A 288,358-nucleotide genomic window follows, 5' to 3' on the forward strand; every position below is an offset into this window, starting at 1 on the left:
GATCTCCCATTGCTCTTGATGGGTAGTTGACGGGAAGAGAGGAGGGTGCTCAGGGATGAAGTCGTAGTCCCCGATTATGTGGGGGAGTGTTCCTAGTTCTGAGCAAAGTGTACATTCAGCGTCGTAGCGATTCGGGTGCATTAAGTGAAGACGCGTCAGGTGTGGGAGGGAGCCGGATTGCATGAGCCGTAGAGTATTTTGTTGTTCCCGCCATAAGCAAGGGTGGGGCAAGGGTAGGGTCTGTCTCTGAAGGCGATAATGCTGGGTTATGTCCCTGAACGTAGACAAGCGGGTCCTCGTGCAGCTCCATAGCCTGTGGGATAAAAGCGCATTCGTTGCCCTCCATTGAAGCGTAGCGGGCGTCCAGATGGGCTGCAGGATGGAACCGATTAGTGAGTGACCTTTTGACACACGCAGTGCAGCTCGGGACACCCACCCCGAGTGGCCGTTACGGTAGGCTTGTTGAGTTTCGATGGGTGCCTTTCGAGCCCTTGGTTGAATTAGAGCCAAGGCGATGGCTGTCTTTTGTGCTGCCGTCATGTCTTGTGTCTTGAATGAGGCACACGCAAGACTGTTGGTTTTGGGGATAACTACGATGATGGCGTACTGCTGCCCTCGTTGTTGGGAGGCTTCTATGTGCACCGAGAGCTTTGCTTAAGATATTTATTATACACGGTTGTTTGAAATACATATTCCAGGTTCTTTGGGTTAGGGGCGAGGAACGTAAGCGTGTCTAAATTTCTCAGCACCCTCAGCGAGGCTTTTCTTATCCTTGCTTTACCCGCCCGTTGAACGTTACTTGTGGTATTGGACTCTGTGTGGGTGTGACGAAACAAAACGCGAAACTTAAGGTCTGTCTGTCTGTCTGTCTGTCTGTCTGTCTGTCTGTCTGTCTGTCTGCCTGCCTGCCTGTCTGTGTCCCTCGATTCAGCCACCCGACCAAAGCTAAAGGAATTCGTTAACTAAACATTTATATGGACGAGAAATTTTCAATCTATGAAATGTAGAAACTGTTCGGTACTCACGCAAGAGACGACCGACTCCTTCAGCAGCGGGTACAGGCCTCGAGCGCTGCCTGTAAGGGCTAAGGTCCCTGAAATTACTAAGGTAGCGCCATCTTTAGATCTCGCCGCCTTTCGCCCTCGCCCGCGGTCCTCTCCTCCTTCGTTTTTTGCCATTTTCTTTTTCGCCGGCGAACGCCGCGTGGCATTGGCCAACGGCCAGTGACGTAGTACCTCGTACCCGCGTTGTTTGTTTTTTCTTCTCTTCGCCGCCACTGTCCTTTTTAAATTCGCCATTTTAGGCTCAGCTGCATCGGAGCAGGCCTTATCGAAGCCGCCAGCGTATAACAACCGAAGATTCAGCTGCTCGTTTCAAACAAGTGTTGCGTCGACGTCACTTTATGTAGCTTCGCGATGCCGAGTTGTTGTGCCTTCGGCTGCTCGAATAAGGTCAGTGCACTCACGGCCAGCTCGGCTGTAGCAAGCTGTAATTTATCAAAGCCCACACATGAATCAATGTTAGCTGTACAGCATAAAAAGGATTCACAAATGCGCTTGTTAGCGCGCTTCTGGCTTTGGAGTACGGTAGTTATTATAGAACTGGGCACTACAGCTAATTGTAAGCTGAGCGCATTCTTTAACTGCGCGTTCTTTGTGCCAGCCTTTTCCAGATATGCCCGACAGGGCCTTACTCGAAGTAATTGTGAACACCAATCGCCCGAACATTGCTATGCCACGGACGCACTGCCAAAAGTACAGCCGTCATGGGCGAGGCCAACGAGGAGACGCGAGAACTTTGACCTTGACAGCAGCCTATAACGACGTGAAGGTGACATATATTTTGCAACAGCGTCAAAGCACCGCAAAGTTCACGGAATAAAGGTGGCATGAATGTCAGTAGCTAATGCGGGGCGCATACTGAGCGCTGCCTAATGATCTACAACTAACGCAAAAAACGCGAACGCAAAAAAGCCAGCGCAGCGCTCGAACTGCCGCGAACCAAGGTCTCCACGAACCATGCGCAAGACCTCTGTGCAGCGCTTGCACTACCACAACTTAATCACGCAAATTCAAGAACGGAATTACTGTAACAGACCAATTTGAAACGTCCACGTTCGATCCTTTCGCGTTCACGAACTATCCTGAGCATGCCGCACACGTAAACACCGCGCTGTCCGTATGCGCCAGCGGCATCCACCCCGCAAATATCCCCTTCTAGACAAAAATATACAACAAAACAGCCCCACTTAATGCGTGTTGGTAAAACGGGGCTCCAGAAATACTATTAATGCTACCAAAGAGCGATTGCGGCGCGAAAACAAGAGCAAACTGCACGAAAAACTGCAGCGAGCGGCCCGAAGCGTTGCGAGGGCGTCTGCTCTGAGGAAGCCAACAAAAATGGCGGCCCCGCCGGGGAGTTAAAGGGACCGCGGCGGGCAGCGGTCCCTTTAAAAAGAGGAGGGCAGCGGAGAAGGAGGGAGCAGTTGGCGCTACCTTAGTAATTTTAGGGACCTTAGTAAGGGCTAAGGTCCTGAAATTACTAAGGTAGCGCCATCTTTAGATCTCGCCGCCTTTCGCCCTCGCCCGCGCTCCTTTCCTCCTTCGTTTTTTGCCATTTTCTTTTTCGCCGGCGAACGCCGCGCGTCATTGGCCAACGGCCAGTGACGTAGTACCTCGTCCCCGCGTTTGTTTTTTCTTCTCTTCGCCGCCACTGTCCATTTAAATTCGCCATTTTAGGCTCAGCTGCCTCGGAGCAGGCCTTAGCTCCATTCGATTCAGAAGGGGTGCACGGCAACGTTGCAGAGGAAGTTCTGTGGTGCCGGTGCAGTGCAGCAGCGTGGTTCCGCGGTGCCGTGCATCACGGTTGCACCGTCAGTAGCGCCCCTGCGTGTTTACAATCGAGCAAGGTGCAGGCATAGTCATCTGCTAATCATCCTCGCATGTCGCCCTCTACAACTGGATGTTTACGGCCATCTGTGGTGGCGTCGTACGCATCAGCGGCGACGCAAAGTTTGTCCCACGCATCTTCGAGCTCGACGGACGTTTTCACGCGGTCGCCGCAACTGCCGGTAGCCGCCTGCCAACCCGCAACGCCCGAACGCTCACGGCACCCAATCGCTGCACCTCTTCCGTAGCAGGTGCAGCGGTTCTCTGCACCGCGGCGGCACCGCTGCAGCACCATAAGCAATCGAGCGACGCGGTGCGCGGCACCATTCCTGCAGCGGCGAATCGAGCGCTTTGGTGCAGCGCACCGTGCAACGGTGCAGGCGTTGCAGGGAATCGCGTCCGAATCGAATGGAGCTCTTATCGAAGCCGCCAGCGTATAAGAACCGATAACAACCGAAGAGTCAGCTGCTCGTTTCAAAGAAGTGTTGCGTCGATAGCTTCGCGATGCCGAGTTGTTGTGCCTTCGGCTGCTCGAATAAGGTCAGTGCAGTCACGGCCAGCTCTGCTGTAGCAAGCTGTAATTTATCAAAGCCCACACATGAATCAATGTTAGCTGTACAGCATGAAAAGGATTCACAATTGCGCTTGTTAGCGCGCTTCTGGCCTTGGAATGCGGTAGTTATAGAACTGGGCACTACAGCTAATTGTAAGCTGAGCGCATTCTTTAACTGCGCGTCCTTTGTGCCAGCCTTTTCCAGATATGCCCGACAGGGCCTTACTCGAAGTAATTGTGAACGCCAATCGCCCGAACATTGCTATGCCACGGACGCACTGCCAAAATACAGCCGTCATGGGCGAGGCCAACGAGGAGACGCGAGAACTTTGACCCTGACAGCAGCCTTGAAGGTGACATATATTTTGCAACAGCGTCAAAGCACCGTAAAGTTCACGGAATAAAGGTGGCATGATTGTCAGTAGCTAATGCGGGGCGCATACTGAGCGCTGCCTAATGATCTACAACTAACGCAAAAAACGCGAACGCAAAAAAGCCAGCGCAGCGCTCGAACTGCCGCGAACCAAGGTCTCCACGAACCATGCGCAAGCCCTCTGTGCAGCGCTTGCACTACCACAACTTAATCACGCAAATTCAAGAACGGAATTACTGTAACAGACCAATTTGAAACGTCCACGTTCGATCCTTTCGCGTTCACGAACTATCCTGAGCATGCCGCACACGTAAACACCGCGCTGTCCGTATGCGCCCGCGGCATCCACCCCGCAAATATCCCCTTCTAGACAAAAATATACAACAAAACAGTCTCACTTAATGCGTGTTGGTAAAACGGGGCTCTAGAAATACTATTAATGCTACCAAAGAGCGATTGCGGCGCGAAAACAAGAGCAAACTGCACGAAAAACTGCAGCGAGCGGCCCGAAGCGTTGCGAGGGCGTCTGCTCTGAGGAGGCCAACAAAAATGTCGGCCCCGCCGCGGAGTTAAAGGGACCGCGGCGCCGTGGGTGAGGGGAGAGAAAAAAGAGGAGGGCAGCGGAGAAGGAGGGAGCAGTTGGCGCTACCTTAGTTATTTTAGGGACCTTAGTAAGGGCGCCACTGAAATCCCCCTAGCGGCCCGTTTCGAAAGCAGTCGCGGGAGGCTCCGGCCAACTCACCACTATCGCCGCTGCTTTTGCGGCACGTTCGCGACTGAGATTACCCGTTTGTATGCGTTGGAAATACTTATTTATGAGGAGCAGTCACTCTCTTCGAAAATGTGGTGCATTTACGAGAGTGTAAATGTATCTGACGCGATCTTAGTGCAGTATATTCGGTACGTAGAAGCGCCAGGTGTGTGTCACAGGACGGCGTCGCGAAACCGGCATATGCATGGAGCTGATCGTAATTCCACCACCCTGAAATTTACTAACTGTACCTCCGTAACCAGTGTTCCTTCAGATGCTCATGCTACGGCTATACGCTACGATGTAAATCGGTTTTGTGTGCTTACATAATCTAGCGGAGCACTCATGCCTGACCACGCCAGTTACGCTTCATATTTCAGATATTGATCACTACCCTGAAATAGCCAATGTGGCATAAATTTCACGAACATTCTACGCATAAGTACGATGGATAATGCGAAATTATACGCAGGCATAAGCACACGACAAAGAATTTAATTCTGAGTCGTCTTGTCGCGAGGTCAGCGCTCGCAAACATGCATCAATCGTTTCATATACCCTCCGCGAGCAGCGCGGAGGCGAGCTTATATCTCCCCAAGATGGCAAGTTTGGCGAGTTAGTACGGCTTCATAATGAAAAAACAACCAGCGCAAGAAGGACGAGGATGAGGACGGCTGCAAATACAGCGCTGCTACAGGACGAGGATGAGGACGAGGGCGAGGAAGGCTACAAACAGCAGCGCTGTGTTTGTAGCCTTCCTCATCCTCGTCCTTCTTGCGCTGGTTGTTCTTTTGTTGTTTTTTTTTTCATTAAGAGCTTATACCTGTGTCCGAGACTAAACGCTTCTTTGAACGACACAGAAATTCTGCAGAATCTACCACAAACTGAAATCAGAGGGTCTTATCAGATACCGCACTCTTCCAATGACCCCTTTATCGCTTGTGAACTTACTTACTGTATACTTAAAAAATGGCAGCATCTCCACTCCGTGGATGACGGCGAGGGTGCGGAGTACGGGGACTCGAAATGACATCCAAGTTGCGCCCCGAGTGACATCCGATTTGCGCCCCAACCGTCATCCGATTTGATCCGTGAGTTGCACATTGATTATTCCCTAAATGAAACTGCAACTCTCGGCTCAAATCCAGTTTCGCCCGATTTTCGCTTGATGGTGGTATGTGCACGGATGGACGCGGACGGACATTGGGAGGTCCTGAGGTACTCCGCACAGTTACAGGCGAGGGAGTAAGCCGTTTGACTCTCGGATAGTAACTCACGGTCGTATCCCAACGGGTAAGACGCCTGACGCTGACTCTGTCTGGTATACCAGACACAGGCTCTAATCCTGCCGGTGCCTGTGTGATTTTTTGCGATTGTAAATGCTATGCGCACGGACGCGGACGCACATTGTGAGGTCCTAAGGTTCTCCGCACCTAAAATGCGTCCGCCGAGTGATAAGCTGTTCGTTGAAGTCGAAAAACAAAATAACAGTGAACGTGCAGTTTGTGTGTGTGTGTGTTACTAAAACGTTCATTCCTTGATTTCGCTCCGCATTTGTACACAACGATAGCTAATCGTCCGCCCCTTCCCCCCCCCCCTCCGTGTCATAGGAAATGTCAGTGTATTTCGCATCTAGTTGGTCTGGTCGATGTCACGTGGTCATCAACCCACACTAACTTAGGCCAAGACCACGACATCAGTAACCTCCTGATGCGTAACAGGGACTACAAGGCACGATTAGGAGAGAGAGAAACAACTTTATTGAATCGATCCGGCAGTTCAGGGGAGGGGGTGTGGGAGGGGAGACTCTTGCGTGCCCGCTTGCCCCACGGAGGCGGCGGCCGTGCTGCGAGCCCGAAGGCGAGCACCGGTCGTCTCACGCTCCTAGGGGAACGTGGCACGTGCTGGACCTTGTCTTCGCCCCGAGGCAGACGAAGAAGAGGTGCGGAATTTTGCGTTCTGTGCTGTAATGACCTTTTGAAGTCATTCCACTGGTTCCTGACCTTCTCCGACCATTGCATCGGGATCATGAACATATGGAGGCAAGAGGGTGAGCGGCTGCTACTGATTCTAGAGACCTGTTAGGTTTGCAAGGGTTGTGCGGCCCGGTTAGGCTTAACAGCCGTTGGTCGCCGAAGGAGTTTGCTCCACCCCCTCTTAGAGTTCACCCTTCATGGAGTATCTGAATCGGACGATGCAATCTCTGCGACAGGAGACGGTTCGATCCGCGCCATCCCGAAGTTCTGTCAATTCCCAAGAGAGTAGTGAAACGGTAGCTGCAATCGCTGACCGTGGCTCCAACCACTCTCTTTTAACTGTGGACAATCCCAGCCATGATCCACATCAGGATGTTGTGGACAATCCCCCGCCTGTTGACATCGAGCAATCATGTTCTCGTGTTTCCTGCAATCAACTGCTTGGGAGATTGGTCACCGATGGTGCCGAATTTTCCAGTGAACACATCAACAAGATCACCGAAGTGGGGAAAATTCTAATGAACATTTTGTCTGACTCTCGGAATAAGATCAACGTCTCGGTACGAGAAAAAGTGATGGAAATGTTTTTTGATATGCAGAGCTTGGTCATCGCTCTCTCTACACAGCTCTCACGTGCCGAGGGTAGAATTGAAGAACTACGTACTCAGGTGGCAGACGCTAAACAAGGTGGGACCCAGGATTCACACTTGCCAACACCACCGCACGTTTCATATGTGGACGTTCTCAGAAATGATCAAACGGCTCGGAGCAGTGAGTCGGTTGGTCCCAATTTTCCAGAGGCAAATAGAACTCGTCAGTCCAGCAACATGCAGCAGACCGCCGCATTCATGAACGACCCCAGTCATGTTCTTTTTCTTTCTCCGGTTCTGCCGTCTGGTCATCCCGGGCCTGATACAATATCACTCCTCAAGTCTACGTTTGGTAATGACCCCTCTGGAATTGGAGTAAAACAAGTTAAATTAATCCCCACAAGATCGGGGCTCACCGTCGTGTCTGCCGACCGCGCCTCCATAGATAACTTGGAAAAGGCACTCGAGAACCACTTGCAGTTAAAAACAGCGCTCAGAATTTCTCGCCCGCCTCGCCGTATGCCTCAGTTCAAAATATCTGGAGTGGATCCGAGTATAATTCCTGGAATTCTGAGAGCGAACATTAACGCTCGCAATGGTCTGGACATACCTGAAGAAGGCTTTAGACATCGCACCTACTTCAAAGATCGTTCTGGCAATAATGTACACATTATCGAGGTTTCCCCTTCTGTGTACAAACTACTGAAAGACCGAGACCGTCTCCTTATTGGCTGGACCTCCTGCTCTATAAAAGAAAACTTCTATGTGGCTGCTTGCAACCGGTGCTGTTCGTATGGTCATGTTTATACCCGTTGTACCTCGGATCATGTCTGTTGCCCTTACTGCGCTGAAAACCACTCTGCAGCAGAATGCACACTCACAGATAAAAATAAGGTGGTATGCCGTGAGTGCCGCGCAGCGGGTAGACGCCATGATCACACGTTCAACGCGCCGTGCTGTTCTACTATTGCCTCGCGCATTACAAGACTGCGTGCAAAAACAATTTATGAGGATGCCACGCCCGCTCTCTCTCCTTCCGCAACATCGTAAAAATCACAATGGAAATATATTACTCATTTAACTCCACTCACCTACAAACAAACACCTTCTGTATTGTTATTATTCGCCTACTAAGCACTGTGAATATGCTATAGCCATTTCAGTTTTCCATTTAATTATCTCCTGTTTTAACGCCCGGACCTTCAAAAATGTGAAATGGCTTCATTGATATTCCTCCAAGCGAACCTTGACCACACCCGTGCCGCCACCGGTCACCTTGTAGATTTTATAAAATCGAATGACGTTGACGTCACTGTGATTTGTGATCCCTATGCTCGTGGATCTACGATTCCAGGAATACCAGAAAGCTGGCATATGTTTTGTCACCCACACACACCCCGTTGTGTGGTGGTTATTCCACGGCCCAGGTTCGACGTGTTCCCTATTTCCATCTCACCATACATCGTGGCTTTGCAGCTGCAAACTGACAAGCTGGCGTTGTTATTGATAGGAGTTTATGCAGCACCATCAGTACCCCTTTCTTATATATTAACATCAATAGAAGGAATTTTAGACAGTCATCCTATGGTAAACGTTGCAATCGCCGGAGACTTTAACTCGAGAAATCCACTATGGGGTGGCACCGTTTTGAACAGCCGTGGAGATGAGCTAGCGAAATTTATTCACGCTCGGCATTTACTGCTTTTGAACGACTCCAGCTCCATACCGACATACGCAACGCCATATGCTGATACCTGGATTGACATCACTTTAGTTGCTGGACCTATCTGGACCAGGGAAACCTTCTGGAAGGTTCGAGACACCCCTACACTTTCGGAACACAGATATATCGAGTTTGGCCTTCGATCGTCTTCTCTTTCCCGACAGAAACGCCTGACCAAGACTGGAGCAAGACGACTCGTGGAAGAGCTCGTTGAGGACCCTTGGCTTAACGACTTGAACCCGCAGCACGTGGCGTCACCGGACTTACTCGACAAAACTTTAGACTGTTTCTATAAAAAAATTCTTAGCTTAAAACAAAAACATGAACGTGCACCTACAAAATTTAACGGCAATATTTGGTGGACTGATGAACTAGCCAAAGAAAGATCTACTGTTCGCACACTACGCCGAAGATATCAAAGATGCCGAGATCCGCTATTAAGGAATGATCTCCGTTTTATCTATTATAGGTCTCTGGCCAGATATAGACGCAGAATAGAGCAAGCTAAAGAAATTGCCATTCGAAGAAATTGCACAACGGCGTCAAGGAAAAACATCTTCGGCCTCCCTTTCACCACTGCTTTTCAAAAATGCTTCTCCCGATCGGCACTTCCGGCCCTCTTGACGTCCAACGACGACCTAACTACCAACACATTGGAGTCTGCAGGTCTTCTTCTGGAGCGGCTCCTGCCAACTGACTTAACTCAAAATGACACGCTCGCTCAACGTGCCTTAAGAATATTCGTTAGCAGAAACACGTATGCAACGCCGACCCACGACGATGATTTCACCATTACGGAACTTCAAAAGGCAATCAGATTTGAACCCTAACGCTGCTGCAGGGCTTGATTATATCACGACCTACATGATGCAACTGTTATTTCTTTTTGCATCTCCGTTTTTGCTTCTGATATTTAATGGTGCTTTACACCTCGGCCACTTCCCACCGCACTGGAAGAAAGCTAGGGTTACCTTTCTCCTGAAGCCTGGTCGTCCTCCGCAAGAACCAAAATCATATAGGACAATTTGCATCAGCTCCATTTTTGGCAAAGTCTTGGAACGGATGCTAAACGCACGTCTTTATTTTTTCATGCACCGGGCGCAACTCCTCCACCCCAATCAATACGGATTTACTCAAGGACAAAGCTCCACTTCTGCTCTATATGCTCTTCGATTACAGCTGCAGCAGTGTAGAGATGAGGGAAGTCTTGCGTTAATCATCTCTCTCGACTTTGAAGGGGCTTTTGATTCCATCTGGCATCCTGCTCTGCTTTATTTCTTCCGAACTCATAACTGCCCTTCCAACATTTACAACCTCCTGTCTTCGTTTTTGAAAGGCCGTACAGTTCACTACAAGACGTTTTCGGGAGAGATACAGGCAACGACAACAAAAGGCAGCCCTCAAGGATCTCCACTGAGTCCTTTGCTGTGGAATGCCTGTCTGTATGATTTACTCCAATTGGGAATGCCAGAAGATGCGTACATACAGGCATACGCTGATGACACCATAATTCTAATAAAGGGTCGTACGAGAAGACAATTGGAAGCCATTGCGGAGGAGGCGCTGAAGAGAGTACATCGGTGGTGTCAAGGCGTCAAGTTGGTACTAAATCCCGCAAAATGTGCCTGTCTGCTCGTATCTCGTGGGGAGCGAGGAGCCATACGTAAGCCTACCGTGAGACTAGGCGGGGTCAGTATTAAGCACGTAACCGAACTAAAAATATTAGGGGTCATGTTTGATCGTCACTTGACATTTGTGGCTCATACAAACTACTTGAAAGAACGTATGGAAAAAATGACGGCGGCCTTAACGAAATTTGCCCGAATGCATACTTACGTGAACAGAGATCACTTGCGAGAACTTTATCTACACGTGGTACTGCCCGTGGCAACATATGCAGCTCCTGCGTGGTGGTACACACACCAACACGACAGCTTGCAGGCTCGTGTGCATTCTCTAATGAGATCTCCTTTATTTGCCGTTACAGGAGCATACACCACCACTCGCACTGCTGCCCTCGAGGTGATTGCAAATGTTCTGCCACTGAGCATTCACCTGGATATTCAAACTCGATTATTCCTTCTGTTTCACCGGCACCAAACCATTACGTTTCACACACTTACAGTTAACCCGTCTGAAATTGACTTTCCCATTGACTTATCTTCAATTCATCCGGCACGACGAACTAGCATTCCCTACCAGCGCTTGAGCGTCCAACAGGTACCTCACATCATGTCACGACCGGGACTGCATGCGTATACAGATGGCTCCCACACTTCTACGTCTGCTGGTGCTGCATTTGTCGTTTTCTCAGACCTTGAAACCATACAAGCCGTCCAAAGATTCCGCTTGGTTTCCCCCACTAGTTCTTTCAATGCTGAAACAATAGCCCTGCACCAACTAATCCAGTATTTCTTCTGTAACACACCCACTTCCCCGCTGCACATATATACAGACTGCCTCTCTCTACTCATGGCACTGAACAACCCTTTCACCATTTCAAGCAGCATCCAAATCCTCAAGGATAACATCAGCTCTCTTGCATCCATCGTACCAGTACATATGTACCACGTCCCCAGTCACTCTGGAGTCTGGGGAAATGAACTTGTTGACATCATAGCAACTCACGCCGCAACGCGAGGTGTAGATGTGCACGGTAAAATCACTAAGCACATGGTGCGTTCTGCTTTACTAAAAGCTGGTCGCTTAGTTTGGCAGAATTCCTGGTCGACCAATCACTGCAGTACAGAATTGTATCGATGGACCCCGAGTGTTTTGGATATACCGAGGTGTTTCCCGCCCCCCAGGAAATTGACCACATTGTTAACAGGCCATGGACGTTTCCCGCACTACTTTTACCGCCTGCAATTACAGAACAATTGCCAGTGTTTTTGTGGACATAGTGCCTCATCTGTGGCTCATTACTTACTGGACTGTGTTAAAACAAGACCCTACATCCACAAATTGCAGAGGCTCACAAGGCACCCCCTTGAACCACCACACCTGAGATCTCTACTTAATGACAACGCTGCAATTAAAATCCTTACAGACCATGCGGACTACGTGGCTAGGTCTGTACCAGAAGTTTGACTGCCTCGCCTGTCTTTCTGGAAGCCAACTTTAACAAGAGACGAAGTCATAAGCGGTCACGTGACTTGTGTGGTGATGTGTTGCGCAGTGTAATACAGCAGTGCGGTGATCTGTAGAGACTTTCCCATCGACCTAATACGCGTTAGTAGTGGCTCGTACGTGATCTAAGTGCGGTTTGGTGAATGATGAACTCTAGTTTTGGACCACAGTGATGCAGACACGAAAGCGCAGTGAAGTGTATTTAGAGTGAATGACTGAACAACGTGAAAAGCGGTGCAAACTGTAGTGCGCGATAGTCTTTACTTTACCGCCGAGTACTGTTTATTTGAACTGTGTGGTTTTCTGTCACTTCTAGCCGGTTTATTTCTGGTTGATTTGTTTTAGAGTGATCGCTGTGTCCATGGGTCTGCATGTGGTGAAAAAAGGGTCATTAATGCACCAACTAATTTCGCATAGTTCTGGAACTCACTGTAAGGACATTGTTCTAGGGGACTGTTTTGCATGTATTTTTGTGTGTTCTCATTTTATAACGCTTTTCAACTTTTTCGCAACTTCACTGTCATACTGTTAGATTTAAAAAATTATCTCTGATGTATAGGATTATTTTAGTGTGTGTGTAACAGTAGCGCCTTTGGATGTGGAGTGTGATTTTTTTTTTCTTTTTGTCAACATCGAATCGGCTTTTTTCTAAAAGTATTTTTGGCCTAGTGCCTATTTTATTTATTTTGAATTGGTTTAAACCTGCGATAGCTTTGTTGGTGCGGGTTTTGTCCTCGAATTTGTTTTTAGTTTTTTCTTTTAGTGTGTACATTAGAGGACAGGAAATAAATGGGATAAATGGGTAGTCTTGCGGCTTCTTCGTTGTGGTGTTCCATGTCTTCGTCCTAGCCCCGCGTTCACCCTATCCGTTGTCTCGCAAGCGATACGACGTCCCGGGTTTCTGCCGGTCCAGGAGCTCGAGGACGTGCTGGACGACGGCCCGTTGATTACCGAGTTCTGTGCTGATGAGCTTGCTGCAGATCTCGTCTGGCAACTCGTTGTCTTGGGTGTTGGGTGCAGGGGGCGAGCATTCCCAGAGTATGTGGCTCTGGGTGGCTCGCGCCTTCTTGCACCGTTGGCACGTGTCTGTGTGATATATCTCCGGACAGACGTGTTTCGCCCATACCGGAGTCCATATCGCTCTTTCCTGTAGTTGTCGTAGGGTGGTCGCTTCATTGCGTGTTAGGTCCCGATGAGGCTGTGGGTATCTGTTACGGTTCGCTCTGTACCATTGCAGAACTTCCCCGTACGTTGTGATGGCATACTCTTCACTGTTCTCGTTCTGGGCAGCGGCTTCTGTCGGGTTTGCCTCGCGTATTGCGGCGAGTGATGACGGGAGCCCGCGTCTTGTTAGCGCGTGCGCCTCCCTGTCTGCTTCCTCGTTGCGATTCGGGCCAGCCGACTCGTCCAGCTCGCCAGCATGCGCCGGGAACCACTTGATGGTGACGTTGGTTGCCAGTCTTCTGTTCTGTGTGATTGGGGCTAGTGCTCTTGCCGTAGTGGGGTACACGTTATTCTGCGAAAAGTTGGAGACCGCCGTTTTCGAGTCGCTTATTATCGTGCGACAATCCGGTAAAAACTCGGATTACGAACTGGGATAATTTTCAGAAGGCGCTGAGCAGCCACTCGCCAAACCCCGATCAGTCCTACACTGCATGGATACACGACCTTCTTCAGACAGTTCATGCTCATACGCGAACCGTAACCACGACTTACCAGACCCCTTGTGTGGATGCGAGGTTGCTGCACCTTTGGGAAGCACGCCATAGCCTTACCCGTAGATGGAAATGCCAGCGCCGCAATCGGAAGCTCCGTAAGAGGATATCTCTTCTCACTCAACAGGCGGCGGAGTATGCACAGTCGTTAAAGGTGTTGTGCCACCAAATTTGTTGCTTGTGCATTCTTTGTTGCAAACGTTTTATATTTCATTAGAAAGCATGATACATGCTCTCACATGCACATATTCTGAGTAAATAATTTATTATCGCACGATTCATGTGAACAGGATTCGGTTTCGGTTTCTGGGCGCCGATTCAAGCAGTGACGTCACAGCGTTGCGCCATAGCCTCCTTTAGTAGGTTATATAGGAGGCTATGGTTGCGCGGACGCTCTGCCACGCGTGTCTACCATGCGGCGCTGCGGTACGTTGCGACTTTACTGTGGCGTCTGCTCCCCCACATACGTGCTTCACCACGGAAGTAAACACGCCGACTCGTCACGTCAAGCCGCGACAGCTCCGACGCGGATTCTTTGTCTGCATCCTCGGATGCAGACAAATGAAAACCATGGATTTGCAAACCATAAAAATGCTAAAAAAACGCTCAAAAAAAAAAAAAAAAAAAAGCTGCCCCCGCCGCGAATCGAACCGGCAACGTTGACCGGATGGGCGGAACGCGCGAGGCCACTGAGCCAGCGAACAAACCATTCCTCCCCGCGATATAGCCGGTGTACTAGATGGAGGCCCATCCTTGGAGTCGTACGTCGGTGTTTACTAGCTAGTTTACAGAATTCCTGGCTTGCAAACTCACATTTTTTAAATAGCGCTTGCGCAGCAAGGTTCCGCGAAGCCCCCGCGACAGCTTATCGCCATCAACTCTGCTCTTCTGCGAAAGCGCTCGCAAAAATAAGTGTGCCCGGCTGCGACTGCGATTTTGCACTGAAGGGATAGTGCTTGCCGTACTTTGGTTTTACGTTTTACGTTAAAAACCTTTGCCGATACTGATCTCTTATTACCCAAATTACCCTACGTAACTGTTCTTCTGCACGAAACTGACCTTATATTTTCTACAGGCGAGCCGATCGCACACGCATTCCGGGGTAGCGGCGTCGCCGAAGAGCACGGCCGAAGCGTCGAACGCCAAAATACGGATCGCATTAGCGCTAGTGTTGAGTTGTATGGGCTTCATGGAACTTACTGAGTTTATTACCCTCCAGAAACTAACAAAATAGAGCCGCGTTCATTGCGGCACGAATGTTGTCGGGGCGCAGTTTTCGCTTCTGGGTCGATTGACGACGCGTCGTGCGACCAGTCAGGCGACCGGTTTTGTTCGCGTCTTCGGTCGGCGAGTCAGTCACACTACGGCGACTTTCCATCGGCCGACGTGTTTGTGTCGCCGTCGGCGTGGTGTGACAACGCGGTCTGGCAATTCGGCAGTTGGCCGATGTTTTAACGACTCGTCGGCGTCGCGTCGTCGTCGCCGTCGTATCGGTATAGTGTGTCGATACGACCAAGCGACCAAACAAACTGTGGTAACTGGAGTTCACGTTCACGTCGCTCGAGTAGCTAGCGTTGTATGACGTCACAAACTTTGCTGCGCTGGCAATTCACTGACGTCATGGTTAGTGGCGCTAGCGATGGGTCCCGATTTCCAGAAGAGCATTTAGGTAATTTTTAGAAGGAGGAGGAGGAAAAAACGTTTTTATTTGAGCCGACAAAAAAAAAGAAGGTGGGTGGCCTCTTCTCAGTTCAGAAAGCCGCGAGCGACTGCTGCTGCTCTAGCCCGGGAGGTCAGGCGTTCCTGAGTCCCGAGCTGAGAGCTGGTCAGCCCGCACTCCCACTGCTCCGGGGTGGGGGAAGGGAGGGGGTTCGGGTGGTCGGCGCATTCCCATACAAGATGGTACGTCGTATTGGGAGTGTAGCAGGTAGGGCAGTTGTAAGGGTAGGTAGTGGGGGATATATGGTGAAGAATACGAGTGTTAAAATAAGTTTCCGTCTGGAGTCTGCGCCATATTCGGGCGTCGCAAGTGCTGAGGGAGGGATGAGGGGGTGGGTAATGGAGACGGCTCTGACGGTAGTGGTGCAGTATATCAGTGTAGCCGGTGTAGCGACTGGGAACGGGAAGGTTGGAGGACGATGCAGCCGAGTTGCCCGCCCCTGATGGGAATGCCCGGAGTAAGATATCGCGGGCAGCGGCATGTGCCGCCTCATTCCCTGGGAGTGAGGCATGACCTGGGGTCCATACAATTTGGATGTAGGGCAGGGTCTTTATTGTCTGGAGAAGCTTGAGGGCGGGAGGTGAAATGCATCCGGTCAGAAAGTTCCGGCAAGCTTGCTGTGAGTCGGTAAGAATGGTTACATAGCCGGTAGGTGCTGTGGTGGCGGCGAGGGCTATGGCTGTCTCTTCGGCAGTAGTGGTGTTGGTATCAGCGATGGTGGCGGATGTCAGGATAGAGCCTTGAGCGTTGAGGGCAACCATTGTATGGGCTGTTCGGTTTGGGTAGGTTGCGACATCCGTGTATCGGGTGTTGGGATCGTTGGAGTATCGTCTCTCCAGGAGACGAACGCGTGCTTGTCTTCGACCCACGTTGTAAGTAGGGTGCATATGGCGCGGAATTGGCGAGACCTTGATGTGTGCGCGGATTTGGGTGGGCATGCGTTGTGGTGCGTCCAATGCAGTAGGAGCGGGACGGCCCAGGTGTGTCAAAACGGTGCGTCCCGTGGGGGTGAGGGAAAGGCGAGCGAGCTGGCCGACTTGCTGTGCCTCTAGGAGTTCAGACAGTGTGTTGTGGAGGCCGAGTCGGAGTAGGTGCGTGGTAGGAGTGAATGCAGGGAGTCCAAGAGCAATTTTGTATGTTCTGCGAATGAGTGCGTCGAGTTTGGAGTGTTCCTTTGGTTTCAGTTGGACGTACGGTGCCCCATATATGATGCGACTTATCAGGACCGCATGAATGAGTTGGCAGGTGTCTTTTTCTCGGAGGCCATGGTGCTGAGTGCAGACTCTTCGAATGAGGTGCGTAAGCTGCGTGACGGTTAGATGGAGTTGCGGAAGAAGAGCGGCTCCCGAGCCGTCGGCTTGCAAGGGAACGCCGAGAATTCGAAGAGTGGTCACTTGCGGGACGGGAACGGAGGATATGGTGACGGACGGGTCAGGGGTTGGTTGTGGAGGACGGCCGCGTGTGCGTGCGCGAAGAACCAGCAATGCCGATTTTTGGGGTGCACAGGTGAGGCCTCGGCGCTGTAGATATTCGAGCGTGTAGTCGATGGCTTGCTGTATATTGTCTTGCTGTTGTCCCGCCGATCCGGTGTTGGTCCACATTGTCAAGTCATCAGCGTAAAATGCGTGGTGGAGATTGGGGATTGTGGAGAGTTTGGCTGGAAGTTGGAGGAGGGCGATATTGAAAAGTAAGGGGGAAATGACGGATCCCTGAGGGGTGCCTTTTGCCGGCGTGGGAAAAGGGTCAGACTGTATGGTTCCAAGGCGTATTGTGGCTGTCCGATCTCTCAGAAAGGCTCGGACGAAGTTATACGTCGCCGCTCCACAGTTCGTTGTTTGAAGGCCTTGCAAGATGGCCTCGTGCGTGACGTTATCAAAGGCCCCTTGGACGTCAAGAGCGAGGATGGTGCTGGGCTGGGTTTTGCTTAGGTTATCGATAATTTGTTCTTTTAGTTGGAGGAGTACGTCTTGAGCGGATAGGTGGGCACGGAAGCCGAACATGGTATGGGGATAGAGATCGTTGTCTTCGAGGTAGGTTGTTAGGCGATAGTGCACCATATGTTCGAACAGCTTACCCAGGCACGAAGTAAGAGAAATCGGCCGAAGGTTGTCGATGGCTACAGGTTTGTGGGGCTTCTGTACTAGTATAATGTCCGAATGCCGCCATTCTTGGGGGAGGGTTCCGGCTTCCCAGTGTTTGTTAAAGAGGGTAAGGATGGATGAGAGAGTTTCATCATCTAGGTTTCGGAGCGTTTTGTTTGTTATGCGGTCTTTTCCCGGCGTGGTGTTGCGTGTCAAGCGAGCGAGGGCTTGCTCCAATTCTTGGATTGTGAAGGGAGCGTCGAGATCGGGGTTAGGACGGCCGAGGTATGGCAAGATCGTGGGAATAGGCGAGTTTTCAGGGGAACCAAAAAGTTTTGTGCGAACTGCATCTAGTAAGTGGTTATGTGGATGCGGGTGGTTGTGAATGAGCCGTTGTAGCTGCTGCTGCGCTGTTGTTTTGGAGGGTTTGGACCCCAAGAGGTGGCGCAGAATATGCCATGTGCGCTTGGTGCCCAACGTGCCTCCAAGTTTGTCGCAGAAAGATCGCCAGTTCTGGGTTCTCAGCTCCTCAGCGTATTGAGCGGCCCGCTGGGTGATTTCCGCAATCCTGCGTTTGAGGGAGCGGTTATGTTTTCTATTTTTCCATCTGTTGACGAGGCCTCGCCGAGCCCCCCACAGATGATCGAGATAGAAGTCGACTGAAGGATTGGCAGTTGTGAGGGGAATGATTTTAGTATGTTTTCGCACTAGAGCAGTTAGCCGGGCCGTCCATTGTTCGAGATCTTCGTCCGCAGGAGGAAGGGATGTAGGATCCTTGCGGAAAGATGACCAGTCTACGAGCGTTGCTTGTCCGATGCGTCGTCGAAGGGGAAGACTGGGCAAGGCGAGGGCTAGGATGTAATGGTCGCTTCCAAGAGTGTCTGGTAAGCGTGCCCACTCTAGATGGGGTGCATTGCGGGCAAATGTAAGGTCCGGCGTTGTGTCGCGAGTGACACTTGTTCCCAGTCGAGTTGGAAGGGTGAGGTCATTGCAGAGTGTAAACATGTGGTGTTGGGCTGCATGAAGGAGTGCCGTGCCTTTCTTGGTCGCTTGAGGGTACCCCCATGAATGGTGGGGGGCATTGAAGTCGCCAAGCAAAAGCAGGGGGTTTGGACCGGCTCTCTTGGCTGATTCGTTCAGGAGCGGATCGATATCTCGGAGGGGATGTTGAGGAGGACTGTAGATGTTCAGGATGAATAAACTTGGTTGCCCTGGTCGCGTAGGAATGATTTCTACAAAAGTATGGGCAATCGACGAGGGTATGGGATGTTCTTGGGCGGTTAATGCCTTCGCCACCAGAACCGCCGTCCGGTGTCCGGGGTCATGGGTAAACGTGGCGTAGCCGGATAGTTGGGGTTTTGGGGTATCCGTTTCTTGAAGCGCGATGATGTCGGGTGGGGATTGGGTGACGTAGTGACCGAGTTGGGCTTTTTTACTGTTGAAAGAACGGCAGTTCCATTGATAGATGGTCACTGTGTTAATATTAGTGGCCATCAGATGGGAGGGGGGTGTTGGCGGCTAACTTGGCATCGTATTCTGGGGAGAGCTTGGCTTTCTTGACCTGGGAATGGACGGTCTTCTGGTTGGCTAGCTCGAGCGCCGTAAGACGTTGGGTGATGGATTCTGTAAGACGAAGTAGGGAGTCGGTGGTTTCTTTGAACGTTTTGTTGATGGTGAGCAGTGCGTCCGTTATATGCTTTTCTACCATGGGAAGGACTTCAGTTGTGATTTTCTCGTTGATGAGACGTGTGGCGAGGTCGGGCGTTAGAGGATGTGGGGAGGTGGTAGCAAGTGCGGGGGTTGGAGCGTCATTTGGGGATTGCTGGGAGGTGCGGTTGGCTGATTCGAGAGCTTCTATGCGTGCGAGCATAGTGGCATTTTGTTGCTTGATTTCCGCTAGTAGCTGCTCTATTGCGGAGGGAGCTTGGGGGGTAGGGGTGACAGGCGGAGGGTGGAGCGAACGTGTAGGGAGGGGAGGGTAGGCATGAGCAGTGGGAGTGCTTGATGCTATGGCTGACCAGCTCACCTGTTGTGGGTCGTCGGCTCTAGTGGATGGTGGGGCGCCCCCGGAAGAGGAGGCACGAGATTTGGACACTGGGCGAGCTGGAACCAGTTTTTTGGGGCAGTCTTTGCCAGCTGTGGTGTGCGGGAGATTGCACAGTTTGCAGTTGGGTGAACACGTGTGGTCTTTTGGGGGGTCACTCAGTCCGCAGTCAGGGCACTTAGGGTGGTCGGGGTTGGGACACACGTCTTGTCTATGTCCAATGTCACCGCACAGTCTACACACCTGCACGGTGCGCCGAAAGGGGCGACAGCGGTAGAGAAGGCTTCCCACCTTCACATAAAATGGTACGTGGGGCCCTTGGAACGTCAGTAAGGCCGAGGTGGTGCGGCCCATTAAACGGGCATGAAGGACCTGAGGTTTGTTGGCTTGGAGCAGTTCGAGGAGCGTATCGGAGGTGACGTCCGAGTCCAGGCCGTGGATGACACCGCGGCTGGTGTCCGGTGGAGGTTTCATATACGGCATGAGTTCGTACTCTGCTACTCCGAGTTGTATGGTCGTGATCGTGCTTAGTGCGAGTGCGTACTCCTCGTGGGCGGTGCTTGCGACGACAAGATTATGTGAATTTTGCACTTGCACTCGAATTAAAATATATATTAAGCGCTTGCTGTACCCAGCACTTCGTGTTGAGGGTCGTTGCATGCAGAGGAAGCCTACAGCAGGCTTTTTACAGACTTAAAATTTGGTGGCACAACACCTTTAAGCAAAGAAAATTGGCTGCAGCTTTGCGACAGCCTCCAGGGCACTCTGACCTCCCGCAAAACTTGGGACCTTCTTAGGTACCTTAGTGACCTCCTAAACAGCAAGGGGGATTCAAATCGAACCATGGCCCGCACTCTTCATGCTTACCCAAGCACTTCAGAACAGCTCATTCAAGACTTAATGGCTAAATACATCCAAACAAATATCCTATCCCCTCCGCCATTGTACTCTGGTACTCCCAACGCAGACTTAGACCGATATATCCACCTTTTTGAACTGGAAGCAGCCCTGGCTGAATGCAAGAAAATGAGTGTCCCGGGTCCTGACCAAGTAACCTATAAGCTCCTGGCCAATTTAGGTGACGATGAACTTGCCATCCTGCTTAAACACCTCAATGAATTTTGGACATCTGGCCACCTACCTATTCAATGAAAAACCGCCGAAGTCCGCTTCATTCCTAAAGCGGGCAAATCCCCCCACATAGACAACATCTGGCCTCTTGCGTAGGGAAGCTACTGGAACGCATTACACTCAAAAGGCTGCAGCCATACCTTGAAGACACCAACCAAATGCCCAAAACAATGTTCGGCTTTCGACAACATTTAAGCACCAAATCTCACCGAATCTCACCACGCCCTGCATGCAGACGACATTACCCTCTGGACTGACACAGACTCTCTCGGTGGGCTGCAGGAGACATTGCATCGTGCAGCCGAAGAAGTCAATAATTACGCCCAGACTTGTGGCTTACATTGTTCACCGCAAAAATCAGAAATTGTCATCATCCGGAAACACCCGACGACACCACATCGAGACCATCGAAATGTCTCTTGACGGCCATTCGATCAAACCTAGCCGCTCACTCAAGATATTAGGCCTTACCATACAAGCCAATACCCGAAACGACTTTGCCTTATCAAAACTACGTAATATGTCTGATCAAGTCGTGTATATGATTAGGCGGTTCACTAACCGGCATTGAGGAGTAAAGAAAAGGACACAATGAGACTAATTCAAGCTTTCGTCATTTCTCGCCTCACTTATGTCGCCCCATACATGGCCCTTACCAAATCCGACATTGAAGCACTAAACATGATCATTCGGAAGGCATTTAAACAAGCCCTCTGTCTACCCATGAGTACCTCGACAACCAAGCTTCTTCAAATGGGTCTTCACAACACCATTGCGGAGCTCATTGAAGGTCATCTCGCAAGCCAGCGCCTCCGTCTAACACACACTCAAGCAGGCCGCTTTGTTCTGCAATGCATCAACTGGCCCTGTGCAGAACAAACCCACCTGACCCCTTTGTCAGACGAGTGGCGTAAACATATCTGTGTACGACCCCTACCAAAGAATATGAACCCCGAACTCCACCCCGAGCGCAGGACCGCCAGCAGCCAAGCCCACGAACGCTTATATGGCAATCGCTCTGACGTGTCCTACACCGATGCGGCGAACTACGCTGACAACCAAACCATGGTTGCAGTCACAACATCCAAAAACCATGTAATTTCGTGCGCATCCATCCGTACGACATCCCCTCGAGACGCCGAAGGACTCGCCATTGCCTTAGCCCTCATCCAATGCTCCAGCAGAGTCATCATCACTGACTCTCAAGCAGCCTGCAGCAGTTTCCTTTCAGGGAGGGTGGCACCAACGACCCTGCGGGTACTTCAGCGATACCGTCCATCTCACCGAGTGGCGGTCGTTTGGACACCTCCCTGCCCATGCCTCTGTAACGGGCAACAACTTCGCCCACCAACAGGCTCGCGAACTGGCCCACCGAGCCCCAGAGGTCACCGCAGCTCCGACGCCACTTCTCACCTATCAGGAAATTACTCAATTTTACAGGACCACCAGACAAAAATTCCGTGCCCTCACCCATCCCTCAGCAAAACTCAGGAAATAACACTCCGACAATTACAAGCAGGGGCGTACGTTCACCTAGTTCGAATGAATTTATTGTTTCCCACACAGTACGCCGCTCTATGCAAATTTTGTCCACAGCTAGATACCCTCCAGCACATAATTGTGGAATGCGCTCACAACTCAACCCTACCACCCCTCTCTACCCGTTCCTTTCCGGAGTTGTGGGAGACATTGTTGACCAGCTGTCAACCGGAGGACCAGACTCTCCTGCTGACATGGGCCAAGACGGCGAGGGCAACGCATGAATTCCCGGACTAGGGTTCCACTCTCACATTTGAACATTTGTTACCAAACCTGGTAACACGGGCAAAGTCGGCTAGGATTCCACTCCCCCTACCGCGGCGCTCCTCAAAATTTCATCTCTCTCTCTCCCCCCCCTCCCTCCCTCCCCCCTCTCTCTCTCTCTCTCTCTCTCTCTCTCTCTCTCTCTCTCTCTCTCTCTCTCTCTCTCTCTCTCTCTCTCTCTCTCTCTCTCTCTCTCTCTCTCTCTCTCTCTCTCTCTGGCTTGTCCTACCTTGGTTAAATTTAGACGACTGTCTTTAGCATTTCCGGAGCGACACTGGAGTTTTTTTCATTCCCGTACGAGCTATTCTGTTTCTTCCGGATTTGGCCGACCATTTATTTTTTCGTGGTTTCATTGACTCTCCTTGGTCTTTGCTATAAGGCGAGAGTGGGCACATATTTAATGACCCACAGCCTTGGAATATACTTAACATTTTTGCGTGGCCTATATTTCAATAAAAGGCAGAAGTTATTGTAAGGTATTGGGTAATCAAACCCGATATTCGAAACAAAGCCGCATTCGTTGTCCGCGCTGCAAAACGAAACCAACCTGTCACTGTGTATTGTAAGGTATTGGGTAATCACATCCCGATGAATATATTCGAAACAAAGCCGCATTCATTGTCCGCGCTGCAAAACGAAACCAACCTGTCACTGTGCCAGTATCAGGTCTAAAAGAGGCTACAATAGAATTCTGTCGTGCCTCACGTATGCGGAAGGTGACATGGTGACACGCTGCTGCCGTCGCCGACGCCCGTAAGAGCGGCGAAGAAACGCACAGAACCGCGTCCCCGGATAGCTCTTGTTGGCTTTCGAGCACTCTACCAGGACGCATCTGTTTTTTGAAGTGTCATAAATGTATTATTTGCTTACAGACATCCCCATAACAAGTTGTTTATGGCGCGGAAAGGCAAAAAGAAGCGATAGAGAACGAAAACATTGCATGAGCCCCTATCAGCCGCGCAGCGCTCATCCCGTACGCGCCGCGGAGCGGCGGCGGTAGGCGGAGCAGCGATCGCGAAGCTCGAGGTGTATAGGCCGCACTTTTTCCTAAGGTATAATCACCTCCTTGCACAAACCGAAACCAATCCAAGATCACCTGATAAGGAGTTCATCAAACGTAACACAGTTGAGAACCACGTATACGACGTTTGTTTGCTTAGACAGTTACACAGTAACCACACGAGTAATAATAAAATAATAGATGTTAGACACCAGCAATAAAATTAAAGAACACTCGACTACCTGCTGCTTGTAATCAACTTCTAGTGAACACTCGCACCATTACGTGCATTTTCCAAAAAGCCTGGGAGTATGCACAAGCTGATGAAAGGCATCGGGGCAAGCACCAGAGAAAAATGAAGGCCCCACACAGCTTGCCATCCTGACTAGATTATGGAAGCAACAAATGAGTGCTCGTGCATAAGCAGAGAAAAAATCTTTTTCATAAGTGCCTGCTATCACACTTAAGCAGGCCAAACTTTTCGCATGAACTGTGTGTGCTTTTCTCAGTGATATCGGTCGGGGTTACAGAATATCCTTCAACACCTCAATGATCCCCTTCACCCTTTGAAGACAAGGCAGGGCTAATTGGCAATCTGAGGGATTGACTGACCCAGCCTAAATTTGAGCGAAAAATCTCGAAGAGAAAAAACTCCTGGATTTCAGAGGACACAGGTCCTTTTCGTAAAGTCCTGTATTCCAGAAACATCCAGAATAAATGCGGGTTTTTACTAGCGTACACCGAAGCTCAAAACAAAGCTCAGTTGTTGAACGCAACACACGTAGCACTTGCTTGCAGCAAACAATCTTAGCATATCTTCGAAGTCCACCAATAACATGTCTTCCGCCTCAGGGGTATTCACAGCTTCATTGTAGATGGCAAAGAAGGGTCTCGCACACGCAACGTCAGTTCTGAACACAATTGATTGATTGATTCTGGGGTTTAACGCGCCGGCGCAACGCAGGCGATGAGGCGCACCGTAGTGGAGGGCTCCAGATTAATTGTGACCACCTGGGGATCTTTAGCGAGCGCCAAAATCTCGTACACACGGGCGTTTTTGCTTTTCGCCTCCATCAGAAAAGTGGCCGCCGCGGCCGGGAATCGAACCCACGACCTCGTGCTCAGCAGCGCAACGCCTTAGCCACTGAGCCACCGCGGCGGGTAGTTCTGAACACAAACGTACCGCCGTGAGAGCGTCAACTTCGCAAATGGAAGGTGCGCGCGCGCAAACAGAACAGGGACAGGCCGGATTTCGCCCGCGCGCCTCGTTCAGCTCGCTGTTCGGTGCCTCGAGTCGGGTCAAAAAAAAAAATCTGGCCTTGCTTCTGGTATGACGTAGAGAAGTCACGTGACGTTTACAGCGCAGTGTCTGGTACTATCTCTTAGCAGGGCTAAGAAAAACTTGTAGCAAAACAATTGCCTTGACATTTCTTATGACCGTAACCATAAATTTAAAGTGACACTGTAACTTTGATATTCTTAGATATTCCTAGATATGAAGCTAGCAATAAACACTGGCTCTCATCCGCCACCTCGTGGACGCGCCGGTACAGTGAGGTTTCGGTGGTGATTGCATGCTCTTGAAAAAAAGGTGCGATCGGCTGACGACGCACCAGCATGACCCTAAAAAAAAAATGCCTTGATAACCCAAAGTCCCGACGGGCTTCCAAGGAGTGCCCTCGAGCTGTTCCTCAGCAGTCGGGAAGGTCACCTCGCCATTGTCAAATACGACTGTGCCGCGTGCACTTGTGCCGATCAGCGTAGTTGCAGTTAGTGATGTCGGCGCGGTTTCCTTGCTTTCAGCGCAGGTATGTATGTAAGCTAAGAGCAGGAAAGCGAGCTAAACGTAAGGGACAGATGGGACGGTACACCCCTGTAAGTAGCAGCAGGCACGTGGGTTTAGGCGTCGTCCCGTACGTTGTTTTATTTGTGACTGGCTTTTTCTTCCCAGGTATTCCGCGTGACTGTGTGGACACAAGGACGTGGTAGAAAGAGTACCTTCTAAGGTGGTAACTCCGAACTTCTGTGTCTTGATCGTACTACGTAGAGCGACGTGTTGCACCTCCAGAATAAATGTGGAAATATCATGGTGCCACAACAACGGGAAACGTCTATCTCTTCAGCCAGAAAGTCTCGCATCATCTTTCAACTCTTGCAGTGACGCGCGTTGTGTGGCTGAAGCTTAGGCTTTACAAAATTTCGCAATATGCATGCGAACGTGTGCTATGTGGTCCGATTGGTTGTTTATTTATTTCTGCTTCTCCGCCTATTCGCAGGATCTCACGTATGTCTTCGGGAGTTCGACGCGATAGCGTTTTTTTCGACGTCAAGGGAGCGTTTTAAAACGGAGCTGCTGCATTCACTGTTTATGCTTTCCAAGCACCGACGATTAGCAAAGAGAGCAAAACTAATCGCAATGATTTTTAATGACCGAAGCGAAGGAAAGACAGAGACCGTGTATGCTTATGTGGCTTACGATGTAAGCGTGAGAGGTTCCGGCTGCGGGGTATTGGTTGATTTGAGCGAGAAAGTGAAAGTGTCAGTACTTCAAAGTGCTCATTCTCAACCGCCGTGGGTGGAACGAACTTCCTGTTTTTCTTTTTTTGCTGAGAAAGGTGAGATAGAGAGTGATTCATACATTTGTAACACATAGCGGTAGTTTGAGAAAAGGGATTAAAATATATGGTAGGGATCCCGCCCAAGTGTTGTTTCCCCAAGACAAGGGTCGCAGATGCAGCAGCTCATTTCCCGGCCATCTCAATCACCTGACAGTAAGGTGACGAGCTGGTCCGGGTAGCCTACGGTGTATCGATAAAAGTGCAACAGTTAATGTTTGAGTTGTGCTCTCCTGAGCATATCCTTAGATATGACCAGAATGCGTAGAACGGGGCGGATGGTCCCCCGCATTTAACATTGCTTTGAGGTGGCAACGGCGGTGTAGCGCCTTTCCGCGGTTTTCGCTCCCATTCGCGCTTCTATTCGGGCTGACAGTTTTTTTCAGTTTCCGCTCTTCTTCCCCCGAGCGAACGACATGCGTCCGTCCCATAGCGAGTTAACACCTTGAAGGCCTCGACCTTTACTCTGTAGCGGACACACACGTGGGTGTCCCTTTCGCTGCACAGCCGTAGGCATCTTATTGTCTGTACAACACACCCACCCAGACCCAAACCACTCGATTTCGGAGGACAGCTGACGGGGCACATTGAGCCATGAGACTTGCACGTTTAAATCTCCCACCACAACAACGGGTATGTCTTCGATAGCGGCATTAAGCCCTGGTGTGTATGCATGCCCCCTCCCCCGTGCACGCCTAAGCCGACAACCGGGAATGGGCGCATAATTAGGTGTGAAATACACCGGCAAAGAGAGAGAGAAAGGCTTTATGTGCGGCCAGATTAAGATCTATTATTATTTTTCTGCTAGGAAAACCATGACCAGCTGGTCAACGAGGGCCGCCGACGCGTCAATGTCGCTCTGAAGCTTCACGCCGGCGTTCTAACGGGGCAAGTTGATTTCAACCGGCAGGCAGAGGTGGAATTTGAGGCGGCCACGGCCACGGCTACATTCTTGACGGTGGTGGTGGCGGCGGCTTTCGGACGTTTTTACACGCTTTCGCGATGCTGTTGATTCTCCGCAATCATCTGATAACGGCGCTACGGCCGCTGTCAGCCCACTGCGAAACTTGTGAAAAAGGCATCGTGGTGGCAAGGGAAATAACCGTTGTGAAAGAGAGATAGACGGTGGCTAGGAGGAGCCCCGGAGCGGCGCCGAGTAAATCGGCTTCACCGGAATGAAAACTATAGGGGGGGGGGGGGGGGATTGGACATGTGCTGCTTCGCAATAAAAAATTGCTCAGGCTCAAGACTTCTAAACCTAGTTATCATGCGTGAACGCAAATACTGTGCATGCAGTGTTTTTTCTAATGCTTGCCTATTCTTGAAATTTCGCAGCCTGCCGTCTACTGAATGATTTGATTCATTTCTTCACTTGCGACAATGAGCACGCGCAGACAGCCCAGTTGGCGCGTCCCCGAGGGTGAGACTGACGAATAAAGCGCCGGAAAGGCAGCGCTTTTGCGTGCGTGCACCCTGTGTTTGTCTAGTCTTCGTTCCTGTAAACTCAGTCAGCGCAGTGTTTTCATATATCAGCCGCTAAACCCTCACCTAGTCACATGGTTTGCTTGTGCTGAACCGCATGCACAGACGGCCTAGCCACCGCTGGGCGATAGGGCGCAGGCGAAGCAGCCGTTTCCCCCTCGCCTAGTCACGTGGCACAGCAGCAGCGAAGCTCAGAACAAGCAAAGCGATAAGAAAGGCGCGGCTTGCGCGCCGGTAGCTGACACTCATTGCGACACGATGAATGACCTGGAAAGATGTAGCGTGGTGGAACTTTCTCTCTGAAAGTTTTTTGAACCCATGCGGACAGGAAGTCTTTTTACACGTTTCAAAACGTCGTCAGGTGTTGGGTGGTGTCGTTAGAGAAGGGGTGGTAGGACCTTGTCCGTGAAGTCCAGAGTACAGTTTCCTGGGTTTGGCTGTAAGTCTCGAGAAAAATGGTGCTCAAGCAGAGCTAGAACTAACGCATCTTCATTATCGTATGGCATCAAACGTGATCCGAATCACAGAGGCCCCGTCGTGGCAAGCCACAGTGCCAAATGTATGGCACCCGGGAACTCCATGGCTGACGTCAATCCCTAATGTACTGCGGGAGTTGGACGGTAAGCTTGATGTCCACGTTGATGATTCCCAACCCACCCTTTTCCAGGCTCCGGAAGAGATCTGAGTCACCCATCGATTTTTAGAAAATAAAACAAAAAATAGAGAAAATAAAGAAAATAAAGAAATGAAAATGAACTAGCGAAATAAAAAAAAATATGCACCTTATACCCGCCGCCACAAAACGAAGACAGAAATAACAAGGCCCTCCAAGGAACGACAGAAACACGAGCGAAAAAAAAATCAGGAAAAAACAGTCCTACCACATAACGTTCGGCATTTGAACAAAAATGCTCACTTGACAATGTTAGCCCACTCGATCATTATAATAGCATAAATGAAGATAATTGGTCCACGGTAACTTTTATAAACCTTGCATACGCACAAAACCGTAGCAGGCTGCAGCCGCAGCCCGCTATGTCTTGCCAGGAAGATTTCTCGGAGGAAACGCCTCGCGCCAGTCGGTTGCAGGCAGACAGTTTACGGTGCCCGATACAGCCGTAACGCCAAATGTGTAAACCTTCCTACACGCACCAGGTGGTACGTCCGAAGGATACCTCCGAGCGGCCACAGTCGTGGTTCGCTTGCGAGACTGGAGGTACTATCGGCGTCAAATGAAAGGCGAACACGAAAATATGAAGCAGAACGTGCAAAATTGAAAAATACTGTTCTAACGCTATTGGTATATTTGGGAATCCACTTTTCCCAACTTTGTTTTTGTAACTAAACCACGCGTCATTTTGGCTTGCATGGAAAGAAATCGCGCTATTTGTGTGTTCAGGTTCATATTTTCGTGTTCGCGTTTCATTTGAAGCCGATAGTACGTAGGCCTTGTTCAAACATGGCGGCGGGCCGCCTTCCTCGTAGCGCCGTTCCCGCGCAGTTGCGGCGGCGATGCCGGTTGAAGTTTCCCGCAGGCGCGGCGGACACTACCGAACGAGGGTGCGGTGTTTGTAAGTTCGTTAACCGCACGATAAGCCCGTCGCTACTGTGCTTCGAGTTAGAGGCGGAGTATTTGCCGAACCTACGCCTGAAAAAAGAGCGAGGGGAACGCTAAAGGCCAGTCACTTTTCGCTGCGGGGGGAAGCGGGAGCAATGGGATCGTTGTCTCCGCACTTTCGTGTGCGTCTCGATGCCATTAAGTCCCCGCACGAGATTGCGTTTAGGCAGTTAGAGCTTTGCGCGGCTCGGCAGGGGGCTCGTTGGTCGCAAGAGATCGCCGGTCTTTAGAAGAGACGGTCTCTCGGGTGATCTATACCGGTGATGTGCGCCCGTAAGCCACTTGTATTGTGGTTGACGCTGGCTCTACGGCAGCTTGTATTGCTGCGAGTGTGTAGCAGGAGCCCCGCCTGCTTGATGCTGAAGCAGCTTCGCCGACCAACGCACCAGGCCGAAATAACTAGGATGTGTATTTCGTTGCCGACAACCCGTAATAGTCAGGCGAGCTGCCTCCTGGTGGGGGTGGCTGCTGGAGCACAGTTGCCGGACTTGTGATTCTGCGAGCGAGCGAAGTGCACGGGACACGGGGCATGCAGCTTAACTACGAGGTCATCGATGAGGTATCCGGCCGGTCAAAGGAGATTCCGGAGAACCGCTTCTCCCCATTTCAAGTATGGGAATCGTTTGCACTAGTTGGTGAGAGCGAGACCTGCAGCAAACGGATACCACCGGGAACCACGCCTGTCACCACTGCCACGGACGGCGAAGATGGCCTGCTGAACCACCGGCGGGGCCAAGCGCGGACCGCGGAGCTACCGCCAGTTGCTGCTCCGGCCCGCCGGGCCACCAACCTTCCGGCAGCCAACCGTTCGGGAGGACCTGCGTACGAAGCGGCAAGGGAACCCAGGAGAGAGAGAGAACAAACTTTATTAGTCTCTGGAATTAGGAAGGGGGGGGTGGCGGAAGACCATAAGGCCTCCGCGACGTCCAGTGCCCGCGACGTCACCAATAGTTGATCGGAGATGTCTGGGCTCCCCAGGGCCTGTTCCCAGAGGGTGGGGGAGGGGAGAGGGGGATATGGGGAGGCTGGACACTCACAAAGGGAGTGGTAGTGGGTGTCCAGAGCCCCACATGCTGAGCAATTAGGGGATGTGAAAATGTGGGGGTGTGTGTGGACCAGTTGGGTGCGATGGGGGAAGGTGTGTGTTTGCAGAATGCGCCACATGTGAGCTGCAGCGGGGGTGAGGGAGGGGTGGGGTGGAGGCAGAGTTCGGCGGAGGAGGCGGTGGTGCAGGGTAATGTCCCTGTAGGGAACCCAGGAGGCGGCGGGATCTGGCGCCTACGGGAGCGGGCTGCCGTACGTGCGGGAGCCCGCGTGGTTGATAGGCCGGGAGCTAGCGTGGTGGCCTACGCCGGAGTACTGGCTAGGTCTCCCCTAAGAACCCTACGATATCCTACAATGTCCAAGCACAAAATGGCGGTGGTTTTACAGTTCCCTTTACAGTCCGGCAATGTGCCTGACCACAGAGCAACCTACACTCCACCAAGGAAACGAAGACAGAAAGAGAAGACAATGCCGAAAAAAAAAGTCTCCACAGCAGCTCTCATTGACCCTGATTCGTCTTCATTCGCAAAGCCTTCTGAACGAACCGCTGGCCCCGAAACCATATTCTTTTGTTGGAGAAAAAATATTGGAGACACTTAAGAAAAAAGTGGATTTTTTTGTTGTTGTGCCCAGAAAATGCAACGTACATCTGACCCTTGCAGCATACGTTCAGTTGTCTAGTAGTATGCTCTCTACAATGTCTGCGTCGCCTAATCTAGTAACGTTGCTCCGCGCACACACTGACGCGCTATTTTTCTCCATTTACACAGCATTCACCAAGCCAGCGTGAAGATGCTTTTTTTTTTACATACGCGTACTTGCAGTAAACAAAAGCTAAATTCTCTAGCTTTTTGTGGAGAATGGCATGCTTCTATTTCGCGCGCAGTTCGGCGTCAGAAGGGAAACGAAATAGCAATGATTTGTCATCGTTCCCTCTGTAGCCACATCAGAAGCCAGGAACGCAGCAAGTTAACGGCATGACCGTTCACACGCGATTATTCGCTACTAAAAAATTTCAAGCCAATTTTCAGCGGCGCACGACAGAAAAAGCTAAAGGACCGAATACATATAGCGAACTTCCACAACAAAGTTCGCACGCAAAAAATATCCCGCGGCCGGACGCCGTATGTTCGTCGGGCTTAACTACATGGAGCGAAGACACTGCATCCGCGCCGCGTCGGATGGATGAATGGGTGGATGAATGAATGAATGAATGAATGGATGGATGGACGGGGATGTTTCCTTTGTATCGGGCGGAATTTAGTGTGGCTTTCACACTCATACACACTGTGGCCTAGCGAAAAAAAATTATTATATATACAAAAAAGCACGCTGAAACAACACCTAACACAGAAATGAGCATGGTTCTTGTTGCTCTAACACACTGAACGCTGAGTTGCTCTAAGTGTGGCTAACTGTATATCCGTGCCCGGAATCAACCGGGCGGCGTTCTGTAAACAGACCCAGTGAAGGAGCTTCCCGCTTGTATTGTGTGTCGTTCGACGACTCTCCGTGAGTTAGGGGCGTTTATTCTGCTGAAATATGCGTTTTAATTCCTCAAAAACTCTAACGCTGGCACCCCTAGGGGATATTTGAACCCGCGTGCGAATTAGCGACTTCCACAACATGAATCCGGCATTTTACGTCTCGTCCACCGCAACAGATGGCGCCTTCGTGCAAAATACAGCATGTCAAACCACGCCATCAATACATAGGGCTTGTTGCTTCTAGTTTTCGTCGTATTTGAGAGGCCCTTGCAGTGATACATGCGACGCAAAGTCAATGAAGAACGCCCGGCGGAGCGCGCCCGGCGGGCGGCGGCTGACAGAACGTCGTCCGCCGCCGATCTATAGCTGGGTCAGAAAAGTTCGTCAGCGGCCAAGCGACAAACCGAAGGAGCCAATCAGGCCTTGCGGTTTCTCCTCCATGGCGCGTACAGACCGCTCGAGGGCTGCCGCTTTGGAGCCTTTGGAAGCAAAAGAGTTTGATAGATGTACGCGCCGCTCCTGCCTATTTGAGCTAAAAATGGATTGTAATTCAGAGATCATTAGAGGAAAATGAGGTTGCAACGAGCGAAGTCCCCCTGATTCTGATAGCTCAAGCCGCGAGCGAAACACGGCCCCGAACCAACTTCCGTGCCTTGTGTCGCTTAGGTAGGCATGTACGATAGCTTTTACTGGGTTACATAAAGGCTATCCGGTTACATCACTTCTTTTAACAGCAACACGGGGCACACCATGTGCAGCGTTCATTCCCCGCCCAGCATCCCTCCGTCCACTTCCCCAGCTGCCCTACGATCAATGCCAGCACTGCGGTGCGGCCTCCTTGGACAGCGCACGAAGCTCTTCCATAGCGTGACGGCGGAGTTTCATGACCACAAATGCATTGAAGGACCCTGATATTACCCAGCGCCGTACAAGTTTCTCTCCCTGCTAATTGCTTTGCAATCTTCACCGCAGCATGAGCGCGCTTGCTGTGGAGCACTTGCTGACTTGCCGGATTTGCAGTCTTCCCCGCACTATAAGTTTGCTTGCTGTGGAGCACCCTTTAAAGGCAGAATCGATTGTTAGTGCGTATTTCTTGCACTTCCTCACTTGCCGGATTTGCAGTCTTCCCCGCACTATAAGTTTGCTGGCTTTGGAGCACCCTTTAAAGGCATAATCGATTGTTAGTACGTATTTCTTGCACTTGCTCACTTGCCGGATTTGCAGTCTTCCCCGCACTATAAGTCCGCTTGCTGTGGAGCACCCTTTAAAGGCAGAATCGATTGTTAGTACGTATTTCTTGCACAACCTCACTTGCCGGATTTGCAACCTTCCCCGCACTATAATTCTGCTTGCTATGAAGCACCATTTAAAGAAAGAATTCATAGTACCAAGCAAGTTAAAAATAATTGCTGGAGTGGAAGTCCTATACCAACCAATGGGCTCGGCTGAAGCCGGCGGCGGCCATTTTGCTGGGGGCAAGAAACCACATCCCAAGTCTTTCCACAAGCGGTCTTTCCGGACTTTCCCAGTGGTTCTAAATTACGTAACGGATTCTCAAGCTATAATTCAAGACTACGAGCCATGTAGGACGTCTCCGTATCGATTTTTACCACAGGAATTTCATTAAAATTCGAATCTTCGAGTACACAGATATGGTTTTTTTTCACCTTATAGGCTGGGATATGCAGCTGCCACAAAGTAAAAACAAATACATAAGAACTCGCAAAGTCGTTAACACGTATGTTCTTTATTGTAAACTGTTCAAATGCAGAAATTGATCATGAAAGTGGTCAGAACAAAAGCAATTGAGAGTTGCCACTGTAGAGTGAAAAACAACAGTTATGCAACAAACTACATGATAATGAAATGCAGCATTTTCAGGAAAACATCAGGAAACACCCAATTACAGTATTGCGATAATAGATATATTTGAGTGACAGAAAACCGAAACAGAAAATTTTCATGAGTATGACAGTAACCAATGCTATTACGTTCATTGCATTGCTGCAATAAACTGCAAAGAAGAACCAACAACCTTTCTAGTAAATTACTCCATGAGATTACATTGCCAGTGACATGAACTACCGCAAAAGGATGAACTAGTTTGTAGTTTTGAAAACAAAGTTTATTGTTTGAAAGAAGACAGATTTATGATCCAAGACATCCAATTTATAAAACATACTATTAAATGGCAAACAGAAGACACTGACAAAAGACACTGACAAAAGACACTGACTGAGCATTGTTCAGAAACCTAGCAGCAAAGAAATTAAACGTTCAAGGCGAAAATACTGCGGGTCACGATGCAACGAGCATGACCAGTTTAGAATAAGCGTGCACGCGTGGAGCGTACGTGGGAAATTTGTCTTCCGGCGTCGCATTTACACTGTTTGCACAACCGTAAGCCTCGCACGAACCAACCATACTTGTTTTGATCGCGTTACATGGCGCGCACGCGAATCAACAACACTTTTCCGCGCACGCACGGAACGCGCGCTGCAACAACTAAGCGTCTTCTTCCCTAGCAAGATGGCGTCGCAGCGGCTTCACTTTACGGGCTATTTTACGGGCCACTCGAGCAATTTTTTTAACCTCCTTGGTTAGTACGTATTTCTTGCACAAGCTCTTTCCGGATTTGCAACCTTCCCCGCCCTATGAGTTATCTTGCTGTGGGGCACCCTTCAAAGGCAGAATCGATTGTTAGTACGTATTTCTTGCACTTGCTCACGTGCCGGATTTGCAGTCTTCCCCGCACAATAAGTTTGCTTGCTGTGGAGCACCCTTTAAAGGCAGAATGATTGTTAGTGCGTATTTCTTGCACTTGCTCACTTGCCGGATTTGCAACCTTCCCTGCACTATAAGTTTGCTTGCTGTGGAGCACCCTTTAAGGGCCGAATCGATTGTTGGTGCATATTTCGTGCACTTGCTCACTTGCTGGATGTAAGGTCCACTTAGATCAGCGGCCAGGCGCCCGGGCTGCGCGTGAGAACCCGCCACTCTGTCTGGGGGCCCAGCACGGTGGACTCTACGCTGCAGCCGTCGCCAATTCGTCACGGCGCGCGCGGGAGACGGATTGTCTGGCCCACCGAATACCACAGGGATAATCCCCCATTGAGAAAGCAGACGGCGCCGCCGTATTCCGGGTAACGTCGACATGACGCGCGGAGGTGGTGGGATTACCGGCGTCGAAGCGCACGCCGCGCGAGACACCATTGTTAACGCGCCCCGGCCGGCACAGTGCAAGCGTCGCTGCCTTTCGCTCTCACCACGCGGGGTCGCGCGCACCTGCTCGTCTGCGAGCGTGCCGTTGACCCAAAGATGGCGGCGCCTCATCGAATATTCCGTAGCGTGCTGAATAACAGCTGTCTACGTGAATTCGGGCACTCCCTTACGCGTGTACGAACGCTACAGGGGCGTTCCCGAGAGAGTGTGACCTCGAGGTGTTATAAGGCCGAACTTGACCGTTAGAAATCGTTCTTGTCTGAGCGCCCAGCTGGGCAGTTCTCGGCGGGACAAGGAGTCTCGACCGTTGAAGCTAGGTTGGGATTTGCGAGCCCCCTAGGATAAAGGTTAGGATCGCGTCGGAAGTTTAGGGTGCAGCGCCGTACCGGGCAACTAGACGGATCCTGCGGCGAGACAGGGTCTCGGCCGTCGTTTCTCGAGCGGTTTGTGTACGCTCCGAGAATAGGAGAGTTAGACGAAGTTGAGGAGCTCGAGTGATTTGTGCGCACTCGGAGCTAGCGTCTAGCTGAAGTTCGAAGTTTTTCCTTTATTACTCATGTACCCAGTTTTCCTACTGTAAATAGCTGTATATAAACTCTTCGTTTCATTTAATCAACCCCAACGCCTTGAGTTCGTCAATTCAACCACCGTCTCCAAGAACTTCAACACCATCGCCCTGCCAGCCTCCTGCAAAATCAACCGGAGCCCGGGCGATTGGGTTCCTGATCGACACCGGACTTCGGGGAAACGAACCACAACCATCTTTACTCCGGATTTGCAGTCTTCCCCGCACTATAAGTTTGCGTGCTGTGGAGCACCCTTTAAAGGCAGAATCGATTGTTAATACGCATTTCTTTCACTTGCTCACTTGCCGGATTTGCAACCTTCCCTGCACTATAAGTTTGCTGGCCTTGGAGCACCCTTTAAAGGCAGAATAGATTGTTAGTACGTATTTCTTGCACTTGCTAACGTGCCGGATTTGCAACCTTCCATGCACTATAAGTTTGCTTGCGGTAGAGCACCCTTTAAAGGTAGAATCGATTGTTAGTGCGTATTTCTTGCCCTTCCTCACTTGCCGGATTTGCAGTCTTCCCCGCACTATAAGCTTGCTTGCTGTGGAGCACCCTTTACAGGCAGAATCGATTGTTCGTACGTATTTCTTGCACTTGCTCACTTGCCGGATTTGCAGTCTTCCCCGCACTATAAGCTTGCTTGCTGTGGAGCACCCTTTAAAGGCAGAATCGATTGTTAGTACGTATTTCTTGCACTTGCTGACTTGCCGGATTTGCAACCTTCCATGCACTATAAGTTTGCTTGCGGTAGAGCACCCTTTAAAGGTAGAATCGATTGTTAGTGCGTATTTCTTGCAATTCCTCACTTGCCGGATTTGCAACCTTCCCTGCACTATAAGTTTGCTGGCTTTGGAGCACCCTTTAAAGGCAGAATCGATTGTTAGTACGTATTTCTTGCACTTGCTAACTTGCCGGATTTGCAACCTTCCATGCACTATAAGTTTGCTTGCTGTGGAGCACCCTTTAAAGGTAGAATCGATTGTTAGTGCGTATTTCTTGCACTTCCTCACTTGCCGGATTTGCAGTCTTCCCCGAACTATAAGCTTGCTTGCTGTGGAGCACCCTTTAAAGGCAGAATCGATTGTTAGTACGTATTTCTTGCACTTGCTGACTTGCCGGATTTGCAACCTTCCATGCACTATAAGTTTGCTTGCGGTAGAGCACCCTTTAAAGGTAGAATCGATTGTTAGTGCGTATTTCTTGCAATTCCTCACTTGCCGGATTTGCAACCTTCCCTGCACTATAAGTTTGCTGGCTTTGGAGCACCCTTTAAAGGCAGAATCGATTGTTAGTACGTATTTCTTGCACTTGCTAACTTGCCGGATTTGCAGTCTTCCCTTGAACTATAAGTTTGCTTGCTGCGGAGCACCCTTTAAAGGCAGAATCGATTGTTAATACGCATTTCTTTCACTTGCTCACTTGCCGGATTTGCAACCTTCCCGGCACTATATTGCAGGGAAGTTTGCTGACTTTGGAGCACCCTTTAAAGGCAGAATCGATTGTTAGTACGTATTTCTTGCAATTCCTCACTTGCCGGATTTGCAACCTTCCCTGCACTATAAGTTTGCTGGCTTTGGAGCACCCTTTAAAGGCAGAATCGATTGTTAGTACGTATTTCTTGCACTTGCTAACGTGCCGGATTTGCAACCTTCCATGCACTATAAGTTTGCTTGCTGTGGAGCACCCTTTAAAGGTAGAATCGATTGTTAGTGCGTATTTCTTGCCCTTCCTCACTTGCCGGATTTGCAGTCTTCCCCGCACTATAAGTTTGCTTGCTGTGGAGCACCCTTTACAGGCAGAATCGATTGTTAGTGCGTATTTCTTGCACTTGCTCACTTGCCGGATTTGCAGTCTTCCCCGCACTATAAGCTTGCTTGCTGTGGAGCACCCTTTAAAGGTAGAATCGATTGTTAGTGCGTATTTCTTGCACTTGCTCACTTGCCGGATTTGCAGTCTTCCCCGCACTATAAGTTTGCTTGCTGTGGAGCACCCTTTACAGGCAGAATCGATTGTTAGTGCGTATTTCTTGCCCTTCCTCACTTGCCGGATTTGCAGTCTTCCCCGCACTATAAGTTTGCTTGCTGTCGAGCACCCTTTAAAGGTAGAATCGATTGTTAGTGCGTATTTCTTGCACTTGCTCACTTGCCGGATTTGCAGTCTTCCCCGCACTATAAGCTTGCTTGCTGTGGAGCACCCTTTAAAGGTAGAATCGATTGTTAGTGCGTATTTCTTGCACTTGCTCACTTGCCGGATTTGCAGTCTTCCCCGCACTATAAGCTTGCTTGCTGTGGAGCACCCTTTACAGGCAGAATCGATTGTTAGTGCGTTATTCTTGCACTTGCTCACTTGCCGGATTTGCAGTCTTCCCCGCACTATAAGCTTGCTTGCTGTGGAGCACCCTTTAAAGGTAGAATCGATTGTTAGTGCGTATTTCTTGCACTTGCTCACTTGCCGGATTTGCAGTCTTCCCCGCACTATAAGCTTGCTTGCTGTGGAGCACCCTTTACAGGCAGAATCGATTGTTAGTGCGTATTTCTTGCACTTGCTCACTTGCCGGATTTGCAGTCTTCCCCGCACTATAAGCTTGCTTGCTGTGGAGCACCCTTTACAGGCAGAATCGATTGTTAGTGCGTATTTCTTGCCCTTCCTCACTTGCCGGATTTGCAGTCTTCCCCGCACTATAAGCTTGCTTGCTGTGGAGCACCCTTTAAAGGTAGAATCGATTGTTAGTGCGTATTTGTTGCACTTGCTCACTTGCCGGATTTGCAGTCTTCCCCGCACTATAAGCTTGCTTGCTGTGGAGCACCCTTTACAGGCAGAATCGATTGTTAGTGCGGATTTCTTGCACTTGCTCACTTGCCGGATTTGCAGTCTTCCCCGCACTATAAGCTTGCTTGCTGTGGAGCACCCTTTACAGGCAGAATCGATTGTTAGTGCGTATTTCTTGCACTTGCTCACTTGCCGGATTTGCAGTCTTCCCCGCACTATAAGCTTGCTTGCTGTGGAGCACCCTTTAAAGGCAGAATCGATTGTTAGTACGTATTTCTTGCACTTGCTCACTTGCCGGATTTGCAACCTTCCATGCACTATAAGTTTGCTTGCTGTGGAGCACCCTTTAAAGGTAGAATCGATTGTTAGTGCGTATTTCTTGCAATTCCTCACTTGCCGGATTTGCAACCTTCCCTGCACTATAAGTTTGCTGGCTTTGGAGCACCCTTTAAAGGCAGAATCGATTGTTAGTACGTATTTCTTGCACTTGCTAACTTGCCGGATTTGCAACCTTCCATGCACTATAAGTTTGCTTGCTGTGGAGCACCCTTTAAAGGTAGAATCGATTGTTAGTGCGTATTTCTTGCACTTCCTCACTTGCCGGATTTGCAGTCTTCCCCGAACTATAAGTTTGCTTGCTGTGGAGCACCCTTTAAAGGCAGAATCGATTGTTAATACGCATTTCTTTCACTTGCTCACTTGCCGGATTTGCAACCTTCCCGGCACTATAAGTTTGCTTGCTGTGGAGCACCCTTTAAAGTTAGAATCGATTGTTAGTGCGTATTTCTTGCACTTCCTCACTTGCCGGATTTGCAGTCTTCCCCGCACTATAAGTTTGCTTCCTGTGGAGCACCCTTTAAAGGCAGAATCGATTGTTCGTACGTATTTCTTGCACTTGCTCACTTGCCGAATTTTCAGTCTTCCCCGCACTATAAGCTTGCTTGCTGTGGAGCACCCTTTAAAGGCAGAATCGATTGTTAGTACGTATTTTTTGCACTTGCTCACTTGCCGGATTTGCAACCTTCCCCGCACTATACGTCTGTTTGTTGTGAAGCACGCTTTAAAGGCAGAATCGATAGTTAGTATTTTCGCTGTGTTTAAAGGTACGTCGGACGTACCCGCAAAATTTCTTAAAGATACGTCGGACGTACCCGCAATATTTCTTAAAGATACGTCGGACGTACAGGGCCCAGAGTGGCTCGAAAGCGGCGTTGCTCGAAACTAGCGTGGTTATCTCGAACCATCGACGACAAAACCATCATGCGTTTGCTGTATATAAGCCAAGAATCTAACGATGCCTAACCTGACGCAGAATGTATTTTTTTTTCCTCGTGTTCTCCAGTTGGACCTTATTTGAAGGGGCGGTTAGAGCCTTCGCTGAGGTCAGAGATCGAATGCGGACCGCTACGGGTTCTCGCAAAAGGGAAACAAAATCATGTGCGACCCGAGTATCTTTATTTTTGTCCCCCTCATATGTTTCTGTTTAAAGCCCTAACCACACGGACGCGAAATCACGCGTCGCGCGAGCGTCGGCGTCGTTCGGCGTCAACGCGCGGGCCCGCAGGACACCGGCGAAGTCGCGCGCCAGTCGCTGCGTCGGCGGGCGTTGCTGGACACGTATGCCATCCTGTTGAAATCGTTTATGAGCAGTTATTGTCGCTTCTTGAACTGCAATTATCAAGACTTTAGCTTTAGCAAAAAAAAAATCATTTGGCGTCTTTATTTATTGCTAAGTATGTTGGCGGGCAAATATTGAAATGCTGCGAAATGTATCTCGAGCCATCACGGTCAAATCAGAACAAAATAAGATAGAATGATAAGCGAAGACGCACCTCGCACAACTGCTTTAGTTGCTACTTGATTTAACTTTCATGTTGCGTACCGACTTTTTAATGGCTCGCGCAAGTAAATTTAGAGGAAAATATCTGTTGAAAGCTTCATAAAACTCGAGGAGCGTTTTTTTTTTTTTTAATGTGCGTTAGCCTGGAGTTCCGTTTTTTCTTCAAACTACAAGTTTAGCGGTGCGCAGATTATTTATTTTCGCTCCAAAATTCACAAAAAAATTTCAGTTTCACTTCTTAATTCTCTGTAATATTATCTATAAGTAATCGTTTGCCTTCGGTACAAAAAATTATAAAATGTCTGCACATTCGGTGGAAGTTGCTCTCACTGTTTCGTGTCTCAGGACCTTGTGAAGACCTGGCCGACGAGGCTTTTTTCTCGCGCTGTAGGCGCGTCAGGAACAAAATGATGCAACAGGTTTTTAATGATCATTGAAGTACATGCACAGGTGGACATCTAGGGAGAAAAAAAAATCGAAGAAGTGTTTTTTTTTTTTTTAAATAAGCCTCTGAACTTGGAGTGTTTTCGTTTTTTCTTCAATATTGTGCGCCAGCTGCTTTTCAACCGTAGCTTGCACAGACACGATATTTACGGCCCTTATTTGTGCTTGCCAGGAGCAGCCCTCACTAAAATATGAACGCTCTAGCTCCAGTACTTACGATAATACTGGCCCGCTAAGTACAGAACAAAATGTGCTCCGAGCAAGCTTTGGAAATTTATTACAAAAAGAATGTTTTTCTAGCCAATGATATCTTGGGGGCGAAATGTACACAAGGCGTAGACTAAGCATAAAAAGTACCATCTTCCCCTGATGAGTATATTTTTTGGTAGACGCCGCTAACTTTGGCCGCGGCGAAGGGGCAGGTAGCGGCCGGGGTGCACGCGGGTGCGTTCCAAATTTTCTTCAGGATGCCAAAATTTTTCTGCCGAAAATATTTGTGAATCCGCACATTTACATACATGCGGAAATGAGGTAAAAAATTTCAAGAGAATAGGTGACCGGTAAAAAGCGCGAAGGCTCATGGGTACATTGTTTGCTCCCGCGGAGCCCAGCCACTTCCGGTTCGAGAGCTCTCCTGGCCTTATAGGCCGGCAGCTTTCATGCGCGCGTGCTTGTTGTTTGTCTGTTTCCACCGAAAAAAAAAACGCTCATGCATCGCACATTCAATGAATAACAACGATGAATCCTACTAGGGACTGCTCTGAAAGGTAAGCACCCTGTGACAAATAAACACGCACACACGCGCGTGAAAGCCGCCGGCGTACGAAGGCCAAGCGAGATCTCGAACCGGAAGTGGCTGGAGCAGACGACGTACCCTTGAGCTTCAGCGCTTTTTACCGGTCACCCATTGAGGAGGTTGACCAGCCATGCTTTGTTCGATCTTATCTGAAATGACCCATCTCCCATCGCGGCGGAAGAGTTCGTGGGTCGAATCCCGGCACAGCCGCGTCAATGGAAGTTCTTCTAACGATGTCATTTCCGTGATGGATATGATGCTTGTGAGATCTTGGTGGACCCCGGTAGGGTGGCTAGAATTCTAGCCACCCTAACCCCGGCATAAAACACTTTTGTGTTAAATATGGCGCCAAACGCGCCCCTGTGACCCCGTCTAGTCACTGCAAGTTTCGTGTAACGTACAGTGGTACAGCAAAAGCTCGTTAATTCGAACTCGAGGGGGACCATAAAATTGTTCGAATTAAGCAAATTAGCGGGCAGGAACCAGAATGAATGGATATCGCACCACACTGCGCGGTCAGAACACGAGCCACCTGTGGACTTGTGGCAGGTGATGTCGTAAATAATGTCCATGGCACTCGAACAGCGAACGAAATTAATTGATCAGTCAGTTATACACGAGAAACCGGCACCGACATGCATTCATGTGAGCAGCGAGCCGTAATGCTCGCTGATCCCATGAATGTTTGAAAACACGTTTATTTCTGGTTATGTCTGGTGAAACCCCTGGTTTCCATTGCTAGGAGCGATGGAAACCAGGGGATACCAGTTTGAATAAACCGTCCTGGATACCGACGTGTTCAAATTATCTGTAATTTTCCCCCTTTCAAATATACAGGGCTGTGCCGGGACCAAGGCGTCAGTTCGAATTAACCGAGTTCGAATTAACGAGCTTTTACTGTATTTACATCGCTAGTTTTGCTTTAAGAACACGAAATAGCGCATTTTTACAATTACTCACAAATATAGCGCACGGTTACTTGAATTCTTCTGTAATTCAGCATTGCGAAAAGTTAATGTCAGGTCGATCCCCTATAAATCTGTTTGCGCGCTCGTAATTGGTTTCTTTTTTCGACAGGTTAGAAGTCCACTGTGCTTAGTAGCATTGCTTCACTTTTCTCAGAATCCACTCAAGAAGCAACAATTTCGAAAAAAAAAAAATTCCAACCGTTGGAGTGGGATTTCTCGAAACACCATTTCTGGTGAGAAAAGGAACATTTGCTCTTCAACTCCGAGTTCCCAAAATCATTTTTTTTTTGTGAGTTGTTTATGGCCGCGAGGCCCACCACTGGACAGGCCGGCGCTGCGATCGTTTTGACATCACTTGTAGGATCACCGTTCCTATCTTGCTGCGTAGTTGGCTTGCAGAGCGTGACACTTCGCTTAGGAAGCGCGTTCTAAAAGTATTTTCATGTTAATTTCCTTCGTTTGAAGTTAATTCTCAGTGCGTCAAGCGCAGTTCGACCTAATGGTGACTGTATAACTGTACCAACTGTAGCAGATTATCCGCAAATACCATGAGCGTGGTGGTGTATTACGCATGCGACCGAAGCGTAAGCAGCGGCTTGTTTCCCCGATCAACAATGTGGACTACGACGATCGCCGAGTGAAGTTTCTAGATTTCCCTTGTTTGCTAGAAATGTATAAAGCAGAAAATCGTGAAACGTTAACTGCTCGCATAAGCACACGCACCCGCCGTGCCTGCCCGCACAGCCGACGGTGCGGCTCGAACCGACGCAGGTCGTGGCAGCACAAGTTGTTGCTGCCTCACACAATCACACAAGTCGTGGAAAAGAAGTTCCAGATTGGTGAAAGTGGATGTGAGTGTGATGAAAAATTCTGATAGGTAGTGTCATCAGCTGTGGTTTTCAAAGCGATGCTCAAATATCTGCCGCGATTTACGCCGATTGGCCGCGGAGGTCGGTCCCGGCAGCGCCGGCCCGTTCACGCACGGTGAGGTGAGCGGCCGAAGGATGGCCTGGGATGGCTATGCTTGCGCGCAAGAATCGGCCGAGGCCGTGCAGGTATTTTGATCGTCGATCGCTTCCACGGAAATCACCGCGCTTACAGAGTTCCCAGCGCGGTGAAACGTTCTGTTAGGGACTGTCACTCGCAACTCTAACGGCGATTAAATATCTGCTGCGACGCCATCCTAGAGTTCCCAACATCCGATTACGTGCATCCGAAGCCGGCTGCGAGCTGTTGGCGAAGGCCCTCCCGTCGCGCACGCGCGTGTTGCGTTTGGGTTCCACTAACTTCTTGGGGGCCCCCAACGCTCGCCTCGACGTGTTTCGCCTCGTACGCAGCCTCGCCTTCTGTGAGCAGTCGTGAGTTTCGAAATTGATGCTTGAGAAATGCCGGCTTACTGTAAACATACAAAACACGCTGCAATTATAAATTACCACGCCGAGCACCTAATGAAAACTAAATATAGCCTTGTCCCAGGGGTGAGATGGCTGATCCAGATTTGGGAGCAGTTTTTGGAGCAGCGAAATCTCGATTTTGGAGCAGAGGAATCTTGATTTGGAGCAGAACAACGACATTTATTATGTCACCTTAGGAGCCTAAAAAATCAACTTTTTGGCAACTCATGGGGGAAAAGTGCACTTTTTAATCGGTTTTGGACGTACATAACACTAAAACAGCCTTTCAATAAAGTTTTTTCTACCAGAGTATCACAAGGTACGAACTGCACTACCCTTTTAGAAACCATTTTTAAATGCTTAGGCTCAATGTATAGATAGCGTGGAGTGCCGTTGAGAATATCGAGTTGAAAAACTAAGCAATTGTAAGGCATTTTTATTGTCATGTAAATGCCGAAATTTTGTTTTTGTATTCCCAGACGGGGCTTTACGCACAAGTGTAGAGCCACGGCAAAAGTTGCGCAAAGCGAGGTGATAGTCGTCGTACCCCACCAGCCCTCCCATTTCAATCCCCAAGGTGCATATTCACTACGATCGTAATTTGAGTAACGTTGGTATGTTTAGCCACCTTCCTCTTGGCATTAAGGTTCACTTCAGATAGATGAACCATTATTACTAGCGTGCAATAATAGCCCGTCCCGCTTTCGGACATAGCTTGAACATTTTGCGGCGATGTAGCCTGCGCCACCACTTCTGCAATGTCGAAGTCAAATATATGTCAAAGGCAGCCATAGCTCAGCGTTTTATAACACCGCAATGAGTCAGACATTTCACTTCAAGCACGCACAGCGCCTCACACTCAAGGCCGAAACACGGCGAATTCGTGGGCACCCCTTTAGTTTATGATGAACTCCCGTCTTTCGAGTCGCGCAACTTCCCGCAACAGATCAAATGACTAAATGTAAACCCAGCCACCCCCATAACCAAAACCACTGTAGAAATCGGCGAAGGGCCCTTTGCCTGAACCACGAACAACTGCTTCGCCCGGCGGCCATGTTTTCCTATCTTCACCACACCAAGATGGCAGCGCCCAGTGATGTTCCGGAGATACGGCGCTCTAAACATTGCCGTTTTTTCATCAACTTGCACAAGCACCTTGCGCACCAGTACACATAAGCCTTTTTTTACAAGACTTTTCAATGGTTTTCGATGAGAAAACTTTAAAAAACTCCAGAATATAACATTGCCAACCCGACATTGCTACGTTCGAAGAAACTATCTCGGGGTCAATTTTATGCGAGTTTTTTATTGAATGATCAATCAATTACCTTTACAAACAGCATCACCTTGGTGGCGCTGGAAAATTATGCCATCAGTAAGCATTTCTCCGCACTGAAACTGACGGGAGCACTAAAATCCTTGGCTCTCAGACTGTTTCGGAGCAGTTTGGCGCAATTTTTGCAATTTTCAAGCTTTTGGAGCAGTCTGGCGCAGGAAAACGAATTTGTATCAAAACTGCGCAATATGCGCAGCTGTCTCACCCCTGCCTTGTCCGAACCCGCTCGAAGGCGTTAAAAACTCGCGTTCATACCGTTCATACATTGCGGACAAGTCGCGAAAAGTAAACATCAGCCGTGCAGAGTACAGGCTACGGCAGTGATCGTTAATCAAATCCGGGCATGACTATAAAAACATCGTAGGGGAAATAGGCACTGATTAAGCCAAACTGCAGATCATAACAATACTTTTAAGCATGTGCGGCGAAGCAATCTGATCGCTGTTCTCGCGTCATTCATTTACCAGGCAATACGAGCAGTTCGCGCGGTGAGATCATAAGTGAGCGACGCGTTTCCGTCGCTGTTACAAGGTGTTTGCTTGCACACACATGTCCCGTCACAAGTATTTAATAATGATTTTACAGCGTACTTTTCTCGGCATCAGTTGCATCGTCCTTGGCGTTAGCTGGCTGCGTATGTAAGAGCTGTGGGTCGCGACGGTAGCAACTACCTAAACGCGGCGGTGTCGCCGGGAACAGGCGAGTCGCTGATTGCTTGCCCGAATTATTTGGTTTACGTACAACTTTTTTGGTAATTTGCATCAAATCCACAAGGAGCGGGCGAGACGGTGGCCACAACAAAAAAACGCGCTTCCGTGTACGCACGGGTTGGAGCAGACGACAACACGATTCGGCGTCCTACAAGTGACGTCACTCATAGGTGGCGCCACGGTATGTCCTCGAGGCCAATATAAACATTCTGAACCAGAATAAGTATGGTCTCACCTACATTTTTTCATTTTTTTGTGTTGAAAATGATTAAAACTTGTGTCAATATTCTTAAAAAAGCAACGGTTATTGCCACCATTATTCTGGTTCAGAAGAAACCCTGAGGCATCAAACACACTTTCCCCCTACAAACCTCGCCCCCAGGCAGCCACTGCTCCTTATATACAGTGTGTTGCGACGATAACTGGAACACTTTAAAAATTTTTCCTGAGCGATCGGCCGCTCTGTTCGCGCTCAAACTTCACACAAAGGTCGCATTTTGTGGTCTATTTTGTTTGACACCGGGAACAACAACGGTAGTTACCTGTTTATTCTGAAAATAAATAAAAACGATTTTCGCCTATGGGAAAATGGCGGCGATTTGGACGTGCGAGCCCGAAAACCGGGTTTTCTGATCGTCTGTTAGCTCATTTCTAGGTGCATTTTCTGATCGTCTGCTGCACCATTTGGCTCCGTACGTGAATCCCAAACATGCGTTTCACTCTGCAGGTGGTTCCGCCGTTCCAACATCAACTTGCGCTGGCTCGCACGTCCAAATCAGCGGCCATTTTCCCATAGGCGAAAATCGTTTTTATTTATTTTCAGAATAAACAGGTAAGTACCGTTGTTGTTCCCGGTGTCAAACAAAATAGACCACAAAATGCGACCTTTGTGTGAAGTTTGAGCGCGAACAGAGCGGCGGATCGCTCAGGAAAATTTTTTAAAGTGTTCCAGTTATCGCCGCAACACCCTGTACAGGTCGGCTAATTCTGCAAACTTGAAACAATAGGGAACTGTCAAATTAAGCTTACTTAGATGTTTTAAGGCCTCTGTGCTCTTCATACATGATAAGGGGGGATGGCAAGGCACAACTTTTTAAAAATTAGAATTTTTTTTTTTTTTGGCCAATGAATTTTTCAGACTTTAGCAATTGGGAATGCTACTGTTTCACCTCACCAAACAGCGAAATCAGCTTTCTAGGACTGCAAGCCTAATGCTACAGGATTTCACTGTCTGTCAAATGCAGTGTGTCCATAGAATGCAAAAAAAAAAAAAATCCATGTGCACTTGTGAATCTTTATTTCATAACAAAACCTTCTATAACATTACTCATGAATCCACACTAGCAAGCCAATTCCAGACGAAAGGAATTCAACAGCCACCCTCCACACAGTCGGGTCTTCTGTGTGACAGTTGTGGCACCACAACAATGCCACATTGTGCAATATCACAAATTTCAGTTTATATAAACATTGTGAATTCAGTGTTGGTAGTACAACATACATTGGTGTACAAGGAGTGATGCACCTCACGGATGAACTCTGTGAACACGATTCACTATCATCCCACACCCACACAGTTCGCATTCACCACAAAGTTTCTTCCATAACTGCATTCAATTCATTTAGAAAGTGGGGGCATCATTATGCATTGGTGGCCAAAAATATGGCTGGAATAAATACCACTGCTGCACTGGCTAGTCAACTATACAAAAAAGGGTTAAAAACACAACAAGAGTGTTGTACGACAATGATAAAAGCCAGTCCTAAGCAGCGAGACATTCAAGTTTGACTGGTGAAGTAAAGAAAAGCTTTTGAACTGTGTGAAAGCCGTCGCGCTCCGGCTGAGGTTGCACTTTTAAACCACAGTGGCTTTGTTCCCACCCAGAAAAGAGAGAGAGAGAGAGAGAGAGAGAAAAATAAATAAGCATACACTAAGCTCTGCCCAATTTGGAAACATGTCACATCTTTAAAACGAAAGGGAGAGACAGAGGGACTGCACTTAGTGAACCTAGGCAAACCCAAAAGAGGTTACCAGAAAATTACAAAAACATGCAATATTTCTAACTAAAGCCAACCTAAAAATGTATAGAAAATTTGGCTAACAAGATTTTAAACTCTATTTTAAACTCTAGTGGCAGGCCAAAAGGCCCCCCCCCCAAAAAAAAACACAGGCACACACACAACCACGGATTGAAAAGACCTACCCTACGTGAGAATGCTGCTAAAAAAAATCACAAAGGCACGATTAAAACTAAGGTTATTTCAAAACAACCAGGAGAAAAAAAGAGCTATAAACGGCTCAAAAGAGCTTGAACAAAGCAAACCCAAAAAATGCTGCCAAACAATTACAAATACTTCCCCGATTAAAACTAAGTTTGCCTCAACATGACCAGGGGGAAAAAATCTATGCACGATTTGGAACTAAGCCAACACACAAAGGCCGCAAAAAAATATTATCCACGGCATAACCTAGCACAAAAATGTGCGGCGGAGCTACAGTTTGGACAACACTGGTCACCGACCCCTGCCACCAGTTCATGAACTGCACGGTGAACACACAGCAGGCCGACCATTCAAACCAAAACGCTCACTCGTGCAAATGCAATACTAGCTGGACGCTGGTACAGATTGCCACACACACACTCCCTTCACTTTTAATGCACAACAGCAGAAAAGTTGCCCGGCCCCGGCAAGCTCCCCCCTGCTGCCCAGCGCCTTTGTGGATGGAACGGCAACGATGATGCCCCCAAGTGCGGACGTAGAAGCTCGTTTCCCCATATGCGCAGCTCTTAAGAAAATTGACGCTTACCACAGTTCACAAGCACAGGAAACGCGGATGAGCACATTCCCATCACAGGCAGAGGAGACTGCCATGTGCAGAAGTTCTTAAAATTTCCCAGGCTGCTCATGATCGGCCTCTTGTACGACCGCGACAGAACAAACCAATACACGGTGCTATACATAGCAATAGCTGCAAAGAAAAAAAAAGGAAAATGGGCAGTTTCAGTTAAAAAAAACAAGTGCGACAGTGTCTAAAACCAATTTGGACACCATGAACGAGAGGAGTCCGGAGCAGAGAGCTATAAATACAGGAATCCTCGTCGGGGGGGAGGGAAGGTGCAAAGGAGAATGAAGTGGGGTGGGACATGACGACACGCAGGGGAGCTGCAGCGAAGTAGCCGAGAGTGAGATAAGTGCAGGGAGGGCCCCGGCCTGCTTCAGCGTTTGCCGTTGCCGTAGTTCATGCCGCGGATGGGGGCCTTGAAGTTGGCCGCCGCCTGCTGCTGTAGCTGGTAGGCCAGGGGGTGGATCTTGAAGCCATACAGCCTGCACAAACGGGCAGCGCACAGGCAATGTACACAGGGGCAACGTAACGCCCACCCTCCCCTGCAAGCTTAGTGCACGTTATAAAATAGTTGCACCATCAGATTAAAAAGCGGAAATTTTCGTAGAACTGCATCTCTGGAACAGCACCACTGGGCTCAGCTATCCTGGTATCTAGGTTGGTCTGACTGACGTCTTCCATTTTCCGGCCCCTTCCGTTACTGTCACTCAATACAAAGTGCATGGATGGCTAAAAAAAGAAAGAAAGCGGTGAAACAAACCTACCAATTTATCCTACAACATGACTGGCTCTCCAATTGGGGCATGCTGAAACGATGGGTGCCGCTATGGCAATGAAGTGTCATGGCCACGGCACTAGAGCGGCTGCTGCGTGGATAAGAGCGCTTGGTGCGATTTGCCCTGCTATTCCATGTTTTGGCTGTCATTTTTGGCAGAGTTCCCCTTTGGCTGTTTTGTCTGCTGCGGTACTACACATTGAGGCTATTGCAATGGGAATGCTTGAGATCATGTGTCGGATTACCATGGAGGAAGAAAAATGTTAGGAGGGAGCATGACGTCAGGCGGCCCCGCTTCGGCAAGCCAACCTCCTCTGAGGCCGCTTTCTCCTTTCCTCGGGCTCCTCCCGCGCAATGCATTATGGAAAATCTACCACGCTCAGGCCCGCGGTAGCATTCAGTGGCTCCGTCTGGCTGCCGGTGGAAATGGAGGCGAGCGCCGTCGCCGAAGGCGCCGTAAAAGATTGTTCGCCAGCGTTGCGCTCCAAGCTTCGTATCGTGGAAGTACTGCCGCTGTCGCTGTTCAAAGCAAGGCGAGACTTCCATCGCATTCTTATGAAGCACCCTCACGAGCTGCAAGGCGAATTTCACTTCTGACTTTGGATTGCTCGAACGCGCCGCCGTAAACATTCACAAGCATGGAGCGGCCTACAGCTGCGCGGTGTTTGCCAGGTGGGCTGTGACGATTGCGTTTGGCATCCTGCTGAGTTATCGCGCGTAATGAGTGTCGTGTCGGCGGGGAGGTGGTGAGACTAGCTTTGGTTTCACTCGCGCGCACTTTTGCATACGTTCGCCTTTTCAGTGCTCCGGCGTGGGGGTACGTTTTTATCTACTTCAGTGCACTGGAAAACAAAGGGTTCAGAACCCTTATGTTGGGTTTGACCACCTCGCGTCGCAAGCAGTACGGCGGCTGTTTGTCCGCTGAGGACCGCTCGATCGATGCGATACGTATACAAAGAAAAAAAAGCGAATGCTAGATTACGCCTGGGAGGACCTTGCTGAATTGTGGACTGACTGCGCCTTGGCAATAAATGGTTAAAGAAATGGTTGGAATGGTTGATCTTTTCAACAAAGTTGAAAAGATCATCTCCACTTCTGCACGCACCGGCGGCACACAACTCTCTGACTGCGGCGTGAACTTCGACGGGTCCGAAAGCTCAGTAAACAAATATGTTTTCTGCCTCTCCCGTCCGACCACTTTGCCCGCACGATCAGGCCGCTGCATGTTTCGGGTTGCAGGCAGAACTGCACGCAACGACTCGTCGCCGAAACTCGAACGCGGACGGCCCGGCAACCAAACGGATAGACACGCACGCATGTCGGCGAAGAGCCACATGAGGCGCAAAGAACTACCGCTTGCCTGTCACGTGAGTGGAACATCTCCAATCAGTCGTTCCTTTTTATTTTTTACAACTAGGCTTCACGATGGTCACGTGACGCTCCCTCCTAAACTTTTCCTTCCTCCATGTGGATTACACAAAGATGCATGGCTCATAAAGATGGAGTTCATTGAAAACGTGGTGCTGGCACCTTCATCATGGTTTGTAGTAGAGTGTGAAATGTGGCACGTGAGTCTTTAATTTAGGCTCATGATGTGAACTTTTAGGCTCATTTCTATGTTGTAAAACAACAAGCCACTGCTTGTTCGACAGCAGGCTTGTGAGCCTCGGGAATGGAACGATTGGCATGTCAAAAGCTGGGGCACATGCTGCAACGCTGCGATGTGTTGGGGCATCCCCGGCTGGCAAAAGCGATTTTGATTGAGTGCGAGTAATAATAATTAACACTTTCGTGACCACACCTATTCCCATTGATAGGATGTTATCGATGAATACAAATTCAAATTTTGGCGCTGAAGGGTGTCGACTTCGTTTGGGGAGGACCACTTTGTGCCGGCTGCACAAAGAGCCAACCTTTGTTTCACTGCGTCGAGAAACTGCTTCGCACAGTGGCATGATAGGCACTAGTACTTATATTTTTGTATGTATGTAAATAACTTTTTTTCTTACAGAGCTTATATTTGCAGTATTATTTTATAAGGGCCTTGTAATTTTTTTTATGTTAACCCTGTGCAAAGTAGCACTGATGTTTTCATCAATTTTTTTCTTTTTGTCCTTTTTTTTGTTTTGATAATATTCGTAATAAATCTGTTTGAAATTAATATTGTTGGAAAGACCTATCATTCCTCTATCATTTTATACTTTACACTTTACAAAAAATATATATATATTTCTCGGGCTACTTAAAAACAACAGATTTTTCCGCGGTCACGAAAGTGTTAATATCTGTGAAAAGAAATTGAATGCTAAAGTCGAGGTGGCTAAACTCGACTTTAGCCACCTCGACTATACGTTTTTCTTGGAGCCTGTTGTGTGGTGTGCAGTTGGGGGGCGGTGTTGCAACAATGTCTTTAGTGGATCTATTCCGTCGTGCCCGAAAGGAGTTCTGCCTGCTGCTGTTGGACTGCTTCATTCTGACGAGCAATGGTTAAAGCGTTCATGAGGTAACTTCTCGCATGCCTAAATAAGAGTAAGTACTTCCTTTTCAATCTGGGCATATCTACGCCCGTTTCAGAAAGTACTTGAGAGGCATATGCGATAACAGTGAAGTGGCCGTTCTCTTGCTTTTGGTGCAAGACGGCACCGAGCCCGTAGGACGACGTATCCGCTGTGATCTTCGTCGGCCCGTTGTTGCTTTACACGGCCAGAACTGGGCTTGATGAGAGCAGTTTCTTCCACTTGCCGAATGCATTCTCTTGTGCGACGTCCCAGACCAACTCTTGCTTTAAAGCCAGCATGCTGGACAGGGGCTGCAGAAGTTTGGCCATACTCGGTACGAAACGACAGAAGTATGTCGCTATGCCCAGTAGCCGTCGAAGTGCAGTCTTGGAAGTTAGCCTAGGCATTTTTGTGATGGCTTTGAGTTTGTGCTCATCGGGTCGAACATGGTTCTCGATGAGGTGCCGTAACGATCTTCGCGACGCCACACGGACATATTCCTTTGTTAAGCTTTACACCGGCTCATCGTATTCGCTCAAGAGTACGTCGGAGTCTCTCGTCGTTTTCCTGGTTGGTGGAAACTCAGATGAAGATGTCTTCCATGTGACAGGTAACCCCATTGGGGCCTTGCAGAATGTCACACATGCGTCGTCGGAAGTGTTCAGGGGCAGAGCGGATGCCAAATGGCCAAATGGTAAAAGGTTGAAGCAGAAACGACCAAAAGGCGTTGTAAAGGTGGCGGTCAATTTGCTTCTCTCAGACAGCGGGATCTGCCGAAAACCAGCCAAGATCGGATGCCACTCACGTAGCACTGACTTGTTTAGTTCTGTGTAGTCTACACAAATGCGGAGTGCCCCCGACGGCTTGCGTACAACAATTGGCGCGCAACTTCCTGTGGGTTGTGTGAAAGAAGTTTAACGCCCACTTCCTGCATTCATTAAAGCTCTGCCCTGGTTTTCTCGTAAAGGGGAAGTGGTACCCGTCGTGGGAACGTCAGAGCAATAGAGTTGTGTTAGGTTGGAGCACAATGTCATACTCCCGTTGCAGCTTTCTGAGCCCTTGGAAGATGCCAGGAAAGTCCCTTTTGATGTTTAAAGGAGCCATGAAGAGAAAACAAAAGTTTGTTTTATTCGAAAGATTAGGCGCTTTCCCGGAAGCAAATGATGCTTTATTCACTGAGAAATAAGGCAATTTAAGCCAAAATTTTAAATCTCCCGTTAAAATTGAACATTCCGTGACGTGTACAATGGCGTCATAGCGCCGGTCCATGAAACAGATACTTAGTATGTCGACTCCATATAGCACCCACACGCGGGAGTCCATCGAGACGGCGGCCATTTTAAAAATACTAGTAAAACCTAGTGCACCCGCAGCCCTAGTCATGGAATCGCCTGATCCGGAGAACAAAACTCTCGCCGAGGAGCTCGGGCTTGCATTTAACAACCTCACACCACTAAAATGCTCAATGCTTCCAAGTGCACGAGCGGCAAGAGTTGTGGGATACGCGGTGGACGGGAAAGCGACCATTCCGCGATAGCCACAACAGACGAACGCCCAGCCGTCGGCACCGCTGCCTCGTCAGCCCCGTCACGACGGACGAATATAGACTGGTACGTATGTGCCGTATTTTGATTACGGTTAATAATAGTTCAATTTCAGTAGCAGTATCGCTTATGCCAGTTGGCCGGTGTCGTGTATGGAAAGCCGTTCGCGCGAGCTCTCTGCTTCGACCAGAAGGATACGAGCGTCAATGCGCGGTGTTTACAGCATTTTTTTCCCCAAGGTCAGAGCGATTTGACGGAGTCGGCGACGAGCGCCAGCATGTCCCAGGAGTGAGCTAACGTAAGGGTCCCTGCCGTAATCACTTCCTCGGAAATGAAGCGAGCACACTCGTACTTCCTTTAGCTCTCTTTTTCCTCCGTTTGCAAAGTTCACAAAACGTAGCCACTTGCTTCGCCTAGGTTCGTCGTTGGGCAGCACATGAAAGGAGATCTCCTCACCGGCGGGGATGTCGCACTCCCTCGACGATTTGCCCATACTACATGGGCATTTCAAAACGCAGCAACGAAATTTCATTGTAAAGTACTCGAACAAACTGAAGTTTTCAGTGGTTGTAAACTGTAAACGAGCTCGTAACGACAGCAGCAAGCCAACACCATTCGAAACTTCTGCGACGACTGGCAATATCTCGTCGCTTCTTGCTGTTCCTTACTCCCCTCGCTTCTATTTTTACCTTTGCTGGTTGGCGATATGACGGCCAACCTCCTGTGAAGGGATTACGATACGAAGCAAGGTCGCGGCTGTGCGTGCTGGAACGGTTCGTTGGCCCCGAAGAGCCTCGAACCCGAAAATTCGTCTGCGCCACGGCGAGATGTCGAGCTCGGCCGGCGCGCTAGTTTCGTACGCATTGGCGCACACGCTTGCGTGTTCGTTCGGACCTTCAACCGTTTACTCCACCGTTCTTTGTCATAAAAAGAATGTGCAGTATGTTTCACGGGCGTTTAGCTCGCTATGCAAACTGTAAGCCCTGCCTAACATGCGTTTGCTTTTGCCGGCCTCCGCCAATCGCAGAGCATTCCCAAGTGACATCACAGGTTCTGTTGCGGAAAATGAGCTGGTGGGTCGCATGGTCATTTCCTTTTTTCCTAATTATCTAGCTTATTTGAGCGAAGTTTGCGTTATAAATGGTGTCGTTATGGTTCTAACGAGGCAATCTTTCGAATGAACCAAACTTGTGTTTTCTCTGCATGGCTCCTTTAAATCCAAAACAGTGTTCACAGACAGGAACAAACCAAGGTTGGTGATGGCTGGTTTGCAAGTAGGGCTGTGCGCAGACCACGTAGGATGTCTACAGACGTTTTCCATGCTTTTTCGGCTGTTGAGCTTAAAATGAAGCCTAGCTAGTCCCTAGAAGCACAGTTTTTCCATCTGAACCCTGAAGGGGGGAACATTGCTCTCAAAGTAGCTTTTAATTGTTAAGAAAACTCAGTGAAACGTGTCATTCTTGCTGCTTTTTTCCCACTGATTTCAAATATGGCAGCATTTATTGACTAAGCCAATTAGAGATAATTAGTCATTTTTGTAAGAACAACAGACAAAACAGTGTTAGCCATAAAAGTGTAATCTTTATATTCTCCAATACTATGAACTCTGGTGAGTGCAATAAAAGAATCAGTTTTCGATGCAACGCTTAAAGGGGCCCTAAATAGGTTTCTGAAGGTCGCCATTTCAATCGCGCAATCGCTAGAGTACCCCTTCACGACAATGTATACCAAATATTACACCTCTGCGTAAAGCAGGGGCCGCACAAACACGCAACAAAGATGCTTTCTTTCTTCCTTGCTCACCTACCGCTTCCTTGCCGCCACACTTGCGCGCTGTGACGTGCGACAGAGCGGTTCTGACGCACGAAGCTCTCAACAGTACGGCTGCGCTATTGGTGGGCCCCGTTAAGTGCTGTAGCCAGTCAACGTTCCCGGCTCTAGAGAAACGCGGTTGCGCGCAGCGCTCCTGCACTGGGCGGCACGGCGTATTCGTCCTGCACGGGTGGCGCGGACGAATGTTTATCGTCGCCATCCGTTACACGAGCGTAGCTGAGTTTGTAGTCGTTCACAAGGTATTATTAACGCTGAAAAACACGGAAAATCTCTGCGGGCACTAACGGCTGCTACACGCGCGACCGCGGCAAGCATCTGCCTGCTCGGTCGGCATGCCCACTGTGCAGTGTACGCACGACAACGCATACACCGCAGCAGCTAAAACTTGTCACCGCCCGCCAGTGCGGGGCTATTGCTGAAAATCAGTTTGCAAATACGCGAAAGGGGGAGATAGTGCAGTGAGAAATTGCGCGGGGGGTCGTCGTCGTCGCGGCCTCGCAAAGCAGTGTCTGGATAACTGCGGCGATGCTAAGCCTTTTCACCGACCTCGGTGGGACGAGTTCACCGCGAAACGCTAACGCTAGCGAGCCACTATAGTCGTCGGTGGCAATCTTCAATTATTATCGTTAGCGAGCATGTTGAGTTAGGAAGCCCCCTATCTTGCCTTCAAACGCTCATTTGCGCTCGTTTCCGCCGACGCGAGCACGGCCGGCGCGAGGAGCCGTTCGTTGCGGGCCGGCCACGGACCGACCCCGCTGAGCGGTAGTAGGCGGAGCTTGGCCGTCGTCTGCTACAAGCGTGACGTACCACCGAGCGGAGCCAATGGCTGCGCGCTTCTCAATGCAACCCTGTTTCTCTAGGTGTCACCGATCAGGTCTTGCGCCTGGTCGGTGGCGTCTCCGCTTCCACAGTGCTTTGGAGGAGCGGTTAAAGAGGGAATGCGCCAGGCCTTGTTGCGGGCCCTTTTTAATGAACGATAGCTCGGCTAATACTGGACGCTTTTAAATCATTTTTGCGGCAGGATGTTCTTTGGATAGTACTCCAATGATTGCGCACATAAAATCTCAACCTTTGGAACCCTGTTTAGGGCCCCTTTAAGACTAATTTTACAGCTCATTGAACTTTGGAGGCAACAGTGGCAAGGAAACAATTCAAACACCAAAGTTTAATAAGCTGTAAAATTAGTTCTTTCACCCCTAAAGGAAGAGCATGCCTCACTTTTCCCTGTAGGGACAACTATGCATTATGCATTCATTAATTATAGGTAACCTGGTGCAGTGGACGCTCGTTACACCGAACATCTAGGGACCGGGAAAATATGTTCCGTATCAGGAGTTTCGCTTAGAGAGAGAATAAATTCAGCATCGTACAATCTTCTTCCCGCCGCTTGGTCCCGACGCGACGGGCGTGCACACAAATGGTCTCCGCGGAAGTGGATCCAGATATGCGAAATCTAGGCAATGAGGAGATCGGTACATATGGGCACAAACAGTATTGCACAAAAGAAACCATCGAAATTTTTTTTAAGGTATACCACGGGATTAAAAAAAAATTTCAATAGCCCACTCACTCATTCCCTCCGTAGAATACAGTGGGAACTTCGATTTATTTGCTTGAGAAAAATGACTTGATACTTGCTTGTCTTAGCTCTCGCAGCCGCTTTTTATGAATGGCATCACCCATACTCGACAGGCTGCGCAGAAACAGTTTGGAACCTTCTTCGAAAGGCTCCGCAGCTTATCCTTGTCCTGTATTATTCTCGTCAGGCTACTCTTGAGGACAGCATACTTCGTCGCAAGTGACATTTTTGTGAAGCGGAGGCTTTCGAAGAAGGTTCCAAACGATGGTTCCATCTAACTGATTTCCGTTTATCAAGATTCCACCGTAGTCCACAGTGAACTTAGTGGTGCATTTGGCATAAAAATACTTCTTCTCCCATGTAAAGGCCTCCACAAAATGACCTGCAATGAGCCAGAAAGGCCCCCTATCTGCACTAAATCAAAGGGCACAGTATCCAATGCGGCTGGGCATTTTGAAAACCATCAAGTCTCTGTGAACTTTGGGAGTCATGTTCTGAAAAGTGTGTTTTAAGAGTTCGTTGCTCGTGGAAAGGATAGCACAGTGAACATTTGGCACGTTTCGACCTCAATCTTGTAGCTTTTCTGCAGGGTATGACGTTCTTAAATAATGGGTTGTCATACCCTGTACGGTGCCTTTGACTAAAATTAAAGAACACTCACAACTCCATTACTTTGTTTCATTACCTCCATTTGGAGCGATTTTACCATTTGGAGTGATTCGTAGCGTGCCTGCCAAGTGTCATTACGCTATGCAAAAAAGAAAAAAGAAAAAAAAAGAAAAAAAAAAGAAAAAAAGTTGACTTTGGTCCTTACATCCGCCCTTAAGTTTGTTTTTGTTCTTTAGTGCTGAAGCCATGTTCAAGCTAAGAGGTGTGTCGCCGCAGAGAACTAACTGGGTTAATCTGAGCGGCCGGGACTCTCGAGCAAGCGCCCAATAAAGTGGTGTGCACGGGCATAGTTTGCTTACCACTTCATCTGCACTGAGCAAGCATTCACCAGCATGGCATGGCACTGCCGATAATACAGGCTGCAGAGACAACTACTGGCACGCTTCCACGACATCGAACAGAGCGGTGCTAATTTTCTCTCGCCACATAGTGAGTTCCTCTGCACACCGCATGACTACACAAGCCTTGTGTGGGCAGCCACATTTGGTGCAGACACCCACTGCTCTCTGCAGGCCAGGCAAGAGCAGTGCCAACTCAGCCCCACGTCCCCGTTGCACCACTCACCGGGGAACAAACTGGCTGGTCGGCCTCTTGGGCCGGTACTCAGGGTGCACCATGAACAGCATGTGGGGGAAGCCCGTGCCGAAGTAGGCGCCATCCGTGTGGTGGTGGCGCGAGGACTTGGGGCCATACACATCCATGCACTTGGGGCAGTAGGACTTGACCATGGCCTCCCCGGGCACATCCGACAGCCCTGCACGTCCGAGAGGCCACCGAAAGAAAGCGCTGATGATGTGGGCAGACCGTTGAGAACAATGCACCTTCCACTATGCTGCAAGCAGCAGTGCGAAATATTTTACGGAGACGACACCTTGAAGGAGCAACGTGCACCCCTGCTTTTTGTAATGGTGAGCCAACCCATACGTACCGACATTTTCGCTTGAAGCCAGGTACCAACCACGTTGTGAAAAAGTAAACGCACATGCATTGTGGCAACAACTTTTCGCTTTGTCCCCATGCTTTCAAAAAAAAAAAAACTAGTGATAGGGTGCTTTTCTTGTGTGATCAATGCTTCACACACTCATTGGGCTCTGCAGACCACATGCGAGAACTATCGACCTGGACTGCACACATGCACTCAATGAACATCCCCAGCACTAAAAGTGATCGCAAAGAAATCGCAAGAGGATGCTTGCATGCCTTGGAACCACTTGCATTCATGAAAGAGAGCTGCGCCTCACCGATTGGGAGCATCTGCTGACTCTCACAGTAGACTCGGGGGCAGTAGCCAAAGTCTCCATTCTGGTACTTTTCAATCTGTGCAAAGGGAGGGGGAAAGACATGTACATACAACATAGCCAAAAAACAGACAAATTACACCAGCCCTGCATGTCAGAGTACATGTACTCCAGTGGTTCCAAAGGGACCAAAAGGGCAGTGCCACTCAAATTTCAAAAATATTTTGTGCCGATTGTGGGAATCTGACATCGTAATGCTAAGGATATTAAAAATTTGATTGATTATGGGGTTAAATGCGCCGACGCTACTCAGGCGATATGGCGCGCCGTAATGGAGGGCTCCGGATTAATTTTGCCTACCTGGGAATCTTTAAAGTGCACCGAAATCTCGAACGCACAGGCGTTTTTGCTTTTCGCCTCGATCAGAAAAGCGGCTGCCGCGGCCGGGAATTGAACCTGCGTCCTTGGGCTTAGCAGCACAATGCCTTAGCCACTGAGCCACCGCAGCGGGTATATTGAAAATTACCCTCTTCACAAATGTGGTGGCAGCTGAGGCTGCATCATGCTCAACAATTATAACTAGTTTAGCATGAAGAGCATAATCTTTGCCTCTTGTTCTTGCTTTGTAGGTGCAGACATGCGGAGGAGTGTTAACTGGAGCCAATTTCTCTAAAACGATAGCCATTGCTATGAAACTACCTGGCACAGACATGTAAAAGCATGTATTCCTTGGTTTGGGGGTCCTGTGGGGGGCCAAAAAAGTGTAGAAATCACATGCCACACCCCCCTGATCAGGGCCTGTCCCAGGGCCCAAAAAGACAGGAAAAATGACACGCACAGTAAGCGAAAGTGGGGAAAAATACCATCACGGAGAATGCACACGCACACATTTTCCTAAAGGTAAACCTATAAGCTTGTGTTGCAAGCGTAGTAAATGGAGGGTGTGTGCAAGGTGAAAGTGCTATTTAACTTTTTTTGCTAAAAGCAGATAATGCAGCAGGTGACTGCCCTTTCCAACGACACTACCGTTATATTCCGAGCAAGCGCCCCCCCTCAGCAAGGCAGAATTACCGGCAAAGTGAAGGGGGGGCGCTATCCCGGAACGGCAGCGGCGACAATTGTTTGCGAAAAAAAAAGTTTTTACGAAAAAAAAAAAACGCAGTGCGCGTGGTTTTAAACTTTCATTAGGAAGATGAACTTTATTATGGAAACGATGTTACTGTTAGTTACTTTGGAAACCATTGGAAAACTTAGCAGCAAAAAAAAAAAAAAAGTTCGCAGCACTCTGCTGCCTCAGTCTTCGGGTGCCACGGCTTGATCTTACTGCTGTTCGTCACTTTCAAAACCACCGAAAGGCTCCTCAGAGTCTGTAGCCAAAAACAGTTCAGCGCACTCGTCTTCCAGTCCCCCCCGTCTTCTGGCAGCCCGCCGGGAAGGTCGCCGTCCCCGGAGCCATCGATTGCGTTTGCAATGCTGCACCCCTTGAAGCAGCGCGCCACAAGGACCTGCTGCCGCGACGGCTTCTTAAAGTTGCCTTTTTACGTCATTTCGCCATCGCAGGAAGTTCGCGGAAGTCCGGAAGGCGCTTAATGCCTCCGCAGATTCCTCGAGCGTCCTCTGGCTCTCGTTCATGGCGTGGCACATTGCAACGCCGAACCGCTGCTTTCAAACCTGCTTATGTAGTGGCTGGAAGCTACAAAGTTACCTAACTGCATGCTGTTTGCTATTTTCACAGCCTCTTCAGACAGCAGCCGGTTGCTAACGGTGCGTCCTGCGCTTCTTTCGTGCTCTAAGAACTCGAACAGCGTATCGGCCATGTACTCGCTGAACACTGGGGCGCCGTTGCTTAGCTTCCGTCGAAGTTTTGCTTTTCCGAAGTTTTGCTGCAGGAGATTGTCGAAATTCTTCACCTATTCACGTATGCGCTTTCGGTCGAACTTGAACTGTCGAGAGGTCTGGTGCACGTTTTTCCCATGCTCTCGGTGCCATCGGATCACCTCGATTTTCTTTGCAACTGTGTAGGAATGCATGACCTACCACCGCCAAAACAAAGAAACAAATGGCGTGTAGCATTCGGTTGAAGCAGATTGGATTGGATTCTTAGACTGGCTCCAGCAAGCCAGTGTTGCCTGCACGTGGTGCGTGATAACTGCGTGGAGGGAGGGGGGGGGGGGGGGGGGGGGGCGGTTTCCCGGAATGGCGCGGAAATTTGAAATTAGCACTGAAGTGGTGGGGGGGACACTTGCACGGGTGGGGGCGCTTGCTCGGAATTTTACGGTAGTCTTTAAAATGTGTTCATAAATAATACCTGTTAAAAAAAAAGTTGGAAGGAATAAATGTACTACAGACATCGTAGACAATGATAAAGTAGTTGTAAACCAAAAAACTGGCTACAGTAAAGACTTTCACAATATACACCATAGGTCGCGGGTTCGACTCCCAGCCACCGCGGCCTCTTTTCTGATGGAGGCGAAGACACCCGCGTGTATGAGATTTCAACGCACGTTAAAGATCCCCAGGTGGTCAGAATTAATCCGGAGCCCTCCCCTACGGCACACCTCATCTCCTGCATTGCGTCAGTGCGTTAAACCCTACAATCAATCAACAATATACATCATGTAAGTAAACACTTCAAAAATGTGTCTGAAGAAAAATTGATTTGCCCACAACAGTTGGCCAGGAAAAAAAAAAAAAAAGTTTGTGCTCGTGGCGCCAACGCGATGCGGTGAAGTCTATCCTTGATTTCAAACGGGCGGATTTCGCATGGTCCTCTTGAAGGAATCTGGCAGTTAGAGATTACAGGAGGCAACGAATTCTCCCCTTGTGACGTCAAAACCTCTTTTTAATGACTTACCGGTAGTTTGCATTTATGGCCGAGACAAGATTGTGAACAAGGCTTCCGTGCTGGAAGCCGAAACGTCAAGAACGATTTTTTGACTGGTCGGCGTCTCGTGTGTTTGAAAAAGATTCCAGATAAGCATGCAATCCTAAGAAATCCGTTTGAAGTACAATAATTACTGTCATTCACACTCAGCATATTTTATTTAGCTGTCAGAACTTATGCTTGTTATTTATTGTAATCGTCTGATTCGCTATTAAATCCCTGCTCACAGAAGAGTGGTGCGCCAGAATCCTGGCAAGCAAGCTTACAGCGAGGAGCTGTCGTGCCACAAAAACTGTTCAGTACCAACAGCCTCCGCCTTTCAGTGCCACCTATAAAAGTTTCCCAAAGAAAAATACCAAAACTGTAGCCAACTGTGTCAGAACACACAGTTTCATTTAGGAACAACACTAGACTTCCAGAAATATCCACGGAGAGAACGTGCAAGACTGATTTGAAGCGCTGTCCTTGTCTGAACTGATGTCCCACCACTGAGTGTTATCTTTCGACTTGTAGCTAAAGTTCTTTTATCGCAGAAATCAGCCTTGGTTGCAACGAAATCACGAGCGTTCATGCTTTTTTCGAGGGACAGTGGCGGGCGACGAAAGCGCCATGGCAAATCGGCTCAAAGTTTGTAAATTCTGTACTAGTGCCAGATAAGAATTTCCTAATGGAGAAACGAAATTGGCATTGTTATAAACTGTTTGCAAATGGTCCTGTCATATTTATAACTACAATACGATGTTTAACTCTTTCGCTACCGCCGCAAAATTGACTAATTTTAGGGGTCCAAGAAAACATTTTTTTTCCCGCTAAAAAATTGGTTAGGCACTAATTGCAGGAACACAAAATGCAGATTATTTAACGGCCTTTCCAATAATACCAGTTTTTTAAAGGTTTTTATATATCGTAGTTGTGAAAAATATATCAAAAACTAAATTTTTGTCAAGTTGAAAAAAATGATAAAAAAGGAGTTATATCAAACCACCGGTAGTAGAAAAAAATTAGAATATACGTTTTGTTGGGAAACATTTCAAAAACACACCCTAGAAAAAATGTTGACTTGCACGGAACAGTTTGTTAGATATAAAAAAAAATGTTAGCACGCATGGTGCTCATGTCATGCGGTGAAGCCCAACCTCCAATTCAAAATGTGCAATTTCGGGTGGTTCCCTGGAATAAATCTGGCAGTTTGACATTATCAGAGGCACCAATTTGCCCCCACATAATGTAAAAACATCTTGTCAATGACTTACTTTGCATTTACAGCGAGCACAATATTTGGGACAAGCATGCGATGCGGAAAAAAACATGCATGAAGTTGAAAACGGAACGCCGTGGTTGATGCTTGTTGACGTTCACGGTCAGTTATCTCTCAAAACATAAAGTCGAGCTTCATTATCATCTTCTTACTCGCAATTGTAGCCTTGCTCGCAAAAATGAGGTACGATGAGCTAGAATCGTGCCCTGTGATCTTTGGCTGAGTAGCAGTTGCGCGCTCAACGAGCCTCCTCTATTGCAGCGCCACCTAACATTTTTCAAATAAAACAGTACAAAAACTTATCAGAGACTCCGTCCGAATAGACAGTTCAACTAAGCAGCAACATTAGACACCCGGATATACCCTCGCATGGAAACAAAACTGGAAGGCGAACAGCTGGCAGTGTAAGGCCGGTTTCAAGCGCTGTCCTCGGCGGAACAGATATCTGGCGACTGGGTGTGACCTTTTGACTTGCATCTGAAGTTCTTATCGCAGAAATCGGGTTAGGGTGGGGGGAAATCAGGAGCGCCGTGCTTTGTTCGAGGATCAGTCGCGGACGCTTCAGGCGCCATGGCAAGGTAGCCTTGAAGTTGGGTAACTGCGTAGTAGCGCTAAATATGAATTTCGCGATGCAGAAACGAAACCGAAACTGTTGTAACTGTTTGCGAATGGTCCTGGGGTAGGTAGAACTACCACAGTACTTAGAACAGCATGCGCAAAGGCAATAAAACTGCCTAAAATCATAAAGTAGCTTTTCAACCAGGCACTACTTGACATTTTCAGCCGATTTCTGGGATTATTACTGTCAGAGCGCCAACCTGGCGATTGAAAATCGTTTCCTAGTTCCCCATTCATGCCCTGATAGCAAAAAACAAGCGCTGGTGCAGAGTAATTACGAGTTGCACGCATTCTTCGTTGGTAGCCGAGACGCGCGATGACCACGCCCCTTTTCCACACCCAGGTGATTCAAAAGCGTGTCAAAAATCACGCTTCCGTTGCAAAAATGAAAACAAAACTGATTTTGAAAGGCCATTTTCTGATCTAACTCCAAACAGCTTTACTTGTTCGAGAAACGCCTGGAACGTTATGAAAAGGCGCTCCCAAAAGTATCGATCAAATTGATCGATTTTGATAGGCGCGGTAGCGAAAGAGTTAACAACGTGCGCAATGGCAATAATACTGCCTAGAATCAAAAACTGACTTTACAAACAGACACTGCTTATTTTCAGCCGATTTCATTGATTATTACTGCCAGAGCGCAAAATGGCAATTGCAAATCATCTTCCGAGTCGGCATTAGTGCCCTGATAACAAAAACTAAAGGCTGATGCCCAGTAATTACGAGCAGCACATCTTTTTCTTTGGTAGGAGTGGCGACCAACAACTACACACAATTTCCACACTCGGGCGATACAATTTTTGTGTGAAAAATCACTTTTGCCGCACGAATGAAAACTAAACTTATTCTGAAACTTAATCTGACCTAACCTCCCCTCCCCCCCCCCATAGCTTCACTTGTTTCAGAAATACCTCAAACACAATCAAAAAAGGCACTGAAGCTATTGTTCAAATAGAATAATTTTGATTAGCCATGGTAACGAAGAAGTTAACTTTGGGGCTTCTGCGAGGCAAGTACAGGTGCTACATTTAAAACACAGTTGCTTTCAGACAGCCCTGCCCACCGAGGGCTTGTAACAGAAGTGCTGCATGTCCTTATTTTCAAGTATGAGTGGCACAAACCAACCACCACTGGCCTGGTTAACACACATAACATCCACACTTCATTACAATCACAGCTTGTGCTCTCATTGATAGTAGCATCCCAGTTTGAGCAACAAAAGCCAGCCAACGCGGCGATATTCCACCAAAGGAACAGCTGCTCTAACACTGACGACTGCTGCTTGAAACTTGAGGGCTCAAATCAGAAAAGAAACTATCTTTGTAATATTGGGCCTCTGTAATGGGGCACTTGACGCACAATGGGGCACTTCTGGCTCGCCGCGGGCTGCCCGCGGGTAGTCCGAGGATTCCCCGAAGCCATAGGGATACACGGGAAAATCCAATGTTGGACTGCTTCTCGGGGAGTCCGCGGTGAGCCCGAGACTGTAAATCGAAGAGGCCCACTGTGTGGACAAGGCCCATTTCTTGCCCCCTTCTTTTGTACTGGATCCACGAATTGAACCATACCTGGATGGGTATGGTCCTTGCTTGGAATGCAGAGTAGGCAAAGTCTGACTAATATTGCAGATGACGCAGAAAATTCATGCGCCGTCTAGTGGACAACACAAAACAACGTTCCAACGGGGAAAATTAAGTAAATAACACTTTCAGATAAGTTAGCACAAGAACGGAAGGCCTGCACTACCTTGTTATACTTCCTGCCCTGTACTCTCGCATAATATAGGCAAGTTGCCAAGTACGCAGGCTAGGGGCTGTATTCTGAGTCCCTTCTCCACTCCATTTGCTCCCTCTACTCGGCTGAGAGGAGGATTCCGCAGTGCTTATGCACAGGGAAATCGATTTCACGGATCTCCTCCACTGGAGGCTGGAGTGGAGGAAGGACTCAGAATACCAGGGTAGGAATGCATCCCAAGAAACACTTTCTCAAGGCAATCTGAAGCTTACCGGTATACCACAAACAGCCCACATTGCCTGAAGCACGTAGACTGAGGTATCATGTGTTTTCCTGCAGGATTTGTCCTCATGCCCGCCCACCCATCAAGACTGAAAAATACCTGCAAGCCTACCACGTCCAGAGCTAAGCAGCAGCCATGGAAAGAGCTGTCAGTGCAGTCAACCTTCCATGCAACCCCTGTTAACATAACATTGCGAGCCCAACCTATATCTGAACTTTGAGAAGGTCTTAATAAGGGCTTCAATGGGAAGCATCACTGGGACACCGCTGCGGCTGCCCTGGGATGAAGAATTGCGGCAAAACTCACCATGAGGGCGATGCCCCGGTTAGTCAGGATGTAGCGGGCATGGATCAGGCCGTACAGCATCTCCGCTGCCTGCTCAATCAGGTCACTCTGGTTGGGGTTGTCGTCGAGCTCATCGTCTGCGGTAGGCAAGGGAGAGCAGGGAAAGGGGAGTCGGCAGGTCTGTGACATTCCAACACACTACTATACACGGACATGCAGCGAAGTCAAAGTGAGATGCAGCGATAGTTCCTCGTCGCGAAGAAACCTGCCACTGCCTTTTAATACTTACGTTTCTTGGCTGCAGCTGCCGCTAAAAAGTACCAGAAAGAAGACTATGCAAGAAATGACCCTACAAAAGCGCTGCGAAATGGCCACCTAGGTCAATAAAAGTCTACTTTGGCATTACTCAATGGCAAGTTTACACACACTCGGGTGAAAGTACAGTACAACCTCATTAGGCAGGGAGGCAAAAATATGGCGTACAAAACAGTAGTAGCACTTGACTCTGGAGTTTGACATGTACTCTTTTATCAGCAAATATGGCTTAAGTGAGAGCGTACCACCAAGGTTTTGTTATAGCAGAGCCAACGTAACAGCTGTTCCTCTCAGCTGAAACTTGATACAAAAATTTGTCCAACTGAAGCACCCTTGATGCATGTGTGCACCTAAGCCATGCCATAAAAATTCCTCAGGGCACTTAAGTCTGCTAGAGTGTTTTGAAGGCAAAAGCCTGGTGATACTTGTCAGACCTCTTTATTGGTACACAGCATTTACGTCTCTTCACTTCAGTTCCTTACTTCGACAGGCAGACTGCAACACTTCACACCCTACCTGGTCTACTCGCATGCCGTCACCTTCACTTCTCACGCAACATGACGCCAGTGATGCATGCACTGGGCTAGCTTTTGTTTCCCCACAGCAACGAGCTGAGGTAGTGCAGCGATAAACACTTGGCTCCTACTCTGCACACCCAGGTTCAATTCCCATACAAACTCAAATGTGTTTATTTACTCTTTACAGCGACGGCCATTTTCTGCACTGGACAGCAACACCAGTTTTTCGCACAATGGGGCACTTGAGGCTTGCACCGTAACAAGTGAACAAATATACTGTTATGAAAAATGCCAAAGTTAGAAAAAGATCAGTAAAGAAAATGATGAAAGGTGATGATAACCCACTCTTCATGGCTCAGCAAGAAACAGACAAGAAACTGCTCTCGAGACAAGAGGTATCGCATGCACTCCTCAAATGAGACATCACTGTCCCCCTCATGCAGAAAGGGATCCCTTTGCACGGACCACGGTGGCGTGCCATTCTAGTCTACTGGCCACCCATTAGCCACTATTTCTCCTTCCACTTCTCAAAGAGGAGCAATGACGCAAGGAGAAGCATGACTTGCCACCGTCTTATGAATCCTGAGCAATCAACTAACATTACAAGGAGTGGGTCGGTCTTGGTGAATAATGGTCACGGTGATGACGCCATGGCGTAGGGACATATGCAAGCACACATGACCAGCATGTAGCCAAGAACGCACACCATAGCCTATGACAATAAGGCACTGGCCTAGCCCTCTTTGGCAAACCTCCCCCAAGTAAACGTGTTCATGTAGGCGAAGTCTGGAGCAGTATTGGCATGCATATTTAGTGCTGCCATTGCCAGCTACTCTAACAGCCACAACGAATTTTTTTATTAGCTGCTGCTGGGCCTTAAAGGAGGTCATAAAACTGAAAACCTCCAATTATAACTTGCTGCCTATTAGGGCCAGTGGTTATGATTCCTGCCTCAGCGACAGAGGGAGCCTGCGTTCAATTCCCCCCCCCACTTTCAAACTGGCAAACTGCTTTCTACGTATGCGTTCGACCGTGCACGTGCCACGATACTGGAGATGCGCACACAGCAGTGAAGAACCAGCGACAAACACATGCCAAGAAAAGCATCCCCACACAGCTGCTGTCGCCGTAAAAAAAAAAAGAGAAAAGAAAGTCCTGTTTCACAAACAGTTGGACAACTAATGGCAAAAAAAAAAAAAAAAAAACTTTGCTATTAATTATATAAGTATGGTTTGTCCCCTCTATTTCAATTACTAGGGATGTGCGGCCCGAGCATGTGCAAATGGGGCCGAGGTGCACCACAAGGCTCAGACATGCTCATGGGCACCTGTTTTCCAGGCAGATGATTTGACCCCGCCCAAAATGAAATGCAAGAGTGCGAGGTAATGACAATACCTAAATTTCAAAATGTGCATTTACAGACACGCTTCCCATTTGAGTAGTCATAGACAAATGAAATGCAATCATGAAAATATGAACCTGAACACACAAATAGCGCGATTTCTTTCCATGCAGGTGAAAGTGACGCGTGGCTTAACTACAGTAGCAAAGTTGGGAAATGCGGCTTCCCAAACGTACCAATAGCGCACCATTACTGGACCTCCACTAACAGCATTTTTCCATTTTGCCTGTTCTAGTTCATATTTTCGTGTTCGCATTTCATAGGAGGCACTACCTGCTCCAGTGACGCACGGGTGTAGCCAGAGGACAAATTCTCTCTAAAGGACAGTACTGGCATGCAAATGCATGTATTTTTGGGCTGGGGCATCGCTTGGAGGGGCGGGAGAAGTGTCCCAATCCATCTTTGCCCGCCCCTCCAAGCGACGCCCCAGCCCAAAAACATGTGCATTTGCATGCCAGTACTACATCACTTCAAAACAACGCCCATCTTTTCGAGAATTCAGCCACACGTGATCTCTGCACCAAGACATACTTACACTGAAGATGTCTGTCTATCCCATATTATGTAGGGTGGGCATAAACACAACTGAAAATGACTCAAAACAGCACCTACTCGACCCTTTTTTTTACATTTTCAACGTGAGCAATCATTAAGAAGGCAAGGTACTCCTTAACGAATGTGTGCGCCTGCCTATGCCCAATGACAATACAAAACAATGAGAGCTGGGTGCAGCAGCTGCTTTGCATGCAGCGGACTGGACAAGGAGAGCCGGATCAATGGTTCCGTTTTGTGTCTTTTCGCTTCCTGTGCTCCTATCCACTAAGACATCCGTAAAAGCTACGCCTACTATAGAAGTGAATACATCCGGGATGCCATCACGACTATTTTGCCCGCACCACCAAGGTATGGCAGTGTCACCACATCAGCGTGACATTGCACTTTCAAGTTTGTTTATAGGAATTTCCCCAAGCATCATAACCCAAAGTACCAGTCACGCCGCCAGTTCAATAACCGGCAAGATTACCACTACTGAACTTCCCGTGTGACAGGGTTTACTACAGTGCTGAAGTGGACACCAGAGAATACAAGCCAGGAATGTACCTGGCTCCAGGTCAAGAATCATGTCCAGGGCTTGACGGTAGTGCGGCACTTGCTCACTCAGTCCAGTTAAGTTAAACTTGTCCTGTATGTAATCTTCATCCACCTGCAAAGTGGTACACATTGCAAACGATCAGCTCCACTGCAACAAATACATTCACAATAAAAACCAGCACAGGTTAGGTCAGCTCAATGTTCGAAATAAGCTGTCCGAGCTGAGAGGTCGACTCACGATACGTACAAGTATGAACAATGGAGCGCGCGCCTTTCAGTATGCGGTGTGCATCCTAGGCAACTGGCCGCATAGGAGCAGCAGGAACAATTATGAGTGTTAGTGTCCAGCTTTGATATGGGAAGTTTATTGTTCAGCATGTGAGCATTTGGATTTGGTCCATTCTCGCGTTCGGCGCCCGTTCACACTGCTGCTATCTTTGTCGTGGTGTAGGGTGAAAACAGCACATGCACTATATTCTTCATGCCAAGAGCCCAACAAAAAGAGGGTCACCCGGAATCACAAGTTCCCCTGTGCAAGCGATGCTCTTCAGGTTTGCCTCAGCGGCGAAATTGGATAAAGGTAGTGTGAACTGGGCGAATCAAAGCGGGAGCCGTTCAATTCAACAGCCTCTGAGCAGCGGCTACTTGAAAGTACAACACAGTAGGCGGATATTTCTGTGACCCTCAGATAGCTGCCTCTTCACCAACAGCACCCAAGATATTGTCATTAGTGAGAACTTGGCAGCAACGCACAAGTGCTTAGATTCAGAGCCTGTGCATTAAGCAAACCAGAATAAAATTACACTTCCAGATGTTGCACGCATACAAACTGCACGTGCCCCATTTTACCCAGCCGAATTTCACAGATGAGGTGGAATTTTTGCAGATTTTCCCAACACATAGAAAAGGTGCCATGGTTCATTTTTACTCTGCTGAATTTCACTGATTAAGCGACACCTTTTCCTAACATTCGAGACAAGTTTATGTAGTAAAGAATTGCAAAAAGACTAAAACTGCATTTTCTGAAGCCTAGTTTTTACAGATGCACGACAACATACATATAACCTTAAGAACAAAGAAAGCATCCTGCATCACACTCATGCTGTGTGCAAACCATGATCTATGTTGGGCCTCGCTACTGCAGAACTTGAAGCAAATTCTCCATCATTTGTGCACAAACTTTGCACATAGACTGTACTCTATGCGAGTCTATGGTTCTCAAGGTAGGGACATAAACAAAACAAGATCAAATACACCACAGAAACTCCTCCCATGGAATTGCCTACCCCAGTGTGAAGACAATTTCCAATGAAATGGGGAGCTTTATTTTCACCCTTGAACCAAGCAAGTTCAGATATCACACTTAGTGCCAAATAAAAACCACCTACAAAATGTGACCTATGTGGGAAGCTTGAATGTGAAAGAGCTTGAGGGAAGAGCTTTGTTTTCCTCGTCAATTTTGTGCATACACGCAAAAATTGAACAGATTCATCAGGTGTACAACAATGCACCTAGCGGCTAATTTTTTTTTACGATAGCATTCACTAAAACAAATAGCAAAAGGTTGTGTAGGTATCAGCTATTGAAATAAACAAACCTTGCCAACCCCCTTCTTTTCCCTACCTTTGCAAAACTTAGGAAGAACAGCACATAGCAAGCAAGCTGTTTCAAGCATGCTATGAGTATTCAGATTGGTCTTTCTACATGCCGAGGCTATACCAGAGCTATGAGGCACACCAAAACCTTTCAAGCCACCCCCTTTGGCACACATATGAGGGCGAAAATGTTTGCATACAAACGTTTTTGTTTTTTGTCATCAGTAAAACAGTATACAAAAAATAAAAGCAGCCACCTATAACTGCACTAACTACTTAAGGCCAGTAAGGTCAGTAGCATGATACTTAGCCACCATGGCAAGAGCAAAGACAATTGCGCTAGCCTATGCTTTACCAACCAAATTCGCAGAATAAAATCCAACTTTGTTTCAAATCCATGAATGTTGTTTTTCCAATGCCAGTCAGCGCTGATGCTCATGGCTTAAATTTGGCTATGTCCATTCTATCGACCATAAAATGTTTTGTGCCGAATATTTTTGTCCTAACCCAACCTAACCTGACCCTATTTTGCAATCTCGTCCAGCCACAGGATTAACTTCCGAATTATTCCGTGGACCAGATCCCAAAACAGGCGTACACCTTACACAGAGGACCAAACCATACATTTTTTTCACCGAATACCTGTCCACTAAAATTTGTCACTTTGGGCCTTGTTGCAACCTAACCTAACCCTACTTTGCAGTGTGGTCCATAGAGTAGGCAGCAGCTTTTACACACATAATCATCATCTGCAATAGCAAATAGAATCATGGCGTGTTGGTGCACACATTACTACAAATGGCGATGCGCGTGATGTTCTGGCTGGGTAAATGTACTATCGTAACACACTGAAATACGAACAACAGAGCGTGCGTCTTTCAGTACATGCCGCACATCCTGGTGACGGGTCACGCATGTGCAGTAGGAACATCTTACGAGAGTTCGTGACCAACCTTGATATGGAAAGAACGTCGTATCTCCATCATCTGTTCGGCGCTCGGAACGACATTAAAAAAAAAAAAAAAAAAAAAACAGGAATACAGCTGTGTGCAGTGTTTTCACTCAGCACAGCGACGAAATTGGATAACATTTGCGTGAGAAGGCGCCAAATGCAGTGGAAAGACAAACCAAAATGCTCACACGTCGAACAATCATGTTTGCATACCAAGGTTGGACACGAACTCTCACAACTTGTTCCTACTGTGCATATGCAGCCAGTTGCCAGGATGCGCGGCATGTACTGAAAGCCACACGCTCTGTTCATATTTCAATATCATGATAGTACCACTAGCCCTCCTTCAGCATAGAGTCCGTAAAAAAAAAAATCTTTTTCAAATGGTTTGACCACCTGATGTAACGAGCCCTCCGTGCCACTGAGAACATCAGCCACAGAACAGAAAGGAGAAGGAAATAAGGTGCACACTAAAAAGGGTATAGCAAGAAATTCAATCCAATTGAATGCAGCCTGATGAGTGAGTACTGGAGGTTAACAAATCTAGTAACCCTGCTACACATTGTCCACGCCTCCGCGCAGCTGCCAGTTCGATTTTTGCTCATGCCGGCCACCGGGCGACATGGACGATGCCTACGCTCATCCATGTAACCTTCGACAGCCCCTCTGCGCAGATAGATGCGCCGCATGCTACGAGCATTGACCGACTGCGTCACGCCTGCAAGGAATTCGAACACCCACTATGGCTATGGTTTAACGTTTGAGCGCGTGTGGTAAGTCTTGGAAGGCTACCGAACGATGTTCCACGTGGGTCAACAAGCTGAACTTATTGCCAGTGTAATCGGCGTTGTCGCTAATCTAGCTGCTTTTTTTTTTTTTTTTTTTTTTTTGTCGTCTGCTAGTAAACATCGATGTTGCGTGTGGTGCCTTTTCGCCATCTTGCTTGACGCTTTGCTCCTTTCCTGGCGATTTTTGCTAGCGGCACAACAGGCAACGCGTCAAGGAGTGCTGCAACTTTCTGAAATTGGGCGACAAACACGTTTCTGTCCAGCACGGGGAAAACCAAAACAAACGCGACGAGACACGCTGCCGATTCCACTGGCGACAGGCTCGGCGGCGATGCGCCGACAGCGATCTTAATCACGTTCTTTGAAGTGCGCTTTCAAAGAAACCATGCGACAATAGTATGTCACGTTCCTTGCGCTCAGACATGAACATCAACTAGTTCATTTGTCTCACAAAGGGAAAGCTGTTTTCTCAGCAAAGCAATTTTCTCGGTATTTTGAGCCTGATATGAGGCAAAGTCGGCGACGACCAATGACGCAGCAGACTTACCTCACAGAAGAACTCGTTCCCGCGTAGTCCACAAAACCAAGAAATCCACGATACTTCCTCCGAAGAACTCATTGTCTCCGACAGTTTACCTAAACAGAATCGATAAAAGGCAATCGCACCCGCCACGACCACAGCAGCAAGTACACTCGGCTCCGCTGTCAGACGTTACAACGTCCATGCTCTCATGCTAAGTCACCATCAGGCATTTACACAATGCGGAGCGTGAGCCTATCAAGCACTCTGAAATCTACTCTTTTTTCTCGCTTTCACATAATGCCCTTAAAAATGCTAGCGGAATTAGACATCCAATCTCACTCAGACGTCGGGGTTAGGGTGAGAACTAGAAATAATACAACGGCGCGATACAGTTACAGACCGTGCTAAACAAAACAAAACAAAAAAAAACGGTTGAAGGGCCGCCGACTTACCGACTTCTACACGAACTAGTGGTAAAAAACCGCTATTTGTGAGAACTGCTTCTAGCTTTACAATGACCTACCGAACAACAAATGAGATGGATTGAGAAGGAGCGCGCACAAGCCTAAAGCACGCACTTTTTCTTCTTACGAGAGGGCGTTGGTAGGTTATTAATATTTATAGACAGATTTGATATTTTATCGCAAAAGTTTCATTTGTGGAGCACAAAGTCAGGAATAGAAAATTTTCTGTTAACCCTTGCAGTGGTATGTAAAGAGAAAATTAAAAAAATTGGCTTGAAAAAATGGAAAAGCACTTTCTGCTGGTTCTACATTTGTGCGCATGGATTTGTGCGGGAGCGCAGGCAGCTGCGGCCCGGAACAGCGCTTCCTGTGAACGCCGCTTGGCATTTTCGCAGCATGAAAATAGGAAAAAAAATCATCGTTTTTGTTTTTCCGCACAAGCGGCGCCGCAGCTGCGAATTCGCAGGCGGGGCGAAATTCGAAGCAGCGATGCGCTGAAGCAGCACCAACGTCCCTGTTCTGTGCCAACGTTAATCTAAAAACGTTGGTGTGCGTCTCAGGAAGGGACCGTGACCCGCGTCAGGGAACGCATACCATCGTCACGCGCACGCCCCCCTCACGTTTTCTCCAGCGTCGCGCAGACGAGCGTCGCGTGCGGACACAGCATGCTGCCCTCCCCCACCGCACACTTCTGGAGAGCGCTCGAGCCGCCACGGCGAACCTCCCTCCCCTCACAATTTCGCGACACTCTCCTCCTTTGCTTTTTTTTTCACTATTACGTGCCACCTCAAGTCAGTGTCGCCTCCATTTCTGTCAGCCAGACTGGAACCAATTAAACTCCTCGGGGTGCACATTGGAACCAGGAACAGCACCTCAATCCGCCACCTCGCACTCCGTCGCACGCAGGAAGCCCAAGCTTCGACAGCAACGCTGCCGACGCCTTGCCTCAACTAAACGACCGGGTAAAATTGACGTCTACACCGACACTAGCCACATAAACCCACACGTCGGCACACCATGGATCAGCCCAGACAATTTATCCATCATGAGAGCCCAATATCACCATATTTCCAATATTACTTCAACGGACGCGGAGCTCATCACTATCCACGATTTTCTCGACTATGTATGATTACCATCTCCCCATTCCCCCCAACCTTTGCATCCTAACAGACTCATATGAAGCTCTCCAAGAACTTTGTCATCCCAGGTCCACCCACCCTTCTGTCCACCACATTATTCATCAAATCACTGCGCTCCAAACGTCAGGCTGCCAAGTCCGAATTGACTGGACCCCCGGTCATGAACCAGCCGCTCCTGGGAACCAAGCAGCTCACGTGGCTGCACAGGAGGCCCTTCTCACAATAGCCTCCGATGAACCCCCGGCGCCGCCATTCTCGGACTACCCCTGGCCCAACTGCCCTGACGATGACCCCACTCTCGCTCCCGCAGTCAGGCTCCGTAGATTCAGGCAGCTGAAACAACAACGCCTCAAGGCACTCACCCCTTCAGCCCACCCCACCTCCTTCCCCACCCTGACCCGAGCACAAGAAATCTTCTTGAACAAGTTCCTGACCAACATCTGTACGGCACCAGAGACCATTCGACAATGGTATTATCCCCAGCACGCCCCCCAATGTCCCTACTGCCACCACTCCATCGCAGCCGATCTCCACCACCTCATCTGGCACTGCCCCAAGTTTTCTCGCTTTCGCACATTCACTCCCCCTCACCACAACACCTCAACTTACATCGACCCAACATCCCTCTCACATGATACACTCTTTGAAATAACCATTTATGCCACAAAAAGCGGCCTAGTACGGGCAATTTAGCTGTGCTCTGCCCTCCACATTCCCTTCCCCCCCCCCCCCCCCCCGCCATCTGGCCTTTGGCCTTCCTTTTTAATAAAGTTTACAACAACAACAACTAGTATTCGGTCTTGCCATCGTTCACGCGGTTACAACGGCGACGCGGCTCAGCCCAGAGACAGGCGCCAAAGGGCTGCGCCCTAAAAGTAATTTAGGTTCTTATGCGCGAAGAGCACCAAAAAACAACTGTTGCCGCATTATCATGTTATTCGCATATTAGAGAATCGTGTTTATTCCTAATTCTGAAACGTTTTGTAGCTTCGGTCACCTCCGACATAAATAATCAATTGCCATGGGTCACGTGACCTAAGGTTATACCTGTGGGATGATAGTGGAACATACATTATCACTATAACAACTTTATATTATCAACAGTCAACATTTTCCCTATGACAACCAACACTGAAAAACAGGTCAACGGATGCACAGGTTCTTTGGCAAGTCGTCTGATAAAGCGTCCACTCTATTCTCTGAAAAGGAAGGGTTGTAAATTTTTTTCCGATTTGGATCATTCTCTCCTGGGTCAGAACATTTCTCCCTACAGAAAACCTTGTGATGAAAGCTAATTTTCTGCACCTGAATATGATGCTCCTCTTACCGTAGTTCATACTTCTAAAAAAAAAAAATCCGTACCTCCTGCTACAGCGGGCAAAGGCAATTAAAATAGATGCTATCCTCCGCAGAGCCTACAAGCGGGCCATCGGCCTCCCACTAAACATGTCCACCAAGCGATTTGAAGTCCTGGGCCTTACAAATAGTTTGGATGAGCTCATCGAGGCTCAACAGCTAGGACAACTCATACGGCTGACCTACAGCACAACAGGACGCCACATACTCGACTGGCTTGTATAGCTCACCCCCAAAGCGCGCCTACTAGTGTCGCGATCCCGTCAACAATAAAGGAAAACATTTACGTCTCTCCACTCCCGCGTAACATGCATCCTATACATAGCAAGGAGCGGCGAGAGGCCAGAGCCCGCGCCCTGCAAAGACGCTTTGCGAAAGTCGAGAATGTTGCCTACGCGGACGCAGCCGATTATGCTGGTCGCGAAGCAATGGCCATAGCGGTGGTCAACAATCAGGGCAACACCATTGCCTCCTGCTCTATCTGCACGCGGGAGTCGGTGGTTGGAGAAGAGGCAGCCATTGCTCTAGACATGGATGCCTCCACAAAAATCAAGACAATCATCAGTGACTCCAAATCAGTGATTCTAAATTTCTCACCACAAGTACACATATCAAGGGAGGCATCCGCAATCCTAATTTCTGGCCTCCACATCGAAAACCGGACAGGCAAGGTCAGCTTAACTTGAACCCATGCCCACTCCATCCTTGCAGGGGACGAGTCGTCACACGAAGCCGCTCGAGGCTTTACCGACCGAGCGGACGGCACCTCCGATGCAGACCTCGTCTCCATGTCATGCAGTGACATTACCGGTCATTATCGTTTAAAGGCCGGGCCCGTTTCCCACCCGCACACCCATCCCTCAGTAAGTGGCATTCAGTGATCTGGCAACTCCTACAGACTTACTTGTATCCAAACCCACTTGTGTATAGCTATTGCTACCCAGGGTGCTACTCCCCTGAGTGTCATAGATGTCAGGAACGAGCGGACCTGGCGCACATGTTATGGCAATTAATGTCCGCAGGCGATCACAAATGGCCGCACAATCATTAAAAGTGAGCAGTGGGAGACCGTACTCCTCAGCTCCTGCCCAGAAGATCAACTCTGGGGCATCCAGCTAGCTGAGGATGCTGCCAGCGCCCAAGGGCTCACGGCCGATGACTAAGCATCACAGTTGGCAAACTGAATAAAGTTTATTCTCTCTCTCTGTGGGAGAAATGTGATGTAGGCTCATGTCCGACAACTGTCTCTAAGCCCAGTATTCCGTTGCCACTATATGTGACAGATGAACAGAAAGGAATTAAAGTAAATCTAAATTACTAATGCACACCCTCTACTAATTAAGTGACCAGACTTCCCAATGCAGGTGGGATGTGATCCTGCTTTTAAATTGTCAGTCACAATGTTCCTCATGCTTGCTTGAGGAACATTAATTGTTTTGTCCTGCTTAAGCTGCACTCATCAAATCGCTAGCCTTCAAAATGCACACGGAAAAGTTTGCCATGCATAAGCAACACAACCAAACACTTGTGGCAGGATATGCAAAACGAAAGCTGCTACATCGAAATGCCAAAACTTAATTGTGGGATCTTCAAACAGGAAGAGGCACAGAACACAGTGGGTGGAACGGGAATGGAAACACAGCTTAGGAATTGAGATTAGAGTAAAAGCGACACTGATGCTTAGAGGGGCCATGAATACAAAGCGCAACTTTGTTTTATTAGAAAGATATTGGTAGTGCCCCAGCACTTGCCTAACAGCAAACGATGCTTTATTCACCGAGAAATTTTGATTCTCCTGCTGAATTGTGTGTTTTATGACGTCTGTGATGGCATACCCAGGGGAGGTACTTAAATTAAGTGAATGTTAGTATATGCTGAGCGAATGGCAAAATACCTTGTTTTCCATCAGTCCTTCTATATGGCAGTACGATGCCGCTCAGGATCATTGTCTGCACTCGCTTTGTTTTAGACCGTATTTGTACCTGGCGAATTTTCGTTGGGTCTATAAAAATCATTTCGTGAAACATTGGGTATGCTTGACAAATAGAGTCCCAGAAGACAATGTCGCTTATGCCAGTGGGCCAGTGTAAGCTCATTGCGCTGGATGGCTGTGCTGCTATAACCGGCATAGTGCACGCAGTACGCACTGGTGCTTCTATGTTTATGTGTGCGTTGGTAGCTTTCATTGTTTACCCCACTATTCTTACTGCTATAAAATATGCATGCATTAAATTTAAGCGAAAAATAGCTCCTTTTGCAAGATTAAAGGGGCCGTGCAAATCCTGCCTAACTTGCATTTGCTTTTGCCCGCCTCAGCCAATCGCAAGCTGCCCATTATACGTCATGGTTTCTAGTGTACGGAAAAGTAGCTGGTGGGTCGCATGCCTATTCTCTACTCTCCTCTTTGTATAGCTTATCTGAGTGAAGTTTGCATTAAAAGTGGTGTCAGTGTTACTGTAATGAAGCAATCTTTTGAAATGAACTGAGCTTGCATTTTGTCTTCATGGCCCCTAGTCTGGATGGTCAAATTGTGAAAATAACGCATGCTTCTACGTGCTGCAGCTTTACTACCTTCCAGGACCCCTTTCCAGGCCTGGAAAGTGGTCCTGGAAGGTCCGACCTTCAAGGACCCCTTTAATATCTCCATTATTTGTTTAAAGTTTGCGATAAAATTAGTATCACTGTTATCGGTATAAAGCAGTCTTTCTAATGAACCAAACTTGTATTTTGTCTTCATGGCCTCTTAAGACAGCACAATTACGCAAATTACTCCCCCGTAATTCTAGCTGCGTCGCTAACTTGACTCTTGGTGCTGCACCAACTTTTATTGCTGGGCTTCGTACACCCGTGATGTAAATATTCAAAGTTACAGCATATACGCTCATGTGTAAAATCGAAAGTTGTTTCACTAAGGTGAATGCGAGTGGTGGCGCTCAAGCTCTCCCGCCAGCAGCGCTACAGACTGACTTTCCTGGATGTTGCTTAGCAATGCACTTCCTTGCTAGCGCAGCATACGTTTCCTCTGACCTTGATAGAGATGCTTCGCACTCCGATAAAATGACGTCACCTAGGAACCTTCTTTCTTGGCTTTTATCGCCAAACTTCATACACCTGCAATGCAAATCTTTATTGAAGTGAGGGCATGTACGCTCATGTGTAAGAAGGGGCAGCAAAGGCGCTTCGTTGCAGGTAAATGGATGGTCGACGACTCAGTGAGAATACAAACTGCATGAAGCAAACAATTTTGGTGGAAGAAAAAAAGGAGGCAGCAATTTTTCTTCTTATTGTTTGCTTTTTTGCACTCTGTACTAACACGCATTTCAGTTACTTTGTAGCAGAACACCTGGGAACTCAATAAACAGGCGCTTGGAAATATTGCTTAAGAATTTGAAGGACAAATGAGTTGTGTCTGACATAACACTGTCATTCTGAAGGGTTAAATTAGAATTACTTTATTAGTTATACTGGCAGTGATGGCTCAGTGACTGCGCTGCTGGGCAAACGGTCACTAGAATGACTCGCGCTTTCGGCTCAGTTGCGTAACCTCTCTACCACGATGCCAGCCGTCGGCTCAGTTGGCAAAAAACTAGACGTCCCGTGGTCTGTGTAACTAAACGGTGTGGCCAGTAAACAGCACAGATAGAACATGTCAGCAAAAAGCTTTGGCGGAACATGACGACAAAATTCTGCCCGGTGGGCAATTAAAAAGAAACACAAGGTCCTAGGGGTGATTTCATATACAACTGCTTACATTGCCCCTGGAAAATGTCTTCACAGCAATGCATTTGTGAAAAGAGTGAAGCTGACTTTCAAGGTACTCGGCGTAAAAGCTGGTTTTTCCACATCGTATGTTTCAGTGAAGCCTACAGAAAAAAAAGGGTGACGATTACTATACTTCCCAATGCGAAATTTGTGCACAGCACGAACTGCAGTCTTCTCAGTCATGGTGCATAGCTGCTGCATCTCAGGAAGTAATAGCGTGATCAGTGAACGCACAGCGGCGCGCTACTCTGTCGTTATCTCACAGCGCGCCGCCACTGCCGAGCATGTTGTTGTAAATAGTGTTTGAACCTCCCACGCAAGCGTCACATGGTTCGGATGAGCCACACAAGGAGGACGCCAAAGGACTGATGTACGCGCATCACGCAGCGTGTGCTGAGCTTCTGTGGCGCGGCCTTGGCATACTGCCCTCCACCTCACACTTTCACCATACTTTAATCCTCCGTTTTCCTGTGTGCTATTCGGTGGCGTCTTCATTCTCTTAGTTACCTCGTAGCGTGTCACCGCCGGGGAGCTTCTCGCACCGCCTTGGCATACCGCCCTCCCCCTCACACTTTCGCTACACTTTCCTTCTGCCTTCAGTGTTCCCTTTGTTCGCTTGGTTACAAGGCAGGCGATGCCACCAAACCACAGTAGCGGACGCTTAACTGCTGCACATTAAAAAAAAAAAAAAAAAAACATTGGGCCTATATGGCACGCATATCATTAATGTCAAACTTTGTTTATTGTAAGGCTGCGGGTGCCAATTGACGACGTTAGAGCTTAATGTCAAACTTGTTTATTGTAAGGCTGCGGGTGACAATTGACGACGTTAGAGCTCAAAGCCTAACGTCAAGCCAGCACGTATACCCGCGTTCACATAACCAAGGAAAGGGGACATTTAGTGGACACAAACTTTGGTAGTCGCTTACCTGCCACTTCTGTATGCTCATATTACTCATGTAGGCCTCAGTACAGGCCTCTAGTAAGTCAAAGGCCACAACCCGCTCACTAGGCCGGCTTAAGCTTAGTCGGCTGGAATCATAGCCATAGTGGTGTTGGGGATGCATGCTCACCTCCCGTTCCAGAGACCCTCGGTTCGATTACCATCTGGACCCAATTAAATTCACCCAATTTTTTTTTCAACTTAACTTTTATTCCCTTTGCACCGCCTGAAATTTTGCCTGCTATCTCGCGATGAAGAAGCCAGATTTTAGATCTGCCGATTTGACGGACACTTTTGCATTAATAATTGAAATTATTTACAAGGTAAGGAGTAGACTTGACAAAGAACATTGGCCACCAAAAGCTGTGCGAAGGCACATTAATCTGTGGTAATTGCAGCAAACGCACTTAATTACATTCCGTTTTCCACAGAAAATCTCTGACAGCACTAACTCCGGGCCTATCACCAACTGATCAGACCAGATCTTGAGTACGGCTACATTTTATGGAGCCCTTTCTGTGCTAAAGGTATTGCTCGGGTGAAGTGAACATGGCGATTGGCAGCAAGATATACTGTGCAACTACCGTTCCTCATCTGTACCACGTCAAAGCAGTTAGAATTGAACCGCTCCACCTGTGCCATCGGCTGCAAGGCTGATTTTTTTACCATAACTTGTTTGTCTGGAGATGTGTATATACATGCCGCACCGCATAAACCAGCCAGATTAAATCACCCTAGAACTGTTCGCCCTTGCATCAGTCACACTTAAACTTTCATGTTATATTTTCAACATACAGTTAAACCTCGATATAACGAAGTCGTACTTGCGGGCGAAAATTTCGTTAAATCGAGGTTTCGATTTTACAGTTAATTTAACCAGTTACTGAGGTTTCAAAACCTTGCCCATCGCTCAGAAACAACTGTTATGTAGTTACCTCTCCACTTAAAGCGAAATTTGTACTAAAACTGGCCGTGAAAATTGTGTGAATTAAGAGCCTCAACACATAGGCAATGGAATTCGGATAGCCGACAGTAGTTCGTGTCGTCGTAAAACCGGCGCTTTTTCCGCAACGCCTCATTAAATCTGATAGCAGACTAGGTTTTCACTTTTTCTTTTTTTCATTTCGGTCACTACTAAACGCCGCTGTTAGTCCATTGAACCCGCGTCCGTGCCCCGTGAACTTCACCCCGGCAAGGTGCCGGTTCAAAGTTACGCCTCTTTTCGTCCGTTCAGTAGTAGGCTTAGCCGCGGCGTTGAGGGGTGCGGCGGGCCAACAGCGGAAGGGTGCTAAAGCTTTCTAAAGACTTTTTTCATGCACAAAGGCTCTGCAGTATGGGCGCGTGATGCAACCACGACACTCGAGATAAAGCCATGATTGAGAATTGAGCGGAGTACACACGGACCGCTTCACTTGTGGAGCAGCGCTTACGTGCTCCCGCTAAAGTGGAAAGCTTACATTTAATATCTTCTGGCCAAATTTGATTAAGCAATTACTTGTATGCCCGCTGAGCCCTAAAGAAACCGATTTCTCCGCATCGCAGCTGTCTAATGAACACGTTTTGACCACGTTTGGGGAGCAATTTATTGCCACCAGCACTCGATGTTCAAGCCGTAGTGAAGAAGTCCGTAAGCAGTGCTTGGCGTTTCTTGACCAGGGTGGGCTTTACGTGACGCTCGTATGCTGACAGCGCTAACAAGGCTTGCTCTTAAACATTCGCGTGCGCCTGCGTGCCTCCGCAGAAAGTCGATGACATCCATCACTTCGGTGGCCGTCGGTCTACCGTCGGTTTCACTGACACTTCTACAGGCTCTTGTTCGGAACACTTTTCTTTCCCTTGGAGTGCTCATGCTGCTTATAAGACTCATCTAATGATGGACGAACAAAATATTAATGTGGTTATCAGCGAGCACAACCTAGAGCAGCCGCACCGTGAGCAAAGACGCGTAGAAAAAGGCTCAGTAGGCTTCGGCGCTTCGGCAGCCTAAGCATAGAGGGCGCTGCCGTAGGCAACGATGGAGACGTCAAAATGGTGGCGGCGGCACTATTAAACCGTCCATCATCGCTAGCGGTTTTTGAGCAGCTTTTATCGCTTTTAATTGTTGTCAACCGTATAATTTACTGCTTTTCTTTCATTTTAGCCTTTTAAGAGTAAATGTGAGTACTTAATGTTTTCAATGTAGGCTCTGAGAGGCAAAATAAAACGTGCCTCGACCGGAATTTCGTTCTTCCTTTCTCGCCGTGTCTTCGTTAAATCGAAAGCGCCGCACAAAATTACTTCGTAAAATCGAGATAAAAATACATGGATTTAGCAAAATTTAGGTAGAAAACTGGAAAAAATTCGTTATATCGCGAATTTCGTTAAATCGAGGTTCGTTATATCGAGGTTCAACTGTACAACTGTAGATTGAAACTTGTTACCTTAATTCCTTTTCCACAGTATAATGTTCAATGATTTGAATGATTGCAACAACTACAACAACCCCTCGCCTACTAGAGCAGCACTGCTGCCTGCAGTATTTGTAAATACATTTTACTTTTACCAGCCCTAACAATGAAAGTGAAGTAATCCAGCAATCTCTAGGTTTCTCAAAGTGGGTTCCGCAGGCCCCTCCTCAAGGTTCCGCGAGCCTCTGATAAATTTTCCCTGGTTCCGCAGTCGCAAAGTCTTATATGGTGAACTTGAGGTGCGATCGATCTAAGGAACCTCCATTACTCACGCCCGAGTGTCAGTAAGCACATCTCGGCGCATAACAGAAACGCGCGAGCTGCGCAATAAATCTCGCCAGCAGCTTGTAGCCAGCCAGACTCCGAAAACGGGCCATGTGGTTAAACTATTGCACTTGAATCTCGGCCTTATATTACCCCCATGCGCATTTCTCCTGTTTGGAGATAGGTGCCGCTACCGTACGCATTCGCGTAAAGTTGATGGGAAAAAAAAACGATACCCTTGCTTGCTTTTGAATTTATTGCACGTTAATGTAGCATGAACGGAATGAAAACTGGCGGGATGGGGGGGGGGGGGGTCCTTGGCACTTAACGGAACTTAGCAGGGTTCCCTGGGACCAACATGCTTGAGAACCCCTGCTCTAGGGAATGGTGCTTGAATGCTGTATATGTACATCCAAGTTTGTTCATGACAAACCAAAGCGAACCCTTCAACCATCGCTAGGAAAAGGATGAAGTGATGCACAGGCGAGGACGAGGCGCTCTCTTTCACCTCCCTGAAGCGTTTGTTTTGTCTCTGAAATTCATGTTGTCTCCATTCGGTGGGTGAAAATGTAAATAAAACCACTCAACACAGCATTTTTTGCTAAAATACTGTCTCACATGCATTTATTTTGTTGTTGCAGCAAAATGTTGCCTTGCATTGATTTATTTTTTGTTGTACTTGTAGAAGCCTTCACCACTCTTGGTTCCGAACTTTCCTTCTTTCACAAGCTTGTCCAGCAACGGAGATGGTTTGAAGAGTGGGTTGTCTGGGAACCGCTGGTGCCAGCCTAGAACAACAAGGTGAAAATAATAAATTTGTAGATTTAGTGCAGCAGTTCAGAACATGAAGTACGTTTCCTATGGGCCACACTACAGCAATGCTTAAAACGCTACAACCCCCAAAAATGTAGGCGCACCAACCTAAGGGTACATGGTCAGTTGCATGGTTAATACTATATTCTATAGTTTCCACCTCGCACAGCTATAATGTGGTCTCTGTCATGCCTCCCTACTTTGCAGGCATGTCTAGAATGATTAAACCATTGAATTGAATCACTGAAAGGATGCACCATCACTTTCCAAAACCTCACCTTGCCCACGTCGGGCCACGAACTGCCATGACTGTGGTTGTATGCCCACATCAACTGTTTAGGCAGAGAGGTCGTTCATAAGGGAAGGTTTCCATGTCAAAACAAAAAGCACTGTCTGTTCTATCAGCTTTCAGTTTTCCTCAATGAGAATAAAAAAAGTTATATTTGCAAATACTATCACCAAACACATTTCGCTCCACACTTTTAAGGATGCTTTTGTGCTCAATTTCCTCACTTCCATTTGATCTGATCTTAAAGTTACATTTTTCGATAAACTTTCAGCAGAGAGCATGCCACAGGTCTTGTTTACTTAGTGTCCATTGTATGTAGCTCTTCTTTTGGCTATGATCGAGTGCCTGCCATACCTGATGGGCCTAACAGCACCACCACTGGTGCGAAACCAAGCTATTTAATGCCAATACGTGGAGATGGAGCATTTTCTTGTGGCGCCAACAAGCAACACCGCTGTTCCACGAAGTGTCCAAAAGGGCTGCCATGGAAGTGGCTCCCGTGGGCGAAAACACTTTTTATTCAACTGCACAATAACCTTGCAAGTGTGATCACTGATCATGGTGCTAAAAAAAAAACAAAAAAAAAAACAAAAAAAAAACAGACCACAACATCATGGTGCTAAAAAAAAAAAAAAAAAAAAAAAACAGACCACAACATGTTACCTTCATGCAAAGTATATAGTGATTTGATATAAAAAATAGTTTTCAAGACTCTACAGTAATGTTGCAACACCCTTTATGTTTGTATATATATGCATGTGCACACTTAGAGCTGCGCATGTGTGAATTTTGGTAACATTCCAGCATTACTGAAGTCCAGCATGAATTCCCTCACAAACCTTTCTTGTATTGCTCCAAAATTCTATAGTAGCCACCTTTTTCAGAAAGATCTACGGGCGTGCCAGCTTTTAGGCTTCATGAACAGTGACACAAGAGCAACTGATTGCCCCCTAGTTACCTAGACACTTACCGTCAATGATGAATTTTGTGACATCAAGGCCAACATAGTCAGCCAGTTCTAAGGGACCCATTGGGTGACCAGCACCTAGCTTCATGGCAGTGTCAAGGTCCTGGGGACTGACCTCACCTAAGAAATGCGCAGTGTAAGAGTTGTACAAACACGTTAGAGCCACTGCAATAAAATACTTTGCAAGAGCCGCCATTCACATAACAGTTCCACTCACACGAGCCCATACCCAAACACAAAAACAGAGACAACTGAAAAGGTTATCGCTTGCGATAAAATGCAACTTGGCAAGCCCCGGCAATCAGCACCAGAGTGCAATTGTCCCCGTAGCGCTGTTCCTTTTCCTGCACAAGGGCTGCAACCCTTTGCAGAACACATAATGAGAGAATTGACAAAAATTGCTATCTTACTTACCCATGTGTACTCAGTCGGCAAACATATTAGTAGGAATTGTGGAAGAAAAAAAAAATGCTCTAGCATGACAAGGGGGTGAATGCTATGCATTTGATCCCCATTAGAAGGCACACTGTAGTGACTCTAGTTGAGCTATAATTTGAGGTCGTGGTGCACAGTTCACCACATTTTTTAAAAGAGCATAAAGTCAAGAGAAAGTTTGCCTATATCAATAGATTAAAGTGCCATAATACAATGAATGATGCCACTTGCAGCAGCAGCAGTTAACAATGCACACAATGCCAGAACAGGATGAAAGTGCATCGCCGCCCTATACACTTTTCTGCACTATTACCATAAAAACCTATATTCCTAGGGTTTTTTCCTCTATATTTTAGAGTTTAAAATCTGTGCCTCAACTACAACAACATCCCGATGGTTTGCTATGCAGTTTCATGTTTTCTCGGGCTACCGAATTTGAATTTTCACCTATCTCATGGTCACTATCAGCTTCATTTTTGGTCAGACGCAGTTCACACAGAAAAAACATGCGCAAAATTTATTGTGTGCTTCTCTGCTGACTTGCTGGTGCATCCTTACAGAGAATGTCACTGAATCATTGAGAAAAAGTGAAAGAAAATTCGCAGATTTGAGCACACTTATCTCGAGGGAAAAAAAAAAATGTCAGCAAACTTTTGCCTAAAAGACCCAGAACATGGGCTAAGCTTGAACCTATGAAATTGATTAATACGATGCTTACGACTCGCTTCAGTGTTCTTTTAAAAACCAGAAATCGGGAAAAACATGTGCACTGGCCACTTGTTACTGCAGAGCTGTCTTGAGGATATTTTTCTACTCCAGGCATCACAGCACTAGCTTTCTGAATCACCCTTATTCAATATACAGCAGTAAGACATGCCCACACAGGATTTCAAAACAATATTAGCCTATTAAAGCTTTGACAGACTAACACAAAGAAAACTGTGAGACTAGAGCTTAACAATAACTGAAGTAGTAGAGACTATATACAGTTTATTAGTTGCAATGATTAGGTCAATGTCTACAACATCTGAAAGTGAGTGACACAAGCAACTACCCTGTTAATTCAGATCTTATATTTTACCTTTAACACTTGTTCATTTGGCTTCTGCAAATACTGAAAATTTGCCAACTAATTTCTTTACCTTAGACTTGAGGTTCTATTACAATTATTTTCGTTTATCCGCTGTGTAGCCTCACTGCTAGGGTTGCCACCTGCCTGATTTTTGACCGGCCCAACCGGTTTTTTAGACAGCGGGCCGGTTGCTGGTCCGTGCTTAAAACCAGCAGTCATTGGCCGGATTTTTGAGCATCGTGGCGTGTTTATCATTTCTTTTTGCGCTTTATAGTCACCAATTCAGCAACTACGACGATAAATATGTGTCGACAAACTGTGCAGAGACAATACACGGGCAAGCGTGCTCCCCGAGATGGAGGGGAACCACGGGGCGGAACAACACGACAAAATGCCGCCGCCACGGTCAGTGATGCCACCGCCGTTGCCGTTCTGCGTTGTTAGTGTATTGCATAGTATTGCGTGTGTATGCATATATGAATATCAAATACATTATGTCATTAGCAGTGCATACTTTTTAACTCTCGTTTGGTAAATTCAGTTGCAAAGAAGAGCTTTTAGTGGATGAGGTACCTATGTGTACGGTTACTTTTCAGTGCAGAAAATTCAAAGCAATAATCAAAATTTCAGTCAACTTTCACTACAAGCGTTCCAGGAAAAACACAACAATAAATGGCATTGCATGTCAAAAAAACATGGCGTCTTTTTTTAAACACAAATTCAACTTTCTATATATCACCCCCCCCCCCCCCCCCTTTTCTCGAAAAGCCGTTTTTTTTTTTTTTTTTTTTCGGGGAAAGGTGGCAACCTTATTCACTGCCACTAATACAGTCGAAACCAACCACAATGAACTACGATACAGCGAATTTACTTCTTATATCGAATGCGGAAAACCCCTATTAAAAATACGTGCAAGATGTATACTTTACAATAAACCACACATTGAATATATAAAACCCTGGGTGCCTATGGCCATGGCTGAAGCACACCAGTTTTCTTAAATTTCAGTCTTCTCAATTTACGCACTACTGGCGAAATGAAAGCAGGCAGTACAGCCTTTACACAGCCTTTCTTGTGGTGGGGTAGGAAGATGTGTTAGCCTGCAATGTGCTAGCTTGCCCTCTTTGCATGAAAATGAGCGTCCTTTTTTAGAGGAAAGTGGGTGAATTTCTTGCCCCAAACTTTACACATTTTGAGCACCTGCTGCTTGTAGTTTAAAGTGCATAGATTATTAGAATAGAGAAGCCATGAGTTAGTGTTTGCCCTGTAAATTCCATGTACCAGTCTGTGCTATGATAACTAAAGACAAGCGAGACACTAACTAGCATGTTCTTTCCTGGGCATAAAAACATAACTTAGTCTCGCAGAAGCAATCACAGTCAAGTATAATGGTACAAGAAAGAAGCAACCCCCCTGTGAAATGCATTGTATGCTGACTCAACACTATTCCAGATCTACATTTTACTCAAGGGTCAAGCCTGCGACCAACATGGATTCAGCATTTGCGGACTGCAACAAAAGGGTCCCTCTGGGTCACTGTACATGCCCAACAAGGCTGATTCGACCATACCAGAGTCCTTCAATGCCTTTCTGGTCATGAAACTTCGCCGTCACGCTATGGGAGAGCTTCGTACGCTGCCGCGCCGCGGCGCTGGTGTTGATCGGAGGGCAGGCGGGGGCGTCGTCAGATTGCGTTTGGCAGGGAACTGACCACGGAGTAAGATAAAACAGATGCTCATCGCCTTATCAGCAGTGCGCTTTTGCTTTACGTATCGTGGGCCGCTCAGATGGACTTATTTTCTGAGTGGTGAAAAAACTTGGTGCGAACGGGCATGCTTCTACTGCATTCCTGCCTGCCGGTCTGGCTACAGAGCAGCAGCAGCCGCCCGATGCCCTCCGATCTGCGGTGGCGCCCCTCACGGTAGCCTTTGTCCCGGTACGAAACTTGGCACCAGACCAGACCAGAGAAGCATTGAAGGACTCTGACCATACCATATAGGCTGCAATAGACTAAGGCTGCAATTCCCACCTTGGAGATCGATACTTCGAACAAAAAAACAAATGGAGTCAAGAGCTGTGATGCCTCCTTTTTTGGATCCTTGAAAAGATGGCAAGCGAACTAAATTCTGCACCGAAGCTCCCATCAGACAACAGAAATTGGCCCCATTTTGGTCATGCTTTTAAATTAACGCAGGTGGGTCGTGCTTATAAAGACAGAAAGAATGAAAAAAAAATAAGAAGAAGACTGCAATGTTGAATTTTTTGTGCTAATTTTAATAGAACAGGCAGTGCTTTTCTTTTTATGCTGCCATGTAGTACAGAAGCTATAACACAAAGCACTTGAGTAAAAAAAAAAGCCCACAATGCAACTCTGGCCAAATTCCTTTTCTGCTCCAAGCTAAGCATTATAGGTTCTTACGCATGAAAGAAGTGCAGTAGCGTTCATTTGCCCCACCTATTTTTTTTTTTGTACCTACCTCGCTCCAACATCCTTATTGCTTCCATAAGGTACGGAACCAGCAGCCTGTTTACAATAAATCCTGGAGTGTCCTGCAAGCAAAAACAAAGTACATAAGGGAATGACCAACAGATCTTTCTGGTAATGGAAATACTATTACTGCCAATGTCAACTCGTCAATATCCAGGCCCCGCAGTGTAGCTGACCACGTAGTGTGCAGTCATTGCACTAACACGGCCGGCACAAAAAAGCTTTCAGCTTTCTGAAGGGCAACACTTGGGGCATCAATTACCCAAGAATTGATACAGTGCATGTATTAGCCTCAGACTTCACAGTTTTCCAGGATAAACTCTGGTCACGCCACGTTTGTAAATTGTTGTGCTTCAAAATGAAACCGATTAACGTGAAAGTTTGGGCAAGTTGATACTCCACTGCAACAAAATGTTAAGCGTGGAAAACATTTGCTGCAGTGGTGTCTGCCACTCGCTAGATTATGCTCTCCCTTTTGTTGTTGTTTTTAAAAATTTTTGGCACGGTAAGGTGGCTTTTCATCAAGTGCAGTGCTTGCCTTTTCCACGCTTGTTTGCACAGACCCGCAGTTGTGCCACCACTGAAATGTGTATTCCGCCAATAATCCTCAGCTGAAAATCAGCGCCTGTTCATGAAACCTTTCTCTGTCCATATTTCCTATTTCTGCACTGTAAATACAGTATCCGACCGCTTTTTCAGAACTGAAGGGGAACAAAAAATAGTCTGAGTAAAAGAGCAGTCCAAAAAATCTGCAAGTCGCAAAAATGAACTTTATTTCATTTAAATAGGACTGAAGAAGTCGCGAATGGTACCTTCCCTTAAATTCCTCCTTTGTGTGAGAACGTCAGTATGCATCATATTTTCTTTGTAAACATTCAACCACAACACCTAAGCGTTCGCAATGTCTTGTGTTGACAGCTGCGGGCGGTGGGGGTTTCATCGTCGAAGTCAGAGTCAGAGTCGCTTTGCGGCAGCGTGGTCACTTTGCACACGATATTGTCATCTGTTAGCTCCGCGCACAACACTGTGTTGCTGTCCCCTGCAGCAAACTCTCGAAATGTCGCAAAATATGAAAGTTCGTTTACTCCGGTGGGAATCAAGTCAATCCCCATACAATCCAAAGCTAGCCAGGGGGTTAGGATTCAAAATGCCATTGTCCTGAGTCACACTGTGGCTCTGTCGCAAAAAATTTTGTCAGAAAAATCGAAACTTTGGCTTTATTTTGCCTGAAATATCTGTTGTTCAGATACATTACTCCTATGGGACAACTGGCAGCTCCTCGGGAAAGTTTGGAATATCCAGCAAGTCTAAATTTTCGGAGTCCGAAAAAAAAAAAAAAAAAAAAACGGTCGGCTACTGTATTCTGTTTGAAATAAAGCCCGGTTAAAAATCACTTTCAAAGAAAAAAGAAAAGAAAAGAAAAGTGAAGTGTAGGACAACAGGATTACCTAAATCAAAGGCAAAAACATAAAATGGGCCACACAAAAGTACCGAATCTAAACAAAGACCAAAATGCTTCTTTAATGTATACAAAATTTTTATTTTCGTGACGGCCTACAAACACTAGCTCGGAAGCAAGTTATGCCTGTGTGTGTGCTCAAAGAGAATTGCCAAAGTGCAGTCATAGAAGTAAAGTAGTAGCTGCCCACGTACGCAGGCAGCTGCTTGCTATAGGCTGGAAGAAATAACAAATAGTAGACGATTGATTTGATTCGATTGTGGGGTTTAACACACTGGAGCTACACCTGGGCTATAAGGGCAGCCATAGTGGAGGGCTCCGGGCTAATTCTGACCACCTGGGGATCTTTAACGTGCACCAAAATCTCGACACGTGAGCACTTTTGCTTTTCGCATACATCAGAAAAGAGGTCCCTGCGGCCAAGGTCGAACTTACGTCTTTGGGCGTAAATAGAAGAGGCTCTCAGTCATACCCCAACACAACAAAAAATTGGTGCAGCTTGCACTAGTGGTGCAAGGCTGGAGAAACAGCAGAGCTGGCGGCCTTTCTCCCTTCGTTGGAAACCTGGCTGTTGCACCTCACATTTATTTCTGAACTTGCCGCTGAAAGTTCTCCATGACTGGCAGGCCCAGATCATTTCGTCCACAGGCTTTCACATCTCTCCCAAAGTGGACCACGTTAGCACGTGCCAGAACCCGCGGCCAAGTCCAAAGCCAGCACTAGCGTTACGAACCCAAAGGAAATGCTGTGGGCCTGGAATGCGATGGCACCTCAATCAGATAGACACCACTTTTATAACCCAAGGGACCCAGTTCGACTCCAACCACAGGAAGTGTTTTTTCTCTCTTTCCGACTGGCTGCACATGTTATTGTTCACCGCCGCTGCTAACTCTGTACCCCTTGGGCCTCTGGCGTGGACCAGTGGTTAGGTTGCCGGTTTCACGGCGTAAAGGTTCTGGGTTCGATTCCTGGGACCTCCCTAACTACATTTTTTTCTAGAGGCTTCGAGGTTTTTTGGTGCAACGGACGGACAAAGCTCGGCCTAACAGTTCTGCTGTTAAAATTCAGTGCCACCCCACTCCGTAAAGGTGGAGCTGTATGTGGCTCCATTGACCAGGGCACAGTCCAAGGAGTGCGCAAAACAAAATACGTCTGCTCGTAATTTGCGATTGAGCACACTTTCTAGTGAATTAGTTGAATGAAACATTGAAGGACTAGAGTTATATTCTAGAGGGCTGTCTATTTCCCTCCCGTAGAAGTCCATACTGCCAACAGACGGGACTAAGCTCAATATTTGCAAGTTCACTGCGAATCACATGTAATTATGAAAAGTAGATGAACCTTGGCATCATGTTAGTCATCTTAGTGGCTAATTCTCGCATAATTTGTTTTGGTATAGTTTTGATAAAACAACAGTTACAGCCATTTTCTGTAATCATGCTCTCTCCGTAGATGGCCATGTAATGACAGCAGCGGGGAATTCTTTAACTTTTACAACTGCACTGTGAACTAATTAGTTAGTTCACAGTGAAGTTGTAAAGCAGTGAATTATGCCAAGCAAATTAAACTCAGCGCAATGATAAACCCACCCTGGCGGCCTATTTCAATGAGATTTTATTTCAAGATATGTACATTAGATGGAGAGCTGCAGAGCATTCAATAGAAAGTTGGCTTTGCTGTCAAATTTGCCAATGTGACTTTCTGTCAACACACGCAGTTTCGTCACCACCTAGCCTGTGGCAGCTGCACTGTAAAAACCCAATTTCCATGCTGTTACCTGTTCTTTGGTGAACATTATTCTACTCACAGCTTTCTGAAATCCAAAAGTTGTTGTAGCTGCCGACTATGTATCCCTTTTTCTTCTACGAAAATAAAATCTGCATCCCTGAATGACGCCCACGAAAGCCTCCATTTTATACATTTTGCAACATTCAGATTGGTGCATGATTGTAGATAGTTTTTAGTACTTAAAAACAAAGGACCTTATTAAAAAGCAGTTTGTGATGATTATGTGTGTGTCAGTGCTTTCCGGTGCAAGGAAAACATAATCCAACAGCACCATTTTGGTTGTGTTAGGCCAATCTTACCTTAAAGATTTGTGGCTAAAAATGGTGGCATGAAATTGATGAAATTAAGTGATCTAAGGATGCATAACACCCTAAACTAAAAATGGTGATGGTAGCTGATAATGATTATGGTAAAAGGAGTGCAATAGATTTTATAGGGTCCCACACAGCACAGTCCAACTAATCCCCTCAGGAATTTCACTAATGCGAACATCATCAGTGAAGTTACAGCATATCAAAAGATCGCAAACTTGTGTGTTCTACCACGCCGGTGTCATGTGACGGGCGCTCAAATGATACCGAGACGGTGTTGACATCGCGCGTTACGGCGGCGCAAAAACGCCGCATTTTCAGTGATTTGGACGATTCTACACGTGACTTTTTGGATGAATCTAGCAGCACTGACTACAAGGACAACTTTTTGTCATCGGATTTCGGCACAGAAAGTGGCAGTGCGCCAAACCGTCCCAGAACCTGATACCCCTGTTCAACACAAGCTCAGAAAATGCAAAAGTATCGAAACTGTGAAACTGTGCGCTATGAACAAAAAAGAGTGGAGCACAAAACCAATGTTTTCTGCGAAGCATGTGCGGCCAACCTATGTTGCGAGGAACTGCTTTGCACAGTGGCACAAACCCACTAGTGCTAATTTTTTTTTTTTGTAAGTTAAGAAATTTTACAGTTGGGCGTTTGATTTTGCACTGATAGTATATTTACAAAATGCACGTCTTAAATTTTTGTCTATTTTTTTTTCTCTGTGGAGCAAAACCAACGTTTTTGCTTATTTTTTGTGTTTGTCCCAAACCTTTTCTGTATGGCTTTCTCGCTATTTTTTTTTTCAAAAACAATCACCACTGCACTTACTCTTCTACAATCCCATACGATACCATACACTGACCGATATGTTGCATATTTTTTGTGACCGAGAAAAAATTGTGTGCAAGACTATCCCAAACCACTGCTTTTTACCGTGGGCAGGAAAGTGTTAAGCAGCTTTTCTATCAAAGCTATCACATCACAAAAAATTGCAGCCCTTCCCTGCTTGTGATGGGGCCCAGAATTTCAACATGGCAGCTTGAACGCTCCCTCATTTCTATTTTGCTACAGTAGTGGTAACAGCACTGTCATTTGGAATGCTCTGCGCATTGCAAGTGTGCACGTATCTGCACCAAGCAGGATATAAATATTTCCCTGTGCAATTGTGGCCACATTAACTTTTTCGTTACCGCGCCTATTCGAAATTGTTCAATTTGAACGATACCTTGGGAGCCCCTTTTCATAGCGTTCCAAGCATTGGTGGAACAAGTAAAGCTATTTGGAGTTAGCTCAGAAAATTCCCTTTCAAAATCAGTTTTGTTTTCGTTTTTGCAACAAAATTTTTGACATGCGTTTGCATCACCTGGGTGTGGAAAATGGGCGTGGTCATCACACGTCACTGCTACTAACGAAGAATGAATGCCACTTGTAATTACCCAGCATCAGAGTTTGGTTTTTGTTATCAGGGCACGAATAATGAATCAGAAAATGAGTTTCAATCAACAGGTTTCCACTCAGAGTAATAATCCCTGAAATTGGCTGAAAATGTCAAGCAGTGCCTGTTTGCAAAGCTACTTTATGAGTTTAGGCAGTTTTTTTTTTGCCTTTGCGCACGTTGTTCTAAGTTGTGTTGTAGTTCTACTTACCACAGGACCATTCGCGAACAGTTTACAAACCATTCGCGAACAGTTTACAACAGTTTTGAATTTGTTTCTGCATCGCAAAATTCCTATTTGGCACTACTATGCAGTTACCCAACTTCAAGCCTACCTGCCATGGCGCCTTGAGCGTCCGCGACTGAGCCTCGAAAAAAGCATGCCACTCCTGATTTCCCCCCACTCTAACCCGATTTCTGCGATAAGAACTTCCAATGCAAGTCAAAAGATAACACCCAGTCGCCAGATATCTGTTCCGACAAGGAGAGCGCTTCAAACCGGCCTTACACACCACCAGCCGTTCGCCTGCCAGCTTCGTTTCCATACGAGGGTATCTCCGGGGGTCTAGTGTTGCTTCTTACTTGAACTGTCTACTCGGACAGAGTCTCCAATAAGTTTTGTACTGTTTCATTAAAAAATGTTAGGAGGCTTGTAGTGCTGATCTTTTTTATCACGCAACAGCTACTCGGCCAAAGTTTGCAGGGCACGATTCTAGCGCATCGCACCTCATTCCTGCAAGCAAGGCTACAATAGCGAGTCAGAAGATGATAATAAAGTGCAACTTTATGTTTTGAGAGATAACTGACAGCGAACGTCAACAAGCATCTACCACGGAGTTCTGTTTTTAACTGCATGCATGTTTTTCCGCATCGCGTGCTTGTCCCAAATGCTGTGCTGGGCTTATATGCAAAGTCAGTCATTGACAAGGTCTTTTTACGTTACGTGGGGGCAAATTGTGGACTCTGATAATGTCAAACCGCCAGATTTCTTCCATGGAACCACTCGAAATTGCACATTTTGAAATGGAGGTTGGGCTTCACCGCGCAGCACGAGCACCATGCATGCTAACATTTTTTTTATATCTGACAAATTGTTCCGTGCAAGCCAACATTTTTTCTAGGGTGTTTTTGAAATGTTTTCCTACAAAATGCATATTCTAATTTTTTTTCTATTACTGGTGGTTTGTTATACACAACTCCTTTTTTATCATTTTCTTCGACAACTTTACAAAAATTTTGATTTCGATATTTTTTTTTACAACTATGACGTACGAAAACATTTAAAAAACTGGTGTTATTGGAAAGGCAACTAAATAATCTGCATTTTGTGCTCCTGTAATTAGTGCCTAAACAAGTTTTTTTAGCAGAAAAAAATTTCTTGGACCCCTCAAAATCAGTCAATTTTCCCGTGGCCACGAAAGAGCTAAGTAATAGGGCTTGCACAGAGTTCTCTTTTAGACAGAATGCAACAAGCCCACTCCCCCTCATGGTCTGGATAGGGTGCAAGATGATTCCTATGCCTCAGCCATCATTCAGATTCTGAAAACCACTCTCATTATTCAGAATCAGTCACTTCGAAGGCCCCACACTGCACTACTGCAGTCAATGCGAGGTACAGTGCCAGGCATGGGGAATTTTGCAAATACAATTCGTAAAGGGGTTTTGGGACATGCTAGCATCTTCCTGGAACTGATTGATTATGTGGTTTAACGTGCCGAAGCTACACAGGCGACGAGGCGCACCACAGTGGAGGGCTCTGGACACCTTCCTGGAACTAAGAAGACCTGCACATCTGCTGTAATTAAAAAAATAAAACATGCTGGTCACCTTGCAGGAAACCGTTGTCTTGCCAAGTGCCTGGCCCCAAGCCTGCAGTTTCTGGAATGTGTCATCGCTCGTCTCGGGGCTTCGCACAACCTGCAAGTTTACAGCCTCTTAAACGTGCTGCACCCACTTTGGTCACACAAAATCGGGCAAAACAATAATACCAGTCTGCCAGAATTGTGACGCTACCCAAACAATCTGCTGTGTTACTGCTGCAGCCAGTTACTCAATTATGAGCCCATAACCAGTGAGAACAAGACGGGTGCACAAAGCCAATACCTCCAGTGTTTTCGGGTTGTTCATCAATTAAATCCATGGCACGAGCGCCATTTCAACAACTGCACATAGCCCTTCAATCATAGGAACATTCATTAGGGCAACTGAAGGAGCCGAGGGGTTTGTGGTCCTTCCCGACCTGTAGGGTAGCGCAAATGTTCGACACTTTCAAATATCCAAGTGAATAATGTGGCATTCCATTCGAACAGCACTATTCAAAAACCTTCACTATTTTTGAAGCATGCTGTTCAAAAACACAAAGAGACAGTTGTTTCAATCAACTTGAACATGATATTACACCTTGTTGAAAAGAAGGAATGCCCCGCAAAAACACATTAAAAATATGTTTACGAGTTTGAACTAGTTGGGTAGCGGATGTATTGCACTTTGAGCGTCCGCGAACTATTGCCGCAAAAATGTTCCAGCTTGATCCACTAGCGACACACTCTCCTGCAACGCGTTGGTGACGTGCAGCAAAACAGCAAGAAGAAGGTGCTTACGGATGCCCCCTCCTCCCCTTGGCATTGGGGACAACACCATCTTTGTTCTTCCCTTTCCGTATCCTATAATGTGGTCCCACTCAAGCTGTCCCCATTAACACTGTAGGTAAGAAAGCCTGGCATGAGTTTTCTGATCAAATCATGCCCAAAGTTGGTCTTTTATTTTAAACCTGTATTACTGTTTTCTTTCTTCCACATAGGACATACGAAAAGTGATGAAACTGTCTAGCTTTGTGCTCCTAGACACCAAGATTGAGTTCTTTTTGACAAGAAGACGCTGCACCATGGCACTTGCAAAGCTAGTTTGCCAACCATGCATGTTTGGTATCATGCACATCTGCCAATTTTGGTCTATTGTATACATTTACATTAGGCATGAAATTCCCTTTGTGAAACCCAGCACCCGCAGACAAAACATTGGGCCAAGCAACCAACCTCTAAAAGCTTCATCATTGGCACCGGATTGAAGAAATGAAGGCCACCGAAACGATCCTTTCTTGATGTGCTGCTGGCAATGTCTGCGATCTGCAGAGACGAGGTGTTGCTGGCAAATATGGTGGACCTGGGCAGACAGACAGCTTTGTGCTGCATCTTGAAGCCAGCCACAGCACAGTTGAGTGGCAGAATATGACAGCAGTCCTTCACTACGTGCCACCAAACCGGAGCCAAAAGAACAGTTCATCACCGTCCCCATGTACCTGCACCTTTGAAACTAAACCCTCGCTTGTTTTGCAAGCTAGGACTCGCGGGCAACATACAAGAATTTAATGTAAAACTAGATTTTGCAGTCCCCTGAAAACCCTTTTTACATTTCTTATTTGTACCGAGTGCTACCAAAGGTTCGACACTTGGTAGCAATAAAAAAAAGGTTTTTCAGAGCTTCAAAATCTAAGTGCATGCCAAGTGCTACAAGTGGTCAGTGCACTGGTTACATTTGTTCCGTTTGCCTGACCATATTGGCTATCTCACAAGTCCCACATTACAGTGTAATGCAAACAGCTGGTTCCCTTAGCTCGAGCCAGCACAGTGCTGCTTCACTGCTGTTGACCTGTGGTTACATAAAAGGTGGATTTGGTGCCAAAGCCGAATGGGTTGGGCTGTGCACATTACATTAGTTATTAGACCCTTCGCGGTCTACACAACCTTACCCGCAGTTTTCAACAATTTACAGGTCTGTGGCAAACCTGCTCCCCACCCCCTTCATCTGTGAATACAATTCAGGAATTGATGTGCGACATTCCCAAGTGCCAATCAATGCATCTTGGGAAATTAACATAGCTCAAGCGTGACACTGTTTCCAGTGCAAGGACAATTTGGGCACCTTAAAATGCACACTTAAATGTGTAAAACAGCTGCACTCAAATCAAGGATTGCTTTCTGTCTTCTACATTACACCAAAGTTACCAAGGTTGTCAAAGCTATTCCTGTGTTCGAAATGAGATTGAATTTTACAATATGCTGTTGCTCCTGCAAGTTTCACAGCAAAGCCAAAATAAATCTATCTGCTCACGCAACAAATAACTTAACTTTAAACCGAACAATGCGCACACGAGATAATTGCCAACTTGTGAGGTAGCCGCCTGATCCCAGCTCACTGTTGGTTCTGTACTTACGGACCAGCCGCCTTGTCGAGCGCCGCAAACAGCTTCTTCTTCACATCAATGTTCTCTACTATGGCCTCCACAACCAGGTCTGTGTTCTTGACAGCTTCCTCCGCAGAGGTGCTCACTGATATCCCAGACACGATCTTCTGCACAAAGTCTTCACCTGCCTGTGAAAATAGGTCGTGTTAACATCACCAGACACTAGCAGCCATATGCAGTTCCCATACTGTTCAGCCCACCAAAACGCTATCTCTGATTTGTCCACACTAATGACTACACATTGCTGCCTTTGAGGCAAGACATGTGGTTCAAGCACTAACACCAAGGCCCTGAAGAGGTAACAGATCATTTCAGCAAATACAAAGTTTCCTGGTCGAATCTAAGATCAGCTGCCCGATCTTAGACTGGATAAGACAACTGGTCTAATTGAAGCCAAACACTGACACAGGGACACGACATCTGTGCCATTGTGCAAAATGCCACAACTGATGCAGTTGGCTCTGCGCAACAAGCATTCCTGCCGGGCATCATGCCCACATCGTGGGCACAAGATCAGTCATCTTTGCTCTGCTTTCATAATAAACCTAATTGATTGATTGATTGTAGCGTTTAACGCACCGACGCAGCGCAGGCGATGAGGCGCGCCGTAGTGGAGGGCTCCAGATTAATTTTGACCACCTGGGGATCTTTAACGTGTGCCGAAATCTCTTACACATGGGCGTTTTTGATTTTCGCCTCCATCAGAAAAGCAGCCGCCGGGGCCGGGAATCGAACCCGCGACTTCGTGCTGAGCAGTGCAACACCTTAGCCACTGAGCCACCGCGGCGGGTCGTAATGAACCTATACGTAGCTTATCTGAAACAACTATGAGCACCAAGCATGCCTGCAGACGTCAACATACCACTAGACAAAGCCACGAACTGTACCCACAACTCCCCCCCCCCCCCCCCCCCCCCGGGAAGAAATGTGTGACCTTTGATGTTCACAGCGGGGCCCTGATCTGCCCTCGGCAGGTTTGGCCAATCAAGTCTAAAATCTGATGAGGTAAGTGGGGCTTTCCTTTTTAATTTTTTAGCATTATTTAGTGAAAACGTTACATATTATCAGTGCTGAATTTTGAAACCATGTCGCCTTTGCACTCAGAATGCAGCAGCTTTAAAAAGTGATCATGCTTCAGGGGTACGTATCATGTGGACAAATGTAGTTCACACAAATATAACACTTGCAGCAGCAGATGTTAATTAATGCAGGAAATGCCAAAGAAGTGAGAACGGGTATAACCAGCGTCACTAAATAAGCCTTTATTTGGTGACGCTAGGTATAACCACCCTTTACACTTTTCTTGCACTACAATTTGTGATGTCACAATGGTGAAGCTCAAAAAAAAGAAGAGCACAGCAGCCATATCTAAATGTAAAACATATCTGGCCACTTATGCTGAGCATACGTTTTCAAAAGGACACGAACGTCAGCTGGTAGACACTATAAAATAGGCTGCTGCTTTGTTTCAGTGAAATCTTTTGCCTTGGGTTGAAACGTAGTTAAAAAGTGTATGCGAGAGCCTACCATGCCTTACACATATACGTACACAGTGCGTACACATATGCACAGTTTTTTCTAAAATGCTGCTGCCCTCTAGCAGTCGCGCTACCTAGCTCCCTGCCTTACGTAGGCTGCCTTAATAAAGACCGTCTTATCTTACACAGCCACCTCAGAAACATTTTTCCGGGCATGTTTACTTGTTTATCACAATCGAGATATGCATGCTGCACTTGCAATGTATTGACCGCAGCTACTGCAGAGTTATGGAAGGAGAAGCACTCCTACCCTTCTGCTGTGTGCAACAGAATAGAAGTAAGAAAATTACTTGGATCAAGGCCAAACGAAAAAAAATTTCTATATGGGACAGCTGGTGGCAGAAGTCAGACACTATTAATGCAATCAGCTAAGCTGCCAGTGCGTCTGTCAACTTAATTGGTGGCGAACAGTGTGAGTGTTTCCTACAACTTCTCCCAGGTAGCAAGGCTTGAATGCCACCCAGGGTGAAGGTGCTATTTTTGGCTTTGCCTGGGTGCCCATTCTAAGATGGCATCAAAAAGAAAAAATATTGGTTTGCTTTCAGTTTTCGTGAAACAACTAAAGGCCAATTGAAATGGGCTGTTGGGAAGGCAGTGAAGCCTCGGTGAAGTTGACAAAAGGACACTAGCTTGCTGCAAGCACTTTGCAATGTGCTCTTTAAAGGGACACTGAAGTGATCTGTGAACATCCTTGGATTACTTGCACAAATTGTAGTTTGGAGTCCCTAGGCAATGTTTCGACCACTCTCGGTGCGTTTACACGACTTTGTTTGGTATAAAAAATCAATTTGGAAGAGCTTTCCTCCTCTCTGCATCCTCCTTGCCGATTTCCATGACAGTTCGTACGCCGCGTACTCGGGCGGGCTTGGCTTGACTGTGCTGTCGGAGTGACAGCGTGGTTCGCCCACACTCTGGCAGACTCAGTTGGCCAGCCACCAGTGGGTTGTCCCAGTTCGTTCACTCAGTTGAAACTAAGCCACGACATGATTTGTGCCTGGAAGAATGCGCCTTTAGTTTGAAGACTGTATCGAGATTAGTAAAGTCTATGAAGTCAAAGTAGCTCCACACAAGCGCACATGTGATGCTTCGCTGACTGATGCACTAGAAGAAAATCCAAGTCTAATTGACGGTGGGAGAAGAGTCGGCAAAGTTAATATAGGTACTAAGGAATTAAAATCAACCGAGAGTTTTACTGTAAAGCGCAAAACCAAGGTATGCGAAGCACTTTTTGCCCTGGGTGAACTAGTACAGTGGTCAGCTGCACGACCACACATTTGAGATTGCTTTTCCTGCCTAAGGAATGCAGCCACCACAGTTAAGATATTCATGGAAATTTGGGGGACGTTTACAGCACAAGCATTTTTCAAGAAATAGTCATCTAAGCTGCTGGGAATGCTGAAACTAAAAAAAAAAATAAACACATTATACAATATATACTTTATATTTCCATACCTGAAAGTGCTGTGGCTATGGCCGAGCGGTCTGAAGCACTGAGTGCAGTGTGTCGCAATTAGCAAGTTCGAATTCCCGATAGGAATTTTTTCTTAGTTGATTTTTTTTAGTACTTAGGTAATGTTTTCTGCACTGAATTCATCATTTGGTGCTGCAACCTCCACTGCTCTATGAGCAAGCTGGCAAACTGCATGCAGACTGACACTGACACGCTGGCGAGTTCTCATTGCCGTGGTGTTGACATAAGCACCGACTGCTTACGGGCACAGCGCCGAATCAATCGACTTTCGGCCTGGTGTGAACCCGCCTCTCACAGCACAGGGACGAGTCAGGCCAGCTCCAAAGTTGGGGGTGAAGCACCTCACAGTTGAGCATCTCCGATGACGCAGAGGGCATTCGGCCACTGTGTATGCCTCGTCTAGTGAACGTTTTGATCCGAAACAGTGCTGGCAGGCTTATCTGATGCGTTCTACAGTCAACAACATAGCAGAAGCCTGGTATGCAGATTCCCGAGATATCAAGAATGCCCAACCAACGACAACGTCCGTTGCCCAGCATGTTGTTGCACAGAACCAAAACTGGTTTGAATTCGAATCTTAAAACACCCTTTAATCCCATCGCGACTCGAATACGCACCACTGCTGTTAGTTGTTGCAGCCGCCGCAAATCTTGCATGGTATTTTTTTGTCTTTCACGCTCTATAAATTGAACATTGCTTTATCGACCGCATAAAAGATGAAAAGTGTGTTTATTTGAGCCAGTGTATGCAATGCAAACAAAAACAGAAGTTTGACAAATTCACTTCAGTATCCCTTTAAAATTGGAAGAAACGGGTGGGAAAAATGCCAGGTTTAATTATTCCTAACCACACAAGGCATCGTTGTCTTTCAGACGGAAGGTGAGGGAGTTGAAATAAGTTATTCAGCCTTCAGTGCACCTTTAACAGTCCAATGCACAGCCATACCAGTGCTAGCGTGTAATAGCCCTGCAGAGAAACAACATGCACTTGGTGACGAAACGTCTTTACTGCGCCAAGGTAGGGCAATCTTGTGCCGCTTGAATGTTGCGCTGCCATACTGATTTATAGGAGCAATGGCCATGCCACTCCGTGTGGCTGTTGAAAGTGATTAGGACAGCACATGTAGCCAGATGTGTCGAGAATGCACACTGAACTTAGTACACAACATAACGGCCTAGAAAAATTTCACTACACAGCCACGTGCCCGGGAAATGTGGATCTTGGGAATGGGTGGGGAGCGTCCGCTGGATGAATGCTGTGCAATCACATTACTGCCCGACTAAACAGCGCCACCAATGCCTCTGCAAAAAGCAAACTGCTCAACTGAGCATCATCCAGTGTCTGGTTTGCTACGCTGGATAAGCTGGCAAAAATGACAGCAGCAGCTGTCAAACTAGATGAAATGGAATAAAGCATCCTTTTCACTGCGCCCTCTTTTTGGTTCTTACCACGTGATTGAACCCTTGCGGACACTTCAGTCACTGGTCACTGGCAATTTTGAACTTCCAGTGTTATTTGGTCTCCAGGGGATTCTACTTCTAGGCGGTGGTGACATGGCCGGCTGATTGTTTGGAACTCCAGCAGGGACCAGACACTCACGCTGACCAATTACGACTCAGCGATGACCACAAGCAAGTGTGCTGAAAAAGCCTTCTTTGCGACTACCGTCGCAGCCTCCTGCCCGCAAGGGAACTGCAGTTACTGAAACGGTATTTTGATTATTTTACTTGCCCCACAGCATGGACGCCAAGACGGCATCCTGAGGCACAGATTTTACACACGAGGCTAGACCACAACTAAGACGACCGAGGCAGACAGACCGCGATTTCATCCGTTCGTATGTAATAAGAGAGGCGTACACAAGAAGGTATGCTCCATATAATCAGCAAAACGCACCTTTTTGTCGTCGGCAAATTTCTTCTTTGCAACTCGTTTCAAACTGTCTTCGATTCGGGCTTTCGATTTGTCAAGGACGTCTTTCGATACGTCTACAAGGACAACCTTGTGGCCCGTTTGAGATGCGACCTATGGAAAGCAACACGCAAGTATAGTTACAAATGTGCTGCGCATAAGACGCACGCCAGATATAAACTATGAACTCAGTAATGAGCAGTGCGACAGTTATGCCAGTACGATACGTTTTTTTAATAGCGATGTCATGGATCGCACATAAAACCTGCGGGGAACAAACGGGGATGCACCGATTTACACACCTGTGCGATTCCGGCTCCCATGGACCCGCCTCCAACAACCACCACATGCTTGATTGCAGCTCGAGTGATGGAAGACGAAGAGAAGGCACGGGAGGATAGGTATGTCGCCAACATGACCGGGGCTAACCTGGTCACAGAGCAGCGCAAGTGATGGATATCAGATAAGACAGGCTCAACAGACAAGCATAGGAAAGAGATAGTCTGCTCTCCCTGCCCTGCTATGCCCTGCTGCTGGCGAGTCGTTCCACAGAACTGCTCGTGCTGCCGGAACGGAAGTCCGATGCAGACGCCACCAACGAAGTCGCCGTGCTCGCCGTACGAAACAAGCACTTATGCTGCAAATTCACTTTCTAAACTTTTTTCAAAAACAAAATTCCTGTATCCTACAGCGTAAAAATATTTTTAACGCAAAGTTTTGGGCTATAAAGACCAAAAATACTCGTAGTCTGCTCACGTGCAGATGTTAGCACTTCCCGTTTCCCGTGATGCACTTCATGCGCTTCCATGTGAACTTCCCAGACGCAGCATCGAAGAATTTCGCGAGCCACATTTCCCAGCCCGCATTTTCGGAGGGAGGTTTGTTTTGTAGCATAGTTGACCGTAGCCCACTTGTGGCCGTCTGACAGCGCGGAAATGGGTCCCGAAAAGGACGTGAATCAGAAGCAGCCCGAACCTGCGGCTTCAAGCGAGGTAAGCTGTCCGAACACGACGGGCGTGCGCCGCGGTGTTCGTTCCTCCGCGCCACCTTCGCCGCAGCGCATGGTCTCGGAACGCGAGGGAAACGTGCCGAGGCGACATTGAACTCGCGTTACCACACCCGGTCCGGGTTTTTTATATTTTTTTACAACGTTAGTCTGCACGTGCAGGCCTCGTTCGATCCGGTGCAATTTTTCTCCCCTCTGGTATTAAAATTCGTGACCGTGCCTTAACGTGGCCTTCCAGCCGTTCCGCTGACCAACCTCGGGAGAGCTTTGCTCTTATCGCGCCGACAGACCTTGAAAATTTGGCCCATTATCGCGTTCACGTGTTCCATAGCGTTGTGTGTTCGGTGAGCACTTGTCTATTTTGGCCGGAAGAAAAAGACTGCGAGAAGCATGTTGGTCGGAACACGTGAGTTTCGCCAAGTCAACCGGGCGTGCGCCTCGGCGGCGCCCCTTGATACGCGAGAGTGGGTGGGCGCGTGGAACGCGGGCTTCGTTTGCCTCCTCTTCTTCGCGCAATCCGAACAGCGTGTTCCGTGTAGGGCGAAGCGTGGCACCGCGTGACATTGCTCAGCTTCGTCGTCTTCGTCGACGCTCCGCGTTCGGTGGGACGTGTCATAACGCTGGCCCGAGCGCGCGAGCGAAAGCGCCCAGGTTGGCAGAACTGTGCTGCGTTCAGCCTTTTCGCCTCGAGAGCCGAGGTTGCTGGTTCCTGACAGTCAGCTGATTTGTTTCAGAAAATGATCCAGCCTGTCGAAAGTGAAGAAAAGGGTGCCGGTGATGCTACTGCGTCGATCCCTGGTAAGAAATTTCTTATCCTTTTGCTCGCCGGTGTTCCACTTAGGCGCGAGAGCCGCCTTATCACCAGTTGTGTGCTGCGGCTAGTAGTTATGATGCATTCTGTAAACATCATCCCCTGGGCCACTGAAATGTACCACTAAATTTGTGGAGTCCATTTTCAGGCAAAATTTCGTCGCTTCAAAGGAATATTGGCGCGCTTTCCCCCCTTTGCCAGTTTAAATGAACGAAGATTTTGTAGATTCTCGCGTTGTCACTATTTTTAACCGTGCCTTATCCGGGATAAAATGTCGTACGTAGAAATTCACTTAGAACATTCTCACCTTCTGGAAATGTCACTGAACCTAAGAAACCGTAGCCAATACTTGTTCCGTCTAGATGGTTCTCGAACCTAAGTTTACAATTCACGTCGCCCACGATTGTTAATATGCCTACTTGATGTCAGTGTTACATCATTTTTTGTGAACGTTAAGCGATACCAATGGATTATGCTGGTGTCTCAAGGTAGTTTGGGGGTTTTTTGAGTGGCTGGTAATAAAAAAATTCCCGTGGCAAACAGCCATTTTAATAATTTGCCGCTGAAAATGTCAGTGGCCTGAGTGGTCATCGGAATTGCTCGTGTGTGGCATAAGCTTTTCTCAGCCATGGATGAAAAACAAATGTTTGGATAGTAGGCGTGTCAAGACAGTGGCGAGAAAAAGCAACTTTAAGCCACTTTGGTTTTTACCCCGTAAATTGGTAACTCGTGGACTACTTCAATTTTGGTTTAATTTGCTGGAAGAGGAGCTCACTGGTAAAGGGCCATTTACTTCAGGCATTTGTTTGACTTGTCTGCACCAAGCGAGGCATTTCTTCCCTGTACCGCCATTCATTTGATAAATCCAGTTTGCAGCGCTTGAGCTATGCCATCAGCATTGCCGCACCCATGTTGTGAGTGCAGAACCAGTTTGTTTTTCCTTGTGCGTCCAAGACAGCAGGTGCGAGCTTTGTGCAGAAGCAGACGAGAAGGGCCAAGCTGGCTGTGCACAATGCTGCATTGAACTGTCGCAGATTGTTTCAGTGAAGTGTGGACCGAATCCAACGGACCTAATATTTTGTTGTTGCTGTTTAAACCTTGGATATGGCCTCTTGTGAAATTTTTCAGTATTCACTCGAGTCCACAGTACTTTATCTTTGCCATGTATCATTAGCAAGTTCAAAAACGGGTTCACTCTGGAAACTGTTTCGTCTGGCCTTGAACGGGCTTCAACAGTGAGCCGATAAAAAGTCAATGTAAAGGTTAACGTGTATCCAATGTCATGCCTTAAATCTAGTATACACGTGTTCAAGGTGCCGTTACTAGTTTCTTTTGTGAGTTGTTGCTCGTTTGCATTTTAATGGGGGGGAGTAAGTGAGCGCGTTAAGTTTTGTGGCTATAACACTCTTTATAGCCTTTCTTTTGCCAAATTTTTTCCACAAAAAATGGGAACTCTGGGAACATTTTTCTCCCAATTTAGAGCAAAGCCTACGGTAGTCATATTTGATTTTTTGGCGGTGTATTGTAACAGTTCTTAATTACTTCAGTTCTACATTTTATCTGCTTGCTTTCAAAAGCAAGCAGATAGAACTGATACTACCATGTATTACGTGTTTTAAAACATTTACTCTACAAAATGACATTTGCTTGAAAGATTTTGATGGAAGCCCATTTGGTCGGAAATATACATAATTAAAATTCATACTGACCACGAAAATTAATGAAAACCAAAGAAATTTTCAGTGTTAATTTTAATTGTCATCACAATTTTTTTAATGCATCTTCTAATGTGCTTGTGTGTAGAGTACTTAAAAAAGTTTTTGTTCAATATCTGAAAACATGCAAGTTCTTGTGTAAATTCTTCGTTCTTATCTGAACTCTGCTCAAATTTAGCTGGGAGGTTTCCGAAAGAAATGATAAGCACATTGTTATTGCAAGAAGCAAATGTCTCCATCAATGTGAGTGCCATGACTGTGTGCTGTTTTCTAAAGCTGATGCGCTTCTATCTTTACCAAACATTTGTGAGCTCATTTCGTAACTGCATGCATTTAACTCGTCTCGCACGTGGCTTATTGAAAAATTGTTGGTCAAGGCACCTGGCTTGGTTGTGGCACAAAATGGGTTTAATGAAACCCAGTAAACCAGACATTTAATGAGTGGAATTAGTTTTACTGGCTTCCTGGGTGGAATAACTAGCGTGAAATAATTGCTGTCACTGTATTTAGCTGTAAGGTATAAAATGTCATAGCAAGAGCAGAAAACTGGGCTGAATTTGTATTTTATGCCATTTTCAGTAGTACCTCAGTGATAACGTAATGTGGAATAAAGCTATCTTGCTGTTTTCACGTGTTGAAAGCAGTGTCCACCGTTCAGATTTGTCGGAATGGCCACCTGCATTTGCTGTGAAACTAATTTTTTTTTAAAGCCGGCAAAATTTTTTTCGCTAAACGGGCCTTCTCTTCTTAACCTTTGTGGTATATTAAATTAAATCCAGTTCAGTTGCCTTTTCAAGTTCAAATGTAGTTGGTGCGCATTGAGCGGGCAGAAGAATTGACGTTTGGGTGAGTTGGTATTGAACATTTTGAGGGACAATGCAGAACACAAATACTTGAGAAATACACGATTACACGTCTCGTCTACTCTCGTGCATTTGTCTTCTGCTCTCCCCCTCAGGATGTTCAGCTAGAGAGTGCTTGAATGTATGAATTATAAACCCTGTACACGCTACTATAAGCACAGTTTGTTATAAAAAATACGGAAGATTGGCACAGTTCGTCAGTTTAACATTTTTTAGCACTGTCTTTTGTTTTGCATAGTGCTTTGGTGCACCAGTGGGGGGGCGTCAAAACGAAAATGGCAGCAATCGTAGGGAAAGCTAAAACATGAGCAGTGATGCAATGTGCGGTGTGCCAGCTTAAAGAAAAATAGTGCAGATTTCAATGTGGTGGAACAAGAAAGATTAAAACTTGCATCAGTTTTGTTGTTTAATCTGTGGGCCTTGGCAATGCAATAATACTGACTTTATGAATGCCCCTTCTACGTGGGGTTCTTGCACTGTCCATGGTTGAGAGTGCAAGAAACATTGCTGTATGGCAGCAAGACAGTTTAAAGATGCCTCTTGAGTGGTGGCTGTTATTCTGGAAAAAAAAAAACTGTTGTGTTTTGCTAAAATAGATGCAGAAAGGGCTACCGGTCTCTACTCGGAAGTTTAGAGAAACAATGTTTGAAGGTGTGAGCGAAACTCTCCATCGTATGGTATCTTTAGCAGTGTTGTCAGTGTCTGGCAAGCACACTATTTAACAAAAGTGCATAAAGTTCAATGCTTAACTTGTTGCTCAGTGTGTTGGTTCGGGGATAAAAAGCGGTGATGGAAGAGGACGAAGTTAGACGGCACCCGTATATGTTGCTTTGTGTCTCGCTTTGTCCTTGTCTACAAAGCCACAGGCAGGCCTCTTTTAAAAGGTGCTCCTGTGGTATGCCCTGTTCTTTCGTCATTCTTTGCCACGCCCTTGCTGCACCCCAGTGGAATGGTGCTCCAAGTTTGCATTATTTTACAGCAAAGCTGTATACCTCTACCCCCCAACAGTTCCATCGCTGTGGGCAGAAATGCCAAGGCCCAAGATGCTGAGCGCATGCGTCAGGCTAATCAGGCATACAGCATAGAGCTCAGAATTCATTTAAGGAAACCACAAAGCAAGCATCAAAACCGCATTATGGATAAGGCACCTGTGAATAATGGGACCCCTCCACCATGTGTTCCTGGTAAAGTTTGCTTGCAGATTATCTTTGATGGCTAGGAAGGACTAGTCACTAAATAGAGCAGTTCTTGCCCAAGATGCTGAGCGCGTGCGTCAGGCTAGGCAGGACTCCGCATTTGTCGCCAGATAAGCCGCGTAGTGTCAGTAGTTAAGGTATTAGTGCCGCCACTGAGGCATGCAAGTCAGAAACGCGGCCATTTTGTCGTTCATTAGTGTTGTGAAGTTGCTGCATCTATGGCCTCACCGTTCATTCCGACCAGGGCGTTTGTTAAAGGAGTATTGACACGGAATTTCAAAGCTGAGAACTATGTAAAATGCTTCCTTTTTATTGGGAGATATCTCCCGGCAAGTTTCAGCCATAAATGTTCAAAATACCGTTTTTAAATCCATTCTGTGTTTGCCCACACGAGAAAGCCCAGAGTGAGCCAGCACGGCGGCATCTGCTCCTTGCCCCAGACTGCCGACGTCGGGGCTCCCGTGACGTAGCTGACGTGCTGGCTGCGGTTGGCACGTGCTGCTACGCCGTGTGTATCACTTCGTGGTTTTGGGACCGATGCTGCCCGGGCGCGTGGGGATGGTGAAGACCTCGGCCGGTCTGCACTCTCACGCACGCGTCCAGGCTGGCAGCGGTGCGACAATAACGGTGACGTCCCGGGCGCCCTCCTGTCGTGTCGGCCACTCGGCGTTGGCTTTGTTGAAACCGAAACTGACACTAAATGATGCCGTAAAAAATTTTTTACGCTGCAGTCTACCATCTAATTTGTCATTCTATTAGGGGGCTGGTAGGCACCCATAGCAGGAGAAAAAAAAAATGCATCACGAAAATTTCGTGTCAGTACTCCTTTAACACTACTGATGATGCAGCAAAACGGCATCTTTGGACATACTTCTGCTGCTGAAATGCTGTTACACACGTTATCTTGATTCGTATTCGGAACGATGTCAGTCACGCGCAGTCGCAGAGGAGGGAGAACAAGCTAAGCCTATCAGAGTTGACAGACTAAGGCGCATAAACAGCAAAATGGTGGTGCCCATGAATTGTCGCAGTGTAAACAAGTGTCCCGTAATGCGCACTGACCAGTGATCATGGCGGCGGCACGGAACAGTAGGAGAAAAGAGTGCCGATACTATGCACCTTTATCTAGTACGCTAGCCGAGCGCAAGTGACAAGCCCGCCAAGACGACGAGAAACATCCTCCATCACCATTTGTAGTGGCTTACAACAGCTTTGATGGACATCCACTTTCGCAGGGTGGGATGGTGACCAATTCTTTTACTGCTCTACAAGTGCACATATTGCTTAGAAATGTTGTCCAACAGATGCCATTGCTTTCAGGTTGCTCATACAGGGTGGTACGGCAATAATTGGAACGCTTTAAAGGGGCCATGAAGACAAAATGCAAGTTTGGTTCATTCTGAAGATTGCCTCGTTAAAATCATGCTGACACCACTTTTAACGTAAACTTCGCTCAAATAAACTATATAATTAGGAAAAAGGGAAGGGCTATGCGACGCACTCGCTTATTTCCCGCAACAGAACCTATGTCATACCAGCGAGCTCTGCGATTGGCTGACGCTGGAAAAAGCAAACGCAAATTAGGCAAAGCTTATGAGCTTGCCGAACGAGCTATTTGCACTTGTATTTAGGGCACATTCTTTTTATATCAGTAAGAATGGTGGGACAAACAGTGCAAGTTACGAAGCACACGTAAACATAGAAGTAGCAATGCGTACTGCTGTTGGTACTGCGCGCACTACGCTTGGTTTAGGTGCACAGCACTGCAGGTCTTTGGGGTTGTCTCGGCGACACTGGCCAATTGACGCGATGGTGTCTTACGTGACCATATTTGTCGAACGAGCACTATATTTCACGAAACGATTTTCTCCATCAGCAAAAACAAGCCAAGTGGAAGTACGGTCACAAACCAAAGGCAGAAAACTGATTGCTGTGGTGTCGTGGTGCCGTCTAGGTTGACTAACAGTAAGCAAGTCTCCGCTCCACACCAAGTTTAGCCGAAAGACCTGCTCTTATGATGTCATTGCAAACATCACACATTTTGGCGCGAAAATCAAAATTTTAGCTTAACTTGATTAATTCTGCAGTGCATAAAGCATCTTTTGCTTCCGGACAAGCGCTGCGGGCACTATAGAACATGAAACCTTTCGAATAAAACCAACTTGTATTTTGTCTTCATGGCCCCTTTAAACTTTTTTTTCTTAACGAACCGCCGCTGTTCGCATTCAGACTTAACACGAAGGTCGCATATTGTGGTCTATTTTGTTTAGCACCGGGAACGGCGCTACTTACCTGTTTATTCTGAAAATAAATAAAAACAGTTTTCGCCCATGGGAAAATGGCAGCTCATATGAACATGCGAGCCAGTGCAAGCTGACCTTGGAACGACGGCGCCACCTGGGGTATGCAGAGCAAAACAAACGATGGGAATCCCACTCCTTCCATGGCAGGAAGGAGCCAAGTGAGGTAGCAGACGATCAGAAAATATGAAAGCAAGTGAGGAAACAAATTATTGGCAACGATGAACCTGGGGAATATTTTATTGATTGGCATCAGCTGTTATGCAATTTGTGATCATCGTAAACTAGGGACGAGAGATTTTCTGATCATCTGCTACCTCATTCGGCTCCTTCCTACCGTGAATCCCCATTGTCCATTTTGCTCTGCATACCCCAGGTGGCGCCGCCATTCCAGGATCAGCTTGCACTGGCTCCCACGTTGAAATCGGCCGCCATTTTCGCATATGCAAATATAGTTTTTATTTATTCAGAATAAACGGCGAGTACTATCCTTGTTTCCAGTGTCAAACAAAATGGAGCACAAAATGCGACCTTCGTGTGAAGATTGAGCGCGTACAGAGCGGCGGTTTGCTCAGGAAACATTTTGTGTTCCAATTATCGTCGTACCACCCTGTATGTGTTCGTAAGCCTACGATGCATTTGCAGGCTGGGTGGGATTGTATTTTTTGCCCCATATCTGTGAAAACACCCGCGGCTGTATTATTGAATGGCACTGGAGCAGGTTTTTTCATTGAATGCATGTTAGTAGCCAAAATTCGTTTTCAAGTGTCCCTAGAGTTAAAGAAACCTGGAAAATCCCAATTTTTCTCACTAGTGCATTTAGTTTTCAAAATTTAAGTAGATGTACATTTTTTGATGTGGGAAACAAGCAAAGGACAGTGCAGTTTCATGAGAAAGCTTCATTTCTTTTTCATCTATTCAAGCTTTGCTGACTTTGCCACATGCGAGAACACTAAGTTTATTATTGCCATACGCAGCTGTATAAGGCTGTATTCACTGGCGCGGTGCGCATGCCGGCAACCATGTGTGTGTTCTGCCATGCTGGTGCCTGCGTGCACCTGTTGCGCAATGTCGAATGCACAGGCCATGTGCAGCGTTTGTACGGGCAGTGGGAGCATCAGTATTGCATCCCGCCGAGCTCAAAAGGTTTACCTCAACGTCAACTACTGTTTCTCGCAGTGTCCTACAGCCTACCTGTCGCAAGACATGAGTGAAGTCGTCGGCACAGATCAGCTAATTGCCAGCTGCATTGTTTTGGTACTGGCTGCAGATCATTCAGCTCTCGACAAGCGCCTTCCCCTTGGTCTCCCAGCTAACTATACACTCACTGCTACACTACCGTTGTATCTCTGTGTTCTTGTGAACACTCACAATTTCTTCGGAAGCATTATTTGGCTTTTGTACTCTGAACGGGGCCATTAGATGGCGTTTACCTGATATGATGTATGGAGTCTGCGCGGTTGCACCTGTGTCGATATCTGTGTTTGCAGGCAACTGCACCGCAGCATAGGCATTTCGTGCGTCATGCCACTTTCTTTCGCAGCCACGGCTTGGTGGTGATGTGGAGTTCTTAGGGCACGTAGAGCATCACTACACAATGTTGCTGTGGTTATTTGTCTGCTAATGCCGTGGCTGACAGAGAGAGAATCTTTATTGTACAAGGCAGTTAAGACGGTGGGGTGGCCGGTGGCATGAGCCTGACCACCTACCACTGAGAATCTGGTGGTAACGGTCCAGACAAGACGCCGGGGCCTCCCCCTCTTTTTTTTCCCCCTTGTGAACGCATGCGCTGGCACAGCGGGCACTGTCGTGGTAGTTTCCAGTGTTGCCAACCGCAGGATTTAAACTTTTATGTGAATACCGTCTATAAGATGGGTGTTGTTGTGGGATGGACATGACATACTGGGGGCTCCTGGCATACATGTGAAGCGGGCACTGGTAGTGTGTGGGCGGATTGTGTATTGCCTGTGTGTGTTGTGACACTGGGCTACCTCTGTGCAGCGGTGGCAGCAGCTGAGGCTACCAAGGACACTGAAAAGACAGCTGAAGTGAAGGAAGAAGGTGCAGTTGATGCAGCAGCTACAAAAACCAACGGTCAGTCTTTGTCCTTGTTTTGTCCCGTGTGTCCGTGGTCAGGGTGGTTGCCTAGTTAACACTCGGGCATGCTCTAATGGGGTTTTGTAGCTTAGGGTTTCTCGAGTTGGGGGAGGGAGGGGGGGGGGGGGGGGGCAGTTGTATAGTTTATGAAGCGTGCGTTCTTTAGGAAAGGCACTCCTCCAGCAAACCTTTTTTAACACTTGCGGGGATTCTGTACCAAGGCATCCCAGCGCTTGTACCACCTCCCTTTCTGCAGTCCAGAGAGAAGGCCTTGCCGTTTTGGAACAGTGACATGTACAGTAGTGATTAGCGTTCAGGTTTGTGCGAAGCTGCATGTTTAAACCAGATTCGAAATGTGATTTCAAAAGGCCCTTTTAATGAGCCAGAAAAGCAGATTTCGCTGCAGAACACATGCGTCCTTCTGGTTTCTGTGCACAGCATGTGCTTGCGTCGATGACATTTCCAGGTGATGCGTACCAAATATTCAACCATAAAGTGAGCACAAAGGGCAGTACTTTGAACATGCAGGGTTATAACTTTGTGCGGTACTGTCATCTTGAAGCTGCACTAGTCAAAATAGGTTTCACTATGTATACAGGGCGTTGAGCCATTGCTGTAGCTGTTTGATTCTTGTGGCTTAGTCTTGCAAAAGCATAGTTCCAAGTGTACTTACCATGGTGGCTCATTGGCCAATGCATTGTGCTGCTGGTCTGTATTCCAGGCCGTGACAGTGTTTTTTGTTTATTTATTGAGGGGAAAAAAAAACGCCGATGGGGGTGAGGTTTTGGTGCACGTTGAAGAGATTCCAAAGTGGTCTAAATTAAAAGTCAGGTGTGCAGAAATTTCACCTCAGCCAAGTTTACTTTGAATGTGCAATGCACACCCTCAAATCAACTGGGACATGACCGGTAGCCGAGTGAAAGGCCTTGTTAATCCATTTACAACCGTTTAACTCTTTCGTTCCCACGGGAAAAGGGTTTTTTTTTCCATTGGTCACTGAAATAATTTATTTGCCAGTAGAAATAAGACTGCAGGAAACTATGCAGCATCCCAAATTTTACATAAATGAATCCTCTTTCATACAATAAAATATATTATGGTACAAAAATACAAAATGGCATGTCATGAAAAAACAAACATGATTATGCCAAAAAATATATACAATAAAGTTCAGAATACATTTTGAAGGTGAATGTGCCAGGAATAGCTTAAAAAATAATGGCTCTGTGCAATGCCATTTTCACAAAGCTACAAAACTGTTTCATCGCTCGTGCCATGCGGTGAAGCAGCTACTGGCATTTGTAAGGCAGAGGTGCACTCCGCACTTTCCACACAGAATGTTCTCAAAGGTCGCACCAAAAGTTCGGCAGGCAAGTGTGTATGGCGGAGGGACCCACTCAAGGTCGAAAATGAAGCTTAACGGTGAACACCTGCGGATGTTCAGGCGGACTTGAAACATTGTCACCATCGTAGCTTGAAGCTGAGCTATCATTTTAAGACTCCTCATCACTAATGTAAGCTGCAGGTGCAGTGTAGCTTTGAGTGGAAAGTTTTTCCCGCAGTGGAATGACGCGGACATCGCCATAGAAGCGGCCGGAGGGACGCCGCATAGCAACAATGGAAGTCACCCCTCTACTGGATTTTAACTAGAGACACGAAACAAACTGCAGGAAAATGGCTGAAAAGGCCAGGAACACGTTAGACATGCACGGGACCTTCAGAAACGAATTTTCTCCGAATAAAACTATTCGGACCACAAACCAAAGCTCGCTAGTGAATATAACACCGCTAAATGGTGTCGGATTGCAAGGCTGACAACAAAGCTGACTGATATGGCATTCTCCTGGCGGTGTTCGATATATCGCAGGTCAGGGAGTTTTCTCCTCTGCAACGTGGAGGGGTCTAGTCTTTAACAGCGATTTGCGTGCTCGCCGCTTCACATGCACTTGTAATATTTGGCTCGGGTATTCCTGGCAGTGTAACGTAGCCGTCGCGCAAGTTTATTCGCACTGCTCAAAGCGTGTTGCTGGGCCCCTTAAAGGGGCCGGGAGGGCATTTGTTTGGGGACATTGCATGACATGGCTGAGCGCGGGCGATTTAGGTGTTGACTGGGACCGTGACATGCTTGTGCGGGGTCCGCACAGGTGCTGGTGATGGTCCGGAGGAACGTGGCGGTGGTGGCCGGAGGGCGGCCTCTAACCGTGCCAACGGGCGCGTGAGCGAGGGGAGCGGCAGTGGCCGGCCCAAGAGGCGCAAGCCCAAGCGTGAGAACGAGCGTCACAGCCAGAGTGAGCCCGAGAGCACTGACCGGGAGGGAGGAGGAGGAGGGGGCCGGGGCGGGCCTCGCCACTACCGCCGGAACCCCCGTGACCGTTCGGACCCCAGGCCCCGCGTCGACATGGATGGTGGGTGCTCTCCGGGTCCAGCCCTTCACTGGACTGCGAGTGTTCTGTGCCTCTCGCTTCTCCGGCTGTCTCTTTGAATTAAGTCGGTGCCAGACTGTGTGAAGCTTTTCTAGGCATTCGGTGAACACCAGAATGACTTGGGTGCATAAGTCGGCACACTCGGTACCGCTGTGTAGCGTTCCTAATGGAGTGCTATAGTCTGGCCTACCTAGATACTTCATGGTTTGTGCCATTGAGGCTGTCTCCATTTTCCTGGCAAATCGACATTGTAAGCTGTGTGGTTGTCTTGCTATATCTAAGAATTTTTGTTCTGTTTCAATTGGGGTACTTGCAGAACCTTGTTAATGTGAATTCAGTTCACTCAGGTTAATCAAGTACTAAGCTAGTTGCCGATGTGCCCGCTATATTTGTGCCCACTTACCTCGAAGGGTTCTTTCCAGGCAACTCGTAATACCACCTGTAAAATATTAAGAACTGTTCCGGAAATCTGAGCTATATTGGATAAGCCAAACCTTCAAACAGCACAACAGAGGAAAGGTGACAGATGGACAGGTAACACAAGACATGCACGAACTCCTAACTGGATATTAATATGCAAGAAAAACTTGAATCATGTATACAGTCCAATTCAGTTAAAACAATATATCGGGTATAACGGTGAACAGTTGCGGTACCATCAACTTTGCTATATGTTATGATAAAATAAACCGCTTGTTACAGCGGTCATTTTTCTTATTTATAACAATTGAGCCTGACGGTATGTGCCTGCGAAGAAAAAGTTGCCATCCTCCTCAATGCAGTCATATGGCTACAAAGCCGCGATCTCCTTTGTGGCCATACGGCTACAAATTTTCCTTCGCAGAAACTTAATCCACCTTAAGGATTTCCCTTTAAGCTGGTCGGTATGGACTAGAACACTGAAATAGTGTGATTTATTTCCTTGCAGGTTGAATTGATACAACACTTTATTACAGTAACAAAGTTGGGAAATATGGCTTTCCATGCAGTTACGTCGATAAATGGAGCACTTAAGGGGGCAGACTGGTCTTAGAGCTATTTTTTTTATTTACCAACCAATTTTAATGAAACTGCACTGCATTATAGAGTTTTTTGTGCTGATTTCAAATCTGCCATTAAATCTTTAGTAAGTTGATTATATTTTGAGTTAATTAATGATTAATTGCCATTATTTTGGGTCACAGTTACAAAATAACCACTCCATACAGAATGGCAATTACCGCGTGGCTAGGCAGACAAATGACTAAAGAATACAACATAGAAAGTACTTTTTTGATTCAGCTATTTTTGGTCGTTTTACAACACAGGGGACTTCGCTTCTCTCGTGCTCTGCCAGAAATCGCTCGCAGGTGGTGCCAATTGAACACAATAATAATTTTCCAAAGCCTGCATTTGAAAAATTTGTTTCCAACATTGTATTCTCCACACATTTTGATATCAGAAGCAAAAGGAATTAAAGTTGTACCTGCTCTGGGTGCCAAGATATCTGAGGATGAAATGCTAGCTTTGCATTGCAAGAAAAGTGCCGTTTCACCATCGAATTCTGCACTTACTGAGCTGTAGAGTGCACTTTAAAATGCTATTATAATATAACAACAAAATATGGTGCCTTTTGATGAGGAAATTTACAGACTGATAGAAAAATGGCCGTGGAGGCCAAAAATGACATTTTTGAGAAAACGCTTTTTTTGACCGTTTTTCGGCCCCAAAGACCCAACTGCCCCCTTAAAAAAAACTTTTCTGAGCGAACCGCTGCTTCGTTCGCACTCAAACTTCACACGGTCACATTTTGTGGTCTCTTTTGTTTGACAGCGGGAACAACTGAACTTACCTGCTTATTCTGAAAACAGATAAAAACCATTTTCGCCTATAAAAATTGCGGCCAATTTGGATGTGCGAGCTGATCTTGGAACGGCGGCGCCACCTGGGATATGCAAAACGAAATGCGCGGTTGCGATTCACATTAAGAGGGAGCCAAATAATGTAGCAGGCAATCAGAAAACCTCTTCTGTAGATGTTTTATGATGGCCATAAATAGTTACATAAGATCTCTGACAAAAAATAGTTCAGTATTCTTGCAGTTCATCTTTCTCTGTACCAGTCATCTGGTTTCAGATCTTCTGCTGGGCCGGGTTACCCCGCTTTCCAGAATAAGGCTCACGATTCTTTGTTCATGTTTGTTGCTTTGTTCTCGTTTTGCTTTTATTATTCTGTGCATGCGTGTCTGTGCTTGTGACATGGCGTCATGAGATCATTTACTGTGGGTGAAGAGGCTGCCTTTTCGTCTACTGGGAATGGTCTCATGACGCCGTGTCACAAGCACAGACTCGCATGCACGGAATAATAAAAGTAGAACAAGAACAAGGCAGCAAATGTGAACAAAGAATTGTGAGCCTTATTTCGGAAAGCAGGGTAACCTGGCAGAGCAGACAATAGATCTGAAACCAGATGACTGGTATTGACGATAAACCACGGGAATACTTTACTATGATTTGTATGAGCTCTTGTATAACTATTTGTGGCCACCATAAACCACCAACAAGGGGTTTTCTGATCGTCTGCCACCTCGTTTGACTCCTTCATACTGTGAATCGCCATCACGCGTTTCGTTTTGCATATATCCCAGGTGGTGAAGTCGTTCTAAAATCAGCTTGCACGTCCAAAATGCCGCCATTTTCCCATGGGTGAAAATGGTTATTTTCAGATTAAACAGGTAAGTACTGTCGTTCCTGCTGTGAAACAAAATAACCGCAAAACGGGACCTTTATGTGAAATTTGAGTGCGAAGAGAGCAGTGGTTTGCACAGGAAAAAAATTGTCTCATTTATCGATGTAACATACTGTATACAAGTAGTCTGCCATTATTTGACCTTCACGAACAGTACGTTTTCAATTTTGCGTGTTCTGGTTCATATTTTCGTTTTTGCACTTCATTTGTTCATGACCAGGGGTGATACAGGTGCGCCTATTGCGCAGTTTTGATACAAATTTGTTTTCCGGCGCCACGCTGCTCCAAAAGTCTGAGAAACAAGGATTTTAACGCTCCCATCAGTTTGTTGTGAAAAAGGCTTACTGACGCAGGGGTGAGACAGCTGCGCATATTGCGCAGATTTGATACCAATTTGTTTTCCTGCGCCAGGCTGCTCCAAAAGCTTGAAAATTGCAAAAATTGCACCAAACTGCTCCGAAACAGTCTGAGATTCAAGGATTTTAACGCTCCCGTCAGTTCCAGTGCGGAAAAATGCCTACTGACGGCATAATTTTCCCGCACCCCCAAGGTGATGCTGGCTGTAAAGGTTTAATTGACTGATCATTCCACAAAAAACCTGCATAAAATTGTTCCCGAGGTAGTTTTTTCGAAAGTCACAATGTCGGGTTGCACATGTTATATTCTGTGCGTTTTGAAAATTCTCCCATCAAAAGCCATTGCGAAGTCCTGTAGAAAAAATGTTTGTGTGCTGAGGCGTGAAACCGCTTGTGCAAATTGATGAAAAAACGGCCATTTTTCGAGCGCCGTATCAACGGAACGACACTACTGGGCGCCGCCGCCATTTTGGTGTGGTGAAGATTTGAAAACATGGCCGCCGGGCGAAGCAGTTCTTTGTGGTTCGGGCAGAGCGCTCTTCGCCGATTTCTACCCCTTGGTTTTAGTTATGGGTGTGGCTGGGTCTACATTTAGTCGTTTGATCGGTTGCGGGAAGGGGCGCTACTCAAGAGACGGGAGCTCCTCAAAAACATGGCACCCGCAAATTCGCCGTGTTTCGGCCTTGAGTGTGAGGCCGGTACGTGCTTGAAGTGAAATTTCGGACTCATTGCGGTGTTATAAAACGCTAAGTTATTGCTGCCTTTCCCAGCGGACTTGCGAGCGACGGGAATGGGACCATCGACGCTGCAGAAGTGGCGGCGCAGGCTACATCGCCGCAAAATGTTCAAGCAGTGTCCGATAGTGGGACGGGCTATTATTGCACGCTAGTAATAATGCTTCATCTATCTGAAGTCAAATTTAATGACAAAATGGAGGTGGCTAAACATACCAGCGTTACTCAGATTACGATTGTAGTGAACGCGCACCTTGGGGATTGAAATGGGAGGGCTGATGGGGTGCGACGACTGTCACCTCGCTTTGCGCAGCTTTGGCCGCGGCTCTACACTTGTGCGTAAAGACGAGTCTGGGATTACAAAAATAACAATTTCAGCATTCATATGATAATAAAAATGCCTTACGATTGCTTAGTTCAAGTCGATATTATCAGTGATAGAGCCTAAGAATTTAAAAATTGCTAGTAAAAAAGGTAGTGCAGTTCGTACCTTGTGATACTCTGGTAGAAAAACTATTGAAAGGCTGTTTCAGTGTTATGTACGTTCAAAAACGATTAAAAAGTGCACTGTCCCCCCGTGAGTTGCCAAAAATTTGATTTTTTAGGCTCCTAAGGTGACATAATAAATGTCGCTCTTCTGCTCCAAATCAAGGTTCTTCTGCTCCAAAATAGATATTTCGCTGCTCCAAAAACTGCTCCCAAATCTGATTCAGCTGTCTCACCCCTGCTGACGGCATAATCATAATTTTCCAGCACCCCAAGATGGTGTTGTTGGTTAAGGTTTAATTGATTGATCGAACGTCATTCATTGTCCCCGAGATATTGCTTATTTTTCTTTGCATAGCCCTCTTGTGTCATGGACTAGCACTGTTTTGGCTGTTTGAAAATTGCTGTCTGCGAGTTCTCGTGGTGTTGCGAAAAGCTTTTTTCATAACATAAGAGTGCCCATTTGTTTGGCAGCACGAAGTTTTTTGAAAAACAAAATTGGTTAAATCGCTTACAAAATTGTATCACGTTTTTGGCCAGTTATGTGGGCTCTCAAACAGCATGTGTTTTTCTTAGATAACGAGCACTACATGGAGTATCCTGATGGTTTCTCACTTGTGCTTTTCTGCTTTTTCAGAAAGCATCCCAGAGTCTCATCGCTACATTTGGGGTAAGGTTTGAGTTCGCCTTCGGTTCTTTTTATTAGCGTGTTTGCGGAGCTGGTTTTTCTCTTTTCCCCGTTGCCCTAACCTTCCCCTTCGCAGCAGATGATGTGTCCAAGCGTTCGCTGTACATTGGGAACATGTCAACTCAAGTGACCAAGGAGGAAGTCCGGGCCCTGTCCGATGCCATTCGGGGTGTCCGCTTCGTGAACAGGTACATGGAGGAAATATTAAAAGATAAACTTGAACTTGTGACGGCACATTCTTTTTTTGCTGGCCTTATTATAACTAAAGTTAAAAGGGAACAGACTAATCCTGCACTGAGCATCTCGTGCTTTTCATGCTCGGAAAGCCGTTCAAAGCTGCACTCTTGTGCCCGTTCATTCGAGCTATAACATAAGGCTGTTGCTGTAGTGCATGCTGCACCAGTCATGCTACACTATTTCGTTATAACCAGCATTCGTTATAACTAGAGGCCGGATTTTCAGGCATCAAAACGTGTCTTAGATAGTCAAAGCAACGTTTTTGGTCTCCAATGTCGCTGATATAGGCACAATAAATTTTTAGATAAATGCAAAGAAGTCAAACTGCGACTTGTGCTACCTGTATCTAATACAGAAAACCAAAAATGTTGTTTTTGTTTGTGATGGCAGAAAGGCATCAACAATTAAACGTAGCTGTTCAGTTGTCCCATAAAGCTGCTGAACTAATGGTGACCCGCCGGCTCAATTCAACAAGTGCACTGCTCGCGTTCATGTTCAATGGCCACTGTTGCTTGGGCGTCTCACATGTTGAAACAGGCATGAAAAGCAATAAATACAGTTGAACCTCGATATAACGAACCTCGATTTAACGAAATTCGCGATATAATGAATTTTTTCAAGTTTTCTATCAAAATTTTGCTAAATGCATGTATTTTTATCTCGATTTTACGAAGTAATTTCGTGCGGCGCTTCCGATTTAACGAAGTCGCGGCAAGAAAGGCAGAACGAAATTCCGGTCGAGGCACGTTTTATTTTGCCTCTCAGAGCCTACATTGAAAATATTCAGTGATCGCATTAACTCTTAAACGGCTAAAATGAAAGAAAAGCGGTGAAATCTGCGGTTGACAATTCAAAGCGATGAAAGAAGCTCCTCAAACCGCTAGTGGTCATAGACGGTTGAATAGTGCGGCCACCATTTTGACGTCTCCGCCATTGCCTACGCCAGCGCCCTCTATGCTTAGGCTGCCGAAGCAGCCGAAGCCAACGTCAAGCTTTTTTTCTACGCGTCCTTCCTCACGGTGCTGCTGCTCTAGGTTGTGTTCGCTGATAACCACATTAATATTTTGTTCGTGCATCATTAGGTGAGTCTTGTAAGCAGCGTGAGCACTTTAAGGGAAAGAAGTGTTCCGAACAAGAGCCTGAGGAAGTGTCGGTGAAACCGATGGTAGACTGACGGCCACCGAAGTGATGGATGCCATCTACGTTCTGCGGAGGCACGCAGGCGCACGCGAATGCGTAAGAGCAAGCCTTGTTAGCGCTGTCAGCATACGAGGTCAAGAAACGCTAAGCACTGCTTACAGACTTCTTCACTACGGCTTAAACATCAAGTGCTGGTGGCAATAAATTGCTCTCATTGAACGTGGTCGTCTTCGTTTCACCCGTGTTCATTAGACAGCTGCGGTGCGGAGAAATTGGTTTCTTTAGGGCTCAGCGGGCATAAAAGTAATTGCTTAATCGAATTTTGCCAGAAGATACTTAATGTAAGCTTTCCGCTTTAGCGGGAGCACGTAAGCGCTACTACACACAGTCCGTCCGCGTGTACTCCGCTTGACTCACAATCATGGCTATCTCTAGTGTCTTGGCTGCATCCCGCGCCCATACTGCAGAGTTTTTGTACATGAAAAAAGTCTTTAGAAAGTTTCATAGCACCCTTCCGCTGTTGGCCCGCCGTACCCCTCAACGCCGCGCCTAAGCCTACCACTGAACGGATGAAAAGAGGCGTAACTTCGAACCAGCACCTCGCCGGGGTGAAGTTCATGGGGCATAGACGCGGGTTCAATTGCCTAACAGCGGCGTTTACTTATTGACTGAAATGAAAAAAAGATAAAAGTGGAAACCTAGTCTTCCATCACATTTAATTAGGCGTTGCGGAAAAAGTACCGGTTTTACGACACATGAACTACTGTCGGCTATCCGAATTACATAGCCTAAGTGTTGAAACTCTCAATTCACACAATTTCCGCGGCCAGTTTTAGTACAAATTACGCTTTAAGTGGAGAGGTAACTACATATCAGTTGTTTCTGGGCGATGGGCAAGGCTTTGAAACCTCAATAACTGGTTGAATGAACTGTAAAATCGAAACCTCGATTTTACGAAATTCTCGATTTAATGAAATTTCCGCCCGCAAGTACGACTTCGTTATATCGAGGTTTAACTGTACTTGAGGGCTAGGAATACCAAATAAAGAGAGCGGTGGTTTACACCTGCCTGACACTTTCATAATGGCACAACAACGTACATACATGGTAAATGCAGGAGAGAAGACGATTTGTCAAGAAATTGACCTGCTGTTACATGGGGACTGTTAGGCAACTCTAGCAATTTATAAACAGTGATATCCGAATTGTTCAGGCAAGACATCCCAACACTTCCACACATTCAAGAGCATTTTTCAAAGGCTGTTTAGCACTGAAACAGATTTTTGATGAAAAAGCAGATTTTAGAGCCCATTGGCATTGTCAATTTTAAGGTGGAGGATAATCCAGCTTTTCAGTTATGATTTGCCGTGTGTTTTTCAATATAGAAATGATCAGTAAACAGAGGCGTGTTTGATGCTTAATCACTGCGTTGAAAATAGAACTGGATTTGGTTAGGCTTCTTAGAAATGAGGATGGCACTGCACATGTTAGAGGAAATCTGTTTGGAAAAGAAATCTAAGAATCACTGTGGAAACTAGGCAAGCTGCAGATTTTTGGATTCAAAATTGTGCCCCTTGTCCTTGAGAATGAGCCTTGCTGCTAGCAGTTGTGTTCTGGAAGTTGGCTGAACTAGAGGACTTGAACCCCATAGTTTCGAACAGCCAATGCTGCCCAGTAACATAACTCTCAAACTGCATTCGTAAGCGAAACTTGAGGCTAAATAGTGTTCATATAGGTGCCGATTTTGAAAATAGGCATTTATAGACATTTAGGCCGGACAAGCTCTGGGGGCACTATAAAACGCAAAATCTTTCTGATAAAACAAACTTGTATTTTGTCTGCATGGCCCCTTTAATGTTGATAGGAGCACAAGGAACAAAATCGGCATATGCCTGAAATCTCTAGTTATAACTGTAGCCATTACAATTAAGCTTGAATGTACTCTGATTTCGTACTTGTCTGCTCTGATTTTGTACTTGTCTGGAACGATGAACAGGAAGAGTATGCCGATTTTCTGAACCTAAATAGCAGAAAATGCATGCTGCCATCTGGGGTGAAACCGGAAGATGGGGCTTGAAGCTAAGGTTGCCCTAGCATAGGCTGTGTACAAGGGATAGCACTTCGTAGAGTGCATGGCAACTTTCGTACATAAATTGTCAGCGTACAGAAGTGATCATCACGCAACTGCTGAGAAAGCAATGAAACATGTCATCTTTCACTTAAAACAGTTATTCATCCTTTAGTGTCCTTTCAATGCCGATGTCCAGCTGTGTAACTGGTAGCGCTTTCTCTCCAGACTTGCAAAGGAAGTCTACCATCTTATTCTCACTCTAGATGCACCTCGCACTGTCAACGGAAATTTTTCTAAGGTGGCCCAACTTCAGGATCCAGTTCCACCAGTATTGAACAGTTTTGACAGGCACTCTGCCTTCGCTTCAACACTCTTACCAAGTTGAATGCAGCAGAAAACTGCTGCCAGGCTCCAGCACTCAACCCAGAGTGCTGACAGTCACAAATCCAGAAACCAATTCGGCATCCAGGAGACTGCTCTATTGTGCAAGGCAGGTGGATGCTGGTGATTGCGATAGTGGTGTACTTGCGCCTTCATCGTTCTCAGGCTAAAATTTACGTTTTTTCAATGATTGCTTTATAAGGCGAAGGCAACATTAAAACTTTTGTGCGCATTGTTTTTTAAGGAAAAAACTATGCACAAGACAAGCTATCTTCTTCTTCAACTGTTCTGTTTTATCTGAGAAGATTTAGCCATTTGTTACGACGTCATCCGTTATTACTGTGAACACAAGGCAAGGCCTATGGTCAGTTCTAAACAAAATAAGGTGCACACACTTCCAAGCTAATACTACCCACCGTAGTAGTGCTGTGGCAGCATGTTTTGCTGTTGAACACATCACTGCTTGTATCACAGGCCGCATCCGTTGTTTTTCCGGGCCAAGGATGTAAGAAGTCTTCTGTTGAGACCTGTTATCTGTGGTTATGGCTATATGTGTAATCATGGGAAGGGTCTGTCCTGTGTTGCCACTGCCATACATGTACAACTGTGGTGGTGCGTCTGAAATTCGCACCATTGTACAAAGGTGCAGTTGTCCGACCACCAGTTAACCTCAATATGGAGTTTTGCTCACACGCGACGTATGACGGTTTCTTTTCCTTCGAATTGCCAAAATAGTCAAGGCATGCATGAATCACTTGAGATAGAAGTGCGCATTGGCTGCTCCTTTTGTAGGATGTATTTGGAGAAAATATTCTTGTGGCTGATGTTCAGCTTCCTGCGACGTGCCAATGCCAAGTGTGAGTGATAAATCATTCTCAGATTTGGCATCGGTATGTTCCATTTCGTTGATGGTGTGGACAGCTTTTAGATCTTAGTGGTTTGTGGCATATTTTCTCCGTGGGCAAAAACAAATGAAAAATGTAATCTTCTTGCAATTTTTATTGCTTTGCGGCAATCAACCGCACTCCCTTAGACTGTGCGCACGTTTTCTTCAGAAAAACTTCACCACACGAGGGTTAGTAAATCCCAAATCTTTAGTAGCGTGCTGCCACTTGCGATGTCTACCATGACGGACTCTTTTTGCTATCATGCGGGACCCTACAGGGAAATTTTTAGTCTCGTAGCTTGTTTGTGGGGGATAAGAAGCATTAGGGGTACGACATCTGTTGCTGCATAGTGATGTGTACGTGGAACTGTGGCGGAACCACAATTTTAATGTGAATGTTGTACCTAATTACCACTTATTTGTGCTGGGGGTTTTCTGGAGTTGGTCATACCCTTTTGTCTCACTACTGCTCCTTGGTGGACCAAGTGGCTACGTGTCCTCAGTTCCGTACAGTCGATTGAATCCTAAATGGCTGTGGGGGCCAGATTGTGACACTACCTTCCTTTCTGTCCAGGATGTTTGCAGAAACCCAGCGGATATCAGAGGGCTCGGGCTTTGTGTCAGCTTTGAAATAGATCTGCCAAACTATTGTCATTTCAAGTGCCAATTGGTATGGCACAAAAAGCAGCAGCCGTTGCGCCAGTATGTACCAGGCCAGCAAGTCTTTGAATGGCAGTCTGCAAGTGTTCATTGGATATTTGTAAAAGCTGTGTCGGTGTGTTCAGTAAGAAGTACCAGTTTCACAAACTAACAGTGTTTTTCTTCCCTTGTCAGTTGTGCTTGGTGGCTGGTGAGTTCTTGGGATGCATTCAGTGCTCTTCAGATAAACTTGCATGCTCAGCTCTCTGTAGTGCACTCTCTAGTGCATGACACAGGCCTCTTCGATTTGGGTGGCCATGCATGCCTTTTCTTGCTTTTACTTGGCCTTTCACTTGCTTCCTGAGCTCTACCTTTTTTCTTCTCCCATACTAGGGGTGGATAAATATTTGGGTAATTTGTGAATATTTGCTATTTGATTTGATTGGCAGTGTATCGTTACAGTTCAGAAGTATTCAAGTATGACAAGAATGGGCACATTGCCACATTGCCATTAAAAAGGAGCAGTTGCAGTTAGTTACCTAAGCCAAAAAAGGAACTCTGTTAGTTTCCAAAAGCAGCTTGTTACAGTTACTGCGAAAAAGTAATGTTGTTACTTTTTCATTACTGTATAAAACTAAAAAAGCATTAGCCACTCGCAAAGCAACCTTGAGTTCCGATGCGGCAGACCCTCTGGGAGAATAGAGTGCAGCGGCGGGTCTTGTGGTACGGAACCCCAAGATGGGTCGGTGGTGAATCAAAAACGCAAGCCTTAAGTGACCGATTGATGGATTGCTTTCCAAGCAGCAAGTGATAATGCGCCTGTTTGTTAAAGGAGCCATGAAGAGAAAACACAAGTTTGGTTCATTCAAAAGATTGTCTCGTTAGAATCATACTGACACCACTTTTAACGTAAACTTCGCTCAAATAAGCTACATAATTAGGAAAAACGGGAATGGTCAAGCGACCCACCAGCTCATTTCCCGCAACAGAACCTATGATGTCACATGAGCTAAGCTCTGCGATTGGCGGAGGCTGGCAGAAGCAGACGCAAATTAGGTAGAGCTTACAAACTAGATGAACGAGCGATTTGCGCTTAAATTTAGGGCACATTCTTTACAAAGCAATAAGAATGATGGGACAAACAGTGGAAGTTACGAAAGCACATGTAAACAAAGAAGTACTGATGCGTTCTGCTGTTCGTACTGCGCACAGCATGCTTGGTTTAGCTGCACAGCACTACGGGGCTTGGGGTTGTCTCAGACGACACTGGCCGATTGACGCAAGCAACGGTGTCTTACGTGACCCCATTTGTCGAGCGAGCACTGTTTCAGGGAACGAATATTTTCTCCCAGAACAAAAACAAGCCAGGTTTAAATGCGGGCAAAAACAAACCAAACGCTTGCCACGGTATGGTGGCGCCATCTAGGTTACGGAACGTAAAGAAACGCGGGAACAAACCAACAGCGCTGTACAGGGTGGAGACAACCTTTGAACGGTCCCGTGCCGCCGCAATTGGGCCAACGGGCTCAACGCGTTATTCTTTGCGTTTCCCACGAGACCTAGCAACGCGAAACAGACAATATGATTCAAACTTTTTCAGTAAACCGCGTTGCGGCGATAATTTTAGCGCGGTTTTGACACAATGACTTGCTTCGGCGGCGAGCGAGCAACCGAAAATGGCGGCGCCAGCGTATACGTGTCTCTACCCTGTACGGCGGATGCGTGAATGAAGGTACTCTAGGCTGCAGAGCGGTCGGTTCCTGTGATGTCATTTGGGACCACGAAAACGCACGATTGAGCGGGAAAATCAAAATTTTAACCTAAATTGTTTAATTTCTCAGTGAATAAAGCACCGTTTGTATCCGGACAAGCGCTGGGGGCACTATAAAACACGAAATCTTTCGAATAAAACCAACTTGCATTTTCTCTTCATGGCTCCTTTAAAGGGACCCTGCAACACTTGCCATCGACTAATAGTAATGTATTTTGGGATAAAGTCTATTGTCCCAGAAATCTCCTCCCGCAAGAATTATGAAAATCCGTTCACAATTAACGAAACTCGACCACGGGCAACGCGACGAAAGCTGCGCGCTCTCTCCCGGAGAGGGGGGGCGGCTCGCGGCGTTCTCTTCGGCGGCCTTCGATATATCACATGCCGGGTAGTTTTCTCCTTTTCTGTGACGTCCCTTAGGCCATGCATAATGAGGACAACTGAAGAGAGAGCGGTTGGTTTTTCCGCGTCTTTCACATCGATTTGCGCGCTCACCGCTTCACGTGCACATGTAATATTTGGCTCGGGTATTCCTGGCAGTGTAATCTAAACGTCGCGTAGGTTTACTTGCACTGCTCAAAGAGTGTTGCAGGGTCCCTTTAATATTGCCTGGTGCGACTGCTGAGAACAGCGGACCGACAGCACGCACATGCGCAGATGACTACTGGGAAAAGGTCCATTTTGCCGCCGCAAGTATCGGGTGAGAGGTCATAGAGGCCATTCGAATGGCAACAAGTCCACGAAACATGCACCCCGTCAATCTTGCTTTTACGAAGAGAGGAAGGGCCTTTCTCAAGCCCACAATGACTGTCTGACGTAGACAATGAGACAAGGCTGAAAGCAAAGGTGGCTTGACACTCCCCTAATACCGTCATTCCCGTTTGTAATGTTTTTCACCCATGCGAAGGGAGTGAGCTGGCATAGATGGAGACGAATGTTTGTCCCGAACCACCATGGGCGCCAGCTTTCTTTCTTTCCTCATGTCATTATGGGTGCCTGTTTGTCGATGGGCCCCTGTACGGTGGCCTTTCATTCAAGGGTAAACCAGCTTCCTCCTCAGTGGAGGTCTGTTTGAGTGTTTCTTTTTCTTGTTTCCGGTCTGTTTGTCGATGGGCCCCTCTACGGTGGCCTTTCATTCAAGGGTTAACCAGCTTCCTCCTTAGTGGAGGTCGGTTTGAGTGTTTTTCTTATTTCCGCTCAACTCAAGACGAAGGAAGTTTTAAGAAATCTCCTTGAAGACGGACGTCCAACCTCGCTCTTCCTGCGGATACGACAATCTTTTTAGCAACCTCCTCTCCTTAACTGTTTGGGGATACGTGTTTTGGAAAGGTGTAAGGTGGGCATATGGGCAAGAAGCCAGTTCGGAAAAGTGGAAGGGGCAAACTGTACATCGGCCTTTAACGAGTGTTGATGTTGGGTAATTTTTATAAAAAAGGAAGACCCTGTAACTATATTTGCTGTTAGTTACTGCATAAAAAAACTAGTTACAAGTTGCTGAAAAAGTAGCTAGTTACTGGTAATGTGTTACTAGTAACAAGTTACTGCCCAGGACTGGTTAAAGTTGGCCTTACATGCATCCTTTTGGCTTTCCCGCATCCATGTCCTCTAGTGGCAGCTTTTCCATATGCTTCAGGAGCTGTGTAAAGCCAGACATGCACAAAACTGGGTGAGATGTCTTTTGCATATGGTAAATATGCACAGATGTAAACGGCAACATACACCAGCTTGGCTAATTTCACCAGGATCTAAAAGTTGAAATTTTATTCCCCCTCCCGTTCTCCTCCTCCCTGAAAGGGAAGCTTAGAGAATTTGAGGTGCAGAGTGGGCCTCACTGCCTCGTGAGCCTTCAGCAGTGTTCTGTTTTATTCTCAAACTGAAATGGTAAGCTAGTGGAATTGAACAATCTTGCCCTGAATTGGGGACTGTCAACCACGAAGTGAGCGGGGAGCTGAGTAGTACTGCTCGAAGGCTTGTGCTCTCAAAAAGGTGCTTGGCCAGATCAGCCATTACCATGGCTAGCAAATGGCGCTTTGCCTTGTGGTAATTGCTCCGAGCCATGAAAAGAGGTTCTTTGCATTCAGAATTAGTGGAAAAATTCATTTGTTCATGGTGTGTTTGCTGTCGGTTGCAATCTTCCATTTATCTTGTTCAGCTTTTTCTTTGAAACTCGTTTAGAAAAGCCCATGTATGTTAAAAGGCAAGTGCAAAAGGTGGCCGGCCTTGGCATTTTTCTACACTGCATTGACGAAAAGCAGTACGAGAACATGATGGTAATAAGCACAGCAGTGCCGTCCCACATTTCCGGTCTTTTCGTCTACGATGTCAGTGATACTGTAGTTAGCACAGTGTGATTGCTTGAAGACAAATTTAATCATTCTTTGAAACTGAACTAGAAAATTTGTATGCGAAAATAACGCGTGAAATTTTACTTATCCATTTCACAGCAAAATTTCATATTTGCATTTTCTACACCTTAGTCGTTGCATGTTGTGCATGCTTTTCAAAATGTTTCAAATAGGGCCTTTTCTGAGGCACCAAGCCATGGTTTAATTGCGTGCTTCTATTCATTGGGTGGTACTGCGTGAAATGGCAGAGGTCACGATGGTAGAAAGCTCATGGCGCAGTCCTGTGCACGGTGTCCTGTCCCTTTTGTGCAGTACCGCACAATGAAACGCTGACTCTCCCTTTTACATTTTGGACTGGCTTTGTTCGAATAATGTAATAGTTCTGTAGAAAAATTGGCTAAAACATTGGGAACATTATTTTCGCTTGGGAGAGCAGTAATTCTTTTCCCAAGTGTTCTCATTGTGTCTAAATTCTGATTATAAAATTTTCCTGCAAAGTGTTGTTGAGGAATTTAATGAAGTCTTTGGAATTCTGGTTTTTCGCCTATTCTGAGTGTGACGTTCAATTGCCTAAAACTTTTCAGTGTTGCATGTTATTGGGCCTGGAAGGTAAGCGAGCTGTTTGTGGCGAGTGCTCATTAGGCAAGCGAATACAAAGAGGGAGTCTGCAACCTCTATTGCTGTTCCAGTTTCTTTCTATGTGTATGGCTAGCACACGGCAAGCGTGGTTCTTGTGGCAACCGTGCAGCGTTGTCGCACTTGTGTACCGCACACCCCACGTGCAACAAGGGTTAGGCGGAGCGTTTGTTACCGATGAATCGTTGCGAGACCAGCTGTGGTATAAGTGAGGGCTCTAGTGCTGTGCGTGGCACCGGCCTGTGGGCGGTGCCACTGTGGACACCTTGCTCACGAGCCTTTCTCCCCCCCCCATCCTTGAAGGCGCAGTGCCTTCCTGGACTTTGAGAGCCCCGAGGTGGCCAGTGCCCAGCTGGAAGTGCTGCGCACGATGCAGCTCAAGGGCCAGCCCGTTCAGATCGAGCCCAGCCGCCCCCGGGCCTCCTCGGCTTTCAAGTCTGACCGCCTGGTCTACGTGCGTGGATTCCCGGACGACAAGGGCATGGAGGCCCTGGGACCACTCTTTCCTGCTGCCCTGCTCATTGACCGCCGTGAAGGGTCAGTGGCTGGCCTCCTCCTCTGGGCCTATGGTGAACGGAGCCCACTGCTGTAACAGCACAAACCTGGCTTTGTGTTGCTACAGAAGCCTTTGTTTCGGCAAACAAGTATGCAATGTGTGCAAAAAGACGAAACAAAAGCTATTAGACACGATGAGGACAAAAGGGGGCTACTTGGGTCACATGAGGCTTCAGTGGAGAGAAAAAAAAGTGAAAAAATTCTTTACATTGTTGTGGAGCATGCAGCTCCCACTACAGGCTTTAATTTCATGGTCGGAATGGAAAACTTTGAACCTTAAAACAAATTCAAAGTGAGTAGCCATTTTGATTGAGAAATTTCAAATTGGCTCCATCACATAGCACATTTTGTATATAAATGTATTTGGTATTTGAAGTAGGTAATTAAAATTTTAAAATACTGTAGAATTGAAAGTAGATTTCTAAAATATTTTTTCTTGTCTAGTGCAGCCAATATAATGCTAATGCTGCAAGTAGGGCAGGGTTGCTTCCTCATGCAGGAACCTTACTAGACCTGCTGCAGTAGCCCAGTGGCTAATGTGTTGTGCTGCTTGAACCCAAGGACATGGGTTTGGCCCCAGCCGCGGCAGCTGTTTTCTTGTTTGAGGTGAAAAACAAACGCTGGTGTCGAGGCTTTAGCACATGCTAAAGATACCCAGGTAGTCTAAATTAGTGACCCTTCACTACAGTGCACCTCGTAGCCCAGGTGCAGCTTCAGTGTGCAAAACCCTCGATTGTTCTCTTCAAATTTTGTGACGCTGGGGCGAATAACAAGGTTTAGTTCGGGTCAGTCTGAAGCCAACACAAGTGGTTTTGTGAACAGTGGGAACGCTGCGCCATCTTCAGCACCAAAAATTTTTGAACAAGTTGCACCCACCATTTTCTCAGAAGGCACTGAGGGCAACTCTCATTCGCAATAGCCCAGTCGCCAAACCGCTATGAAGCATCAGGAATCCGGTGTGGGCACAATACGCGTTTGAAGAACGACTTGCGCTTGAGTTTCTGTACTGCAACCATATGCAACTGACAAGGCCCTTCTTCGGAAGCACATGGCGAGCATGAAACGTGAGCGTTGCGCTATGGAAGGAAGGCTCGCAATACAGTTGCTGTGCACGAGCCTGTGCTACTCCGTGTAAAGGCAGCTTGCTGTGGTACCACATTTGGGGAACACAGTGGGATACTCCTTCGGAAGCCCATGGCAAACATCAATAAGTGGCAGAGGGATGGCTTGCACTGACCGCGGCTGATTTGCAGTGACCGTTCATCGGTTCAGCAAAGGCAGAGGTGGAAGGCGGCGCCATTTGCCCTACGCTGCGCCAATCTGCTTTTTCTGCGCCATCCTGCTTCAAAAGACATTATTGCGCCAAAACTGCTCCCAAGCAAAGCCAGAAAATCTGAAATGATGTGAAGCAATAGTGAGATGCACAAGGCCAATCGCATATTCTGCTGGGTGCAGTAAGGATTCATTCGTTGAGTTGTCATTCACGTGGCGCACTCCAGCGGGCTCTATAAAGGACTGTTTTGAGTCACTCATCACAATTTCCTAGTCTCCAAGTGGTGGCGCGGTTTCACGGGACTTGGGAATGAACTTGGTGCGGTAAATGCGCGAACGTTTCAATTTCAATTTTTTTATTTCTACTACAAGGAGCACTGGGCTCGAAATAAAAGCTCTAGCAAGCTTGAGAATGTTCCCATTGCCCCTAAATGCAGCATCACCGCACAGTGCGCTGTGTCGTGACGCGTCGTCACCAGCAGTCGTAATCTTCCCACTCGCTCAGGGGTGGAAGCTCTGCTGAATTTGCTCCATGCTGCTCCAATGTGCTTTTCTTGCTTCACCCTGCTTCAAAAGGCAGTACAGTTGAAGCCGTTTATAAGAGACATGTATTGGGGAGAGGTCTCTTATAAGCAGTGTACCATGTTTTCGCTAACTGATCAACCCGTAGTTCAATGTGGGCACTGTATGACTAAAATAAGCTCAAAGGAAGGCTACAGCATGTTGCAAAAGGCTTATCCTAATTTGTTTTGCCCCCACAATTTATGAAAGAACAGCTACAAGGTTTCTCTTCACTGTCTGGAAGATGAAGAATTGTGGATGTCAAGCTCACAAGCCTGATAATTAGCCAGAGCGCACAGCTCTTCCGCTGTGTGCTCTGGCTATTCATCAGGCTTGCAGAACTCTACATCGGCGATGCTTCTTGTTTCGGAGCTACGCGATTGGGAGAGCGCACTGTGCACTCCTGGTATTCTTGGCTTGCGCAGAAGCCCGCTTGCGCGGTTGTGCTCGTACCCATGGCGGTAAGCTTTCGCCATTTCTGCATGTTGCAGTTCCATTGGCAGGGATTCTCGTCGTCGTTTCATAGCTTACTGAACCACAGTATTTGCTGTTATAATAGCAACTTCGGGTGTCTGTCGATTCCATGACGGATGCAACTGCAGTTAGTAACTGGTTGCACCACAGCTAAAGTTAAAATGTCTGTTACAAGCGAGATTGTTGACCAAAATTCAAGAATAACTTGTCCATTATAGCCAACTACAGTCGAATCCCGCTACAACGAAATTGACGGGACGCGCGAAAAATTTCGTTGAAGTGAAAATTCGTTGAGGCGAAATCCGCCCCAACACATCACGGAAAGGCCCGAAAAATAGCCCCGTATGTTTCCGCATCATTGGCAGCAAAAAAACAATGTTTAGAAAAAGGAGTGACGCGCAATAACTTCATGTTTATTCGGATAACAAACATACCCACTACACCCAAAGAACGCGTTACTGAGGGGGGTGAAGAAATGCAGGCGCAAATCTTATTGCTGCACAACAAGGCGTGCCCACCGAGCTGATTACTTGCAGATAGCTGCTAGGCTGTCCCCCTCTCGCTTGTGGCAGGAGCAGTGCCGTTATCTTATCCTCTGACAGGGCACGGCAGCTACTGACCTTGGCAGGCAAGACGCGCGCGCTTGCATTAAACACGACCACGCGCTCGCGATTAAGATAGGATGACTTGGCTTCAAGACCAAACACGCAAACATGATTTTTGCTCTTGGCTATGAAGAATGGTAGAAGGAAAACGGCAAGGACAGCTGCTCACGAGTCGCAACGCATACATGACGGCACCGCGCCAGCAGCGGAGCACATTCGTGCGATTTCAATTGGATACAGATTGGCTGTAGCTCCGGCTTGGCGAACCGGGCCTGTGCCTCGTATAAAGACGGCCAGCCACATCGTTATCATCAAACAATGGGGTCCGCCTATGAGTTTTTGTTTTTGTTTTGTTTCGGGTGGCGGTGTGGGCGCACCGCGCATGTTTTCGGTGAAACTAAGCGTCCTGAATGTTTAAAAAGTTAGATAGCTGGCGCTAAGCTTATTTTATTGTAAAATAATAGTTCAAACCTAGCCCGATTCAACGAACATTTCATTGAAGCGAAAGCAAGCCAGACAAACGGTTCGTTGTGGCGAGGACTTTGTTGCATGGACTTCTATGGCTAGCTGATGGGGAATTGGAAATATTTCGTTGAAGCGGAAATTTCGTTGAAGAGGACTTAGTTGTAGCGGGATTAGACTGTATCTTCTACATTCGATGTCTGTTATAAGAGGTCTTAAAGGGCTGGTGAAAGCTTTTCAAAAAAATTTTGTTGGGGGCATTACATTATGGTTTTCCTGACGCTGAATTCGAAAAACGTGTTTATTTTAAGTGTAAATACCCCCAAACCATCTTTTTTCGTCAAAACAAACGACCCCTGCCCGAGGTCACGGTGAGAGCCCTGGCTGCCTTTCGCGATTGGCTGGCGGCAGATGACGTCATATTCGGAAGTGCCGGCACTGCGGGGACCGCACGGCCTGAAGATATCATTCTGTTCCTGTTCAGATGCGGGCTAAAAGGTCCTCTGGTGAATGGAGGGCTCACACAGTCTTTCCATAGAATAGGAGAGCCTGAGGGAAGTATAAGCAAAACAGGTTCGCTCGCGGCGAGCTTTAGAAAGGGGTTCTCCCCCAACGACTCATGGCCGACTTGTTACTCGGGTGCAGGGAAGTTGCGCAGATATTGGTTCGCTGCTTTCATTACCAGCGCTAGCCACAATTCCTAGCACAATTTTTCAACCCACCATAATCCCCATCCTCGAATGTGGAACTTTGATTGTACATTTGGACAGGCGGCAACAAGCTCTGTGCAGCGGCCTGCGATGTGCACAGGCAGCGCGGCCGACGCCGGTCGCTGCGTCGCGCAGAGGTGCTGGTGCCGGGTCGCTGCTCGGCCGGTCAGCGGAACGTGGCATTGCTGCACATACGCATGTTTTAGAAAAGGGGAGTTGAACGTTGGTCGCCCCCACAAAAGGTAGAGGAACCCAAGCACACCACGCTGGTCCCCGACGAGCTTTAGAACGCCTTCCCCAACAGCTCCAGCCGGCTCAGGTTGCACGGATCGCCGGTGATGTAGGGAACTTTAGGTTTAGCACCAAGGGAGATAGTTAGTCGCCGCTATCTCTACAATTGCGAATGACTATCCTTAACACAGTTTTTCACCACATTATCATTCCCTTTCTCGCATGTGGAACCTTATTCCTACATTGATCTTGATAGTCATTCTAGCGATCGGTGCTGCGCCCATTCTTGCGCGCAGGTAACGCCATCTTTCGGCCTCTCGCCGCATCTCTTGCTCGGGCAGGCCCGTCGACGAGCCTCCGCGACGGGTCGGCGCTCCGCATCGCGATACAAATTCGATCACCTCTTTCGAAATCACTTTGGATGACAATCCCTAGCACAATTTTTCACCACACTATCATCCTCTCTAGCACGTTTACCTTGCTTTCGCGACGGCCTTGATTCCGGACGGCATCAAAGAGCGGTCGCTGCCGCGGCATGTGTGGTGCGGGCCGTTTCGTGCGCCGTACGGGCATGCACGACCGGCGAGTGTGCGGAGCGCTTCCGCGCGCAGAAAACGCTTCATGCTTTCAGCTTGCTTGATTTCTTCTTAAAATCTAGCTATTCAGCTAAGCTGTCGTCACAGCCAACAACGTTGATCGGGAAAACGAGCAAGAAGTTCGGGAAGCCCAGAGCGCTGTGGTCCCACAAATTTTCTAATTCCCTTATAATAATGGATCAGAAACTTGGGGTACCTCCGTATTTGTTTGAGCCCGTCGCTTCGCGTATGAAGCACAGAGCACCCGACGACATGGCCGGCCCCGCGACTACTCGTGAAGGCAATGTAGTAGCCACGGGCGCTCGGGTAGGAAATTTCTGGTATCTAGGAGTCGCTTCAGGGAATCGCACAGTAGCATTACGGTTAAAAAAATCGACGCGGAAGCAACTTAAGGCAATGATGATTAATAAAGTGCAGATTACACGCCTGCTTAATTCGGAACTTCGCCCAGAAAACTGGGACACAGCGAAGCGGCGGCGCACGTCGCTGGCCGTCTTCCGAATATGACGGTACTTCCGGTCGCTGCGTCTCAGTTTCTCGCTCTTCCGGCGATGCGGCAGGAAGCAGTGGGCGGGGCGTAGGGTCAACTTTAACGACGAATACCGCTGTCCCCAAGCTAAAAATGACCAAAAAAAACTTTACAGCCACAAACTGACCAATGTAATAAATGTACAAAGTAGAGTTTTGCCCGGTTTTAAAAGTGCTTCAGTAGCCCTTTAATGGGAAAGATAGGGCCATCCATGTGGGTGAATAGTCTTATACCCAGTTGTCTCTTACAGCCATGCCTTTTATAATGAGGTTCAACTGTTTTGCTCTGAAACTGCTCCAAAGCACCGCCGCAAGATGTGAGGCAACTGAGGTGGTGTGATCAAGGCCAATCGCATTGAGCACGGAGCAGTAGGGACTCGTCTATTCTGCTATCATTTATGATGAGGCGCACTCCAGCGAACTCCCTGAAGGTGTAATGTTGGCGCCGTGGTTTCACTGGACTTGGGAGTGACCTTGGGGTATGAATGATGGCCCAAAATGCAACTTCACCGCACAGCCCGCTGGCAATTAACGCTGTGCACTGCAGCTTTTTTTATCGCACGTTGAAATGCGAAGTGGTCAAGTAGAAAAATGAACTTCCACACCCATACAGAGTAATTTTGTCTTACAGCCCTTCGTATTGTTTCCACAGCCAAGCATTTTATCCTTGGCTGGAAAGTAAAGCTTTGAAAACAAGCTTTGTGGCACTTTTATGCGTGTGGAATTGTATTACGCGATGTTATAGCCCTTAGGTGCTCTTAGACATTATGTTAAAAAAAAACAGAAAAACAGGAAGCTAGGCTACTGACTCAAATCGAAACAGCGCTCGGGCAACATTTGTGATTACTAAGTTTCTTCTGAACGTTGGGACGCCCAAACTGGTTGATTGCAAAGTCCCTATTCATAGCAAGACTCGAAAAACATTGGCAAATTCACCTATTGAGGCGTGCCGTACTCGCTGATGCATTCGGGCACCTGCGGAGGTCACGTCAAAAGGATCATGTCAGCCTCTCCAGTGGTGGCCCTCGTGGCCAACGTGTTGTGCTTTGTTCTGTCATGTTTGTCTGGTCATCCAGTCAATAAAAAGCTGGTTGGTATGCATTGAAAGATTTTAGTATTTTTGAAGAATTATACATAATTCTGTGTTGCAAAAAGGTTCAGTGGTTGCTTTTGCCTGCAATCTTCCTTCAGCGTCTGTTCTGCTCAGAATGTGGCATCAGCAGGGAACACAAGTTCTTGCTCCTTGTTTTTACATCCGGGTCTGCCCTATTTGAGACAACTCCCACTCCTTTCACCTGTAACAGATGGCACGTCTTAATTGTGTTGCAGTTTGTTGTCATTACTTTCAGTTTTTTTGAAATGACATGGAGTAAATGTGGAGGCATTTCGGCTTTCCGTGCACTGGTAGCCTCGGCTGTGTGCGTAACTGTATCTCGAAAAAAGTAGTTTGACTTGGTTCTGTCTCTCTCTCTCTATCCCCGCAGCAAAGTGCTGCTGAGATTCAAGGATCATGAGAGTGCCATAAGTGCCATAAACGAAGTCATTGCTCAAGATGGCACAGACTACAAGTTCAGCTTTGCTGCTGGTAAGTGCTTTGTGCGATAAAGTTTTGCCCTGCCCCAAGGGTTGGGAACCACCTCCTCACTTTAGGCATCGCGATTGTGGAAAAAATGGGGTGCTTAAAATAGAGTAAATACAGTATTTCTGGTTTTAAAAAGTCCCTCTACCCTATGAACATATGCAATCAAGTATTAAAGCTTTGTTACCCTTTCCGGTAAGTCCACTCTCCTAAAATTGGAAGCTTACATAAAGGCTAACCTCCTGGAAAGGGTAACTTAGCTTACACCCTTGTCATGTGTGCAATGTGTAAGGGGGGGCTTTGGTGAAAGGCTTGTTTATAGGCTGTCGATGTACAGGTGTTCAGTAACGTAAAAGTGTGCTAGTATGCCATTTGAAGACAAAAATGTGCCCCCAAAGTATAAATGCATGTCACAAAGCCAGATGCTGAAGGGGGATTTTACCCTTGAGAGGCGTAAAGCCGTAGTTGCGGTTAGTGGAAACTAAGTCGGTGTAGCTTCACGACTTGGAGCCCATGTCGTTAACGCTCTGGGACTTCTGGTGGTTTGCACGCCGATGGGGAATTCGTGCCGCATGGCTTTGTTGTAGTAGTGCCATGTCTCCTCCTTTGGCGCCCAGCCCGCCCCCGGTGGAACCGCAGGGGCCCGCCCCGAGTGTGGCGCCGGCCTCCCGGCAAGTTCGTGAAGCACGAGACTCGACAGGACTGACTCTGCACCCGGCCACCTGGCGGCCTTGCCCTCTGGGAGAGGGGAAGGCTGGCAGAAGGCGAGGGACGAAGGAAACAAGAATGGAGCCTGGTGCAATAACAAGGATGTGGAGAGGGTGATGTTATGGCTTGTCAGAGTTTAGATTGTTAAAAGGAGCGAAGAAGCATTAAACTCTTTGTTTTCTCTTAAGTTATTTTATATTTTTATTTTGTTTTTATAAGGACAACAAATAAAGAGTGCCTTTAGCAGTTACACGCTCTCTCTCGGTGTGTCGTGCTGTGGATGCTCCTTGCCCCGGCCGCTGACGCGGGGCCCTTTGCTGGTCTCCGAAGGGCTTGCCTAACTGGTGCCAGTGGTGGATGGCTCTTGCATTGCGTGTGGCCTGTAAGTGGAAGTACCCCCTGGTCTGTGGACGTTCCTGGCACCCTCGAATCTGGCAGTTCGAACGCAAGCCCCTGCCAGTTGTGCGGGAGCGAGACTGCAAGGTCACTGGTTAGCAGCTGTCTGTGAAACATTAGCTGTGAACGCGCACGTGCATTCCAGCGAAGTGGGCATGTTTTAAATTGGTGGAAATTGGGTGCAGAGCAGGGCCTTATAGTTGGTGCTGATTACTTTATTAGTACTGTGCATCTGTACTTCCCATAAATGTTGTAAATTGTTCAAACAGAAAACTGCTTGTTTGGACTATTCATGCTATTTCAGACTGTGCCTGTGGTTCCATTTAAGTGAAAGGTCTGTGTTAAACAAAAATCCTTCTAGGTGTGGTGCTTCACTGTAAAATCAGTGTCCTCAAATGAGCGAGCATTTGCAGCTTGGAAAACGTTGCAGGACGATTGCACTTTCTATTCTATTTGCACAACATTGCTTACGCTTTCCAAGTGAAGCAACACGATGATAGGCAACTGCAGGGCATGTGCTGCGAGTCTTCTTGTGCAGTGCCAGTAATTTAAGAAGTGCAGAATGAACTACAGACTATAGACTACCCAGGATGGCAGCCCATGCTGCACTTTTTCCAAAATGTATCGCCAATTCTCCCGACTTCCAATCGTGCTCAGCCATATAATTACAGCATCGTGGGCTGTTTGGGAGGCAAGGCACGCAGGGTGTAGACAGCAGGCCTAGGAGGCCACTGCATACCTTAGCAGCAGTGTGTTATAGCAAAGCACAAAAACTGAGTGAAGCAGAGGAAATGTTTCAGCTCTCAGCAGCAGAGCTTTGCAGTGCATTTTCCCACAGGGCAGCTGAGTGCTGGGTGGGTTCATGGGGCTTTCCCTGCACTTTGTGAAGAGGAGCTGCAAAAGATAAGTGCTGAACAAGTTTAATGGTGACACAAGCACAGCCGCCATGAACCTGTAGCCAAATGTGGATTGACCGAGCACCATTATTGGATCATTTTCAGTTGCTTGCCTTTGTGGACCATTACTGCTTGCCTAACACAAGGTTGGGTAAGGGAAAAACCCAGGTTGAACCCTCGAGTTTTTTTCGGTGGGCTTCAAAGCTTCGGTGGGCTCAAAAGCTCATCAGCTAGGTCGATATTCACACAGCTTGACCGAGAAGCGACGTTTTAGCTGCAGTGATTAACAGAAGCTTTAATTTTTTTTTTCTTTGTGTAACGGTTAACAGAAGCTGGTGACTTCCTTTATTCTGTTGTTGACGGTGAATTAGTTCTCACTTGCTCGGGTGAGAGTGCCCCACAAATTTATGGAAGCTGCTGTGTCTGCCCTTGCAGGCTTCGTTTGCGCACTACAACCTGTTAACAGAAGTGTGGCTAGGTAGACGCAACACGAGCCCTGATGTAAAGTGTGGAGCTAGGCCAGTTGCCTACTAGTGGTTAAGAGTACGTGGTAGCCCAATTTTCCCCCGCTGCACACTGTGGAGGCACGACGCCTGCTGTTGAGGCCAATGCGGAGGGCATGCGTGTCCGTGCGTGCTCGCAGGCACGCAAGCATAGTGCAAATAGTGCTCGAGATCTTCCTTGCAACTAATTCCTGCCACAAAGTGCCCTACTTGCTGGGAGGCATGGGTCACACCCCCTAAGGAGCTTGAAGAGCTCTATTGGACCACGCTGGTGCACCACGTTAAAAACACGGCAGGACTATAGATAGCCAGGACTAGTCCCTGTAACCTAACCAAGAAGCCAAGCAGTCCTGTGGACACAGGCTTCAAAATAAAGTCTCTCTCTCTCTCTCTCTCTCTCTCTCTCTCTCTCTCTCTCTCTCTCTCTCTCTCTCTCTCTCTCTCTCTCTCTCTCTCTCTCTGGGTAGCACATGCACTGTGAACTTTGTAGTGCGGCAAGGAAGTGTTCCCGCCAGTTTTATTAAGAGAAAACATTTGAGCTTTCTAAAATGGGAGTGGTTCCCTAGTCCGGGAATCCATCAAGTGAGCAGAGAGCCTTTGCTCTGTATGCCAGGAGCTGCTGGACGTCCAGATGGTCGCTGGTCACCAGGTTCTCCCACAGCTCAGGGGTGGGTAGAGGGGATCGGAGAGGTGGAAGTTTGGGATTGCACACACTATTTTAATATGAGCTAGGGTTCCGGGTTGTGAACAAAACTGGCATACAGCAGAGTATTGAGTTGGAAACATGCGATGCAGGCAAACTGGGTGAGGAGAGGTATTGGTTTGTAGTCTGCGGAGCAGCGATTCTTCTTCCTTGGATAGTGCAGGGTGAGGGAGGGAAGTGTTGTCTGTCGGACCGGTAATATTGCGTGATGTCTTAATATGTTACGAGCGGGATTGACGATGTGGTCTCCTCGGAAGCCTGGAGAGAAAGGGCGCAGGCTTGCTGATGAGCCAAGTTGTTGCCTGTCAGGGAGGAATGGCCAGGAGTCCAGATGATATTAACTTTCCGGCAGGGTTGATGTGGTAAAAGTAGCTTTAAAGTAGAAGGGGCCGCCCTCCCGGCTAAGAAGCTTCGGCAGGCAGCTTGGAAATCCGTGTTAATGATTGGGTATTTCGTCTGTATGAGGTCTAAGGCAATAGCTAGCCCCTCGGCAACCCAGGTTGATGATGTCTTGATTGATGCACTGGTAATGAGGGCGCCCTTTGTGGTGACTGCGGCTACTTTGTGTTGACCATTAGGGTAGGTACTAGCATCCGTATAGGCGACATCTGTTCTTTTTCCATAAATATTCTCATGTGCTTGGCTTCGGGCTTGTCGGCGGCCGGGATGGAGGTCAGGGTGCATATTTTTGGGTAAATGGCGAACCTGGATGTTACTTCTCCAATGGTCAGGGAGGGGCTGACAGACAGTAGATTGCGGGCATGTGATATGGAGGCTGTTTAGGAGGGCTAGCCCTGCAGGTGTTTGTGTTTGTGTTAAACGGAGCCGTTGGCTTGATAGGTGGCCCTCAATAAGCTCGGATACCGTATTGTGGAGGCCAAGTTGTAGGAGACGGGCCGTCGAAGTGTTCATAGGTAGATTTAATACTTGCTTAAAAGCTTTGTGGATTAATCGATCAATGCTTTCTGTGTCACTTTTGGTGAGGGTAAGGTAAGGTGTTACATAGGTTACTCGCGAAATCAGGAGAGCTTGAACCAGTCGAATGAGATCTTTCTCCTTCATGCCCCGGCAGCGGTTCGAAACACGTCGAAGCATGTTGGAGACTTGCTGAAACGCCTTGGAGAGCTTCAATAAAGTTTGATCATTACGGGTGTTGGCCTGGATGATAAGGGGCCTAAAATTCGAAGTGAGGAGCTGGGTCGTATGGTATGGCCGTCGAGGTGGATACAAATCGGTTCTATGTGTGAAGCAGGGGGATGTTTGCGTGCGACGATAAGTTCCGATTTTTGTGGCGAGCATTGGAGCCCGACTGATGAGGCATATTTGTTAACGACATCCGTAGCCTGTTGAAGTGAGTCTTGGATTTTTCCTATGCAGTCAGTGCCTGTCCATATTGTGATGTCATCGGCGTAAAGCACGTGATGAACGTGCGGGATGGCGTCGAGTTGATGTGGTAAGTCCAGGAGGGCCAGATTGAGAAGTAGTGGAGAGAGGACGGAACCTTGGGGCGTGCCCCGATCACCCAGTGCAATAGGCTGAGATTGAACGTATCCTACCCGGATAATAGCGTGGCGTTGAGTTGCGTAGGTTTGATCCAAGCTTATTACGCACGCTACCACCTGAAAATGCGTGTTGCTGGTGCACCAATGGCAGTATTCATGCGAAAGAAGCCCAAAGGAAAGGCAGTGGTTGCAGTGTGGGCATGGAGAAAGGGGAGTCCTGAAAATGTGTAAGCAAGTTCAACTAAAAAAAAAAAAAAGCTGCTTGAATATGGCAAGTTTTCCGTGCGAGCTGCAGTGACCGAGAGCACTATAAACAAGGGTGAGCAGATATTCGGGTACGTCGACAAACTAGTAAGCTAGTATATAGTGCCTAGAATATACAGTATATTCTAGGCACTATAGCTAGTAATTTGATTATGCATTTGCGTCTGAAGGGAGTGAGGCGGTGGTTGAACATGAGGGATTGATTAGCCGCCTTCCGTTCACGCGGCTATTTTCTTCAGTTTAGTCGTAAAGTTATAATTCATAGTAACACGATTACATAAGAACAGATTCAAATAAAACTTACTGCGGGAACTCCTGTGATGCGTAAATTTACAAGATCACAAAGCCTGTAAGCAGGTACTAAATTGCACGTAAAAAATTGCTTACAATTTTTAACTTTTTATTACAATATTTCAATTAATATTTTACTATGACCAAACAAATTTTGTATTACTCTCGTTATTGACATTCTTCTAAAACAAATAGTTTTAGCGGTTGCCACGGGGGGTTGAAGTCGCGTTCCTGACGGCCGGTTTTCAACAGGCCACATTGGGCAGCGCTCTCGACGCCGACTTGACAAAAAGATTTGAACCGCGTGGTCGCCGGTTGCTTTAGTGCAAATTGTTAATACGGCAGAAAGTCTCCCAAGATGAAGCTCAAGAAGAACCAAGGTGTGCCCGCTAAGCCAGCGAAGGTGAGATATTTATAATCCGTTATTCACTGTTGGCAATGTTTTTCACTAGCTTTTGTCACTTTTTTTTCTTCTCAATTTTTTTGCCCTTGTTCTTCATACTGCGCAGTGCTTGAGAATAATTTTGTTACAATTGATAATGGCGAGTTATTGGGCTTAGGTCTTAACGTAACTTTTCAGATAATAAAAACGTTTCCCCGGAGTACCGAGCACGCGCGGACGCCGGCTTACTGCGCACGCTATGCCCAAAGGGCAAAACTAGGCTTATTGAGACAGCTGCAGAGCCGGCTTCCATGGGGTCCATTTTGAACAAAGTTGCGTATCGGTTTTTAGGTCGGCAAGGAGAAGAAGTTGCAGAAACCGAATGACAACGATGGTGAGGGGGAGTCCGACACGGAAGACTACCTGAAAGGTGCGTTTCTACTTGGTATTTCGTAAGAGCACATGCCTTGCCGATTTGATCAATTATCGGGTACCTGGAAGTAGCGTTTTATTTGGTTCTTTACAACTGCTTGCTACGTCGATTTGAGCGACTTTTTTGTGATGTGGTGTCAGCTTTTCGTAAACTTCGACTACATTAATGAGAAAAAGAGTGCGGAAGACAGCTTGCCCTAAGTGGCATGTTTCTTCGTTTCCACGTGCGTTGAGATTTTTCGACGCAGCTGCGTACCCAATAAAGTATATTATTAATGAATTTGTTTAAGGGCGATATGTAACGGGTGTTTCTGCATTATTTAAACAAAGTTGGTTACCGCGTCAATGGCGCATGTAGGACGGAGGTTTTGCCGCCATTTTCTCGCCGTTTGCTTTTGCCGCCATTTTCATCTACAGGAAGTCCGTTGAAAATGGTGCCGCTTCGTTCGATAAATAGCCGGAAAATTTAATGCTGGCTGTAGAAATATGCATGGCGTGACTTCTCAATTCATTTTTTTTGCCCCATGGCTGCAAGACGCAAACACTGACCTTTGCGTCTTGTTACCATCATGGACTTTTTTTTTTTTCTTTGTTGACTGGCGTTCTCATTCACTACGCCCGGTTACCGGTAGCGCGGTACGACAGGTCGCTCTGTAGTTCGAGATTGCAGGTGACGCATTTTTTTTATGCATTTTTTTTTTCAAAAGTTCAGCCAACGGTAGCCGGACCTTTGATGTAATGAAAATTATTTACCGTCCGCATCTTTGCTAATGTGTCGCACTATTCGCCTCGAGGTCGCGGTTTGATTTCCCGCAGGGCACTTGGCGGCGTCTTTGTCTTGAAAATGTTGGGGCTGACTTGCTTTGCGCTACTACATTGACAAAGTTTGTTATGGTACCGTTGTAAACAAATGCTGTCGCAGATGTGCTGCTGTGCAGACCTACGCGTTTGTCATTCAAGCGAAACTGTTGCAAGTGTCATGAAACTTCCGCAATGCACTTTTTCGCAAAAAAAAAAAAAAAACCGTTTCAAAGAAGAAAAAAACACCCCTAACATTGGCTTCGCTCTGGTGTCGCTCGTGTTTATAGTTCTCGTTAGTGCTCTCACCTGTGAGGAGCGCGTTCGTTTTGTCACTACCGTTTTTGAGGCAGCCATAGTAACTCCTCTCCCAAGGAGGGGCTTGTAGCACGCTTTTTTTTTTTTTAAGAACTACAGTTTGGCAATTCGGGATTGGATTTTACTTTGTGTTTAAGAACGGACAGCGCATTATCTTGTAAGCAGGCTTCACCGCAGTACCGTTCCATGCCCTAGTGGGGGGGATATTTTAAGCTGAAGAGGATATATGAGCTGGTTGTTACGTTCACTCGCTTGACTACAATTACTGCAGTGTAAGCATTGTTACCCAACTGCAAGTCTGTGCACAAGAAAAAGCAGTTTGCAAAATGCCAGACAGGTGTGCACCAAGATTTGTGGCTAGCTTCCTACAGCCACATTGCTTTCCAAATTTGCTAGTGTACCGCACCAAAAGTTTCGCTGGCAAGAAAAAAAAATCAATGTAGAATTATGCAGAGGTGGAGGTCCTAACTTCTGTTTTCACCTCCATTCAGTTTACTCGAGTGCATTTCTGGTGCTGTAACATTTTTAGGTGCATTCCCATTAAGTAATGCAAGTATATGCTTTGAGGGGAAGGGGGTGTTGACTGATGTGCATTTTAGCTGCTCTGGGCATAACCAAGGTGTTTAATTCATTTGTGAGCCGTTCTATGTATGTAGTTAGGAGGATTTTGGGTTTACACTCACGGCCATTGTGCTGGATGGGATCAGGCCCATTGGCAACAGGACGGCATTCTTGATAGGACAGTTGAGGGGCAGGGGATTGATTGCAAAGCAACCTTATGCTTCGTTCTTTTCTTTGACCGGGAGGGGAGGGGAAATTCAAATCAAGTAAGAGGAGATGGCAGGACGTGCACCCTTCCCATTGTTCGGGCTGGCTTGTTTGTCCTTGAGCTGCATGGGGAGGGTTGCAACACATGGCGTGACAGTGCTTGCACCATTCACAGGGTTCGCACAGGTCCTTGAAAACCTTGAAAACCCTTGAATTTGGCAGTGTCAATTTCAAGGCCTGGAAAGTCCTGGAATTTTTAAATCGTCCTTGAAAACCCTTGCCTGTTTTTTCACAAGAATTTAATGTGTTTGTCGTGGATTTTAGGTGTTAACAAATGCAAAGAAACATTGGAACAATCAAGTTTCGGTGTATTGCGTGAAATTACAAGTTTGGTAGATTTTTATTATTACAAGGCCCTTATTATTATTATTATTATTATTATTATTATTATTATTAGGAGCAGGCCCTTGTCAATCCAATCCATGTCACGATACAATCCAGTGAAAGCCAGCTTCTGTTCTCTATCTTGCATCTTCCATCAAGTCTGTGGACGCTCGCTCATTGCATGTTTGCTGTGCCTCGTGCGCTCCATCTGCGTTTGCTTTTACGTGCAAATGGTGGACGTGTACATTGTTTATCCTGACTTGCAGCAACACTTGCTGATTTAATTTCAGCTGATACTCTTGCTGGCAAAGCAGGAGATGCAGGCAACATTGACGAAGTTTTGAAATCAAAAAGCCTCAGCAAACACAAAGGAAAAAAAAAAACTCTAAATACCAGCCATAAAATAAAAAGTAAAGCTAGGGGAGCATTTGCGAAACCGTTAGCACCTATCTAAATGTGCACTAATGTGCTTAGGCATTGTGCATTAAAAAACGTTTGTATTGTGTGAAGTTATAATTAATCCCAGATAAAATGTTAGATGGGTACCTTGAAAATGTGTTTTCTGGTCCTTGAAAGTTCTTGAAAACCCTTAAATTTTTGCTTTTGAAGCCTGTACGAACCCTGCATTCATATCGAAGGGGACAAGTGTCAGGCAATTAAAGCCTCGGTGCGTTTTTTTTTTTTTTTTTTTGCTGATCAAAGATTGGTAACAGCAGTGTTACTGAGTAAATTGAAGTGGTCACAGGATTCTAGCCTGTGCTGAAAGCAATGGCTAGCCAAAATTCATCAAAGAGATGCCTATGTTGCACAAAAAAGAGTAAGAGTAAACAGTCAAGGTAGCTGGTGTACATTCCTACGCTTGTAGTGTGCGAAGGTATTAATGCATCATTCATTCTGTGCAATAGGGGGTTTGGAAGACGAGCCACAGTATCTAGTCACAAACATTTAAGGGTAGTCATGTAAGGTATTTTAATTTATGAGGTGCTGATGTTAACAAGACTGCATTAGCAGCTATTAGCCGAAAATATTTTGCTGAGATATTGCGTGCCACAGCAGTAACCCACTGAGTGACAGTAAATATTACTGCAGCCCATATTCTGATTTAAGGGGGAAAATACACTGAAATTTGTTATTGCATTCCCATTGAATGATGCATTCATGCTCTATTGTGCGGAATGTACATTAATGGAGCATCAGTTTCACTGACATTTAATTACCACATAGCTTTTGACATCGGCAACCTAAAGAGTGAACATCTCTTTGCAGAGAGGGTTGATGAACTGAACCTGTGCTTGTGTTGGTTCCTGTGTCCACAGTTTCTGCCGTCACAAACAAGAAACCCAAGGTCCCTGGACCAGAGGCCGACTCTGAGGAAGATGACCTGGATGTAGATGACGAGGACTTGGACGATGAGGATGATGAACTAGACGAGGAGGACAGCCTCGACGATGAAGAGCTTGATGATGAAGAGAGTGAGGGGCTCAGCGGAGAGGAGGACGATGATGGTGAGGGGATCGTGCTGCCGTTACCGTTATTTGTGGGGGGCTGTACCCGGGGACTTCCCTTCGGTCTGGCCAGCAGTTGGCTTGTGAACCATGGTCAGGCGCTCCAATGCAGCATCCTTGAGCAGTCATACTAGGCATTCAAATGCTTTTTTTCTTTTCTGTTTTTTTTAGTTCCAGGGTGAGCATACTGAGATGTGATTTTATGCTCAGCCTAATATTGAGTCCTAAACAGGCCGAGTTCTGATTTTATTGAAGAGCTGTTCCCCCCCTCGCCAAATTTCTACTCTCCCTCGTGAAAGGTGTGTGCTTGGGAAGAGCACATGCTGCGTGGGGTGCTGATTTGCATTCTCGCTATATTCAGCAGTGCCCCAACTTGTGGCTGCAGGGAAGGCCAAAAACAAGCAGAAGCGTGCTGGGAAGCAGGCTGCGGCTGCAGAGGAAGGCAGTGAGGACGAGGATGACGAAGAGGACGACGAGAGTGATCTGGAGGACGGTGAGTGGCTGCATCTCCAATTATTTTCTGCGCTGTATGCTGCACAGTGTATTTCTTTTACTTTTCGCAACAATTTTGCTGTTATGGCTGGATGGCCTGATTTAGCTGATCCATGGCGTTTCAAAATGCTGCGTTTGTTGTGGTTTTATTGTAGTGAAGCGCCCCAATTCACGAGTCATAGCTTGTACTAACCGCAGCACCGTTGTCCTACCACAAGTTAATTAGCAAAGGGTCAGCGATGGTGTCCATACACAGCGTTTTTTGCAACGTGCTCACTTTCAGTGAGGACACGTTGCTGGGTGCAGCCATCTTGCCTCTCAACCAACAGAACGGAGGGAAACCGGCAAAACAAAGACTGGTGACCGCTGTTGCGTCAATCTAGCGCTGCCATGTCGCTCTGCCTAATGCCCGTTAAGGCCAACAGCCATTTTCGTTAACGGCCGTTAAGCTGCCTGTGTAACAGGGGTATGAGGTTACTGAACGTAGATTTCGACGCACGTTAAAGATCCCCAGGGGGTCAAAATTAATCCGGAGCCCTTCACTACAGCGTGCCTCATTGCCTGGGTAGCGTCGGCGCGTTAAACCTCATAATCAATCAACATACCTGTGGGCACCAAACGATTTTCCTGATGGTCACCAAAAAAAAAAAATTCATGGAAGAACCAATATTGCTGTTAGGCGAGGCACTTCAGTGCTTAGCTTGTAGATAGCTGCTTGGCTGTAAGCTCTCCTTGGTTGTCAGGTGCAGCCCCTGCTGTCTGATCCCTCAAGACTAGCTTCCACACTCGGCAATCGCGTGGGAGGGTGCGTGCCCTTGCGGTTAGGATAACACTGTCCCATACTCAACTGTGAAATTTTTGATTCCTTGCTTTTGACTAACCCACCGGCTAGAGCAGGAGAAAATACGGAACTGGTATCTTTGAGTTTATACAGCCCTTCTGTAATGCCTCGTTTGCTTTAGTTAGAGGAGCTCCATCATGCATATCGATACAGTGTCTTCTGCAGGTTGTTAGGTGAGAGCCACGTTTGCAGTTGACCTCTGAGGGATGCTGGGGTTTTCTCCTTTGTGCAGAGGATGAGGAGGATGACGAAGAGGAGGAGGTAGCTGCAGCCAAAGCCAAGAAGCCCTCCAAAGATGGTGCCAACAAGGCCAAGCGCAAGTCGGAAGACGGGCCCACTGAGCAGACGAGCAAGAAGTCCAAGCTAGGAGGTGCACGAGGGAATCGTCCCTGAGTTCGCTACTTCCAGGGGTCATGGGGATAAACACGGATGTCACATGACTCCAATCACGCGGACACCACGTCCGCCACCCCACCACTCTTTTACCACTGTGATTGTAGAGATCGGTGTTCAACCACTCTTTTTCCTCATTGCGTTTCTTTCCCATTCATATCCTTCCTTTTTTAAATAAAACCAACATCTCATGTAGTAGTTCGTCTCATTTCCCCCTGGCCTGCGACGGTATGTCTCTATACAGAGGGGCATAGTAATGTGCGCTAGAGTACGAGTGCAAATTTGTAAGGAAAGGGGTGGTTATTTTGGGCACAACGCGCAGCAAGTCTGTATCATCAAAGAAATGTTGGTCTCTCACAAAGAGTGAATTTTACGCAGCATGGTTAGCACTTAAGCTCGAGATGTGAACTACCTGCATGGCAGTGGTGCCCAGCCACTCAAGTATTGTCAAGAGGGTGAACGTTGACATTGGAATGAGTTAACAGGCACTTCCACCTTGGGTGTAGTTGCATTGTAGCCTATGCCTTTTGCTTCTCCGGCCTAGTTTTGTTGCAGCATTGCTGAACTTGTGGCTCATCGTACCTCTTCTGCTTTACCTAGATGGCATCCCACGGTCCATCTTCATGGATGTAGGTAAGGGTCAGTTGCAGTTCGCGTGTCGTTTTGACACCCAGACACAGCCGATTGTGAGCACTCGCTCATCTGTGGCAACAGGTCTGTACAGGGGTGGCCCATTTCCATCTTGTTTGCAGATGAGTACGACAAGTTGTTCCTGTATGTGGGCAATCTCCCAAAAGGCTGCACAGTTGAGGAAGTGAAGGCGCTGTCCCCCGACATAATCGGTGTGCGGACGAATGTCAAATTGGGCGAAAAGTTGTAAGCACCATTCTCTCTTGTACACATTTGGCTTGCAGTCTAAACGAGCTGGAAGGGACCTGTATGAATGTGCAGACATGTTGCCACTTTCAGTGTTCACCTGAAGCGTAGCAGGTAGGGTTGGCCTTGCAGATCAGATTGTTGTGCCCTTGCAGATCAGATTGTACAATTATGCTATGCACAGGGGCATGGCAGATACAAACTTTTTTTATATAAGTTAGTATCTTTATATAAGTTTGTAACTATACTTGGCTCGGCACCTTGCATAGTTGTCTGTTTACCATGAGGCAGTAGAATGACTTAGGTTTGCATAGTTGTCTGTTTACCATGAGGCAGTAGAATGACAGGTTTGATTCTGTGTTGTTTTAAAAGTCAGACTGAACCACGCTAAGCTTGCCTGTACACTTGCAGTCAGTCAGTGTAAGGAATGTGGAAAGTTCTAGAATTTGTAGGTTATGAGTCGGGTAGAAATTTATGGTGTTACATTTTTGTTGATGCTGTTTTGACTTGTGCAGTGCTTGTAACTTTTATTTTTAAAGTGAAGCTTTAGTGTTCCACTGGTGCTGTTGTATGGCAGTACGTCCTGCAGGAAAGCCAACTTTCTCTGACGATGATAGTGGGTGAAGTGAAAGAAATAACGCTTCCCAAGGCAGCACTCTAACCTGGGTCCTTCGTGTTATGAAGCTGGAGCCTATTCGATTGCTTCATTTCGACATGGTCGAGGCGGTTTGGAAAACTCTTGACAACCAAAGAATCTGTTGCTTTGCGTGCCGCAAGGCTGTTAACCGCAAGACATTGGGCCTAACTTCCCATTTTCAGGTTACGGAGGTTGGGCCTAACATCACATCTTGGGGTTTCATACCTCAAACCGGCACCCACTCAAAAAATTGCGCACTGAAACTCGAGCAGCAGGTACTGATTTGCGCCATGCACCCCGAGCCCGAACGTTAAGCCTACGGAGTGTACACCCGAGAGTTGCTGTGGGTGTTCTAGAAAAGTGTTGCGTACCTTGAGAGTGGCGCATACTCTTAGTGTGGGATAACCCAACTGGAGAATATCGCAGGAAAGCTTCACGTTCAACCATCGGCGTCGTCAGTCGGGCGCGATTTTTTTATCCCTAGCTTGATGGTTGCACTTAAGCGCTCGGATGCAGCGTGGTCATTTACTCACGACTAGTTTTCTCTGAGAGCATGCTTCACTTCTAATTAACCAAAGGAAGCTAAATTGTAAGCCTGAATGTGGGCAACTGTAAAAAAATATTGATGCCAAGCAATAAGCAGAGCCTTTGGCATTTGTAATGGAATAATAGTAACGTGATTATGAGTGCAGTTGTCTTGGGCCAATAATCTGCATGCCTGAACCACCGTGGGGGGGGGGGGGGGGGTTCATTGGCAGGGGGCAAAGCACAAGTGAAGTCAATCTGGTGCCGAACATGGGGGCAGCAACTTGAAAAGGCCATGAAGACAACCCATAAGGTTACTTTAAAAATTGCCTGGGTTTATTGAAATAACCAACTTGCCAAGTTAAACTCTATTAAAAAGGGTGGTGCGTTCTTTGTCAGTTTGCAGTTGGAACAAAGGCATACGGTGCTTCCGATTCATAGTTGAACATAGGCAGTTGACACATTTTTTGCTCGATACTAAGTTCTTTAGAAAAGGGTGACTTCTAATTGAGCCCTGGTACTATGCTAGAGCAGGGGTGAGACAGCTGCTCATATTGCGCAGTTTTGATAAAAGTCCGTTTTCCTGCGCCGTGCTGCTCCAAAGGCATGAAAATTCCGAAAATTGCTCCAAAACAACCTGCCAAGGAAGGATTTATGACGCTCGCGTCAGTTTTAATGGGGACAAATTTCGACACAACATAATTCTCTTACCAGCCTCAAGACAACGTTTTTAGCGGTTTGATCAATCGATCACAAAACGTTGGGATTAGATGGTTACGTGACAATTTATTGAATGCCGTTTTATCGAAGGTATGTCTATTTCATTGACACCGTTTCGTCGAACTGACGTCTCCCGTTTTATTGAATGCTGTTCCGAAGCTATGGTCGCGGTTAGTATTGCTGGTAGAAGAGTTCAGGTTTTCTCGTACGTAAATAGATTCATGAAGCACTTGATAATTTAGGGTAGCATAAGAAAACCGCGTACTTTTCAAGCACGAGTCTGTCACTGCCACTTCCCGTCACGATTATAGGCAACATGCAGTGAGTTGAAGTTGCTCTGGGTGGTGCTGCCTTTTCTGTTGTGATTACTGAACTTAGTTGTTATTTCCTTTCGGTTTTCTGGAACTGTGTTTATACGAAGTAAATGATCGCACAAATCGCCAGCAGGCACACATTTTCAGGACACACTAAAAATTTATCGACCGACCGACTGGAAGAAATTAAAAACTATTTTGCAAGGACAATATGAGCTGTACATGTAAATGCAATGTACAGTGACATAAAAATATACGAAAATGCAGTGACTTTTTATTGATGAGCATTTGCTCTCAAAAAATCTTTTACTTGCATGTTTCTCCCGTGGTTAGAGATGCGCTTGGGGGCTTCCTCTTGCAGGGGTGAGACAGCTGCGCATATTGCGCAGGTTTGATACAAATATATTTTCCTGCGCCAGGCTGCTCCAAAAGCTTGAGAATTGCAAAATGTGCGCCAAACTGCTCCAAAACAGTCCGAGAGCCAAGGATTTTAACGCTGCCGTCAGTTTCAGTGCGGAAAAATGCTTAGTGACGGCATACTTTTTCAGCATCTGCAAGGTGATGCAATTAGTAAAGGTTTAATTGATTGACCATTCAATAAAAAACCCGCATAAAATTGTCCCCGAGATATATTTTTTGAAAGTCGCAACGTCGGGTTGCACATGTTATGTTCTGTGAGTTTTCAAAGTTTTCCAATTGAAAACCATTGCAATCTCCTGTAGAAAAAATATGTTTAATGAGGCGACAAAATACTTGGGCAAGGTGATAAAAAAACGGCAATGTTAGAAGCGCTGTATCTCCGGAACGACATTACTGGGCGCCACCATCTTGGTGTGGTAGAGATTGGAAAACATGGCCGCCGGGCCAAGCAGTTCGTGGTTCAGGCAGAGTGCTCTTCGCCGATTTCCACTATGGTTTGGGTTATGGGGGTGGCTGAGTTTACATTTAGTCATTTGATCTGTTGCGGGAAGTTGCGTGACTCGAAATGCGGGAGTTTATCAAAAGCAACGTGGTGCCCGCGATTTCGCCGTGTTTCGGCCTTGAGTGTGAGGCGCGGTGCGTGCTTCAAGTTAAATTTTGGACTCATTGCGGTGTTATAGAACGCCTAGTTATTGCTGAGTTTGGCAGGCAGCTCGAGAGTGGCAAGAATGGCACGATGGACATTGCAGAAGTGGCGGCGCAGGCTGCATCGCCGCAAAATGTTCAAGCAGTGCCCGAAAGCGGGACGGGCTATTATTGCACGCTGTTAATAATGGTTCGTCTATCTAAAGTGAAATTTAATGCCAAAAGAAAGGTGCCTAAACATACCAACGTTACTCCAATTACGCTCGTACTGATCATGCACCTTGGGTATTGAAATGGGAGTGCTGGTGGGGTGCGACGACTGTCACACCCCGTTTTGCGCCATTTTTTCCGCGGCTCTAGACGTTTGTGTAAAGCCGATTCTGTTATTACAAAAATAATAATTTCGGCATTCACATGATAATAAAAATGCCTCACGGTTGCTCAGTTTTTCAATTCAATATTTTCAATGCCACTCTACGCTATCAATGCATAGAGACTGAGAATTTAATAATGGTTTGTAAAAGGTACTGCAGTTCGTACCTTGTGGTACTCTGGTCGAAAAACTTTATTGGAAGGCTGTTTCAGTGTTGTGTACGTTCCAAACCGATTAAAAAGTGCACTCTCCCCCCCTCCCCCCCCCCCAGTAGCCAAACATTTAATTTTTTAAGCTCGTGAGACAACATAATTATTGCCGTTCTTCTGCTCCAAATCGAGGGTCTTCTGCTCCAAAATAGAGATTTCGCTGCTCCAAAAACTGCTCCCAAATCTGATTCAGCTGTCTCACCCCTGCTCTTGGCTAGCACAGCCTTCCCCTGCTTAGGCTGCTGCGGTCTACGAAAAGTGCTTTCAGCAGGTCGTCCATAGCTTTTTGTTCCTGTTGCAGGCGGCTGAGGCACCGCCCAACGCCGGGATGTCAGATTCCAACAACTTTTGAAAACCTGCAGTGCCAACTTTCTACTTTCTCATGGTAACCCTTGTTATGCAAAGTGCTGAGCGCACCAGAAGGCAGGCGGGAACTCCTTCAGCTCTTCAAATGCCTGCCAGCCAGCAAGATTTTAGCAATACGCGCAGTCACTAGTCTATTGACGTTCAGTAGCATTCGATCGTGTGACAGGGAAGGTCAAACCGCAGGTTTGTCAGATGAAGGCCGAAAAATTGGCATCGCTTGCTTAGCAAACTTATCAAAGCTTAGCTACTTGCTAAAGTGCTTGGTCCCATGCTTTAACAAAATAAATAATTGGTTTCTTATGCATTAAAATGGTCATACTAAAACAATCAGCATCAAGAAAGAAGCGCGCAAGAGAATGAAAATCACATTTGTTGCTGTCCATGTGCCCTAAAGGCTCTGCCCTATTGTGTATGACCAAATTCGATGAAATGTCCTATGAAACGTCCTTCTTTAAAAGGGTGTTTGACGAAATGGCTTCTATAAAACGGTGTTCGATGTAGCGGCGTTCGATGAATTGTCTGCAGCCCGGGATTAGATGGCGAAAAATGCCCTAAAGATAGGTTTTTATAAAAAGTCACAATTTTGGATTGCACATTTTATAATCTGTATGTTTCCAAAGTTTCCCCGTCCGAAATTATTGCAAAGTACCATTGAAAAATACTTATCTCAGCTCTGGTGACAAACTATTTGCGCAAGTTGACGAAAAAACTGCAATTGTGGGGCTCTTTGTTTCCGGAATGACACGGGGGGTCGTGATCTTGGTGTGGTTAGATTTATCGAGCCCTTGTCTTACGCGCTTTCTGGTCGCCTTTATCGTCTCTCAAAAGCCCACAATGGGCATAAAACGCAAGAAGGTCGAACGAAGGAAACGTCAGCTTCTAAAACGACCTTCTTGACCGCTGGGCTGCGTTTTTCAGGTGCTTTGAGCGCTTCACCATTTGTTTCCATGGTTTAGGTTATGCGAGCAGCTGGGTCCCATCCCAATTAGTCGTTTTGTCGGTTGCGGTGCTGAACAGTCACGTTATTGCCATGGTAATGCTTCAAAACGTGTGCCAGATTATGAAAAGTTGCGCGGCTCGAAAGGTGGAGTTTTTCCTAAGCAACATGGTGCCCGCTCGGTGAAATTCGGTGCGTGTTGATAAACTTGGTCCTCCCTGCAATGTCGTAAAACGCTGAGTTATTGCTTATTGCTGAGCTTGCGAGTCCCGCGATTAGGCGATTGACATGCCGAAAGTTGCGGCGCAGGCTGCGTCATCGCAAAGTGTTTGAGCAGCGCCCAATAGCGGGGCTGGTTAAAATTAAACTTCAGTAGTAATCGTTAATGCATCTCCAGTGAAATTTATTGTCACATGCGACGTGGCTTGTTACTAAAATTACATTCGTGGTGAATGCGCACCTCGGGCATTAAAATGGGAGGGCTGGTGGGGTGCAAAGATCGTTGGCACGTCTAGCGCCACTTTTGCCGTGACTGTACACACGTTCGTGCAACGTGGGATTACAAAAATAATTCCAGCTTCACAATGATAATGAAAACACCTGACGATCGCAGCGTTTTTTAATTTGATATTTGTAACGGTTCTTTAAATTTCGTACACATACCTCCATAAAATTTAAGAAGTTTTCAAGAAGGTATGTGCAGTTCGTACCTTGTTATACTTCCTTAAAAAGGTTTTTCTGAAGGATTTTTTGTTGTGGTGTGTATTTTAAACTGACTAAAAAGTGTACTCCCTCCGCACACACGCACAGCACACACATTTTTAGGCTTAAGATGACGAATTAAATGACAACTGCTCCAAATTCAGGTTCTTCTGCTTTCAAATCTGTTTCGGCTGTCTCACCCCTGCTAGAGTGATACCTTCCCTCATTGTGAAGAGAGTGCAATACTGTAGTTCTGGGGCCGAATGCTCAAAGTGACGAGCATCGTTTTAAAGTGGTGTGTTGTTGTCATGCAAATACATGTATTCTGGGGTAGGGGCGTCGCTTGGAGGAGGCGGGAAACTGTGGAAATGGCATGAGCTGCTATGGGGACTACTACCCGTACCGCCCTGGATTGTGCACCAAGTGACCCGCAAAGCACCAACCAAGGGTCAGTGTGCGTCGCTTTGTGCACAGAATCGAATCGGAGCGGTGCGGGTAGTAGTCCCCGTGGCACCTCAAGCCATTTCCACCGTTTCCCGCCAACACTATGCAGATTTAAAACGGTGCCCGTCGCTTTCCACAATTTGGGCCCTGGTCAAGGCATAATTTTCAAATGGTGTAAATCGGGAAGGAAGTGCTTTGCTAGGGTCACACCTCCGATCTCAGTCCAGAAAAGAGGCTCATTGGAGAAGCTGCATCCTCTTCATTTCCAAATTTGAATGCCACACCAGCAAGGACTGCATTGCCTGCATTGGCAGGAAAATAAAAGAGCAGTGAGGGAGGCAGCTGGTGTCCAACTGCTGTACGTGTCTGACCTCCATCCACCCACCCTTGGAGTCCAGCCACCTTTGGAGAGCACCACACATAGTTGTGCTCAAGACTACTATGCTCGGGGACAACTTTCTGTGGAAGTAGGAAGTTAGGGGGGGGGGGGGGGGGGGGGGGGGGGGGGGGAGCTGACTGCTTTGTGTTAGTGTGCCAAAGTAGTTCCTGATGATATTGTTTCAGTTTCGGCGTGACCCAATCTGTAGGGTCACCTGCCGGGGTGGCTCATTGGCTGAGGCGTTCTGCTGCTGAGCACGAGGTCACGGGTTCGATTCCGGGCCGCCGCGGCCGCTTTTCTGATGGAGACGAAAAGCAAAACCGCCTGTGTGTACGAGATTTCGGCGCACGAAAAAGATCCCCAGGTGGTCAAAATTAAGCCGGAGCCCTCCACTACGGCGCGCCTCATCGCCTGCGTTGCGTTGGCACGTTAAGCCCTACAATCAATCAATCAACCAATCCGTAGAGTCGACACTACACAACACACAACGCAAACACTTCCCAGAAATCTACAGACAACAAATCCCACTCCACCCATCACGCTGTTTAGGCAGTGAACCAGTTTTTTTTTTTTTTTTTTTTTTTCAAACGCGTTTTTAAGTATTTATCAGGTGTTAAATTTCATTTCATATCTCGCATAGCCACAACCTGGCCCTCTCCACCAACCATCCCCGTTGTCTTTGGTTTTTACTTTTCGATATTAGTATTCACTTTTCAACCTCTGCTAGCCAACCATCCGTTTTTGGTGCTCTTTGCCCCAGTTGGACTTGCGCCATTAAATGCCACAATCATCAGTTTCGGCGTGAAGATGGGCATTTGCTACAGCTGATTTCTTCACATGAGCTCCGTAGTTGAGTGCGCTGAACCATGATCACCGAGAATGCGGGCGTATTGGCATCCCCTTCCCTACGCTTCATTTGTTTCTCAACACAAGCCACCATCCAACTCTTAATGGTCTAGAAATGACGTGAATTGTGTCAGCGCTTCAGTTTTGAGGGCATGCACTGATATGTAAACTCTTCTGGGGCTGAAAACTGGGCAGCACCACGGACGTGTAGTGTGTTTAAATAGCACAGGTGTGGTATACCGAAAGGGCAGCACGCCCACACTACGGCACAAAGTCAAATCCCACTTGGATTGTGTTGAGTGCGTTGAAGGGTGAAGCTGTTCTACCACTGCACTCTTGACATTCCATAACTTCAGGTGGTCTTCTACGTGCCAAACGAAGCCGTTTTACGCTTTGGGGACTTCAGTGTACCCCTCAGAACCTCCGCCTTGAGACTTGACCGTACTCTTGCTTATGCCAGCAAGCTGGCTAACCGAGCGAAACGACCCAGTTGCTAATCCCAGTAGCGCCACTCTCACTTGGGCGTACGCGTAGCAGACCACTTGCTTCATCTGTTTTGTCAGTTTTTGCTTCTCAAGCTTCCAGAAAATCCAGTGCAGCGATTGAAGTGGCGAGCTACTAGATAGAAAGCTGCCGTCGACAAGGACACCTTCTTTTTATTTATTTTTTTAATTTCCGAAGAGAAGAAAACCAGTGCGGTGCCAGTGGCAAACGTTGCAACCAAACAAACCCGAAAATCTTAAAAATAATGCTTTTTCACATATTCTGGCTATCAATTCAGTGGAATTATCATTTCAAGGCTAAAAAACATGTATTTTTAAATTGCTTATGTTACAGCCAGAAAATATTTTTTGTTGAACTACCAGCTGCGCAGTGAAATGGTGTGATTCTGCTCTGGAGTCTTGACGACATTGCCACAGAAAGTTGTCCCCAAGTATAGCAAGAATGCTGTGAGTGATGCTTGTAACTTTTTGAGGCAACATGATGCCAGAAAAAGAATGCGCCCAGAACAAGCAGTGCGGCAAGTAACTGCACTGAACCACAAACGGCTACCTAAAGCCCAGCCACCTAGAAAGTGCAGTTTGTGTGTGGCTCTCGCACCATAATGTTCAAGCTCGACAATATTCAAGGGCCTGTGCATGGCTGCTGGATAATACACGTGGGAGCAACATCGCAACAGCATGCTAATTACACAATTAGCTTCAGGCAAGTAGCAAAGTGTGTCCCTGCTGAATGTCCATCCTTTCTTGGCGATGCCAATGTGGGTAGGTGCCGAGTCTTGCCCTGGTATTGTGAATCCTTCCTCCACTCGAGCCTCCAGTGGAGCAGGCCCTTGAAATCGATTTCCCCATGCATAGGCAATGGGGAATCCTTCCCTTCAGCCAAGTGGAGGGAGCAATCGGAGTGGAGGAGGGACTCTGAATACGGCCCTTAGTAACTGAGAGAAGAAAGACTCGAGGCAAAGGACTGAATAGGACGCGTTCTGCATTGGACACTCTGGCTTTTGCAAATCACTATCGTTTTTATTCTATGCATACTCTCCCTGGTACCCTCCCTTACCAACAGCATGTCCCATGTTTTAGCGCTGAAAGGGTGGTCTCCCTTGAAGTGACAGTCTCATCAACCCTTTGTCTAACTTTTAAGTATCCAACGCAGTACATGGCGCACGGAACAGCAAAAGATATGAGCACAGTGCTGCCTTCCCCCTACTGTGTCAAGTTCCCAGTGCTCTAAAGGGGCCATGCAGACAAAACACGTTTGGTTCATTCGAAAGATTGCCTCGTTAGAATCGTACTGACCCCTCCTTTAACGTAAACTTCACTCAAGTAAGCCACATAATTAGGAAAAAAAGGGAATGGCCATGCATCCCACTAGCTCATTTCCTGCAATAGAACCTATGATGTCATATGCGACAGCTCTGCTGAGGCTGGGAAAAGCAAACTCAAATTAGCAGCGCTTGTAAGCTTGCCGAACGAGCTATTTGTGCTTACATTTAGGGGGCATTCTTTTTCTATCAGTAAGAATGGTGGGGTAAACAGTGGAAGTTGCGAACATACACGTAACTATAGAAGTACTGATGTCTACTGCTGTTGGTACTGCGCACACTATGCTTGTTATAGCTGCACAGCACTGCAGCTGTTTGCGGTTGTCTCGGACAATGCTGGCCAATTTGCGTAAGCGACGGTGTCTCACGTGACCATATTTGCCGAGCGAACACCATGTTTCACGAAATGATTATTTTGTACCTGTACAAAAACAAGCCAGGTATAAATACGGTCAAAAACAAAGGCAGAAAACGATTCTCCACAGCATGGTGGCGCCAGCTAAGTTGAGTAATGGTAAACAAGGCTCCCCAGCCGTGGTCTCCGCGATCGGCTGCCAACGGCGCACCTTTGGCAGCTGATGTAGAGGCCACGCTCCAGCACATGTGACATCATTGGAAACATCACGAAAACACACGATTTGGGGGTAGATTCAAAATTTTAACTTATATTTCAACTTTTTTAATGTATGCTGGAAAGTGGCGAACAAACATGGCATACGCTTCGTGTTCTCTGCCCCGCGAAAGTTGGGCGGTCTGGGCAGTCGCATCAACCGGCATACGCGAAAAAGGGTTATGTGAGGTATTAATCACATTTCGAAATTTGTGCCTTGCGCTACGTGTGTGCATCCCCTTATCCCTGTGGGGCAAAGCCTACATCGGCCAAACGCGCTGCTGTATTAATGACCGCCTCAGGAAGCACAAGGCTTCCCTTTCCATAAGTGGCGCTGCTCATCAGCCAAGGCATTGCAGGCAGTGCAGGTGCACTCCTGCTTTTGGCAACGCTAGCATATTAGGCCGGGGAAGTACTAAAACAAAAAGGGAAATTTTGGAGGCTTTCTATATAAAGAAAGGGGGAAACAGTTGCGTCATTGGCACGTCAGTGCTCTTGTCTGGTAAAGAGATGAGCTTTCTAAACGCTGTGGTTGCTTGTTGAGATTTCGTTCATGCGACGCATGGCTATTCACGCATGCGCAATGCTGTTCCCTGAATGTATTTCTAGGCGTTCAAGTGCCTTGTTTGTTCAGTTGTTTGTGCCAGCTTGTCCGGTCGTTTCCTTCTGTGTCCTGTGTTCACTGCTGATTTTTCATCCAATCAAAAAGAGTTGTTGAACATTTGCAATCACTCCACCTGGGATCAGCAAGAGCAGACGTTCTCCTCAGTGCTGTGAAGGAAGCAGTACAAGATCTTCCAAGTGACTGCCTGTTGTGTTTTTACAGTGAATGGGGCTTATGTAATGAAGAGTTAAAAAAGACAGGTGAAAAAACGTCAGCCCTGCCCTTCTTATTATTGGGGGAGTGTTCGTTGCACACACAAAGTCCGCAATGCCTTTGGGCATGCACAAGCAGCATTGGGCAGTGATGTAGAAACTGCACTTGTGGATACTTATTGCTTCTTCAGATTGATTGATTGTAGGGTTTAACGCGCCGACGCAACGCAGGCGATGAGGCGCGCCGTAGTGGAAGGCTCCGGATTAATTTTGACCACCTGGGGATCTTTAACGTGCGCCGAAATCTCGAACACATGGGCGTTTTTGCTTTTCGCCTCCATCAGAAAAACTGCCGCCGCGACCAGGAATCGAACCCGTGACCTCGTGCTCAGCAGCACAATGCCTTAGCCACTGAGCCACTGCGGCGGGTTTATTGCTTCTCCAGAAACTCTGCATCGCAAAGTGAGTGTCTGAAAGCCAGCCAGATTAACGTACACGTACCTGACAACATTTCTCTTTGCCACGTGAGCTCGCGTTGGCCGACACTTGGCCCGGCTCTTGACCGTCTCATTCAACAGCTGCCAGCAGTGAAAGAAGTCGGTGCTGTCCGGTCGAAATGCTCCTGGTGGTGTGCTCTATAACCGCTTGAATCTCTCTCACAGATAAAGCTTTTCGGTCCAAGAGCTTTTCGGTCCAAGGCACTTTTCTTGCTCAACTGTACTGACTTGTACAGAGCTGCTGCTGCACATCCTCTTTTCTGAGGTGGAATTTTGATCAAGGAGGTCCTTAGACATTCCTTGCGCCGAGAAGTCTACCAGGAAAAGTCTGTAGAAGTTTTGGGAATTGATCTACCATCCAACTGGGAGGAGCACATTGAAATCAGCGCAGATACCGAAGCTGCCCTCGCTAAATTGACACCGCTTGAAAAGAAACATTTCCAAGTAGGAGCAAGGTGTTTGGATACCTGCTCTCCAGGCATCCACTTCGAAAATCTGTGCTGAAGGACCTCAGCTGCATCAGCAAGCCTTTTCAGGGTAGGAGGTTCTGCTGCATCCATGAGGAACTTGGCTAAGAGCTTCTCCAATAATTGCACCTCCACCGGTGTCCTCTTTAATTGATGAATTCAGCTTTGTTCCAACAGAAAACATTGATTATAGCCCTTTTGATTGGCTGGGTGAGTTCTGGCAAAAGATCTTTGAGCTATAGCTAGGTGATGGTGCCCTAAGGTACCCATTAGAGGGAGCACTTGTAAAAGTGCTGTTAAGCCTCGCATGGAAACGCAGATGCATAGAGGCTTCAATGAAAATAGGTGTATGCTTCGGGGCCAAACTAGTCTCCATTTCAAGTGTCAACGGCCTTCGGTCTATAATGTTCTCGGAAAGATTTGGTTGCAATGCAGTAGCAGTGCCCCTGAGTGGAGAGCTCATCAGAGCTGTGAAGGGCTCTCGGAAACATCAGATACAGAGAGTTGAAGGCGAAGCATTGGAAGAATCTCTCAAAAAGGAGTCGGGACAGGTGATTTCAGTGCTACTAGAAAGGCTGGCAAACAGCAAGAATTGCAGGCCAAAATCGATTCAGCTAAAAGGACAAGCAATGCTGATCTCGTCTCAAGAGGCATGAGCAAATAATGCTTTGCTAATGTGCAAAGTGGCCAGAGCCTTCTGACGAATAACCAGATGAAGCTGTTGAAAGCTGTGTGAGACTTGCTCTCTTTGCAGAAAACTAAGTCCTAAGGTAATTAGGCTTTCGTTTTTGCTTGTACAGCGTGCTCTCTTGAACTGGTGTTTTCGGGCTTGAAATAATTTCTTGGAAAAACCAGCCAAAAGCTTCTTCTCGTGCTTTTATGGTGTGTGCTTCTTTTTTCTGCAGTCTTGTTGCATGTGGAGGAATTTCATGGCTCTGAGTAGTAATCCTTACAAGACAATTAAAGTGGTCCAAAACAACCAGCTCCAAAAGCTGGAAGGGGCTCCAAATCCCAATTTTTGGTGCTCCAGGCACTGCTCCAAGTAGCCAATCCACCACTGCCATCACCATGTCCACAATAGAACAAGGGCTTCTACAATTGAGGCTTTTTTTTTTTCCAAAATGAGCCAGATCCAGATACTGAAACTAAGTCGGATAAAGCTGCAGTGAGAAGAAAAACTCGCCAACATTCCCCTAAGGAGGGGGTGGCAAGAAACTGGTTGAGATAACGCCCTACAAAATGTGCAGTGCATGCAGATCGTCATTCGTACCGAAAATGAGCCAGATCCTGCTGTTTTACGGATCAAAATGAGCCACAATCATTTGCCCAATGGGTGTGTGCTTGTGGCTTGACTGTTCAGACTCTTTTTGTGGGCGCTTTCGGAAGTTTTTCTTTTCGGAGCTGGCTTATTATGAATTCAGACGGGAATTAGATATTACTTGTGGCCATAAACTTCCCCTAGCTGACATGCAAAATATTTATTATAGAATAGCTCTGACAGCATAGGCATTTGTGTCCAATAAATGCCTATGCTCTGGCTCATTTCGGGAAAAAAAAAAAAAAAAAAAGACTTGATTGTCTACCAACTGCTATTAGCCTGCGTCAGCCTTGTCCATTCTTTACTCACAGATGCCCTTTACATTACCTAGTTTTTGGCTTTCCTTTGTTTCTCATCCTCCCACCTAGTGTTCTTGTTACTCATATGTAGCCCTTGTCAGGTCTGAAAACCTGGTTGCTGGCCACACGCATGGTAGCAGCATACAACAGGTTCATTATGGCTGCATGGAATAAACAAGATGCCAAACAGAGGGCACACGTACGTTTACCAAACTCTTGCGGTGAATGGACCTTGAAGACAACGTACGACCTTGCATCGTTTGTAAAATTGTCACGTTTGGATAACAGTCAGGCCAATTTCAGGGCTGAGCACAACAAATAAGCTAGCCAGTAGAAAAAGGAGGGTGTCGACTTGCCAAATTAAAGGGGAACTGCACTCAAAATTTCTACCTCCTGAAAACGTTATTTCTGTATAGTCTGCCTAAAAAGACTGCAACATACAAAATATGACAGCTGAAATACGTGTATCCTTAGCGCAAACAATATAAAAAATAGATTTCAAAACTGAAATTGAGGAGAGCACGGCCATTATGGCTACGCTGAAGTGACGTTCCAGCCCTACCAGCCACTGAGCGAGTGTCAGCACGCGGCCGGCTGGCCGGGACAAGCCTGTGCACATTGCTTCGCCCTTGCGGCAGTCTTAAGAGGAGTGCACCCAGGGGAGTTCAACCGGTTCTGCTGGCTTGCTGTAGGAAAAAGCGCAGGGCCAGCCGCAATATCATTTTCGCTTCATGGCTGTTTGCGCGATCCGCTGGCAATAGCACTGTCGCCTGTGACTGAGATTTTAAATGTTTATAAGTAATTAACACTTTTGTGACTGTGCAAAAATCTTGTTTTTGGGTAGTCCAGGAAATATTTTTTTTTTCTTCTCAAAGAAAAGGATTGATGCTAAAGTTAAGGTATGAAATGGAGAGATAGGTCTTTCAACAGTAATAATTACAAACAACAGATTTATTACGAATTTTATAAAAAAATCATCGAAACAAAAAAAAGAAAAAATTGCTGGAAACATCAATGCCACTTTGCACTGGTTACACACAAAAAAATTTGAGATATACCTAAGGCCCTTATAGAACAATACTACAAATATGAGCTGTACGAGTACAAAAGTTACATACATACAAAAATATAAGCTGCGTTAGAACGGTGGTTTGGGCTAGTTGGTGCATACTGAAATTCAAAGCAGCGCAAAAAAATGGGACAAGGGACAAAATTTGAATTTGTATTCATCGATAATATACTATCGACGGGAATAGGCGCGGTCATGAAAGTGTTAATGCATTTCATGGGGCTGCCAGTCATGTCCCAGTTGGTTCGGTGGTACGTACTGTACGTTCAACGTAAATTTGGCCAAGGTGAAAATTTGAGTGCAGTTGGCCTTTAATAGTTGTACTAACCTCAGTGGTTACATTGGCTAAGGCTGGCAAAAGTGTTGGTAAGTTTAAATGCTACTGTCTGCCTGCTGTTCAAACTCGCTGTGGTTGGGGGTCAGAATTGCACTATTAGGGAATTGACAAATCGCTACAGGGCAAAAGCATGTGGGCAATTGACAGGAAGTCTGGGTGGGGATAGCAAGAGAGTGACGGCAGATGGAACCCACCCAAAAAATTGTGCATACACCATTTATTCAGAGGGGCACTGAAAGTTCACGTGGGCTCAACTCATTCAATTCCAGACAGTTTTGTTTAAAGCAAGAACAGAACTCTTTTGGCTACACCAGTGCACACTGGAGTGCCCTACTGGAGTTGACCATTGTTGATAGGTGTTGCACAACTTCCAGTTTCTGCCGAGACTGCACTGCATTGTTGGTGCTGAGGGACCGTACTGCCTACCCATTTTTATCTGCTCCCCGAAATACGCCACAGGACTACATCAAATTTTAAATCTCCCCCCTTTAAACACAAATTGAAGTGTCTAGAGGTTGCAGATTTTAAATTTAAACACAAATTGAGCTGAGCACGAGGACGCGGGTTCAATTTGGACGCCGCTTTTCTGATGGAGGCGAGAAGAGAAAACACCCGTGTGTTCGAGATTTCGGCAGACGTTAAAGATACCCTGGTGGTCAAAATTGATCTGGAGCCCTCCCCTACGGCGCGCCTCATCGCCTGCGGTGCGTCGGCGTGTTAAACCCTACAATCAATCAGTCAATCAAACACAAATTGAAGCAATGTTTCTTATCTAGTCAAGTTGTAAGTTACAAACTGCCAAATTTATGAACTGAAGTGAAGCTACATGTCATCACAGTGCCTTTGAGCGCAGAGTAAACAGGCTGGCTTCAGGGCACCTGCACTGCAGTTTGCTGTTGAAGTAACAAAAGCTTGATATGGGCGAGTTGGTACATTATACTTAAAAATTACACAGCGCAAAAACAGGGACGAAGAAGAAACAGTGCCGGCACTGTGTTGTGTAGATGTGTTTCTTCTTCGTCCCTGTTCCGGGTAATTTTTAAGTACGCTGTTGAAGAGAGAGAAAAAAAAAATCGAAAGGGAGCCATCAGTTAGCTGAATATAGTTGAGTGTAGGAGTTATAGCTCGCCCAGCAAAAACATCTAGAAATACGAGCAAAGTATGGACTGTTTCGAAGTAAAATTCTAAAGAAGTGCTTAAAAAGACCATCGCTTGAGGCAAAATGCTTAAAATGACTATCGCCAATCATTTTTGCAATGTTGGGAAGCAGTTGGAAGCGCCTAATAAGGAGAGATGCGACGTAATGCCGCAACCGCCGAAACACGCCTTGAAGATGACAGCTTGCAAAAGTTAACGGGCTTACCAAAGCCTTCATTTGTGACAAAGGTATCGATTCCCGAGGTTAATGGGAATTCTGGCAGCAAACGCCATAGGAGGCAAAACTAGGGAGTGGGCTGGCGGGTTTGGCTTCATATGATAACGAGGCAGGAACTCGCCTTGATCGGGCTTACTGTATTATTTCGTTTTTCTGCTGTGTAGTGCTCAGGGTCGCGGACTAAAGTGCTGGTATGGGAGGCTGACGAAAAGAGGTAGCAGTTCATGAGGCTGTATTGCTGGGCTAGTTGGCTTTGAGGGGCCATAAAGGCAAAACACAACTTTGTTGAACTCGCTCAGTTCCATTCCAGCCACGAAAGATGCTTTTTAAGCGAAAAACAAAACACGAGAAATATTGAACTTTCAAATTCCAAGCTACAGTGAGGTAATATGGGCAGGAGGGACATGATATGTGCCACTGCTAAAGACATAGTTATGAGTGTGTTAACTGCACATGAGCGTGCAACCGATATGATCAAACGTAACTGGAGGTCCCATTATAACCGCCCAGGCTTGTTTCTTGGTGGTTGCTTAATAAGCCAGCAGCTGCCAATCACAAGAAATGGTCTGAAGCTGACTTCATTTGTTTGCACAAACTGTACGGCAGTGCTGCATGGAGTACACATAAATGAACTAACCTCGCTCAACACTTTACATTGAGCTTGCTTTGCTTTTTGCCCTTATTGCTGGCCAAGTTTAGCAGATACCAACTAGCCCAACATGATTTTTTTTTTTCGGTTGTGGAAACAATGGCAAAACTTGTGGGCATTTTAAGATTACTGTTATCGCTGTTCTTCAATGTGAACATAAATCTACGGTACATATTTTAGCTAGCTGTGTAGGATTTCAGGGATTTAAATTTTCTCGAGAGATGATTTTTTTTTTCCAAGTAAAGGAGCTGCATCTTATGGATCATAATGGCATAGAAAAACTGCTATCGGTCACGGAGATGTTTTGTGCGTTGCTTCCTTTTCAAGCTACTATGCACCAAGAAGCGCAACACAGTTTTGTTTTTATTAAACATGAGTAAGCTGAGCAACCTCTCTTCCTCCTTTATCTCAAAACGGCTACAAAAACATTAAAACAGTGCTTCATGGGTGGTGCAAGACAAGCAAATGGATGCAGCACTTGCCTAGTCCTCTTCAAATGCTGTTTTCCTGTTTTGAAATCATGCACCAAGTAGCCCTCTTCTGCGTCGTCCTGCTACGAAAAGCTCTGTTTTTCATACGTACCCCAAAATGTGGCAGCACAGCTCGTAGTGGATGGAGCTAGTACAACTTTGAAGCTTATTTTGCGCAGGATAGTAGATTTGGTATCGTGGTTCAATCCATCACGTAAATATACTGTGCCTTAACTTTGTATTGTACAGAGTTACCATAGACAGCACCCTCCGTGCAGGAGTTGAGTAGAAGCAAGCAAGCAATTTAAGGGGGACTCACCGGATCACGTTCCTACGGGTCTTACCCCTGCATGACCCACGGGTTTAAAATGCATTGTGCACCAATACAAAAATGTTTACCAATCAATAGTCTTGTTCCTAATGGCCTAGTTTGGTTCTATCAGAAATATATCACTTCGTTGTTGAAATAAAACATAGACAAGGAACGCATTTTGGTGTGAGAGTTTTCTGTATTTATTTCAGTACAGAAGTCACATATTTTTAAAATAAGGAAATTAGGCCCTTGTGAACGTTTGTATGCATTTACAAAACATTTCGCGGTCGTGCACGATGGTTTTTGAGACCGTGGGTCATCAAGTAGCAAGTCCCATCGGGATGTTAACAGGCGAGTCCCCCTTAATTAAGTGAGACAACCTCACAAGCTTCTGGCACTCTGATTGCAGCTCTATTTTTCAGAGTCCTACTATCACTCTTGCCCTGCTGTGTTATCCGACTTCAGCGTCTGGATGGTGCGCAGATCACGTAGCATAGTTACCGTAAAGTTCCGAAAGAACGCCCACCCAAAGTATAGTGATATCGAGTGAAAAATACGGGATGGGCGACCTTTCGGGTCAGGAGCGAAAAACTACAAAAAGGTGGCTGCACCACCAACCAAAACTGCGGGGATATCAAGAACAAATCTGAGATGGGCAAACTTTTGGGTCAATTGCGGAAAGGACAAATAAGTGACTGCATCAACACATAAATAGATGATTTGCTATAGATGATAAATAGATGATTTTGTTCACTCTTGGAACTTTATGGTAATACAGTTAAACCTGAATATAACGAAGCTGACAAAAATTCACAATTTTTCGTTAAATGCAGGGTTTTGTTACATGGAGGTTTCGAGTTAAGGCTTGCGTGAATAAAACAAAACCAAAATGCTAGACATCAGTGACGGTGAACTCGCCCTTCAATAATTTATTTCGCAGTGAAAGACGGCGTGATTTACACCTGCTGCTTTCCCACGAGCTTAGTCACTACACGGCACTCCAAAGAAGCAATTTCACTCACCCCCGTGTTCACAAACGTAACTTCAGTGTCACTTTTGACTTTTAACACTTTTCGGTACCATTTCAAGGACCAAACTTGTGCTGAAATGGCACCTTTTTGTGAACTTTGTGCTCTTTCCGCACTCAAAATTGGGGAGAGGGTGCTAGCTGGTATACTGTACGGGGCGGCTACATTCTTCTTTCTCGTCCGTGGAGACTGCATTTAAAATTGCAAGCTTGTCTTGGAAAGACAAAACTTTTTGTTTCCTGGTTGCAGAACTCATCGACACCACAGAGAGCACTGGCACATACATGGCAGTGGAGACTCGCGACTACCAGGCCCAGCACTTAACCGACACCACACTCACACGTGGAAACGCATGGTAGTTTGCGGTGCGGACGACATTGGCTAATTTAGGGCATTTCTTCAGCTGATTGTTCAGAAAAAGTGCAAAAAACAGTGGCTCATCAGCGTAGAGAATTCGTTACATCCAGGTTAACCGTCGCAACGCCTTCATTACATACGGGTCGCAAACACATGAGTTTCAATGAGGCTGGCTAAGGGGAATTGACAAACTGTCAAATCCAGGAATTCATTACATAGAGGTTTATAACCATGACATGTACCGTGAAGATCTCATTGAGGCAATCACTATTGTGGTTTTGAAAGCATCTGTCATTAAAAACACATTTTGTGGTGTTTCGAACTGTGCAGTTGCACATAATGCAATCAAAAACGTGTAGTTGTTTTACAAAGTAGTTGCTTTAACCCTCGAATTTCTGACCTGGTTGTCCTAATCCACTTTAATAGTAGTTGTCGTGACGTATATTTGTTGTTTGTGATGAACTGTTGTCGCATTGTGACAATGGTTTAAATTTAATGGTGCAAGGCGTCATGATACACAGGAACGCGAGGAACTTAACCATGAGCCAGAAGGGGATGGAAGGTCCCGAGTCTGTCAGTAATTCATCGTCGTCGTCATCATAATCATCACCAGCCTATCTACGCCCGCTGCAGGGCAAGGGCCTCTCCTATTAATCTTCAATTACCCCGTTCCTGTGCTAACTGCGACCAATTGATCCCCGCAGACTTCTCATCTCATCTGCCCATCTAACCTTTTGCCGCCCCCTGCCACGCTTGCCTTCTCTAGAGATCCACTCTGTTACCCTTAATGACCAACGCTTGCCTTCGCATTACATGCCCTGCCCACGTCCATTTCTTCTTCTTAATTTCTACTAATATGTCCTTAACACGCGTTTGTCCCCTGACCCACTCTGCTCTCTTCTTGTTCCTTTAATGTTACACCTATCATCTTGTGTTCCATTGCCCGCTGAGTCGTTCTCAATTTAAGTTGAACCCTCTTAGTGAGCCTCCAAGTTTCTGCCCCGTAGGTGAGTACCGGTAAGGTGCAGCTGTCATACACTTTCTTCTTCAGGGACAATGGTAGGCTGCCATTCATTATCTGAGAATGCCTGCCGTAGGCACTCCACTCCCTTCTTATCCTTCTGATTATCTCTGCCAGTAATTAGCACTCTGCTTTTCTGTTACAAAATATTTCATATGGATAAAGAAGTTTGCTGAGCATTTGCTGCAGTTGTGCAAGCCAGGTGCACTCAAGGGATATCTTAATTTTAAGCCCACAGCTTTTGGGGGACACTGCACATTTGCTGAAATACACAAAAATCTGGCAATACGAACTAACTCTACTTCATTGAAGGATGTTGCAGTTGACACACCCTGCTCGCCCAAGTGTGTGTGTGCATGCATACACTTTCAATCTCGCACTCTTTCTTAGTTTTAAAGTGTTTTTTGTTGGAATGCACGGGAGTAACAAGGAAGTGACGAGGCTGCACACATGTGGCGGCCTTGTGTGTAGAGGTATTCTTTTGCTTCTCACTCCAGTGGCAGAGCTAGTTTCTGCGAGGTATGTGCATCCCCAGTTCATGCTCCGTGTGTAATTCTTATTTACCGTGGAGCCAAATACGACAAATTTTACGCCGGAAGGACCGTGTGCCACTGTGTCTAGTTAGTTTGCTAGAAGTATGCATTGTGGCCAGTCCAGGTTTTCGTTGGCAACCTCCTCGTTGCTTTCTTTGTTGATGATGATAACGAGCGGCTGTGTGGGGTGCCCCGCAGGACCTTTGCCTTTGTGGAGTTCCCGAGCGAGGCGGTGGCGGAGCGCAACCTGAAGCGACTGGAAAAGGTCAAGCTGCGAGGCCACAGCCTGCGGGTGGGCTACCGGGGGGCCAAGCGAGCCGACCTGCCCCCCACCTGGCGGGAGGTGACCAACCAGCTGTGTGTGTACAACCTGCCCCAGGGGCTCTCCCAGCATCGGGTGGCCAGGCTCTTCCCCACCGCCACCCAGGTGGCCACCATGGCCTTGTGAGTAGCCTTGGGTGGGCCATGCATGCCGTATGTGATTGCGTGCCTTTGTGGGCATCGCCATTGTTGCTGGAAGCATTACTCACTCACTCAATCTGGCTCGCAACACGCCTTCTTGTGGCCCCTGATGACAGAGGCAACATTAAGTGCAGAGCACTTTTGGAGCTTGCCTTGTCGTAACTCGCTGTAATCAGGCAGCGCAGCGAGAAAACGGACCCAAGTAGAGCCCGGCGTACCTGTCATAGGGCGTCCCGCAGAGGCTTCAAAAACCAAACGGTTTAAAGGAGCCATGAAGACAGAATACAAGTTTGTTTTATTCGAAAGATTTCGCGTTTTATAGCGCCCCCAGCGCTTGTCCGGCAGCAAATGATGCCGTATTCACTGAGAAATTGATCAATTTATGTTAAAATTTTGATTCTCCCGCCAAATCGTAGGTTTTCGTAGTCACAAATGACGTCAGAAGCGCGTGTATTCAAGCGAACTTCCACTGTGTCATTCGGGTTTGCAGCCTTGCTGTCCGTCAGCCCTCCCTGATGGCACTGCTATAGTCATCCACGAACCGTTGTCCGCCGTTGCTTTGTTTTTGAGCGTATTTGCGCCTGGCTTGTTTTTGCTACTGTAAAAAGTGATCGTCTCATGAAACCTGGGGTATCCTCAACAAACAGGGTCACGTAAGACAACGCCGCTTACGCCAATCGGCCAGTGTCCTGTAAAACAACTTCAAAGCGGCGGAGTGCTGTGCAGCTAAAACAAACATAGTGCGCCCAGTACCAACAGCAGTGCACATCGGTACTTCTATGCTTACGTGCGTTTTTGTAACTTTCATTGTTTATCGCACCATTCTTACTGCTGTAAAATGAATATGCATTACACTTAAGCGGAAATAGTTCGTTCGGAAAGCCTATAGGCCGTGCCTAATTTGCGTTTACTTTTTCCGTCCTCAGCCAATCGCACAGCTGAGCTCATGTGACATCATAGGTTCTGTTGCGGGAAATGAGCTAGTGGGTCGCATGGCCATTCCGTTTTTATTTATTTATTTATTTATTTAGAAATACTGCAGGCAGCATCGCTGCCCAAGCAGGAGAGGGTTACAAAAGGTGATTATACAATGCATGTTCAAATGCACCAACACTTGTACATTCCACAATCGAGAGGGGCAAACAGTTCCATTGTTCTATGGTGTTAGGAAAAAAAGACTTCTGAAATATTTTAGTGCGGGCGAAGTACGGGCGTATGGTCTTGCTGTGATTGATCCTCGATGACCTTTGTGGTGCGGGAAGCAGATAATCTTCGCGTAACAGGCCGGTTTTATTGTCGTACAGTAGATAAAGGAATTTGAGGCGCGCGATCTGGCGGCGGAGTTGAAGTGACGGCAAGGCGAGTTTCTTTATCATATTTGTTACTGATGACGATGTTCTGTAGTCGGACAAAATGAACCGTTTTTTCCTAGTTATGTAGCTTATTTGAGCGAAGTGTGCGTTAACGGTGGTGTCAGTACGATTCTATCGAGGCAATCTTTCGAATGAACAGAACTTGTGTTTTGTCCTCATGGCTCCTTTAAGTAGTCATAACCATTCGAAACTCATGAAACACTGGCGCTTGTCATACATCTCCCCGTTTTTTAGCGCAAAGAAAACTGTAGGTACATTTGAGACAAAACATACATAATTAATCCGAAGTGCCCACATTCATTTAGGAACGCTCCTTGGGTTGGTTTTTACGATGGCAAGCGAAAAAAAGTGGCAGTGCAACGCTGGCACGTGCAGGAGCAAAAGCAAGCACAAAAAGAACATAACTCCCTCTGGTGCTGTTTCAGGCATGGGGCGCGCGAGCACTGCGGAGGCGGGAAATTTGAATTGCATTGGGTGGTAGCAGTGGGCGGATAATGGTGCTACAGCCCATTATGACGAATCACTGCTCTTCTTAGTTACGCTTTCATATTAAAATAACTTTTAGCTAATCTTTTAAACACAATAGTTAGGGTTTATGCAGCTGCAGGCAACTTCGGAGCTTGTTTAAGGAGCCTTGTCTTGTCTGGGATGTCCAGGTCATATTGAGACTACCACACTTGTTCAGTTGTTATGCGGTGGTTAATCAACACTTGAGCTCGTTTTGTAGCAGTGGGACATGTTATCCTCCTCCTCTTAAAACAAAGTTCAGGAAGCTTGAAACTTTGCAAGTTTGGAACTGGGCTAGTGTCTATTATCTTGCACTTAGTGGATTACAGGCAAACACACACCATAGGCTTGTTGTTTCCATACCTCTATTACATTAGAGGTCAGTTTAATGTCCCTCTAGGGTTGGGTTGGTGGCAACCGAAGGGCCATTTTGATATAAACCAAGTTGACACCGTCTCTGCTAGAAGGCTACAATTAAGCGATTACAGAAGTTGCTTAGGGATGTTTGCTGCTGCATAGCGGAAAGTTGGGATAATTAAAATATCAGTGTCTTTATCAACAGTGCAAATAAAGGGGAAAAAAATATGCTGTCTGATGGTTAAAATATTTTGAAAGTGAACTTGGAAACTATTTGACGTGCACCCTTCAGGCACTACAAAAACACAAAAAAAGGAAGCAAGACCACAATCTTGGCAAGTATTTTCCATCTAAGGACATGCATGGTGATCCCCCGTGGCAACTTTTGTGTGCATTTTCAATACGTTACGATCAGTTCACTCCCGCCTGCCTGTTAAAATAACAGAGCCCGCTATCTTTAGAGGGAGGGGGTTTCTTCCACCGATGCACATGTCTGTGTGCTTTTCAAAGGATCTGTAGAGGTGTGTGCATAATTTATTTACAAGCACACTACACCAGGTGACAGCAGCCCTTCTATAGTGCGGGAAGTGGGGAAAACATTAAAAAAAGTTGGCACTACCACAACACAATTTCCACTAGACAATTTTTAGTGCCACAAATCTCGGATTGCCAGGTTACAAAGCACTGTGATGGCTTCTGGAAAAGATAATTTTCCTATGGGCTTATGAACATGCACATTGTGCACCTGGCAACCCTTGGTAGGTTGCTTTCATGCTCGCAGTGTGGGAGGAGCACTGCTGTAATCGTGATTTGGGATTGCACGCTTGGGGTCGCAAAAAAGTTATAAAAAGAGACAATGTTATGCTTTATTTGTTGATTTCTAAGGGTGGAAAGTAGTTTTCATCATTGAACAAGCACCATAGTATCTATAAAGTGCACAGTCTACAGGGTAAAAACAAAGCTGGTTTAGCTTTATTGTCCCTTTCGTGAAGAAGGCCTGATTATGCTGCCTGCGAAGTGCATCACATTTGTTGAAGTATAGTCTGCACCTGCACTGCTTGCAATGTATTGACAGATGGGACCAGGAGCAGATTTTAGTGAGCTACATTGACGCAGCACGAGTCTGATCTAAATGGCCTCTTAACACTTTCCTGCCCACGGGAAAAGCAGGGATTTTGGGTAGTCTAGCAAACAGTTTTTATCTGGTCACAAAAAATATGCAACAGATAAGGGTATGGTATTGAATTGTAGAAAAGTACATTTTCTTTGCCGTGATAATTGTTTCAAGCAGGAATTTGTATTTGCAGTAGTAGGAAAAAAAAGTGTACAGAAAATTTTCAAAATAAACACAAAAAAAAAATCGCGCCAATCCACCCCGTGAATGTGGTTGGAAAGCAAAGCTGTAAACGGCACCCATAACGATTACTCATGCGACGTCACTTAAAATCACTCACATCGCTCTACAAATAGTAAAACCAGAGAGAAGTGAAATGCACTTAACCACGCCATTTATTACTTCAAAGAGGTATTCTTGGTAAGGTTAAATCAATGCATGATGCATGAACGGTGTTTGGTTGAGTTGTATTGGTATAGCACAAGAGTGGAAACTTTTTTTTATAAAATCAAAGTAAGCTCCAACCCGGTATTAGACGATCTGACTTCTCCGTCTCTGCACCGCGGACGGAGGCGACGAGACGGAAAGGTCAGGGTAAGGCGAAGGTACGGTCTGTCTCAGAAGGCGATAATGCTGGATTATCTCCCTGGACGTGACAAGCGGGTGACTGTCCTCGTGCGGCTCCATAGCACGGGAGGTAAAAGCGCAGGCTTGTTGGGTGGGCGTATTTGTTGCCCTCCATTGAAGCGTGAGGTGGTGTCCAGATGAGCTGAATGGAACCGTTTGGGGAGTGGTTTTTTAGCACGCACAGTGCAGGTCAGGACACCCAACCCGACTGGTAATTCCAGTAGGCTTGCTGGGAATCGGTGACTACCCTCCGAACCCCTGGTTGAGTGAGAGCCAAGGTGATGGCTGCCACTTCTGCTGCCGTCATTTGTTGGGTCCTAAGCGAGGTACACGCAAGGAGGTTGGTCCTGGAGGTAGCCACGATGATGGCGTGTTGCTGTCCTCGATCTTTGGAGGAGTCTGTGTAGATAACTGCATGAGCCGCACCGAGGGTGGTGTTTAGCGCTTGAGCCCGTGCTTTTCGTTGACCCTCGTCATGTGAGGGGTTCATATTTCTAAGCAAAGGGAGCATCTTTAGTTTTAGTCGCCAATAGTCTGGGAGTACGTCAAGCGGAGTGACATTCTGGGCTGCCCAGCCAATCTGGGGAAGCATGCAGTTACCCACGGCAGTTCTGAGTCGGACCTTCTGGTTAGAAAGATGGCCTTCTATCAGCTCTTCCACCGTGTTGTGGAGCCCGTGCTAAGCAGCCTCAGTGTGGACGCACTCATGAGAAGACCAATGGCCTGCTCAACCGCCTTTCTAATCATTATATAAAGCATCTCTATGTCTTCCTCGTCGAGAAGAAGATAGGGGTTTGTCGTAAGTAACTCTCGAGAGGACAAAAGCTTCAATTAATCGAAAGGTACCGGATTCTTTTAGGCCTCGCTTCTTGGTGGCAACTCGCCTGATCATGTCTATGATTAGATTAATGCTGTTTTTGAGGCGGTGCAAGGAGACGTCACTCTTGGTGTTGGCCTGGAATTGTAGGCCCAGGATCTTGATGCTGGGGTTTGGAATGATGGCCGGGTCATCAAGGACTATTTTAATGTATTCCTTGATTTGGCGTGAGGGCGGACGACAAGGAGCTGTGATTTTTTACGTGAACGCTGGAGGCCACAGGCTTTAGCGCATTGGCGTACTAAAAGTGAGATTCCATGGATTGGTGTGAGCTTCCTTTAATTTTTGTAACTCTTAGCACATGAGCAAGGGGCGCACAGGGCCGCTAGACGGGCGTGAGTGGTCGTGTGGCGCTTTCACGTGGCATTCAGCGAGAAGGCAGGGGGTAAACCCGTAGATGTGCTAGGTCAGTACACCGTTTGTCTTCCCATGTTCGTGTGGGCTCGTAGCTAAATCGGTAAGATAACGGGCTTTCGCTTTGTTAGTCTGTTAGTTCCAGGTTCGATTCCCGGCGGTGCCCGTAAATTCTTTTATTTGTGAGCTGGAGTTTTCTGGTGACACCAACGGTCGCGAAAGAACCCTTGGGGGGTAGAGGTAGAAAGCTTTGCTTTAAAAATAAGCAAAAACGTCGATGTTGCTTCACACACCCCCCTCTACTGTTAAACATGTGAAAAGGGCAGAGGCGTGATAGCAGCCAACTACGAGCGCACCCGCCGATAACCCAACTGCGGTAACCCAACTGCGGTAAGAATCTCCAGCTATCTGCTCGGAAGCGCATGTAGCATAGCACTGTTGGCGCCGCTGTAAACTACTGCACGCGTTTAACGGGCCACAACCCAAATGTAATGTTCGCTGCTGCCTCCTCGGGCGTGACTGCCAAAGTGCGCCGCGGAGGCACGGGGTGCGTGTCGCTTGCAGTAACAAAATCAGCTCGTCATATCCATGCATGCGGTTGTGAGCAGAGCGGTTGCGGATTCTTCCAGGCAAATGCGCTGGTCCAGCACATACAGCAAGAGCCCAGGCGCTGACGGTGTGAGTGTAGTAGGCAATGCACTGCTCAAAACTAAGAAACAGTCAGAAGCATTGAACAGACTCTTCAGTAGCTTAGTGAACTAAAAAAAATGTCGAAGTATTAATGTAATACCAATGATGTCTGCACAAGTCATTTATCTGCTGCTACTTACCTTCTGGTGGTATTGAAGAACAGTTTGTCGTATATGCTTTTAGTGTAGCCAGGTGCTGCTTAGGTGGAAAAGCTATTTGCTATACAGTTAGATTAGGACTGACCATTTATGAGGGCACTTTGGAATACAAATAAAAATATAATTATTGGTTTTTATAACATACTCTTTGTTTTTCTTTGCTTGATCCTTGATTTTGTAAACTCTTTACACTTTTAATGCAAACTTCACTCAAATAAGCTGTATAATGAGTGGCTTAAGCGATTGGCTATGGCCAGCAAAATCCAACGAAGATTAGACAGGGATTATAAGCTTGCAGAATAAGCTATTTGTGCTAGAATTTAGTGCACATTCCTTTTATAGCAGTAAGAGGGGTGAGGTAAACAATGAAAGTTACAAACAAACACGTAAGCGCAGAAGGCGTTCATGCGGCACTTTGCCGGGCAACCCAACCTAACACAGCCGTCGGGCGGGTTGGGCTTGTCTGGCATGACACTGGTGGCCTAGCATAAGCGACACTGCCATGCTTATGTGACCCTGGTCGTTGAGTCATACCTGATGTTTCAAGAAATGATTACTATCAACCGCAACAGAAATACAGCAGGTAAAGTCCAGTCAAAAGTGAACCCTGTGCGAACAGCAGTTCTTGAGCGCTATTGCTGCACCATCTAGGATGGAAGACCATAACTATGGTTGCCTCAGTCAACATACGAACTTTCACTTTAGCTACCTACCCTGAATACGTCATTGCTGTTGTCACGAAACATACGATGCAGTGGGAGAATTCAAATTTTGGCTTAAATTGTTTCATTTCTCAGTGAATAAAGCATCGTTTGCGGCTGGATAAGCACTGAGGGTACTATACAACACCAAATCTTTTGAATAAAACAAGCTTATATTCTGTCTTAATGGCCCCTTTAAAATTAGCTGCAAGGGCATAGAAATACTATATCCCCTTTCCTGATTCACTGTAGCAGTGCTGCTACTGTCTCCTGTCAGTACTGACTTGCAACAGGATTTGGTTTTGGCTCTTGGGCCTGGGAAACAGGAGCAGAGTACACGAAAACTATGAGGACAGAAGAGCTAGCATGAAACAAGTCCACGGTCTGGAGCGACCTGCCCAGCTAGGCAGGAATCTCTTTGCCAGTTTGACGTAATTCAGTTCTGGTGGGAAACATTAAACAAAAAGCCATGAAGCTTGTTCTGACCTGGCCACAGACTTCTCACTAAAGGAAACCCAAGCCATGACAAGCACTCGAAAATGAAAATGCATGAAAATAAATAGTGTAAATAACAAAAACAGAAAAGCAGAGGAATATTACTGCCGCTACCTGCTTCACAGAGCATAATAAACTTAAAGGTTCACTAAAGGCTGAATAGTTTTTTTGCTTTTCCAGAAAGATTGCACCTTTTGTAGCTCATTTGCTTCTGGCTAACAAAGAATGCTTGGTTTAGAAAGAAGTAAAGCTTGCATTTCTCTCTGCTGTTTTTCCTGATATTTTTTCATGGTATAAAACAGCATGTCACTGACCAAGTGGTGAGATGTTGCCATCTAAGAGACGGTCTAGAGCTTCCAGGTTCATTTTCTAGTGATTTGTTGTTGCCCTGACAGTTTTGTTTGGCCAGAGAGTGTAATTGCAAAAAAAAGGAGCGTGCCAGCATTTGCTACCACCACGCAGGGCCAATGGACAGAACGAACAACCTTCTGTGTTGCAGGACACTTTTGAAAGCTTCATCACATCATGGGGCTAAAATAAAGCAAGGGAAGCAGCTGTTAGTACACTTGCCTGTGTTAGTACCTGTTAGTACACTTGCTTAACCCTAGTTGGACAACTGGGTAATTTTTATTTGACCCTCGTGAGGTGACATTACGCCATTGACAGACACGGAAAGGTGCCCTGAGACTGGTGTGAAATTTCCTGCTTAAATATGGCTCTAAAAAGTTTTAAATAGGTAGAGCTGTTTCTGATGCCTGTGAGGGTCTTGATACAGATTCTTCCAAGACAAGAGAGGTTCAGTAACGTGTGATTGCCTTGTACTGATAACAGGCTGCCATGGACTTGCTTGTCTTTAACTGCTCATTAACATGGGACATGTTTATTGTATGCATTTTTAGAAGCTGCAAAAAGGCGGCAATGGAACCGAGTTTTGGCGGTAGTCTAAACGATGGGGTGTCCAATATACAGTGTTCAATTTTAGCTCCAATAAATATTTTAGATGCGACTGCATCTCATTCACTCGCCTTGTCCCTCCATACGGCGTTGTTGTTGTCCGTCCACATCCCTCCCCCATTCTCCTTGCCGCGCGAGCTGTGCTCTCCGCCGCTCACCCCCTCTCCTCTCCGATAGCGAACACTCTCTCGCGAGGGGCATTGGATTGGATTCGATTGGCTTGGCTTGGATTGGATTAAAGTGGATTGTGTTGCGTCATAGCCGCGCCACGTTGCGTCATAGCCGCGCCACGTTGCGTCATAGCCGCAGTCGTTCCAGCACTGGCGTTCCGATTTCGGGCACGTGCATAGACTTGATCTTCGTTGCAAATTGCACGGTGGTCGCGTTACTTCACCATCCACTACCCGTACACTTCAGCGACCACAAGGCCGTCATCGTTAACGTTACGCTGCGTGTTAAATACAGAATACATCATACGCGTTCCTCACATGTTTCACACAATTAAAGAATCAACCCACCGGAAACACCAAGTGAACCACCAAGATGCGTCACATCTCCACAGGGTTCCCCTCGCGGGAAGGTGGGGTAATTTTTTTGTTGTTGAAGACAAAAATTCAATGCATTTTTTTAAAGTCTTGTTCTTATCAGGAAACATAATAGTAACCAGAATAATGAGCATAACTTACTAAAATCTGTCAATTTTATGGCACACGCTTTCATAAAGAAGTAAAAGAAGTGTGTGGTGTGTGTTGTATGTCATTTGCCTGTGCTATGTAGTCACTGTATAAAGCCGAGTGCGTGCTCCTGAAATGTTTTTGCTCCGTGATGCTGAAGGAGGAGGGTTTGTCCTTAACCGAGTGTCACTGCCGAGTTTATTATGCAAGTGGTCCTCACTTCCTGCCAGGTTTTTTTTTTTTTTAATTATGTTTGTTCGGCGGAATTTCGAGGCTCGTAATGCCCTACAATGTTCTGTAGGACATGTGAACTCTTTAGTCAGGATTACCTTATCCAAACATATTCTTGTACGGGAATACAAAAAATCTAATGCTTAAATATTTACAAAAAATATTACCCACTAACTAGGATGTCCAGATGTCTGGGAAACCATTTTAATTTAAATATTTTTCATAGAATTCACCACTGACAGTGTCACCTCGCCACTAACACGTAGATATTGAGCCTTCCTTCGCTGCTTTATAGTCTCATCTGATTTGCCACAGCTAACGTGGCCGTGCTGCTGAGATAAGCCGCAGCGACACAGATGAAGAAACATGGGCTCCATCTATTGTCTAGAATTTACTTGACTCAATCTATGCATTTAAATAGATGTCGCGACACGTCCACAGTGTGTTTTTTTACACAAGTTCCCTTGGGAGTGGCAGGGAGTTCAGAAAAGAGGCAACACATGTATGCTCGGGCATGGCAGGGAGTGTGCATCTGTGGTTGCCCGAGTTATCTTGGGAGTGACAGTGAGAGGGTTAATAGGTATGTGAAAAGCAGCACGACCTACATAATCCCATTCCCCATTGACGACTTTGTCAGTTGCAAAACTCGTGATCCCACTGCTCGTTAGGGACTTGATTGAATAGATCCTCTCCTCATTAACAGCTTGTTCAGGAGCAAGGTCTAGATGATCCCACACCTAGTTATGTCACCATACGCACCACAAAATTGACCCACTGCATTGAAGACATCTTGGAGTTGGTTCGCAAATGTTTATGCATATCAAAGCTATTAACACTAAAATGAACTGAGGTTATCCAAAGTACTGAAATCCCCTACAGCTTCCCTTGACGGGCTGTGGCTCTTGGCCGCATGGCTTAAAAACCATCTGTTTTTGTGGAATTCTTAAACTAAATGTATTGCAGAACTTCTTTCCTAAGTTCAGTGTTAATGTGCCCTTCCTCTAATGAGCGAGATGCTGCCAACAATGTAGGTATATTCAGAGGCCTTACTTAAACTGCAACCTTTACATTGATTCGCCTGCTTAAGCGCTGCAGCACGGTGTGCACGGAGAACCACCTCAGAGGTGCTCTCCCTTATGCTGCAGTGTTTGCATAGCATTCTTTGAACTATTCTCGGTCTTTTGTGTTCTTGGTTTGATTTTGAGTTACTCGGTTTTTGGTAGTGCGCATGTACTCTCCACAATGAGGCTGGGGCATTGTCAGGGCAGTGAAATTTGTGCACTGCCAGCTGTCATGACCACAAGATCTGCAATCCGTTCTCGTGCAGCTTCACCCTGGTGACGTTTGAGAACAAAGAAGCGCTGGTGGAGGCCCTCCAGAACAAGGCCTGCCACAGCTTGGATGGACATCCGCTGAAGTTCTCCTACCACCTAAAACGTGAGCATTGTTTCTTGGGACCTTTTGGCTAATTGTCTTTTGCAGGAACCACCACACGGTAATCTGCATACCGAAACAATGCCTTTTTGGCATGCCAGACATCTGCTGTGTAGGGGGAGAGAGAGAGAATAAACATTTATTTATGATCTGTAAGTGCGGACATCAGGACACTTGCCCGCTGGAGGGCAGCCCTATTCCAGGATACCCAGGCTGTGACTTGCCATCCAGGCCCTCTTTACCAAGTCTTGCTGGTGTTCAAGGTCCGGATCGGCCAAACGAGCCATCCGCTGCTCAAAAGATGAGAAGGGGATAGGGGGTAGGTTTGGAGTTTTTGGCACTCCCATACCTGGTGGTACAGGGGGCTGGGTGTGGGACAGAAATTGCAGAGGGAGGGTTACTGAGTGGGGTAGATAGAATGGAGGAGGGTGCTGTGTGGATAGGAATTTGTCTGCAATTGTCGAAGTGTGGTGGCTTCTTGTCAGGTTAGCCGTGGATGAGGTGGCGGGAATTTTCTTCTGCCAAGCCTATAATGTGCCAGGAAATCTTAATAAATTGATTGATTGTTGGGTTTAACGCGCCGACGCAACGCAGGCGATGAGGCGCGCCGTAGTGGAGGGCTCCGGATTAATTTTGACCACCTGGGGATCTTTAACGTGCGCCGAAATCTCGAACACACGGGCGTTTTTGCTTTTCGCCTCCATCAGAAAAGCGACCGCCGCGGCCGGGAATCGAACCCGCGACCTCGTGCTCAGCAGCGCAACGCCTTAGCCACTGAGCCACCGCGGCGGGTGGGACATCTTAATAGCAGAGTTTTAATGGCAGCGGAGGACGTTCCCCCTCGGGTGATGGTCCGGTGTAGGTGTGTAGGAGAAAAAAAAGTATTATGCCTGTACATCATTCTAAGGCAAATATTTAGTAGGTTTACAACATCTCAGGCAACTGGAAAAATAGGCAAACATCAGAGAAAGCATTACTAGAGGTATACGAATAACTGAAACTTCGAACGCTTTGCTATGGTGGTGTCTTTAAGGAATTCTTAGGTACTCGGTCATTGTCAGCTCTGAAGGGATACAGCACGTCGAGTTCACAAATTAGGCCATACTCTCATCACATCTTTCTTTCTTTCTCTCTTTTTTTTTAAAGTTGTTTTAGTCATAGGAAGAAAGGTTTTGTTTGCTGTTCTGCAAAATGGGGCACTGACAAGAAGTGTTTATTACAGTTGTATGAAAGCCTTGTCTTGTCTCGCTTGTGTGCGTGATGTACTGGTCAGCCTCTAACACAGCCCTGAAGATGCTCAATCCCATTCACAGTCTAGGCATCAGGTTAACCACAAGGGCTTTCCGCACTAGTACAGTGCTGAGCCTTACGCTGAGTCTGACCACTTGTCTTTAGAGCACCAGCGCATGTTCATCGATGCTACTTACACCATGAAGGTTTCATCAGTGTCTGAACACATGTGTAGCTCCCTGATAAAAAAATACCTCGGGAATTACGCTGTTTCTAGATAGACTTCCACAGCTCAACAGTTTTCTCTAATGATCCATTGCTGCAAAACTGTCCTTCTCATTCAATGTCACTTGCAGAACAGCCCTCATTTAGTCACATAGATAGGAACAGCTCATAATTGGCAGTCAACCTTTCTTATGCTTCCAAGTACAAGGCCGCTCAGTTCTTTACTAATGCATCGAAGACCACATCTTTCATGGCCTGTGGGGCACTTGAAAAGCATCCTTCTGTTACAGAAACGGTTACAGCACACGGAGAACACATAGTGCGTAGTAAAACACACAAACCTGTTATATCTACTGACTCAATCAGTGTAACCATGGCCCTGTCAAAAACCAACTTTAGCAGGAACCGAACATTTATTGCCCTCTTTGAAGCTCTGTGCAAAGCACACCAACTGCTTTGCACAGAGCACCAACGAGACTGCTGACAGGGCAGCTGATTGAACTTGTATTGATATTTCTCGAGTACATTGCAACGATTTGAAACCAACAGTAAGCTCTGACAAAAAAAAAAGAAAAAGAAAACAGGGACAAGGAGGTTAACAACAAACTCCACCTGATATAGCCAAGAGCAGGCAGACCAACTAAGAGAGACCAACAGGCAGGACCCTGAAGGTCCTATGATGCAGACTCAGAATAGGCCGTACATGTGGCACGAACTCCCTTATCCTTGCTGGTGGTCAGCCACCAAACTGCATCAGATGTGGCTAGCACCTTTTGGTAATGCATGTCTTGGTTGAATGCTCAGCCATGGAGCATGAAGAAGGCAGCACTTTTTGGATATTTATACCATGCATATTCCAAGGCATGTTTCAGTGTTCTTATCTGGTTAATTTTGCTATGCTTAATTTTACTAGAGTTTCAGAATTTCTGCGAGACGTCAATTTCCTCGAACTTTTTTTTTTTTTTTTGGCAAGGTAGCGTTAGGCTACCCCAGTTAGTAATTGTTTCTCTGCCTTTCACTCCCCATAATTACCGATTTCTTTTCTTTTATCACGGGTCTATGCACCAGAAGCACATTGGAAACCTTGTAACATTCCTCATTCATAACTGTTTATTTTGAGGAATCCTGTGTCCCCTGTAATTTTGTGCTCCTCTAACACTCCTTTCACCCACATAAAACGTTTTGCAGTGCTTTATTTGACCATAGAACTGGCACTCTTGACCTCAGATGCCCTTGCACCAATAGATTCTACTAAAGAAGACCATCAAGCTCTCTCCCCATACCCCTTGTCCTCCCTTGTGTGTGTGTGTTCTTTTTTTGTGTTATTTTTTTTGTGTGTGTGTGTGTGTGCATTAAAATTGGAATCCTAGGCCTAGAGTGTCTGCAATCAAGGCCTGTTTACATTGCTTTCCCTGAATTTTGAGGTGAGAACAAACAGGCAGAAGGTGTCTAGAACTGCAACGTGTCTAAATTTGCTTTAGTACATAATGGGCAATATGTGAGCATAATATGTGGTCATAATGGGCAATATGCTGTAGTTTCCATAACATAATGGGCAATATGTGAGCAGGCTTTCATTGTTTGCTGCTTCATATTGGTTGCTAGTAGTAGGTGCATTAGCTTGAAATTGCATGCTAGGAAGCAAACCATGCCAGTGATATTTTTAAAGAAACAGCTCAAATATAGGACCAAGAATGGCAAGCATGCCATCAGTACAAACGTCCCACAAAGGCGTGCTAAAAAGTGTGCAAGATCAACTTGGCATGCACGTCCAGCTATACAACTTCAGGAACAGTAGCTTCTGGACATTAGGAAGACAGGTGGAAGGAGTTCTGAAGGCACCCAGCCCACAGATCTTTTATGCGTCGATTAGCTTCCATGTGATATCGTATATTTGTTCCTACCTGTTGCAACATACTTTTAAAACAATGGCTTACAGCTGCCCACCCTACACTGAGGCTAACCATCAGGTCTGTTTTTTGCATTGCAAGCACATTGTCTGGCCCTGTCACCAATAATGCCCAGTTCATTTGTTGTACTGCTGTCCATTTAAAAGAGGGTTATGTGATAGACAACAGTCTCAGTGCACGCAGTCTAGGAATACTTGTGTGTCTGTTGGTGCACGCATCTGTGTCTGAACATTTCCTTTTCTTGAGTGCAGCTGGGTTGGCCTGAGTCGTTCTGCTTTTTCACTCTCTCTCTCTCTCAGCTGCTGGTCTTGGAAAGAAGAAAAGGATTAGGAAGAACAAGAGTAAACAACAGCAACGGAAGTTTTCGAAGCAAGGGACGAGCTTTGAAAAGACGCCCGGAGGAAAATCCCCCAAGAAAGATGGAGAAAAGAAGGCATTCGGTGGAAAACAGGGGGACAAGCAGTCTCGGAAGCAGGCTTACAATGCGGCCTCAGCACCGACAGCTAAGGCTAAGTTTGATGCCAAGCGTAAGCAGGTCAAGGAGCTTGCTGCTGCTGCAAAGCAGAAAAAAGCTGCGCAGTAAGAGCGAGAGGCACAGTTTTCAAACTGAACACATCTTGTAAAATGTCTCCCTGCACCAGTTTGGTGCTTCATTTTCACATCCCGACAGCCTCAGTAATGGCTGGGCATGATATAATTTGACCATTCAATGTCCCCAACGAAAGGATTCTCAGAAAAGGTGGTTGTATTATGGGGGGTGAACACAGTGAATATGTCAATTTTGTTCAGGAAATAAACTGTACTTTCGTGTTGTTTTTATGGGTGCCAGTTTGTCAATGTTTGATCACAGGTTGTTTTGGTTCTGTGTCCACAGTAATACGAAGTTATAGGCCTAAGTTGTCTGGATGTATGGTCATATTCTGATAATCTGTCAGTTGAGACCAGTGGCGCACCCACGGGGTTTGGGGGTTGTAACCCCCCCCCCCCCCAGAGGTCCGTCGACCCAAACCCCCTCCGCATGCCTCTTCCGCCGAAACGAAACCGAAGTTCACCGAGCGAAGTGTGTAGTCTCGGAAGCTTTTATTATTGGACATTCGCAGTGAAATCTCGAAGAAGAATAGTGTATGACCGACATTAAAAAATAAAACAAAACTAGAGCACGAGCTTTTAAGACTGTGCGGACCAACTTGCGTATAACTTGAAGTAGTTTGAGAAAAAGAATGAGAAAAAATTTTAGTGACACAAAAAGTGTCCGTGGGCAGGAAATTTCTGAATGCTTAAGAAAATCCCTGGGGGTTTTAAATGATTCCGCAGCCCCCCCTCCCCACTACGGCATGCCTCATAGCCCACGCTAAACCGCAAATAGTAGCACAATTTTTGTAGGGCCAGATTATACCACTTTCAGAACTTCTGTGCGCAACTTTCATCACGAATTTTTTTTTTTAATCGCGATGGTTTGCCTTTTGGCATAAGATCCTGCAGGTACAAGTTGACACCCGTTTCCCGGAGGAAGTCCAGAAGACAGCGGTGGTATTTGAATCATTCGTTGTCTTCTAGAAAAAAAGGACGCTGAAGTTTCCCATAGGTTGGGACTCGGTATTCTCAAGCTTGCCTTTTGGCCTCAAATCAAATCTAACAAGATCAGATCGAAGTTATTTTATTTCATTTGAAAGCTTAAAGGAGCACTGACACCAATTTTCGGCGTTAAAATTATTGCACAGTTCGCTTCCTTCACTCAACAGAATACCCTGGCTGAAATATGAGCGGCCTGAAGAACACTGTTCAATTGGATCTCATTTATCGCGCCGACGGAGCAGCGTGCGCAGCGGTACTCAGCAAATGGACATCAGAGTGACATCACTCCAGGAGAGGAAAAAGAAGTGACGTGACAGCGCTCGTCAAAAACTTGTGACGTCACTTCACGCGCGCAACCCCACAAGCGGCGAGCGGGCGCCGGTGACGTCCGCACGAAGCGGGTCAGGCAGGGAGTCTGTCATATGCGCCGTTCGGGATGAAAGCGCGGGAATTTGAAACAAACGATTTTCAGGCCGTTCAATGTAATGAACTATCGCGCGCTGCAGTATTTGAAGTGCTGTTTCACGTTGGCCAGACCATTAAGCATCGATAAAAGCAATAAAAGTGTAACATAAAATTTTCGTGTCAGTGCTCCTTTAAACTGTTTTTCCTTCAATACTAAGCACTGTGCGAGCCTTCCCTCTCCAATTGAATGAAAAAAGGTTCGGTTTTCCTTTATATATATCGCCTGAGTTTGTAACATTATAGCGAGGGAAGCAGCAACACTTCGTGCGCAGTTACGAAAACCACTGATCACGGATAACAATAATGTTGTGTTGAATATATATAGGCTTTCAGAAATATGTGTTAATGTGACTGTTCAGTGCAAATTGTGCCAACCTATACGAACAGATTTCGTTCACTTGCAGATAGATCGAATTTGAGTAAACTTTCACATTCAGACGTATTTTAAGTTTGGGCCCTGTCTTTGTTCCCCGAAACTGGCTTCGCCGTGTAAACCGTATTTTGCAGTTGGTAGACAGGTGAACAGCCTTTTTTTAGTATCTGGTATAGCAGGGAATAGTTGTTGCGAAACCTCTGCTTGGGGCGTCAAGGCCCCCGTTTTACTAAGAAGCGCATGTAGCCTGTGTTTGTGCGCCGACTGACCGGAGGACGCGGCTCTTACGGGGTGAGGAGATCGTCCTGGCCGAGTGTTGCAGGTGATCGGGTATCCGCGTTGTAGAAGATTCCGCACTCCCTGTGATTTTCGCTCCGGGCTCCGAGCCCTCTCTACTTCCAACGGCCGCTCCTGTTCTTTTTACTCTTTGCTTCGCTGTTTTGCCTCAACTATTTCGTCTAGGTCAATAATTATTTTGCTGAAGCGCGTGCTTTCGGGTTCAAACTTTGTGTTTGTTAGTGTTGGGTTCCTTTGTTGTTGGCGGGACCATGGTTGATTGACTGCGGAAAATGTGTCCAGAATGCGCTTTTCTTTTCAATGACCCGGTCGAAACAAATCAAAGCCCTGTCCACCGGGTTTACGGGGAGCAGCTGGCGGCGCCGGGGTCTCACTTCAGGAAGTAATATGGAATATGAAGCAGAGGTAGCCAGCACGGTGCCGCCGGAACGAAAAGTTTTTCGTTCCAGTTTCTGTTTCGTTCTATAGACGAAAGTTCCATTTCAGTTGAGTTCCAGAACGAAAAAAATAATGGCTGGTAATGGTACATAACGGTTTGTGGTAGCCCGCAAGAAAATTTGAAAATTGAGTTTTCGCTGGGTTCTGGTACAAGCGCAACATTACTTGCAGCTGCTTTCATTGAGTGTGCTGCTGTATTCAGCTGTTTTCACTGCAATCTGTGTATGCTGTAGTAATCACGACAAACATAGCAATTTATTTTTCTTCTTTATTGTTATATCAATTGATTTATTGATTGTAGACTTCAGTGCACCAAAGCTACACCTGGACTATGAGGCGCGTTGTAGTGGAGGGCTCCGAATTAATTTCCACTACGTGGGGATCTTTAATGTGCGCTGAAATGTCGACACATGGGAAGGTTCGCACAGGTTCTTGAAAACCTTGAAAACCCTTTAAATTAGAAGTGTAAATTTCAAGGCCTGGAAAGTCCTGGAATTTTTAAAGGGTCCTTGAAAACCCTTGATTTTTCTGGAGATAACCAATGGCCCTATCTTTTCACAAGAATTTCAAGTGTTTGTCGTGAATTTTAGGTGTCAAAAATGTAAAGAAACATTGTAACAATAAATTAAGTTTCAGTGTATTGCATAAAATTACGAGTTGTGGATTCTCATTATTACGAGGCAACATTGGGAGCAGCACTCCTCAATAGAATTCATGTCACGATACAATCCCGTGAAAGCTGGCTTCTGTTCTCTGTCTTGCACGTTCCATCTAGTCTGTGGACGGCCTTTCATTGCATGTTTGCTGTGCCCCATATGCTCCAACTTCATTTGCTTTTACGTGCAAATGGTGGACGTGTACATAGTTCATCCCATAGAGTTAATACTGTTCATCCTGCCTTGCAGCAACACTTGTTGAGTTAATTTCAGCTGATACTCTTGCTGACAAAGCAGGAGATGCAAGCAACATTAACTAAGTTTTGAAATCAAACAGCCTCAGCAAAACACCAAGAAAAAAGAAAAACCTCTAAATATAAACTATGAAAAAAAAAATAAAGCTGGGGGAGCATTCATGAACCCATAGAGTCTATCTAAATGTGCATTAATGTTCTTAGGTATTAGGCAGTATGAAAATTTTGCATTTTGTTGAAAAAGTTATAAATAATCCCAGATAAAACATAAGATGGGGACCTTGAAAATGTGTTTTATGGTCCTTAAAAGTCCTTGAAAAACCCTTGAATTTTTGCTTTTGAAGCTCGTACGAACCCTGCATGGGAATTTTCGCTTTTCGCCTCCATCATAAAGCAGCCCCGTAGGCCGGAATCAAACCCGCATTTTTGGGCCCAGCAGCACGATGCCTTAGCCACTCAGCCACTGTGGCAGGTCTTCTATTATTACGTCAGGTTTCTGACTTTTTGTGTTTATTCATTTATAACACCCCCTCACAACAATGCCACAGAAGAATAAACACAGCCCCGGTGTCTGCTTTGCAGCCAACTGCGGGCGGCAATCACGTAGAGAGCTGAGCACTGGCCATTGAAACAGACCCGTGGTGCTTCGGAGAGTTCTATAACACGATAACGGACGTATAGAGTAGGGAAGCAGGCAGCAAGCCTGCTGTAGGAAAGATGATGCCAGTGAAATGAAAGGCGGCAATCTCCCACTTCGTTGCATGGAAATTGGAATGACTGCTGATATAATGGAACTTTCCACTCGAACTGATAACTGAAATGATTTTTTTTTTCAGTTTAGCTCCTGACCGAAGTAATTAATGGCATTTCGGTTGTTTTCGTTCCGGCCATTTTTTTCCCCTTTTTTTTCCTTGTCTTTTGTTTGACACTCTGGTAGCCAGATGTTCGAAGGTTTAGCAGGATGACCTCATTGCAGCACTCCGGGGTAGGCTGGTCCTCCAGCTGTCAAATCTTAGAACAAGTATCTCTCTTGCATGACGTCTCTTTCTATTCAGAATAACAAATTGCATTGACCGAGTTGTATATGTGCGCACAAGAATAGTGGCACCAAACCTAAGCGTGGAAAATGAAGATGAGCAGTAAAAACACATCAAGCCTCATGAAAATGTTTAAGGTACGTTACATCATAAAACTTGTTGAGGGGCTAGCTGATTCATTATTTGATCCAAGTAATAATTACTGAACAAATGTACCTCTCCCTTCCGTCTTCCTGTCTCTCCTTTTTGAGCTAGTTATTCCTTGCATCCTATGCGTCAGGTTATGCTTACAGGTTTTGGTTACTGTGTTCAACTAACGCGTACAAGTTCAATTTTCTTTTAATTTTTATTCATAAATAAAGAACTGTATCATGTTGCCAAGAAAAGTTGTATACTGGTGTAAAAGGGTGGCGGTCTTTTGTTCCTCTGGTCCGAACAGAATCGTAGTCTTGCTGTGTGCAACAGTTTCATCTAGCACACTGCCATGTCTGCAGCCAAGGGTAGTCTGCAAGCTGGGTGTTCGAGTACAGTAGGTGGTGCATGGACCTCTCCCTGTACGTAAACACCATGACGTCACGAAGCTCATGTGCGCGACGGGTGGCGCCTGCTGGCGGCCACGAAATGCGGCGGTGGTTGGCAGCAGAGATTTATACACCGCCCCCCCCCCCCCCCCACCCCCCAACAAGATTCCACAACCACCAGCACCCTGCCCAGAGATTTATACGCACCCACCCGACACTCCCCTAGGAGAGCTTCAACCCCCCCCCCCCCCCCCCCCCCCAATTCGAAATTCTGAATAAACCCCTAGACAGCAGAGACAGAGAAAACATTTTCAGTTATTGAGCTTTCATATCCGTTGAACTTCACGCCACCGCGCAAAAGTGGAGATGACAGAGTATGACATCCGCACCTTGTGTTTTATTTTATTTCACGAAACACCGCACTTGGAACTGATCATTTTATCTTTTCAACTTTGCCGCTGAGGTCCTATTTTAGGTAATCAACCATTTATTGTCAAGGCTGCAGTCAGTCCAGGACTCGCCACGGTCCCTCCCAGGCGTAATCTTGCATTAGTTTTTCACATATATACCTATCGCACGGATCGAGCAGTCCTCGGACAACCAGCCCGCGTACTACCTGAGAGAATGATTCGTTCTTCCCACGCCCACCCCCAAAATCGGTGGTTTTGCGCCTTGTTTTCCAATGCACTGAAGAAGACAAAAACGTACCACAAACGTCATCACGACAATCACGACAATGTGGCACATACAACGTGCCACAGCACTGGTGCACCGATAAGGCTAAAGGCCCGTTCACACTTGCGACGAAGCACACCTGCAACTTATACTGCCGCAAAGCCTACCTAAAAAAGTCAAACCTGCCTTATGAAACTAAGAAAGCAACCCTTGCGGTAAGTTTGGTTGTGCATGGGCTTAAGTGTTTCAAGCCCAAAAATTGACTAAAAGTAAGTGTGGCTGCATTAGTTCTGAAGTCTTAAAAAACATTGATGGCATCCTGAAAAAGCAGAGGCAGGTAGTTCAGAAATAAACAAGCATGTTAACCACTACCGGGAGTTTTAAACCATGAGGAGAATACTTCAGCCCTTTTTTGGACAAACAGTTATTTCTACTGTGTTTTCATGCACCAGGTTCCTATACGTTGAGTTTGGCCACCATGGCAGCGAGGCGGACGGTGGCATTTTTGGCCGTAGCGAATTCCACAAATACCTTGAAAGAGGAGACCAAGGGCTCCCAGTAGACACTCCCCTTGGAGGAATTGGGGACACCCCGTACTTCTTTGTGGGGGATGAGGCCTTCCCCCTCAAAACTTACCTCATGAAGCCATACTCAAGGAAGAGTAAGTTCTCACGCCCATACTTGTATATACTTGGGGACAAGTGGAGGACGGCAATAGTTCAAGTAGCGTAGCACTCTGCTGAAGCGACGTACGGAAGGGTTAATGCGTGCACGCGTTTTGTAATACATTTAATGCACAACACTGTCTGCTTTTTCTCGCATAGTTTCTTTGTCGTCGCTGCAGTAGTTTATAAGCAGATAAGTCTGAAAAACCACAGGAAAAACTCGTGTCATGTTCAAAATCCTTGCAGAAATGCGCAATAATACGCAACGGTTTGGGATGCATAGCTCATCTATAGTCAATGGTGAATTTACCATGCCCACAACAATAATTCGGTGGACTATCATGCTGTACACCCCAAATATCGGCAGTGTACCAGCCACCCGTCGTGTGCTCTTTCACCTCTACTTGACTGTCATGAAATGCTGCTGTTGTTTTCTAGGCCTGCACTCGCTCACTGCTGCTGTTGGAGGGAGCCAGCAGCTCACAGAAAATCAAAAGGGGATTTTCAATTACCGGCTAAGCAGGCCCCGAAGAATAATCGAGAATACATTTGGGATCATGGTACAGAGGTGGCGCATCCTTCGACGGCCTTTCAAGGCCAAGAAGGAAAACATCACACAGATCGTAGGGGCCTGCATCATCCTCCACAACTTTCTGATGTCGGAGCCTACAGCCTTTCGCACAGTGTACTGCCAGCCAGGCTTGGCCGACTATGAGGATTGGCAAGAACGTCTGGCTGAAGGCAGCTGGTGCAGCGAGGATGATGGTAATGGTGCCCTGGTGGATCCCCCGGCCATTGGCCAACGCTCTGCAAGGTGGGATCTACAAGTACAATGTCTAGTACAGCTACAGAAAGTTTGTTTTGTGATGAGTGAGAGAAAAAAAAATAACAGGCCTGCTTTTTATGTTTCATTTCATGCCGGGCTGCGTATGACCTCAGGGACAGGCTGTGCCGATACTTCGTAACCGAAGGGCAAGTTCCTTGGCAAGAGGCCATGATAAGCAGCAGCCAAGCATGAAGAGGCAAGTTGTTTTGAATGCGAACTTTATTACAATTATTGCACTTAATCCAATAAATAATACACAAGTAATGAATAAATATTAATGAAGGAAATGTAAACTAGAAAATAGCCGTATAAACATGCAGACATCCAAGTTAAACACATCACACAAATCAAAAGACAAAAAAATTTTAAGCTATGAAAGGGAAAAAATTAAAATGTAACAGACAAATAATACCAAAATGACTAATTTGAAAGTGAGATTCTTAGCAAAATTTACAGCATTCACTCCGGGATATTAGCCATCACTTTGCGATGGAGGAGGTCTTGAATTTCAAAAATTGCTCTCTGCCTCTCCTTCAGGGGCAGGCTCCTCAGCTGTTCTGCAAAGGACATACATGAATAATTCACTTGATCATGCCTCTGCAGATTTTCATTTCGCAGAGTCTGCAGATGGGTGAGGCAGGCAGCAGCCACTGTAGCAGGCAGTGCCTTTTCTGCAGTCTCTGGGCCACTGAAACATTGAAATGTATGTTAGGGGTAATCGTTTCCCAATTAATAGTGAACATACCTCTCTGCCTTTTTCGTGAGCCTTCGGGCCCTTCTTGCCTTGGTAACTCTTGTGCTAAGCAAAAGAAAATAAGCTCTAATGAATACTGCAAGGAATTTGAGCTATTTGCGACCAAGAGAGAAGTGTATTCCACTTTTAAGAGTAAAATGTATATATAATTACTGCACACTACTAATGCCCATTTATTATACGTATTATAAGCTTACCCTCCGGCAGAAGTGGACGGCTCTGACCGCAGCACAGTGCTCGTTAGCACCGACTCTGAACTATTCAGGCTGTATGAAAAGAGAGACATTCTTTTTTTCCCAACACGGCACAGTGGAGATACATCTGGCTTGAAACACATCGCAAGCGGTAATTTCGACTGTGTAGTTACCCATGAGCTTGTTCTGGGCTACCTGGCTGGAGGAGGACACTCGGCACCTCCGTGACCTGCTCGAGAAAGCCATCACTGTCGTCAGATTCCACAACTTCAAGGTCCAAAGCAGCAATGACCTCCTCTTCTTCCATTTCAGTCGGTTTTCTGCAGCAATGCACAAAATAACTTAGTCTAGTATGCTACAATTGCAGCAAGCATGAGGCACTGTCAATTGCAGTTGATAATAAAGTAGTTGGTATAAACTAGACGTGGTTGTGTAGCAGAATTTCATGAAAAGGCGAATTGTGCCTTCAATGTTGCGATGCCTTTTATCAAAATCAGCTGTCAAACCTATAACTGTGCAGGAATTTAAAGACAATGTGTGCAGTCTCTAGCAGAAACGAAATTTTGTGTGCAATTTGCACGGCAATATTTTCTACTGTCCTCTTCCTTTTTATCAACCTTTATTGTGCTGCGCACTGTTCTCCGTGTGCTCTGTGTATTGAAAATGTACTTGTATATACCATGTGCCTGCTTTGATAGTCATGGAAGCACCCAAATGTACGGTACCTAAGGAATTCAAAGATGATGTGTGCGATCTCTAGCAGCCATGAGCTTTTTTAATTCATTGTTCTGAAAAGTCTGAGCTCTTTTTTTCGCCTTTTTTGTGTTATGTACACCCAGGATTGCGGGCATGCAGTTTGCAGTTCTGTGTTTTGCAGCATCTGTTTTCTGTATCCTTATTTTTCGAGGTTCCACACTGTTTTCAGTGTGCTTTGTGCAATAACACATAACTGAAGTGACCATGTTAGTGCATTGATGATGGCCTTGTATAAAAACTGAAATGGTGTACGATATCTGAAATAAAATATTCTGCCCCTGGCTTGGCCAAAATTTCTTCAAAAGCCTGCTACAGTTTTCTGTGTTACCATTTACACAACCATAACAAAACAAGAAAGCCGTAGTACACAACTGCAACACTCCATATATTCAAGGTGCTGCATTGGAGGGAACAACTGTACTTGTAAACTGTAATGCAAACATATCTTGTTACTCACTGCTGTGATTTGGTGAATGTGATGTTGCAGCACGTACTGCAAAATAAGCTTTGAAGTTTTAGTAAGTTGCAAAGTAGGCGTCTTTCTGTGTACCAAAGCAACAGACATTTAACAGAAAACTAATGCGATCTTCTGTTTAGGAGAAGTACATTTTTATGCATGGACACTTGATAAAATGCACAGAATTATCATTAGTCACTCCTGGTGTGTTTCACACTTTTTAAACAATAATTTATTTTCCTTAAATAGTTTGTTGCTGCAGAAATTGTTCCTCGGGCACTATTTTTTGTTGACACACTGCTTTGATAGTAAAATGCAACTCCAACAGCGGCTGGAAAAAACGTGAAGCTTACGCTGGTCTGTCCGAAATTTCCATTATTGAAATCATTTGCTTGAAATATCGCCATTTCACTTTTTTATTGTCCTTGGCTCCTGACCCACTCTTGTGGTTTGCCTTCTCCAGCTGCGCCTTCACTCTTGTATATGTGTCCTTCAGGTTCTTGAATTTATTTGCCACTTCGGCACCTGTGAGAAAAAGAGTTAAAATTTTAATTGTTTCATCTTTCAGACATGCAGAAAGCAAAGCCATGCACGCAGCTATCAGGAATACAGTCTATCTGCCTCAGGTGGCACATACACAAAAAAAAACCCCTTAAATTTGTTCTAATTTCAATATTCCATAATGTCACTTCCTCGAGGCACACCTTCACCATTGCAATCGCTTCGCATGTACAGACGGCAGGCCTAGCACATTAACGTAATTTTTCATAAAAAGGCCACAGTAAAAAAAAAATTGTCAGGGGCGACACAGCAGCTTGGCGCTGCAGATCTTGACATGCAATTTCGAAGCGAGACATCTGCACTATAATTTCTTTTTGCGCGGAGCCCACTGTCAGTGATTTCCCTACTTCCCTCCTAGGGGGTGTGTAGACCCCCCCTAGTTTTTCTGGACACCCCCCCTTGAATCCCCAAATTTCACTCTTGTCAGTCCTTATATGGACCTTTTTCAGTATCGATCTGCGCGTGCGCGGGCTGGGGTGTAGGAAAAAATGGTCCCGGAAAAAATGGTCCTGGAAAAAATGGTCCCGGAAAAAATGGTCCCAAATCCAAGGTAGGAAAAAATGGTCCCGGAAAAATTGGTCCCGAAGCCAAGGCACGAAAAAGACTTGTTCGAGTAAAGCCGGTTAATCGAACCAAGAACGTTTGTCTTGCTAAAATGGACGAGGTATTAAAGAAAAATATAGAAATGTTCAGTTTCTAAAAGTACCCAGAAAAAATTGAAGACGGCACCAATCTAAAAATGCGAGCGCTGCGCTAGATTGTTGTCTATAACCGATGTTAAGCGAAAATAAAAATATAATGGCTGTTTCAAACAAGCAAGCACACGATAATTCGGTCACCGAAATGTTTGCGCACGGAGGTGTCCGTGCAGCGAAACGGTATCCATACACCGATATGTACGTACACCGAAATGTCCGTACACCGAAATGTCTGCACCGAAACGTCCTACACCGATATGCCTTGCACCGAAATGTCCTAGACCCGAGACGACGCTGTGCGCTTCTTTGATGGAGCTCCCACGGCTTTTTGTGCAATTTTCACCGATACTGACGAAACCTCGCAGCGTAGAGCTTCTATGACCTTCCAGACACTGAGATGGCTGTGTTCGATTAAGCTACTAAAACGACGGTTCCAGGCCTCGGAGTCGCTTGTGTGGTTATAATCCAATCACTCGCATTAAAACATTTAATCCATGTTTAGCCCTACCATCCATCCATCCATCCATCCATCCATCCATCCATCCATCCATCCATCCATCCATCCATCCATCCATCCATCCATCCATCCATCCATCCATCCATCCATCCATCAAAGCGTCCGTCCGTCCGTCTGTCTGTCTACCCAATTTTCTTTGTTAGATTTTAGCCTCCAAAGGCTTTAATTTCGGCCCCTAATAGGAATAGTATTAAAGCATTCGATCTTTCTCAAACCTTTACCTAAAACGCAAAGGGACAAAATCAAATCAATTCAGGACTATAAATACCTCGGCATAATTATAACAGACGACTTAAAGTGGGATAAACAAGTAGAATTTGTAACCAACAAAGCCCTTGCTTCGCTATACTCTCTTAAAAGGTCCATTTGTATGGCCTCACATGATACAAAGTTACTTGCCTACAAATCGCTTGTACGGCTGATCCTGGAATATAGTATAATCTGCTGGTTCCCTCACACAAAACACCTTATTGCTAAACTAGAAAATGTCCAGCGGAGGGCCATTCGGTTCATCTACAATAAATATAAACGCTACGACTCTCCCACGGAATTACTCAGACGAGCTGAGCTACCTACAATAGGTCAACGCGCCAAAATTTTGCGCCTAAAATTTTTGTTTTAACTAATTCATGGCGGACTAAAAATACCTTGTAAGAAATTCATTACTCCATCTGTTTCCAGGTCTACAAGAACAAAACACGACAAACGTCTTATTGAGTACAGGTTCCACAATGAATCCTTTAAATACTCTTATTTTCCATGTGTAATAAGAGAATGGAATTGTCTTCCTAATGAAATTGTTACTAGTTCATCCCTTGATAATTTTGCTTCTAAATTGTCTAAGTTTTTGCTTAATAATCCTTCTTGATATATGTTCTGTACTCCCCATTGCTGAATCTTTCATGCGCTTCTCGTTGTTATCACTTGAATTGCCACGTGTTAATGTGTGTAGTTTGTTTGGCTGATATTGTTGTTTTCACCTTGACCCTTGTTTCTGCTTTGTTTAAAAAGTTTAAAAAGAGCACGCTTATTATTCATGTATCCCCCAATCCTGCAACAGCCTCCAGTTGAGGCTATCAGTATCAATAAATAAATAAAAATAAATAAATAAATAAACCGCAACATCAGATCGGTTCAGATCGGACTAACTTGAAGGGAAACACGTTGGCTGGGCCATGGGACCATTTTTTCCTAGATGGTCACTGGGACCATTTTTTCCGGGACCATTTTTTCCGGGACCATTTTCTCCGGGACCATTTTTTCCGGGACCATTTTTTCCGTTTCCGGCGGGCTGCCCGTCTGCTATTCTTGGCAGTAGCCTCGGGCAAAATAAACAAAAGTGCGCCCCCCGAGCTTGCTGTTAGCGTTGCACGTATTTATTTCCTTTTTTTCGACAGCTCGTGGCAAGTTCGTATGTGCACACAAAAAAGGCTTTCAAAGGAAAGGGGCAAAGTGGTTTGAGGCTGACCACGCTGCGAGCACATTGCTACCAGCCAGGGAGTAGCGAAAATGAAAAAAAAAAAAAGTAAAGGAAAAGTGGAGCTTCAACGGCCGCAGATTAGTCACGGAAACTTTCGCCTGCTACCGTGACATTCATATGAATGGTACGGGTGACGGGCGGGTGCGGGAGCAACTGCAGGACGAGAACATTTTGTGCACGAGTTCTCCGAAACCCAGATATTTTCGGGGGTGTGCCTTACTGCCATTTTTAATACGCCGAAGTGGAATACCACGCGGGGGACGCAGCAATTCCCCACTGGCTTGAAGTGATTTTGGGAGTGACGTCGGGTGCCCAGGGAAAAATGGTCCAATGGAGACAGCGGAAACGCGAGTATGCAGGACAGTCCCACGGTCGAGGGAAGTTTACTTAAGGGGGCGCCAGAATTGTCCGCGGGCAGTAGGGTGGAGAATCTGAAGATTGGTCAATGTGGAAGTTGCTTCAACTTGCTTGGGCGACTCCGGGGGTGACGCTAGTGGTAGCCTGTCGGTAGGCCCGTGGCGGGACGACCAGTGCGGGACGACCATCGGGGCCGAGCTTACCTCACCGTCACCAGTCACAAGGCCGACCACACTACGCACCTTGGACGCCGAAAATCGTAAGCGACTGCCCGGCGAGGGCAGCTTGTTTCCTCCGGTACCTGTTGACGTTGAACTTACCAGTAGGGCTATCCACGCTTTGTGTCAGGATGCAGGCCTCCTCCTAGAGCACGTTTCTTTTTTCCGAGTTTTTCCTTTGTGTATGTGCTATGTTTTTTAGGGTTTCCTGTGTGTCCGGTATTCTTTTTAATGTGTGCTGGTGTTCCTCGCGCAGTTAACACCGTGCATTAGCCGCCCAGCGCGCACGTGGTCCCTTTGTCCTGCGCTTAGTGCCTGCGCTCACGAATGGCGATGTCGGTGCAAGGTTTTCTTTCTCTTTTTTGTGTGTTGTTTTTTTCTTTGTGTAGAGTTGTCTGTCCTTATGTCATCTCGTTCGTGTTTTAAAAAATTATGGTTTAACCCAAGTAGTGAACACGTGGGAACTTTCGCGAACTCCAGCGACTTCGGCGCACGTGCGCACGCACGGGCCGGCCACGCTGTAAAAAAAAGTTTGTCGCATCTGCTTGTTTGCGTGAGCAGGCAAGGGGGTCGTAACAGCGAGGAACGACGAACATCTTTGCACGCATAATGAGGGGGCGCAGAGTCCTGCAGCACATCCAACCGCCGCCTCCTTTCCCTCCCTTCTCCACCCCTTTCTGTACGTGGCGGCGTGACGTTCAGCTTGAAAGGGGCACCGAACACGTCGGTCTCCGCCGAATGCACGTGCAGATCTTGTCTAGATCGCCTGGCAAAGTGGGCGATGCCTTTTTCGCTACCAGATGTGCGCTGGACACGCGGATAGCCGAGCAAGCGAGAGAGAGAGAGAGAGAAATAAACTTTATTGCGATACGTAGTTAGGAGGGGGCGGTGACCGGTAGTTGCAGTTTGCCGGTGACCAAGGCAGCCCGTTCCGTCAGACTTGTTTGCATCTGCGGGTCGGAGCTACCCAGCGCCGCCTCCCATTGCTCGGTGGTACGGATTAATGGGAAGGGGTCGTTGTTGCATGCCCACATGGTATGGATGATGGTGTCTTTCAAGCCACATGCGGGGCAGTTGGGGGACTGGTACAGTGTGGGATGAGTTAGGTGCAGTTTGGCGCGACAGGGCAAAGTGTTTGTTTGAATGAGGCGCCATATAAGCGTTCTTCAGAGTGAGAGAGGGTAGGATGAGCCGGCGGGAATATGCGGCGGGCGAGGCGGTAATGCTCAGTTATTTCCCGATAGCTAAGCAAGCTGTCTCGGGCTGATCGGGCTCCGTGTAAGGGTACGAGGCTTGGGCCTGCTCGGACAGTGAGTTCTCGAGCTGCTTTGTTGGCTGCCTCGTTGCCCCCCAGCCCTGTATGGGCAGGAGTCCAGATCAGCTCCACGGGGTCGGTAGGGGGATTTTGAACAGGAATTTGGAGCGCCTGAGGAGAGATGGTACCTCTGGCAAAGTTTTGAATGGCCGTTTTCGAGCGATGAGAAATATGCTCTGCACGCTTTGTCTGAACGCTGAATTGTCACATAAAAGTAATTCTTTGCTGCTTACTGTATGTGAACAAATTGTGCAAAAAGGAGGAAGCTCGTAATTGTTAGATGCCTATGGTGCAAAAGCGATCGCGAAAAAATAAATGTTGTATGCTCGCTTATGTCGATGTTCCTAGTGAACGTGACAGCTGCGAAATAAAGCAACAGAGAATACTCGTACGGGCAGCTACGTCGTATCTCTTCTGTTTTGTTAGAGAGTAATCCGCTTCTACGCATATGAAACCAATATTTCTACAGCAATATTCAACGAATTCAGTCGCATGAAACCCTCTACCAGTTTCCCTGACACAAAGTTGGAGACATAAATTGATTAAAATTTTATACCCTACGAAGGTGCTACCCTCTGCTGTAAACGCATGAACAGGCTGATTTCTCGCAAATTGTTTTGTAGCCTTGTAATGGAGAAACCAAGCCACTATATTTGGGCGTTTTCTTTCTTCCTTTGCTACAGGTAACGCTTCAAATGAAGCGACAACAACCTATTCAGAACTTTTTTATTTCACGGAAGACATCGAAGTCCAATGACTGAAACACCGCGAGTAGATGTGTCTACTTCACCCGGCACCTCTAGTTCACCCCAACCAGCTGTGGAACCAACAGCTGAAGAGGGCGTGCAGCCAAAAGTGCAGCACCGATCTTCATTTACGCGTTTTCCATTCATTGAGACTTCAAAAGATGGTTATTGGTGCAAAGCGTGCAAACAGGCATACAATGAAGGGAGACTCCTTGTTGATGGGAAAACTAGTGGTGCGTGGATAATCAAACCTGTCAGCAAGCTAAATGCATCTAAGCTTGGAGAAAAGGCCGCGAAACACAACGCCTAGGGACAGCACAGACACGCTGAAAGCCTTTTAAGCCAGCCACACACGATTTCGGAAGCGTTAAACGAGGCGGCAAAAAGTGCTGACGACCAAACTTTGCTTATGAGAAAGAACATGGCTATTGCGTCTTATTTTCTTTTCAAGCAAGAAGTAGCCCACACAACGAACTGGCGACCCCTGCTGAGTTCTCTGGCACAAGTGAATCCCGAGGTCGAGAAGTGGTTCAGGGGAAGACCAGCCAACGCTCATCACCGTTCTGCGAGAAATTCAACAGACTGGTTGGAAGCGTTTGGAGTTACCGTCAAGAAAACGACCCTAGAGAAAGTGAAGACTTCCCTTTCTACATTCGGGAAGTTTTCTTACATGGCTGATGAATGCACCGACGTCAATGGAAGACAAATTTTAAGCCACTGTGTCCGTTATCTTGAAGCCAACGGCCACCCAACGGACGCATTTCTAGATGTCGAGGTTATTGATGACACATCGGCCGCTTCTGTGACATCGCAAACTTTGAAAGAGTTGAGTACGTCTGGGTTGGACTCTACCAAGATGGCTTCCTGTGCATTCGATGGGGCGGCGAACTTCTCTGGCCGGCATGGAGGAGTACAAGCCTTACTCAAGCAGAAGTGTAACCCCAATCTTTGTTACACTCACTGCAGGGCACACTTGCTGCAGCTTGCGTTGGTGCGAGCTGCAGAGTCGTCAAAGGAAATCAAGTGGACCATCAGCTTGGTCTCCTCGCTCTACTCTTTTTTCAGCAAGAGCCCCAAGCGCCTGAGTGTCATTGAAAAAATTGAGGATGCCCTAGGATTGAAGCTGAAGCTAGTGCAACCCGGCAAAACTCGCTGGCTCTCACACGAGCGGTCTTTGTCTGTGATCCTGAGGCTACTTGAGCCTTTACTGGTGGCCTTAGAAAACATTTACCAAGATGGTGGTGACATGAGCAGTGAAGCTGGCGGGCTATTGCTGCAGCTGCGGTCAGAGAAAACAATTTCGATTATTTCGTTTGTGGATCGTCTGTTCAAGCCATTGGCGACTCTGAACAGCGCCATTCAGAAGACTTCTACTTCTGCGGTAGACCTATGTCCTCTCGTCGAGGCAACAGCTGAGGCGATTGGGGAACTTTCGGTCGAAGGTGTGCTCAAAGACGTAAAGGTATCGGTGCAGGACCTAGAGAAAAGTGGCACTCACATTCAAGCGTTAACACGCGATGACGAGAGAAGCTTAGCATTCCAGCTAACCAAGTACAAGGAACTGATTCTCGAGAAGACACTTGTAGACTGCTCTACAGCGCTGCGGTGTTTTTACGCGTGCTTGTCGCAAAAGAAACAAGTTGTAGACTGGAATTCAGTTCTTCCAGCAGTCGGTCTGCGATACGATGAAGAAATCGGAAGCAACTTAGACGCGGAGTGGAACATTTTCAGGTGACTTCAGGAAGATTTGACGTCCACTGCATTTTTATCATCTCTGCTCGTTCAGCCTCATCATGCCGCAATGTTCCCCAGCCTGCGAGACGTCTTCTGCCATCTCCTGTTGCTGCCGATCACAACAGCCACTGCTGAGCGCTCGTTTTCGGCCCTCAACAGGGTTTTGTCATCAGAAAGAAGCCGTCTTCTTCCCAACCATGTGAATGAGCTGATGAGCATAACTATCGAAGGTCCGGAGGTACTTGATGCGCGAGATGCTATTGACGTTGACCGACATGTTTTTAATCATTTCATCGCAAAAGCGGTGCAGTGCTACAGCAAGAAGCCTAGACGGTTGTAAATAAGGTGCGGCGTTATGGAGTTCTAGTCTTCAAAAATGCGACTTCTCCAATTTTTATTTTGGAATTTATTGCTTGGTTCTTTCATTCGCAATAAAAACGCTTTGTGTTTCTGTAAATGTATAAATAAAATTTCACGCTTTCGATATTCGAAGATTTTTTACAGCGTCTTTATTTGGCCTAGTACCATGTGCCCGGTCTTCAATTGCTTTTGTTTTTATGGACCCTGGATGATTAGCGCTGCTTTCACGCTGCGTCAAGTAAGACGTGTGCAAGTTTAATTATAAGAACTGCAAATAAATACCATATCGATTCGTCAGAGGCCACTGGTACAGAGCAAGAACAAGCCCGTGAGGAGGTACGAGCAAAGCATATATCGACAAGCACTCACCCAAAATTACTTCGACTGAGGCCGCCTTTGACTTGAACTAAGTGCAGTAAACACACATATAATTTACTTTCTTCATTGATTCGATGCCGTTCTTTGTTTACAACCGTAATCTTTGCAGAAGCTCTTTCAGCATGTACATTTAAAATGGGCAATTTGGCGAGGCGTAGCGCTACGGAAGCTAAACATGGCGTTTTAATAAATCGGGAGCGTACAATCGGTGCCTGATTTTTAAGTGCTGCATAATTCGTGTACTACCTAAACATTGTTTCAAGAACTCAAATTTCGCCACTGGCTCTGGTAACAAGTTCGAAAATGTCCTTATACGTTGAAAAATGGCGAGAAATTAAAAAAAAAACAACTGAATACGGACCTTTCATGGTAAAAAATGAATTTCTCTAAATTTGTTTTTTTCTTAGATTGAATAGAAAGCACCGCCTCTCAGGTGTGTATATATATATATATATATATATATATATATATATATATATATATATATATATATATATATATATATATATAGAAAAGGAAAAACGTACGTCACGGGGATGAGCGTTTGGTTAACAGACGTCTATTATTTAACTAGTGGGATAAAAAAACAGCTTTTCTAGTTTATGAACACCCCCCCCCCCCCCCCCCCCAGAGCCATTGAGACACCCCCCCTTGATTCGATGCCTGGGGAAACCCCTGCTCACTGTGCCCCGCTTGCGCGAAGACACCCGCACACGACAGCTGTCACAACAAAAACAATGCTAACACGTGGGAAATGTGTACGCATACGTACCGGTCATTCCGAGTTCGACTCCGATCTTGTCGAACACAACGTCCTTTAAGGGTACATTTTTGTACTGAGCGTGCTGGTTGTAGTAGAGTAGGCGGTGATCTTTGATCATGTCGATCATCATCTCTACTGAGCCCATGGCGGCAGGCGCTTTCGGACAACTGTCGTTTTGCGCCTTCGCGCCGCTTGTGGAGACGCAGCATCCAGGCTAACGTTGAGGCATGGAGGAAAGAAAGGTTGGTACGTCACTTCCGCCTGCCCGTAATGGCCGCGTTTTGCCCAGTTTCGTTTTCAAAATCGTCGATTTTTGCTGGTCGCTTGCGGCGTAATTACGCACATTTTAGGTGTCATACTTCGTACATCGCGGTCTTTTTAGTCATACTATGCAGGAACAGGGATTTCGCGCGGTTGAAATTTTGAGTGCAGTTGCCCTTGATTTTGAGTTGCAGTTGGCTGCGGGTGCAGCGCTAGTGTGTGCCACCGCTTCGTTGGTGCGAATAAAACTGATGATGATGCATTGCCGTCTGCTACAGCGCAGAAGAGGAAGAAGTTTCAACACAAGGGTTCGAAAGGCACCCACCGATTCCCAACAAGCCTACCGTGATTGCCAGCCGGGGTGGGTGTCCCGAGCTGCACTGCGTGTGTTAAAAGGTCACTCACTAATCGGTTCCATCTTGCAGCTCATCTGGATGCCCGCTACGCTTCCATGGAGGGCAACGAATGCGCTTTTACCCCACAGGCTATGGGGCTGCACGAGGACCCGCTTGTCACGTTCAGGGACATAACCCAGCATTATCGCCTCCAGAGACAGACCCTACCCTTGCCCCACCCTTGCCTATGGCGGGAACAACAAACTACCCTACGGCTCACACAATACGGCTCCCTGCCGCGTCTCCACTTAATGTACCCGAATCGCTACGACGCTGAATGTAAATTTTTTGGAACACTCCGTAGAAATGTGTGGAACACTCCACCACATAATCGGGGTGTGCGACTTCATCCCTGAGCACCCTCCACTGTTCCCGTAAATTACCCAACAAGAGCAATGGGAGATCCTGGTGGCTAGCCCCTCTCTGCCTACGCAGTTTTAGCTGGTGGACAGAGCACAGGCGGCGCGGACTGCATACGGGCTCCGGTGAAGAAGGAATTACTACCCTGGGCCTCCCTCTGAACCGTTCAGAAATCTCAATAAAAGTATTTCCTCCTCCCATTACGACAAGTTCATCAGGAGCTCATGCCCGTATTTGTCGTGTTCCTCGTCCTTTCCAGAAGCTCTTTCCGCGAATTTTACGCTGCAGTTTGACGTAGGAATTGACCAACGGTGCATTGTAACTTAATAGAATGCTTTGTTGGTTCATGGCTTCAAAAAATTAAAACGAGCGCAAAGGACGAGGATAGAGAAACACAGTAGACTGGAAGAGCTCTCACTACCAACTAATTTATTTCGAAACTCTTCAGGTGTTGTGTGCGCAGGCGCGCCTCTGTTGTGTTGACGTTTATATGCAGGGAAGGGTTTCGAAACAAACTAGTTGGTAGTGAGCGCTCGTCCAGTCTACTGTGTTTCTCTGTCCTCGTCCTTCGCGCTCGATTTAATTTTTTGGAGGTGCATTGTAAGTTTTACTCAACCCTATTTCTGCGAAGAGATGCTGGCCTCAATATTCTGTAAACGCCGCCGTACCGTTATTGCAGTGAATAAGAACTTTCGCGTGGTTCAAGCGAACGCTATGGTTCAAGCGAGCCCGGAAATGGAGTCCAACCATTAAAGGGCGCTGGGATCGTTACCCCTGATTGCTGTGGAGGGACATGGAGTGAACTCTCGCTCGCCAAATAAAGACCTGAGTTCGGAACACGGTGACGGTACAATTTTTTACTTCCTCTATATTATTTTATGACGTTTAGTATTTTTTAACCATATTATTTTATAGCGGTCCACAGAAACAACAACAAGGGGCGCTCCGAACGCGCAGTCCACGCCTCGCGCGTTCGCAGTCGCTGGTCATGCCACGAGCACCCAGCGCGAGATCGAACCAGCTTCTAGGTTCAGCCGCGATCAAGACAGCATCTTGCGTGATTCTGCGCCGATTTAGGGGCTTTATCATTGTCGGTGCACTAATATCCGACCGGTGCACGACGTGCCACCCATGTCGAAGCGGAGGGGCTGCTCGAGCAACGCTGCGGTGAAATTTCTGAAGAGGCGAGTGCAGTCGAACCAGGGCATCTCGCTGCAGGAGCTGAACGACCACTTGTCCCGTCTGCAGCCTCGCATGAGGACAAAGTGCGGCAACCCCGCCGAGTCCCTCAAGGAGTTCCTGCGGCAGTTCCCTAAAGTGTTCGTCGTAGGCAAACAGGGCAAGGTGTACTCGCGGCGCAGGAAACGCAGGGCGACTTCGACGCTCAACGGCACATGCTTCATGGCCACCACGCCACAAAGCTGCAAGGACGAGGATGACGTCACCTGCCTGACGGACGTCACGAGGAAGGTATACCGCACATTCAGCGTCTACGGTTTCATCTCCGTCAAGTATCCCATCAGCACGAGCGTTTACTTCGACGTGAAGGTCTTTGAGAATGCCCAGCACAGGAGCCTGCGATCTTCAGGGCTGCGGATGGACGACTGCGTCACCCTCGACGCCAAGGTGGGGCCCAAAGAGTGCGAAGCCCGCTTCCGAGCCAGCCGGGTCACCCGTGCCCCCGTGACCACGCCCTCGTCGTCGCCTTGCCCGTCACTCCACAGCGACAATAGACAATTTTAGCATATCGTTACCGTGTTTGCGATGTCGGTGTTTTTAACTGCACGGTCACAACCGAAATGGGCCGTTTGAAATTTGAGGGGACACACACCAGGACGCGCGTTTGTCAACGCCTCGCGCTTCGAAAACACGTGCAACCTCGGGAAATTTCGTTTCGCAGACGCGAAATATACGCGAACACCAGACATATAGGCTTCGCGTAAATGCAGCTAATAAATGCAATGCTTCAGCGTTCATTGGCCCTATCGGTGCCACCCACCCAATTAATCAATTAAAAAATGGAAGTTTATGTTCAGTCCCTACGTACACAAAGAAATGTTTGCTTAGATCCATTCATACACTATACGAAAAACCTTACGAATTTATCGCCGCAGGGAAGAAAATGACTCAGACAAATTTACGGCCGCAGAATTGCGGCTGTGTGGGTTTTATATCTATTGCCCATTTGAAAACGTTCTACCAAAGCAAAAAAAAAAAAAAAAAAAACCACTGAAGAAGGGGAATAAAGCTAAAATTTATACTACAGAACGAGATGTGGGTGTGTGTCCATAGAAAAGGCAAAAACGGGGGACCAGTGAAATTTTGGACCGGCATTTCGTCGCACAGTACGGCTAAACGGCAAGTAATGCAAGCGATACCGAAACACCGAGGGAAGCTAGGCACCATAAATGAATTAACAAAACACACAGTAATATGAAAGATAAGACGAAATATACGGAGAAGGAGGAGGAAAATGACTTTATTGATATCAATCCGGCATGTAAGGGTGGATCAGGCCGCGCAGGGCTTCACCAACCCCCTATCTCACTAGACCTCAGCGTGGACCGGTCCGGCGCTAGCTACTAGGAGTTACCTCCGTTCGCTTTTGCCGGGCCAGGGCCGCGTCGAGCCGCTGGATGGCTTGAAGTTGCGCCTGATGGTCAGGCGAACTGATGTAGTGTTCCATGTCCGGTGGCATAGAGTCCCGCACGGTTCCCCCCGCACACGCGTCACACCCCCACAGCACGTGGGCTAAGGTTGCCAGTTCTCGCGCACACACACTGCACGTAGCAGGGCGCACATAACACAAACCACACGAGAAGGGCAGGAACACGCTGTCTGGACAACAGGTGGGACAGTTTGAGCATCGCTCGAGTCGTGCAGGGGTTGCTGCCGACTCCGAGACACATTTGGCTTTTCATAAAATGAGAAGCGAGAGTCCTCACGAATGGGAACTGCTCGCTCAGTCTGTGTTGCGGGCCACGATCTTTTCAGAGAATCAAGAGCTCGACGCTAATGTGGCGATGAAGCACATCGATGATAGCTCAACCACCGTGTCACTCGGGAAGGTCACGAGCGCTTCTCCGGTTGGGAGGCCGAAACAGTCCAGCCGGAGTTCCACTTAGTCGGTCGTGAGCTCGGGGATGTCCGGGAACAGTGCCAAGATGTCGTGAACCATGGTGCAGTACGGCAGGCCACTCAACAGCGCCATATGGGCGCACATGTCCACCAGCGACAGGTTGTGGCCATCAGGGCAGTTCGCGATGGCCGGGAACGCCGCTAGAGACGCCAACAGCGGTGGAGCGGCCGCTTCGGGCTGCAGCACCGGCCCGCTAGGTTTACCGGACTGGCCGCTGGGCTCGGGGGCCATACATCCGTTCCGCCGACCAGGAGCGTCTCCAAGGACACGGCACCCATGTTGCTTACGTCTTCCGCGGAGCACTGCAGCACCTCGATGTAACATGGCCCCGTTCTCCCCATGATGTCGCGGCCATGGAGATGCAGGGAGGCCGCGAATGCCGAGTCCTCGTCATCCGTCTGAACGAACGCCTGACCGGAGGGCCGGCCGTCGGCATGGCAAAAAATGTGCACACCCCGATCACTACATCGGACGCGTGCTCACCCAGGAACTTGATGATGGTGAAAACCTCTGCCTCGGGTGGTAGCCCGCGTAGCGAACGCCGTCCCTGCGGGAAAAGAGCGTTCCTTCCAGCTGCGGCGGCTGCTGGACTAACGGCGCTGCGACGAAATGGGATGCGTCGAACGTTTCGTGTTCCATTGCGTGGTAAATTCACTGATCTCGGGTAAATTCTTCGGCTCTGAACTGCCGCTTGGAATCCAGACACGCCAGTGGCACTGCTGCTGCGTCTAACAAGACCAGCATTCTGCGTTCTGTGTATGCGTCTTCTTTCGTGGCCGGCCTCGGCTGATCTGCGCGTGCATGGGTCACGTGCTATGGTGGGTTGGTTGGAGCCAGAACAAGAATGGCACGTACCCACTCTGGGGGATTGGCCAAGTCTGATTGTAGTTTCACTGTTGAAGAAGCTTATGAATTAGTTTCAAAGTAAATGAAAATAGGGTACAGTGATGCTAACAATTTTGGAACCAAAAAAATTCTATACTGCTGTACCAACAGGTATTTCAATAAACGATTAAAAATTGGTTGATGCGATTGATTAACAAGGCAAACTTCCTGATTCGGCAATAAAAGAGTGATGAGTGCGACAAACATCCCCGTTCCACCATCCAAGCCCGACTGCCCCAAATGACAATAAATTAGGCACCGACAAGGCGAGACCCAGGCGCCGGAGGGTAACGATTTCGGAGGGAGGAGAACCGCCGGCAAGACAACAGGAAGCGGTCAAGTGTTTCCTCCTCTTGACAGAAGCCGCACATGGCCGAAGGTGCTATGCGTGCACGGTGTAGATGAAAATTCAAATAAGGTGTTCGGCAGCGAAAGCAAGTCAGTGCGACCTCGCACAGTCGAGACTGCGCAAAGTCACACTTCCAAGAGTACCGGAGATTCTCAATGTCAGGGCAGCCAGCGATACTGTCTGGTGGGAAGCTGTCCAGCGAACTGTACCTTCGAAACCTAGTTGCAACAATGTAGGCTATCGGGGGCACAGTATCAACCAGAGGACCATTCAGTGCTACACCGGCCAGGTAATCAGCGGTTTCGTTAAGTTCAACACCTCTGTGCCCTGGGACCCAGGCCAGACGGATTTCCCTGACATGTGCATGGTATAAGCATCGACAGCGATCGGCGAAGTGGAGTAACGGTTGGTGAAGATAAAGCGGAGCAGACCGAAAAAGAATCCGTCACAATGATCACCTGGGAATGCTCTTGTCTGAGCTTTCGAAGAGCGAGCGCGATTCCCAAAAATTCTTCCAAATATTGTGGGATTTTAAGAGGGAAAAAAGTAGGTTGGTTACTTCTCCATGTAATACCAAAACCGTCGACGAGAGACACTATTCAACCTTTGTCTTCTCGTTTCGCCCAGCTAGCAAGCTATCTCCCACCCCGCGGCTGCGCGCTGTACCGCGCCAGCCGCGGCGGGCCGTGGCTCCACGGAACAAAGGAAGCGACAAGTGTTTCCGAATTACTGAATAATAAACATAAAATAATAAACATAAAATAAAATAAGTATTACTGAATAATAAACATACAAAGAGCATGCAGGCTAGCTAGTTGACGGCGAGGATCTAGTTCCTCGCCCCGGCAATTTAAGGGAATCGAGAGGTTCGACTCACCGCGACAAGTCATCTCCGGGCCGCCTCAGCGCGCTCGCGTTTGCCTCGCTGGGACGCCGATGGCAGCCATTGTCGCCCTCCTTTTTGCCCGATCCTCGAAGGAAGGAGGTCACCAGGCGCGTCCGGTCGCCTCGCTTCCCGAGCTCCAACCTCCCACCGCTTGCATCCCGCGCGCTCTCGCCGGTCACAGGACACTCCTTCGGCGAGGAGGTGATCCCCCTCGCCGACGTCTCGCCAAGCAAGCTCCCGCGAGAAGCAAGCAGTGCGGCGAAGCCAAACGAAAGGGAACGCGCTAAGGTCGCGTTCCCACAATATATTGACGTGAAACTTGGAAGACGAAGAGGAAATGCCCAGTCAAGTGCAGGTGAAAATATACCTACACCAGCTTTTTTGTCTCGAACAGAAGCATCTGTGGCTATAACCACACGTGTCGGGAACTATTCTATAGTTCATATCACAAGCTAGCTGTAGCACTGTGGAGGCTACATTGTTGTCCCCCTCAGGGCGCCTAACTCACCGCGAAGGAAGCGACAAAAGGCGCCGGGGCCGTGCGGTGCCACTTGCCGAGAGGGGAGAAGGGAGTGTCCTTTCAGGACCCCCTTCACGGCGGATTAGGCGCCCTTAGTGGGCGCACTATTGATAACAATGTAGCCTCCACAGTGCTGCAGCTAGCTTGTGATATGAACTATAGGTAGTTTGCTAAAAGGCCAGATATCGTTCTCTCCGGAAGCATTTGGCATTGGAGGGGAAAATGTAGACAAAATCAATGCCCACCATCGCAGTGCGATAGTCAAACGTAGGTACATATAATATGTTGATATTTAAAGGGGCGAGCAAGGACTGGACGAACACCACCCGTGGACGCTTGTACGTGGGCCATGGCTGGGCAAAAAAGGACGCTGGGGAGTGTACAAAAACCATTTGTGATCGTGATATAGGCAATTCCATTGCACGAAGGTATGCTTCTACTGTCAGCATCTTGAAACGAGATATCAGAGGAAGGATTCGAGCCTCCCAGTACAATACCCGAATGGGGACGTACCTTGGTAATCCCAAACACAATCGCAAAGCTTGCCTTTCTGAAGTAATAAATTGTCGGAGCTTGTAGAACGGATAACTAGAAAAAAAACATCCCCCTCGCGAGGGGCACGATCAAATGCAGAGCATTTCTGCGGGGGGGCGCGCCTGCAAGTCGTATGGATTACGTATTGGTTGTTGTTGTTGTAATTGTTGTCTTCCAGCGTAGACATTGTCGATGAAGTCGATGGTGAAACGTGCCGTGAACCCCCTGCCGCGGCTATGACGCAACGTGGAGCGGCTATGACGCAACGTGGCGCGGCTATGACGCAACACAATCCAACACAATCCACTTTAATCCAAATCCAAGCCAATCCAATCCAATGCCCCTCGCGAGAGAGTGTTATAGCGCCGAAATCGCCACCACGCGAACGCGTGATGCTGACGTCACGATCACGCCACAGATGTTAGCGACCGCAGCGCGCGCGAACGACATATGTGGTTTAAGCGCGAACCGACCGCGGCGAGAGAGCGCGATGCGAGCGCCCCACCTGTTCTTGCGCGCGAACCTAACGCGGCGAGAGAGGGTGTTGCGCACGTCCCCACCTGTTGTGCGCCCGAACCGAACGCGGCGAGAGAGGGCGTTGCGAGCGGAGAGAAGGCGAGGAGGACGCGGGGGAGAGGGCGCACCTCTGGCCGACGGTTGAATGAGTCAAGGATATAAGGCACGTTCGTAACCTTCCGTTCTGTGTCGGCTTTGTGGCTCAGTTGGTAGAGTACCGTGCACCTTGCGTTCCGCCCGCAGAGTCGTAGGATCGAAACCTGGCGCCGGCAAGTATTATTTCTTTATATAGTGTAGGGGGAGCGATGCGGACGCGGACTACGGACGCCAACGCGGGTGACATCGTGAGCTACTGAAATGCTCTGCATTTAAAAATGACGCCCACCTCCCCTCGCGGGAACCCTGGTGTGATGCGACGCTGAAGGGGGTTCCATTGGCGTCGCATCAAGCAATTGTCGGGTACGGCAAGAGAGCAAGCGCAAGCGCGGACGACCACGACTGAGAGACCGGCCGGAGCACGGCACTCCGCTTCTATGCGCAGCGCACCCGAAGGAGAGGAGACCGCGGAGAGAGAGAGCACTGCACATGCGCACAGCGCCGCCCACCGGCGGAGTGAGAGTGCGCTGCGCCACGCGCCCGCAGATGTTGAGAGTGTTCGCTATCGGATAGAGCAGAGGGTGTGAGCTGAGGAGAGACGGAGCTGTGCGGACGCGGACGCCGACGCACGCAGGACAGGGCCGCCGGCAAGAGATGCTCCTCTCAGCGTCGCAAAAGGATAGCCGAATTCCAGAATAGGGCGCACGTACAGGCGATAGAGCATAGGGAGGACGTCTCTGCGCATACCCGATTTCTTATTACAAAATCTCTCTAACAGGGAAACCGGCATCACCCCCTTCACCGCAATGAAGTCAATATGAGGACGCCAATTCAGAGTGCTCTCATACAACACTCCTAGATATTTCAGAGGTATTATTTTCTGTCTGTATGTCAGATCAATCAAAACTGGGTCTTTCACTGGGAATGCCAAGAGGGCACACTTGTCGACATTTAAAGGGACCCAGAAAAGCTTTGTGAAGGTGGCAATCAAATGCATTCAGATGGTAGAACACATAACGGGGGAATTTTGAGCCAAGTGTGAGCCCCATACGTTGTACGGATAATTTGTAAACAATTTTTGAAGATCGCCTTTCCCAGCCGATGAGCGCGCCGCCGCAGCGAGCCGACCGCGGCTGACGCAACGGCGATCGCGGCTGACGCAACGGCGAGGTGCCCCCTGATTCGGCCGATCGTCGGTCGACGGAAACGTCACTGCCATTGGCTTCCGGCTGCTCTTCCTCCTTCCTGCGCGATCCCGAGGCAAAGACGGATCTGCAGCGATTGACGCGTGCCTAGGCGCAGGAATGTAGCTAGCGGAGAACGGAAGTCGAGCGTCGCGATGTCACATGGCTATTCCCAGCGTTTCCAGCTGCTTTGAAAGAAGCAGAGAGGGAGGAGGAATCGATAGGCAAGGGGGGAGAGGTGCACTTAATTGCTTCTGGCGCAGATAATACTGAATGTGGATCAATAATTCCAACGGCATTGCATTGCTATATTGGTACTACGCGACAATAAAGGCCTTTTATAACTTTTACGAAAGGCTTTTCTGGGTCCCTTTAAGGATAGGCAGAGGCCATCCAGCCATGACTCTAAGGTCGACAGATAAAGTTGCAGTGACTGGAACAAGACATGTATATTGCTTGAAGAGCTAAAAAATGCCAGATCGTCAGCATACAAGTACGACTGTACACCCGCAATAACGGGAACCTCGCTGACTAACACGTTAAATAAAACAGGAGACAGAACGGATCCTTGAGGTAAGCCTCGCGTTTGATTGTAATGTACCCCGCACTGAGCAATAAAGAATTTGCGACCGGTTAAAAAAATCCTAACCCACGAAGTAATATATTCTGGAAAACATAATCGAGCCATCTTTTCTAAAAGTATGCCATTTTCCACGCAGTCATAACCTTTGGCCACATCCAATGTCACAAGCTCTGCGGCCTCTTTCGAACGACGAGCCAGATGAAGGCGGCTCTCTAGGTCTATGTGCGCCGACCATATCGAGCAGCCTGGCCTGAAGCCCACCTGTCGAGGACTCAAAATGCTAGCACTATTAAAGACGATAGTCTTTCTTGGGCTACTTAAACCCAGAAATTTTGGTCTGTCTGTATGTCTGTCTGTCTGTGACTCGATTCAGCCACCCGGCCAAAGCAGAACAATGCCTGCGCAATAGTCTTATATAGTCACAGCTAAATCTACCCGCTTATGTCCGGTGTAATGTTCATACTTGTCAACATTGTTGAAGAAGAACAAGACATTACGCAAATATGAGACAACAAATCAATACAGAAGTGATATTTGCAGTGTTCCTTTATAAAAAATCAAACATGCTTGACTTTTGCGAAGTTAAATACTTCATCAACTGCAGAAAAAGAATTCACTCCGCCGTCGCCTGCTGTCGCCCGCGCCACTATAGCTTCTGGCGCCATTTTAAGAAATCAACCGGCAACAGTTACGCAAGGTTCCACTAGATAGGTTCCAAGTTCTGCTTGCAACGCACGTGGAGTAGGGAAACGCGGTTCTATAAACGTTGAAGTAGGGCGCCTCGATTAACGCGCGACTTCGCTGTACGGCAGCGTTCGCATCGAGACACCCGGTTTCGAGCAGTGGAACGCGGGAAATTTAAAATGATTTAAGCAAACCTTTGGCGTCTTTACCTTGGGAGGAGCACGACGCAAGAGGAACAACATGAGAGGTGAGCGGGAAAGCGAAGGGAGGCATTTACTTCGCAAAAGCCGATAAAGACTATCGTCTTTTGACGGCATTTGCAACGAAAGGAGCAGATACGCGGCCAATTTTTTAAAAACTTTTCGATTCTGGCCAATAAAACCCTCTCAACAATTTTTACAATATTAGACGTTAAGCTTATGGGCCTGATGTTATCCAATGAAAGACCTAACCCAGGTTGTTTAGGCAAGGGAACAACTTTCGACAGACGCCAATCGAGAGGCACCCAGGAAGCGCGCAGAGTAGGGATGGGCGAATATAGATTTTGAGGTTCGAAGCGAATTCGAAGCGAATAGTGATTTGGTCGAATAATTTCGAATCGAATAGTTCGAATAGTGCACATTGCAAATCACAAAGACAAATGAGCAACTTGTGACCTGACTAATGTACACATTTTTTTCTAATAATTAGAACTCACGTAGTCACAGCATTGTGTAAAACTATTACCAGTTGAACATTTATTGCGAAATCTTACACACAGCTTTCCTTTGCTGTATTCACAAGTTTTCATGAAGAAATGCCTGTTGCGCCACATGCTCTAGGTGCAGCAGTTTCCGCCGGCTGCTCATTCACAAGTTTAAGCGCCGCCTAGAAACTCGCAGAGTTAAGCGCCGCCTAGAAGTAAGGGGGCACAAGGGTCTTTGATCAAAAACTTTATTTTTGCAGTTATGATGATGAAAATTGGGGGGGGGGGGGGCACAAGTAGTTTCTCATTCTAATTGTAGATATCAAATTTGTTTTTGAGTAAAATGATTATGTTCAAATTTATTTGGATTTTTATATTCAATTTTTTGACAGCCTTTGTAAAAGAACTGCTGGAGGGATGCAGCTAAACAGGGAACCAGTAAACTGCGCACAAATCAAAGAGTGCAATAAGACTAACATTATCATTATATCTGGTCTGTAGCAGAAGTTACGACCACTTGAAGTTTGGGCCTGGAAGGCAAAACCGGTTTTTCTGGTTGCCATCTTCCAGGCCCAAACTTCAAATGGTCGTAACTTCTGCTACAGACCAGATAGAATGATAATGTTCGCCTTATTGCACTCTTTGATTTGTGCGCAGTTCACTGGTTCCCTCTTTAGCTGCATCCCTCCAGCGTTTTTTTACAAAGGCTGTCATAAAATTGAATATAAAAATCCAAATAAATTTGAATATAATCATTTTACTCAAAAACAAGCTTGATATCTACAATCAGAATGAGAAACTACATGTGCCCCCCAATTTTCATCATCATAACTGCAAAAATAAACTTTTTTGGTTTAAGACCAGTGAGCCCCCTTAAAAAAAGAAGTATTGTAGTCACTAGTATCCTCGGCCGTAGCCAAGCAAAGCGCAAGTGGCTGGCCGCCATTTTGAATAGGCTCGCTTAGTGCGGCGTACTGCCGCGCTGTGCGAGCCTATTCAAAATGGCGGCATGCCTATTTAAAATGGCGGCCTGTACAAGTCTGCTGGCTTGGTGCCGCGATGTTCGGAGCGGTGTCGTTTCAGTGCCGCCTTTTTTTTTTAACCTAAAGTGTGCTGGCGGCCGAGAGCTTCGTCGAACCTCTAGGCAAGGCAGCAACTCGGCAGTGCCAGCACTGATAATAGAAATGTCCGCGTCGGTGGGTCTTGAGCCAAGCCTGGGGTAACTCTCGGAAAGCTTGACCGAAAAGCTTGGCTTTCAGCTGCCTATTCGGGAGCATCGAATAATTCGAAAATATCGAATACCTGCATTCGGATCGAAGCGAATAACGAATAGAGAGCTATTCGATCGAATATTCGACAATAGCGAATATTCGCCCATCCCTAGCGCAGAGAGTGGTTCACAATATTGTCACGAAGACAAGGACGATGCAGTTGTCTTGAATGAGAAACACGTTTATTGGAGCGAACTTGTGCTCCCCTAACAACTCAAAAGAATACAGAGGCGGCGAAGCAGCGGTCAACAAAGTGACTTGCACAGGCGAGTGTCGTCGAAGTTGCACAGGCGAGTGGCGCCGGTCGCTCCACGACGAGGACGGCGCCGAAGGCGGGAGCTCCTCATGTGGCGTAAGCCCACGCGCAAGCCTGGACGACGCCGGGCGGTCGCTCGGTATTTTTTTTAAGAATGCACTTTATAAGCGACCCCAAACCATCCACCGCCGGCGTCGGCGGCGGCGGCGGCGTCGGCGTCCGCAGTGCTCCTCTATAAAGAAACAGCATCCGGCGCCAGGTTTCGATCCGCGGACTTTGCGGCCGCAGCGCGACGCTCTACCGACCAAGCCACGGACGCGACGTGATATCAGCGTTAGTGACGCGCCTTATATCTTTAACGCATTCAAACTACGTCGTCAGCGGCGTGCGTTGGCGACTCAGCGGCGTTATAGCGGCTTGATAACTGCGTGGTGTACACGTGATACTACAAACCCGATGGAAGAGATGGAAGAGAAGGCGGCGAGGCGGTGGGCTGCGGGGGCCGAGCGCAAGCGCCGCAAGCGGGCCGACAACCGTGCATTCGCACTTTCACATTCTCCCCTCGGGGAAATGCGGGGGAATTTTTTTATCTTTCGGCGCGCGTGGTTCTCGAAACGTCGATTCACATCGAGAACATAGTAGATCCAAGAAGATTATTCTGAGCTGTTCACGTTAGATCGGAATGCTCTCCCTATCACAACAGATAACACATGCGGCACAGAAAGAAAGAATGGAACACGCGCTTCCCTTGGCGCAGAGATAACACAGACCGGCGCAGCCGGGCGGTAAAAGCAAAACACAAATAAACAAACCCAATTAATGTATGGTTCGCGGCAATATGCAGGAGGTCTTCAGGCGACTCCGTAAACATCATCTTTATCATTGGGACAGTAATACCATCTGGGCCTGGTGCTGCATCGGGTACACGCTGTAAACATCGTATAACTCTCCCTTCGTAACCTCTTCAAAGTTAAGAGGAGCCGGGCCTGGGACAGGGGAGCCAGCGGCCGGTGGGGCCAGTACTTGGTAGCGGGAAGTGAAACAAGCCTGCAGTCCTACAGCCAACTGATCAATAAGAATTTTTAGGGCTGTTGGCGTGTGTATGACGGAATCAAGGTTTGGTGAACTATGGGCGTTTTGTTCTAATCCGCAAGAACGAGAAGAGCGCACGCATATTACAAGTTTTCGAGAGGAAAGAGAAGCGACTTGTGTTATATATCTCTTTTGCCTGTGCAACAGTACGTTTAAACACAGCGCGAAAATACTAAAATTGCTCCACTTTTAGGGACACCGGTTATACTGTCATTTTTTCCACGCTGCTTTTCTTCGGCGGAAATCCCTCTTACATTCCTCATTCCACCAAGGACTGCTTCTTCCCTTGAACCCAAGAAATCGTAAATTTAGCCCGAGTGGCTGAATCGTGAATTATTGATACTAGGCAGTTTTAGCATATCGTTACCGTGTTACCGGAAGCCGCTGGCGATGGTGAAGCCTGTGCCGGTAAGTTACCGTTCGCAGTAACTCTCGCGCTGCGCAGTCGACTCCCGCAAACACGGTAAACGGTAACGTAAACACGGTAACGTAAACACGGTAACGTTATGCTAAAACTGCCTACTAGCTCCTTGGCACGAGCGTCATTTTCTTGAGTGGGTATTGAAGCTATGGGATGGATGGAAAGGACTTTATTGGGTAAATCCTGCAGTAGGTAAAGCCCGGTTGACGGGCCGACCTCAACGTGGCCGTGCGTTGCATCCTCTTGGGCAGCCCTACTCGACAGGGACCCCTTTGCGGAGTCCGTGCCTTTCGAGCGCCTTGAGAACCTGCTGGATGGCCCACTCTTGATCCGACTTGTTGGTTGAGGCGATGGCGATTTGGAGATCTACGGGGTATTCTGTGAAGCTGACGCCGTCTTGTATGGCTGCACAGTCCCATAGGATGTGCCAGCGATTGGCCGTACCTTGTTTGCAGATGTCGCACTGTGCGCTGGGATAATCGTCGGGGTACATGTGATGGAGGAGCGCCGGTGTGAGCACCGACGCAGTTTGGAGGCGTCGTAGGTGTACAGCTTCTTCCCTGCTTAGAGATTTGTGGGGTGAGGGGTATAGCTGGCGAGCAGCCCTCATGTTCTTGAGGATTTCTCCATATCCACTCGGCGAGTCTTCAGCTGCCGTCCACCATTCCCACTCCGGACGGGCACTTGCGGTGGGGGCGCGGTGGGTGAGAGCGCGCGCTTCCCTGTGGGCCGTCTCATTGTGGTTCGGTGCATACGGTGAACAATTTCCCGCATGGGCGGGGATCCATCTTTGTTCCTTGCGTGGGCCTGGCGACATTGCTGTTCGCTCTATAATGCGGGCGGCTTGGGGGTTGATGCGTCCTCTTGCGAAGTTGCGGAGGGCTTGTTGTGAATCACTGAGGATAGTGTCGCAGTCCGGTTCGGTCATGGCGAGGGCGATAGCCAACTCTTCGGCCGCAGTGGCGTTGTTGCAGCATGCGCTGGCGGCTTGGGTAGCTTGGCCCGTGCAGGCGTTGATCGCAACCATCACGTAACGGCCGTTGCCGTACTCGGCCGCATCGACGTAGCGGGCGCGGGAGTCGTCCCCATATTGCTCCACGAGGAACTTGGCCTGGGCTCCACGGCGTTCTTCGTTGTGGTCAGGGTGCATATTCTTAGGGATAGGACTGACGTGAATATTGGCTCGGATCGTGTCGGGGAGGTTGGAAAGGTGTCTTCCTGTGACTTGGGGACCATAGCCGAGGATCTCCAGGATGTGGCGTCCCGTTCTTGTGGTTGCGAGGCGTTCGCGCTGGGCAGCGAGTTGTGCTTCGATGATTTCGTCGACGCGGTTGTGAACCCCCAGGTGGGAGAAGCGCTCGTTGTCTGTGGACTCGCGTAGTCCGAGTGCCCGTTTGTAGAGCCTCCGTATCATGGCGTCTATCTTGTCCCTTTCGGTTGTGGTCCACGTGTGGTACGCCGCCGTGTAGGCAATGTGGCTGACGGCGAAAGACCGTACTAATCGCATCATGCCGTCCTCCCGCATTCCGGCTCGGGCCGTGGAGACTCGGCGTAGAAGGCGTAAGGTACTTGTTGTTTTGAGTGCAAGCTTCTTCATGAGGTTTGTCTTGTCGCCCTTGCTGTGAATGTGCCTGCCGAGTATGCGGATCTCCGAAACTTCGGGAATGCGCTGGCCAGTCTCGGTGTACAGGGCGAGATGATCGCAAGCTCTTTGGGGTAGTAACGGTCTGCCCGCTTTGCGAGGGGTGTAGACAAGGAATTCTGATTTCGAAGGCGAGCATTGGAGACCCGTTCCTTTAAGGCAGTCTTCAATGGCTGAGATGGCGCGTTGAAGCCGGTGTTCTATGTCGGCATCGGGGCCACCTGTTGTCCATAGTGTTATATCATCAGCGTAAATGGTGTAATGGACGGTACATTGCTTCTGCTACGGTGATCATCACGATGTTGAACAGGAACGGAGAGATCACCGAGCCTTGGGGGGTGCCCACGCTACCGAGGCCTTTCGTGGGCAAGACGATCTCGCCTGCGTGAAGGTCAACTTGTCTGTTCGTTAGGAAATCTTTGATGTAGGCGTAACTTCGCTGACCCATGTTAAGTCTTGATACCTGAGCTAGGATGGCCGAGTGCTTGACGCGATCGAAGGCGCTTTGAAGGTCGAGACCGAGAATGACGCGGCTGTCTTTGGTCTCGTGCTCCAGGATTTCGTGCTTGAGCTGCAGCATGGCGTCTTGTGTGCTGAGGCCTCTCCGGAAGCCGATCATGGTGTTGGGATAGAGTTCTGCTTGCTCCAGGTATTCCTGCCATCGGTTCGCCAGGACATGCTCGAGAACCTTCCCCACGCATGAAGTTAGCGCTATGGGGCGTAGATTCTCTATGTGGGGAGGTTTGCCCGGCTTGGGAATGAGCACCGTCTTGGCCTTTTTCCATTGATGGGGCAGCCTGCCACTGCGCCAGCACTTGTTGTAGTATCGGGTAAGGGCTTCTAGCGACGCGTCGTCGAGGTTTCGGAGGGCCTTGTTGGAGATTCCGTCGGGACCCGCGGCTGATCGGGTGTTTAACTCTCGGACGGCGAGTTCGACTTCCTCCTTCGTGATGTCCCGATCGAGGTGGTCGTTCGGTGCTCCCGAGTATGCCGGGTGCGTCTCGGTGTTGTGGTCAGGGAGATATTTAGCGCCGATGCGCTTGATGAGTTCGTCCCTGCCTAGCTCGGTTTCCGCCTTATGCATGAGCCTGGCCATACGATCTTGTTGATACGACTTGGTCTTGGTGTCGTCGAGTAAGCGACGGATGAGCGACCATGCCTTACTTTGGTGGAGCTGGCCGTCAATGCGGTTGCAGATTTCGTGCCATTGTTGCCGGCATAACAGGGCGCAGTGCTGCGCAATGGCCTTGTTCAATGCGGTCACCCTCTTTCTGAGCTTGCGGTTCCAGCGTTGCTTTTTCCACCTGGCTTTGATCGACTTCTTGGCCTCAAGTAAGTGGGCGAGCTTACTGTCGATGCACGGGATGTCGTCGTCTGTCTCGATCGTCTTCGTGGCTTCGCGAACGTCTGCCTTGATGGTTGCGGTCCATTCTTCGAGGTCGTTGATGTCTGGCGTTCCACTACCTTCTCGTCGGTGTTGTCGGAAGAGATCCCAGTCCGTCCACTTGTGTTCAAGTGTGTGACCTCCCCCGCCGAGTATCTCGATCTCGAGGATGTAGTGGTCGCTCCCGAGGTCGTCGCCTGTATTGCGCCACGTGATGTCAGCTTCGTTCTTGACAAAGGTAAGGTCGGGGGTAGTGTCCCTCTGCGTGGAGGAGAGGCCCGACCGCGTAGGCTGTTTGGGGTCCGTAATTAGCGTGTAACCGAGCTCCATAGCATCTTGCATGAGGTCTTTGCCTTTGGCAGTGGCTCCGTTATAGCCCCATGCCTGATGGGGGGCATTGAAGTCACCCCCCACGACCAGGGCGTGTTGGCGCGCTTGGCTGCTGGCTGCTCTGAGCAAAGCTTTGAATTTTTGGCCATGGTCTTTGGGGTTGCTGTAGACGTTGACTACGTAGAGTCCATGCGTACAGCGTTTTCCGGGAATTATCTCAAGGCAGGTGTGTTCACACTTGCCCTTTCTGCCTTTGTGGAGCTGATGTTCTACGGCAGTCAGGCCTTTCCGCACGAAGGTACATACGCCCCGCCGGCCCGTCGTGTCGGCGTAGGTCTTGTATCCCGGTAGAGTCGGATCTAGCGCCACTGTCTCTTGTAGCATGATGATGTCTGGCCGTTTCGCTGCATGTTGTATGTGTTGTTGAAGCGTGGCTTTCTTGTGTTTGTAGCTCTGGCAGTTCCACTGCCATGTCGTGAGCGCCGCTCCCGGTCTTATTGTAGGGAGGGTGCGTTTTGGCATTGTGGGGTCTGAGCGGGTTGCTGCGCTTGCTCTTGAAGATAGGGGTGGTTGGCGAATTGAGCTGCGAATACCGGGCTGCAGATTATGGGTTTCAGCGTCTGTTCAAGGAGATCTACGCGTTCGCTTAATTGGTGTTGGGACACCGCCAGCGCCGCAATCATCTCTTCCAGGCGAGCAAACCGCTGTTCGGTCGTCGTGGTGAGCGTGTGGATGGTTCCCGCGAGATTGTCGATTTTAGCGGTGAGTCTTTCTTCAAGGCGTTCGATCTGCACGTCGCAGCTCACCTTGGTCGATTTACGCGCTCTTTTCTTGGGTGCAGCAGGTGTCTTGTCGTCGTCGTCGTCGTCGGATTGGGCGACATCCATCTCGGGGTGGAGGTCGGGGGCGTCCTGGGACGATGCCGGTGTCGTAGGTCGGTTGATCTGCTGCGGCGTCTGTTGTACAGGTGGCGTCGTAGGTTGTAGCATGGGTGCTGCCGCGTGAGCCGGCGTAGTCGATGAAGGCTTGATGAATTGCTGCTGCTGTTGTTGGTGGAGCTGCGACTGAAGGTTTCTCAGTTGCCTCTCCATGTCGCTGAGCTTCTTGGCAAGCAGATCGTTGGACGCTTGTAGTTGGGCACAGCATTGGTTGTTTCCATTGCTACCGGGTATACGGTGGCGAGGCGTCATCTTGGCTCGATCTCTTCCAGCTGCCGTGTCCGCCCAGCTCACCTTGTCGTGGGGGGTTTGATCATTCCCTGCGTGCCCGCGTATGGCGCTACGCGAGGCTCGCCGATGGGAGCGTCGCGATTGGCTGCGCGATGGCGTGCGGCTGTGACGTGAGCCGTGACGCGATGCGCTGCGCGAGGCATGACGCGATGTGTGACGTGAGGTGCTCTCGCGGCGTGACGTCATCGGGCCACCAGCTGTGGCCGTCAGCTGCGGAAAATCCCCGGGCGAGAGATCGCACGTGCGTTGCTCTGCTTCTGCCTGTCGACGTTCTCATCGGCGTTTTCGTACGACGTAGGGAATCTTGTAGCGGGCTTTGCATGTTTTGTCACCAGTTTGGTGGCCCGCCCCGCACAATTTACACTTGGGTGTGCACGGATGGCTCTCTTGGGGGTTGGGTATGCCGCATGCCAGGCACACCTTTGCCTTGGGCGTGGGGCAGACGTCACTGCGGTGGCCCACCGTGCCGCAACTTTTGCAAACTTCAATTTGCTTGCGATAGAGACTGCATTGATATAATGTGTAGCCGTAGCGCACATATCGGGGTACTTTTTCGCTGGCAAAAGCGACGATGACTGTCTTGGAGGTACCGATGCGCTTTGCTCCCACCGCCGTGGGATTGTATTTAGTAACAATCTGTTCGTGAATGTCGCGGTCATTATCCTCCGAGGGGACGCCTTTGATCACGCCTTTCACTATACCGTGTGCGGCGGTTCCGTACGCATTGACAGCATACGTGATTCCCTGTATGGCGATTTCTTGGATTCGCGCGTATTTCTCTGCGCGGGCCATGCTTGGAGTACTGATGACCATGATGTTCTGTGGAAAATTAGGGCACGCCATGTCGTCTACCCTCTCCGTCTTTTCGATTTTTGCGGCCGCCATAATGGCTGCCGCAACACTCGCTGCTCCTTTCTTGGCAATATCAAGGCCCCCGCGGGGTCGAATGACAATCTTGATTTCTTCTGCGGGTAATGCGGGCATGCGAGAAGCGCGTATGACTTCCTTCCTCACGTTCCGGCCGTGTGAATTCTTGGTGGCATGCGAATCAATTTCGGGGTCAACAGAGGCCTGTGGCTCACCTGGAGCGTCTTGGGGATCGGGCGTCGTCACTTTCCCGCTGCTGCCGACGTGCAACCAGCCGGGCGTTTGATGAAATTCTTCCGGGGTGATATCTTCTCCTTCCATTTGCACACACATCGATGGCAGTGGCGGCTGTACCACCGTCGCGTCGGTACAGGCGTCTTCCATGGCGCACGGCAAAATGCCGGCGGTTATGTCTAGCAAACGCTAGATAGAGCGTTAGGCTTATTCGCGTCACGTTGGCGGTGAAGAGACAAGGTCCAATAAATGGGTGAAAACCGCACCTTTTGGTGAAGGTTTGGTGTCGGTCGCTGCGCCGCACCTTCACGCATCCATTGGTAATGAGCACATCGAGAATAAATCAATGAACACTGCGAAATTGGGCATTAATTGCGGAGCAGATGTGAACACGCCCGCACTTCTAGCCGATGATGATGATACTCTCGTATTGAAGCTATGGCTGAACGCATTAAATTTTCATACCGATTCATATTCACAAAGGAGTGCTCCCTACGGTTAGCGTGTTTCCTTGCGCGGATATCAAAAACCACGGGGATGGGGTCACTAGATGTCGCACAGTCTGCCGTAGACCACGCAGCAACAAGACCCGGCTTCGCAAAAGTCAAGTCCAATACCGACTTACTTTGGCCGCGCAGGCGTGTAGCCGCTCTCGAGTTCTGACAGGACAGAGAGTGGTCGCTAATCCATTCCCATAAACGCCTCCCGCAAGCATCAGTACGATATCCCCAGTCCACATGATGCGAAATGAAATCCCCTGCTAATATGACATGATTTTTACAAGCCGCTAAAGCTGCATCCAGTGAGCCAGTCTATGTCACCCCATATGGAAAGTATGCATTTACAAGGGAGAATGAAACATTTCCTGGCAATTAAAAGTCAACTGCAAGAATTTCACACTCAGATGAGAGAAAAACAAAGGACATGTGTGCACTATGGCAGAATTTTAGCGATACTAAAATCAATAACCCTCCACCTCTACCATGCCTGTCCACACGAAACGAGCGGAAATTTGGAATAAAAAATGATTTCTAAAAAAAGCTAAGTTTCTTGAAGTAGGATAACGTCAGGGTGGTATTGAGCCACAAGCCAATTGAGATCAGGAGAAGCAGAGAAAACAGAGCGGCAATTCCATTGGAGTACTCGTATACTTGTCATTGTTAGCCAAGCTGCGCCGATGATATGGCCTGTTGTAGTATGTCGAGCGGCTGATTGGTAGACTCCACGGAATTTTTTGGATTTTTGTTATTCTTTGTTTTGGAAGCTCTGCTGACCTCCCCATCAGTGGGGGAGAGCCCGCGCTTTTGTGCCAGTGGGGAGGACTGGCCTACCTCCATCTCATCCGAGTCCTCAACACAAGCGGACGACATTTCTGGGGGCACAGGAAACTGTCCTAGATCAGTAACTGCCGCATTTTCATCAGAAGGGGATGGCATGTTTGCAAGAGGAGTAGGCGGGGAGTCCCGAGGGCCTCCCGGCAGCGATGCCGAAGGTGGCAATGGGGCCAGATGAGCCGATGCTGAGGGAGCTGCTGCTTCTGCTAAGTCATCATTATTCAGTGAAGGTGGTTTCCCACTTGCGGCACCTACAATGGAGCCAATTCCTGCAGGTTGAAGCTGAAAGCCGGAGGAAATCGCTGAGAACATTTGCAAAAACTCTGCCATTTTCTGAGTCATGGCTTGCATTTGACTCATGCACTCGGACAGAGACCCTATAAGTGGCTGTACAATGGTAGTCATGGAGTTCACTACCGAAGCATTGATCATGTTGGAAATGGACTGCTCGCTGACAGAGTCCTGGCGGGAGGCTCCAGTAGCATAACCACGCGCCCTTTCTTTGACCGCCGCTACAGCTTCACCGCGTGAGCACCTTCTCTTCTCTATGATTTCCAACACACTTGTTTCCTGAGCACGAGTCGGACAGTTGGAGTAATCAGCCGGGTGCGATCCCTGGCAAAGGCAACATCGGGATTCAGCTGCTTGGCACTCGGAGGCAGCATGAGCTCCTCCACACGACACACACCGGGAGTTCGATTTGCAGCCTTTGATACTATGGCCGTATCTCCAGCATTTGTGACATTGGAATGGCCGCGGCTGAAGGGGTTCCACCCGGAACATCAAAGGCCGTGCCTTAATCTCCGAGGGGCAGGTGATTCCCGCAAAAGTCACGATAACGGATTCCGTTGCATCTTTCTGTCGTTGACCGTTCTGCTGCACCGGAAGACCGAAATGGCAACCGCCGCTGCGAAACTATTCAGCACCTCCGGTGGACTGAAGTCCTTGATAACTCCCCTCACGATACCTTTCGAGCATGCAAGGTGAGGAGGAATAAACAGTCTCACCGGCACTGAGGAGAACTGAGTACAGGCTAGAAGATCCATGACGCAGGCCTCGTCAGATGACCTGACGAGGGCGGAGATGCTCAAGGCGATTGGGTGGTTTCCCCGGTTTCGGTATGGGTGTCATTATTGGCTCTTTCCATTCTTTGGGAAGAACGCCGGATATCCACGCTTCGTTTATGTACCGAAGTAGTTCATTTATAGCGTTTTCTGGCAAATTTTTGATGAGTTTGTATGTTATTCGGTCCTTTCTCGGTGCCGTATTTTTTTCTATCTTACTTAAGCAGTTGTCCAATTCTTGCCTGGAGAACGGTGCGTTGATACCTTCATCCAATGATTCCCCAGGACCGGTAATGTAATCGGTTAGAGTTTCTGGCTTGTAGCTGTCAGGGTGTATCGTTCGGTGGAACGCCTTAGGGAAGTCTTCGTCTGAAAGCCCCATGGCCATCTGGATCTTCTTCGTTGCGTGCCTAGGCCTGGCCTGTCCCAGCAAACTACGCAGGATTTGCCACGCTTGCTTCGTGTCCAGTGATCTGTTGATTTTAGTGTGGCAGAAATCCATCCACTGTTTCGAGGCCAGTTCATTTGCGTAGCGCATGCAGGCTCGGGAAATTTTTTTTCGCGGACGCGAAATATACGCGGACACGAGCCATATCAGCTTCGCGTAAATGCAGCTAATGAATGCGACGCTTCAGCGTTCATTGGCCGACCCAATTATGCAATTAAAAAATAAGAGTTTCTGTGCAGTCCCTACGGGCACAAAGACAAATATTTGCTTGGATCCATTGATACACCATACGAAAAACCTTACCAATTAATCGCCGCTGCGATGAAAATGACCCGGGCATAAATTTCTGGCCGCATAACTACGGCTGGGTGGGTTTTATTTTCTTTCTATTGCCCATTTGAAAACGTTCCACCAAAGCACAAACATACCGCTGAAGAAGGGGAATAAAGCTAAATTATATACTAGAGAAAGAGATTTGGGTGTGTTACTAGAAATGGCAAAAAAGGGGGGCCAGTGAAATTTTGGACTGGCATATCGACACACACATAGTGTGGTAGAATAAACGGCTTAACGGCAGATAATGCAAGCGATACCGAAACACCGAGGGAAGATAGGCACCATAAATGAATTAACAAAACACACAGTAATATGCAAGATCAGACGAAATATACGGAGAAGGGCGCACATAACACAAAGCAAGCAAAAAGGGCAGGACCACGCTGTCTGGACAACAGGTGGGACAGTTTGAGCATCGCTCGAGTCGTGCAAGGGTTGCTGCCGACACCGAGATACACTTGCCTTTTCATAAAACGGGAAGCGAGAGTCCTCACGAACGGGAACTGCTCGCTCAGTCGGTGCTGCGGGCCACGAACTTTTGAGAGAATCAAGAGCTCGACGCTAATGCTGTGGCGATGAAGCACATCGATGATAGGCTCAACCACCGTGTCACTCGGGAAGGTCACGAGCGCTTCTCTGGTTGGGAAGCCGAAAGAGTCCAGCCGGAGTTCCACGTAGTCGGTCGTGAGCTCGGGGATGTCCGGGAACAGTGCCAAGATGTCGTGAACCGTGGTGCAGTACGGCAGGTCACTCAACAGCGCCATAGGTGCGCGCATGTCCACGAGCGACAAGTTATGGCTATCAGGGCAATTCGCGATGGCCGGGAACGCGATTCGGTAAAATTCCTTCACTACTTCTCAGAAATGCGTTCGGCCAAACTACCGTTAACCATGAGACAATCTCTTTTTTTTGTTATACAACCATTTCTTATACAGCCCAGTCGCCGTGAGAATGCCAAAGCTGGACGTCTGGAAAAAAATTCGCGCAGCCTGTGCAAGGCTGGGAAACCAGCTGAGCTGGGGGTCGACCTAGCTTTTCCCGACGTTGACAGCGGATTCTAGAAGAAAGGGAGCAGCCAGAGTGCAAAGCCGTTTTGGACGACACTGTAAATTAAGGACCTTTGAACTATGTTCAGTGTTTTATTCAGTAGCAATCGTCGTCATCCCTTTCGTCGTCGTCTTCCGACGGCACAGCCACGTAGGACAAATCCTCTTGTACCGCGTCCCCGCCTCGGTAGACCTCCACTTCTTCTTCAGCTGGTCCGGTGCGTGGCCGTCTCCACACGTGGATTATGAAGGGATAGCCTGACAGATTCATCGTCATCATCTTCGGCGCGGCGGACCCGCGGCGTGCCGGTCGCTACACGACGACGATGACGACGGCGGGAGCTCCTCATGTGGCGTGAGCGGCGAGCCCACGCGCAAGACGACGCCTGGCAGTCGCTGCGAGGCACTCGCTCACGTGCGCTCGGTACTTTTATGGCCGTGTCTAGAGTGCCGTCCTACTGTATTATAAGCAATCCACTATATCGACGTCCACCGGCGTTTTATAACAAAATTGCCACGCCTGGCACTACATCGCTCTAGATAACGTAAAGCAAGACAACCTAAACTAGACGTAACATAACATGACCTAACGCACACAAAGAAATCATTTGAAACACCAAAACTAACCTAAGCCATAAAAATTATAGTTCAATTTAAAGATGAAAAAAAAAAAAACAAGGGAAGAGCCGGTATCGAACCTCTGTGCTTGGGATTAAGAAGCTAAGACGGATCCTCTACACTACAACGACAGACGCTATGGCCGAGAGCTTGCCTAGTCTTAAATGTTCGAATGTCGTCGGACGGCGCTCTAGCCATTCCTGCAGCGATCAGCTAGAGTGCCTTCGGACGCCACTCTAGACACTGCGTATTTTTATTGTTTTTGCTACAGTGTACTAGAAGGAACGGGCGGGGGAAAAACCAATGGAGAGCGGGGGTCCTTCTTGCGATGAAAAAATTGTATGGAGCGCAGGGGTTCCCCAGAGAACGGCCGGCTGTTGCAGCCAGCGCCACCTATAGGTTTTTAAATCAAACTAAGCAGTTATTTGAAAAATGCTATAAAACTTTATATTTAGAAATAAAGAAATAAGTCTATTAAGGGCAATAAGGGTTAATTTAACAAACAAAACTTTTGAAACCAACTGGTAAGCAGAGGCCGCCAGGGGCGCTGCTTACAACAGGAGTTCCTCAGCAGAAATTTTCATCGCAAAAGGGACCCACCCTAATCGACTCCGAAGGGCACACCTTTCTCTTCTAGTACACTGTATTTTTGCTAAAGGCACAGCGTGAAAGTCGTGCCCGTCGCCTAGGGTTTTCTGTCTCCGCCGGACGGATTGGCGTCGGCCTAAACAGCTCTGCTGTTAAAACACGCATTTCGAAAGATCAGTAGACTGTCATCAGCGTCATGCCAAGACGTGGCATTTTTTTATTAATAACTTAACAAAAACTCTTTCAGTCTCTTGCTCAGTTTTCGTACTGACAGTCAAGTGCAGGCGGTCGATGCAACTGGAGGGGCTTCAGCAGTTCAATGATCTTGTCGACGACGCTCACCCCTTCGGCGCTTTTCGTCTCGCGGCCACGGCACAGATTTTCGATGGAACGCAAAGCCGAGAGGTACTTATCGCTCTCCTTTGCGAGCTTATTAATCCTCTCCACTTCGTCCTGGGGATCGGCACTCGGGCGTCGCGCTGCAGCCAGTGGAGATGGTGCTGCCGGCCCGGACGCAGGTGGTGTGGGCCCTAGCGTCATGCGGCGGGAGTCCCCCCGTTCGGCTTGGCCCTGCTCATTGTCGGCGTCTGTCTCGTCGAAGAGCCGCTTGAACCACTTGAGCAGCTCGTAGTGGTCTCGGAAGTGGCCAGCGATCGGGACTTCGATGCGAAATTCCCGGTGCAGGCACGCCTTATCTAGGCCTTGCTCACGGTGTAAGATATATTATTCTTACACCGTGGCCTTGCTGCAGGTGCTTGAAGTTTTGCCCATGTACGTGTAGCTCGCGCTTCGCGCCACGCCTCACCTTGCCGAGTGGCAAGCTCGCAGTGCGCAGCGGGCACAGCAGCCGGCAGTAGCCTTCTCCCGAGCCGAGTACCTTGAAGCTCACAGAAATTGACTCCAGGCGTGCGTTGATCCAGACGATGAGTTGATCACGGGTGACGCGGTCGCCTGCTGAGCGCACGCTGAATCTTCGCACCGATGGGGCTGCGAAACGGGACATCCTTTCACCAGCTGCAGATTTACGAGGGCACTCTTTCGGAACTGCGCAGCGTTCGCGTGGCACACAGGCACGAGCTCCCGCTCCGTTGTCGGGCAGTGATGATAACGAACGTCATGGTGATGATGATGCACTAGACAAAGACGCCACGCACCAGCTGGCCGATTGGAAGGATGGATTGGCCAGAGCTTAGACAGGTTACTTGCCACATCCGACAAAGTACACATGTTCAAAGGCTGCATAAACACTTCCCCACCAATGTGGGAGGTATGCCACGAACCGATCAACCAATGGGACATGTTATGGCTATGATATACCCCAAAGCAGACAGAAGCAATATCCGCAGGAAGTGGTTGACCGAACCGGCCACGATAGAGCAGCAGCTATTGATGGTAGGCTTCGTCCAGAAGACCATAGGCACCTCGCCAGCCTGGCGAGGCCCCTTGAAAACCCACCAATAAGGAAATACAGTGGCATCCTGGAATGAGGAGGCCTTAGCCAAATTTTTTATCTCTATCTCCGAGTGGAACTGCTTGGAAATTACATTATAAATTTTTGTTTCTCCGGTAGAAAACTGGCCGTTACTCACCGCACAATTAGCGTCTGCTTCAAGGGGCGTACCCGCCGAAAGCGACATCCCTTACGTCCTAAAAAGAATCGTAGAAGGGACATTGGTAATTTCTATGAGCTTGCTTTTTTTAAACACTTCACACTTCCTCCTCCTCCTCCTCCTCCTCCTCCTCCTCCTCCTCCTTCTTCTTCTTCTTCTTCTTCTTCTTCTTCTTCTTCTTCTTCTTCTTGGGACAACCGCTTAATTGAGGTTGTGGCGGCATCATCATCATCACCACAGCAGCTCCCATCATCAACGTCACCTACGCTCCGTCATCATCATCATCTAACACGAGTGCTGGCGTGGGCAGTCAGAGCCACGCGCACAGAATAAATTCAGGTTCCTGTTGCGGCCAGATGTCTGGTGCCGTCTCTCTCTCGTCTGATCGGCGCTCTACAAGGTTAACCCAAATGGTGATGATGATTATGTACAGGCGATGATGATGACAGAAGTCATAAGAGTTACTACTGATGTGTCTGTTCCGAAACCACATTTCTTTGGTATACCGCGGTGGCTGTTGCCTTGGCTCCACGACACGCGAATACGGCAGCGGCAAATGTCCACTATGTCCTGAATTGCTAGCACAAGTTCGTTGGAGGTAAGAGTTCTTGCGGAGCTCTCGGACAGCAGCCGATGAATTAGTATAGATGGTACACTGCGTTGAATCCGAGGTAAGCAGCAGAGTTGTGTGTATTAGACCATCGAGCACTACGAGGAGCTCTGCTTGGATGGATGGCCGCTTTTCCGTCGTGATCTTAATTCCGTCGGGTCAGGGTTACCCCGGAGGTGCTGTCGAACAAGTTGATCAATCCGTGCGAAGAAAGCGCGCAATGGACGCGAAGCTGCGCCAAAACAGACCCAAAACAACCGTGGCTAAAGCAGACGACAAAGCCGTACCACCGACTCGCCCGCCGGCGAGCAGGCACCTCCGCGCTGGGAACGCTGGGTAAATTCGGAGGTGAATAGGAATTGCGCTTTTAAATCTGGAGTCTTTCGTGACCGTCATTCATGCTCACAGAAAAGAAGTTGACTACTCGGTCCACACCTGACGCTAGTGCGGCGTGGGTGAGGGCGCCACCGACTTCTTTTTCAACTTCGGATGGCCAGCTGTTATCGCCATTCTCCAATCCCCTTAAGTGGATATGAGCGAATTGCGGCGAAGGTTTCGTTGATGACGAATGCCAATAATGACGAAGGTCGCGAAATAACCCTTCAAAATAACATTAACAACGCCGCTGTAAAGCAAGCTGTCGGGGTACTCCATGTAGCAGAGACACACCCATCAGATACCGTGTACACGCAGCTAGGACATGAACCTGCAGTGCTTTATTAAAGCGGAGCTGTTGCTAGCCTTGACGACAGTACCTGCTTGTATTGTGTCACGTTCCCTCCGGAGCAGGTTCCTCCGCCGCGCAAAAACTGGTTCCTGCAGTACAGAAAAAATTCATGGAGAATTTAAAAGAATAAAAAAGTTTTGATATAGGACGGCTTATATTTATCCTCAAATAATGTCTTCCCAACAATGCATTTGTGTTTAGAAGGGAAATTGACTTTAGAAAGATCGGTGTCAGCTTGGTTATTGTAAGCGGGCTTTTCCACATTGTGTGCTGCACAGTGAAGCTTGGCCACTTACGGATGGAGTTTGATTACGGGAAACGACTCCAACTCTTGTGTTATCGAAAGCATCCCGAAACAAATTACACGAAAATTAGTCGCTAAGCCGATTCTACCATTACGCCGAGTTTCATTCACTTGTCACACTTAGGTAGTTCACAGGGAAGTTGTAAACGCTACAGTATTAGGGTTTGCTGTCGATACATGACCATGTACGGAGGGAATATGGTTGCACCAGGGCCGTAGCCAGAAATTTTTTTCGGGGGGGGGGGGGGGGTATGGATTTTGGGAAGGGGGTAGTTGTGCTGAAAGCAACAGTATGTATCGATTACGCGCTGCCTGGAAAAGATTTCAGGAGGGGTTCGAACCCCCAAACCCCCCCTCTGGGTACGGCCCTGGGTTGCACAAGGCGCCTGTAACTGTTGTTTTACCGAAACTATTCGGAAACAAATTATAGGACTGCTAGCCGCTAAGGCGATTCTAACATTACGCACAAGAAGGAAGCCGAAGTTAAACAGAATCTTTAAAGATAACCCACAGTTTTAGCCGATTTCACACTGGCTAGAACTGGGTTTACTTTTTGCCACGTTTACGTGTCATGCACGCAAAAAATGTCTATTGCCTTATTTATCTTGGCAAAGTGTGCGATTTCAGGTGTGTTGAAAAATGCAATCTCACGGTTCTAGCGCTAAGGTGCAGAGGAGCTTCTAGTTGCAGGTGAGCAGTGTCACTAGACGTAGTTTGGCATTAGGTCGAGTAGCGCACAGCAGTGTCACAAAACGATGGGCAGCAGGGTCCAAAAGGTAGAACAGATTGATTTATTGTGGGTTTAGCGAGCCGAAACTGCACCTGCTGGTTATTAGGCACGCCCTAATGGAGGGCTCCAGATCAACTTATTTACCACCCGTGGATCTTGGGCGCCGAAATCTCGACACACGGGTGTTTTTGCTTTTCACCTCCATCAGAAACAACCACCGTGGCCGGGTTAAAACCCGCGCCCTTGGGCTCAGCAGCACGACGCCATAGCCGCTGAGCCGCCGCGGCGGATGCAAAACTGGTGTTCTTATATTAATCGAGTGTTCCGAAGTGTCAAGAACGTGGTCGTGGCAAACGCAGGCGTCAGAGTTACCTCGCATTCGCGGGGAACAACAAACCCAGCAGATTATGCCGCAAGGTGGACATTGAAGAACACATACGATGCGGAACACAGACTGCCAAGTGGCTGTAGAATTTCACCTGCCTCGTTCTTGTTCTTACATCGCCGTACGGGGCCCTTGCATGCACGAGAGACAGGCAGCAGCCTGGCCTTGTATACGCTGCGCGTTCGCCCTAGTTTGAAAAGTGCGCCATACGGAAAAAGCCATCCTGTCGTCGGAACTCCCAAATTTTTGTTCTGGATTTGAATTCTAATAAAAAAACGGCGCGTGTAGCGTGAGTGCCCGTCTGTGACCTTTTATGCAAAGAAGGCTAACTATCTTGATTCCTAGCGCTTTACTACCGGCACTTTGATATCTTGCCTCGTTGCGAAGTGCGTTTGTTTATTTGTTTCTTTTCCTCTGTACAGCGCGCGTGCTAGTGAGCACTCGTCTGTGTCGTTTCTTTCCTCTCGTCCTGTGCTTCGTGCGATTACCTTGTCCGTAATGTTAAAAAATCCGGAGGACAAGGACAAGAACAATGTAGGACATTTGTATCCCAAAACTCCGTAATCAGTATGGCTCTGAGCTTTCGGTGAAGGGAGATAAAAAAAGGAATGGGCGCAATTAAAGTCTAAAAATTCTTCTTTATCTGGATAGGTATTCAAGAATTGTACGCCAGGAAAAGAAAATCGCTGCCCGCCCCTTCTCACGTTTACACAATACTGGACCGCGTCCACTTCTCTTTGTAAGTTTCGCCAACACCTCAGTACGCAGGATATCCTGTTACAACGGGAGGAAGAAGTCACTGCACCTGCCATTCACCACTCCCCTAGAGTCATTCTCTCCCGTCTTAATCAGACGGGCTGTGGTAACTGAATTTATTCATATATATTCCAGACTTTATTTATTTATTTGTTTATTTATTTATTTTAATACCTCAAGGACCTCCTTAAAGGAGGCATTAAAAGTGGCAGACTAGTACAAAAAACGAGGGTAGGGGTGAGGGGGGTGTTCTAGCTACATAACTATATACAGGACCGATACAACAATAAATTAGTAAAAAAGCATAAAAACAACAATACATGGCCGGACACGCTACATGTTTTACATTGGGACCAATCAGAGCTTAAACTGCTTGGTGAACCGCGCTTCACAGCAGTACAGTGGTGCAAACATACAAGTCAGAATTCAAACAATTAACGGCAAAGAGCTATGTAGCTATAAATTCGGTAAAAAAAAACAATATAATGAGAGAATGCAACACTCCAGTACTTCGCTTGCACTGAGAACAATGAAGATAAGAAGAACGGAAACCATAAAAGACTACAAAAAAAAAAAGAAACGAAACAACGCAAGGAAAAAAAAACCAAAAGAAAAGGATAAACCCATGAGGACATTACACAATTCCGGGCGCGGTGAGCAGCGATTTAAACCGGCCAAGGTCTTTGGTCTGTACCATTAGGAAGATTGTTGTAATCTTTGGCTGAGCGAACAAAAAATGATTGTGCGAAAGTGTTGGTTCGTGCGCGGGGGTATGAAACTTGATGTTCGTTTTTGGTGCGAGCGGATATATGCGATTTTGGCGTGACGTAAGAGTTTGGTGATAGTGAGTAGTGAAACCTGTGGAATAATGCCAGCCTTGCTAGTTTCCGACGGTTGTTTAGGGGAGGAAGGGATGCACGCGATTTGAGATTTGTGACGCTAGTAAATGAAGATAAATCTGAGAAAGCGAATCTAACTGCGCGGTTTTGGATGCCTTCTACGTTGTCGATGAGGTAACGTTGGTGCGGGTTCCATATCGCGGCGGCATACTCTAGTTTTGGACGGATAAGTGTTTTATAGGCCAGCAGTTTTAAGTGTGAAGGAGCAAATTTCATCGTGCGCTGCAGATACCCAAGAGATCTACTGGCGCAGGCGATTACTTTGTTCACGTGTACGGTCCAAGATAGATTGTCGGTGATATGGACGTCTAAGTACTTCTACACTTTTGTGGATTGTAATGAAGAGCCTTTAAGGGTGTAATTATGAAATAATGGACATGCACGCCGGGAAAATGACATTAAGTTGCATTTTGGTAAGTTTAAGGACATTTGCCAAGTTTTACACCAATTTTCAATACGAAAAAGGTCAGATTGTAGATTAATTTGATATTGCTTACATGTAATTTTGGAATATAACACACAATCATCCGCAAATAGGCGAATGTTATTAGAAATGTCGGACGGCAGATTATTAACATAAATTAAAAACAGCAACGGCCCGAGTACTGCACCCTGTGGTACCACGGACAAAACGGGTGCTGCGGTAGACTGTGCGCTATTGACTACGACAAATTGCTTTCGTCCAAGAAGGAAGTTCTCGATCCAATTAAGTGCAAATGGGTCAAGATTCAGCAGTGATAGTTTGTACATTAAGCGACGGTAGGGTACCTTGTCGAATGCCTTTTCAAAATCGAGGAAAATTACACCTGTTTGGATGTTACTGTCAAGGTTTACGTGCAAATCATGTTTAAATGAGGCAAGCTGCGTTTCGCAGGACAGCCCCTTGCGAAAACCGTATTGCGATGTGGAAAGAATGTTATGGTGTTTGAGGTGATTAATGATGTGCGAAAAAATTACATGTTCCAATATTTTTGATAGTACGGACGTAATTGAAATGGGGCGATAGTTCAACGGTGATGACCTATTGCCGTTTTTAAAGGTTGGAACAATCTTCCCTAGCTTCCATTTAATGGGGATACAGCTTGACTTTAATGTTTGAGAAAATAGCAAAGCGAGCATTGCACTAATCGGTTCTTTGGCATTTTTGATCATTTTGGACTTGATTCCATCCGGTCCCGTAGCAGATGATAGTTTCATTTTATTAATTATGTTCATTATTCCTTCAGGTGTGAATATTATCGGGGACATGTGTTCATTAATGGCCAGATCCGAGGATTGATTGATTGATTGTAGGGTTTAACGCGCCGACGCAACGCAGGCGATGAGGCGCGCCGTAGTGGAGGGCTCCGGATTAATTTTGACCACCTGGGGATCTTTATCGTGCGCCGAAATCTCGTACACACGGGCGTTTTTGCTTTTCGCCTCCATCAGAAAAGCGGCCGCCGCGGCCGGGAATCGAACCCGCGACCTCGTGCTCAGCAGCGCAACGCCTTAGCCACTGAGCCACCGCGGCGGGTCAGATCCGAGGAAATCGGGGTGCTCATGCTGGTTTCTTTCGTGAAAACTGAGGAGACGGCCACGTTAAGTACTGCAGCTGACTCACTATCACTAAGTTTTACGTTCTTATCGTTATACAATCTTATTGGTGTGGCAGGAGACGAGTTTATAGTGTCACGAAGACAAGGACGATGCAGTGGTGTTGAATGAGAAACACGTTTATTGGAGCGAACTTGTGCTCCCCTAAAAACTCAAAAGAATACAGAGGCGGCGAAGCAGCGGTCAACAAAGTGACTTGGACAGGCGAGTGTCGTCGAATCGAATGCCCCGGCGTCCGCACTGCAGGCTTTTTATCTTTTGGCGCGCGTGGTTCTCGAAACGTCGATTCGCATCGAGAACATAGTAGATCCAAGAAGATTATTCTGGGCTGTTCACGTTAGATCGGAATGCTCTCCCTATCACAACAGATAACACATGCGGCACCGAAAGAAAGAATGGAACACGCGCTTCCCTTGGCGCAGAGATAACACAGACCGGCGCAGCCGGGCGGTAAAAGCAAAACACAAATAAACAAACCCGATGTATGGTTCGCGGCATTACCCCCCCTCTAAGAGTGCATCGACCCGATGCTAACATAAGCGACAGTCCGAACAAATGAAAATAAAAGTTCGTCATCGTCCGTAGAAAGGTTTTAAGCGAACCACGTGGACGACTTCAGGCCGCGTGCGTCGTCGTGATGTGCCGGAGTCACCATCGGGGATCACTTCGTAGGTAAGTTGGCCAACACGTCGTAGAATCTGGTAGGGTCCGAAATACCGTCGCAGGAGCTTCTCACTGAGTCCGCGTCGTCGGATGGGAGTCCAAACCCACACACGATCCCCTGGTTGGTACTCGGCGTCTCGGCGTCGGAGGTTGTAGCGGCCCGCATCCACCAGCTGTTGGTCCGTTATACGAACTCGAGCGAGCTGGCGGGCCTCCTCCGCACGTTGAAGATATCCGTGGACGTCGGCGTTGAGGTCGCCGTCTTCTACGTGCGGAAGCATGGCGTCGAGCATCGTAGTCGGCCTTCTACCATAGACAAGCTCGAACGGCGTCAGCTGCGTCGTCTCCTGGATAGCCGTGTTGTACGCAAACGTGACATACGGGAGCACTTCGTCCCAAGTCTTATGTTCAACGTCAACGTACATTGACAGCATATCTGCGATTGTCTTGTTCAGACGTTCTGTTAGTCCGTTTGTTTGGGGGTGGTACGCCGTCGTTCTTCGGTGATCCGTGTTGCTGTAGCGTAATACTCCTTGCATCAGCTCCGCAGTAAATGCCGTTCCGCGGTCTGTGATTAGGACTTCCGGGGCTCCATGTCGCAGCACAACTTGGCTTATAAAAAACTTTGCCACTTCTTGTGCAGTCCCCCTCGGAAGAGCGGCGGTCTCTGCGTAGCGCGTCATGTAGTCTGTCGCTACGACAATCCACTTGTTCTGTGATCGTGACGTAGGGAACGGGCCTAAAAGGTCCATTCCAATCTGTTGAAATGGTCTCGATGGGACGGCGATCGGTTGCAGAAGTCCGGCGGGTCTTGTCGGCGGCGTTTTTCGTCGCTGGCAGTCACGGCAGCTCCGGACGTAGTGGGTGACGTCAGAGGTAAGGCCGGGCCAGTAGTACCTCGCCTTGATTTTTCCAATAGTGCGGGCTGTGCCCAGATGTCCGGAAGACGGGTCGTCGTGGCACGCTTCCAAAATTTCGTCACGAAGGTCCGCGGGGATGACGAGAAGGTAATTCGCTCTTGTTCCGGGGCTGAAATTCTTCTTCACAAGGACGGAGTTTCTCAGGCTGAATGCTGGTAAACTGCGTTTGAAGGTCCTAGGAACGGCAACGTTGCATCCCTCGAGGTACTCGATTATGACGCGTAAGTCGGGGTCGGCACGCTGCTGGGCGGCTAGGTCGCTCTCCGTCACGATCCCGAAGAACGCGCTGTCTTCATCAGAGTCTTGTGGTGGTGGGTCGACGGGGGCGCGGGACAGGCAGTCGGCGTCGGAGTGTTTCCTGCCGGATTTATAAACGACTGTAACGTCGAACTCCTGCAGGCGCAAGCTCCACCGCCCAAGACGGCCAGAGGGGTCCTTCAAATTGGCGAGCCAACACAGCGCATGGTGGTCTGTTACAACCTTGAATGGCCTTCCATACACGTATGGGCGAAATTTTGAAATCGCCCATATAATAGCCAGGCACTCTTTCTCAGAGGCAGAATAGTTTTTCTCCTCCTTCGACAGACCACGGCTAGCATAGGCGATTACCCTTTCGCAGCCGCTTTGCTTTTGGACAAGGACGGCACCCAAGCCTATATCACTGGCGTCCGTATGCATTTCCGTTTCGGCATTTCCGTCGAAATGAGCGAGCACGGGCGGGCTTTGCAGGCGTTTTTGCAGCTCGCCGAATGCTTTTTCTTGGTCGTTTTCCCAGCTGAAAGGGGTGCAATCTTTCGTCAAGCGCGTGAGTGGCTCTGCAATGTGTGCGAAGTTTGCGACGAAGCGCCGGTAGTATGCGCACAGCCCGAGAAATCTCCGCACGCCCTTCTTGTCTTTTGGCCTTGGGAAGTTCGCAATGGCTGAAGTTTTTGCCGGGTCAGGTAGGACTCCCGCGGCGTTGACGACGTGGCCCAAGAACTTGAGTTCCCCGTATGCGAAACGGCACTTTTCAGGCTTCAGCGTCAACCCCGACGTACGAATGGCCTCGAGTACAGACTCCAACCTTGCAAGGTGTTCGTCGAAAGTCCGGGCGAATACCACTACGTCGTCGAGGTATACGAGGCAGGTGTGCCACTTAAGGCCAGCTAGCACAGTGTCCATGACTCTTTGAAACGTCGCTGGTGCTGTGCACAGCCCAAACGGCATCACCTTGAACTCGTATAGGCCGTCTGGGGTTATAAATGCAGTCTTCTCTCGGTCTCTCTCGTCCACCTCAATTTGCCAGTAGCCGGTCTTCAGGTCCATCGATGAGAAGTACTTCGCGTGGCAGAGGTGGTCGAGGGCGTCGTCGATTCGGGGGAGGGGGTACACGTCCTTTTTCGTGATTTTGTTCAGTCGCCGGTAGTCAACGCAAAACCTTAATGTGCCGTCTTTTTTCTTTACGAGTACGACGGGCGCAGCCCAGGGGCTTTTCGATGGCTGTATAATGTCATCGCTCAGCATGTCGTCGACTTGAGTCCGGATGGCTTCCCGTTCGTGTGAAGAGACGCGGTACGGTGACTGTCGGGTAGGTCGGGCTCCATCTTCGGTTATTATTCGGTGCTTCGCTAGAGGGGTCTGACGTAGTTTTGCGCTCGACGAAAAACATTCGCTATAGCGACGCAGCAAAGCCAATAATTTTTTGCGTTGTTCTTGCGGTAGCGCCGGATTCACGTCGAATGGTTGCGGGAGCTTGAATGTTTCTACGGGTGTGCGTTCAAAGTCGGCGACTGCGATCACATCACTTGCTTCTTGCGTTTCTTCGAGGAACGCAATTGCAGCTCCCTTGTTTAAATGCTGGTACTCTTCGGTGAAATTAGTGACCAAAACGTGAGATTGGCGTTGCTTAAAGTGCGCAATGCCTCTTGCGACGGAGACACCGCGGTCGAGAAGCAACCTTCGATCACTCTCTACGATAGCGTCGATGTCAGAAGCAGCATCCTCACAGTAGACGGCTATCATCAAGCTTGCGCGGGGTGGCAGGGTGATGTGATCGTCGGCGATCCTCACAGCAGCACGGTGATCGGGGTTCGGCTGCGGCGTCGTGGAATGATTGGAGGAAAATGTTATCGACTTGGTCTGCAGATCAATTATTGCGCCGTTGTCCGTCAAAAAGTCCATTCCGAGAATCACGTCGCGGGAGCAGTTAGGCAGAACGACGAACGCCGCAGGGTACGTTGTGCCGTCTATGGTGACGCGCGATGTGCACGTTCCACTTGGCGTCACGAGGTGGCCTCCTGCTGTGCGTATGTGCGGACCGTCCCATCTGGTCATAACTTTCTTCAGTTTAGACGCAAATGGTCCGCTCATTACCGAATAGTCAGCTCCCGTGTCTACGAGGGCGACTACGTCAAAGCCGTCGATGGACACCTTGACGTCAGATGCAGTCGTCCTCGAGTTGCGGGTTCGTCGGGGCGTCGTATCTCTGCTTGTACGTGTTGATGGTCGGGCACTGTGCATCGTCGTTGTCGTTTTCTTCTCAACGGACGTCTTGGTCAGGTCGGGTACGCGTCGCGCCGTGTAGCTGTCGTCGTGTTCAGGAGTCTCGTTAGGGCTAGGTCGGGTCGTCGGGATGAGGGCATGTCGTGAATGATGGTCTTCAGCGAGCCGCTGCGTCGTTGGAGGGTTTTCATTTTTCCGCCGTTGTGCAACTTTACCTCCCGAAGTTGCTGCTTTTAGTTTCCCCCGCGTGGGCTGGGGGACCTTCCACGTGAGAAGTCAGCAGTGCTGCGGCGGTTTGGTGACTGAGACGGGTAGGGCGACGGTGAACGGTTGAAGCGGGCTGGTCCTCGGTTGGTGTTGGAGAGGTATTCTTCGATCTCAGCAGGGCGCTGGCCGTATCGGGGGCGTGGGGCGTCGACGGAGAACCCTCGCAAACCGAGCCTCTTGTAGGGACAGCGACGGTAGATGTGGTCGGCCTCTCCGCAGTGGTAGCACAGCGGGCGATTATCGGGCGTTCGCCACACGTCGGTCTTCCTTGGCGTCTGGTATTGGTCTACAGGGCGTCGGGCGGGCGGCGTTGGACGGCGGTATGGCTCAGCCTCTTGACGACGGGTTGGAGCAGGGCGGGGTTGACGAACAGCCGAGGAGTAGGTCATGGCTTGTGGTTCGCGGGGTGCTTCCGACGGCGTAGAAGTTCCCAGTGCGTTTTGGACTTCTTCTCGGATTACGTCGGTCAGGGAAGCCACTTGAGGTTGCGGCGTCGTTGGAAAAAGCTTCCGAAGCTCCTCCCTGACCACTGCTCGGATGGTCTCTCGCAATGTATCGGAGCTTCCATTTGCAGCACCGATGGTCTCCGAGAACAGCGCGTTGACAGGGCGGTCGTACTGCCTGGTTCGAATTTCTAGCGTCTTCTCCATCGCGGCCGCCTCAGACGCGAATTCGGCCACTGTCTTCGGAGGGTTACGGACTAGACAAGCAAAAAGCTCTTGCTTCACTCCTCGCATCAGAAACCTGAGCTTCTTTTCCTCGGTCATTTCAGGGTCCGCACGACGAAAAAGTCGCTTCATCTCCTCAACGAAAATCACGACTCCTTCGTTGGGGTGCTGCGTTCGAGTTTCAAGCAAAAGCGCAGCTCGCTCTTTTCTCACCACGGTAGTGAAGGTCTTAAGGAACTCCCTCTTGAATTGAGTCCAGTCGGTCAAAGAGCTCTCATGGTTCTCGAACCAAGTTCGAGCAGCATCTTCTAAGTAAAAGAAGACATGCCGGAAAGTTTCTTCATCGTCCCACCTGTTGAAGATGCGGACGCGCTCCAACTTTTCCAACCATTCTTCGGGGTCTTCAGCGGGGGCTCCCCGGAACGATGGCGGTTCTCGGGGCTGCTGCAGGATGATTGGCGACGTTGTTTCTTGCACCATGGTGTTGGTTGCAGCGTTCCTTCTCTTGGGCCCTTCTGGCAGAAGACCGAACTCGGGCGGTAAATCTTGCAGGCGGGGGCTGGCTCTTGTTGGACTGGCTTGGCGGCTTTTCGAGGTTGTAGTGGGCATGAAGGGTGCGTACCCAGCACCCTACCAGATGTCACGAAGACAAGGACGATGCAGTGGTGTTGAATGAGAAACACGTTTATTGGAGCGAACTTGTGCTCCCCTAAAAACTCAAAAGAATACAGAGGCGGCGAAGCAGCGGTCAACAAAGTGACTTGGACAGGCGAGTGTCGTCGAATCGAATGCCCCGGCGTCCGCACTGCAGGCTTTTTATCTTTTGGCGCGCGTGGTTCTCGAAACGTCGATTCGCATCGAGAACATAGTAGATCCAAGAAGATTATTCTGGGCTGTTCACGTTAGATCGGAATGCTCTCCCTATCACAACAGATAACACATGCGGCACCGAAAGAAAGAATGGAACACGCGCTTCCCTTGGCGCAGAGATAACACAGACCGGCGCAGCCGGGCGGTAAAAGCAAAACACAAATAAACAAACCCGATGTATGGTTCGCGGCAATAGCTTTCCAAAATTGTTTTGGATTAGTTTGTAGCATATTAGACAATGTTGTCTCAAAAAAGTTATGCTTGGCAATACGAATTGTTTTCGTTAGCTTCTTTACCGCGCCTTGATATGCTTGCCATGCGCACGGATTATTTCTGGCTTTTGCTTTCCTAAACAGTCGCTTCTTTCTGCGAATTTCTTTGTTAATTGAGCTAGAAAACCACGGTTCCAATTGTTTGCTTTTAATTTTTACTGTTGGAACATACTTGTCAGTTAATTCCTGAATCTTCTCCGAAAACAGGTTCCAGTTGTGCTCTACTGAGCGGTCGGGGAAACCTTGCTCGAAAGAAAGGTTGAAGCCTTGTAGCTCAGCCGCAATTTTTTCATAATTTCCCTTGTCGTAAAGTCTAATTCGTTTTGCTACTGGTTTTTCTGTCTGAAATGCTGAGTGAAAAAACGCTAAGATAACTTTATGATCCCTTATTTCCTTATGGTAATGCACTGATCGGATACGTGCTCGGGTCGGACGTTAAAATTAGATCAAGAATGTTCGCGGTATGTGCGGTCTGTCTCGTAGCTTGGGTTATGAAATTGAAAATCCGGTAGGGTGCTTAAGAACTGGCCGGATTCACCGGTAGTTACGCGATATTGATCACTCCAATCAATGGCAGGGTAGTTAAAATCGCCGCATATTATTAGATTAGCTAGGGGTTACTTTTTGCCTATAAAGTCGACAGAGTCGTTAAAGTGCCTGCAAAAATTGGCGTCTGGTTTTGGTGGGCGATAGTACGCTCCTATTATGGTAAGGCCTGATAGCGTTCGACATGCTACGTACATTATCTCTAGGGGGCTCTCGTGTTCTAGTTTAAAATGAATAATCGAAATCTTTATTCCTATAAGAACTCCACCGCCTCGGTTTAGCAAGCGATCACGGCGGTAAACGGGAAATCCGGGCATGTACGGAGCAACTTCCGCGTCAGTGATAGATTGATTGATTGTAGGGTTTAACGCGCCGACGCAACGTAGGCGATGAGGCGCGCCGTAGTGGAGGGCTCCGGATTAATTTTGACCACCTGGGGATCTTTAACGTGCGCCGAAATCTCGTACACACGGACGTTTTTGCTTTTCGCCTCCATCAGAAAAGCGGTCGCCGCGGCCGGGAATCGAACTCGCGACCTCGTGCTCAGCAGCGGAACGCCTTAGCCACTGAGCCACCGCGGCGGGTCCCGCGTCAGTGATCTGCGGTGAAAGCCATGTTTCGGTAAGAACGACAATATCACAATCACATGACTGGATGACGGCAGATACCTCTTCACGCTTCGGAATTACGCTGCGAATGTTAGTGCAAAGAATCGAATATGTGACGTCATTAGTGCGTAGCGACGCACGTTTGGGTGTGTTACGGGGGTGTGGTTTGGAAAGACAAGGTTCCGTTATATTTTTTCCTTGCTAGCTCGCCCGTGCTGCTCTTTCTTTTACCACCTTATCAGCAGCGTCGTAGTAGTACGTTTTCCTGTCGATTATAAGTTTTTTGTAGCGTAGCTTGAAAGGAGCCCTCTGTTCTCGGGCGAAACGAACGAGCTCGCGATGTATTGAACGAGTGGCGACACAGAAATCCTCAGATATACTGACTGTTGTGCCCTTGAGCTTGAGGGCCTTAGATAAAATATCATCCTTAGTCTTGAAAGAAGAGAAATTAACAATAATGGGGCTATTTTTGTCACAAGCGATTTTACCGATACGATGTGCTCTCTGAATATCCTTAGGTTCAAGTGCTATCTTCAAGTTTTCATTGCAAATATCTCTGACAAGTTTTTCGCGATCGCTCCAGGATTCGGACTCGCCTTCACTGATGCCATAGAAGACAAGGTTGCAGCTACGTGACCTATCCTCTGCGTCATTCAACCTTTCCTCGATGCTGGCGATACTATCTGATGTCTGGGTGGATAAGCTGAGTAGAACGACTACATCGGACCGCATATCGGGTAGCAATTTGCACTGGTCTTCCGTCTTCGCGATGCGCGCAACCAAATCGGCAAGGGTCTGTTCTGTGCTAGTCAGTCGTGTATAGGTAGCCTTTAATTCAGCCAGGATGGCGGCCTGGCCGGCTTCTAAGGTTGTTAGCAAAGCATGGATAGTCTGGTCAGTTTGGGTAGTGGAGCTACATGTGGTTGGACCTGGGTTTTCCTCTATGTAGCCTGATAGCAACAACAGCTCGTGCACAATATTCACACATCTACACAACAACAACGCAAGGCAGCGGGGGCTCGGCAGCTGCACCAGGTAACGATTGCTAGTCTTCTTACTAAAAAGAGAATCGTAATGGCGTACCTCCGCGATAAACACAAACGGTGTCACCCGCTGGACCATGGCGCAGCTGACGAGCCCACAAAGCGCCGTTTGCCGGGTGTGGTCCTTTATAGGACTAACAGGCCTCCAGTCTTTACTAAAAATTGATGACATAAAATCAGACCAGACCTTCCTTGGCAGTCGTGGTACATTTCAGGGCTCGGTGCTGACTCCACTCCTTTTTGATATCGCTTTCCTGGGCCTACCAATACAGTTAGAGCACAATGCCCAATCTTGAGCGCGCCATGTACGTTGATATCATCGCCCCTCGGACAGACACCGATTACTTCGGAGGGCAGCAGGACCCACTGTCGAAACAGTAAGTCGGTATGCCCAGGCCTGCAGCTCAATTGTGAACCCTATAAATCGGAACTGGTCATCTTCAGAAAAAAAAAAAAACTCCCGGAAATCATGTCGAGCCCATTGCATAACCACACTCTACACGACTTAGCCATTCGGTCAAGATATTAGGCCTCATCATTAAAGCCAATGCCAGAAACGACCTTGAAATATCCAAATTACGGAATGTGACTGGCCTCGTCGTGCACATGATCGGGTGTGACGATATCTGACACCTGGATATAAAAAAAAGGACGTGGTATGATTATTTGAAGCATTCGTCACATCCCGCATCACGTATATCACCCCATATATTGACCTAACCAGATTCTACATAAAGTTCGACGCCGCCGACGTTAGCGACGGCGAAGATCGTCGAATGCTGTTGGTGTCAAAGACAGCCAGGACCACTCATGTGGGAATCCCACGGCTTCACAGGCACTGCCTCCACCACCGCCGGTAGACCCGCCTCCACGACCACCATCAGAACTACCAGCAGAATCAACAAACAGCGCGGCCACTGCTTCATCTGCAAAGATCAACGAAGCCAGGAAGTCATCGCCACCAGCGGAACCGTGGCCAAGGCTGCCGCCTCTCACTCCGGTGGAGCCCCGACGGGCAGATTCGAGGTCTAAACAGACTCCGACTGCTTTGTCGAAGGATGACGCAAAGATTGTCGCGGTTCTCAGGGCGTTGATCAACGCCATTCGTACGCTTCTGGATACCTAAAAAACGCCGACTGCTTTGAGCGCCCTGGAAGTTCTGGATGCCCTGGGTCCACTACTGGCAGGCCTCGCGTAATATCATGGCCCGTGCTACCGCATCATTCCGCCAGGAAGTCCGTGGAGCGTCCATTTTTCAGTGGAATGCCAGAGGTCTAAAACCACGAATTTCTGATATTCGCCAGTTTGTATTCAATAATCCGTTCCCGATTCTCGTGATCTGCGAACAGAACCTACCAACTGCAATAAGACTGTCCGGCTATGAAGGCATCGAGTCATCTACTGGTGGGACCAGTAGCAAAGTCATGGTGTTCATACGCCGGGAACTCACATATACTGTTCATTCGATACGCCCGCACGACACCAACCAATACGTATGCTTAACTGTTAAAAAACGACAGCTCTCTTTCACGCTCCTAGGAGCCTACATATCCCCATCAGCTATCCTTGATCGACAGAGACTAAAGCATATCTTCGAAACAACACCAGGCCCTTGGATCTTCACCGGTGATTTTAATGCCCACCACCCGCTTTGGGGAAGCTCCAAGATGAACCTCAGGGGTCGAAGACTTGCATCATTCGCGTCAGAATATGGGCTCTGTGTACTGAATGATGGAAGTCCTACATTTCTCCGCGGCCCGACCTATGCGAGCTGCCTGGATCTGACCTTGGCTTCAAGGCAGTTCTCAGGACATCTCCAACGGTTTACGGACATTGAAACCCGCGGCAGTGATCACATTCCAACATACATCAAAATTAAGGGATTCCGGCACCCTATATCTCCCAACGTGTCCAAACATACTGACTGGACGAAATTTGAACCCCTTATGGAGGACGCCTGCTGTGAGGGCCTTTCCACAAGCTTTGAAGCTGATATCGGCAGTGCAACCCAGGCTTCCACGCGTACTGTCACAATGCCGCCCAAAGTGACAGAGTTTGATACCGAACTTGAACGCCTCCGGGCAATTCGACGGCGAGCGGAGCGACGGTAGCGGCGTACAAAAGCTGTACACGACCTAAGGGTAGCCAGAAGCACACAGAAGAAGATACAGCGCCGCATCGCTCAGGTTCAGGCACAACATTGGAAATCATTTTGCGAGTCCCTCGACCCTCGGAAGCCTTTGTCTTCTATATGGAGAGTATTGCGTGGCCTGGCGACACCTGTGCAGCAGCGCTACCCATTCAAGGCTTTGGCACTACATGAAAACTGTCCGGAGATAGAAGTCGCAGAAGATTTCTGCGTGAAGATTGCCTCTAGAACTGATGGCTATCGATCTGCAAGGATCCGTGAAGTCCCCACGTCACGCGATCAACGCATGGACGTGCTCTTCTCCATGGAAGAGTTAGAAGCGGCTCTGGCATCCTGCCGGCGTAGCTCATCCCCAGGTCCCGATGAAATCTCCTACTCCACACTATGCCACCTCGGTCCTCAAGCACGTCAAACGCTTTTGGACAACTTTAACAAGGCGTGGATGGATGGCATCGTTCCACCGGAGTGGAAAGTAAGCCGTCTGGTCCCCTTACTCAAGCCTGGCAAATCTCCGCTCGACCTTCCATCATACCGTCCAATTGCCCTGGCCAGCTGCCTATGCAAGCTTATGGAAAGAATGATACTCACGCGGCTGCAGTGGTACCTCGAACATAACAATATATACCCTGAAGTTATGGCTGGTTTTCGGTGCGGGCGTTCCTCCATAGACTGCGTGGTGGACTTGGTAACGTTTGCACAGGAAGAAAAAAGCGATCTTACCTGCGGCAACAAGGTCTGAGTATCTCGGGTGACAAGAGCGCGCTGGTTGCATTTACCCGCAAACCCATGTTTCGATATCCCATCAAGATCAATGGGAGGTTGGTTCCCTACTCCAGGCATCACAAATTTCTTGGCGTAATCATCGACAGGGACATTTCCTGGAGCGCACATGTGTCTTTCCTTAAGAAGAAACTTACCACCATTGCCCAGATATTCAGATTTCTTGCTGGAAAGACGTGGGGAACATCGGTAAGAGGAATGCTGCAACTGTACTCCGCACTTTTTTTAGGCGCCTTGCGTTACAGCTTGCCAGCAATTTCCAACACTTGTACCACTAACCTGCGGGTAATACAGAGCGTCGAAGCGCAGGCTCTGCGCACGTGTCTTGGTTTGCCGCGTTGTGCATCAACAGTGGGCACCATTTGCATCGCACAGGAACACCCAATAGCAACGTACGTGGCTACTGAAACACTACGCCTGTACATCAGGCTCCTCACGAGGCTGCCTTCTCACCATCTGGCGCAGCTTCCTCAAAGTAGACCACGATCTACTTTTTCAGCCATTATCACAACGCACAGGGCTGAAATCCCTTCAAGGTACGCCCCTGCGGCAACACCGACCTCCCCGTTGTGGTGCCTGGCACAACCTAAAATTCGTCTCAGTGTTCCGGGAATTCGAAAAAAAGCCGACTTGTCATCATTGGCCCTTCAACAGCTTACGCTGCTGTTACTGCACGAACGGTACAACGATCGGAAACATGTGTACACAGATGGCTCAGTAACGTCATCCAGTTCGGCAGGTGCAGTGTTTGTGCCAGAAGATTTTGCAACAACTCGATTCCGTATTGGCCATACCACGAGCTCGACAGCTACAGAACTTGCAGCCATTCGTGAGGCTCTTGATCATATCATCGGAGCTACTCCTCAAAATTGGGCGATCTTTTCGGATTCCAAGGCTGCCTTACAGAGCTTACGCGCAGCCCTGCGCTACGGCCCCCTACATCAACTGGTGACAGAGATAAGAGAAAAAGTCCATCAAGCCATCACAGCCGGCCATGACGTAATTTTCCAGTGGCTTCCAGGTCACTGCGGAGTCATCGGTAACGTGCTGGCGGATGAAGCTGCCCGTACAGGCCATGAGAGCGACCGCACCATTCTACTTCCGCTTTCAAGGACCGATGCCGCCAGGACGCTTCGCTCCCTTGCACGCAAGATTACCATGCAGCAATGGAACACACCGGACTTTTCGAATCCCCGTCTGTATATTCAAGATCCCCTTCTTCAGCGCCGTATTCCGTATGGGCTTTCTCGACCCCAGTCAACTTTACTTTGTAGACTGTGGTTGGGAGTGACCTTCACGGAAGCCTACTCCTTCCTCATCGGGATGGCCAGCAGCGCCCACTGTGACGCCTGCGGGGCGGAAGAGTGTAGAACATGTGCTGTGTCGCTGCCCCGAATATTCGTCGGAGAGGAGCGTGCTTGCCACCGCGCTGAGCCGACTGGACAATCGACCATTTACGGTGGAAACTATTCTAAGTCATCGGTCTTCACCATCGACCTCGCAGAAGGCGACGAAAGCCCTTTTACGTTTCCTGAGTGAAACGAACTTGCTTGAAAGACTATAGTGCCCGAAACGGGACTAGAGTGCGCGCTTTCCCACTCCTGTCTCTTCCTTTTCTCCCCCCCCTTTTTATTCCCTGAGCCCCATTCCCCCAGTGCAGGGTAGCAAACCGGGCTCTACACCTGGTTGACCTCCCGGCCTTTCCTTTCTTTTTTCTTCTTCTCTCTCTACATTGAGACTCTGAACCGCGGTTCGTTCGCAAAGCTCTCAAACAAGCCCTCGGACTCCCCATGAGTGCCTCGACAATCACGCTTCGCCACATGAGTCTTCACAATAGAATCGAATAACTTATTTAAGGTCATCTCTCAAGTTAATGCCTCCGCCTCACACAAACTCAAGCCGGGTGATTTGTTCTCCGAAACATTAACTGAACTAGTGCTGGGCGGACCCACTTCGCGTCGCTCTCAGATAACTGGCTTAAGCGTATTTCAGAGAGACCGCTCCCAGAGGAAATGAACCCGGACCTTCATCGCGAGAGAAGGACCGCACTAAGCCAAGCTTTAATTTATGCTTTTATTAAGGAGCTAACAGTAAGACGTAAAGTAGAAGAATTCAGGATCGCGCTGCAGAACCGATATTCAGCTATTACCGAGGAAGCAGAGTTTACGACACAGGAAGCCAGCGACAACCTTAGACGCATTATCACAGAGTGTGCAGCAGAAGTCGGGGGCACGATGGCTAGACAGAATACTGGTAAAATTTCCCAGGAGACGAAAGATCTAATTAGGAAACGGCAAACCATGACAAATTTCACCGCAGCTGACAAAATAGAACTAGCGGAGCTTTCGAAGTTAATCAATAAGCGTAAGACAGCTGACAGACGGAAGTATAACATGGAGAGGATCGAATACGCTGTGAAGAACGGAGGTAGCCTGAAAGCAGTGAAGAGGCGTCTTGGCGTGGGGAAAAATCAGATGTATGCACTTAAAGACAAGCAAGGCAATGTCATCACAAATATGGATAAAATAGTCACAGTAGCCGAAGAGTTCTATAGGGATCTGTACAGTAGCCGGGATATCCAGGATAATGCCGAACGAGAAAGTAGCTCAGAGGAGATAGACATACCACCAGTAACGACAGAAGAAGTAAGCATGGCTTTGAAAGATGTGAAAGGGGGCAAAGCACCTGGTGAGGATCAGATAACAGCAGACCCCTTGAAGGATGGCGGAGAAATTGTACTTGAAAAACTGGCAAACCTGTATACGCAATGCCTAATGACCGCAAGTGTACCGGAATCTTGGAAGAACGCGAACATCATCCTAATACATAAGAAAGGTGACATGAAGGACTTGAAAAATTACAGGCTGATAAGCTTACTGTCAGTCGTCTACAAGGTACTTACCAAGGTAATCGCTAAAAGAATTTCTGCAACCTTAGATTTCAGTCAACCTAAAGAACAAGCAGGGTCAAGGTAATCGCTAACAGAATTTCTGCAACCTTAGATTTCAGTCAACCTAAAGAACAAGCAGGGTTCCGTAAAGGCTATTCAACAAGGGACCATATCCACACGATCAATCAGGTTATAGAGAAGTGTGCGGAGTGCACTGAACCCCTATATATAGCCTTCATAGATTATGATAAAGCATTTCACTCGGTCGAAACCTCAGCAGTCATTCAGGCAATACGGAACCAGGGTGTAGATGAGCATTATGTAAGAATACTAGAGGATATCTACAATGGGTCCACAGCTACCATCATCCTCCATAAGGAGAGCAGTAAAATACCTATAAGGAAGGGCGTCAGACAAGGAGACACAATCTCCCCAATGTTATTCACAGCATGTTTACAAGAGGTATTCAGAACATTGGATTGGGAACAGGTGGGAGTGAGGGTTAATGGAGAATACCTCAGTAACCTCAGATTTGCTGATGACTTTGCCGTGCTAAGTAACTCGGGGGACGAATTGCAAAGCATACTTTCCGCACTGGATGAACAGAGCAGAACCGTGGGCCTGAAAATTAATATGCAAAAAACCAAAGTAATCATCAATAACCTCGGGACAGCACAGCGGTTTGCGATAGGTGGCTAGGCCGTGGAAGTAGTAAGCGAATATATCTACTTAGGCCAAGTTCTGACCCCGGATCCCAACGATGAGGCTGAGATAATTCGAAGGATAAGAATGGGGTGGAGTGCATTCGGCAGGCATTCTCAGATAATGAATGGCAGCCTACCATTGTCCCTGAAGAAGACAGTGTATGACAGCTGCATCTTACCGGTACTCACCTACGGGGCAGAAACTTGGAGGCTCACTAAGAGGGTTCAATTTAAATTGAGGACGACTCAGCGCGCAATGTAACGGAACATGATAGGTCTAACGTTAAGGAACAAGAAGAGAGTGGAGTGGGTCAGGGAACAAACGCGTGTTAAGGACATATTAGTAGAAATTAAGAAGAAGAAATGGACGTGGGCAGGGCATGTAATGCGAAGGCAAGATAACCGTTGGTCATTGAGGGTAACAGAATGGATCCCTAGAGAAAGCAAGCGTTGCAGGGGGCGGCAGAAAGTTAGATGGGCAGATGAGATAAAGAAGTTTGCGGGGATAAATTGGTCGCAGTTAGCACAGGACCGGGGTAATTGGCGAATAATGGGAGAGGCCTTTGCCCTGCAGTGGGCGTAGATAGGATGATGATGATGATGAAGAAGAAGAAGCCAAGCTTGAAAACGTATGTACGGAAATCGTTCTGACGTATCTTACACCGATGCGGCTTGCTTCGCTGACAATGGAAGAATTGTTGCAATGGCTACCTTTCGAAGTAATTTGATTGCATGTGCGTCCATCAAAACAACCTCACCTCGGGACGCTGAAGAACGCCCATAGCCCTCACCTAATCCTCATCAAAGTCATACTCACAGACGCCCAAGCAGCCTACCGAAGTTTTCTGTCGGGGAGGGTGGCCCCAACGACACTTCGGGTTCTTGAACGCTACCATCCTACTCAACCAGTTGTCTTGGTGTGGACACCTGCCCATTCCTGTGCAAGGGGCAACAACTTCGCCCACCAATAGGTTTCGCGAACTGACCCACCGAGCCTCCGAGGTCACTGCAGCTCCCACACCACTTCTGACCTTTCAAGACATCACCCAGTTTACAGCACCACAAGACAAAAGTTTCCCTGCCCTGACCCCACCCTCAGCAAAAAATCGGGAAATCACCCTCCGACAATTACATGCAATGACACCCAGCTCGAATGCATTGGTTTTTCCCCACACAGTGCACTGCTGTATGCTAATTTTATGCTCAACTAGGTACCCTTCAACATGTAATTCTGGAATGCGCTCACAACCAAGCCCTACCTCTCCAATCGTTCCTTTCCTGAGCTGTGGGAGACACTGTTAAGCAGCCGTTCGACTGGAGAACCAAACCTGGTAACACGGGCAAAGTCGGCTAGGATTCCACTCCCCCTACCGCGCTCCTAAAAATGCTCTCTCTCTCTCTCTCTCTCTCTCTCTCTCTCTCTCTCTCTCTCTCTCTCTCTCTCTCTCTCTCTCTCTCTCTCTCTCTCTCTCTCTCTCTCTCAAGTGGAATTGGCAAGATGACCTTTCGAAGCGACGTTTGGTACAGAAAAAAATGTCACCAACCCTGAGTAGTATGCGAAGCAGCCATGGGGTCGACTCACGTTCCCATTAGTTTTCAGTTCGTCGTTTCCGTTAAGTTGAGGTTCGTAGCTACCGTTATGTTTACCGTTTGGTTTCCATGGTAACTACCAAACTTTTTACTCACCGGAACTACGAAATGGGAACTTGCGTTGACCCCATGGACGCTTCGCATACTACTCAGGCTTCCCCTACGGGAAGATGGTGAAATCTTATTGCAGGGGGGGGTAGAGTGGAGAGGCATTAAAGAGAGAGAGACGTTTGTACGTGGTATGAGTTTGTCTTTAGGCATTATCATCATCTTCCACGTAGGTGACGTCGAGCTGTGGTTGGCGTTTCGCTTTGATTATGGCAGCCTTATGGTCTGTGAAATGTAAAGTCAAGGGCTGTTGTAGTGGATGAACCCTAAAGTTGCTGAAGATGAGGTCGATGCACGTTCCCCGGATGGTTGTGGGCTGCTTGTAATCGTATAAAATGCAGCGGAGAGCGTAGCGTGACCCCATGTGCTGCATGAGCCAGTCGTCGTTTGTAATGTCGACATTGAAATCCCCGGCGAGTATGAACGGCGTGTCTTCGTTGTATCTGTAGCTTCTTGACGGTGTTTACGGCGCCCTTCACCTTCTCGAGCCCGTAGCTCAGGATCACCTTTGCAGCGTTGACGTGCCGCTTCAGCTTCCCGAGCCCGAAGTTGAGGATCTACTTGCCGGCGTTGACATTCGGCTTCAGTTGCGCGAGCCCTCGTTGCATCAGTAGCAGCTTCTTGGCGGCGTTGACGTTTCCTTTCGGCTTCGCGAGCCCGAAGTTCGGGATCGGCCTGTCGCCGCTGCCGTTTCGTGGCAGCGGCTCGAGCCCTCTTCTCCGCGGCGCTGTCCGCGGCGCTGACACTGGCGTTGACGCTGGCGTTGCAGGTGGCGTTACCGGCGGCGTTGCCCGTGGCACTCATCGCGGCGTTGTGGGAGGAGGTTCTCCTACGGGAAGATGACGGCGGTGGTTGAACGCGAAGCTATCTCGTGATGGATTCTTTGGTTGGCCAATCCCTAGGGGCATCCGGCCAAAATCATCATCAGTGGTGCCTGGCCAGGCATGCGCAGTGGGGGTGTGGGCGCCGTTGGCGGAGGGAACAGGCGCCACCATAAGCTGCTTCGCATCTAAAATTGTCTCAGTGAATGATTGAATGACCTTTATTTAGGGTAGAGTCCCGAGGCCCTGGTTTGGATTAGGGTGAAAAGGAGATTGGATGGCACATATTACAAATTAAGGTTTGAGGAAACAGCAATTGTTTAGAGTTTTGTCCATGTTGCCTTTCTTGAAAGGGAACATGGACAAAATTTCTTGAAAAATTTCTTGAAAGAATATGGCAACTTTTCATCCTTATACAGTAATTAATATTCCTAATTTCTTGTTGCTACGGCTGTAGTAGAGCCTGTTAATGTGATCTCCTGGGCCAATCTCAATGCCTGACTGCTGTGAAATCTATTAGCAGCACAATACAAACGAGAACGAAGAGCGGGAAAAACCCAGGACGAGCGCTCATCCCCTGATGATTATGCCGGGTGGTGCTGATGTTCTTTGGTGAAATGCACATAGTGTTAAACGGATAGTCGACCTGCTGTCCATCATCCGTCCTACGAGTCCTGCCCAGGCCCACTTCTTTTGCCTAATTTGCACTAGGATGTCTCCCACCCGGGTTTGTTCCTAAGCTATTTTCTTATCTCTGAGTGTTACCGTGTTACACTTATAGCATGCTTCTTTCCATGGCCCGTAGGACCGATATAGGTTTGTTTTCAAGGTGCTTGTGAGATCCCAAGTCTTCTCCCCATATTTTATTACCGGAAGTACACATCGGTTGTATGCCCGCCTTTTTATTGTCGAAGGTAGCTTACGTGTCAGTATTGTAGAACACTTACTGAATGACGCCCACCCCACACTTATTATGCGCTTAATTTTCTTTTCACAATTTGGATCATCACTGATAACTTGGCCAAGAAAGATGCGTTTTCCAATGCTTCATTGCCTACAATTATCAGGGCTTCATTACCTACAACTATCAGACCAATAAGATAATTTAGGTGCGTGGGAAAGAAATTTAAAGTCATCGTTAAGAGAGAAAAGTAGAGGAAAAAAAGAAAACAATGCGATAACATTTAGTGCCTTTCCACTCTGTGAAGAAGGATGAGCAGTGAAGGTGAGCGCAGTCCAAGGAGTGCACGAAACAAAACACGTTTGTTTGTAACTGGCGATTGAGCATGTTTCTTAGCTAGTTGATTGAAGGAAACTTTGGAGGACTAGGGTTTTATTCTGTAGTGGGCAAACATGCCGTTTTTGAACAGGCTATGGTGAACGAAGGTTAAAATGGCAGATCCCTCACCTCCTCAATCCGTACCCTGATATTCTGGATCTCATTCGATGTCGTAGCTCAAACAAAGGTTCTAAAGTAATGAAAGAAAAATTGCTGACGCAAAAAAATTACCGGTGACACCAGTTGTTAGCGCTCTAATTTTGTCACTGACTAGTATCTGAATGATATGTGCATTGAGATTTTTTGTTTCTTGTTTTGTTGGTTCCGATATCAGATCTCTGTTCATATTTTTGTTCTGGTATGCATTTGCACCAGTCTGCACCTTGTATTTTGGCGAACGTATGTAACTCGCTTTTTGCGGCTTTTCGTTTCTTGATTATGTTTGTTTTCTTCTTCCTCTAGTTTTTTGTTCCTTGTGATCCCACTGCTCCCCTGATTGTTACGGGTGGCTGGGCCCCGTCATGCATTTTTGTTTGCTTTTAGCCATGCCATCCAAGACAGTTGTATTGAATTGTCTAAAATAAACGGATACAACAACAACAACAACAACAACAACAACAACAACAACAACAACAACAAAGACAATAAAGACGACGACGGTGACAACAACAACAAGACCATGCTGCATTCTGCGATGGCGCTCGCGCAAGAAAGCACAACAGTGCTTGCGCGAGCGCCATCGCAAAATGCAGCAACGGCCCAGCTGTCATTCCCTCCACCAGTCAGATCGCTCCGAACACCCCATCTACTGAGCAGCGACTGTTGTCGAAAGCTCCCCACGATACTTGCCAGCCACCTATTCATTGTTCCCCAGTCCCGCTGCCTCCATATTCCTGCGAAGAAACATCGACGGGGGACATGATTGTGACCTCTTGCAACAAAAGAGGCAGGTCACCTACCCCAGGCCCTTCGGCGAAGTCGAAAAATAGGAAAGCCCAGCTATGCGACAACACATCGGAGGACATCCTAATCAGAGCAGTGACTGAGGCTAATATCAACTAATCATGGCTTCTATCAAGGTGTTACAATGGAATTGCCGCTCGATTCGTTCTTCTTCTCCGGACCTTTATACTTAAACTGCTAAATTTTCACCTGAAATAATTCTTCTACAGGAAACTTAGTTGGACTCCGGCACAATTTTTATGTTCCCTAACTACAGAACCTTTCGCCTGGACGGTCAAGGTCGCGGTAGCGGGTTACTGATATTGGTATCTATTAACTTTTGTCGTAATACGTTTAAGGCTTGCAACTTCTTGTCCTCAGAATGTGAGATTCTTGGCATTGATTTGCTTCTGCCAGGATGCCGGCCTTTGTCGTTGATAAATGTGTATTTTCCCCACGGAGTTTGCGAAGTTAGAGCTTTAGATGCGACCCTTTCGGTTAGCCAGAAAGCTGTGGTTGTGGCGGGGGACTTCAACTCGTACCACGGGGATTTAGGACTGACACCTCAGGGAAACGTCTTTGGGAATGGGCAGGGGATAATACCTACACTGTCGAAATGTAGGCAATGCCACATTTATAAGTGGTCAGTCTCGATCTGTCCTAGACCTTACTTTTGCGACCTCAGGGATTTATCCTCGTGGTCCACAATTGACTGCGAGACTAACAGTGACCACACCCCGGTACTTTTTGACATCGTTTGCACTCCGAAAATACCAAGCCACAAAGTACATTCGTTGGTCAATGTTACTACATTCTCCTCGGAGCTGTGCAAAGCAATCTCAGCTTTTCCACCTATGGAGCAGAACAACAGGGCTGAAAGCGTTGTCACAGCTATTAAGGATCCATCCTTCGAGAAAAATTTACGGTATCCTCAGTCCATACAACTCTTGTAACCCTTGGTGGAATGAGGAATGTACTAGAGACTTCCAACGTAGAAAAGCCGCCTGGCAGCAGCTTCTACACAATCAGAGTCCGGCTAACTGGGTTAATTTTAAATTTCACCGCGCAAATTTTAAACGAACTGTATCACGTGTGAATGAAACATTTAATATTGGCCGATTTTCCGCCCTATCACAACCGAATCGTAGACAAGCTTTATTCAAGTTCCTCAGGTCTATGAAATCATGTTCCGCCTCTCCGAACACGCCCTCCCTGGTTCGTACGCAAGAAGAAACCGTTGAATCCTTAGAGACCATAGCGAGTGATCTACAGCTGCGGTTTGCGACAAGGATTCCGTCGAACATGTCGGCACGGCTGACTTTGAAGAGGTCGCTATAAGCGCGCTAGATAGGGTGATTTCATTTCAATGCATTTCCCGTCTTCCAGCGTCTGCGCCTGGCCCAGACGGTATCACCACAGCGATGATTAAACTGCTGTACAATGAAGCTCCGGCAGACCGGTTGAATGGGGTTACTATTTCTCTTAAAAACGCGTGGATACTTCCTGAATGGCGCTTGGCCAAGATTTTGCCTTTTGTAAAGAAACCGGAGCTTGGATATACAATTGATAATATTAGGCCAATAGCACTAACATCCACCCTTGTAAAAGTAGTTGAGCTCGTTTTGCTTCTCCGTATTAACAAGTTTTTGAGTACAAGGAACATACTAAACTACAGACAAATTGGTTTTAGGGAAGGATGCTCTATCTCGTGGGCGCATATAGACTTGGAAAGTCGCATCCACTGGGCCCGACAAAATAAGCAGATCGCAGGTTTGGTCACTCTGGACATCTCAAAGGCCCATGACAGTGTGGAATATGGCATTCTTCGAGATCTCCTAGCTCGTAATTCGTTCCCGGGGTACATTACTGCGTGGGTAGCGGCTTTTCTGGAAAACAGAGTTGGGTCATTCCATGCCAAACGTCCCAGCTGTAAAATCGATCATCACGGATTTTCTCAGTAAAAATTGTGGGTCATCCTCGCATGGCCCACAATGCTCCCTGAAAGTGTTTTTGTCCAAAAAAATTTTGTTCTGTTTCTAGCGGCCCTTTTATCTCCAGGGTTTCAAGCAAACTTACGTCTATGAAAAAATGAATGAAAAAGTAAATTCTCTTACAATGGCCACCATTTTTTGTGAACATCATGTCGAGGCCCTGGGCTGCTGTATGCCGAATTTTTAAAATATTTTTCCGTTTCTTTGCTGGGATTACGCCATTCAGAAAATACACGATGTCAAGCATTTTCAAACATTTTTAGCAAACACAAGCACATTCTCTCAGACAATGAAGCATTTGTACCCGTATCTCAGCATTGTGGAAAATTCGTAAAAACTATATTTACACTGAAAAAAGATTAAATGTGCGAGAAAACGTTTGTTAAAAAATCTCCCTTATGGCCCATATTCACCTTGAAATTGCGCATTGTTGTGTTCGTAGTAAAAATATCAAATGCGAGCCATTCACTACTACAAATGATCGCACTTTATTTCAGAAAGTTTAATCAGAACAGTTTTTGTTTTAGCAGAGAAAAAAAATTTTCAATTTGTACAGCGACACTACTTCACCCCGTTGTTCCACAGAGCGTCTTCTCTGCACGGCATGCACCTACCTGCATGAAAGAGCCGCGAGCCAGCGGGTTTGCGCTACCAGAATACCTTTCGCCGCAATGGTAGTTCGTAGCGTCAGTACAGGAAAAGGAATAATTCTCGTGTTAGTGGCAAAAGTGCAACGTGGAGCTAGCGGTGGTGCGCCCATTCCTTGAGTGCGGGTAACTCAGCGGCTGCACATCAGATGTGCATTTAAAGCATCGGGTTATGCAATTCCCGCTAACGTATACAAATAAATCCGCTTAACTCGATGACTCAACCGCTGTTTATTTCGAAATTTTTGGCATACTTAAAAGATACCGCGTATAACATACCCTGCTTCTTTAAATGCACGTCCATGTCCAGCCAGCCGTTGAGTTACCCGCGCTCATAGAATGGGCGCACCACCGTTAGCTGCATGTTGTACTTTTCCCACTAACACGCGAATTATTCCGTTTTCCTGTACTGACGCTACGAACTACCATTGCGGCGAAAGGTATTCTTGTAGCGCAAACCCGCTGCCTCGCGGCTCTTTCATGCAGGCAGGTGCACGCCGTGCAGAGAAGACGCTCTGTGGAACAACGGGGTGAGGTAGTGTCGCTGTACAAATTGAAAAATTTATTTCTCTGCTAAAACAAAAACTGTTCTGATTAAACTTTCTGAAATAAACTGTAATCATTTGTACTAGTGAATGGCTTGTATTTGATATTTTTACTACGAGCACAACAATGCGCAATTCCAAGGTGAATATGGGCCAGAAAGGAGATTTTTTCAAATTTGACAAACGTTTTCTCGCACACTTCACATTTTTTCAGTGTAAATATAGTTTTTACCGATTTTCCAGAATGCTGAGATACAGGTACAAATGTTTTATTGGCTGAGAGAATGTGCTTGTGTTTGCTAAAAATGTTTGAAAATGCTCGACATCGTGTATTTTCTGAATGGCGTAATCACAGCAAAGAAAAGGAATAATATTTTAAAAATTCGGCATACAGCAGCCCAGGGCCTCAACATAATGTTCACAAAAAATGGTGGCCATTGTAAGAGAATTTACTTTTACATGATTTTTTTCACAGACGTAAGCTTGCTTGAAACCCTGGAGATAAAAGGGCCGCTAGAAACAGAACGAAATTTTTTTGGACAAAAACACTTTCAGGGAGCATTTTGGGCCATGCGAGGATGACCCATAATTTTTACTGAGCCAATCCGTGATGGTCGATTTTACAGCTGGGACGTTTGGCATGGAATGACCCAGTTTTTCTCTTACCAACATGGCTACGCCTCTTCTCGGTATAAGCAGACACGTGAAGTACCCCAGGGGTCTGTTATGATGACATCGCCTTTTTCTCTTCATCGCAAGACATTCATTCCTTATTTCATTCCCTTCAATCATATTTGAATGCCCTGGAAGCATGGCTGGATACTTTTAAATTTTCTTTAAACATTAATAAGTGTGCCATCCTCGTGTTCCCTCTTACGGACCAAATATCGATTTCGTTATCGTATCACCAACAAACCATTCGTCAGGTTGATTCGCTAAAATATCTTGGAGTCATATATGACAGAAAATTGAATGGGCGCCTACGCATTGAACATATAGCTGCGAAAGGCTTCCATGCTGCAGCTTGTGGTCTCTCTACCTTACAATATGCATAACGCTAGCTTTGCACAAGGCAGGCATTCATGCACACTGCGAGGAACCACCGCGGGTTCGAGCTATTTGAGCATGCTCACGATACTGAAACGCCGTCGCGCCAACTTAACACCGCCTCTGTTGGGCAGGTGGAGATGGGGGCGACAAAGGAATATGCCCAGGGTACGGAGGGAAGACGTTTATTTTATACTAACATTCTAGTCACATATTTTACAGTACCAATTACACAATTTACAGTACAGGTACGTACTTCCCGTTAGGTGAAAGGGGCGATGGGGCGCCACGCGCAAGTGCGCACGTTTGGTCGGCGCAGAGCCAGTGGGCTCTTCTGTCAGGGCAAATTCCGGGGTGCGCGCACGTTGTGCGCGCGCGCATCGCCGTGCTGGCCGGATCGGCTCGCAGCAGCGAGGGAGACGGGGCCCATTCGCTCACAGGCGCGTACCGCACGGCGTGTTGGTCGAGTGGTAGGTACGGCCTTACTATATGCAAGCGTAGGGACAACAGGAGCAGCCTTGGGCACGGGCCGCAGCCGGAAGGGCTGGTGGGCTTTCGCCGGCGCAACAGAGTTGCCGCCGGCTGGTAAATAAAGCGTCACATACCTTCGGTCAATGCCTTCGGCGTCCTGGAAGCGTCTCCCCGAACGGGCCCCCGCGCAGGGCGCGCGTTCGCGTCCCCGGCGAGAGTCGGGTTCGGGCATCGTTCAAACGGACCAATGAGGTGAGGTTAGCTCCGCTACCAGGGCGGAGCGCCCGCTGCGTGACAGTGTTTTATCGCCGCAACGGTCTCTGCAGGCTTCACCTCACGCAAGAGTTTGAGAGACGGCTCGGCTCTACACAGAGGCGCCAAGACGAGCCGGAATTTCGGAGGAGAGAGGGGAAAAGCGCCGCGTGATGGCACAAACCCAGTGATCGCGCAATGGCCTGGGCGTCAGGATCCCCACAAGCTCTACTAAGGGGTCTTAGCCAAAAAAGAACAGGTCTGAGGGTAGATACGCTCTTGATGATTTAGAGCATGTATGTTCGACCAATTTTAGAATTTGGGTGTGTTTTATTCTCTGGCGCTGCTGCGACCTATAAGCTCCTGCCTTTGGTGAAGCTGGAACGACAAGCATTGCGTTGCTGCTTAGGCCTACCCGGTTACGTTCCGATTCGGATACTGTACTTGGAGGCTGGAGTCCCAACGCTGAATTCCAGGTTTAAATATCTAACCATCAATGCATTTTCAAAGTTCCTAGAGTCACCGCTGGCCAGATCACAGGCTGTTTTTATCCAACACGCAATTGCGTTTTTCGGTTCTTGTGGGTCTCGTGTCCCGCGACCGCGGGTCGTTTTTGCCAATTCTTTACTTCATCCATTAAACTCCATGCTCCTTTCAGTTTCCGTCTTGCAGTCTCAACCCACAGTAGAGGAGGTCTCTTTTGATAATATATTCCCAAAACATGCTAAGTTTCTTCCAACCAACTTAATTAAAAGCATTCTCCTGCCTCACCAGTCTGAATACCCATCGCACGTGGTTATTGCAACCGACGCCTCGGGAAAAAATGAGAAAGTTGGGGTGGGTATCTTCTCTCCGGCATAAAATTGGTCTTTTTCATTGCGTCTGCCAGACTATATTCCCATATTTTATGCAGAATTTCTGGCTATTCTTCTTGCCATCCTGAAACTCGATTCCGTGCAATCTTCAGTGATGATACTGACTGATTCCCTTTCCGTGTGCATGGTCCTTTCCTCGGAAACTGTCAGTCCCATGCTTAACACTTTTTGCTCCTGCGTTCCCACTTATGTGCGGGCAATAAAGCTTGTTTGGCTGCCTGACCACTGTGGATTAGCCCTTAATGAAGCCGCTGATTCGTTAGCAAAAATGGCATTGGTTTTACCAATTGTGGAGGTGCTTCCCCCATTTGCTTGCGTGTTGCTAGCCCGTTATCGTCAATACCTGATGGCCCAGGACGTGTCTGATCATGGGCTGCACACTTCTCCGGAACTCGAACACCTGAGGTTTCGTTGGAAAAGAAGCATCTGCCAAACTCGCTTGTGCGAAGTTTCGCAGACCTCGTTTCGTTGTGGTGTTCCCCCACTCAATAGGTACCTATACCGGGCAGATCTAACAACCTCACCCTTGTGCCATGTCTGCCATGAAATTGCATCGGACGAACACTTCTTCCTTTTTTGCCACCGATTCTATCATCGTCGAAGAAGGCTGCTGGAGGCTCCCCTGCGGCGTCTTGGACTGCCACTAACTTTTCCAGTGCTTTTGTCTTTTGGGGGAACGAAGCTAGGCCACTGCCATGGGGATGTTTGTCACGCCATCCATTCCTTCACTTCAGAGACGGCTCGTCTGCCTTGCTAAAGCGATTCTGATCAGGCTCTCTCGTTCCGCTTTCTTTTTCTATTTCTCTCTTCAACCTACGTACAAAATTCTTTCTTCGACTGTACTATTTTTCCTTATCTGGTTCTTTTTAATGAAAAACAAAATCTTCTTGGCCAACCCCCCTGAGTGGGTATGCGCCACTTTATGGGCCACCACCACTACCACCATGGAGCTGTCCGTTTCCATCCGCATCGTAGGCATCTTCCGCTCGACCACGGAGGACAGCAGTGAGGTCGCATCGGGCCGCGAGACGTACACGTTGAAATCTCCCACCAGCACAACGGCCATGTCACCGGTGAGCGCATGAAGCCTGGCTGCGCGGGCACACAACCCCTCCTTCTATTATTCCCCCCCCCCCCCTCCCTCCCGTGCACGCATGACCGGAAAGCCCTTTCAAGCTGTACAGGAAAAACACCGGCCAAAACGTCACACCAGGAGCCCTTGAAGAAGGAAATAGAAACGCTAGCACTAGAAATCGAAATACAAAACCCAATACAAAAATAAAAAGAAATTCCATAAGTTGCCAGAAACATTACTAATAATTGAGAATTTGAATTTTAATGCTTTTGATTCATCTGCCCTCCCACGTGCAATCCGTCTTTAAACGACCTGCCCGATCATATCGCATCCGTGTCATACCATGAAACCTTTCGACGCCTCGTATCTGATTATTTTGCGCCTTAACCTGTCGCAGAAATTTCGTGTATTTTTTGCTATCTGCTTCTCGCTTTCGGCAAATATTTGGTAATTTCGAATTGAACTTTTTCCCTCAGTGTGTTCTGTATGTTTTGTTTATTTTTGATTATATGTGTACATATGCGCGCGGTAGTAGCAATAGTTTTTGTTAACTCGACTTGATGTTTCGAGATTTGGGCATATATGTTTGATTTTGTGTGTGATGTGTGTGTGTGTGTTTGGTATACTTGCATTGCTTGCTGTTAGTTTTTACCTAGCAGTGTCCATATGTTGTGTGCTACCTCTGTTTATATTATGAGCTCCATCTCACTCTAGACACCTCCCCCCCATCTCGTGGGCCTGTAAGGTGTCTTGATAAATAAATAAATAAATAAATAAATAAATAAATAAATAAATAAATAAATTGGATGGAAGCTCGGGAAGGCAGAGCATACACTCCGGGGGCAGACTTCCGTTGCAGAAGCCCCGAATGAAACAACTGCCGGCGCTGAGATAGAAATATGTACTTACGGTAAAGTGGCACCTGAAAAGGCTGATATCTGAGGCATAAAATTTGCCGTCAGCATAGTAAGCTGTGGTTGATGGACTCGTCCTCATTGCCGTAGGTTTACAAATCTGATTGCGGCCATGCGAAGCCTGTAGAGGTTAAACAACGGGGGTGCACGGCAGTGAAGGGTGGTTGTAATAACCTCACCGTGACGTGATGCCGCGCCATTCAACTAGCCAGGAGAATACCAGGTGATAGAAGTCCCTGCAAGAAGCTGCCGCATCCGACGATGCCTGACCGCGCAGATTAAAGCCGTCGGCTGAATAATATTTACGACAGGCCCAGACTGCGTTACGCTTGTTACCGAGTCAGCGGCTTCGTTAAAAGAGATCCCCGCATGCCCACGAAGCAAAAGAAGGTGAAATTCAGTCGGGTGAAGCGACAAAAGGGACCTAAACGTTCGCTGGAGAGGCATAAATGTTTAGGGGCTGACAGGGCTGGGCAAAAGGAAAGCGAATCTAAAATCCCGACTGCAGAGAAACAGATGCATTCAACTTCTGTAGAGTCAAAATAATTGCCGAGAATTCAGCATAGAAACTGAGGACAAGATTAATTAGACAAGAGGAAAAAGTCCAGTCAAGGGAGGGGTAAAATATACCTATTCCAGTATTTTTATCACTCTGAGAAGCGTCTGTGGAAATTATTACGCAACACTAAATGGAGGTCAAATGATCTTGCAGAAGCCTCAATGAGAATTCGAGAATATACTGTGCGGCATTCTGGAGGAGGATGTCATGAAAGTTGATCAAGAGTGGAGTAGTACTGCCCAGAAGGGGAGAGAAAGAGATTGATTGATTGAAAAACCTTTATTAAGACAGGAAGACCAGAGGTCCGAGCGTGGTAAGGGAAGAAAGGAGGGAAATGGAAGACAATAACTTAAGCACTTGTCCACATTTATGTCTCGATGAAGTCCAATAGTTGAGGCAGTCGTATACATATATAGGCCGGAGTCTTAATTGTGTCCACTGCTAAGTAGTCCAAGTACGACAGTCACCGATGGCACTCTTATAACAGTCCTGCTAGGCCACTCTTTAGAGAATACGTCGCTATTTGTGCGAGTAAGGACGTGTCCAGTAGAGTTGGGTCTGGTTGAGGGTTCGGGGCGGTGAAGGTACGGTGGCGATTGAAGGCTGGACATGTCCAGACCATGTGCCGGAGGTCGGCTGGGAGGCTTGACTGGCAATGAGGACATCGGGGAGGAAGGTCAGGCGTGTACCATTTACGAACTGTTTCCGGTGTGAAGGCAGTGTTTGTGATAAACTTGTTGATGAAGATCTGGCCACTACGTGGTAAGGGCGGAAGTTTACTTAGGTAGCCGGTAGGAGTAAGGCTTGGGTAGTAAGGTAGGAGTAAGGTAGGAGTAAGTCGTTGACGTCTGTCCAATTTGTAGCGATGAATCCGCAACGACGGAGATGGTGTAGATGAACGAGACGGTTCCTCGGCAGAGACCAGCGAAGTTTGAGTTAATGTACACTCCTGTGCGGCCGCATGAGCCGCCTGGTTACCAGTCGAGTTCGGCTCGTGGCCAGGTACCCAGTCAAAGCGGACAGTGATGTGGTTCCGTTGAAGAATTTGCACTTGGTAGAGAATTTCATGCACAATGGGGTTAGTGGTGGTATGGGATCGAAGTGCCTGTATGGCCTCGTAAGAGTCCGTGATGAGTCGAAGCGAAGGTGGGAGAGCCGTCGTAGTGTAATACAGGAGGGATGATACAGCGGCGTTCAAAGCGTGCAGTTCTGCTTCAAAACGTGTTAAGGTGGGGTCCATCATGGTGCAATATCCCGACAGAGCAGGAAGTTCGGGGAGAGAGAGCGAGCTTTTTATTAGAGAAGAAAGCCGAGAGGTTTCCAGAACCTCAACACCGACATGCTACTCGGCGAGGGAAAGGGTAGGGGAGGATAGAAAAGGCCCTATAGATAACAGGGCAGAAGAAAGACGGGATAAAAAAATGAAGGAAGCTCACACTAATGCGTAAGACTTGAAGGTAGCGAAGCTGTACGCAACAGTAGCATTTTTCCTCTTTTTCTCCTCACGGCGTTGTTTAAGCCTCGTCGCTGTACGAGGAACCACATCTGCATGTTCGTCTTCCTCTATTGCACATGGGTCTGCACCACACATGGCCTCGTTGCCTTCCTTCGTGGCACGTAATTATCGCTGCGGCGGCGGTCTCCTCGACTTCCTCCGCCATGTCCCTCGCACGGGTCCCGCGCACGTCTCCTTTCCCTCCTCGCCTATCTTTCCCCTGCCGCCTATCCCTCCCCGTTATCGGGCCTCTGTTTCGTGCCGGGCGCTTGCGGAAGGGTTTGACTTCTACCGCTCAAGGGCAAAACTGATCACCCCGCGAAGACTGCCCGCGGTAGCGTAGTGTAGCTTGCGCTACAAAAAGACAGCGTTCAGTCTGTGTGAACAGTTCGATGAACACCACGGTAGTATTTTAAATCATTTCAGTCCAGGTATTTAAATAATGCCATTAGGGCTTTGCGTTGAGCTGAAGGGGAGGGCCATGGGCCGAGGCAGCACTTTTAAGCTAATTAGCCCTGGGCTTAGCTGCTCTGTTTCCAGCACCAAACGGCACCTTGCGAGCATATAAGCGGGACACTCTAACAGTGAGTGTTCCAAGGTTTCCCGCGACCAAATCATGCCTGTTTCGACTTGGCGCTACCTCTGAGAAGTGGAGTGCCCCTTTTGGTTCACCCGATGGTGAAAGAAATTTTTATACTAATGTGCTTTGCGGATTATAAGATCATTCGAATTCTGGATGATTTCGGAGAGATGTTCCGAAATCGCCCGGAAGTCGAGTGATTTTATAATGCGCAAGCACATTAAACAGCCCCCCGGGCCCGGATCATGTGACCTACCGTCTCTTAACCAACATGGATGATGACTCAATGGAACAACTTCTGCAGCATATTAACGCCCATTGGGAATCCGGAAAACTTTCCCCAAAATGAAAAATGGCAGACATCCGCTTTATACCGCAGCCCAACAAGTCCCCTCCCCCTCCCCCCTGGACAACCTTTGCCCTATTTCTTTAACATCTTGTGTGGGTAAATTGGTGGAATGCATGTTACTCCGACGTCTACAACCCTACCTAGAAGCCAAGGATCTCATCCCAAATACTATGTATGGTTTCAGAAAACATCTGTGCACTGAATACATCCTCCTTCGCGTAAAAAAAGAAATTCTCATAACAGCCTCCTGAAATTCACCTCGTGCAATTCTTGTATTTGACTTAAAGGGAGCCTTCGATAACGTCTCTCATTCTGACATCCTCTTCCGTCTTAACAAAACAGGCTGCGGCTTGCATACTTACTCCTACATTGCCGATTTGATCACCCACAGACAGGCGATCCTAAAAGCAGGCGATGTCAAATCTGATCACATCACCCCAGGAGATCGAGGCACTCCCCAAGGTTCTGTTCTTTCACCTTTACTTTTTAATATCGCTCTCCTAGACCTCCCTCGTCAGCTTAAAGCAATTCCTCGTGTTCATCACGCACTGTATGCGGATGACATTACCATTTGTACTGACACGGGATCTTTAGGTGAAATTTAAGATAACCTTCCTGAAACTGTGAACCAATATGCCTCAACAATTGGCCGTAGCTGTTCCCCTAAAAAATCTGACATCATCATTGTAACGAAAAGTCCCCCTGCATCTAATAAAGAATCAGATCAAATTACCCTCGATGGTCAGCTTTTACATCCCAGAGCTTCACTCAAGATACTTGGAGTTACTGTTCAGGCCAATACACGGAACAATCGGACAGTATCTAAGCTCACCACAGTATCCACTCAAGTCACCCACATTCTTCGCCGCATCTCCAATCGACATCGCGGCATGGAGGAGGAAGACCTTCTACGCCTTATACGCGCCTTCCTCATATCACGAGTCATCTACTTCGCCCCCTACCTAACTCTCAGCAAAAGTGACACGGAAGATATTGATCGCCTCATCCGCAAACCTATAAAAAACCTCTTAATTTTCCGATGTTCACAGCGACAACTAAACTGCTCCTGTTAGGCATTCACAACTCGGTCTCTGAACTTATCGAAGAGCATCTTTTCAGTCAACGTTTACGCCTAACTCAAACGCCAACAGGACTGGCACTTTTACAGGACCTCAAAATGTCAACTCCTCAGACCACGAACAGAAAACCTCTTCCCCATAATTGGCGTCAATCCATTCACATCCGGCCTCTTCCCTAAAATATGCATCCCACTTTGCACTCCGGTCGTCGCCAGGCCCAAGAACAAATCTACAGAAACAATCCTAATGTTTCATACACAGATGCCAGCCCTTACTCCAATCCGTCACATTACTTAGCCATGGTAACCGCCAAAGACAATATCATCACCTGCGCCTCAATCAAGACCACTTCTATCTGGGCCGTGTAAGAATTTGGTGTGGCCCTCGCCATCACTCAAACACCCGCAACGCTTGTAATTACGGACTGTCAAGCCGTTTGTCGCAGCTTTTTATCAGGTTACGTGGCCTCAATCACGTGGAAGCTCCTGGCTTAACACGCCCCGAACAGGAAGATGGACATTGTGTGGACCCCGGGACACTCCTCACTAACGGGCAATAATTTTGCCCATAGGCAAGCCTGCGAACTCTCCTCCCAGGCCCCTGAGAAAACACCGAGTCTCGTTCCCCTGCTCACATTTCAAGACATCACCCCACATTACCGCACATCAAGACATTTTCCACCTCCTCATCTGCAGCTTATTAAAACAGAAGTAATACTTCGGAGGCTTCAGACACACACCTTTCCTCACCCAACTTGGCTACATCGAATATACCGCACCCAATGCCCTGCCACATGTAAATTCTGCACTAACCCATGTACCCTCATACACATGATCTTGGGGTGCGCACATAACCCTGCCCTCCCACCTCTACCCACTTCCCTTCCCCTCCCTGAGCTGTGGGAGAACCTGACGACCAGCTCCGGCTTGTATGCGCAGCAAATCCTGGTGTCCAGGGCTGAGACAGCACGGTCGTCCCACGGTCTCCTGGACTGAGGAACCACTCCCACATCACCAGGCTCACGATATTTTTCCTCGTCCTCCTCCTGGGTGATTTCATGTACGATCGAACAAAGGGTGCTGGTCGACCTCTTTAATTTGCTTGAAATGTTTTTATAGCATTCCCCGATTAGTCGAACGTCCAGTGTCACAAATATCTTCCCCGTGAAAGATTTGAACTGTAAAAACATTTTGAACACGACAAGGTGGGCCCCCACCCCTACCTGCCCGTGCGGCTCGGCCAACTTTACTGACGACTATCGTCTATCTACGAAAATATTTATGAGGAGCAATTCGTACATTTCATGCTCAATTTATGCCTGGTGCACATTTATCTAAGAAAGATTTGATGCTGACAAAAATATAACTATTCCGCAATAAAATGTTAAATTGGGCTCAGAGCCCAATTTTTTTAAATTTTGAGCCTAAGTATTACAAAAAATAAATAAGTTACAACTTTCAACTTTTACTCACGTGTGCTCCTCACAAGCGCACGAAATATTATAATTCTATAATATACGGTTAAGATGCGACGAGCACGCACGTTTGAAGGAAAAACTGAAAAACACAAAGTTCAGACGCTAAAATAATAAAAAAAAACATCTACGATTTTTCTGAACATGTTGCATCATTTCGTTTCTGGAGCGGGTATGCGCAAGGGAAGGAGCCCTATCCTCCCGGCTCTCCACGACGTACGTTAGGGATAGCGACTTCCCTCAGATTTGTATAAGTTATATATGTTTTCTATAAATGGCAAATAATCCCTTCACGGATACAATAACTGAGAATGGAACAGAAAAAACGGCATTTTTAATGTGTACATTGGCACCTTAACAACCAATATGTGCCCAATTTAAAGTGTGTAGTTTGGAGAAGAAACGACAGAGCTCTAAGGTTCAGCACCATATTTAAAAAAAAAAAGTACTCTTTCAATTTTTGTGAAACTCTCCCAAGATGTTGACCGCTAAATTTACTTTGGTTAGAAGTAGGAACACCCCTTGTATCATATCGATATTGGAGTGTGTACAGCGCGAGAATGTCACGCTGTCAACCATGCTGCTCGCCGGGTACTCAGGCAAGAAACAGTGATATGGATACATCTATCTTTAATTAAGACTTGCACATATCATTTTTTTTGCACAAAAGGCAAAAGATCACAGCTGAGATGAGATTACGCAGAATGCAGTAGAAAAATGGCTGTTTCAAAGTTAACGTTTGGCGCCATAAACTATCGTCACCCTGTCGAAATTGTGTACTGCTGTGTAGCACAGAATTACCTTTCTAACTAAATTTGCTTGCCATATAAGTATTTAGAATTTCCTTAAAAGGTACACACAGGCCGTTATGCATGCATTTCACATGTGCCTGCTGCTTATCAGTTAAGTTTTGCGCCACATGTGCCAGGACTAAATGCCGGGGAACGCATACACTGGTCATCGCTAATTTTTTTTCACCACGGTTGTTGGAAACTTCATTTCGCACATGTATGGGAAGTGTGCGCACTTGACTTTCTTAGACAAAAGTTGCTATGTTTCTGGCCGTATGAACTCCAATTCTTGAGACCTTCCTGAGGTTGTAAAATGTTGAGTGGTGTTTAAAGATTCCTGCAACTACGTCGCATGCATTCTTTGGAAATGCAATCCAGAGTCCTCTAAGTAATGCTGAAGGGTCAAGGGCCTTCTATACAAAGTCGCCTCGCTTTCAAGTGACAACCACAATTCCCCGTCCCCATATCACCCAAGACCTACGTTCTACAGGAATATTCAGTCTTTCGAGCATGAGAAACTGGCCTTCTGTGCACTTGCCTCATTCCCCCCATTAGCATTGATTTGATGGCGGGCTGAAAATGAATGCACAGTGCAGTTCACTGACATCTATAGTTGAGTTATTGGTATTTTCCATCTATGAAACATAAACGTGCTAGTTGGCACAGTACGCGCAGGAGCACATTTCTTGCTGCCGATTACATTTGATTCATCCCTGTTACAAAGAGTAAGATATTAAGCTTGGTTAGTCCAGTGCTGTAGTTAATATAGTTTGGCTTGTACAATGCGGAATTCTTCCCGACCTGACTTTGTCTTGAAAGTGTTCCCTCGAAAGAGTTTCCTCGAAATCACTCACAGCCCAGATGATGTTTCGCTTCACTTTAAGCTGAGAACTCCAGCTCATCATTTGTGAAGCCTTCCCGCGCCACCCGATCTGCAGTCCCCAATCACTGTGAGTGCCTCACAAATGTGCCTGCGTGCGAGTAAGCAAAAGAGGGGCCGCTACGTGGAGGCAAGCACGCGGTATTCCTGGCAAACTAAAAAGCAAATATGTGTGCAACTTCTCTTGTTGTGCAATATTTGATTTTATAGAGCGAACACAGCGCATGCTGTATTCGCTCTATAAAATCAAATACTGCGGTGTGCACGGATCCAGTGTGTTGGCGATATGAATTAGCTAGGTAAAGCAAAACGGCACATCAAAAGTAAGAGTGTCAGCACTTCAAGAAATTCAGAGGACGCTCTAAAACTCAACCCGGAGAACACCACTACCTTTTGTTAATAATTGCGCGAATTTACAGAGCACGTTCCTGCAGTGCCACCTCTGTAGGAAAGGCGGCACCGCTATTTTCGCTATTTCCTACTTCTAACCTAAGTAAATTTAGCGGTAAACATCTTGAGATACTTTCACAAAAATTGAAAGAGCGCTTTTTTTTTTAAATGACCGCCATCCCTACCTGCGAAAGTGGATGTTCATCGAAGCTGTTGTAAACCACTACACATGCTGATGTTGGAGGGTATGAAATGTTCCTCGTTGTCTCGGCGAGCTTGTCGCTTGCAATCAACTTCTCTGGCTGCAAATGCTGGGTCCTGACGCATGCGCTCGGTGTCTTGGGCGAGAATTGCTCTATTTAGTGACACTTCAAACATAATCTGCGAATATAATCTTTACCAGGAACACATGGTGGGGGGGGGGGGTCCCATTGTGCATGGACGCTTTATCATCCATAATGCGATTCAGATGCTTGTTTTGTGGTTTTTTTAAATGAATACTGAGCCCTATGCTGTATGCCCGACTAGCCTGACGCATGCGCTCTGCGTCTTAGGCGATAACTGCTGAGTCCTGCCTGGGTTTTTTGTTTACGACACGAAATTTTTCGACCAACTAGAGGCTAACAGCTTCGCTGTCATATGGGGCTGAATGCCAGGATTTTGTCGTTTTTTACCCTGACTACACCCTTTAAATTGGGCGCAAATTGGCTTTTTAAGGTGGGCATTAAAAATGCCGTCTTTTCTGTTCCATTCTCAGTTATTGTATCCGTGGAAGGATTATTTGCATTTTATACAAAACATATATAACTTACACAAATTTGAGGGAAGTCGCTATCACTCCCGTACGTCGTGGAGAGCCGGACGGATAGGGCTCCTCTCTTGCGCTGTACCCGCTCCAGGAACAAAATGATGCAACATGTTTTTGATGATAATGCAAGTACATGTAAAGGCCTACATGTGGGGAGCATTTCAGAAAAATCGAAGCTGTGATTTTTTATTTTAGCGTCTGAACTTCGTGTTTTTCAGTTTTTTCGTCAAACGTGCGTGCTCGTTGCATCTTAACCGTACATTATACAATTATAATATTTCGTACGTTTGTTTATAAATGTCAGGAGCACACATGAGTAAAAGTTCAAAGTTGCAACTTAAGTACTTTTTGTAATATTTAGGCTGAAAGTAAAAAAAAATTGGGCTCTGAGCCGAATTCGACATTTTATTGCGAAATATTTATATTTTTGTTAGCACCAAATCTTTCTTAGCGAAATGTGCACCAGGAGTAAATTGAGCATAAAAATTTACAAATTGCCCCTCATAAATATCTTCGTAGATAGACGTCGCTATAGTTGGCCGAGGCGCACGGGCAGGTAGGGGTGGGGGTCCACCTTGTTGCGAACAAAGACCTTAGTGGGGAAATATACTTAAAATGATGGGGTATGCGTAGTCTGCGGAAAAGAAACAGAAACTACGCGGCACATACTGTTGGAATGTGAGTGTATCCATCCAAATCTACATGAGGGAAATATTCGGCTTCCAGAAGCCTTAGGATTTAAGAGTAGTATGCAGAGAATTAACTTCAAGGCTGTCGAGACGACTAAAAGAAGTTCAGAATGCTGGTGCACGAAAAGCAGAGAGGGGAATTGGACCGCTACCACCGCTGACAGAAAAATTTCTCCCACCTCCCCTCGCGGGAACCCCTGTGTAGATGCGACGCATAGGGGGTTCCGTTGTTGTTTCCGTTAGGTTGATTCTCCCATCGCGTGAAACGTGCCGTGAACCCCCTGCCGCGGCTATGACGCAACGTGGCGCGGCTATGACGCAACACAATCCAACACAATACACTTTAATCCAATCCAATCCAAATCCAATCCAAGCCAAGCCAAGCCAAGCCAATCGAATCCAATCCAATGCCCCTCGCGAGAGAGTGTTCGCTATCGGAGAGGAGAGGGGGTGAGCGGCGGAGAGCGCAGCTCGCGTGGCGAGGAGAATGGGGGAGGGGTGTGGACGGACAACAACAACGCCGTATGGAGGGACAAGGCGAGTGAATGAGATGCAGTCGCATCTAAAAAGTATCTTGAGCCTGCCCTAGGAGCACCGCTAGAACTAAACGAAGAGTATAAAACATAGATATATCAGTTTATTCAGTAAGATGACACGTCATTAGCTTGTTACATAGGTGATACCATTAGCAATCAAAGGAATAAAAATAAAACAGGCAAGTATGTTTCTGACAACTAACGTCCCGATTTAAAGGGGGGGCACTAATAATCATCATCATCATCACCACCACCATAAACATCATCAGCGTTCGACATTTTTTGCAGTTAGATAAAAGTTTTGCCGGGAAAATATTTGTTACTCTGGGTTTTCGAATAATCGGGGAATGATATAAAAAAATTTCAAGCAAATTGACGAGGTCGACCAGCCACCCTTTGTACGATTTCATCTGAAATCACCCCGTTACATCTTTCTGTGGTTGTCCGTTTTTTGAGATATGCGACGCTCTAACCAATAAATGTCAATTTGAGCATAGGTCAGAATTAATCTTGTACCCACAGGGATCCATTCGGGGATGGCCTGTTTTTAGGTGGTCCTATTGTAAGTCCCTTGAGCAACGGGTGAACCAGGACGTTTATGCGGCGATCTAGTCGATTCCGAACACTGGAACGAGAGCGATGGTGATGATGCACTAGCGAAGAGGATGGGGTAATGTTAATGAGAATGATCATGTTACCGCGAGGAGAGAAAGCGGGAGATTGTCCACAGTGTACGAACAAGTCCCTGGAAGTGTCGTCGATGCCCAGGCCGTGGTGACGCGACATACGCGCTCACACTGTTAACTGTTAAGTGTTAAACGCATTTTGACGGTCGTTCTGGTTTGTGTCTGCGTGTGGGTTGGGTGGGGGACGGGGCGAGGGGAGTGTTACTGTTCGCTTTTGTGGCCAGAGCACTTATTGCGAACAAAAACGGAACAGGAGAGGGTGTCGCCGGCTCGGTGCTCGAAAATACTGTAACAGGAAGTGCGATGGGGAGAAGGAGAGGGGAAGGGAAGAAATGTTGAACAAAAAAACACAGCTACCTCAACAAAAACACTCCTAATAAGTACGTGCGTTCATCGCGCATGTTCAAAAAAGGATAACAATATAGCCAGCCTTCATTGCCGTTAATAGCGTTGGTAAAAACATAGCATGTGTAACAGGTAGTGGAAATTCACACACTCCGCCTCTGCATACATACATACATCACACATACATGCATGCATACATACATACATACCAACATGCGTACATACATACATACATACATACATACACACACACATACATACATACATACATACATACATAAATACATACACACATACATAGACATACATGCATACACACATACATGCCAACGTACTTAAATGCATACATATATACATATATTCATACATACATACATACATACATACATACATACATACATACATACATACATACATACATACATACATACATACATGCATGCATGCATACATACATACATAAAAATTTGCACCATCTTCCCGCGAGGGGAACCATGGGGTAGATGCGACGCATCGGGGGTTGCCGTTGCGTTTCCGTTATGTTAGCGATGTCAGCGTGTGGATTGCTGTTGTTGTGTATCCTATTTACGCAGCATGTTCACCCCCGATGCGTCGCATCTACCCCATGGTTCCCCTCGCGGGAAGATGGTGTAAATTTTTAACCGAGCGCAAGCTGCGCGCTAACGCACAGCTGGCACGGCGACGGGAGCGAGCGCATCCGAGCGCAAGCTGCGCGCTGACCGCGCTGACGCACAGATGGCGCTGCGGTGAGAGCAGCGGAGCGCGCAGCTGCCGCGGCGAGGAGAATGGGGGAGGGATGCGGACTACGCCGCGACAACGCGGGACAAGGCGAGTTAAAGAGATGCGTTGCATCTAATACCCACATACATACATGCATACATACATACACATACATGCATACATAAACACAGACATATATATGTATATATAAGATAGTTCATTGCACATCATAGTGGTACAAGGGTTATATTGCCTTCCTAAGCACGCAGTTTTTGTGGGAAGGCAGGCAGAACAGCAGCACCCGATCAGACGGGCAGTAGAGGTGATTTTGTGGGTAGGGAACAAAGTTCAAGCAAAAACGTAAAAAAAGAATCGCGATGACAGGCAGCCATTGACGTATAAAAAGGAAAAGAACGTGACAAAAAGGACAAGCAGTATCATGAAGATAAACATGCATATCCACATATACACATACAGAAATACATGCATACATACATATCTGTATATGTATGTATGTATGTATGTATGTATGTATGTATGTATGTATGTATGTATGTATGTATGTATGTATGTATGTATGTATGTATGTATGTATGTATGTATGCACCTTATTTAACGAGTTTACATACATACATACATGCATACATACATACATACATACATACATACATACATACATACATACATACATACATACATACATACATACATACATACATACATACATACATACAGGGAACGAGAGGGCTTTGAAGATGGTCACCAGGTAGAAATAATACTTTGGAGAAGGTACTCTGCCAACATTTCGACAAGGAGACTTGTCTTTTTCAAGGCAAATTCTCCTTGTCGAAACGTTGGCAGAGGTCTGAGGCCGCTACCTTCTCCAAAGTATTACGTGGACGTGGCGGCCTATCCGGGAAGACCCAATACTTACGCTGCCGTGGCGATGGCGGCCACGGACGGTACAGTAAAGTCAGCAAGCAGCTTCAAGGCGCAGAATGTGAAGCAAGCTCAAGAGATGGCTATAGCCTTGGCCATCGTGGACCCACAAACAACCACGGTACTAAGTGACTCCAAGTCGGCAATGCTGGCATACGCAACCAACCAAGTGAACCCAAACACTGTGAAAGTGCTGTGCAGTGCGCGTACCAACGGGCTGCCGGTGGCACTCCGATGGTTCCCCGCCCACGTGGGTCCCTTGGGCCTCCGCAGCGGACTGACGAACCGGAACGAGGAGGCCGACTCCGCCGCGCGCGAGCTCACCAGACGCGCGGCGTCCACGAGTCTGGCCTCCTCACCGGACCCGTCCGGCGACGTAGAGATGCCCGACCCCCTCACCACATACGGGGACATCTTGGAGTGGTACCGGCAGACCCGAAGACGACGTCCGCCACCTCACCCAAATCTAAATCGGGAAGAAGCAGTTCTCTACAGACAATTACAGACCGAATCGCTCCTTACCCCAGTGCTTGCAAAACATCTGTGCCCCGGTGTATACGAAAGTGAAATGTGCCGTGTATGTGATAGTGCGCGCGCGACACTCAGCCATATACTCTGGAACTGCAGGACACAGCCTGCCGAGGCGGCGCAAGGAACTCTGCCCTCTCATATCACAGAAGCCATGAACGCTAAAGACTACAGTGCACAAATCCAGGCCGTCCAGCAGGCGAAGGCTGCCCTGGCACGCCAGCGGCCCGAAAACGCAACCCCACCTGGGAAGCGTGAGTAGGCCCGGGCACCAGGCAGGCCTCCACGACGTAGCGGCCACGTCCTAGCTGCCGGTGATTCCAATAAAGTTGTTCCTCCTCCTCCTCTCCAAAGTATTATTTCTACATGCATACATACATACATAAATACATACATACATACATACAGCCCCCCAATTTTTAATAATATAGCAGGAGCGACGACCGATCGGCATGTCAGCACCTTATCACGGTGTTCAACGGCAAAATGGCCGAGGGTACATGCACGCGTATTGAACTGTCTGCTGTGGGAGCGTCGTCTGCTCCGCTGTTCTTCTCAGGGCAACACACCCCCGGTTTTTCTTATCTTGCAAGGCCGTTTCGCTACCGCCAAAGGTAGCTAAGCAGCGTGGAGCACAAAGTCATTCAGATGCAGTGACAGGGGGTGTACCACTCTCAAGGAAACAGCGTAGCAGGCGACACTCATACAGCAGATAGCCCTCTGCGCGTGCGCGTACTCTCGACTATTTCGCTACTGAACACCGTGATAAGGCGTTGACATGCCTTTCGGACGTCGCTCCCGTTATAATTTTAAAATTTGGGAGGTTGTACGTACGTACGTACGTACGTATGTATGTATGTATGTATGTATGTATGTATGTATGTATGTATGTATGTATGTATGTATGTACGTACGTACGTACGTACGTATGTATGTATGTATGTATGTATGTATGTATGTATGTATGTATGTATGTATGTATGTATGTATGTATGTATGTATGTATGTATGTATGTATGTATGTATGTATGTATGTATGTATGTATGTATGTATGTGTATAGGTGTATGTATGTATGTGTGTATGTATCCAAACTCGTTACATAAGGTACATACATACATACACATCCATCCATCCATCCATCCGTACATACATGCATACTCCTCCAAGGCGAGCGTGTACGGAAACTACACAGAAGAATAGCGCCTACGGTGAACTTGAGCGCCTTCGCCACCGATCTGACTTTCACGGTGTGTACCCCGAGGGAATGTTATCTGCATCGCTCTAGTACATCTAGCATGCTAACAATCAACAACAGGCAAGCTTTCACATAGAACATATACACGCGCGCACACATATCCACACGCACACACCCACACACACGCGCGCACCTCCCCTACTCCTCCTCTCCCAACACACAACAGGGCTTTCGCCACTCTAGCGAAAATCAGCCTTGAGCCCTTCATCGCTTACCAGCAACAAAGGAATGTATCACATTGCATTGCGGTTTGATGCGGACACTATTGGCCGCGTTCCCGTTACATACGGTCACCAGGCTGTAGCTAAAACCACGTAACCGTACACAAGAAAGGGCACGCCAAAAACACATGATCACGTGACAAGACCGGGCACAGTACATGCGATTGGTGATCACGTGCTCTGGTTTGGCGCCCTAAAGTCGACTAATTAGGTCATGGAAAGAGGGAAGACTTGAGACTATTATTTCGGGGGGTGCGTTTTGTTGCCTACGAAAATGTCTAAAACCCCACGTAGATAGGCTGTAATTAAGTTACGACACAAATAATGCCATAGAGCAATATTTTAGAGAATATGTAGAATCTTTCCCCCATGGTTCGCTACCAGCGCCATGGTCGGTGCAACTTCGAGGGCAAACCCAATGTGGACCTCGCAACCTTTCACGAAGCAGCTTGTTTTTGTCTATGAGGACTCGTATAGGTTCACACCCGCCGCGGTGGCTCAGTGGCTAAGGCGTTGCGCTGCTGAGCACGAGGTCGCGGGTTCGATTCCCGGCCGCGGCGGCCGCTTTTCTGATGGAGGCGAAAAGCAAAAACGCCCGTGTGTAACGTTAAAGATCCCCAGGTGGTCAAAATTAATCCGGAGCCCTCCACTACGGCGCGCCTCATCGCCTGCGTTGCGTCGGCGCGTTAAACCCTAAAATCAAAATCAATCATCGTATAGGTTCACAAGGCATTACTGAGTCCCTCACCCTCTTTTTTTAACAAAGAGCCCGAAGCGTGTCAAAAAGCTTGTCAACGTCTGCATTTAGAAAGCGATATCAAATGTTGTTGTATTTCTCTGTTCCCAAACTTGTATAAAGTTAGTTACTAAGACCATTTGTTGTTCACTTCGCATTCGCAGCGAGCAACTAAACGACAGAAAGGAAGAGATATAGACGCACCCGAGCGCTCGGACCAACACTTTATTGAAAGAGATACACACACCTATATATGCGCAGTAGCCACACTATACTGCTTGTTTATCAGCGGCGCATGTGTAGGAAGTTTTATTCCTTCTTAGTCAGTGCAACAGACGGTGAGCGGACGCATGCCAGTCCCAACCTGTTGATCAGTTCAGCCTCTATAATCTCTCGTGCGATGCGGTCAGAGCATTTTAAAGCAAAGCTTTCTACCTCTACCCCCCAAGGGTTCTTTCGCTACCGTTGGTGTCACCAGAAAACTCTAGCGAACAAATAAAAGAATTTACCGGCACCGTCAGGAATCGAACCTGGAACTAATCGACTAACGCAGCGAGAGCCCGTTGTCTTACCGATTTAGCTACGAGCCCACGCGAAGACGGGGAAGACAGCTGGTGTACTCACCAAGCACATCTACGGGTTTACCCCCTGCGTTCTCGCTGAATGCCTCGTGAAAGCGTCACGCGACCACTCTCGCCCGTCTAGCGGCCCTGTGCGCACCTTGCTCATGTGCTAAGAGTTACAAAAATTAAAGGAAGCTCACACCAATGCATGGCATCTCGCTTCTAGTATGTATGTATGTATGTATTTATTGCACAAAAACAAGAAAGGAAGGTCCACCAACAGGCGTAAATTGTCTCGCCTAGGGGCGGACACCGGAACGCCTGCTGGTGTGGGGGAGGTGGGATAGGGAGGAAAGAGTACATAGGAATAGGGGGATAGGGTAGAGGGCTAACATAAATACATGAAACATGGGCAAGAATAACCTATATACAACGTTGGGTGAAAGAGAAAAAAAAAAGAAAAAAAAAACAGACACACACACAAAAAAAGGAAAAACTAGACAAATAAATAAATATCAAAATACAGGACACGAAGGAGTAGGACACCTGCACACTTACACACACGCACTCACACACCCACACACACACACACAGGAATTCTACCCTAACAGCTACACTCCACTGCGACCCGGGCCGTTACGTAGAGTTGTAGCTTAGTGCATTGTGGAGCCCCGAGGCCCCCAGGTATGCTCCCAGGGCCTCGAGCACTTTGTCCCGCTCCCTGGCATTTCCTGGGGGCCAAAGCAGTTCCTCGAGCGGCCGCACCCCTCGGAGCACGGCCAGAAGCTCCGCCCGCCCTGCCGCACACTTGGGGCACTCGTACAGTACATGCGGCAGGGACTGCACGGGCGCTCGGCAGTGCGTGCAGGCGGGACTGGCCACCAGCCCCAGTCGGTGCTTCCGCTCTGACGTCCACTCGGCCCCCACGCGGAGGCGCAGGACGGCCGAGCGCAGTCGACGAGGCAGGCGTGATGCCCGCACAGGCGGCAGACCCCCTCCGACACGAAGCCGCGGGTCTGGATGCCCGGTGCGGAGGTGTCGCTGGATGAGAAGGCGGGCGTCGTCCGCTGCCGCCTGGGCCACCATGTCCGAGGGAGGCAGCGCGTGAGCCCCGGCGGCCAGCTCGTCTGCCCGCTCGTTTCCGTCCAGGCCGATGTGGGCGGGGACCCACTGAAGGCACAGCCGAGTGCCCCGGTCCGTCAGCTGCGCCGCTTTCTCCCGGATGCCCCGCACCAACAGGGAGTGCGAGTCGCCGTCCTGTAGACGCGCCAGGGCCACCCGGGAGTCGCACAGCAGGGCACAGCGCTCGGGCAAGGGCTCCACCTCCAGCAGCAGGTCCAGGCCCAGTCCGACACCCACCAGCTCGGCAGTGGCCGAAGATGAGGCATAGGGCAGCCGCGCCTGCCGGGTGGCCCCTCCCAGCACGGCTGCCGCTGCGGCCGACCCCTGCTGCTGCCGCACCGAGCCGTCCGTGTAGACAAGGGTGTGGCTTTCGAGGTCGCCCCAGATGACGCCCCGTGTCAGCTGCAGTTGTCCGCATGGGGGCGTCCGCCGCTTGCTGCGCAGACCTGGGATGTCCAGCCTCACTTCAGCTGTCAGAGCAGGAGCCGGGCCACCAGGTTGCGCATCCACGGGGGCCACCACCTCTTCGTAGAGCGCGAGCATGCGCCCCATGCGCGAGCGGTGGTGGCCCCTCAGTCGCTGCAGCAGCGGGCCGCCCCCCTCGGCGCGCCGCAGCCGGTCAATTTGGCCAAGCGCCCGCTGGTCAGCCGTCATCTCGAGGGTCCACGCCCCCGCCTCGGCCAGCGTCTTCTCGCACGACGAGCTCTGGGGCAGGCCGAGGCAAGCGCGGACCCCCTTGCGGTGATCCCTTTCCAGCTGCCGCCAGGTCGGTTTCCGCAGGCTCACCAGCGGCAGCGCATACATGAGGAGACCCACAGCGGAGGCGTTGTACAGCCGGAGAGCCGTCCGCTGTGAGCAACCCATGTCCCGGGCCACCATCTTGTGCACCGCCGTGGTGGCCAGCTGCGCCCTGGCTCGGAGCTCCTTGGCTGCCTGCCGGAAGTTCAGCCGGTGGTCCAGGGTGAGTCCCAGGTACCGCACCCTGGTCTTCCACTGGAGCTCCTCACCATCGATGGTCAGGCGCCGGGTCCGTGCACGGGCGGCGGCGTCTGGATGCACCAGCATGGCGTCTGTCTTTGACGCCGACAGCTGCAGGCCGACGCCCGCCAGCTTGGCCTGGACTGCATCCATGGCCGCCTGCAGCTGCCGCACAATGGCTCGGCCCTGACCCTTGGGCCCCAGCACCCACAGGGCGATGTCGTCGGCGTACACCGAAATGTACACTCGGTGGCCCCCTCCTCTGGGCAGGCAGCCTGGCAGGGCGGCCATCACCAGGTTGAAGAGGAAGGGGCTGATGACGGAGCCCTGTGGGGTGCCCACGTCCACCGGCTGGGGGGCCGACAGGGCGTCTCCCACCTGCACCTGCGCCGTGCGGCCCGTCAGGAACGCCTCGACAAAGCCCCGCAGCTTGCCCCCAATGCCAGCCTCCTCCATGGCCAGGGAGATGGCACGACGCTGCAGGTTGTCGAAGGCGCCCTTCACGTCCAGCAGCACCAGGGCCGCCACCTGCTTGGAGGCCATGGCGTGTTCAAGGGCCGCCACGACGTCGGCGATGGAGTCGGTGGCTGCTCGGTGCCTCCGGAAGCCCGTTAGCTGCTCGGGGATGGCCTCTTCCTCCGCTGCGATGGCCTCCATCCTCCGCAGTGCCACCCGTTCGAGCAGCTTGCAGCCACAGGATGTGAGGGCCACAGGCCGGTACGCCGTGACTGCCACAAGGCCCTTGCCTGGCTTTGGGATGGGCCGCAAGATGGCTAGCAGCCACTCTGGTGGTAGCCGGCCCGCGTCCCAAATGACGTTGTAGGCGGCCAGGAGCCGGCCGAACCCCTCCTCATCCAGATTGCGCATCATCTGGTAGGTGAGGCCGTCCGCCCCTGGCGCCGACTTACGCTTGCAGCTGCGGAGGGCACTGCGGAGCTCAGTCTCCGTGATAGGGGCGTTGTTGAGGGGGTGAAGTACCTCCCCCGTCTCAGCAACAGCAGCAGCGGGCCCTGGTTCCGCCTGGTGTGGCGGCAGGAAGTGTGCAGCGAAGAGGTTGGCCAACTCCGCAAAGCTGGCCTGCTTGCGGATGGCCATGGCAGCCAGGGGGTTGCGGTTTCTCTGGGGCTTCAGGACGGCGTTGAAGATGCCCCAGAGGCGGCGGCAGCGTGGGTCGGCCTCCGAGCTGACGCATAGCTCGGCCCAGCGCTGCCGGCTCAGGCGGTTGGCGTGACGGCGGCAAGCCGCATCCACTCGCCGGTATGCTGTCCAGTCCGCCCGCTCCCCCGAGCGCTGGGCCTTCCTCTCCGCACGGTTGCGCACCGCCCGCAGCTGCAGCAGCTTCAGGTCCGGCGTGGTGGCCCCCTCTGCTACTGTGCAGCTCTGCGTGGCTTGTCTGGCGCAGCAAACCAGGCCCCGGAACAGCTCGGCTCCTTCCCCCAGGTCCTGCTCGGCAAGGCGGCGCCGGAACAGGTCCCAGTGGGTGACGTGGTGCAGTGCAGCTCGCTTGGCTGTCCTGTCGGGTGGTGCGATGTGCAGCGGGTAATGGTCGGATCCCCACGTGCTGGGCTCCCTTCTCCAGGTGGCCTCAACCCCGGCTGACACTAGGGTGAGATCAATGGCGGTGGCTGCGCAATTGCCCCGCCGGAAGGTGCTCTCACCAGTGTTCAGCACGGACAGGTTGAGGCGCAGCATGGCGTCCCACAGATGCTCTCCGCGAGCGTCTATCCGGCCATCTCCCCAGGCAGTGTGGTGTGCGTTGAAGTCACCACAGAGGAGATGGCGGACTGCACACAGGGACACCAGCCGATCGAGGAGGCACGCGTCCCAAGGCCGTCCAGGGCGCACGTACACACTGCACACTGTAAAGTCTGCACCACCCGCACTGAGCCGCAACGTCACTGCCGCGCACTCTTGCACCACTGTCGTCACCGCACTGGTATCCAGCTCTGCGTGCTGCACATCGTTCCTCACAAACAGTGAGGCACGCGAGGTTCCTGGGGGGTGGGTCGGGTCGCCACACACCACCTCCGAGCACTGGGCACTGTCACACGCCGTAGGGCTGTGATAGCCGGTGTAGCCCGGCAGGCGAGTCCCCCCCGAGCCGTCCCTTCCCACTCGCACATAGCTCTCCTGTAGAGCCACGACATGGGGCTCGTGCTGCAGCAGAAACGTACTCAGCTCCGCACGACGCGGTCGCAGCGAGTTGACATTCCACTGCAGCACTGTAGGCACCAGGGGCTGTGTGCGGCGGCTCCTAGCCATGGCGGGGCTCGGGGTGTGGCTGTTCTTGTGAGGCCGGCTGCTTGCACAAGCTCTTCCGTCCTCGCTTCGACCGCACAGGGGCCGCCTGGCTGCTGGGCTGTCGCTGGGCTGTGTGCTGCTGCCGCTCCGTCCCGGATGCAACACTGCTGCTGCCTGGCTGCTGGCGCATCGCAACGGGTGCGACAGGGGGCGGCTGGGGCTGCGTGGCCGCTCGCAGGGCTGCACGGACGCCCATGCGAGAGGCAGGCGCCGGGGCTCGTACCAGTTCCGCACACACACGACGCTCCTCCTGCCAGCGCGGGCAGGAGTGGTCCAGCACGACGTGGGGGCCCCCGCAGTTGGTGCAATAAGGCTTCGCGGCCTTGCACGCTGCCTTCAGGTGGGAACCCCCGCATCGCCAGCACCTCCTCTCGCGGTTGCAGCTCGCTGTGGCGTGGTCCAGCCTGCCACACCTGCCGCACTGCAGTGGTCGCGGTCGGCACACTCTCACCGGCCGTCGGAGCTTGTGCAGCGCTACCTCCGCAGGGGGGATCGACGCCGAAAAGCGCAGGTATATTGCAGTCCCCCTGCGTACAGCTGACTGCACCGGCACGGGCGTTTCGAGGCTGGAGGCGACTGCCTCGGCCGTGATCGCTATGTCGTCGACCACGATAACACCCGTGCTGCTCGACGACGGCTGTCGCGGGCTCACGTCGATGCCACAGATGGTGGTGATGGCCAGTAGCACCTCCATGGCCTCCTCGGTACCCGCGTCCGCCGCCACGACGTTACGCTGCGCGTTCACACGCACGTCCACCACGCCAGGCCGCGCCGTGAGCTGCCCAGCGATTGCGTCGCGCGCCAGCTTCGCGAACGTTGCCCTCGGATCCTTCGGGCGAAAAAGGACTGTCCCGAGGGTTGTGGGGCGTGGGGGAAGCTTTTTCCCCTCGTTGCGAAGCCTACGTGCCGCTCTCTTACGCTTAGAAAGCGACACGACCTCCTGCCAGCCGTCCTGTGCGGTGTGGTTGCGGCTGCCGCCGCTGGCCGCCAGGGCAGGAGGCTGCGCTGCGCTCGCGTCCTCGCGTGGGCAGCTCTTAGCGCTCACAGCGCCGCCTATCACTTCCTCACTCGCTGCGACGGGAATTTTTTCTCCTCCGACGGTAGCGGAAGGGTCTCGAAGGGCGCTGGCCACCTTGCCGTTTCTCCCTTGTGATGGTGTCCGTCCCTTCCCCCGCGGCCGCCGGCGTGGCTTTTCCCGCAGCGCGTCCGCGTAGCTGCCGGCAGCTCGCTGGTTTCTCGGAACGTCCTCAGGCCGTGCGGCGTCTGTCGCTGCCGGGGCCGGGCTGCGCTCCTCCGCCGCTGCAGCTGCGAGGAGGGACCGAATGGCCGCCGCTACAGGGACGTCCTCCCCCGCTCCGTCCAACATGGCGCCGCTGGTCGCCTCGCCGTCTCGCCGCCAGCATTGCTCATGCTCGGTGTGGACGGCGTCCAGTTCGTCGATGACGAATGCGGCAAGCGCGATGACCAGTTGGCCGCGCTCGCCCTGCGCCGTCCGACGCCCGTCCAGGTTCCGCAAGTTCTCGAGCTGCCGGCGAAGCATTTGCAGCGTCGCCCTCACTGCGGCGTCGGCGTGCTGCCGCTCGTCGTACCCCGGCGCGCGTTCCACGGTCGTTGGGGGGCTCGGTGAGGTCCCAATATTCCCCGAGGGGAACTCCGTGACGGGCGGTTCAGTTGTGGGGCTCTGGCTCACCTCGGAGTCGTCTGGGAAGCCCTCGATCTCGGCCAGCGTGGGCTCCGCGCCGGCCCGCTGTAGCTCGTCGTCAGGCTCCACGCTCGCCGGTGCGCCGGCGCGTCCGTCGCCGCTCTCCGTGGTGCCCACGCGCTCGGGAGAGCTCGAGCGCGAGTCGCCCGGGTTCATGGCTTGCGATACCGCAGCCCCGGGGGGGGGGGGGGGGGGGGTAAGAAGCACTATTTCGCCGAATTATAGGAAACTTTTCGGGAGCAGATGAGAGATGCGGCCGCCATGCTTGGCCCCCAAAAAAGCAAGTGAAGGCACCGGTGAGATGTGCTAAAGCCTAAATGTGCTAAAGCCTGTGGCCTCCAGTGTTCACGTAAACAACCACAGCTCCTTGTCGTCCGCCCTCACGCCAAATCAAGGAATACTTTCAAATACTCCTTGACGGCCAGGCCATCACTCCAAGGCCCGGCATCAAGATCCTGGGCCTACGTCTCGAGGCTAACACCGAGTGACGTCTCCTTGCAGCGCCTCAAAAACAGCATTAATCAAATCATACACATGATCAGGCGAGTTAACACCTAGGAGGCCTAAAGGAATCCGGTACCTTTCGATTAATTGAAGCTTTTGTCCTCTCGAGAGTAAATTGCGTCAACCCCTGTCTTCTACTCAACAAGGAAGACATAGAGATGCTTTATATAATGATTAGAAAGGCGGTCGAGCAGGCCATTGGTCTTCTCATGAGTGCGTCCACACAGAGGCTGCTTAGCACGGGCCTCCACAACACGGTGGAAGAGCTGATAAAAGGCCATCTTTCTAACCAGAAGGTCCGACTCAGAACTGCGGTGAGTAACCGCATGCTTCACCAGATTGGCTTGGCAGCCCAGAATGTCACTCCGCTTGACGTACACCCAGACTCTTGGCGACTAAAACTAAAGATGCTCCCTTTCCTTAAAAATACGAACCCCTCCCATGGCGAGGGTGACCGAAACGTATGGGCTCAAGCGCTAAACACCACCATCGGTGGGGATCATGCAGTTAAACGGCTCCAAACATCGAGAGCAGCAATACGCCATCATCGTGGCTACCTCCAGAACCAACCTCCTTGCGTGTACCTCGCTTAGGACCCAAGACGGCAGCAGAAGAGGCAGCCATCACCCTGGCTCTTACTCAACCAGGGGTTCGGAGGGTAGTCACCGATTCCCAGCAAGCCTACTGGAATTACCAGTCGAGTTGGGTGTCCTGACCTGCACTGCGCGTGCTAAAAAACCACTCCCCAAACGA

At 47.9% G+C, this 288,358-nt stretch overlaps 6 protein-coding genes and 1 long non-coding RNA gene across 13 annotated transcripts; 3 read left to right on the top strand and 4 right to left on the bottom strand.

Annotated features, from left to right (window-relative positions):
* Window positions 1–47,048: 47,048 nt before the first annotated feature.
* LOC144138863 (casein kinase II subunit beta) lies at window positions 47,049–73,608 on the bottom strand. The gene is made up of 7 exons (XM_077671365.1): window positions 73,455–73,608; window positions 73,027–73,115; window positions 69,154–69,256; window positions 65,839–65,954; window positions 58,759–58,834; window positions 58,082–58,271; window positions 47,049–49,101 (listed from the first exon to the last, which is right to left on the bottom strand). Exons 2-7 carry the CDS (start codon window positions 73,096–73,098, stop codon window positions 48,993–48,995), a joined length of 666 nt encoding a protein of 221 aa, XP_077527491.1. The 5' UTR covers window positions 73,099–73,115; window positions 73,455–73,608; the 3' UTR covers window positions 47,049–48,992.
* LOC144138872 (uncharacterized) lies at window positions 71,970–87,998 on the top strand. The gene is made up of 3 exons (XR_013315994.1): window positions 71,970–72,211; window positions 76,676–76,827; window positions 87,281–87,998. It is a non-coding gene; the product is annotated as an uncharacterized LOC144138872 (long non-coding RNA).
* Window positions 83,975–104,171, bottom strand: LOC144138855 (hydroxyacyl-coenzyme A dehydrogenase, mitochondrial-like). Its single transcript, XM_077671354.1, has 8 exons — window positions 103,906–104,171; window positions 103,589–103,717; window positions 98,654–98,811; window positions 97,476–97,602; window positions 96,268–96,357; window positions 89,434–89,506; window positions 85,453–85,569; window positions 83,975–84,168 (listed from the first exon to the last, which is right to left on the bottom strand). The coding sequence occupies exons 1-8, from the start codon at window positions 104,017–104,019 to the stop codon at window positions 84,044–84,046; spliced, it is 933 nt and encodes a 310-aa protein (XP_077527480.1). The 5' UTR covers window positions 104,020–104,171; the 3' UTR covers window positions 83,975–84,043.
* LOC144138828 (uncharacterized) lies at window positions 103,265–139,642 on the top strand. 5 transcript variants are annotated; one of them, XM_077671345.1, is made up of 9 exons: window positions 103,265–103,401; window positions 105,344–105,407; window positions 113,496–113,588; window positions 115,736–115,996; window positions 120,955–120,987; window positions 121,082–121,193; window positions 131,415–131,648; window positions 138,590–138,690; window positions 139,302–139,642. In XM_077671345.1, the coding sequence occupies exons 2-9, from the start codon at window positions 105,347–105,349 to the stop codon at window positions 139,388–139,390; spliced, it is 984 nt and encodes a 327-aa protein (XP_077527471.1). In that variant the 5' UTR covers window positions 103,265–103,401; window positions 105,344–105,346; the 3' UTR covers window positions 139,391–139,642. The 5 variants fall into 5 exon arrangements, with proteins under 5 accessions (XP_077527471.1, XP_077527448.1, XP_077527441.1 ...); XM_077671322.1 differs by lacking the exon at window positions 103,265–103,401 and adding an exon at window positions 104,385–104,595 and having other exon boundaries at window positions 121,085–121,193; XM_077671315.1 differs by lacking the exon at window positions 103,265–103,401 and adding an exon at window positions 104,386–104,595.
* A 4,526-nt stretch (window positions 139,643–144,168) lies between these two features.
* On the top strand, window positions 144,169–186,827 carry LOC144138807 (uncharacterized). Of its 3 annotated transcripts, none has more exons than XM_077671293.1 (10): window positions 144,169–144,350; window positions 144,681–144,759; window positions 148,346–148,534; window positions 148,899–149,027; window positions 150,100–150,237; window positions 150,861–150,893; window positions 151,013–151,136; window positions 171,836–172,081; window positions 182,539–182,648; window positions 186,310–186,827. In XM_077671293.1, the coding sequence occupies exons 1-10, from the start codon at window positions 144,306–144,308 to the stop codon at window positions 186,591–186,593; spliced, it is 1,377 nt and encodes a 458-aa protein (XP_077527419.1). In that variant the 5' UTR covers window positions 144,169–144,305; the 3' UTR covers window positions 186,594–186,827. The 3 variants fall into 3 exon arrangements, with proteins under 3 accessions (XP_077527419.1, XP_077527413.1, XP_077527428.1); XM_077671287.1 differs by having other exon boundaries at window positions 144,170–144,350; window positions 148,896–149,027; XM_077671302.1 differs by having other exon boundaries at window positions 144,171–144,350; window positions 148,920–149,027.
* A 7,049-nt stretch (window positions 186,828–193,876) lies between these two features.
* Window positions 193,877–196,457, bottom strand: LOC144167108 (uncharacterized). The gene is made up of 5 exons (XM_077696487.1): window positions 196,307–196,457; window positions 194,914–195,060; window positions 194,744–194,812; window positions 194,538–194,591; window positions 193,877–194,480 (listed from the first exon to the last, which is right to left on the bottom strand). Exons 1-5 carry the CDS (start codon window positions 196,339–196,341, stop codon window positions 194,252–194,254), a joined length of 534 nt encoding a protein of 177 aa, XP_077552613.1. The 5' UTR covers window positions 196,342–196,457; the 3' UTR covers window positions 193,877–194,251.
* Window positions 196,458–230,572: 34,115 nt separating this feature from the next.
* LOC144155537 (microtubule-associated protein RP/EB family member 1-like) lies at window positions 230,573–231,320 on the bottom strand. Its single transcript, XM_077687050.1, has 2 exons — window positions 231,123–231,320; window positions 230,573–231,022 (listed from the first exon to the last, which is right to left on the bottom strand). Exons 1-2 carry the CDS (start codon window positions 231,318–231,320, stop codon window positions 230,573–230,575), a joined length of 648 nt encoding a protein of 215 aa, XP_077543176.1.
* Between the last annotated feature and the right edge of the window lie 57,038 nt (window positions 231,321–288,358).

Source organism: Haemaphysalis longicornis, unplaced genomic scaffold, assembly GCF_048455015.1.
Source record: "Haemaphysalis longicornis isolate Haplotype H1 unplaced genomic scaffold, Haemaphysalis longicornis Haplotype H1 scaffold_1, whole genome shotgun sequence".
Classification (NCBI taxonomy): domain Eukaryota; kingdom Metazoa; phylum Arthropoda; class Arachnida; order Ixodida; family Ixodidae; genus Haemaphysalis; species Haemaphysalis longicornis.

Coding starts and splice junctions, on each gene's coding strand:
- LOC144138863 (XM_077671365.1), bottom strand. CDS start 73,098: ATGAGTTCTTCGGAGGAAGTATCGTGGATTTCTTGGTTTTGTGGACTA. Junction 69,257..73,026: donor GGAACGAGTTCTTCTGTGAG/GTAAGTCTGCTG, acceptor ACCACTTTGCAG/GTGGATGAAGATTACATACA. Junction 49,102..58,081: donor ACCAGCCAGTTTGTTCCCCG/GTGAGTGGTGCA, acceptor CCGTTTGTGCAG/GCTGTATGGCTTCAAGATCC.
- LOC144138807 (XM_077671287.1), top strand. CDS start 144,306: ATGAAGCTCAAGAAGAACCAAGGTGTGCCCGCTAAGCCAGCGAAG. Junction 150,238..150,860: donor CAAGAAGTCCAAGCTAGGAG/GTGCACGAGGGA, acceptor TGCTTTACCTAG/ATGGCATCCCACGGTCCATC. Junction 172,082..182,538: donor CAGGTGGCCACCATGGCCTT/GTGAGTAGCCTT, acceptor GTTCTCGTGCAG/CTTCACCCTGGTGACGTTTG.
- LOC144138828 (XM_077671315.1), top strand. CDS start 104,539: ATGGGTCCCGAAAAGGACGTGAATCAGAAGCAGCCCGAACCTGCGGCT. Junction 105,408..113,495: donor TGCTACTGCGTCGATCCCTG/GTAAGAAATTTC, acceptor ACCTCTGTGCAG/CGGTGGCAGCAGCTGAGGCT. Junction 120,988..121,081: donor GTCTCATCGCTACATTTGGG/GTAAGGTTTGAG, acceptor TCCCCTTCGCAG/CAGATGATGTGTCCAAGCGT.
- LOC144138855 (XM_077671354.1), bottom strand. CDS start 104,019: ATGTTGGCGACATACCTATCCTCCCGTGCCTTCTCTTCGTCTTCCATC. Junction 96,358..97,475: donor CAATGATGAAGCTTTTAGAG/GTTGGTTGCTTG, acceptor GTAAACTTGCAG/GTTGTGCGAAGCCCCGAGAC. Junction 84,169..85,452: donor CACAAAATTCATCATTGACG/GTAAGTGTCTAG, acceptor TTGTTGTTCTAG/GCTGGCACCAGCGGTTCCCA.
- LOC144155537 (XM_077687050.1), bottom strand. CDS start 231,320: ATGTCCCGTTTCGCAGCCCCATCGGTGCGAAGATTCAGCGTGCGCTCA. Junction 231,023..231,122: donor CGAGCTTGCCACTCGGCAAG/GTGAGGCGTGGC, acceptor TTACACCGTGAG/CAAGGCCTAGATAAGGCGTG.
- LOC144167108 (XM_077696487.1), bottom strand. CDS start 196,341: ATGATTTCAATAATGGAAATTTCGGACAGACCAGC. Junction 195,061..196,306: donor GAAATTTCGGACAGACCAGC/GTAAGCTTCACG, acceptor GCATTGCTGCAG/AAAACCGACTGAAATGGAAG. Junction 194,592..194,743: donor CCGTCCACTTCTGCCGGAGG/GTAAGCTTATAA, acceptor TCTTTTGCTTAG/CACAAGAGTTACCAAGGCAA.